The sequence below is a fragment of the Chlorocebus sabaeus genome, chromosome 11 (assembly GCF_047675955.1).
Source record: "Chlorocebus sabaeus isolate Y175 chromosome 11, mChlSab1.0.hap1, whole genome shotgun sequence".
NCBI classification, from domain to species: domain Eukaryota; kingdom Metazoa; phylum Chordata; class Mammalia; order Primates; family Cercopithecidae; genus Chlorocebus; species Chlorocebus sabaeus.
Window position 1 is genome coordinate 109,292,375 of NC_132914.1, and position 248,687 is coordinate 109,541,061.

At 43.3% G+C, this 248,687-nt stretch overlaps 1 protein-coding gene and 2 pseudogenes across 9 annotated transcripts; 1 reads left to right on the forward strand and 2 right to left on the reverse strand.

Moving 5' to 3' along the window:
* Positions 1 to 8,286: 8,286 nt before the first annotated feature.
* On the reverse strand, positions 8,287 to 231,030 carry HECTD4 (HECT domain E3 ubiquitin protein ligase 4). Of its 9 annotated transcripts, none has more exons than XM_008004780.3 (76): positions 230,551 to 231,030; positions 168,605 to 169,122; positions 163,725 to 163,814; positions 162,273 to 162,403; positions 158,826 to 158,934; positions 158,019 to 158,157; positions 155,353 to 155,523; positions 134,197 to 134,389; positions 130,658 to 130,816; positions 126,194 to 126,307; positions 125,000 to 125,140; positions 121,452 to 121,684; positions 120,933 to 121,078; positions 118,712 to 118,782; positions 117,677 to 117,782; positions 116,982 to 117,102; positions 115,890 to 116,018; positions 113,175 to 113,299; positions 110,994 to 111,147; positions 110,373 to 110,473; positions 108,156 to 108,354; positions 105,896 to 106,015; positions 104,264 to 104,368; positions 102,806 to 102,969; positions 101,984 to 102,217; positions 100,150 to 100,342; positions 99,897 to 100,001; positions 99,292 to 99,380; positions 98,717 to 98,892; positions 95,365 to 95,500; positions 95,111 to 95,252; positions 94,841 to 95,007; positions 91,377 to 91,523; positions 90,540 to 90,724; positions 88,740 to 88,893; positions 87,293 to 87,573; positions 86,863 to 87,052; positions 85,229 to 85,310; positions 83,745 to 83,947; positions 82,913 to 83,048; positions 81,935 to 82,117; positions 80,910 to 81,074; positions 80,357 to 80,526; positions 78,889 to 79,004; positions 71,541 to 71,644; positions 69,182 to 69,343; positions 68,921 to 69,069; positions 68,443 to 68,522; positions 64,930 to 65,093; positions 61,198 to 61,435; positions 59,697 to 59,833; positions 59,077 to 59,203; positions 55,815 to 55,952; positions 53,969 to 54,105; positions 50,990 to 51,150; positions 44,893 to 45,074; positions 43,314 to 43,519; positions 42,906 to 43,036; positions 42,404 to 42,609; positions 40,626 to 40,805; positions 34,351 to 35,657; positions 33,252 to 33,459; positions 29,263 to 29,486; positions 29,020 to 29,171; positions 26,229 to 26,335; positions 25,367 to 25,490; positions 20,774 to 20,964; positions 19,226 to 19,372; positions 18,438 to 18,557; positions 17,597 to 17,752; positions 15,902 to 16,005; positions 15,402 to 15,623; positions 12,222 to 12,388; positions 11,658 to 11,853; positions 11,158 to 11,380; positions 8,287 to 10,638 (listed from the first exon to the last, which is right to left on the reverse strand). In XM_008004780.3, exons 1-76 carry the CDS (start codon positions 230,725 to 230,727, stop codon positions 10,502 to 10,504), a joined length of 13,257 nt encoding a protein of 4,418 aa, XP_008002971.1. In that variant the 5' UTR covers positions 230,728 to 231,030; the 3' UTR covers positions 8,287 to 10,501. The 9 variants fall into 9 exon arrangements, with proteins under 9 accessions (XP_008002971.1, XP_008002972.1, XP_037852429.1 ...); XM_008004781.3 differs by having other exon boundaries at positions 115,896 to 116,018; positions 230,551 to 230,914; XM_037996501.2 differs by having other exon boundaries at positions 95,111 to 95,273; positions 115,896 to 116,018; positions 230,551 to 230,914.
* LOC103239147 (large ribosomal subunit protein eL8 pseudogene) lies at positions 150,749 to 153,699 on the reverse strand (annotated as a pseudogene).
* On the forward strand, positions 171,976 to 173,222 carry LOC103239146 (dnaJ homolog subfamily C member 2 pseudogene; annotated as a pseudogene).
* Positions 231,031 to 248,687: the final 17,657 nt, after the last annotated feature.

Genomic DNA, 248,687 nt, shown 5'->3' on the forward strand with positions numbered 1-248,687 from the left:
AAAGTGCTGGGATTACAGGCATGAGCAACCGTGCCTGGCCTAAAGTTAGCGTTTTTTTTTTAAAAATTATACTTTAAGTTCTGGGATACATGTGCAGAATGTACAGGTTTGTTACAGAGGTATACATGTGCCATGGTGGTTTGCTGCACCCATCAACCTGTCATCTACATTAGGTATTTCTCCTAATGGTATCCCTCCACTAGCTGCCCAACCCAGACAAGCCTGGTGTGAGATGTTCCCCTCCTGGGTCCATGCGTTCTCATTGTTCAACTCCCACTTATGAGTGAGAACATGCAGTGTTTGGTTTTCTGTTCCTGTGGTAGTTTGCTGAGAATGGTTTCCAGCTTCATCCATGTCCCTGTAAAGGACATGAACTGATTCTTTTTTATGGCTACATAGTATTCCATGGTGGTGTTAGATATGAGTTCTAAATTTCTTTTCAAAGAATCAGTATGTCAGTATGTTCAATTTTTTGCCTTCTTTTAAACTTAACTTCCTCATAAAGCAACCTTTTTCGATTCCCTGCTCCACCCTGACTCATTCTGATTACCTGCTCTGTCATAACCGTTTTTCCCACCAAACCACTCATTGCATCACTGTCTTTAAATTAGCCAATAGGAATTAGTTTAGCCTGTGTGATCTAACCCTAGCCAATAGGGGAACGACACAGCAGCAGGGGCCACATGCATCAGGGATAAGAACCCCTTCCCCTCCCTTGTCCAAGTGTGCGCACACCATTGCTCCATCTGTAAGGGTGCACCCTTCTATAGAAGTAACTTGCCTTGCTGAGAATTAAAAAGAAAATTTTATATTTGAGTGCTATTTCTTTTGTGGCACCAAAACTTTCTTTATAACAGTGTATATGCGCCAAATTTTCTTTATCCAGTCTTTTTTTTTTTTTCAGATGGAGTCTCACTCTGTCGCCCAGGCTGGAGTGCAGTGGTGCAATCTGGGCTCACTGCAAGCTCCGCCTCCTGGGTTCATGCCATTCTCCTGCCTCAGCCTCCTGAGTAGCTGGGACTATAGGCACCCGCCACCATGCCTGGCTAATTTTTTTGTATTTTCAGTAGAGACGGGGTTTTACCATGTTATCCAGGATGGTTTCGATCTCCTGAATCCAGTCTATCATTGATGGGCATTTGGGTTGGTTCCAAGTCTTTGCTATTGTGAACAGTGCTGCGATAAACATACGTGTTCATGTGTTTTTACAGTAGAATGATTTATATACCCAGTAATGGGATTGCTGGGTCAAATGATATTTCTGGTTCTAGATCCTTGAGGAATCACCACACTGTCTTCCACAATGATTGAACTAATTTACACTCCCACCAACAGTGTAAAAGCATTCCTATTTCTCCACATCCTTTCCAGCATCTGTTGTTTCCTGATGTTTTAATGATCGCCATTCTAACTGGGGTGAGATGGTATCTCATTGTGGTTTTGATTTGCATTTTTCTAATGACTAGTGATGATGAGCTGTTTTTCAGGTTTGTTGGCTGCATAAATGTCTTCTTTTGAGAAGTGTCTGTTCATATCCTTCGCCCACTTTTTGATGGGGTTTGTTTTTTTCTTGTAAATTTGTTTAAGTTCCCTGTAGATTCTGGATATTAGCCCTTTGTCAGATGGATACATTGCAAAAATTTTCTCCCATTCTGTAGGTTGCCTGTTCACTCTGATGATAGTTTCTTTTGATGTGCAGAAGCTCTTTAGTTTAATTAGATCCCAATTGTCAATTTTGGGTTTGTTGCAATTGCTTTTGGTGTTTTAGTCATGAAGTCTTTGCTCATGCCTATGTCCTGAGTGGTACTGCCTAGGTTTTCTTCTGGGGTTTTTATGGTTTTAGGTCTTACATTTAAGTCTTTAATCCATCTTGAGTTAATTTTCGTATAAGGTGTAAGGAAGGGATCCAGTTTCAGCTTTACATACAGCTAGCCAGTTTTCCCAGCACAATTTATTAAATAGGGAATCCTTTCCCCATTGCTTTTGTCAGGTTTGTCAAAGATCAGATGGTTGTAGATGTGTGGTGCTATTTCTGAGGCCTCTGTTCTGTTCCATTGGTCTATATATCTGTTTTGGTAGCAGTATCGTGCTGTTTTGGTTACTGTAGCCTTGTATAGTTTGAAGTCAGGTAGCATGATGCCTCCAGCTTTTTCCTTTTGCTTAGGATTGTCTTGGCTATGCGGGCTCTTTTTTGGTTCCACATGAAATTTAAAGTAGTTTTTTCTAATTCTCAATGGTACCTTGATGGGGATAGCATTGAATCTACACATTACTTTGGACAATATGGCCATTTTCACAATATTGATTCTTCCTATCCATAAGTATGGAATGCTTTTCCATTTGTTTGTGTCCTTATTTCCTTGAGCAGTGGTTTGTAGTTCTCCTTGAAAAGGTCCTTCACTTCCCTTCTAAGCTGTATTCCTAGTTATTTTATTCTCTTTGTAGCAATTGTGAATGGGATTTGGCTCTCTGTTTGTCTGTTATTGGTGTATAGGAATGCTTGTGATTTTTGCACATTGATTTTGTATGCTGAGATTTTGCTGAAGTTGCTTATCAGCTTAAGGAGATTTTGGGCTGAGACAATGGGATTTTCTTTTCTTTTTTTTTTTTTTTTTTGAGACGGAGTCTTACTCTGTTGCCCAGGCTGGAGTGCAATGGCACAATCACTGCAACCTCTGCCTCCTGGGTTCAAGTGATTCTCCTGCCTTAGCCTTCTGCGTAGCTGCGATTACAGGCGTGTGTCACCATGCCCAGCTAATTTTTGTATTTTTAGTAGAGACCAGGTTTCACCATATTGGCCAGGCTGGTCTCAAACTGCTGACCTTGTGATCTGCCTGCCTTGGCCTCCCACAGTGTTGGGATTATAGGCATGAGCTACTGCAACTGGTTGACAATGGGGTTTTCTAAATATACAATTATGTCATCTGCAAACAGAGACAGTATGATTTCCTTTCTTCCTACTTGAATACCCTTTATTTATCTTGCCTGACTGCCTGGCCAGAACTTCCAATGCTATGTTGAATAGGAGTGATGAGAGAGGACATCCTTGTCTTGTGCTGGTTTTCAAAGGGAATGCTTCCAGTTTTTGCCCATTCGGTATGATATTGGCTATGGGTCTGTCATAAGTAACTCTTATTATTTTGAGATGAGTTCCATCAATACCTAGTTTATTGAGAGTTTTTAGCATGAAGAGGTGAATTTTATTGAAGGCCTTTTCTGCATCTATTGAGATAATCATGTGTTTTTTGTCATTGGTCTATTTATATGATGGATTACATTTATTGATCTGAGTATGTTGAACCAGCCTTGCATCCCTGGGATGAAGCCGACTGGTGGATAAGCTTTTTGATGTGCTGCTGGATTCGGTTTGCCAGTATTTTATTGAGGATTTTCGCATCGATGTTCATCAGGGATATTTTCTTTTTTGTTGCGTCTCTGTCAGGTTTTGGTATTAGGATGATGCTGGCCTCATAAAATGAGTTAGGGAGGAGTCCCTCTTTTCTTTTATTTGGAATAGTTTCAGAAGGAATGGTACCAGTTCCTCTTTGTACCTGTGTTAGAATTTGACTGTGAATCCATCTGGTCCTGGGATGTTTTTGGGTGGTAGGCTATTAATCACTGCCTCAATTTCAGAACTTGTTATTGGTCTATTCAAGGATTTGACTTCTTCCTGGTTGTCTTGGGAGGGTGTGTGTGTCCAGGAATTTATGAATTTCTTCTAGATTTTCTAGTTTATTTGCATAGAGGTGTTTATAGTATTCTCTGATGGTAGTTTGTATTTCTGTGGGATCAGTGGTGACATCCCCTTTATTGTTTTTTATTGTATTTATTTGATTCTTCTCTCTTCTTTATTAGTCTGGCTAGTGGTCTATTTTGTTAGTCTTGAAAAAATGAGGTCCTGGATTTATTTATTTTTTGAAGGGTGTTTCATGTCTCTTATCTTCTTCAGTTCTGCTCTGATCTTAGTTATTTCTTGTCTTTTGTTAGCTTTTGAATTTGTTTGCTCTTGCTTCTCTAGTTCTTTTCATTGTGATGTTAGGGTGTCAATTTTAGATCTTTCCTGCTTTCTCCTGTGGGCATTTAGTGCTATAAATTTCCCTCAAAACACTGCTTTAGCTGTGTCCCAGGGATTCTGGTACGTTGTGTCTTTGTTCTCATTGGTTTCAAAGAACTTATGTATTTCTGCCTTAATTTCATTATTTACCTAGTAGTCATTCAGGAGCAGATTGTTCAGTTTCCATTGCAGTTGTATGGTTTTTGAGTGAGTTTCTTAATCCTGAGTTCTAATTTGATTACACTGTGGTCTGAGAGACTATTTGTTATAATACATTCTTTTGCATTTGCGGAGGAGTATTTTACTTCCAATTATGTGGTCAACTTTAGAATAAATGCAGTGTGGTGCTGAGAAGAATGTATATTCTGTTGATTTGGGGTGGAGAGTTCTGTTTTGTTTTTTTTTGTTTTTTTTGTTTTTTTTTGTTTTGAGACGGAGTCTTGCTCTGTTGCCCAGGCTGGAGTGCGGTGGCGCAATCTCCACTCACTGCAAGCTCCGCCTCCCGGGTTCACGCCATTCTCCTGCCTCAGCCTCCCGTGTGGCTGGGACTACAGACGCCCGCCACCGCGCCCGGCTAATTTTTGTATTTTTAGTAGAGACGGGGTTTCACCGTGTTAGTCAGGATGGTCTCGATCTCCTGACCTCCTGATCCGCCCATCTCGGCCTCCCAAAGTGCTGGGATTACAGGCGTGAGCCACCGCGCCTGGCCGGGGTGGAGAGTTCTGTAGATGTCTATTAGGTCCACATGGTCCAGAGCTGAGTTCAAGTCCTGAATATCCTTGTTAATTTTCTGTCTCATTGATCTAACATGGACAGTGGGGTGTTAAAGTCTCCCACTATTATTGTGTGGGAGTCTAAGCCTCTTTCTAGGCCTCTAAGAACTTACTTTATGAGTCTGGGTGCTCCTGTTGGGTGCATATATATTTAGGATAGTGAGCTCTTCTTATTGCATTGATCCTTTTACTATTATGTAACACCCTTCTTTGTCTTTTTTAAAAATCTTTGTTGGTTTAAAGTCTGTTTTATCAGAGACTAGGATTGCAACCCCAGATTTTTGTTGCATTCCATTTGCTTGGTAAACATTCCTCTATCCCTTAATTTTGAGCCTATGTGTGTCTTTGCACATGAGGTGTCTTTGCACGTGAGATGGGTCTCCTGAATACACAGCACATCAATGGGTCTTGACTCTATCCAATTTGCCAGTCTATGTCTTTTAATTTGGGCATTTAGCCCATTTACTTTTAAGGCTAATATTGTTATGTGTGAATTTGATCCTTTATTATGATGCTAGCTGGTTATTTTGCCCGTTAGTTGATGCAGTTTCTTCATAGTGTCGATGGTCTTTACAATTTGGTATGTTTTTGTAGTGGCTGCTCCCGGTTTTTCCTTTCTGTATTTAGTGCTTCCTTTAGGAGATCTTGTAAGGCAGGCCTGGTGGTGATAGCATCTCTCAGCATTTGCTTATGTGTAAAGGATTTTATTTCTCCTTCGCTTATGAAGCTTAGTTTGGCTGGATATGGAATTCTGGGTTGAAAATTCTTTTCTTTAAAGGAATGTTGAATATTGGCCCCCACTGTCTTCTGGCTTGTAAGGTTTCTGCAGAGAGATCCGCTGTTAGTCTGATGGGCTTCCCTTTGTGGGTAACCCGACCTTTCTCTCTGGCTGCTCTTAACATTTTTTCCTTCATTTCAACCCTGGTGAATGGGATGATTATGTGTCTTGGTGTTCCTCTTCTTGAGGAATCTTTGTGGTGGTCTCTGTATTTCCTGAATTTGAATGTTGGCCTGTCTTGCTAGGTTGGGGAAGTTCTCCTGGATAATATCCTGAAGAGTGTTTTCCAACTTGGTTCCATTCTCCCTGTCACTTTCAGGTACACCAATCAAATGTGGTTTGGTCTTTTCACATAGTCCCATATTTCTTGGAGGCTTTGTTCATTCCTTTTCATTCTTTTTTCTCTAATCTTGTCTTCTCACTTTATTTCATTAAGTTGATCTTCAATCTCTGATATCCTTTCTTCCACTTGATCGATTTGGCTATTGATACTTGTGTATGCGTCACGAAGTTCCTGTGCTGTTTTTCAGCTCCATCAGGTTATTTATGTTCTTCTCTAAACTGGTTATTCTAGTTAGCAATTCCTCTAACCTTCTTTCAAGTTCTTAGCATCTTTGCATTGGGTTAGAACATGCTCCTTTAGCTCGGAGGAGTTTGTTATTACCCACCTTCTGAAGCCTACTTCTGTCAATTCGTCAAACTCATTCTCCATCCACTTTTCTTCTCTTGCTGGGGAGGAACTGTGATCCTTTGGAGGAGAAGAGGTGTTTTAGTTTTTGGAATTTTCAGCCTTTTGGCGCTGGTTTTTCCTCATCTTCGTTGATTTATCTACCTTTGGTCCTTGATGTTGGTGACCTTTGGATGGGGTTTCTGTGTGGATGTCGTTTTTGTTGATGATGCTATTCCTTTCTGTATGTTAAGTTTTTCTTCTAACAGGCCCCTCTGCTGCAGGTCTGCTGGGGTTTGCTGGAGGTCCGCTCCAGACCAGTATTACCAGCAGAGGCTGCAGAACAGCAAAGATTGCTGCCTGTTCCTTCCTCTGGAAGTTTCGTCCCAGAGGGGCACCTGCTCGATGCCAGCCGGAGCTCTCCTGTATAAGGTGTCTGTCGGCCCCTGCTGGGAGGTGTCTCCCAGTCAGGAGGCACGGGGGTCAGGGACCCACTTGAGGAGGCAGTCTGTCCATTAGCAGAGCTCAAGTGCTGTGCTGGAAGATCGGCTGCTCTCTTCAGAGCTGGCAGGCAGGAATGTTTAAGTCTGCTGAAGCTGCACCCACAGCCACCCCTTTCCCCAGGTGCTCTGTCCTAGGGAGAAGGGAATTTTATCTATCAGCCCCTGACTGGGGCTGCTGCCTTTCTTTCAGTGCTGCCTTGCCCAGAGTGGAGGAATCTAGAGAGGCAGTTTGGCTACAGAGGCTTTGCTGAGCTGTGGTGTGCTCTACCCAGTTCGAACTTCCTGGCAGTTTTGTTTACACTGTGAGGGGAAAACCCGCCTACTCAAGCCTCAGTAATGGCAGACACTGCTCCCCACAAGAAGCTCGAGCATCCCAGGTTGACGTCAGACTGCTGTGCTGGCAGTCAGAATTTCAAGCCAGTGGATCTTAGCTTGTTGGGCTCCATGGGGGTGGGATCTGCTGAACTAGACCACTTGGCTCCCTGGCTTCAGCCCCCTTTCCTGGGGAGTGAACTGTTCTGTCTCACTGGCATTCCAGGTGCCACTGGGGTATGAAAAAAAAGAACTCCTGCAGCTAGCTAGGTGTCTGCCCATACGGCCGCCCAGTTTTGTGCTCGAAACCCAGGGCCCTGGTGGTGTAGGCACGGGAGGGAATCTCTTGGTCTGCAGGTTGTGAAGACTATGGGAAAAGCGTAGTATCTGGGCTGGAGTGCACCATTCCTCCCGGCACAGTCCCTCATGACTTCCCTTGGCTAGGGGAGGGAGTTTGCTAATGCCTTGTGCTTCCTGGGTGAGGCAACGCCCCAACCTGCTTCAGCTCGCCTTCCGTAGGCTGCACCCACTGTCTAACCAGTCCCATTGAGATGAGCCAGATACCTCAGTTAGAAATGCAGAAATCACCTGCCTTCTGTGTTGGTCTCGCTGGGAGCTGCAGACCAGAGCTGTTCCTACTTGGTCATCTTGCCACCCTTCCAAAGTTAGTGTTTATGAAGTACAAGAAAGGTGGAGTTGAAAGCATGAGAATAAAGTGACTCTGGGTGAAGACTACCATGGAACAGTAGGAGGGGACAAGCAGGTCACAGAGAACTGAGATTATCCAGAGTATAGCCAACCTGGGCTCCCTGGCCGGTGAGGCAGCTGTGCAAGGGAGCGGAGTGTTGATCATGGACAGCAGGACTCAGCAAGTCCTCACATCTTTCCTGTATGTCCCTTCTGCACAAGGTAGGTCTACATCCACCACCTGCTCCTGAAGGAGGAGCTGTGTCTCAGGGGCCCAGACTCTGCCACGGTAACAATCCGCTTGAGAAAAATGCCCACACCAGGCCCAAGTGCAAAGACTAGCTGCCAGGACAAAAAGTGGGCAGGGGATGTAGGGTTAGGTTTAGCTCTGATCTTGGATTCCCCTGCCTTCGTAATTTCTACATGCAATGCACAGACTCAAGAGTCAGGTTTGGGGAAGGGTAGTTTAAAAGCCTCATGGGGTAAGAATCACGTCAAATGCCAAGAGACCATAATAATTAGAAACACTTTAATTCCTAGCCACTTGGCAGCACTTAAATATCAGAGCCATCCAAGCATGCCAGTCTTTGAACTTGCTCAGCAAGAGTAGATGATCACACAACTCTTAAGGTAAATCAAAATTAGATGAAGGTTATTTATTGGTGTGACTTTTTTCCTTTAGTGAGCTTCCTTTACACAGCATGGTGTAAATAGCATCAGATTGAATGAAAAGTTTGTTAAATGCAACCATAAATAATTATAATAAATATACATCAAGTAACTTTACAGCACACATTTTTTAGGGCCAAGGTTTGGAACTGTCTGGACCTCAATGTGCTCTCGGAGAAGCAGCCATGTTAGCAGCAGATACCTTACAGCTGTCATCTACTCAAGTGATGGCCAACAGAAGCTTCTGAACTCCTCCTGGGGAGGTAGCTGACAAGTCCATTCAAGGGATGAGGACTAAAGAGAACCAAGAATTTAAAGATACAGGGAGGAAAAACCACTTCTAATAAATCCAAAGGCTCTTTCGTTTTGCAGAAATGAAAATAAAAGGATCCTTGTTGTCAGGAATACATCCTGGATGTGACACCCCCCCCCCCCCCCCCCCCCGCAAGGGAGCTGTGGCTGCTGGGGAGGCAGTGGGCTGACCATCTTCTTTCAAAACAGGGGAACTGCTTGCGGGCACTCACCTCCAGAGGTGACTCGCATCAAATACAACTGATGCAGCTGTCATGATTAACCCTAGGTCGATTTCATCCTGAGGTCAGGGGATCCTTTCTATAATGGTCCTTGATGCATTTCCTAAGAGTTACAGGGAGGAGATGGATGCTAACGGCTCTATCTCTAGAACTCACAATCTTTCCAGCAGGCCAGGGCGCATCTTCTTTCTTGGACCAGCATCCACACTCCAAAACCTTCTAGATAGCACTCACTCAAAACTTCCAATATTCACAATATTATACAATAAATACAGCGATGTGATTGTGAGACCTGGCAAGGCCCAAAGTGACAGTGTCCAACAAGATGGCCTGTGCTGCTCATGAACAGAGTACCATTGGACAAAGACCTATTTGGGGCAAAGATGCACTGGGGCAGTGGGTGAGCCTGGAGGCAGCCCGGCCCTGGCACACACACTTACGTGGGGTGATGAGGAGTGCTAGGCAGGGCTGGCCAGAGGGGCAGAAGGACTCCCCTGGAGTCTCCATCTGGACTTGCGTGTCTGGGTCACTAAAGCAGACCCCGAATTGAGCAGAGCTCCTCAGTCCACTCTTTTGAAAACGGGGGTGTGGCCCTTTCCCTTGTCCTATGTCACTGCAGGGAGGAAGGGCCATTTCTGAGCATTTTGTGCTCCTTTTTTGTGGGGTAGGCTTGAATCATGTGCTTTCCTCTTCAACCAGAGTCTCAGAGGAGGCCCCCACCTGAGCACTGTCTCCCACCTCTGGGTGTCTTCTCACCCCCTGCAGCTGGGATGCACCCAGCTAGGCTCTGTGAATTAAGGTCGGGATGAACCCTTGAGTCTCCTGCTCCTGAGGAGGCCTCAGATGAAAACTGTCAGACTAGGGCCCAGAAGAGACAGATGGCAGATAGGGAGGTTTGGGACGCACAGGGAAACCACTGTGGGCTTTTCCTCAGAAAAACCAAGACTGGGAGCAAGTTCTAAAGCAGGAAGATGAACATATAAAGCTCCCTGTGTGTCTCCCATGTTTGGGCAACTGGCCCAGCCACCTTTAGGTGGAGGGAGGCCTGCTGGGGCTGCCTCTGGAGCAACTCCAGCTGGAGGCCAGAGGGGAGGGCTGGCCACAGGCTTGTCTGTGGAGGCGCTCTGCTAAAGCACGGATGCTCTGTGTGGCTGAGGTCATTGTACCCCTGGCTTCCTGCTCGGTGGTTCTGTGATGGGGAACCAGCTGGGGCCTTATGGCATTAGAATCTGGTGGCCACGAGGGACAATGTCCAAGAAGATCAAATTAGACACAAACTGTCTGGGAACTAAACTATCCTACAAATAGACCACAAACAGGCAGCAAAAGAACCAACCCATCACGAAACGTACAAAGACAAAAGGTTAAGTCTTCCAGGAGGCCCTGGAACGTGGACGAAAGTTTGGAAAAGCAAAATGTTGCCAACTCCTCACGCAGGGCCCTGGAGGGACGGGCTGCAGTAGTGGCTTCCCAAGCCGGCAGAGCAGGTGCCTCAGTGACATCCTAATTCTGGGGCTTCCTCCTGTCAGCCACTGAGGGGGTCTTCGCGGTAGTGAATGGCACAACGAAGTTTCTCCAGCATGATTTCCAGAGAGGAGTACTGGGGAAGCTTGATCATGAACATGCAGGTCTCCACGCGGATGTAGCGAGAGTCTGGGGAACCTACAAGAAACCGAGCCAGCGTCAGAGGGTTGGGCCCCTGTCTGTGAGGCTCCCATGGAAGCTGGGCTGGCCTCCGCTTCCAGGTTTGCCTCCTAGGGTAGCCCTAAGCCAATCCTGGCGCCCAGCAGGATGGCGATGAGGGCCTGGGAACCTGGGAGAAGTTCTTGGAGGAAAAAGGGGAGAGAGCTGCTGGACAGCATATGTGCCAAACTGCTGATGGGTTTGTCTGCCCAGCAAAATGTTTTGTTTTGTTTTGTTTTTACCCATTTTTCTGCATTTAAAAGTTAGAAGATTTGAAGCATTCTGGATTTTCAGCTTCTTTTGAGATACGAGAAGGTATCTAACAGCAGACCCGCATGGCTGGTTCCTGCCCGGCCCTAATCCTCAGTGATGTCTGGGTTTTGGCGTGTGGGGCTCCTGTTCATTGTTCTCCCTTCACATGGGGCCTGGCAGCCCCAGTTCCAAACAGAGAAGGGCTAGTGTGTCCCTACTTGGGAAATGGCCAGGGGAGGGCGGTACCTGCTGTGCCATCTGGGGGGGCGATCTTCATGGGGTACGGGGGCACATGGGCGGTGTCGGGGCCCCCGTCTTTGCAGGGGCAGGTGAACGGGATGCGCTCCTGGTTGCAGGCAAACTTGATGAACTTGCACAGCTCCTCCTGGGTGAACATCTCCAGGGCCCCCCAGAAGAACTCGATGTGCTGGTCCGTCTCCATCAGCCCCACCTGGTACATGGTGTGGGCCTGGGGAGGAGAGGCCCAGGTGTCAGGAGCCCTGGAACCCCACCTACCCAGTGCCTCCCCAGCCCTGGGGTCTGCGGGCCAGGCCCAATCCCAGGGCAGGGTGCAGCGTGTGGGCTGTGAGCACAGGGAGATGACAACGATGACAATGATACAGGTCTGTGGCAAGGACAGAGCTGAGACAGGCCACTGCCGATGCCTGCTGCTGGACTTAAGGGTGACAGGGAGGCAGGCCTGGGGCTCACCACCTCCCCGCCCAGCCTGGCCCTGGGCCGTCTACCTTGAGGAACTCGAGGTTGATGTAGGGGAGGCCGCAGGTGCGCAGCTCCATCTCCAGCGGGCTCAGCGTAGTCAGCAGCTGCAGGGGGATGATGGAGCCCAGGCCAGCCCGCACGGCCGTCACACACTCCACATTCTGCAGCTCCCGCAGCCGCAGGCTCCGGATGGCTGCCGCATAGATGTCCTTGTTCTCCCACCTGCCCAGGTGAGGGGCACAGGTGAGGGAGAACACCACCAAAGAGGCTGGGTCTGGGAGCCACACCCACTCAGCCGGAGGTCCTGGATCCTCTCTTGGGAGAGGCCTGCGGCCCAGCCGCCCTGGTCATCCCAGTCCTTTCCTGCCTCTGGTGCCGCCACCTCAGAGCTGCTATTTTCTTAGTAAACCCCTTCTGCTGAGGACCCTCTTTCTTGGCACCCACCATCCTGCCTCATCTCCCTCCCCTGGTGAAATCCACCTGTCACCTGACCCAGGTCCTCATGCCATTGCCCAGGAACAGATGCTGCTGTCATACCCTGGCCAGCCCCTGCCAGCCCCCACCAGCCCCCACCACGTGCACACACTCACGCCACAAGGATGTGCCGGCCCCGGCTGCACAGCTCCACCTCCTCGCCCGTCATGGTCAGGTAGGTGAACCTGCAGCAGGGCTTGTTGGGGCTGTCAGGGCTCTCGGTGGCCAGGTGCTGGGAGGCAATCTCAGCGCACAGGGCCTCCAGCTCAGTCTCGTCATTGATCTGGAGGGTGGAGGCAGAGTGAGGCTCATTACAAGGCCATGGGAAGTGGAACCCTGATCCCCAGGTGGCTGGGCAAATCCCAGGTGCAGCTGGTGGGATCTACCCTTGGCCGTGTGGATGGGCATGTGACATGGGCTTGGCCAATCAGAACCTGCCATCAGTTCAGGGCCGGGCACGTGACCGAGGCCAGGCTGAAGAGACCCACATTCCAGGCCTTTTCCCATGACTGTTTGGAGGCAGCGATCCTGTCTCACTGGCACGGGCGGACTCTATGATGGGAAACCCTTTACTGCTGGAGGCCACCTCTGCCCGTGTGCTGGGAGAGCCTGCCTGAGACTAATTTTGCTTTCTTTGCTTTTTCTTTTCTTTTCTTTCTTTTTTTTTTTGAGACAGAGTTTTGCTCTTGTTGCCCAGGCTGGAGTGCAGTGGTGTGACCTGGGCTCACTGCAACCTCTGCCTCCTGAGTTCAAGCAATTCTCCTGCCTCAGCCTCCTAAGGAGCTGGGATTACAGGCGCCCGCCACCACGCCTGGTTAATTTTTGTATTTTTAGTAGAGACGGGGTTTCACTATGTTGGTCAGGCTGGTCTCGAACTCCTGACCTCAGGTGATCTACCTGCCTCAGCCTTCCAAAGTGCTGGGATTACAGGCGTGAGCCACTGCACCCAGACCGCTTTTTCTTTCTTTTTTTTTTTTTTTTTGAGATGGATTCTCGCTCTGTCAGCTGGAGTGCAGTAGTGCGATCTTGGCTCACTGCAACCTCCGCCTCCCGGGTTCAAGTAATTCTCTGCCTCAGCCTCCCGAGTAGCTGGGATTACAGGCACCTGCCACCATGCCTGGCTAGTTTTTGTATTTTTAGTAGAGACGGGGTTTCACCATCTTGGCCAGGCTGGTCTTGAACTCCTGATCCACCCGCCTTAGCCTCCCAAAATGCTGGGATTACAGGTGTGAGCCACTGCACCTGGCCTCTTTTTCTTTTTTAAAGCAATCTGGATAAGAGGCCTGAGACCAATACCAGATGACACTGTTTGAATACCTGGATTTGGCCCTGCCTGAAGTCAAACCCATCATGGTTTTTGTTTTAAGAGCAACTAATTTTTTTTTTTGAGATGGAGTCTTGCTCTGTTGCCCAGGCTGCAGTGCAGTGGCACAATCTTGGCTCACTGTAAGCTCCGCCTCTCGGGTTCACGCCATTCTCCTGCCTCAACTTCCCAAGCAGCCAGAGACTATAGGCACCTGTCACCATGCCTGGCTAATGTTTTGTATTTTTAGTAGAGACGGGGTTTCACCATGTTAGCCAGATGGTCTTGATCTCCTGATCTTGTGATCTGCCCACCTAATCCTCCCAAAGTGCTGGGATTACAGGCATGAGCCACCACGCCCAGTCTAAGAGCAACTAATTTTAAACAATTTTTTCTAAAGCTGGTTGTGGCTGGGATTTCTGTCCCTTGCCACCAGACAGCCCTGACTTAGTCCTGTCTGTGGAGGTGTACAGGCTACTGCCTCCCCACATTTGGCGACCAGAATCAGGGTCCAGGGAAACTGATTCGCACTGTGTCTGCTGGGCTACCTGGGAGACGACAGGGTGAGACCCAAAGGAGACTGACTGCAGCTCGGGGACAGTGACAGGTGGATGGACATTCAGGTCTAAGTCTGGAGTCTCCTTAGTAGCAACCTCCCTACCCCTTCACTGCAGACGCTCCACTGATACAAGTCGAGAGCATTTCTTTCCAGTACACATCCCACAACACCATGTGGTTCTGCACCCCACACCCTCTGGGGCCCTGGCCATCCCTGCAGCCAGAGGCCTCAGCCGGCCTGTAGGACCCCGCCTCGCGTCCCCTGCAGCCCCAGCCTGCGCTGCACCCAGAGCCTCAGGAGGATTCCTTGGGAGAGTGCAGGAGACACATAAACCCTCAGTCCACTGTGGGTGTTCTCCTTCCACCCTTTAGACAATGCCTTGTCATGCCTGTTTCTACCGAGAAGCCACGGGCATCCAGGACTCTGGCTCTGCTATTGTCTTGCAATGGCAGCCCTGAGTGACCCAGGGGGACAATGGCAGAGACCTGGCCAGGCAGTGCCTCAGTCGGCCATGGAGTATTCTGCCGGCGTACGCAGAAGCAGCTGGCACCTCCTTCACCTGAGGCCCAGGAGAGAGCAGCTTCTGCCAGGCCTCAGGCACGATGTTCACTCTCGTGGCCTTGAGGGGCGCCAGGTGGGACGTTGCCCTCCACACTCGGCCAGGATGGTTCTCTCAGCTGCAGGGCGTGTGGTGCTGGAGAGTCCAGAAGTCAAGGCAGGCAGCCCTGGGCTCCCGGTGGCTCTGCTCCCTGCCAGCTGTGAGGGCCTGGGCAAGTCACCTCCATTTGGTGAGCCTCACTTTCCTCCTGACCTTGTGATGATGGAATAAAGCCCTCCACCCTCCACCATGAAAGAGACAAGCCTGGACACTCCCCGAGGACAGGGTGAGTGCCCAGAGCCTGTCTGGCCCATGACAGGGCCTCAGTGACGGCCACTGAGTGAACAGAGGGACTGTGGACCCCCTCCACCTCCAGAGGGGTGCTGAGCAACAGCACCATGCTCTCAAAACCTACGTGTGCCCTGGACAGGCAGGAAGGGCTCCATCCTGACGCCTCTCCCTTGGTTGACCTCAGGTGGTCCCAGGGTTGACTCCTGTGCTCTGAGGCCCTGAAACAACTCTTAACCTGCACCCCTACAGCCGTTCCCCCAGTGCCTGTTCACTCAGCTCCAGGAGCCCTTACCCATGGCCAGGTGACGAGCACCAATGTGGGAGGACCAGCAGGGCTGGTCATGTTACCTCCAATCTCTGCTGCCAGCAGAGGCCTCTGTCCCTATGAAACAAGCCTTCCTGGCAGATGGCTCACACCCCTAAGGTCCTCTGGGGGATCCCAACCCAGCCTCAGCAGGCAGCGGGGTCTGCATGGAGTCCTAAGCAAGGCGGCGGGGAGGCCCCGGGCGCTGCACGCCCCCGGAAGAACTGTGCCTTGTACTCACGCTCTCAAACTTCTTGACGTAATTGTAGGTGAGGATGTCCGCTTCCTGCAGGTCTTGCTCAGGGTCCAAGGGCTCGCCCACCAGCGTCTTCCAGAAGGAGGGCAGGAGGTCCAGGGGCAGTGGGACATCTGCCCGAATAGCAATGCCCAGCAGCTGCCCCAGGAAGTGCAGCAGCTGCTCCTCCCCGTAGGTGATGGGGCTCGGGGTCAGGATGTACTTGCCCTGGAAGCGGAGGTGGGCATGAGGTGACCTGGGCATGGGCCTCTGTGCCCGCCAAGGAACATGTGTTTCAGGCCACCGCACCCTGTGGCAGGCAGGAGAGAAGTCACTGCAAGCTCCCAGAGCTTGCCCAGGCAGTGTGGCAAGGGCCTGTCCCCACAGATTGGGAGGGTTTCTGAAAAAGTTTAGTTTCGATGAGACACACGCTGCCCCGCCACCACCAGCCACTGCACTGGGACCTGAGCTTGGGGACATGGAGCCTCCTCTTGGTCTCCGCCTACCTTGTTCTTATTGACAGCTGAGCTGGGGCACAGCAGCAGCAGCGACAGCGAGGAACTCTGCAGCTCCTTACACACCTGCCACAGGAAGTGGCGGAAAGAGCCGCCTGCAGGACAGATGAGAAACATGGGCACCTGGGGGCGTCCTGGCGGGAGGTGGCACCGTTCCCTCCCTCTCACCTGCTGGCTGAAGCGGCTACTCTTTCCCTGGCCTGCCTGCCGCTGTGGCGGGGTGGAAAGAAGCCACCTCAGGCCTAGGAGGCCTCAGGTCCAATCCTGCTCTCCACTCACTAGTGGGACCACCCAGTGATACCACAGAAGGCAAGATGTCCCTGAGGCTCTGTCACCTGTCTGTCAAATGGGAGAGTGACCGTACCTTCCCCGAAGGCCATTCGAGGATTCAGTGAGGTCATCGCAGGTCCCCACACAGGCAACCTCTCACAGCTGCAAGCCTGCCTGAGTTGTGGACTTGTTTGGTCCACGTCTGTGCCCCTGGGCCAGGCTGAGGGCAGGACCACCTGTTTCACTCAGCACTGCCTCCCCCACTGGCCGGGCTCGCGTCTGTCCAATAGAATGTGTAAGTGAATGGACAAATGTGTGAATGTGCAAAGGGCAACGGTCACTGCTCATCCTCTCCTGCCGCCATTCAAGATGGGTCTTTGGTTTCCTTGCAAATCTCCTCCTCTGGCCTTCCCTGTGTTCCCTATTGGTACCCTGAGGTCAGGGAGCTCTGAGCACAGCTGTGCCCACACCCTGCTTGGTCAGAGCCACGTGGAAACCCAGTGTGGGGGCCCAGTGCAGGGGCAGATGTTGGGCCTGGCCCTCACCTCTGCTTCAAGGAGAAGCAGGAGTGTCCCGACTGCCGATACTTGGAAGGCCAGGGGCCTGGACCCTGGAACCCCAGTTGGCTGCCTGACCTTGGGAAGTGACTTGGCTTTGTGGAGTCCCGGTTTCCCTATGTGTAGGACTGGCCAGGGCTGGCACTCTGGGCAGGTTCACTGCTGTGGGGAGGATAAGGTGTCGTGCGTGAGTCTGGGCTGTCAGTGAACCAGAGCTGTTCTGAGAGAGGCCTAGGAGGCCTGCCCATAGGATGCCAGGGTCCTCTGTCTGGGAGGCAGCTGCATTCCCGTGGGGGCAGATCAGAGGAAAGGGGAGAAGGAGCTGGGTAGGGGCTCCCTCCTGCCCGGACAGCCTTTCCCTGCAGGGTGCCCAGCTGTGGAGAAACTAGGTTTCTTCTGCATCTGCAGTGGAGACATTTCCTGAATGTCTGGGGCTAAACATGAGAGGGTCACAAGGGAGCACTTGCTCAGCTGCCAGTCCTCATCCTTGCAGAGTGCGATGGTGCCATCTTAACCAAGGGCTCCCCAACACCCTGCCTCTCATGGGGCACACACAAGCTTTCAGGCCTACCAACTCCTCAGCCAGGGCCCTTCCCGGGGAGGGGGCCAACCGGCACCGAGAAGGGCCCTGAGAACAAGTGCCATCCCCAAGCCCAGGAGGGACTGGCTGAGGCTTCCACACGGGGACGGTCTGGAGGACATGGGTGTGAGGCCACTCTGGGTGCAGACCAGGCTTCTGTAGCACAGGTGCTGAGGATGCAGCTTTTACTCTTAGGAATGGAGGTCTTGGGCAGCTGGGGCTAAGGCTGGACACTAAACACAGCTCCTTCAGAGGGGAGCCTGGTGGGCCACAACTTACTGGTGCCGTGGACCTCCTCCCCAGTGAAGCGGATGTTGAAGGCATATGTGGGGTCACCACCACTGGCCAGCTTGACACAGAGCTGAGACGACGGCACTGAGGCCAGCTGCCTGGCAGCCTGACAGAAGTAGGAGTTTTCAGAAGCTCTGATTTCCCCTGGAAAGTGAGATGAGCTGATCAAAGCACCCCCCGTGGCAGCCCTCTGCCCTCCCGTTGAGGACAGACCCCGGGCCTAGCAAGCCTGTGCCTGTCCCTGGACCCCTGCTCCCTCACTTGGCCCCTGTGCCTTCTCTGCCCTTAGAACATCTTAGAGCCTTCTGTGCCTTAGCACTTGTGGCTCCCACCTCTGGAACCCGCCCTCCTGGGCCACTAGTGCTTGGACCCTTCTCATCTTCTAGAAGCTTCCCTCTGCCTCTCAGGGAGGTCCTTGCCCCCCAATTCCTCTCTCGTTTCCTCTGCGCGTATCCCTTCTGTCTGTCTATACGCTGTGGCAGAGACTCTGGGGAGCCTCCCCAATGCCCTTCTCTCCCTTTCCTTTGATGCTGGAATCCCCATTTTTGGCAGTCGCACGGCTGATCAGAGCAAAGCCTGCCCCATCTGACGCATGCAGCTGGGCGGCCCCCGGAAGCCAAGTTCCTTCTGCTATGCCCCTTCCCCGAGCTCCTGAAGGGACCTTCCAGCAGGAAGCCACACACCAGGATGCTCCAGCAGAACGACAGGAGGAACTGCCGCACCAGCCCTGGATGCCCTTCTTCTAGAAGCTTCTTTTATGTTCCAGAAATCCACTAGTGTGTTTAGGCACTGCCATTTTGCATTTTTTGCCCTCTGCAGCCAACCTCACCTCCCACAATTTCCAGTGGGTCCAAGGTGATCTCAGGTGCCGCGTGGTCCGCTGTCCTCTGCACAGTGGCATTCAGCACTCGATTCATCACGGTCACTTTTGTGTCATAGAAGATCAGCCCTAAGGAGAGGAATGTGGGAGAGGCTTGGGTGGGGCTTTGTCCCTTCCTTCCCAGTCCCCCCAAGACTCTCTTTAGGTCCCTGGGTGTGGCACTCTCAGGCCCGCTGGTGGCAGCAGAGCCGGGTCCTGACTGTGGAGGGTGGTGTGTCGCATCTACCCAGCTGCTAAGTGCATGTACCCTTTGTCATTCCCAGGAGACACCCAATTTCCAGAAACAATGCAAAGAAACTAGAGTTGCAAAATGGAATGTAGAAAATGATACCTATTTTTAATTTAAAAAAAGACAAAAAGCTCTGTGTGTGCACACATGTCTGTTTGTATGTGAAAAGAAAAGTCTGGAAGGATAGATACTCATCTGTTAACAATGTCACTCTGGGATGCAGGGATGTGGAGGCCAGATAGTAAACAGAACTTCATATATTTCTAATTAATTTGAAAATCTTAAAAATAATTTTACTTTTCAGAGCATATGTTATTTTTATAATTAAAGTAACTTCCCTTGGGTGGACCTGTTGCTCCAGAGGAGCCCAGCCTGCTAGATGAAAGGTTTCGGGGGGAAGGCATCTTCCTGTGGGGCTGCCCAAGGACCCTGCCTGTGGATTCTGGCTCTGGCGTCTTGCAGGTGACCTCTCTCTTCCTGCAGGGCCAGGGCGGGTGCAGGCACTGACCTTTGGCCTCCTTCAACAGGGCAGCGATGCTATGGGTGTACATAGGTGTCTGGCGCAGCTCCACCAAGGGCAAGAAGAAGGTCTCCAGCGTGGTGTTGAGGGACTGCAGCAAGGCGAAGCGCAGGCGCAGGCTCTCGATGGGCACGTCTGCAGGGCGCAGGAGCAGTCAGGCTGAGATCTTGGCCAGATCGGCTGAGATGCCTGACTCACAGGCAACACAGGGGGTCCCTATCACTGGGAACAGGATTGGTGGATTTTTTACCTAGGACCCTGGAGACGCTGTCAGTGAGCGAGCGGCCCTTGATGTGCCTGTGCCTATGCCAAGCAGACACAAAGGGCGAGGCCCTGGCTGGCCAGATGGAGGTGCTGGCTCTTAAGGAGTCCAAGGTCCCCTCATCTACCTTCAGGGCCATGCCAGGGCTGTCCACTGTATTATTTTTTGACTTACTATTTTGAAATAATAATACAGGAGGTTGCAAAAATGGCACAGAGTCCCGTGTACATTTCACCCAGCGTCCCCCAATGGTGATGTCATATCAAAACCAGTAAACTGTGCTACTGGCACACTGCCCTTCAGTTCTTCACCCTTCACATTGCCACAGACGGAAGTCAGGGACAACCTCTTGCCCACCTTTACCTCCTTGGCACCCAGGAGAGAGCAAGGGCTCTGCACCTGTTGCTGATGAGGCAAGCGGCTGAGCACAGCCCCTGGTACGAGTGTAATGAGCTGCTCACCAACACCTTGTAAAGGGGGGACGTCTGGGAACTAACAATTTATATTTTGTGTGCAATCCTAGTTTTTTTATGGAGACGGGAGTTTTGCTCTTGTTGCCCAGGCTGGAGTGCAATGGCGTGATCTTGGCTCACTGCAACCTCCGCCTCCTGGGCTCAAGCCATTCTCCTGCCTCAGCCTCCCAAGTAGCTGGGATTATAGGCATGTGCCACCATGCCCGGCTAGAGATGGGGTTTCTCCTTGTTGGTCACGCTGGTCTGGAACTCCCGACCTCAGGTAATCTGCCCGCCTTGGCCTCTCAAAGTGCCGCGATTACAGGCATGAGCCACTGCGCCCGGCCCAGAGAACAGCTTTCTCTCTTTTGAAAGACAGGGACACCTGAATGGACTTCCTGCAATCCTAGCTTTTAATAAAAACATGGTGTTCTCCATTATGAAGGCTAATGCCTCTACTGCAAGCTATCAGACTATAAATGCTTCTCACTCCCCATGGCAGCCCTGGCCCCAGTGGGGCCTCCAGGCAGTGGCCTGGGCATCCCCTGCAGCCATGCATTTCTGTATCTGCTCCCTGGCTTTGCTTTCATGGGCATTTAAAAAGGCCCCAGACTAATTAGGCCACAGTCCTGGCCCCCTGCCTTGCTCTCCCTGTTTCGTCAGCCCCCTCCTTCCTCGCGCACCTGGTGCGTAGCAGGTGTTCATGTTCTGAAGTGTTTGTTTGATGGGCGTCTAAATGAATCTAGCCCTTGTAAACGCCCCTTGTCAGGGGGCATGCCCGCATCAGGCATCAGGGGAGGGGACAGGCCTAGGGCCACATACTCAGGAGACAGGCCACTCTGGGGTCCACAGCATCCGCAGGGTCCAGGTACACCTCGTGGGGATGGAGCCGTGCGGGTGTGATGGCAAGGTGGCGGCACAGCTGGTTGATGTACTGCACGAGTGCCACGTCCATCTCCAGGGTCCACTTTCTTGAGGCCTTCTGTGCGTGTCGGACATCGATGCAGGCGCACCTGGGGGTGGGAACAGGGGGAGAAGGGCAAAGTGAGGCGGGGTGCACTGGGATGACTGTTGAATTTCTCTTACAGAGTCTTGTCCTCAGCTCCTGGAGCACATTGAGAAGACAGCCTCGCCTTCCAGGTTGTTTCTTGGTGCCTGTACCGCTCCTCATGGGGAAAGCTCTTTCAAAAGAAGCCAGCCAAGCACACTGGCGGGAGTGGGAATGCTACAGCCTTCTGGGAGGCGGCACCAAGCACCCACCCATGTCTCACTCCCGAGAGTTGGCAGCAGCACGTGAGGGTGAAGGAGGAGCTCATAGTAGCATCAGCTTGCAGTGTGTCACAAAACTTTCTTCTCCTTAGAGACAAAGTCTTGCTCTGTTGCCTGGGCTGGAGCACAGTGTGGTGATCATAGCTCACTGAAGCCTTGAACTCCTGGACTCAAGCAATTCTCCCACTACTCAGCCTCTCCAGTAGCTGGGACCACAAGTGCAAGCCACTACACCTGACTAATTTTAAAATTTTTATTTTTTTATTTTTATTTATTTTTTTTGAGACGGAGTCTTGCTGTGTCACCCAGGCTAGAGTGCCGTGGCCCGATCTCAGCTCACTGCAAGCTCCGCCTCCCGGGTTCATGCCATTCTCCTGCCTCAGTCTCCCAACTAGCTGGGACTACAGGCACACACTGACACGCCTGGCTAATTTTTGGTATTTTTAGTAGAGACGGGGTTTCACTGTGTCAGCCAGGATGGTCTCGATCTCCTGACCATGTGATCCGCCCACTTTGGCCTCCCAAAGTGCTGGGATTACAGGCATGAGCCAATGTGCGTGGTTGATTTTTACATTTTTTTGTAGCGATGGGGTCTCATTGGGTTGCTCAGGCTGTTTCTGAAATCCTGGGCTCAAGCCATCCTCCTGCCTCAGCTCCCAAAGTGCTAGGGTTACAGGAGTGAGCCACTGCGCCTGGCCAGTCATAAGAATTCAGTGACAGGATGCCTGTGAAGCAGTGCCCAGCACGTTCCAAATGCACAAGAATTGTCAGCTGCTGGTGTCACTGATGTCATTACTCTTTTCCCAGCAAGCCCATTCCAGAATTCACCTGTGGAGCTCTTAGAACAGAGGGGCCCCAGTGTGCTTCTGAGGGCACGGCTGCAGGGCTGTGTTACTGCAGCAACGTCAGACACAACTGTCCACCGATAGGGGATTAGCTGAATCACACTGCACCTAACAACGCAACGCTAGGAAGTCAGGAAAATGATCAAGTGGAATAATATGGGATGATGTGGACAAATTTTTAAACAGCAGATTGCAGGCCAGTCGAGGTGGCTCATGCCTGTAATCCCAGCACTTTGGGACGCTGAGGCAGGCAGATGGCTTGAGGCCAGGAAATTTGAGACCAGCCTGAGCAACAGTAAAACTCCATCTCTACAAAAAACCCCCCACAAAAATTAGCTGGTCATAGTGGCATGTGCCTGCAGTCCCAGCTACTGGAGAAGCTGAGGTGGGAGGATCACCTGAACCCAGGAGGTTGAGGGTGCAGTGAGCTGTGACTGTGCCACTGCACTTCAGCCTGGGTTACAGAGTCAGACCCTATCTCAAAGGAAAAAAAGCAGATTGCAGAGCAGTATATCTTGTCTGATCCCACTTCAGGGGACTGAAAAAAGGTACTTCCAGAAAAATGTTGGGTGAAATATTCACTGAAGCATCACAGAGCCATGCTGTGGGCACCAAATTCCGGACATGACCTTCTGGGTGGGTAGACACTGTGTGAGGTTTTCAGAAAAGGTGCATGTCCTTATTCCACAAATATTGGGCTACTAACCCAAGAAAGGCAGGCAGGCAGGCAGATACCTGGCACAGCCTCTAATTCCAGAGCCTGTAGCACCTTGAGTGGGCCACCTGTCATATTGGGAACATTACCCTGGGGACCAGGGGAAGGGGGCGGTATCAGGTGTCTCCTTCCTACAGGCCACCTCTGTCCAATCCAAAGAGTGCTCAAAGACAGACCTAAGCCTCTTTCAGAAGGGGGTCCTCCATGGCTCTCTAGGCTGAATGATCCAAGCAGAAGCCTTTGGCTTCCCTTAGAAAAGTCTACGGTGAGGCAGGAAGGATGTGTCAGGGCATCATCACCACCCCAGAGGGCCCCTATGAATGTGGCTTTTTATTGGGTATTTTTTTGTTTTTTTGAGACAGGGTGTCACTCTGTCACCCAGGCTGGAGTGCAGTGGCAGGATCTCAGCTCACTGAAGCCTTGGCCTCCCGGGCTCAAGTGATCTTCCCTCCTCAGCACCCCAAGTAGCTGGGATTACAGGTGCACATCACCACGCCCGGCTAATTTTTGTATTTTTAGTAGAGAGGGGGTTTCACCATATTGGCCAGGCGGGTCTCAAACTCCTGACCTCATGATCCGCCTGCCTTGGCCTCCCAAAGTGCTGGGATTACAGGTGTAAGCCACCGCGCCCAGCCCAGTTTCTGATTTCTAAAACAAGTTCAGAAAACTTGTCCCTGCCACTATAATGCAAGATCCATTCAAGGACTGACTCTGAGCCTTCAATGATGGTACAAAAGGCTGGTAGCAAGCAGTAAAGCATTTCTTAATTCTGAAAATGGATTTTTAAAAAAAGCATGTTTTGGTAGCCATTTTCTTTTTCTTTTTTTTTTTTTGAGATGGAGTTTTGCTCTTGTTGCCCAGGCTGGAGTGCAATAGCGCAATCTCAGCTCACTGCAACCTCCGCCTCCCAGGTTCAAGTGATTCTCCTACCTCAGCCGCTCAAGTAGCTGGGATTACAGGCACTCACCATCACACCCAGCTAATTTTTGTATTTTTAGTAGAGACCGGGTTTCACCATGTTGGTCAGGTTGGTCTTGAACTCCTGACCTCAGGTGATCCGCCCACCTTGGTCTCCCAAAGTGCTGGGATTACAAGTGTGAGCTACCTTGTCTGGCCTTTTTTTTTTAGACAGAGTGTGGCTCTTGTTGCCCAGGCTGGAGTGCAGTGGTGCAGTCTTGGCTCACTATAACCCTTTGCTGCCTGGGTTCAAGCGATTCTCCTGCCTCAGCCTCCTGAGTAGCTGGGATTACAAGCGCCTGCCATCACACCCGGCTAATTTTTGTATTTTTAGTAGAGACGGGGTTTCATCACGTTGGCCAGGTTGGTCTTGAACTCCTGACCTCAGGTGATCCACCCGCCTCGGCCTCCCAAAGTGTTGGGATTACAGGCGTGAGCCACCGCGCTCGGCCTTGGTAGCCATTTTCTTTTTCTTTTTTTGAGATGGAATCTCACTCTGTCGCCCAGGCTAGAGTATAGTGGCGCGATCTCGGCTCACTGCAACCTCCGCCTCCTGGGTTCAAGCGATCGTCCTGCCTCAGCCTCCTAAGTAGCTGGGATTATAGGCATGTACCCCCTGCCCGGCTAATTTTCATATTTTTAGTAGAGACGGGGTTTCACCATATTGGCCAGGCTGGTCTCAAGCTGCTGACCTCGTGCTTCCCAGAGTGCTGGGATTACAGGTGTGAGGCACCGTGCCCGGCCTGGTAGCCATTTTCATTGATTGATGCCGGGTGCACTTGCTGTGGATAAGGCTGAGTAGGGGTGTGTGTGTGTGTATGTGCACACGCGTGTGAGCCAGAGGGAGTGCAGGGCAGGGTGATTTCTGGAGTGCCTGGGATTCACTTATAGCTAGAAAGGGGAAACTATATTTAGTCCTGGAGCCCTGGAGAGCTGTGGCCTAGCTGTGCCCCTGCCTGGGAAGGAGTGAGGGCAATGGGGACTCGAGGCAAAGTGTGACTCTGAGGACAAGGTTCTTTGGGGTAAGAAATTGTCTGTTATGGGACTGAACTGTGTCCTCCCAGTCCCCAAACAGATAAATATGTTGAAGCCCTAATTCCCAGTGTGACTGTATTTGGAGACAGAGCCTTTAAAGAGGTGCCTGAGGTCATCAGAGTGGGCTCCTAATCCAACAGGACTGGGGTCCTTGTAAGAAGAGGAGATTAGGACACAGATAGGTACTGAGGGAAGGCTTCATGTGGGGACCTTGAGAAGGTGGCAGTCTGGGAGCCAAGAAGAGCACCCCAGGAGAAACCAGCACTGCTGACACCTTGATCTGGGCCTTCGAGACTCCAGAACTGAGAGAGAACAAGTTTCTGTTGTTTAAGCCACCCAGGGTGTGGTGTCCTGTCACAGCAGCCCAAGCTGAGCAGCACAGCCTCCAAGTCAGGAGTGTGGAGAAAAAGAACAGGTTTGTTTACAAATGGGTTAGAAAATCCATTTAGCACTTAGGGAAAAACTCAGAAATTATGAAATAACTCAGAAAGCAGTATCAACAGGGGAGATGGACCAGCTCCTCAGAAATTATGCTCTTGGCTGAAAACAATTTCTATGCAAGGTGCCAACTGAGTTGAGGGGTAACCCTCTTACCTCTCAAAATGAAGATCATAACCACAGGACAAGATCGCCCTCCAGACACTGCGGATGTCTTGCTTGGCTCGGTCAACAACAAATTTGTGAAATCCTTCCAGCGTCAGGTATTTTTCCTCAGGGACTGGTGGAAAGGGTCCAGTGTGAGGAATCTGGTGAGACCTGAGCACGTCGCACGCCTCCAATGTGCTCTGCTCTCACCACAGCCGCTCCCTTAAGGCACAACCCACCTAATTCCCCTCTCCCTCCCGTAACTCTGGGAATTGTCATTTGCCATCACAACCCACTGCGCACAGGACACTCATAAGCCCTCATGTGCCCAGGCCCCCAAGGGCTCTGTCTCCCTCAACAGGCTGCAGTTTCCCACGTCCCCTCTTTCTATGAATCTCTAAAACATCCCCGACTGACAAAGCAATTTTCCAGACAACAAGAATAGCTTTCTCCAATGCTGCCTGGGCCTTTCTGGAGGCTTGCGTTCTACTGCCCCAGCACGGGCTGCTAGCTTAGGCCAGTGCCTTCTAGAAGAAAGTGTCCATGCAGATTTCCCAATTTTCACTTTTTGGTCACAATCATCTATTCTTCATCCTGGGCGTGTGGTGTTTCTGGAACTGCTATTTTACCTCCTCAAGTTCACGGTCATCAAAGATGGCATCGAGGGGCGATCCCTGGCCAGGAATATTTCCCAGAATCTCTGGAAATGCTGCCCTGCCTGATACCCCAGGGAACCCAGAGCCCAGAGCAGAGGCCATCTCAGTAGGAGAGTGGCCAGTTGGGAAAAGCAGAGGCCTGCTCCGGGGAGGCTGCCCAGTCTCCAGGATGGAAGCAGGTCCCAGCCCACTCCAGGCCCCATCTGCTCATTCACCTTCTTGTTTTTTGGTAGGGGACTTTTCTGGGTCCTTTTCATCTGGTTTGCTCTTTTCTGGTGACTTTGGCTTCACAGTTGGCTTCTTCTCACTTAAGGCAGTCCTGCTGTAGACCAAAGCACTGGAATTAGACTAATGCACGTTCACACCTCCTCCCGATAGGAAATATACAGCCTCGTACAGTCATTCATTCCTGCCCCCTCCTCCAACTTAGGGCTTAGGGCTCAGACAGGGCTAGGTTCAAGATCGCCTTTGCTCTAAGTGAGGAAAGTTTACTGAGCAAATTACAAGGACAAATCTGTGCCTTAAAATGTGAAAAATCTTGTAGAGACTCTTTTCAGACCCTCTTTCTACATATTTTAGAGCTACATTGTTCTATAAGGTAGCTGCTAGCCAGATATAGCTACCTAAAGTTAATTAAAATGAAATATGATCACAAATTCAGTTCCTGTTCACCCTTGCCACAATGCAAATGCCCCATAGTCAGTTGTGGCTTAGGGGCTGCTGTACCCAACAGCACAGATATAGACATAGCACTGATTTCTACCAGCACAGAAAGCACTATGGGACAGTGCTGATTGAAAAACACCATTTCTACATAATGAATTAACTTTTAAAAACCTTTATTTTTCTGGTTAAACAATTCCTCTAGCGATTCTTGCTAGGTAATATTTTGCTATCAAGGTTTCATCTCTGTGTACTCGAGAGTCATAGATCTGTATCTAAAGAATATTCTATTACATTTATATGCATATCCACACATGGAATGCCATGTAGCTATTTTTTAAAAAAGGAATGGGGAATTCTTTTTGTACTGGCCTGAAATGATTTCCAAAATTAGTATTAAATAAAAATGGCAGCCGGGTGAGGTGGCTCATGCCTGTAATCCCAGCACTTTGGGAGGCCGAGGCGGGCGGATCACGAGGTCAAGAGATCGAGACCATCCTGGCTAACACGGTGAAACCCCGTCTCTACCAAAAATACAAAAAATTAGCCGGGCGTGGTGGCAGGCGCCTGTAGTCCCAGTTACTCGGGAGGCTGAGGCAGGAGAATGGTGTGAACCCAGGAGGCGGAGCTTGCAGTGAGCTGAGATCACGCCACTGCACTCCAGCCTGGGCGGCAGAGCGACACTCCGTCTCAAAAAATAAAAAATAAAAAAAATAAAAATGGCAAGGTGTGGACATTGTGTATGGTACCCAACACTGGGCATATGTATAGAATTGCTTCTATATTTATAGAAAGGGTTCTTCTGAAAGGCTACAGAAGTAACCTTGCAGGCTCAGGGAGGGGAACTTCAAGGCTTAAGAATGGTCGGAAGAAAGAGTGGCTTTTCACTGCACATGCTTTTGAATTTTATACTATTTTAGTCATTCAAAACTTAAGAAAATAATATAGAGGCATAAATCAAAGGTCATGTACTTAAAAGTAGTTGCTATGCATGGGGCAATTTAATTTTTTCCAATAGGCACTATGCATTTTCTTTTTCTTTTTTTTTTGAGGCAGGGTCTCGCTCTGTCACCCAGGCTGGACAGGAGTGCGGTGGTGTGATTATGGCTCACTGAAGCCTTGACTTCTGGGGCTCAAGCCATCCTCCTGCCTCAGCTTCTTGAGTAGCTGGGACCACAGGTGCATGCCACCACAGTCAGCTAATTTTTATATTGTTTTGTAGAGATGGGGTTTTGCCATGTTGGTCTTGAACTCCTGGGCTTAAGGCGTTATACATTTTCTAATCTTCCTATAATAACTATGCATTATTTGTGTGGCTAAAAGAAGTAGGATTTAAAAAAATGTACGGGGGGAGGGATAGCATTAGGGGATATACCTAATGTAAATGATGAGTTAATGGGTGCAGCACACCAACACGGCACATGTATACATATGTAACAAACCTGCATGTTGTGCACAGGTACCCTAGAACTTAAAGTATAATAAAAAACAACAACAATAACAAAAAAAAGTACAACATTTTAGATGTTGTCTTCATGTAGATGGGTCGACTTTCCAGCCTGCATGGTCAGGATTTGACCACACCTGTGGATAAAATGAAACTCCAATGTTCACCTGATGGAGCTGAGGACTGAGAAAGAAGCTCAGCAGAAAGGACCCAGACACCCACCGGGCGCAGTGGCTCCTGCCTGTAACCTCAGAACTTTGGGAGGCTAGTGCAGGCTGATCGCTTGAGCCCAGGAGTTCGAGACCAGCCTGGCCAACATGGTGAAACCCTATCTCTACAGAAAAATTTAAAAAATTAGTCAGGTAGGCCGGGCGCAGTGGCTCAAGCCTGTAATCCCAGCACTTTGGGAGGCCGAGACGGGCGGATCACAAGGTCAGGAGATCGAGACCATCCTGGCTAACACGGTGAAACCCCGTCTCTACTAAAAATTACAAAAACCTAGCCGGGCGAGGTGGCGGGCGCCTGTAGTTCCAGCTACTCGGGAGGCTGAGGCAAGAGAATGGCGTGAACCCGGGAGGCGGAGCTTGCAGTGAGCTGAGATCCGGCCACTGCACTCCAGTCTGGGTGACAAAGCGAGACTCTGTCTCAAAAAAAAAAAAAAATTAGTCAGGTGAGGTGTCATGTGCCTGTAGTCCCAGATACTCAGGAGGCTGAGGTGGGAGGATCGCTTGAGCCTGGCTGCAGTGAGCTGTGATCGGGCCGCTGCACTCCAGCCTGGGCGACAAAGCCTGACACCAGGCTCCTCCAGAGGAGCTGCAGCCCTCCAGGCTCCTGCACGGAGGGTGCCCCCACATCTGCCCACAGGCCAGGCTGCCCAGGCTCCTTGGGGCACACACCTGACGCTGTTGAGCACGGCCTTGTCCTTGGTGGGTGGCTTGGTGATGGGCCGCTTAGTGCTCACCACCTTCACGGGGTGCTGCTCCTTCCCGGCCTTGCTGTACTTGCTCTTGTCAAACTTGGGCTTTGGCACGCCATACTTCCTCAGGATCTGTGGAGCACAGAGGTGGCAGGGAGGCTCTGAGTTTCGTCCTGTGGGGCACGCGAGGCCCGGCCTGGGTATGGTGGGGACAGGCAGCTACCTGGGTGAGCTGATCCTCCAGCACCTTTTTTGGAGGCCGGACATTGGTGAAGAAGAGGTGGAGGAGGTTGCCTGGGGTCTGGGAGTTGATCTGCTCTTTGCTAAGATAAATGTCAGAGACTCTGATGGGCTTCGCTGGTGTCAGGCTCAGCGTCTGCTCTGAATGGGCACAGCTCTTAAATATCTCCGTCAGAACCTCTCTGGCCCCGGGCACCAACTTCTCCCCTGTTGGATGGAGAGGGGGCAAAATAATTCTGCCGTGAACATACATCAGGACAAGCCCTGCGAGCATTCTGTTTGCAAACACTGTTTGAAAGGGGCAGTAGATGGACATCAGAGGAAGGGCGAGCTGCCCACCAAAGCCTGGTTCCCTCTCTGGGCACAGCCCAGCACATGCCCAGCCTTCCTTGCCATAAGGTGAGGCCCTGCAACCGTGGTCACTGTGGGATGTGAGCCACATGGGGGCCAGGCTGCTGTCCTCTGCACTTGGCCCCTACCTGGCTGCTCGGGGATGACAGGCCCCTCCCCGAGGGTGGGCACACTTCAGTGCTCACCCTGACTCTTACATCTGCAGGGAATTAACTTCCACTGAACTTGAGTCATTGTCCTCCTGGGGCTATTTATCATAGCAGTTTAGTCTAGAATAATCCCAGATGATAGTCAGTCAGCAAGTATTTTTAGTTGGAAGTACAACTTGTTAAACAGGTGATTGCATTCTTAGGAAATATTCTTCAAAATTGGTGCAATGAGCAGGTGAAAAAGAAAGTTTTCTGAGATACAAGAAAACTGTCTATGAGCACTGAAAAAATATTTTTTTATTCCCAAACAAGCACTCCAGAAGGTGCTCTCGCCTTTCCAAAGGGCCAGTCATGAACCCATCTGCATGTTCTCAGGAATCATTCCCTTCTCCTGGCAACCAAAGCCCCTCACTCCCTCTGGCCTGTTCCGTCTCCTGGGGAGTCTGGCCTAGGCCAGGCCCAGCTGTGGCAACTCCAGCACATCTGGGCTGAGGGTGGGAGGGGCAGGTGCGGGGAAGAGAGAGGCTGAGCCCTAAGCTGACTCAGCAGAGTCACAAGTTGAAAACCCATGAGGCCAGGTGCGGTAGCTCACACCTGTAATCCCAGCACTTTGGAAGGCTGAGGCAGGTGGGTCACTTGAGGTCAGAGTTCGAGACCAGCCTGGGCAACATGGTGAAGCAAAATACAAAAATTAGCCAGGCGTGGTGGCGTGTGCCTGTTGTCTCAGCTACTTGGGAGGCTGAGACACAAGAATCACTTGAAACCAGGAGGTGGAGGTTGCAGTGAGCCAAGATGGTGCCACTGCATTCCAGCCTGGGTGACAGAGTGAGACTCTGTTTCAGAAAACAAAACAAAACAAAACAACAACCCTCACATGAGGAGTGTACCTGGCACCATGAGGCATATCCATGCAGTACCAAAAGACCAGGTACCATATGTGGAAAGTTTGACTGTAAAAGAACCAGGAACTAGAACTAAAATTCAGTATCTAAGTATGAGAAGACTGGGAAAGACAATCATGGCAGAAAGACCTCAGGCTTCCTGTCAAGCAGACCTGACATCGACCTTGGGGGCAGCTAAGAGCTGAGGGGGCAAAACACATGCCAATAAGGGACAGGACTGGGACCAGGATGAGCCCACCGAGGCCTTTGCTCAATGCCAGGCAAGATTTAAGGAAATGCCAAAAACCTCAGTCATCAAGATAAACAATACTTTACTGTAGTATTTTAATCAGTCAAAATTATTTAGTAGCACTTGTGAGCTAAAAAAAAAATATATATATATATATATTGGGCAAGGTGGCTCACGCTTGTAATCCCAGCACTTTGGGAGGCCGAGGCAGGCCTCCGCAGGATTACCTGAGGTCAGGAGTTCAAGTCCAGCCTGGTCAACATGGTGAAAATCCCTCTCTACTAAAAATACAAAAATTTGCCAGCATGGTGGTGCCTATAGTCCCAGCTACTCAGGAGGCTGAAGTAGGAGAACTGCTTGAACCCCAGAGGCGGAGGATGCAGTGGGCCGAGATCACACCACTGCACTCCAGCCTGGGCGACAGAGTGAGACTCCATCTCAAAAAAAAAAAAAAAAAAATTAATGTGAAAAAACCTCCATAATAAGCAAAATATTTACAGTGCTGTGCTGACCGATATCAGAGCCCGAGAAAAAGATCAGTAATGCTGATCCTATCTTTATTTAAAATTTTAACACTTTGCTGATCATGGATACTTTACATTAATTTTGACTTAAAAAAAACTGTACTAGAATATTTATCTTACTGACTGACTTTTCTGGAGCCCCATTAAATTGTGTCCCCAAGATCTCACTTACCTCACCCTGATCCTACCTCTGAGGGAACATTTCCAGATTTCATGATTGGGGTAAGCAAGTTTTTTTTTTTTTTTAAAGATGGGGTCACCCAGGTTGGACTGCAGTGGTGTGATATCAGCTCACTGCAGCCTCCGACTCCTGGGCTCAAGTGATCTTCCCAGCTTAGCCTCCTGAGTAGCTGGGACTACAGGCATGTGCCACTATGCCCAGCTTATTTTATTTTTTGTAGAGACGAGGTCTCACTATGCTGCCCAGGCTGGTCTCAAACTCCTGGGCTCAAGCAATCCATCTGCCTTGGCTTTCCAAAGTGCTGGGATTACAGGCATGAGCCACTTTGCCGGGCCTGGGGTCATAATTTTAAAAAACAAAACCTCTACTCAATATTACATTTTTTGGCTGGGTGCAGTGGTTCACACCTGTAATCCCAGCACTTTGGGAGGCTGAGGCGGGCGGATCACCTGAGGTCAGGAGTTTGAGACTGGCCTGGCCAACATGGTGAAACCCTGCCTCTACTAAAAATACAAAAATTAACTGGGTATGGTGGTGTGCCTGTAATCCCAGCTACCGGGGAGGCTGAGGCAGGGAGAATTGCTTGAACCCGGGAGGTGGAAATTTCAGTGAGCTGAGACTGCACCACTGCACTCCAGCCTGGGTGACAGAGCAAGACTCTGTCTTAAAAAAAAGAAAAAATTACAATTTTGTACTTCAAAAACACAAAACAACACAGCAACTCTATGACGAAATTTCAAACATTAAAGAATTGGATTAAGGCCGGTGTGATGGCTCATGCCTATAGTCCTAGCACTTTGGGAGGCCGAGGCTGGAGGACTGCTTGAGTCTAGGAGTTTGAGACCAGCCTGGGCAACATAGGAAGACTCTCTGTACAAATAATAAGTAAAATAATTTTTTTTAAAGAAAAGAATTTTAAAAAGAAAAAAGGAATAAAAAAAGAAAAAAAGAGGAATTAAAAAAAAAAAAAAGAAATTAGTGGGAAGGAGACAGAGTTTGCTCCACAAAAGAGCCACCAGAATGGCAAAAGGACTGGCAAACGGGACTTCAGAGAAAAAAGGGCTGGAACTGTTTCTTTCCCAGGGGTCAGTTTACAAAGGGGAGGCATGAGCTGTCCTCAAGCATATGACCAAGTACTTACCAGCAATGTTCTAGCTGCATAGGACAGAACAAAATAAATACACTTGCACTTGAACCAGGGGAAGCCTGGCTAGACAAAAAGGAAAAATGACTTGAATACAAGCCCACATTCAAGCCTGTTGCAGGCGGTACAAAGCCACCCCTGGTAGCCTCTCCAGCTGGAACACGCAGGCCTGTGGCAGGGGCTGCCCCCATGGCCTTCAGCGCCCTGACAGCTGGGAGAGGAGGGGAACATTTCTTCTTTTCACATTATACAAAGATGCACACAATCAGCCCCTACTGGCAAACAATGGAGCCTCTTGTCCCATCTCCCCAACACTCTCTGAATTGTTTTCAAACTCTGCAACCCAGGAATAGCTGCCAAGTTCCTCTTTAATGCAAGATGTTAAAAATAGGGGACACTGGGGAGGAAAGGAGATTTTAATGCAACTTTTTTCTGTGAGCCTAAAATTGCTCCACAAAAAGTCTACAGATTAAAAACAAATCCAGAACTCACCTTTAATTGACTTATCATTGAAATAATCTTCTAACCCTGGGCTCCCTTGAGTATCAAAGAGACTCTGATTTACTACAGACACGGTTAGAATCTCTTCAGTTGACATTTCCATCAATTCATCTTCACCATCCAAACTTGACAAACCAATCAAATCATTATTGTTAAATAAACTTGCTCGAATTTTCTCAATTTTGGCTCGGGATCTTATCTGTGTGAACAGAGAACAGGGTCAGGATTTGAGTAGCGTGACCAGGCATTCAGTGTGAGTGAACTTCTCCCTTCCACCTTTTCCTAGAAACCCTCTATTCGTCTGGAGAGATGTGAGAGCTGCCCGACTCCGGTGAGCTGGACCTCCTGGGAAACTTTCTCCCACAGGCCAACAACAGCAACTTTTAGCAAACGACTCAACCTGAAATCTCGTCACTAAACCTCGGCTAGGTCTGTGGCTTGCCTCTGTTTCCCAGGGAGTAAAAATCCATGCCTAATTGAGGAAGTCCCCACGAAGGAGGATGATGGATTCAAAGAAGTGATTCTAGGAAAGAAACTAGCTGCTTGATCCTTGAACCCTCCTTGCAGAGCCTGCTGGGAGAGTATAACGCATGTCAGTTCCCTACCTGTACTGTTACGCAAAGGCACAGAAAGGCTTTGATGCAGGATTTCTAAACAGCGAGGCTTAAGAAATACATGGGATCCTGCAGTGGAACTATGACTCGCTAGCATGCAGGTCATCTGAAACTCAGAATCGCCTGGGACAGAATGGCAAGCGTCTATCCTCACACTGCTCAGTGACCATCCCTCCTGCCAATGGCAACACCAAAAAGAACAAAAAGAACCCAAGGCTGCTCAAGAAGATGCGACAGGGCTGAGTCAGAATGCACCCTGAGCCCTCTGGCTCCCCTTTACTTCGTCATATGGGACTTGGTGTCACTCAGAGATGTCATCCCCAGCAGACTCATTGTGCTCATTTCAAGGGCTACCCCAGGGAGCCCCTGACTGCTCCACCATTACCTACTAGGAAATAAATTTGGAAGGTTTAAAGAGGCTTGGGGGATTGAAATGGGTCATGATTTTGTGGTTGCAGAGGCTTGAGAGCTGTTACCTCCACGACTGCGAAGCCTTTGATGGGGCGTGCCACCAGGGGCTGGTGGTCCAGGGAAGTTACTGTGTACATGGAGCCCATGTCTGACACCAAGGCCGTCTCTGCATTGTCCAGGGGCTCCCCCAGGCTGCCCAGGCTGCCCAGGCTGCCGGTGCTGCACAGGGAAATGTCCAGGCTCTCCTGGCTGGACACCACGTGGGGCTCCAACAGGCCCGGAGGGATGGGCAGCTCAAGGCCGGCAGGCAGCGGATCTACAGAGAGGTCGCTGACAGTTTGGGAGATGCCCTGGGAGCTGCAGATGGATGCCTGGCTGGTGGAGGCAGAGGCGCTGATGCTCATGGCGGGCGTCAGGCTGCTGGACGTGCTGACTTCCATGCTGTCTGAGCCAGGGAAGGCCAGTGTCTTCTCGGGCTCAGCTTTCCCGTCCCCGCCCTCGGCCTTGTCTTTCGGCTTCTTGGGGTCTTCTTCCTGCAGCGGGATGTAGATCTCGTCTTTGAAGACCCCGCCGTGGGCGTTGCAGGCCTTGCGGATGGCGCCTCTGACTACGCCCTCATCCAGGTGGGTGGGGATCCCAGAGATCACAAGCAAACGGCTGTGGGCGGTGGGGCCCACCAGGGCCTGGCAGGCATCAGCGATGGCGTCACTCGTCACGCCCAGCCCCTGTGGGTCCTTCCTGGTGAGGTGGCGGAGGATGATGAGCAGGGTGAGTGCGCGGTGGAACCACAGCATGTCCTCGGGCTTGCTGCCTCCGATGCTGAGCACAGTAGGGTCCGAGTCCACGGTGCGGGAAGACTGGCGCTTGCCCGACGAGGCGGCCTTTTCCCGCTTCATCTTGACTTTTTTCCTCTTGGAGAGGAGGCTGGGACTCTGCGGGGTCTGTCCTGGCGAGGACGAGGAGGAGGAGGACGAGTCACTGAGATTTGGGGCGGTCGCTGAGGTCACCCCGCTGGCTGTGACACTCATGTTAGTAGGCAGGGTCACTTCGGCCACCGCCAGGCACCCTTCCATGAGTGCATGAAAATACGTAGAGAACCTGCCCTGGTCGCCGGCCGCCGGGCCCCCGGATCCCCCACAGGTGCTGCCTGAGACCCAGTTCTGCGTCTCCTCATCGTACAGCTTGTGGAGCTCCGACTGCAAGGCCATCAGCATGGCCAGGCAGGGGTTCAGCTGGAGGGCGATTGAGGAGGACAGGCCAGCGGGGTGCCGCCTCTGCTCCAGGGTGTGCACAGTGCGCAGGAGCTCTGCCAGGAGATGGAAAACAAGCTCCTTCACGCAGGCTGCCATGTCCGTGGTCCACAGGAAGTTTCCTGAGGCAAATGAAAATAGTAACAGTAATTACTATGCAGCACTGGCTATGTTCCAGGCCCAGTTCTGAGCCTAGAATCAACCCTCATAACAACCCTGTGAACAGAGACTGTGCAATTCAGTCCCTTCTTACAGATGGAGAAACAGGTTGGGAGGTGGAGGCCTGGCTGGAGGTCACACAGTTACTAGACAAGAGAGCTGGGATTCAGAGCTGAGGGGTCGGCCCCAGAGGTGAAGGCTTTGACCCTTGTGCCCAATGGCAGGGTGCCAGCAAAACACCATCATTTTCTGTCTCAAAAGGTTATGCAGCATGTTGGTGGTAAGTCCCTAGAATAATGTTTCCCAAAGTACTGGATGCTTACTATGGGGCACACAAGTCAATTTTACCAAATGGCACTGAAACACACACTGAAACATTGTTCCTTTTAAACTCCTCTTTTAGTCCTGATTTTTGTCAACAAGAAAGCCTTACTTTGAGGGTGGTTTTTTGTTTGTTTGTTTGTTTGTTTTTTGAGACAGGGTCTTGCTCTGTCACCCAGGCTGGAGTGCAGTGGCACAATCATAGCTCACTGCTGCCTCAGCCTCCTGAGTAGCTGAGATTACAGGTGTGTGAGACCATGTCCAGCTAATTTTTGTATTATTATTTTTCTTTCGCAGAGACAGTTTTCATGGTTTTGCCATGTTGCCCAGGCTGGTCTAGAACTCCTGGGCTCAAGCGATCCTCCCACCTCAGCCTCCCAAAGCGCTGGGTTTACAGGTGTGTGCCACTGTGCCTGGCCATGAGGCTGGCACATTCTTTTTTTTTTTAATCTTTTAAAAAATTTCAATCATATTTTAAAAATACTTTATTTTTTTATTTTTTATTTTTTGAGAGTGAGTCTCAGTCTGTCACCCAGACTGGAGTGCAGTGGCATGATCTCAGCTCACTGCAACCTCTGACTCCTGGGTTCAAGCAATTCTCTGCCTCAGCCTCCCGCATAGCTGGGATTACAGGCTCCTACCATCATGTCCAGCTAATTTTTGTATTTTTAGTAGAGACAGGGTTTCATCATCTTGGTCAGGCTGGTCTTGAACTCCTGACCTACCTCGTGATCCACCCGCCTCAGCCTCCCAAAGTGCTGGGATTATAGGCATGAGCTACCGTGCCTGGCCTTCCTTAATAATTTTTTAAGCTACTTTGTTTTTGTTTGTTTGTTTTGTTTTGTTTGCTGAGACAGAGTCTGCCTCTATCACCCGGGCTGGAGTGCAGTGGCGTGATCTCAGCTCATTACCACCTCCGCCTCCCAGGTTCAAGTAATTCTCATGCTTCAGCATCCAGAGTAACTTGAATTACAGGCATGTGCCAGGACACCCAGATAATTTTTATATTTTTAGAAGAGATGGGGTTTCATCATGTTAGCCAGGCTGGTCTTGAACTTCTGGCCTCAAGTGGTCCGTGTGCCTCAGCCTCCCAAAGTGCTGGGATTACAGGTGTGAGTCACTGTACCTGGCCAAGGCTGGCATATTCTTTTTTGTTTTTTTTGAGACGGAGTTGTGCTCTTCTTGCCCAGGCTGGAGTGCAATGGCGCAATCTTGGCTCACCACCACCTCTGCCTCCTGGGTTCAAGCAATTCTCCTGCCTCAGCCTCCCGAGTTGCTGGGATTATAGGCATGCACCACCACACCCGGCTAATTTTGTATTTTTAGCAGAGACAGGGTTTCTCCATGTTGGTCAGGCTGGTCTCTAACTGCTGACCTCAGGTGATTCACCCGCCTCGGCCTCCCAAAGTGCTAGGATTATAGGTGTAAGCTACTGTGCCTGGCCGGCTGGCATATCCTTAAGAGAAAGTGGGCCAGAGTCCCAGAGCCTTTGACAGGGAACAGTATTCAGCTAGATTTTTGTGACGGCAACTCTTTTCTTTGAATGTATATATGTATGTATGAATGGATGGACAGATGGACTGATTGACTGATTGAGACAGGGTCTCATTGTGTTGCCCTGGCTGGTCTTGAACTCCTGGGCTCAAGTCATCCTTTTGCCTCAGCCTCCCAAAGTGCTGGGATTTCAGGTGTGAGACACCAGGCCCAGCCTGTATTTATTTTTATGGGCACCTTTTAGTTATGCCAATGGATACTAATTTTGTATTTAGAGAAGTGATGTAAAGGTTTTCTTTTTTTTTTTTTTTTGGAGACAGAGTCCCGCCCTGTCACCCAGGCTGGAGTGCAGTGGCGTGATCTCGGCTCACTGCAAGCTCCGCCTCCTGGTTTCATGCCATTCTTCTGCCTCAGCCTCCCAAGTAGCTGGGACCACAGGCGCCCGCCACCATGCCTGGCTAATTTTTTGTATTTTCAGTAGAGAGGGGTTTTACCGTGTTAGCCAGGATGGTCTCGATCTCCTGACCTCGTGATCCACCTCGGCCTCCCAAAGTGCTGGGATTACAGGCATGAGCCACTTAAAACTAAATTTAAGTTTTAAAAAAGGAGGAGTTGATTGCAATAAAAACTGTTAAATAAATAAATGCTGGCTGGGTGCAGTGGCTCATGCCTGTAATCCCAGTATTATGGGAGGCCAAGGCAGGTGGGTCACCTGAGGTCAGGAGACTGAGACCAGCTTGGCTAACACAGTGAAATCCCGTTTTTACTAAAAATACAAAAAAATTAGCTGGGCATGGTGGCGGGCGCCTGTACTCCCAACTACTCAGGAGGCTGGGGCAGTAGAATCACTTGAACCCAGGAGGCAGAGGTTGAAGTGAGCTGAGATCATGCCACTGCACTCCAGCCTGGGTGCAGTGGATCATGCCAATGCACTCCAGCGAGACTCCATTTCAAAAAAATAAAATAAGTAAATAAATGCTGATAGGCACAATTTGTGGACATGGCAACAATCACACAATGGTGGCATGATAATGACTGAAGTTTGGGAAACACTGTCTAGAACCACAAGATGGACCACACGTTTGTGCCAAGGTCTCCTTCGTACCAGACGCATATCTTACATTCACACATACCCTGGATCTGAGTGGAAAGAAAGAAAGCTCATGTACGTAAGACACGATTAGGGATCATGAATATCTAAAGCCTGCATCCCACTGAGCCAGCTGAGCCCTCACCCTGCAAAAGAGCGAACTGCAGTTTGCTACATCCAGATGGCTCTTGTACAGGATAAAAGATAACTGGCCGGGGGAACCCCAAGGGCCTGCTGAAGCTGACTTATTAAGTCCAGCACCTACCAACGAGGGGACCAAGCTTCCTGCTCTCTCAGGACTGACATTGCTTGCGAATTCTGGTTGGAAACAAGTTTGTGACTATCCTGGAACATGGGCTCTCATAGAACCTTCACAGAAGACAGGTGTCCATGCTCCCCTCTCCACTGGGGCACAGGGCTAGGCCCTCAGATGCTAGAACTATTCACGTCACCTCCGTTGTCCTTGCTTTACCGTTTAGCATTCATGTAAGATGACCTTGGAGATAGTTCTTCACCAAAATTATACATGGCGGCCTATGAGCTGAAACTCATTCTCAGACAGTGTTCCTGCTTATGTTCCCCCTATCCACTCCCTGGGTGTTTTTCATTTTTTTTTGCAGAGAAAGGGTCTGGCTATGTTGCTCCATATCCTGAACTCAAGCGATCCTCTTGCCTCAGCCTCTCAAAGTGCTGGATTACAAGTGTGAGCCACTGCACTCGGCCCTCCGAGGGTGTATGAAGGAATTTGACTTGGTTGCCAACATTTAAAAATTGAGAAATTCACATCGACATTTGGATTCCTGGATTTTCTTGAAATAAGAAATTACGGTTCTGGCAGGAGCAGGGCCATGTTCTCCTGTAGCAGTGGGTGACAGGACACGTGTCCTCTGTGCCTCCAGCTTACCAAAGTCCCCCTGCCAACTTTCCTCTTTATTTCCCTCATTTAGCTGATCTGTTTGAACCCTGAAGGCACTGAAGGCATCCGAGTGTGCAACGTTTTCTGTTTTTTTGAGACGGAGTTTCACTCTTGTTGCCCAGGCTGGAGTGCAATGGCGCAATCTCGGCTCACTGCAACCTCTGCCTCTTGGGTTTCAAGCAATTCTCCTGCCTCAGCCTCCTGAGTAGTTGGGATTACAGGCATGCACCACCATGCCCAGCTAATTTTTTGTATTTAGTAGAGACAGGGTTTCATCATGTTGGTCAGGCTGGTCTCATACTCCTGACCTCAGGTGATCCACCCACCTCGGCCTCCCAAAGTGCTGGGATTACAGGAGTGAGCCACCGCGCCCGGCCGAGTGTGCAATGTTTTCTTCCCTGCAACATCATGAAAAAATTAAAAAATATAGAAAGCCTGAAGAAATTATACAGTAAATACCTGTGTACTTACCAGTTAGATTCCACCATAAACATGTTGTGTATTTCCTCTACTACATGTCTATCTACCCCTCTCTTCATCCACACACCCATCTTAGTTTTTGATTATTTCAAAGCAAGTTGTAGACATCTGTATGCTTCCTCCCTACACACCTAAAGAGGTATATCATTATTTAAAGTTTAATATTTATTTAGAACTTGTTTAGGTAAATTTGCATATGGTAAAATGCACAACTTTAACATTTATCATTCCATGAGTTTTGCAACCTTCTTGACCCTTTGAGGACCTATGCAGTTATAACCTTTGATTTTGCAACATTGTTCATTTCCACACCACCCTTCACCCCTAAAGTTATAATAATGGCGTATACTTCTGTTTTAAAGTGGATAAAGTTAATCTTATTTTCGTCGTTCGTTAGTTGCCACCCCTCAAAATAATGAAAATACCCGACAAATCATGGATTTGGGAGTCTAGGTTGTACCTTAAGATCTATTCCCCAAGCCCACTTCAAACGACAGCAATCTGAAGGAGGTTGCAGCTGCCTGGGTTACCTGTGGCCACTCCCTGCACCACCTGGCAAGCTCCTTCCTTAGACACCATGGCGGCTCCACCCACACCCTAGATTCCGATCCCCAGGGAAGGCAGCCTCACCTAGCAGCTCCACCACCTGCAGGAGGACGGATGTCGGAATGGTGTCAGGCTCATCTTCGGACTTCCCTTCACTGTCCTCTGATTTCCAGGACAGCAGCTGCTCTGCGAAGGCCATAGCCAGTGGGAACTCCAAGGGCAAGGAATGTAACACCAGAACCGCTCCAGGAGGTGGAGACACCCCTGCAAGAAGCACCCAGGAGGAAAGCAGGTGATTGGCAGCACCTGACCCAAATAAGCCTCACAAAAGATCCTGCCGGGTGTGCACGCAGAAACAGGGCTGGAGAGCCCACCCACTCATCTGCTCCAGGATGAGGACACATAACTCCCGACACTCCGGACAGCGGGCTGCAGGGACACGAGGAGATGGAGGCTATCCCTCCAGGGAGTCCTCTTACTGGGGTGGATTCAGCAAATGCGACAAAGGGCAGAGATGAGAACAGAGGACACGCACTTGTCATTCAGTTAGATACCAACCAGAATGGGGACAGTAAGTAACACTTTAAAAGATGCCTCACTGGGATATTCCCAGCTTGGTAAAGAAATAATCAGTCCTTTGGTATGGCTGCAATCCCACTAAGACCATTATGCTTATACAGTGGACCAGCAAGGGGTCTCCAAGACTTAAGACTACTGGCACCTTGGGTTTTGATTATCTTATCACCTTTTGTCACTGCCGTGGCCTACGTGTGACCAAAGCTGTCTACGGTGAAAGGAAGAAGGTCCAAGGTTTGATCCCCCTCCCATCCTGCACTGCACCCCAAGCCCCTCTATAAACACCAGTCAGACAGAAGCCAGGGCATCAGAGGGCTTTGGACAAGTCAGAAGCAAACCACATTAGCTTGTGTACTCTGGGGTGAATGTTTACATGGTGATAATTGTGGAATGACAGAGATCCTCTGTTTTAAATGTAAAGTTTAAAATATAGCTAGTATAGGCAAAATACTATGAAAAACAGACTCTAATAAAAAAGACCATAAAGTTGTTTAGCAATGACCAAATCACTTAAGAAATGTCCTTTCATTTCATTCCCTAAGATGCAGTGTCTCAAGGACTGGGGCTGTGGAGAAGCCCAGGCCTGTTATTTTGGCTAAAAGTTCATATATGTTTTCTGTCTCTGGCAAACACGTGTCAGTCTTTTCCTGTCAAGCATGCCAAGAAGGAGCAGTGCAGGCCTGTGACAAGGATTTCCTTTCTTTTCTGTGCATACTCAGATACAGAGCCAGCGGGCCCTGGTGCATACAGAGGACAGGCAGTGACAGCTTCAGGGCATGTGGAGGCAGAGCCCTCATCTAACTCTAAAACCATGGAGGCTTCAAAAAATGCCCCGGAGATGAGAGCAATCAAGCTTCCAGTTAGATGAAGAGCAGACGCTCACAGTGGCCAGTGCCCCCGTGAGCCATGTTGAGAATTTGGTTAATGAGAACTCAAGGAATGGCAACTGGGATTATCATAGCCTGAGTCAGCTGTAAGGTTGTGATTGCTCTGGTTATATCATTCTAAACAGACACATCTCAGCACACACTTGTGAAACGAAACGAAATCTCCAATGTAGTCTGGACAGCATCTGCCAGGCCTTCCCTCGGTAGGAAAGATAAGTCTTTTAATTTACTGCCTCTAAAAGAAACAGCAGTTTCTTCTAGAAGAAGTCCCAAGAAGTCCTATTCTTTATCAATAGGAATTGGAAAATGCAAGGTACACAATTCATTATAGCTTCACAAAGAAGGCAAGCGGAGAATGACTCCAGCTGTTCTCATCACGACAAGCTGCTGGAGACTCACCCAGTTTGATGTGGACCCTGTCTGTGGAGAGGACCACAGAGGGGTACTGGTCAGCGGTGGGGGGAGGTGCAAGCCCAGTGTTGGCCGGGGATGCGTCCCGTGGGTAACAGGCGGCCTCGATGAGGTTCAGCTGGCCGTTTCGCTTCACTTTGTGGCCGAGGCCGTATACAAGCACCCGTGCCCATGGCGCCTTGTACAGAGAGGAGCTGAGAAAGAGGGATGGGTGGGTGTTAATACAGGGTCTAGCCACGCACATGGGGACAGGCAGCACTGCCTTCTCACCAGGGGACATTAGATGAGAACTGGGCCCAAGTCATTTCCACCATACTTTAGAAGGTCATTCTTTATAGACTAATTCCCCAAACACAGAAATATGAAGAGAACTTAAGTCATTTGCATTAAAGAATCAAAGTGATTTGAATTTTTTTCCTTGGCCAGTTTCACTAGAATTTATTTAGCTTTCCTCTCCCCATCACCATCTTCTTGAGAACAGGCAACTTACTCTTTGCGGAATCCAGATTGACTTTCTTTACAAGACACAACAACAAAAGCTGCCCCAGGGAAATTCACGTCCATGTTGACTTTGGATTCGGAAATTGGGAACTCTTCGGAGGGGAACTGCTCTGGTGCTGTCTGCAAAGAGACATTGAATAAGGAAAGCCACGGGCTAAACACAGGGACAGCATTTCATCTTCTCATCTCACATGGCCCAGGAAATCAGCCAAACGACTAAATAGCCCTCTGGAAGGAAGCAACCTACAGATGAGATAAAGCAGAAGAGCTTCTAGGAAAAGGAAATTGAGAGGAATGGGGACTTGGAGGGGAAAGGAGAGTCATTTTCAGCAAGCCAGTGAGACTCCCAGTAAAAAACGGTAACCACACTGCAGGAACATGAGCTTTAGACTTCTACCTGCAGGAAAGAGCAGATCTGTTTCGTCAGCTCTAAAAGGCTCTCCTCGCCCTGGTGCAGGGTCCGGGTGATGGCCACGTTGAGCCACTCTCTCACTGTCTGGGAGTTGCCCTGGTAAAAGAGGTCCGTGGCGGAGCAGTTCTGGGAATGGATGCAATGCTGTAAAGACTGCGCCAGGAGGATCGAGCTGGAGCTGATGGTGCCGTCTGGGGACGGAAAGGAAACAGAAGTTGACAAGAATCAAAGCAGCCAGTAGCTGCGAGAGTCTAAGTAACAGACAATGAATAATCCATCCAGAAACCCCAGATGAGAGGGTTATCCTGGATATGATGTCCTGGATAACAGATGCCGGCAATCAGATCCTCTGCTTCAGGATGGTGGAGGGGGACCCAGGAGATCAATGGGCATCATACTTTTGCTTTCTTTTCAGCTGTGAAACTGTTTCCTAAAATAAAATCTAAAGAGAGGCCCAGGTCTATGAAATATATCAAATGGGGCTGCTTGGATCCAGGGGTTCCCAGAGCCTGACCTGTCTGACTACCCTGGCCTGCCCTTGCAGGGTACCTCAGGGAAGAGCCTACTGTAGAGAAGCTTGTTAGATCATCATGGCAAAGCTTCTGCCACCACACTTTATGCTTTCCAGGTATGTTTCAGGGCATCTAAGTTCTTGGGGTGGGCTGTGGACCCCAGGTGCTCATATGGGCCAGTAGAGATGTAGGGCATACATGCCCTGGCTGGGTGGGACCCCACAGTTGTGAGTTGGAGGGCAGCTACCCAGGATGCTGACTGAGCTTAGAATGCTATCTGCAAGTGAGCTTTGAGGGGTGCCCCCTGCCTGCCTCACCTCTTTTTTTTTTTTGAGAGAGAGAGTCTTGCTCTGTTGCCACGCTGGAGTGCAGTGGCACAATCTCGGCTCACTGCAACCTCCGCTTCCTGGGTTCAAGTGATTCTCCTGCCTCAGCTTCCCGAGTAGCTCGGATTACAGGCACCCACCACTACGCCCAGCTAAGACCTCTTGTTCCCATCTTAGTTGCTGGGAGATCAAGGGGGCAGGTCAGAGGCTGAGATGCCAGGGGAAGACAGAAAGGGCCCCTCAGTCCTGGACAGGGCTGAGGGCAGACTCATCACCTGGCATTCACTGGGTAGCAGACACAGCCCTCATGCCAAGGGCTGACCTTTGGAACAGCCTCACCAGAACTTATGATGAACCAAATAGGTCTGCTTTGGAGGACGCTGATGACAGGAACATTCCCTTTCTTTCTAATGTCAAATACACTGTCTGTGGCAACAATACAGTGACTTGGCTTCATAAATAATACTTAATTTTCTTTGATCCACAATTATTCTGGGAAACTTGATGAATGCTTAACAGAGTAATGACTCAAGAGAGTAATCCATTACATTTTTCAAAGAGTGAGAAAGCCCTGCCAGGAGAATCCCAGTTCCTGGGTGCAATTTCTCACATGAGCCTATGCGCACAATGAGGCACTTCTCGCCCTCACGCGGGGAATGACTACACTATGCACAGCACCTGCCTGGTGCTGAGTTCCAGAGTGACAGCAGCAAAGCCAAGTTTTACCTGGGAGGGGAGGCGCGAGGAGCTGATTGGACAGCAGCTGCAGGTGCTCCAGGGTAATGTCCCGGATGGCAGGGATGTGGAAGAGGCGGGTGAACAAGTGAGGCAACTTGGGGGCGAAGATATTGAGCAGGGCCATGCGGCAGTACAGCCTGGCCAGCGCAGCCTCGCAGCGCAGCAGCTCCCTGCAAGGGAAAAGGTAGGTGAGATGCTCAAAGCCCTGATGCTCCGGCCCCCATACTGGGACCAGGCCGCAGGTTCTGAAGGGAGAGGATCCCATCTCAGGCTTCTCTTCCAGCCTGATGTTCCAAACCCTAAGGGAGTCACTTGAGTTTTAAACAAAAGTCACATTGAGTTATATTGTTACGTTTGATTTTTCCCAGCTCAAAAAAGCACTGTAGGGAAAAAAATAAAAATACACGTCCACACAAAAATTTGTACATGTATGTTTTTCGCTTTTGTTTTTTTTTTTTAAATTTGAGACGGAGTCTCACTCTGTCGCCCAGGCTGGAGTGCAGTGGCATGATCTTGGCTCACTGTAAGCTCTGTCTCCCAGGTTCATGCCATTCTCCTGCCTCAGCCTCCCGAGTAGCTGGGACAACAGGCTCCCGCCACCACGCTCGGCTAATTTTTTGCACCTTTAGTAGAGATGGGGTTCTACTGTGTTAGCCAGGACGGTCTCGATCTCCTGATCTTGTGATCTGCTCGCCTCGGCCTGCTAAAGCACTGGAACCACAGGTGTGAGCCGCCGCGCCCGACCCACATGTATGTTCATAGTAGCATTATTCATACTAGCCAAATAGTGATAAGAACTCAATTGTCCATTAACTCAATGGTAAGTCTATACAATGGAGTATTATTCAGCCATCAAACAGATGAAAGACTGACACATGCCACAACAGGAATAAACCTTGAAACATCATGTTCAGTGAAAGACACCAGATACAAAGGGCCACATATTGGACTCCATTTCTGTAAATTGTCCAGAGGAAAATGCAGATAAATAGAAAATAGATTGGTGGTTGCCAGGAGATGGTAAGAAAGGAGGATGGGAAGTAACTGCTATGGGTATGGGGTTTCTTTTGGGGTGATAAAAATGTTCTAAAATTGATTGTGGTAATGGTTGGACAACTTTGTGACTATAATAAAAACTACTGACTTGTGTACTTTAAATGGGTGAATTGTATGGTATGTGAATTATATCTCAATAAAGCTATTACAAAAATACCATTGTGGGCATTTTTTTATGTGATAAATCTGTGAAGTGATCGGCATTCAACTTGAATAACAGCTCATTAGTGCCTAAGCACATCTTACGGGGCCAGGTGCAATGACTTACACTTGTAATTCTAGCACTTTGGGAGGCCAAGGCAGGAGGATCACTTGAGTTCAGGAGTTTGAGACCAGCCTGGGTAACATGGTGACAATCCCTCTCTACAAAAAAAATAGAAATCGCCCTGTAGTCTCGGCTACTTGGGAGGCTGAGGTGGGAGGACTGCTCAGCCCAGTAGTTGGAGGCTGCAGTGGGCTATGACTGTGCCACTGCACTCCAGCCTGGGTGACAGAGCAAGACTGTTTCTAAAAAACAAAAACCTAGGCCCCAAACTCACTCTGAACCCACGGGGGTCATTTGATATTCCTACTGACTCTAATTAAATTTAATGTTGGTATATCATAATTCAAATTTAGGTGTAATGGCAATTAAAGAAACAACCCCACATGGAACACTTCATGAGTGTATGTGTGAAGTGAAGATAAACAAAAAGAAGACATCTAAGAAACTATATCGTAGGTGGTTTCTTCCTTATCAACACCAGTCTATGTGGTTCTCATGCCAGGATGAAAAATAAACACACTTCTCCTGTCTCCTCCCTCCTTGGAAGCCCATGTGTTCACTGCATTAACAAAACACATTAGGACAATGGCAGCAAAACTGGTAAGGACTGAATGGGCAAGCTGAGAACTCCACGGTTCTCCCCATGGCTTTCACCTCAGACTTTATAGGCCAAAGTTACCAGGGACAGAACTGCTTGTTTTGTTTTCTTGGGCTTTTTTGAGATGGGTCCTGTTGCCCAGACTGGAGTGCAGTGGCGTGATCATAGCTCACTGCAGCCTTGACCTCCCAGACTGAAGCGATCCTCCAGCTTTAGCCTCTTGAGTAGCTGGGACTACAGACATGTACCACTGCTCCTAGCTATTTTTTTCTTATTTTTGTAGAGACACGGTCTCTCTCTCTCTCTCCTTTTTTGAGATGGGAGTCACTCAGGCTGGAGTGCAGTGGTATGACCTCGGCTCACTGCAACCTCCGCCTCCCAGGTTCAAGCAATTCTCCTACCTCGGCCTCCCAAGTAGCTGGGATTACAGGCATGTGCCACCATGCCTGGCTGATATTTGAATTTTTAGTAGAGACGGTGCCTTACCATGTTGGCTAGGCTGCTCTCGAACTCTTGACCTCAAGTGATCTGCCCACCTCGGCCTCCCAAAGTGCTGGGATTACAGGTGTGAGCCACTGTGCCCAGCCGAGACAGGGTCTCTCTATGTTGCTCAGACTGGTCTTGAACTCCTGGGCTCAAATGATCTTCCTTCCTCGGCCTTCCAAAGTGCTAAGATTACAGGTGTGAGCCACCGCACCTGGCTATGAGCTTACTTCGTGTCTGACCTGCAGCCCCGGTTTGGACACTGTGCACTGCTAATGCCTCTGAAGCCACTGCTGCTCTGGCCTCTGTTTTCCAAAATCCTCTTTATTTATTTATTTTAAAAAATGTTTGAGACAAGGTCTTGCTCTGTTGCCCACGTTGGAGGACACTGGTAATCACGGCTCACTGCAGCCTTGAACTCCCAGGCTCAAGCAATGCTCTCACCTCAGCCTCCCACTTAAATAGCTGGGACTATAGGTGTGTGCCACCAGGCCCAGCTCACCAAAGTCTTCTTTAAAACCACTGTGAGCGCTTTAGCACAGAAAACAATCTTGATGAAAATCTGTGCTAGGACCAGAAATCCAACCACTGAATGATCACACAGATCTGCATGGCATGTTTCCTATGTCTTCCAATACCAAGACCACCGCAGTAACACTGAGTAAACGTCCTACACTTGTAAGTTGACTGTAACTCTACAAGGACTTTCTTGCCTTCTCTCTCAGTTGCTAGTCAGCAGTCAACAGGTTTCATCTATCAAAGATGTTTGCTAAAAAATATGACCAAAAGACTTATTAAATAAAGCTTTAAAAACTTTTAATTACCATGTTGACATTCAAGCATGTATGTCTTCTTAATAATACCATGTTGATATTCAAGCGTGTATGTTTGGGGACCTTTTTCAGCATCTGTTTTGGGTCTACAGTGTGTGTCAGGGCCTAGCTTAGGCACTGGGGACTCTAGCAACCTCTGCCTCCTGGGATCAAGTGATTCTCATGCCTCAGCCTCCTGAGTAGCTGGGACCATCAGCACATGACACCAGACCCGGCTAATTTTTGTATTTTTAGTAGAGTTGGGGTTTCACCTGTTGGCTAGGCTGGTCTTGAACTCCTGGCCTCAAGTGATCCACCCACCTTGGCCTTCCAAAGTGCTGGGATTACAGGTGTGAGCCGCCGCACCCAGCCCACAAGAACAAACTTTAACAAACAAGCAAAATAACAGCAGTAAAAATGTCAGGTCCTGGGAAAGCATTAAAATACTGTAGTTTCCTGACAAAGAGCGCCTGGACAGTCACCTCAGACAGTGAGGGCAGAGCTTTTTGAAGAGGTGAGAATTCACTGAGATCTAAATTACAGAATGAGACAGTCAGGGGGAACTTGGGCCATCCCTAAGGAAGAAGCACACTAGCTGTGTGAGCACCACAGATGAGGGGCTGCCAAGCTCAGAGGCTCCTGTGGGGTTTTGTGAGGCAGGTTAGGGTTTGAATGTACTCGATGGGAAGGTGTGCATTAGAGGAGGGAGAGCTGATTTCTGTGTCTAAAAGATCGCTCCAGCTGTTGTGGAGAGGAGAGCTGAGGCCTGGGCTGTTGTGGTGGAGGTGGGAATGGAGACATGTGCAGATGGGGACATATTTTGGAACAGTCAATGGCACTTGCCGACAGCTCTCTTGAGGAAAAAGGATGGCTCGTGGCGCCCCTTCCAGATATGGGGAGGCCAGTGGTAGAGAAGATTTTGGGGAAAAATTCAGATTCCACCTCACACACTAAATTTTAGGGGCTTATGAGATTATTTGTGAGTTAAGGGTCAACAAAACCGTATCCTTGTCTACCCCAGAACTGCCTTTGGTTAAGCTGTTTTAAAGTCAGTTCTTCTGAAAACTTGACAAAGAATGTCAGCAATATCACAAGGCACTGCTTATGATACTACTGACCCCTCACAGGCAAGCTGTGTCTAAATGGGGAGGACTGTGAAGAACATTCTTGGTGGGAAGCCACAGCTTTGAGGCTTCTGGAGCATGGTGATGCCTGTAACTGGGCATGCCTCTTGCTGAAATCCCTGGAAGTCATGCCTGTGGAGTGTTCACAAGATATATCAGCTTGGATTAGGACATGGGGCTGTTCAGTCACTGGCTGCAGAAGCCCTGCCGTGGGACATTTCTCCTTCACACTGGAGTTGACACTTGGGTAGGTATGTTGGTGGGGTCAGTAGGTAGGGTCAGGGAATAGCCCCTGAACTTCTATGTGGATGACTGTGAGGACCCCTGTTGAAGAAACATTCGTGATGTTGCCTGTGGTATGCCTACTTCCTGTACTGTATCTTGCTAAGTAAAGCTAAGAAGGTCATGTGTGACCTATTTTGGTCTTGTGAATTTGATTGACTCATTGAACTTAAGATCACCCAAACGCTGCAATGCAATCTCAAGCGGAGATGGTCTATCTCAAGAGGTCTTGCCGTCTAGATAGATAAACATATCTGAAGTTCCAGTGAGTGATGAGAGCTGGTGATACACTCAACTTGGTTCAAAATTGTCAACATCATGAGAAATTGTGATGGCTAATGGATGAACAGCATGAAAAATAGTTTCTGGAAATTTTCATTAGAGAACTCCATTTATTATTATATTTTCCTCTGAATTATTGCAAGAAATTTTAAGATGGAAAGGAATAATTCTCAGGGGAATTGGTAATGGTGACTATGAGGGAGCTTTGCCAGATCTTTATGTTTCAGCCCACTGAGGGCAGGCACATGCCTCGAACACCTTCTCTTCTGGAAGCCTGCACGGTGCTAGGAACATAGAAAGCACTCAAGCAATACCTGATCAGCTTCACAGGGAAAGGAGCTTACACTGTATCTGGACATCTTCTTACCTTTTCTTGACTTGCTTTACTCTCTGTAACTTTCTCCACGACACTCTTCCAATCTGTGGAACGTGATGGCTATTCATCCATTAGCCATCACAAATTCTCACGATGTTGACAATTTTGAACCAAGTTGAGTGTATCTCCAGTTCTCATCTCTCACTGGAACTCCATATACGCTTATCTGTCTAGATGGCAAGACCTCTTGCTGTCTCTGTTTAAGACTGCATTGCAGCATTTGGGTGGTCTTAAGTTCAATGAGTCAGTCAATCTCTAGCTACCCAGTAGTCCCCCCAAATCACAGCAGCGTGCATGTTGCATAAGCCAGATGATTCTAGATCCCCCAACTTTTTTTTTTTTTTTTTTGAGACAGAGTCTCCCTTTGTCACCCAGGTTGGAGTGCAGTGGCACAATCTCAGTTCACTGCAACCTCCATCTCCCGGGTTCAATAGATTCTCCTGCCTTAGCCTCCAGAGTAGCTGGTATTACAGGTGCCCATCACCAAGATCGGCTAATTTTTGTATTTTTAGTAGAGATGCTATTTCACCAGGTTGGCTGGACTGGTATCAAACTTGTGACCTCAAGTGATCTGCTCACCTGGGCCTCCCAAAGTGCTGGGACTACGGGCCTGAGCTACTGTGCCTGGCCCCTAGATCCCCCGACTTTTCTTCACACCTCCTGCAATTTTGCTGTTATCTTTATTAGCTGCCTTCTCTAAGTGTTAGCTTTGAAGGAAAAACTTTCTTGCCGAGCATAAATGGTACATGTGGTAGAGTGAGGTTGGTGGAGTTCTGTGACCCAGTAGAAAGAAGGGCCCAACTGTACCTGTGAATTTGAAGGTTGGTATTGTCCAGTGTGACCAGCCCATTGGTGGCAGTCCTTCGGTAGCCTGCTGGGGGCCTTTCCAACATATCAATGGGATACCAGTATCGCACCAGCACACCTTCACTGCGGAGGTATGTTTCTACCTGCACCAATTCATTCACCTACAATAGGAAAAGAAAATGTCTGTTTGTGCTGTTTGCTTTTGTTTTCCATGTGTACGTGTGTGTGTGTGTATGTGTGTGTATTTTTAGTCCAGGCTTTTAGGTATTATAATCTGTAACTAATTGCAATTTCATAGACAAAACAAATGAAAGAGAATTCACAATACATTGTTGAAACACATAAGTAGTCTTATTATTATATAAACTTGCTATATGCTTTTCTAAAAAAATAACAAAATAACAAACATCAGAAATCAGAGATCTTATTTTTTTTTTTGAGATGGAGTCTCACTGTGTCATCCAGGCTGGAGTGCAGTGGCGTCATCTTGGTACACTGCAGTCTCTGCCTCCCAGGTTCAAGAGATTTTCCTGTCTCAGCCTCCCGAGTAGCTGGGACTACAGGCACCCACCACTGTGACCAGCTAATTTTTGTATTTTTAGTGGAGACAGGGTTTCACCATGTTGGCCAGGCTGGTCTTAAACGCCTTACCTCAAGTGATCCACGTGCCTTGGCCTCCCAAAGTGCTGGGATTACAGGCGTGAGCCACCATGCCCAGCCAGGAATCACAGAGATTTTAAATGAATTCTTAAATATAAATGTGAATTAACAACATACTAGAAAGGCCAAAAGCCAGTTATTAAAAAAAAAAAAAAAAAAAAAAAAAAACTTCAATCAAAATAAAAACAGTACAAGATAATATATACATAAACACACACACAACCAGACTAATATATATATCTATATATTTATACATATATATAACAAGACTACAGCAATAAATGCTAGTTTCATGCCATTGATTTAGTCTAAGTTCAAAGACATCTGCTTAGTACTGAGTGTTTTAGTTTTTCCATACCGGATGGAAAATTTTAATTGATACAATAAAGATTTTCAATGTAATCATAAGTTAGCAATTTAAAGAGAATAGTGCTATATTTCCAGCACACACTGTTGCTAGGTAAAATTTATGTTCATTGTTTTTATGTTAATAATATCTTAAAAGGAGGGAATCTGTCTGATATCTCTATTTTATTGCTAGGAACATAAAAAGTAAGCTCATACATATGCATTTTGGATGCAAATACCAATGCAATTTTCATTTAGGGATTATTAAAATGGAGAGAAATTACCATAGAAACAACAGAATGATTACTATAAGGACATTTCTATTTTTCTAACTTTTATTTTCACACATTTAGATTGCTCAAAAATATCGTCAGTAATGTATTTTCTTATAATCAGAGTCAGAAGTTTGCATCAGAAGGCAGTGGGAGATTAACAGTATTATTGATGGAATTTTCCATTTGAAAGTTCACCTCAGTGACCACTAGTCAATAGCCCCTCTAAACAAATTTAATGAGTTAAATTACATTCTGACAAAATAGTCAGATGATGTAATTTTTTTTTTTTTTTTTGAGACAGAGTCTTGCTCTGTCGCCCAGGTTGGAGTGCCATGGCAAGATCTCGGCTCACTGCAACCTCTGCCCCTGGGGTTCAAGCGATTCTCCTGCCTCGGCCTCCCAAGTAGCTAGGATTACAGGTTCGCGCCACTATGCCCAGCTAATTTTTGTATTTTCAGAAGAGATGGAGTTTCGTCATGTTGGCTAGGCTGGTCTCAAGCTCCTGACCTCAATTGATCCACGGCCTCCCAAAGTGCTAGGATTACAGGCATGAGCCACCGCACCTGGCCTAAAGATGTACATTTTTTCAAGGTAAATTTCAAAGCATTAATGGAATCTAATATCATCTGTATCTCTCTAGACAGATACCAAAGTTTATATCTATACAGTGATTGATAATATTAATATTTTATCAGACTCTCAGGCTTGATCTGTATGTTATTTCACCAGTTTTTCCTGCATAGGAAGCTTCTCAAATACAAGGATGTGCATGCAACCTCAGAATCACAGTCATGGCTTTCAAACAGAGTCTCTTTTCAAAAGAAAGCTTTGGCCTTGTCCTCTCTCACTCTCTTACTTCTCTGCCCCCACCCCTAAAAGTCCTAGCTGTGTCCTAGGAGAGAGCTTTGCAAAATGGAGGAGGAAACTACTGATCCAGTTTAATACACTCATTTTACAGATATAGAAATTGAGGCTGAGAGAATCAGTGAGATGACGTAATCAAAATGACACAACTTTTTTTTCTCTTTGGAGAGAGGGACTTACTCTGTTGCCCAGGCTGGAGAGCACTGACGCCATCACAGCTCACTGCAGCCTTGACCTCCCAGACTCAAACAATCCTCCCACCTTAGCCTCCCACATACCTGGGACTAGAGATATGCCCACCATGACTGGCTAATTTTTTGCAGCGACAGGGTCTCACCATGTTGCCCAGGCTGGTCTCGAACTCCTGGGCTCAAGTAATCCTCCTTTCTCAGCCTCCCAAAGTGCTGGGATTATAGGCATGAGCCCCACGCCCAGCCTATTTCTTTGATTTGTGTCTCTATGACCATCATGACAATGACAGATCAACCATTCATCAAGGACAATGGGGACTTTTCCCTGGGAACTTAGGTAGATACAATGCAGGAACAGTCTGAACGTGTCGGACAGAAAATAATGGTAGAGGTGGTGTGGTCTGAAGGTACTGACAGCTTTGAGACTGGACAGCCTACTATCTTCTGTCAGCCCTGATCTGAGTCCCTGAGGAAAGCTCAGGCAAGTCAATTGGCATTAGAGCATTTTTGCTTTGTGTCTTCGTCCTTGATTTGAAGAGAAACTTATCTGTATAATCACTTTTTAAGGTACTTGAGAATCTGGGCATGACAGCCTCAGTATACATAAAATAGCTTATTAATCAGAATGGCTGTTCACTCACTGAATCAACATCTAAGACGACTCCATGAAGCCCAAAGGTTTTCAGCATCCCTCGGATGGCAAATTTTGGCAGAGCAGTTCCAACAGCACTGCTGGCTACATTATTGCTGTCTGGAGAGCGGGTTACTACTGTGAGACCTGAGGAGTGTAGAGGGAGAAGTTTTTCAGGAAAAAGTACTACCACATCTGGGTTCTTACATTTAGCATCTAAAATAGCTCTCCAAATAAAAATAAAATAATAAAATAAAATGAAATAAAATAGCTCTACAGGCTTTAACAGAACCCTCAGTTTTGTTATAACCAAGCAAGAACACAACTCAGTCGGGAAGGTAATATAATAGAACGTTGTAAAAGCTGTTACAATTCAAGAATAAAAAGACAAATAAGCCAGTTTAAAGTGGGCAAATAATTTTTTGTTTGTTTTTTGAGACAGAGCCTTGCTCTGTGGCCCAGGTTGGAGTGCAGTGGTGTGATCATGGCTCACTGCAACCTCTGCCTCCCAGGTTCAAGTGATTCTCCTGCCTCAGCCTCCGGAGTAGCTGGGATTACAGGCGTGCACCACCAGGTCCGGCTATTTTCTATATTTTTAGTAGAGATGGAGTTTCACCGTGTTGGCCAGGCTGGTCTTGAACTCCTGGCCTCAGGTGATCCGCCTGCCTTGGCCTCTCAAAGTGCTGGGATTACAGGTGTGAGCCACCGCCCCTGGCCAGTGGGCAAAGAATTTGAATAAACATTCCTCCAAAGAGAAATGGAAAGATACAAATGAAAAGATGTTCAACATCATTAGTCATTAGAGAAACGCAAGTCAAAGCCACAATGAGGTACTACCTCATACCCACTAAAATAGCCAAAATAAAAAAGACAATTAATAACAAGTGTTGGCAAGGATGTGGGGAAACTGGAGTCCTTGTACATTGCTGATGGGAATGTAAAATGGTGTAATCACTTTGGAAACTAGTTTGGTTGTTCTTCAAAAAGTTAAACATAAAGTTACCATGTGATACAGCAATTCTACTCCCACATATATACCTGAGAGAAATGAAAACACATATCTACACAAAAATGTACACACAAATGTTCATAGCAGTATCAGTAGTAGCAGTAGATTAGTGGTTCCCAGAGGCCAGAGGGGAGGGAGGAATGAGAAGTGATGAGGGCACACGATTTCTTTTTGTGGGGATGAAAATGTTCTGGAATTAGAGGCAATGTTTTGATGGTTGCATAGCTTTGTGAATACACTAAAACCACTAAATGGTATACTTTAAAAGGGTATTTTATGATGTGTGAATTACATCGCAAAAAAAGAGAGAGGAAAAGTAAATATATATTCCTCCTGCCTTGCCTACGATGTTCTGGTATTTTTATGAAGGTCTTCTGGTAACTCTAAAAATAGTGGTTTTCGATTCTCTTTTTTTGTGCTTTTCTATATTTCCCTCAATTCTTTAAGATATGCAATAGATTTTTAACTAAAGAGAATACATTTTATTAAAATTCTAAAAAGCCCAGTTTAGCCATGTGCATGTGGGAATACAGGACTAAGAATACAGGACTAAGTCCAGAATACAGGACTAAGCCTGAGAGGCCCATCTGTAATCCTCAGCCTGGGCCCTACCTCTCTTCTTGTACAGCTGCCTGCCCCACTCAGCTAATGCTACTGAATTCTGGGAAGCGGGAAGGGCTCCACCAGGGTTGCTCTAAGGCTTCACATGGGGCGTGTGGAAGAGGTCAGCTCAAAGAGTAAGGAGAGTCACCCTAGGAGAGCTACCAGCTGCTTGTGCACATTAAGGAAAATTCAACCTCTCATTTCAAAGGAAATTTCATAGGTGGAGTAAGGAGGAAAGCAAAACCTTTTCGAACTTTATCAATTGTGAACTTGTTTGCTTCGTCTTTAATGTCTTCAATGGTGGGAAGATAAAGATCTCTTGGGATGCCACCATTCTCTTCATAGAGAAATTCAACCGTCTGTCGGGCAATATCCACCATACCTAAAAAATATAACAGCACTGGGTAACTCCCCAAAGAGTTCACACAGATCAACCACGACACTAAGTTACATGCAGAATCTTTCAAACACTGTTTATGGGAGTATGTAATCCTTTGGCAAAGGAAATTATGCAGTATCTACCATGTTTGGAATACTAAATGCACTACTTTTAGGAATGTCTCAAATCTCTTCCACAGAAATATAAGCACTAAGGCCAGGCACAGTGGCTCACACCTGTAATCCCAGCACGTGGGGAGGCTGAGGCAGGTAGATCACTTGAGGCCAGGAGTTCAAGACCAGCCTGGCCAACATGGTGAAACTCCATCTCTACTAAAAATACAAAAAGTAGCCAGGCATGGTGGTGGGCGCCTGTAATCCCAGCTATTCGGGAAGTTGAGGCAGGAGAATCGCTTGAATCCGGGAGACAGAGGTTGCAGTGAGCCAAGCTGGCGCCACTGCACTCCAGCCTGAGTGACAAGGAAAGACTCCATCTCAGAAAAAAGAAAAAAAAAAAAGACCAGGCGTGGTGGTTCATGCCTGTAATCCCAACACTTTGGGAGGCCAAGGTGGGTAGATCATCTGAGGTCAGGAGTTCGAGACCAGCAAAACCCCGTCTCTACTAAAAATACAAATTAGCTGGGTGTGGTGGCAGGTGCCTGTAATCCCAGCTACTTGGGAGGCTAAGGCAGGAGAATTGCTTGAACCCGGGAGGTGGAGGTTGCAGTAAGACTCTGTCTCGAAAGAAAAAAAAAAAGAAAGAAAGAAAGAAAGAAAGAAATACAAGCACTAGTGTGCAAAGGTATAAGAATACTCACTGTAGCACTGTTGGTAGATAGCAAAAAAGTGGAAAAAACCGAAGTGTTCATCAGTATAAAATGGCTAAAAATGGTCCATTATTTTGCAGTTATTTCATTTTCGTTAACTCAAAATAACAAATTACAGGACAAACAGAGAGGAAGAAGAAAGTGAGGGTAACATTTCTTTTTCTTTTTCTTTTCTTTCTTTCTTTTTTTTTTCTTTGAGACAGAGTCTTGCTGTGTTGCCCAGGCTGGAGTGCAGTGGTGCAATCTCAGCCCACTGCAACTTCCATCTCCCAGGCTCAAGCGATTCTCATGCTTCAGCCTCTCAAGTAGTTGGGATTACAGGCGCGCACCACTACACTTGGCTAATATTTTTGTATTTTTAGTAGAAATGGGTATTTTTAGTAGAGACGGGGGTTTACCATGTTGCCTAGGCTGGTCTCAAAACTCCTGACCTCAAGTGATTCGCCTGCCTTGGCCTCCCAAAGTGCTGAGATTACAGGTGTGAGCCACTGTGCTGGGCCATGTTTATTTCTTTATATATTTTTGTACTGTTTGATTTTTACTGCAATAAACACATGTTGCTTGTTTACGAGAGAAAGAGGGCTATATGAGCTTCTTCTATCCGCTTACTGAGATTGCTCTTTCTTCCCAGAGAAAGAACATATGATTATGTTTGATAGCAACGGCTACTATTGATTAATAAACTAAGGAAATAAATGTCCCAAGACCTAGGAGGAAAAGCATTACGGGAGGAAAGCAAAATGGGCACAATTCCTCCACATCCTGTTGTTGCCTTAGGCCCCATAGCACCCAGGACATTGTGGGTGAACGGGCAGGTGTTGGTCTGGGGCAGTGGCTCACACCTGTAATCCCAGCACTTTGGAGGCTCAGGTGGGAAGACTGTTTGAAGTCAGGAGTTCAAGACCAGCCTGAGGGACATAGCAACACCCTGTCTCTACAAAAAATAAAAAAATTAGCCAGGCATGGTAGTGAGTGTCTGTAGTCCCAGATACTGGGGAAGCTGAAGCAGGAGGATCTCTTGAGCCCAAGAGTTTGAGCCCAGGCTGGAGTACAGTGGCACAATCTCCACTCACTGCAAGCTCCGCCTCCTGGGTTCATGCCATTCTCCTGCCTTGGGCTCCCAAGTAGCTGGGACTACCGGCGCCCACCAACACTCCTGGCTAATTTTTTTGTATTTTTAGAAGAGACGGGGTTTCACCACATTAGCCAGGATGGTCTCAATCTCCTGACCTCGTGATCCGCCCGCCTCAGCATCCCAAAGTATTGGGATTACAGGCGTGAGCCACTGCGCCCGGCCTAGAACCTGTTTTTTTTAATACAAGGCCTAACTCCATCCCACCTATCTACCATTCTTTTATTCACTGGTCTTACTGTAAGGAAAAAGTATGGCAATTTTCTGAGCAGAGTTTAAAAGGGGGCTGTGATTAGAGACAGATGCTTTTGGAAATAAGTGTTAGAATAAACAAGAAATTGTGGCCTAATATTAGAAGATTAGGGAACAATAATCTTTGCAATGTTTTCAAAAGGAACAGTGGGTATGAGAAAAAAATACCGTTTGTTTGTTTGTTTATTTATTTATTTATTTTTTGAGACAGAGTCTTGTTCTATGTTGCCCAGGCTGGAGTGCAGTAGCATAGTCTTGGCTCACTGCCGCTTCCGCCTCCTGGGTTCAAGCGATTCTCCTGCCTTAGCAACTGGAGTAGCTTGGACTATAGGCATGTGCCACCACACCCAGCTAATTTTCTATTTTCAGTAGAGACGGGGTTTCACCACGTTGGCCAGGCTGGTCTCAAACTCCTGACCTCAGGTGATCCACCCACCTCAGCCTCCCAAAGTGCTGGAATTACAGGCGTGAGCCACCAGGGCCGGCCAAAAATACTGTTTAATAAGCAGAATCAGGGAATAGTGAGAGACTGCCATATCAACCTTGCAGAGCACAAATTCCATTTTAAAGATGGGGAAAGCCCAGAGATGTTAAGTAATTTTCTTAAGTCCACACAGCTGGTAAATAGTGTGACTTCAGATGTGACTGTTAACCACCAGACCACAGAGTTTCCTATTATAACCACTCCAGCTTCATTGCAGCAGCCCATCAACCCAAAATATTCAGGTAAATTGACAAGCAAATCAAAGTCCAGCAATGAAAACAAAAGATCAGAGTTCACTAAAGGTAAGATCAAAGACATTGTTAAGTCTGGTGCAACATTAGATGAGTCTCTCCTGATTTACGTTCTGATTTTCATGCAACTCCTCACTTCAAGTCATGAAGTAACCTCCTTAGCAGAACAAAAAGTACCAGACCTAGTTGTAAGGCTCCCTTTATCTGGTCCAGGCCCGATTTCCGCTCTGCTTCATTGCGGAAGCGTCTTCGGATGGTAGGAAAAACCTTGGTCTCCCATGCTTTCACCAGCAGGGCGTAGTGGTCCTCCTGGAAGGAGAAGGAACCTCATGAATGCAGAAGGAACACCTGGTGCAGGTATCATTGTTTCCCTAACTTACAGCCCTCACCCTGAGGTCTTCACCCCACTTAAATGCCAGTAATAGAAAGATCAGGCATGGACCCCTGTACTAGACATACCCCCAGATGCCAGGGCAGGGAACGGCAAGACTAGGGCAAGCTCTTCCTTTCCCTCTAAAGAAGCCATAGAAGCATTGTCACAGGATTCTGAACTATTGCAAAGCACTTCACTTCTCCAGTTTCTGGATCTTAACTGGGCAAAATGGCCCAACGGATATCGCTATTGATAGAGGTTTAGAAAAATGAACACTCATTCATTCACTGTTCAAGCACAATGATGTCACTGAGAGTAACAACACCAGCTTTGCACTCGCACATCAAAATCACTCCGTGAGGCTTGTCCTAGTCACCAGGGAGCTAAGCAAATGCTGCTGAGTCCTGATCTAAGCCGTGGGTCTCTTACCTGCGGGATGTCATCATCGTCATCATCATCGCTCTCATCATCTGCAATGGGAGGTGGGTGAGGGTCTGGGCCAGAGGTGATGAAATTCTCATAGCTGAGCTCGACTTTATAATGACAGGATGTGTCACTATCATATTCTGTAACAGCACAAGGACAGTGAATTCTAAACAAGAGCAGGCTAGAAAAATCCTTAACTTCTTACCCTTAGACAAACCAGATTATCTTAATTTGCATGATAGGAAGACTCCTAGTATGCTGAGGAATTTTAAATCACAGAGTCTAGGAATAACTAATTATCTATAATTACCCTGAATCCTAAAATAGTTTTTATGAGTATAATTCATTCAATTCAGAGAAAATTTAGAAAGTCCTTCACTATGGATAGAACTAAACAGACCTTTTTTTTTTTTTTGAGACAGAAGCTCACTCTGTTGCCTAGGCTGGCATGCAGTGGTGCGAAGACAGCTCACTGGAGCTAAACCTCCTGGGCTCCAGTGATCCTCCCACCTCAACATCCTGAGTGGCTGGGACTACAAGTGTGTGCCACCACACCAGGCTAGTTTTAAAATTTTTTGTAGAGACAGGGTCTCACTGTGTTGCCTAGGTTGGTCTCAATCTCCTGGACTCAAGCTATCCTCCTTCCTTGACCTCCCAGTGTTGGGATTATAGATGTGAGCCATGGTGCCTGGCCCTAAACAGAATCTTAAAATAGTTTGCAAACCAGTATCCCAAGGGCCAAATATGGCTTGCAGACATCCTTACTTTGGTGAGCTGTTTAATTTTATGACAAAATTGTTACAAGTAATTATAAAAGGTTTTTGTTTTTTTTTTTTTGAGATGGAGTTTCACTCTTGTTGCCCAGGCTGGAGTGCAATGGTGCGATCTCGGCTCACTGCAACCTCCACCTCCCGGTTCAAGCAATTCTTCTGCCTCAGCCTCCTGAGTAGTTGGGATTACAGGCATGCGCCACCATACCCAGCTAATTTTGTATTTTTAGTAGAGATGGGGTTTCTCCATGTTGGTCAGGCTGGTCTCGAACTCCCAACCTTAGGTGACCTGCCCACCACGGCCTCCCAAAGTGTGGGCATTACAGGTGTGAGCCACCTCGCCCGGCCATCATAAGAGTTTTTAGTGCACACCTATATACCCATTGCCTAGCATTTTATTATTCTGTGATTACCTCAATTTTAGGACAAGTTTTAAAAATGAGTAACACGTGACATGAGGAGACTTCATACAAAGTGCTGGGGCTCTACTGGTCTTGCACTGGCTGCCCTGAGGCATAGCAGGCTTCCTGGAAACGGGGATGAACTTTGTGGTCTGCTGTGCTTCCTCCTGCTCCCCACCTTCTTTCACCAGATTTGACCCCATTACCAATGGGCACTTGAGTTTGCAATTCCTGATTGTAATGAGGATGCTCAAGTGCAATGGGTTTATGGAATTCATAACATTCACGGTCTCAGGAAGCCATGGAGGCAGTAACTCCCAGGAGGTGACTTACGTTGCTGAGCGGTGGCCACAGCAGCAATCCGGCATGGCGGCCCATGAGTGCCTGGGTCTGATGCAATACTGGTGCCAGCATCATTGTCACTGTCAGATGCCATGGCGAAGGGCAGGGCCTCGAAGTTAGCGCTGATCTCTTCTGCTAGGTCGGTGCACAGGTCGGCAGCATTGCGGTGGGCCTGCCCTTCTGCGTAGGCAAATGGCCGGGAGCCAAAGTTAGCTCGGGTTTTGGTGTTCTGGAAAGGAGACCAAATGAAGGATTTGGAAAGACTTAGGTTTATTTTTATTTTTGCAAGAGCCCAAGGTGCAGCTCACTAAACGTCACCTTGGAAGAATAGCCTGAGGTGTGTGCTGGCATGAGAAACCAGGCGGGGGCTGAAGGGACTGAACACACCTGCCCTCAGAGCCCTGTACAGCCAGCCCTGCCTCTCCATCCCTCATCTCACACTTTCATGCACTTTGCTGCTCAAACGCATTGACCTCTCTTGTTTCCAACACTGCTCCTCTCTACCTGATACTGCTCCTTCTCTACCTGACACCAGCACCCATGCTGTTCCTTCCACCTGGAATATTCTTTTGTCCAACTTTGCCTAGTTAAGACCAGCTAATAATATTCCAGACCTGGCTCAAGCAGCACTTCTTCAGATTAAGAGATACAAGTCAGATGTGCCTGCCACTTGCTTCCAGGAAGTCTGTGGTTCTCATTCACAGCATTTATTAGTCTGTGATTACATACATACACATGTATATTTATGTGATTATTTGGTACTGTCTTATTCCTCCAACTGATCATAACCCAATGAAGACAGAGATCATATCTGTTTTGCTCCCTGCCATATACCCAGAGCTTAGCATAGTGCTTGACATAGAGTAAGTGTTCAATAAATATTTGTTGAATGCATGAATGGAACAGGCTGAGAAATGCTGCTTTAAATTATTGGCATCATTAATTCACTCAATAAATAAAGAGATAAAAGATGGTATCAGAGGCATGGTACAGGGCCAGATCCTATACGACCTTATAGATTATTTTTTTAAAAGATGGAGTCTTGCACATGAAAAAATGCTCATCATCACTGGCCATCAGAGAAATGCAAATCAAAACCACAATGAGATACCATCTCACACCAGTTAGAATGGCGATCATTAAAAAGTCAGGAAACAACAGGTGCTGGAGAGGATGTGGAGAAATAGGAACACTTTTACACTGTTGGTGGGATTGTAAACTAGTTCAACCATTATGGAAAACAGTATGGCGATTCCTCAAGGATCTAGAACTAGATGTACCATATGACCCAGCCATCCCATTACTGGGTATATACCCAAAGGATTATAAATTATGCTGCTATAAGGACACATGCACACGTATGTTTATTGCAGCACTATTCACAATAGCAAAGACTTGGAATCAACCCAAATGTCCATCAGTGACAGATTGGATTAAGAAAATGTGGCACATATACACCATGGAATACTATGCAGCCATAAAAAAGGATGAGTTTGTGTCCTTTGTAGGGACATGGATGCAGCTGGAAACCATCATTCTTAGCAAACTATCACAAGAACAGAAAACCAAACACCGCATGTTCTCACTCGTAGGTGGGAACTGAACAATGAGATCACTTGGACTCGGGAAGGGGAACATCACACACCGGGGCCTATCATGGGGAGGTGGGAGTGGGGAGGGATTGCATTGGGAGTTATACCTGATGTAAATGACGAGTTGATGGGTGCAGCACACCAACATGGCACAAGTATACATATGTAGCAAACCTGCACGTTGTGCACATGTACCCTACAACTTGAAGTTTAACAATAATAAATAAATTAAAAAAAAAAAAAAAAAAAAGATGGAGTCTTGGCCGGATGCAGTGGCTCTTTTTTTTTTTTTTTTTTTTTGAGACGGAGTCTCGCTCTGTCGCCCAGGCTAGAGTGCAGTGGCCAGATCTCAGCTCACTGCAAGCTCTGACTCCTGGGTTTACGCCATTCTCCTGCTTCAGCCTCCCGAGTAGCTGGGACTACAGGTGCCCGCCAACTCGCCTGGCTAGTTTTTTGTATTTTTTAGTAGAGACGGGGTTTCACCGTGTTAGCCAGGATGGTCTCGATCTCCTGACCTCGTGATCCGCCCGTCTCGGCCTCCCAAAGTGCTGGGATTACAGGCTTGAGCCACCGCGCCCGGCCAGTGGCTCTTGCCTGTAATCCCAGCACTTTGGGAGGCCGAGGTGGGCAGGTCATGAGGTCAGGAGTTCGAGACCAGCCTAGCCAACATGGTGAAACCCCATCTCTACTAAAAATACAAAAATTAGCCTGGTGTGGTGGTGCACATCTGTAATCCCAGCTACTCCAGAGGCTAACGCAGGAGAATTGCTTGAACCTGGGAGGTGGAGGTTGCAGTGAGCCGAGATCGAGCCATTGCACTCCAGCCTGGGCAACAAGAGCAAGACTCCATCTCAAAACAAACAAACAAAAAAGATGGAGTCTCACTATGTTGTCTAGGCTAGAGTGCAACTGACTGTTCATAGGTGCAATCATAATGCACTGCAGCCTGGAACTCCCGGGCTCAAGTGATACTCGCACCTCAGCCTCCAGAGCCACGGGGACTATTCTGGCACCAATACACCTTGCATCTTGTAAGTCATTGTGAAGACTTGGGCTTTTAAAATGCATGACATGAGAAGCCACTGACTGGATAGTGGCATTCCAACTAACATTTTAAAAAGATCATTGTGATTGCTGGGTTGAAAAGATATGTATTACCTTAGAGATGTCCTGAAGGGGGAAAAAAAAAAGATAAGACATGAACAGGCAAGAATGCAGGCTGGGAGAGGAGTTAGAACACTGTGATGAGCTACCCAAGGGAAGATGGTGGCAGGGCTGGGTTGCTGATGGAGGAATGGGAGAAGTGGTCAGATTCTAGATACATTTTGAAGGTTAGAACCAAGATCTGCTGACAGGTTGGATGTGAAGCAGGAGAAAAAAGAGGAGTCAAGGAGAATATCAAGGTTTTTTGCCTTAGCAACTAAAAGCATGGAGCTGACATTTCCTGAGATGAAGAAGACTGGGGAAGTGGCGGTTTTGGGTTTGGGGAAGAGTTAGGCTCAGTCTCGGTCATGTTAACCTTGACATGCCAATAAGGCATCTCTTTAGAGATGCTGCCCAGGCTGCTGGGTATGTGAGCATGGAGTTTAGGGAAAGGTCTGGAATAGAGATATGGATTTGGGAGCTACCAGTATGTAGTAAGTAATAATGATCCAGAACACTGGATATTAATAGATGCTCCTTAAGAAACAAGAGTTCCATCATTAAATATGTATGGGGATGCTGGTTAACTAAGTTGAACTTACAAATCTTTACTGAAGGATCTCTCCAAGTTTCTGACATACTGAGCAACCAAAGAGAATCATTTTCAAAATTTACTTGATCATGGAATCATTTTACTGACATTTGAAAGAACTCTAGTGTTCCTTGCATTGTTGTCTGGGAAAGGTTGCTAAAAAGATGTCAAGGCAATGAAGCACTAAGTTCCTGATATAGCATCATTCAATCTAAGACTGTGGGGTCAACACAAAGGAAGGCATGCATTCGCTCAGGCTGGCTCTGCCCTTCCTCTGCCACTGTGTATTAACATTATGTACAACGAGGGCCTGTTTGCTCCCTTTCATTTTTCCATGTCTAACAGGAACAGGTGATGAAGGAGAATTTGTTTTCCTTTCCCAATAAGGTAACCTGCCTTTTTCTGAATGTGAACCACTGGCCACATGCCACCAGAGACGTCTTCGAGATACGGTGAGAGGCGCTGCCCACAGTACGTGAAGTACACCCGGCCCTTGGCTGGTTGTCCCGGAGGAGGTGGAGTCCCCTCGGTTCTCTCCCAGCCAATTCCTGCCACGTCACCTATAGCAGAGAATGGGAAGGAAAACACATTTTCTCCCTCTTATTAAGTAAAATTTAAATTTGCAACCAGAGTGTCACCCTACACATCACTGACTATTTATGCCCTCATTTACTTCTGAAATGGACATGAAGTTATTGTATTTATTTATTTACCAAGATGGAGTCTCACTCTGTTGCCCAGGCTGGAGTATAGTGGTGCCATCTTGGCTCACTGCAACCTCTGCCTCCCAGGTTCAAGCAATTCTCCTGCCTCAGCCTCCAGAGTAGCTGGGATTACAGGCGCCCACCAGCATGCCCGGTTAATTTTTGTATTTTTAGTAGAGATGGAGTTTTGCTGTGTTGGCCAGACTGGTCTCGAATTCCTGACCTCAGGCATTCCACCTGCCTCGGCCTCCCAAAGTGCTGGAATTACAGGCGTGAGCTACCGCACCCAGCCTAAGTTTTTGTACTTAGATATAAAGCAACATAACAGAAACAACCCATTTAAAGAAGCTGTCAGAATTTTTTAGAAGGAAAATGCCTAGTGTCTGTGTTAAATCAGTTATTGCAATTACATATTAAATTTAGCCTTTATTTTCCTGGCAGGCAAGACAAAAATGAAAAACACTAGGTACTATTTTTGAAATAGAAAAAATGGAAGTTTTTCTCTTTTGACACAAGGAGAATTACTTATGACAAACAAGTAAAAAGGTAATAGTAATATTATCTCCAGTGGAATATTCAGAAATGGCCTTAAAATATGTAATTTAAGGCCAGATGTGGTGGCTCATGCCTGTAATCCCAGCATTTTGGCAGGCCAAGGTGGGAAGATTGTTTGAGCACAGGAGTTCAAGACCAGCCTAGGCAAAACAGTGAGATCTCGTCTCTACAAAAATACAAAAATTAGTCAGGCATGGTGGTGTGTGCCTATGGTCCCAGTTACTCAGGAGGCTGAGGTGGGAGGATCACTTGAACCCAGGGGGTTGAGGCTGCAGTGAGCTATGATTGCACCACTGCACTCTAGCCTGGGTGACAGAGTGAGGCCCAGTCTCAAAAAAAAAAAAAAAAAAAAAAAAAAAAAAAAAGAAAGAAAAAAGAAAAGAAAAAAAATACATATATAATTTTAAACTCCACTCACAATGTAAGCTAAAGATAGACCATTAAATTCCATTATGTTCCCTACTTATAGGCATTTAAGGCATTTTGCAAAAAGTGAAGGTAACTAACATAATCCAGGCTGCTATCTGACAAGATGACTGGACACCGAGGTAGGACTCACAGAATCAAGAGGAGCCTGTCAATCGTATCAGCCTCTCTTACATCAGCTGTCTCAAGCAAGCTGCTAGCATGTGTGGCCTTATAATTTATCTTTTCTAAACTCTGCAATAAGTGGATGAAGTTCTAAGGTGCTGTTTTGATCACAGAGTCTCCTACGGCTTAGGTACCACAGGAATGCGAGCTTCCCAATAGTTGGGGACTTGTCATTGTTCACCACGGCATCCCCAGGGGCCAGAAGAGGCCCTAGCAGGTAAGAGATGCTCAGCAAGTATCTGCTGATGAATGGAAGCCCATGTATTGGTAGAGGGGTTGAGATTCTGTTAGACAGATTGGGTTGTAATTCCTATTCCTTTGCAGACACATTTCTCTAGGAAGAGGGTAGTCTGTATGCCTGTGGTCCAGTCCTAAATGTTCTCAAAAAGCAAAACTGATAAAACAACAAATACAGCAACAAGAAAATAAAAACACTGAAAACACTCCCCCAAACTACCACCGCCCCCTCCGCCCCACACACCCTTTTATGTTTAAAGCACTTAGGTAAGTACTCTGCTGAGATGTCTGAGTTCTGCTTTGTGAAGTAAGGGAAAAACTACTTTCCCCTGAAATGATTTCCAAGTCATAACATGGCTTGGCTTGAGTAAAAACACTACACTGCCGGGGGCCGGGCATGGTGGCTGACACCTGAGAGCCCAGCACTTTGGGAGGCTGAGGCAGGCAGATGACTTGAGGTCAGAAGTTTTGAGACAGCCTGGCCAACACGGTGAAACTCCGTCTCTACTAAAAATACAAAAATTAGCTGGGCGTGGTGGCAGACACCTGTAATCCCACCTATTCGGGAGGTTATGGCAGGAGAATTGCTTGAGCCTGGGAGGTGGAGGCTGCAGTGAGCTGCGATTGCACCACTGCACTCCAGCCTGAGCAAGACTCCATTTCAAAAGAACAAACAAACAAACAAACAACAAAAAAAAAACACAAAAAAACCACACTGTGCTCCCAGGAAAAGCGTAATTTAACAAGCAGCTCCCTTAAGGACAAGTGATGGCAAAAGTACCCTCCAGGCAGCTACAAGTGGTTACCTATTGGAGTGACTTCATATTCCCCATCTCATCATCCCAGACTGCTTACTAAGTATCTCAATTTAAGTTTTATTATAGATGAAGCCTAAGATGTATTGTCTAAAAATAAGTAACATATTTGGCTGCTTCAAATGTCAGCAGGACAATTCTGGTTTTTTGCTACAGCTGGAGTATGTAGGGCCAATCCTAATTCAACTACTATATAGATCTAGTTATTTACACAGAGGCTAAAAAGAAGGAGGAAAGGGTTCTTTATTGAGTTGACTGTCTATGTGACTGAAACATAGAGGCAGAATATTTGTCAAAGCTTGACCAGATGTTTATAGGCTATATCCACCAATAAGGTATTTCTCTCTCTCTCTTTTTCTTTTGAGATAGGGTCTCACTCTGTCACCCAGGCTGGAGTGTAGTAATATGATCACAGCTCACCATAGCCTCAACCTTCTGGGTTCAAGTGATTTTCCTGCCTCAGCCTCTCGAGTAACTGGGACCACAGACATGTGCCACCACTAATTTTTGTATTTTTTGTAGTGATGGGGTTTTGCCATGTTGCCCAGGATGGTCTTGAACTCCTGGGCTCAAGTGATCCTCTTGCCTCAGCCTCCCCAAATGCTGGAATTATAGGCGTGAGCTACTGTGCCTGGCCTGATAAGGCACTTCTCCAGTGCCTCACAGCTAGAGGTGGAGTTCTCTTTTTTTGAAGCTATTTATCTGCTCATTAGTGAATAAGTGAAGAAAGACTAAACTTCAGATAGAAGCAAAATCTCTGAATTATCTAATGATGAAGGCACAAAAGTACATGTAACTCTGGAGTTACCAAATGGAGGCTCTAATGGTGAGGGCTCATAAAGTAAGGGGTTTGGTATAAACTAGAGGGCAGCAAGGATGTGTTTGGTTTTCACTACATGACAAATTGCCCATTTCCAATTGCTAAATTTATTTAACTTTAACCTGTTCAGACCCAAATCTGAGACCAACAGAATCACACAGGGTGGAAAAGCTCCCACTGCACTCACCGGGGGAGAGAGTCACGTCTAAGCGAACGCTCTTCCACTGTAACAAACTGGAGCCATTGTAGTGCACGGCTCGGCCGTTGCTATGAAAAATACAAAGAAGGGAGGTCAAAGACAAGAAAGATAAGCCTCACTGGCCAACACACAAGCAGGGAAGTGGTGAAGTGGGGGGGGGAATCAGCATTGTGAGATTATTATAATATCACTTCAGTATTAAAATACCCACACCAGTATTTCCCAAACTGTATTCCTAGAATAAAGGGTTATAGAATTTGGAAAACAAACAAGTTTTTAAAAAATTACAGGACAACTAGGAAGGAATCTTACTAATGTGCACTGGAAATCTCCAGAATGGAAAAATAATGCTCTCCTTTCTCCAAACTCACTTGAAGACAGAACTCTATTTTGACTTCCTGAACACCTTACACACCTTGTGGGAAGCTACTGTTCTCTGTCACGCTGAGCTACTTCTTTTACTTACTTATGGAAAAGACAAGTGCCCACTGGATTAGTCCAAGCCCCATCTCGCTTCTCTGCTTCTGTAGTGAAGCCAAAGGAAACTATAGGCCCGGTGTCATCATCAGTATCTCCATAGGAAACGATTTCAATTTCCCAGTAAAAAGACGGGGCCTGAAGAGATGCCAGAAGAGAGCAGCAATCAGAGGGCTAAACACGGGCCTGAGACCTGCTTTTTCTTTCAAATTTGAAAATGCAAAAGACAATGTGTCATGTGATGTCTCACCTGAACTGGCAGTGGTGATGTGGCATAGATAAAAGTGCCCCGGGGCAGGCCTCCCCCAGCACTGGGGTCAGCCAGGAAGGTGACTGAGGTAAGGTGAGATGAGAACATGCAGGCTCGAACAGGCGGAAACACTCGTGAGGGGCTCCAAGTAATCTCTTTGGGCTGCATTCAGGGGAAAAACCCATATTCAGTAGAACTGCAAACACCAATCCCTTTATTTTCTCAAAGAAGAAAAAAATTTTATCTGATGTAATTAAAATATAGGCATACACACACACACACACACACACACACACACACATTTATTTACTTAGAGACAGAGTCTCACTCCCATCACCCAGGCTGGAGTGCAGTGGTGCAATCACAGCTAGATGCAGCCTCAAGCTCCTGGGCTCAAGTGATCCTCTTGCTTCAGCCTCCCCAGTAGCTGGGACTACAGGTGTGCATCACCACACTCAGCTAATTTTTGTATTTCTTTGTAAAGATGGGGTCTTGCTATATTGCCCAGACTGATCTCAAACTCCTGGGCTCAAGCTATCTATCTGTCTTGGCCTTCCAAAGTGCTAGGATTATAGGGGTGAGCCACCATGCCCCGCCAGGCACATGTATTTTTTAAAAAGCGTATCTTTTTTCCAAATAAAATTTTTACTACCCTTTTAAGACACTATTTATCTTCCATTATCATCAATTCCAAGGTCTGGTCCCCATCCTCTTATAGTCCCCATGTAGTTACAGAACAAATTTTAGTTCAATTTATAAATGCATGACTTAATATTCAGCTCAAAGCTAAGCAGGGGTACCATAGTGATACTTCCTTTTTCTTTTTTTAAAGGTTAGTTGTCTTGCTTTCTCAGTTTTATTTTTAATCATTCTAACCATAAAAATCTCAAGCGTCTCTATCAGATAAAAGCATCTTTTTTTATTTTTTATTTTTTTATTTTATTTTTATTTTTTGAGACAGAGTCTCATTCTGTCGCCCAGGCTGCAGAATCCCAGTTACTCAGGAGGCTGAGGTAGGAGAATCAGTTGAACCCAGGAGGTCGGGTTGCAGTGAGCTGAGATCAGGCCACTGCGCTCCAGCCTCAGTGACAGAGCGAGACTCCATTTAAAAAAAACAAAAAACCAAAAAAACGAATTCATGTAACACACAGTTCACCCATTTGAAGTGTATAAGTCAATGTTTTGTTTTGATTTTTAATATTTATGGGTACATGGTAGGTGTATACATTTATGGGGTAAGTCAATGGTTTTTAGTATATTCACAGAATTGTGCAACTATTATCGTGACCTAATTTTAGAACATTTTTGTCCCTACTGAAGGAAATTCCATACACTTTAGTAGTCAATCCCTGTTCCTCTCTTCCCTTAACTCTCCTTTGCCCCCAGCCCCTGGCAATCACTAATCTATTTTCTATATCTATGGATTTACCTGTACTAGACATTTCATAGAGATGGACTTACATAAGATGTGGTCTTTTGTGTCTGGCTTCTTTCACTTAGTATAATTTCAAGTTCATTCATGTTGTAGCATATATCAAAACCTCATTCCTTTTTATAAACAAATGATATTCCATTACATGGCTATAGCATATTTTGTTTATTTATTCATCAATTGATGGATATTTGCAGTTTCCACTTTTTGGCTATTGTGAATAATGCTGCTAAGAACATTAACAGATGTATCTATTTTTTAACATTTTGCCCCTCTTTTTTTTTTTTTTTTTGAAGACAGAGTCTTGCTGTGTCCCCCAGGCTGGAGTGCAGTGGCACAATCTCGGCTTACTGCAACCTCTACCTCCTGGGTTCAAGCGATTGTCCTGCCTCAGCCTCCCAAGTAGCTGGGATCACCAATGTGCACCACCACGCCCAGCTAATTTTAGTATTTTTAGTAGAGATGGGGTTTCAGCATGTTGGCCAGGCTGGTCTCAAACTTCCAGTCTCGTGTGATCTGCCCACCTCGGCCTCTCAAAATGTTGGGAGTACAGGCATGAGCCACCATGCCCAGCCCACTTTTGTTTTTTTAATTACTCACTCATATTCTCTATTATGAAAGGGACTGTATCTCTAAACTTAAAAAAAAAGCTTTCGTTTTATTATTGACAACACAAAGAAGCTATTTATAAATTACTAAGTTTTGTTCCCCTGCTATAATTTTCCAATATTCAGAATGTCAGCTTAATTTGCTTTGACAGTCAAAGATGAGAGCATGGCACCGCAAAGGAGGACATGTCACCGCAAAAGAATGCACCTCCAAACAGCTTTGCAAACACTTATTCTAAATGTCCTTAACTTGCTGCTGGCCTTACTCAATGATGTGTGTGGTGGCTGCAGGAGGTGCAAAGCACCACAGAAGGCTCACCTGTCTCCGGTCAGCCTGCAAAGGAGGCGGTGGGGGCCGAGCACAGTCCCGGTATAGCATCCTCAGCCGTTCACACTGTACCTCCACAACTGCAAGTCGCTCTCCTGTAGAAGGCACATGTTGAATCTGTGAAAACAGTTCCTGCTACTCCCAAGAGTATGCTGACTCTTTTGGAGCAGCATCAAAACAATAAAATGCACTTACAGAGCTCAATGAAATTCTATTTTTTTTTTTTTTTTTTTGAGACAGAGTCTCATTCTGTTGCCCAGGCTGGAGTGCAGTGGTGCAATCCTGGCTCCCTGCAACCTCCCCTCCTGGGTTCAAGAGATTCTCCTGCCTCGGCCTCCCGAGTAGCTGGGATTACAGGCACGTGCCACCATACCTGGTTAATTTTTGTATTTTTAGTAGAGACAGGGTTTTACCATGTTGGCCAGGCTGGTCTCAAACTCCTGACCTCAGGTGATCCGCCTGCCTTGGCCTCCCAAAGTGCTGGGATTACAGGCACGAGCCGCCATGCCTGGCCTGAAATTCTTACAAAAGAACAAATACCCCGAGACATCTTTGTCTTCCATACGTAGCCCAGCAGCACAACTATGAGGGCAAGTGTTTAGCCTCTGGTGCAGTCCAACTCCTGGATTCAGAACCTGGCCTCAGTACTCAGTATTTATCATCTCACTTGCAATACTGGGTAACAACAGCACCTGTATATCACAGGGCTGTTGTGAAGACGTGATGAAATAAGTAAAGCCCGTGGCTAAGTCCCTGGCACAGGCATTCAATAAATGTGTTATTATTCTCATCATCTAATAAATGAAGACTATTATCCTTATCATCTAAATTAATCTTTAAAAATCTAATATCTATGGAGCACCTGCTATGAGCAAGGCACACTGCAGGGTGTTGTAGAATACAAAGATAAATGAGCCAAAGCTCCTACTATGGAGGGAAAATAAGGTGCACACACACGCACACCACACACAGGCACACACACACAGTAAAGAGCACAGTGCAAGGCTGCAGTATGTGATTATGTAATACAAGGTACAAGCAGAGGCACAGGTGAATGAGCAGTGACTTCATTCAAGCATCCAGAAAGGCTTAATGAAAATATCATGAAGTTAGGTCTTAGAAAGCCGGGTGTGGTGGCTCACGTCTGTAATCCCAGCACTTTGGGAGGCTCAGGCAGACAGATCACTTGAGGCCAAAAGTTTAAAACCAGCCTGGCCAACATAGCAAACCATCATGTCTACAAAAAATATAAAAATTAGCCAGGCGTGGTGGCACATGCTTGTAATCCCAGCTACTCGGGAGGGTGAGGCATGAGAATCGCTTGAAGCCAGGAGGCAGAGGTTGCAGTGAGCTGAGATCACGCCACTGCATTCCAGCCTGGGTGACAGACCAAGACTCTGTCTCTAAATTAAAAAATAAATAAATAAATAAATAAATAAGAGATAAGAAACACCTGCCTTGGCCCTGCATGATGGTGCATGCCTATAATTCCAGCACTTCTAGAGGCTGAGGCAGGACTGCTTGAGCCCAGGAGTTTGAGACCAGCCTGGGAGACATAGTGAGAACCCGTCTCTACAAATTTTTGTTTTTTTGAGACAAGGTCTCTCACTCTGTTGCCCAGGCTGGAGTGCAGTGGCATGATCTCGGCTCACTGAAACCTCTGCTTCCCAGGCTCAAGTGGTCCTCCCACCTCAGCCTCCCAAGCAGGTAGGACCACAGGTGTGAGCCACCACACCTGGCTAATTTTTTGTATTTTTTGTAGAGACAAGGCCTTGCTATGTTGCCCAGGCTATAAAAATTACAATTTAAAAAAAAAAAAAAAAAAAAAAAAAAAACCTGTTTTAAAGGCTTGGTAGTGAAAACGGGCAGGAAAGGGATAAATTTCAGGAGCACTTTATTTTATTTTATTTTATTGAGACAGGGTCTCACTCTCTCTCTCAGGCTGGAGGGCAGTGGTGCAATCACAGCTCACTGCAGTGCTGACTTCCTGGACTCAGGTGATCTTCCTACCTCAGTCTCCCGAGTAGCTGGGACTACAAGTATCCACCACTATGCCTGGCTTTTTTGTAGATACAGAGTTTCTCCCATTTTGCCCAGGCTGGTCTCAAACTTTTGGGCTCAAGCATTCCACCTGCCTTGGCCTCCCAAAGTGCTGGGATTACAGGTGCGAGCCACTGTGCCCAGCCTCAGGAGTATTTTAAAGGAAGAACTGGATATGGCAAGTGATTGGATGTGAAGGGACAAAGAAGAGGCATTATACTTGACTCAGTAACTGGGCATCAAAACTAACCTGGCACGGTGTCTCATGCCTGTAATCCTAGCACTTTGGGAGGCTAAGGAGGGAAGATCACTTGAGCCCAGAGGCAACATAGGAGACCCCATCTCGTTTTTCTTTTTCTTTTCTTTTCTTTTCTTTTCTTTTTTTTTTGAGATGGAGTCTCGCTCTATCGACCAGGCTGGAGTGCAATGGCATGATCTCAGCTCACTACAACCTCCGCCTCCCGGGTTCAAGCTATTCTTCTGCCTCAGCCTCCTGAGTAGCTGGGATTACAGGCACTCACCCCCATGCCCGGCTAATTTTTTGTTTTTTTCTTTTTTTTTGAGACATAGTCTCACTCTGTCACCCAGGCTGAAGTGCAGTGGTATGATCTCGGCTCACTGCAACCTCTGCCTCCCGGGTTCAAGTGATTCTTCTGCCTCAGCCTCCTGAGTAGCTGGGACTATAGGCGTGCACCACCACACCTGGCTAATTTCTGTATTTTCAGTAGAGATGGGGTTTCACCATCTTGGCCAGGCGGTCTCGAACTCCTGACCTTGTGATCCACCACCTTGGCCTCCCAAAGTGCTGGGATTACAAGTTTGAGCTCCCGCGCCCGGCCTAATTTTTGTATTTTTAGTAGAGATGGGGTTTCACCACGTTGTACAGCCTGGTCTGGAACCCATGACCTCAGGTAATCCACCCACCTTGGCCTCCCAAAGTGCTGAAATTACAGGTGTGAGCCACAGCACCTGGCCCTCATTTTCCTAATAATTAAAAAAATTACGCTAGGTGCAGTGGCTCGCACCTGTAATCCCAGCACTTTGGCAGGCTGATCACTTGAGGTCTGGACAGATCACTTGAGGTCTGGGCAGATCGCTTGAGGTCAGGAGTTTGGGAACAGTCTGTCCAACATGGTAAAACCCCATCTCTACTAAAAATACAAAAATTATCCAGGTGTGGTGGCGGGCACCTGTAATCCCAGCTACTCAGTAGGCTGAGGCAGGAGAATCACCTGAACCTGGGAGGCAGAGGTTGTAGCGAGCTAAGATCATGCCACTATACTCCAACCTGGGCGACAGAGCGAGACTGCCTTTAAAAAACAAACAAAAAAATCAGCCGGGCATGGTGGTGTGTACCTGTGGTCCCAGCTACTCTGAGGCTGAAGCAAGAGGATTGCCTGAGCCCAGGTTGTGGCTGCAGTGAGCCTTGATTGCAACACTGCACTCCAGCCCGGGCGACAAAGCAAAACCCTGTCTCAAAAAACAAAAACAAAAACAAAAACAAAATTAGTCTGAATATTAAGTAAAGCAGGGAAATCGGGAAGGAGAGCTGATTCCAGAGTAAGGAATGACTTTGGTTATCAATTTGGTGCATTCGTGAGGCTGGGGAGGGGGATATTTTTAAAGAAGTAGCTGCTAAGCCTGGATCTCAGCAGAGGGATTGCTCAGTGTAGAATCCAGGAAAGCTCAGGAGAAGGGTAGGTAAAGTAAGGAGGGTCAGGGCAAAACTTGGAGCCCTGTTTCTTCCAGTGAGGTCTGATGGTCCCTGTAGCTTGCCGTCTGGGACCACCCTCTACTTAAAATTCTGACTTTGTAATCATGCTTCCTGGGAGTTCCGAGGAACTTCCAAAGTTGGAGAACATCTGGCTCAGGGAATAAGTACATTAGGAAGCTGGGAGAAGAGGAAACAGCTGAAACTGGGAGATTCTAGCTTCTGCAAGGGGGTAAAATAATGTTGAGAACTTTTTTGGTTTCTATGTGCCTTTTCTTCAGGCTCAAAAATATGCTTCCTCTGTTATTTCAACCAAGGGATCTAGTTAATGTCTCAGGAATGTTTTTTTCTTTCTCTCTCTCTCTCTCTCTCTCTCTCTCTCTCTCTTCTTTCTTTCTTTCTTTTAGACAGAGTCTTCCTCTGTCGCCCAGGCTGGAGTGCAGTGGCACGATCTCGGCTCATGGCAATCTCCAACTCCCGGGTTCAAGCGATTCTCGTGCCTCAGCCTCCCGAGTAGCTGGGATTACAGGAACACCCCACCACGCCTGGCTAATTTGTGTATTCTTAGTAGAGACAGGGCTTCACCATGTTGGCCAGGCTATTCTCGAACTGCCCGCCTCGGCCTCCTAAAGTGCTGGGATTACAGGCGTGAGCCACCATACTCGTCCTTCAGGAATATTTTTTCAAGGAAAAAAGTTTTGTAGTGCTATCTCCTTAGACCAAATGGAATCTGGTACTGTCTTCTTTAGATAGAGACGCTATAAAATTTAGCTATCAGTGAGTAAATATTAGAATGGCCAAGTTTGCCACTTAATTCATCCCAGAAGAGGAAAAATAATGGAAGTTGATTAAAATATTTTAAAATTTAAAAATTTGAAAAATTTGAGTATCAATACATTATCGCTGATAAATTTCATGACATTTTCATATATAAAATAAAAATTTTAATACCTTAAAAAATGAAATCAAATAACTCTCTCTCCTCTACCTACCCCTCACCTTGAATCTTGTTTATTAAACAGTTTTTCTCCTGAGCATAGTCTATGCTTCCCTTGTAGGCCTAAGAATCTACCACTGTTCTGCAAAGTAACCCAGAATGCAGGTTTTTCCCTCTGGTTTTTATCACTGATACTGGAGTCAGTAAACTTTGCTATTTACTTTAAATGTCAGAACCATTTCTGGTAACCTAATAAGTGAGTTATTAAGGATCCTTTTTTTTTTTTCTTTTTCTTTTTGAGATGGAGTCTTGCTCTGTCACCCAGGCCGGAGTGCAGAGGCGCAATCTCGGCTCACTGCAAGCTCCGCCTCCCAGGTTCACGCCATTCTCCTGCCTCAGTCTCCTGAGTAGCTGGGACTACAGGCGCCCACCACCACACCCGGCTAATTTTTTGTATTTTTAGTGGAGATGGGGTTTCACCGTGTTAGCCAGGATGGTCTTGATCTCCTGACCTCGTGATCCACCTGCCTCGGCCTCCCAAAGTGCTGGGATTACAGGCGTGAACCACTGCGCCTGGCCCAAGGATTCTTCAACTTTACATAGGATACTATTTAGAATACAAATCAATGTGCATAAGCTCATAGTCTTTTTTGTAGTAATTAACAAGCACTTCCCACACATTTCTTTGCAACTCTTTGTTACCGCAAAGTAGTTTTCCGCTAGGAAAAATAGGTTAGGTGGACTATGATCAAAACCACGTGAGACCACCGCTCTAAATTATTACAAATCCTACCCTGTGCATTCAGTATCAATGTAAATTTCACAATTAAGACCTCTTTATTCTATAAAATACATAAAAGAGGATACCCAGAAACAGTACCAAAGAAAATCAAATGATTAATTCAGCATGTTATATGCTGCTATAATCAGTCAAAATATGTCTTTGAATGCAATCTAAGCCAACAATATAAAAAAAGTCAGAGGCAGTGAACTAAGGACCTACTAAGAGTACAAAACGAAGTCACAAGTAATTTCACCCTTGAAGCCTAGCACACCCCTTGCTTCTGTTCTTGTTCTCTATTCTTAGGATCTCTCTGAGGTTTATTAATGGTTCCTGGATCTCCCAGCTGGAGCTTCTGCTGAATCCAAGGCACTACCCTTATCAAAAGAAAGAGATGTGAGAAGTAAAACAGATATAGACAAATTTAAAAATAAAAAGAAAACAACAGAAATGACCACAATGTGAAAGAGTAACAAAAATTACAAACAGAAAAGATATTAGAGAGTTACTGACAAAATAAATGGCATGATAAAAAGTAATACAGATTTTTTAAATGACCAAAAAAAAAAAAAAAAAAAAAGAGGATGAACCTACAAACACTAACGGAGTTTAAAGCTGTCCATTTCTAACATGAAGTTTGTGAAAATGTTAGCATTAGAGCATTGAAGGAATGCTAATTGAATTGTGAACAATTTCACTTCCAGTTATATCCTTGGGGACAAAGGGTAAATTTTCATTTAACCAGGCCAACTACCAATTTACAGGAAACAGAAGGGTAAATGAACACAGTAAATGACACCACAGGGATACAGTCATCAAAATTCAGACTAGGAAACCTTCCACAAACAAATTGTAAGGCAGAAAAAAACAAAACAAAACAAAAAAAGCAAAGACTAAGAGGAATCTATATTTTAAGATAGATTAAAAAGACACAGCAACAAAGTAACAATTTGTAAGCTTTATTTGGATCCCCATTCAAATAAATAAATGTAAAAACAAGAATGATCGTTATGGGAAAATGAGGAAGTTAAACACTGACTAGATATGTATATACACATATTTTTAGAGACAGGGTCTCACGATGTTGCCCAGGCTGCACTCAAACTCCTGGGCTCAAGCAATCCTCCTGCCTCAGCTTCCCAAGTAGCTGGGATTACAGGCACATGCTGCCATGCCCAGCTTAGATACTTAATAATATTTTTAAATTACTGTTAATAATGTAGACAGGTGATAATGGTGTTATAGTTATTTAAGATTCTTTATTTTTCAGAGACATATGCTAAAATATTTATGAATAAAATAATATCTAGGATTAAAAATAATTCCAGGGGTTGCAGCACAGATAAAACAGGATCAGTTATGAGTTGACAACTGTTGAAACTGGATAATGGAATCCTGAAGGTTCATTATACTAGTCTCTCAATTTTGCTATTTGTTTGGACTTTTCCATACACACACAGACACACACACACATGCCAGGATGGATGTTAGTGCAAACTCTTGACTGGGAATTCAAGTGTAGCCAATGACAACAGTCAAAATGTACACGCCAGGCCTAAGGACAGCTCCTAAATATTATAGTTCTAACAGGTAAATAAAGGCAACAAATCAATAGGAATGAAGAAAAGAAAACACTCTGACATGGTCTTAAAGCTAAATTGAAAAATGCTGATTTCCTAACTGGTATAGATTAAAGCATTTTATTTACATTTCTAGGTCTGTGATGCATGTGAGTTGTGACAGGTGTTGTCCTTACAGCTCAGCTGTTTTGACGTGTGTGTATGAAAACACTTAACATGCCATTATCAAATTGCAAAAGTGCTGAGAAAATTCAATAAAACAGGGTGGTAAAGAAAGTTCAGGTACTTACCAGCACTGCATTCCTGGGCTACTAGGTTAAGAACTTCAACAGCTGCTGGACATTGTTGTATGAATTCTTCACAAAATAAGCTGTCTTCTAAAAGCTGGGCCATGACCAGGCATGCTCTTAATGTTAAAAGATTTACAATATTTCAAAGTCATCAGTGTTCATTGTCTAAAAAAGTCAACTGTGAAAAACATTTCAATCAATTTTGTCCCCCAGTTTACAAGGTTCAAATTCCCCACTCTTCTTGCTTTTTTTCTGAGCTGGACTGTCTTGCAAATATATAAATAACTTCTCTTTTGCCACACAGTAACTGCTGACACTGCATGAAGAATTGGAAAAGAGAAAAATGGCTGCCATCACCACTAAATGGAGACACAAAGTGCTGGGTGAGAAATCAGCACTGTCTCTTAAAAGTTTTTCCTAACTGTGCCCTAGGGAAGCAAGAGGGATTCAAAAACTGGGAAAATCTGTATGGTGATCGCTCTCACCTGATGCAAAATACATACTAGAAGTTTCTAAGAAGTTCCATTGTTGGCCACGCACAGTGGCTCACGCCTGTAATCCCAGCAATTTGGGAGGCCAACGCAGGTGGATCACCAGAGGTCAGGAGTTTGAGACCAGCCTGGCCAACATGGCGAAACCCCATCCCTACTAAAAATATAAAAATTAGCCAGGGGTGGTGGCACCCGCCTGTAATTTCAGCTACTCAGGAGGCTGCGGCAGGAGAATCGCTTGAACTAGGGAGGCAGAGGTTGCAGTGAGCCGAGATCATGCCACTGCACTCCAACCTGGGTGACACAGTGAGACTCTGTGTCGAAAAAAAAAAAAAAAGAAGTTCCACTGTCAAAAAGAGACACTTGTTATTGCTATTTAATGCTAAATAAATGTATTTGCAGGAAAAGACCAACACCAACCCCTGTGTGCATATCCTAGGTTTCCCATCTTCAGTTTGGAAAGTGATAGGCCAGATATGTATCAATGTGGCCTGAATCATTTTATTTATTTAATTATTTATTTGAGATGGAGTTTTGCTCTTGTTGCCCAGTCTGGAGTACAGTGGCACACTCTCAGCTCACTGCAACCTCCACCTCCCGGGTTCAAGCGATTCTCCTGCCTCAAGGTAGTAGAGTTATTCCTGTGTTGGAACAAAGTTCTTTTAACAAAGCAAATCAGTGGGGCCTTATATATGTGTTTCATACATCACATTTCATTTGTATGTTTATTTTCTTAGGTGAACAGCTAAACTTTATTTTGAAGTGTAGACACTGGGGAATGCAACAGAAATTGCAGAAATTAAGGAATGCAACGAACCGTGGAAAAAACTGTAAAAGAATGGTTACTGTTGCTCAGTTTAGTGTGAGCTTCAAGCTGTGGACTCATTAAGCTGGGAGTGGTGGGGCCCACCAAGGATCCCTTCTTCTGTCAGCTTGTACCACGTCAGCACATCAAGCAACATGGGGAGGGTACTCACCTTGTCCTTATTTCAGCAAGGAGCCGAACGACTGCCATCACAGGAGCTGACCCATCTCCTGTTGCAGGAAGTGAGGTGTGAATAGAGAGACTTCCCTCCTGAGGAAGCAACATGGACTGGACTGCCTGTACTACCTTCTCAGTAATGGACAGTTTATGAAGAGGCAATGCCTGATAGCGGTGGGGGGCATGGCAAAAAGTTAAATTCAAGTAGTTAGTTTATAAGAAATGAGGGTGTTATTATTATCTGGAGTTCTTAAATTTTCAGTTAAAAAAATAAAATCACCATACAGAAAACTGCAAAACACATCAAAACAATTAAAAATACACTGTAGAATAGCCCTAACGAACAAAGAAATGAATTTGGTCATCTAGATGAAAATTTTCACATAAGCATTACTATTAAATAACTATAACCAATATATAAACATACATCGCAAGTACAATTTAAGACAATCAAGCATTTGTGCTTCTGCACTGAGCATGTGCATAGACTCATTACAGTACAGTTACCATTGGCAGATATTTTACGAAGCATTTAAAAATCACCTTACCTCTGATCTTGGAACACAAAGTCTAGACAATGGAATAGTCAATGTGTCTGACGCTTGCGAAGTCTTTCTACAGTCTATGGGTGGGAATCTGACTGTAGCTATACCTTCCTGTTCATTGATAGAAGCCACTACTCCAATGCTTCCTGAGATTCCTTTACCTAAAACCTGGAGACAGAGATAGATTAGCACTACCAGCCAGCTCTGATGTGTGGGCAGCTGTGTTATGACACAAGAGGAAAGAGTAAATTTATAGTTGCCATTGTTGGCGTTACAGTAGTTTATACTACCAGCGTAGCAGATACCAATCCCTAGACATGACTTATTATAGGCCCTAAAACCTAACTGCAAGGTGATCACAATGTGCTGTCCTCTCAAACAGAAACTCGTTACTGCTAGGCCAGGTGCGGTGGCTCATGCCTGTAATCCCAGCACTTTGGGAGGTTGAGGCAGGCGGATCACTTGAAGTCAGGAGTTCGAGACCAGCCTGGCCAGCATGGTGAAACCCCATCTCTTAAAAATACAAAAACTAGCCAGGCAAGGTGGTGGGTGCCTGTAATCCCAGCTACTTGGGAGGCTGAGGCAGGAGAATCATCTGAACCTGGGAGGCAGAGGTTGCAGCGAGCTGAGATTGCACCACTGCACTCCAGCCTGGGGAATAGAACAAGACTCTGTCTCAAAGCAAACAAAAAACTTGTTACCGCTGTTTAATGGTAAATAAATTTTGGCAAGAAGACACTCTTTTCCTTCCATTCTAATTCCATCATCAATTCTAAGACTGATACTGATCACACTACAGGACACAAGTATTGCAGTTAACCTAAGATCGTATTGCATTAATATCTGAATGATGTGTGGCACAGTGTGGATTTGAATTCAAGAGTTTCTCAAATTCCTTATTTAACTTGAAGAAACAGGTTTTTTTGTCCAGCTGGTTGGATAATACTTGTCTTACAGATGATCAGCTAACCAATGGATGCTTATATATATGGGAGAAGCAATGATTTGGGGAAAACGGTGGTTGGTACCTGAACCTCGGATCCTATCTTGATTGTCTCTTTGAAGCCTCCAAGTGCACACAGTGCAGCAACAGCCTGGCGGGCAATTCTCTGAAGTTTGGCAAGTTTCCTGCCACTGCTGCTGCCATTTTCCAGAATGCTTTCTGCGTATTTCCCCAATTGTGGAATGTACATCAGTGCTCGAGACAGAACCTAAATATAAAAGCAGCCCGTGCACTAGGAGTTAAAGCTTTGGTTGTTTTGACGCCAAGGGTGACAAAGTGTCTACAACAGGGCCTGGGTCCCATGTATTAAAGGAACTCTGGACATGTGAGGGACCAAAAAGCTATCAGGTATGGCCAATGACATTTGCCCATATTTGTCTATGTAACTGGACAAAACTGGAAATACACAACTGGGAGAATAAAACATCACATCACTAAAACCTCTAAAATGAAACAATCATTTATCTGAAGGAAAACCATTCCAGCATACTGTCCACTTGTCAACACTCAATTACCTTCAGGACATGTCATAAGGGGTTCACTTGAAGAGTAGCTGTGGAAAGCAGGAATTGATTACAGATCTGTAGTTTCAGGCAACTGGGATACTGTTTGTAATGATGAATCACTTACTAATAGGGCACTCAGGCAGTGTAAATCACACAGAGGCCTCCTTGGACTTAGCGAGTACGTTTAAATCCAATAAACCAATGCTGCATGATCTCCTAATGTCAGTACCAATCTAACATAAGCAAGAAGAAGAGAAACAAGGCCTGTCACTCTTTCCCGGGGAATACTGTCCTATCTTCTGCAAAATGAGAACCGGCAGTGACAGGAGATATAGGTTAACAGAGTTGAAACTACTACAGCAAGGCAAATTCCAGGGGAAAGTCAGTTAACAGGTATATCTGACGAATATGGACTAAAATGTCCCTTGCTGGGTATGATTCTAACTCTAATTAGCTTACTTCTTACTTTCTCAGTTGAGTAGCAACACTGTGCTAACCTTCTCTGCTGTTGTGGTCCATATTTGAGCAGCATTTGATTCGGGTGCCATGAGCAAGCTATGTAGCAAGGCGATCACTTCTGCAGCCATGCTGTTTGCCACGTGCCCACTGATGAAGGGACGCACGGGATCAGTCCTGCAAGTGTCAACAGGAAAAAGTGTCAGTGCCCAGTGATGATTAAGACAGCAGGGAAGTGGCTTTCAGGGTTACCATCAGAGAGAAACCTTTTCTATTTACATAAGAAAAAGTGGATTCCATTGACTGAAAAAATAAGAAGCTGCATTATCATTAGGAAGAAATCACTGTGTCATATTCCTTGTGGTATCTGAAGAACTGCCTCAAACAATGGACCTCAAACTTTATTTATAAGCCATGAGGATCAGGGAAAGACACTGCATTGCAACTATTCCTGGCTTTCAAGCACAAAACACCTCGAACCAACTTCACAGAGGTAACACTTAACTGCTGCTTCTGCTCCTAGAAAGAAGCGTGTGTGTGTGTTCAGTTGGTGCAGTGAAGATATACCATTTGCAAGAAATAAAGGTAGCAAGACCAGAGTTTTTTAATACTACTCAAAATAATCCTCTGGCTATAAATGTCCCCTCAGCCAGGAGCATCCCTCTATTCTTTCATGACAACCTCAGATCTACCTGGATAGTCATTACTCTCTGAAGTACTCCAGGCTGTACCTTGAGTGCAACTACTACAGTAGATGGAGGCCTCATTTCCAAGAGGTTAAGAGGATGGTAGAAAATTAAAATACGAAAAACAAACCCATTACAAAGTAAACCTGAGATAAGTGTGGATAGCTTCTACCTGTGGAAGGTTTACCTCGCAAGCTCCGAGTTCCTCTCTCGGCAAATGGAAGTTTGGGCGGTTTTCTTTTTGTCACCTGTGGATAGTCCACTCACAGTCTCTGGGTTGATAGACTCTACAGGTGGCCCAATGCTGACGATGAGGCCCGACTGTGCCCACTTGGTGGCTTTCCGCAGGGCGGCTGCAGCCTCTTCTGTAATCACTTCACAACAGCCACCCTAGGGGTGAGGTTGAAGACGCTGAGAAGATTCATTTCATTCTTCCCAGCACTATATTTTTCAAGTCTATTTCCCCTCAATTACCAAAGCCATCCACGCTCATTTTTTTAAAAATTCAAACATAAAATATTATATGTAGAGAGTAAAATTTCCATAGACATCCCAGACCTCATTCAGGCTGAGATAATGGTTAGTCATCTAGATCACTTCCGTGCAAATTCTGGCATACGTATCAGAGGGCCCCGACATGCAGGCTGCTTTTCATTTTGCTTTTATCAGTTATCAGTATATCACAGAGACTCTTCCATATCAATACATGGAGATCTACCTCATTGTTTTTCATAGTTGCACAGCATTTCATTATATGACTGTAATAATTTCTTAACCAATCCCCTGTTTATGAGTACGTGGATCCTATTTTTTGTTTTTGTTTTGTTTGAGACTGAGTTTTGCTCTGTCGCCCAGGCTGGAGTGCAATGGTGTGATCTTGGCTCACTGCAACCTCCGCCTCCCGGGTTCAAGCGATTCTCCTGCCTCAGCCTCCGAAGTAGCTGGAATTACAGGTGCCTGCCACCACGCCTGGCTAATTTTTGTATTTTTTAGTAGAGACAGGGTTTTGCCATGTTGGCCAGCCTGGTCTTGAACTCCTGACCTCAGGTGATCCACCTGCCTTGGTGTCTCAAAGTGCTGGGATTACAGGTGTGAGCCAAAGCTCCTGGCCTATTTTGTTGTTTCAAACCAAACTGTGAAGAACACCCTGTGTTTCTCCCTGGACACTTGAGACTTTATTTACCCTCGCCTTGACAATAAAGGCTATTATTAATTTTTTTGACTTTACTTGTCTGACAGATGGAAAATGATGTATTACTATTGTTTTTATTCCTTTCCTTTGATTATGTGTGAGCCTGGGCATATTTTTATATTTTCAATAAGGTATTTGTAATTCTTATTATCTGTTATTTTCTTAGCAACCTTTCACCTATTTTCAACTATCTCACCTATCTCAAACTATTTTTAGGCTATTAAACTATTTTCAACTTTAAACTATTAAACTTTCTTAAAAGAAATAAGAAAAAATTTCTAGGTCAAAACTAAAAGTTCTGATTTTGACAAACTGATTTTGACTAAAATGGCCTCAATTAAGGCACTGAATTCAATTTCTCACCTTGCCTCTTCGTTGGAACTTGAACTAATTTTCTTTTCTTAATTTGTTCTGAAAATCTAAAGCATGACAAATACTCTACAATTTCAGGTTTAATCAGTTTAACCTCATGAGGTTACCTTGGTCATGTCTCGATCCATCTTCACAACTTTCTCCATGTTGGCGCCAGTACCAAGTCGGAAAGGTCGTCCTTCTGAACTACTAAAAAAAGGCAGGCAGAGAGCAGAGCACACCTTACAGGCACTGCCAAAAGTGGGCTGCACGTCATGGGGCCACTCAGTCATGGTGAGGCCCTATTATACACTAACATGAGCTTTTTTTTCCTCTTTTTTGAGACAGGGTATTGCTCTGTCACCCAGGCTGGAGTGCAATGGCGTGATCACAGCTCACTGCAGCCTCGACCTCCCTAGGTTCAGGTGATTCTCCCACCTTAGTCTCCCAAATGGCTGGGACCACAGGTTCACGCCACTATGTTTGGCTAATTTTTGTATATTTTGAAGAGACGGGATCTCGCTATGTTGCCCAGGCTGGTCTCGAGCTCCTGGGCTCAAGCCATCCTCCTGCCTTGGACTCCTAAAGCACTAGGATTATAGGCATGAGCCACCATGCCTGGCCCTCTAACACTAGCTTTTAAAATCCACAGTAAAACTCAATTTTTCAAAAAGGAAATCATTTATTACTGCTTAATTATAGTACTTTAGGGCCCAAAACAACAGCGTTTTTAGAGTTGTAAGTAAATCTAGAAATCCAGATGAAAATAATGCACAAAATGAAAAATTGACATGAACCCAGAACAAAGGCAGGGCCTGAGGACATCATCTAAACCCCAAGGAGAGGGAACTTTAATGACACCATAAATGTGATCTCTTGGCAAATGACTGGATCTTCCTTTCTAACAGTTCAGCTTCCCCTGCCTCCTGAACTTGGCTCTCCAAAAAAAATTTTTCACCAAATTTGTACTATGATGCATTGCAACATCCAGGAAAATTTCCTGGAGATTTCCTCATGTAAGCCCTGACCTGCCATAATCCTGCTTAGTTTATACCATGGTCCCATTAATATTTTCAGTTGCCATAATGGCAGACAGCAGATTCAATTATGAGGATGACAACATCGTCAGAGCATTTAAGTAAAGAGAGGCCTCTTCCATCTGAGACATAAATACCTGCTCTGAATTCCTTTGTGCTATGTGGCAAGCCTTCCTGTTGCCCTGGATCCCACTAACAAAGCCCTGCAGGTTTGTAGTATTTGGGCAATGATTGTATTTTTACTTCCTGCTTGAGTAATCATACCATTTCATACTTCAACCAATTAAAGTTTTAAAAAAGTGTCTCTTGTTTCTCCAAATCACAGTCAATGAGTTGGAGTTTACCTAAATTTACCAACAGCTGAAGGATGCCAATAACTAAAAATCAAACTGCATTATTCCTCCTCAAAGCCCAAGTCACACTGGAGACTTCCCATAGACAATAATACATTGTCCACATGGCTTTAGTTCTCAGCTGCGTTTAGAGAGACAGTACCAAGTTGTGGTTCAGAGCTTGGGTTTTGTGGTCAGAGAGGACTACATCTGCATTTCAGTTCTGCCTCAGTTTCTTTCTGTGTCACCACAGGAATCACAGTGACAGTGTCTACCTGAAAGGGGTGTAAAGAGGGCTGAGGCAGTCGATACATGTACAGGGCTTACTTAGCACAGTGCCTGTGACATGGGTGGTGCTTGAGGACGTGTAGCTATCACAATCATTACGGTCACCTTAGCAACGGCTGAAGGACTTCATGGGATGACTGGTCTTCCCGCTTGTGGATAAATATCGAGAGCTTGCCATCCACAGCCTCACTCTCTTCTCCAGGATCTTTATCTCCTTTCAAGGAATTCTTGGGACTGGTTTTTGTCAATGTGGTGTCAGGTTCAGAAGCGGTTGGAGAAAGAACTGTCTGACATCCTTTAAGTAAAAAACAAAGCTCGTTCAGGAAAACTGCAGTGGTGTTTTGGCGGCTCTGCTAAAATGAAAAATAATGGTTTGGGATTTGGAATCTCTCTTCCCCCTTCTCTATTCCTCTGTCCCCACTCCCTTCTCTGTCACTCAGTCTTTCATCACAGGAAGCACAGATGCAAGTGGGGACCTGACTGGGCCCAGGAAGGCTGCACTGCCATGCTACTCTCCTGTTGAGTAGCTTCTCACCTGGAACCACGTAATCTGCCAGCTTTGCTAAGAGCAAGGAGGCGATCTTGGAAGCTGGGTCGCTGGGATCCTCCTGCTCACTGTTTAAGGAGGGGACAGAGTAGCTCCAGGGTGGGAGCTCCACGTTTCCACAGTCTTCTACGCTCATCAGAGGCAGCGCCGCCCGGCACAGCTGGAGAATAATAAGGACCAGCTTTGGAGACGGGCGTTGGTCAAGCAGCAGGGAGAGGAGTTTGGACACACAAGCTGGCTGGCTCAGGATGGCTTTACCTATGTGGCTCCTGGGAAAAAAGGAAGAAAAAGTAAACAGTGCTAGAAATGTTGATCTATAGACATTCAGAAGCAAGAGTTCTCTGAATGAAACAAACTAATGAAATTTGATTTCGTGAGGAAGACATGAATTTGGCACTATGCTTCTGTGAAGAATTAAGAATTTTGGAAAATTTGATGAAACCAAACAACACTAATACTTAAAAAGAAAGGTTTTTGAATATTTTCTGATCTCTGATGCTTACTTGAAATCCTAAATTCAGAGTGATTCATGGAGCACTGAGACTTACAAACTCAAACTAAGAGCTTTTCAGTTTCTCATTTATTCTTTCATTTTTTTTAATAGGAAAAAAGACACACAAATTTATTTAACATATATACACAAGAGCCTTCAGAGTGAAGACTGAATTTTCCATGAGTTACAGAAGCTTATCTACCATCTCGAGGTTACAGATAGAATGGGGGCTTGGATCCTGGTAAACCAGGTTATGGGAGAGGGGAGAAGCATTCTATAATAAATGATTGCTAGGGAGAATGACTGGATCTGGAAACAGAGATTAACTTGTAAATAGTTCTCTTTGGAATTTATGTTATTTATTCTTTCTTAATGAGTGCCTCAAGACCAAAGCTATCACACAGTGTTGTACAGCCTTCAGTGTTCTAGGATCTGCCACAGCTAAAACTGCTACATTCTAAGAAAGCTAAATATCATGCAGTCAGTCATATGTGGATATTTTATGGGCCTCATGGCTCACACAGGGGGTATACAACCAGCACAGAATATCTTCTTTTAAAGACACAGCATGAGAAAGTGAATTAATTATAGGCCCTGACTTATTACTCTTTAATCTTGCTATAATGAGGGTAAGATTTTTGGTTAATGAATACAACTGCATCTACGGGAAAGGTTAGCAGCTGCTGTCAGTAAGGTATTAAAGCAAATGATAATATATTATTTTATGATTTAGCTATTCACCTAAATAATCCTTAAACTTTAGAACTAAATACTATGTTTCAACCACTTCATCCTCCATTTTTTTTTTTTTTTGAGGCAAGGGTGTGTCAAAATGGCCTAGTAATTTAGCTATTTTGAAAAGACAACCACCACCAAAAGAAACCCCAATCGTTCAAGAGGAAAGCCAGCTTCTCCCAGAGCTCCAGGCTGGACCTTGCATACCTTGAGAGATCATTGAGAAGACTAAGGACATCCTGGAGCGCATCATTCCCAGCAGCCTGGTTGCCACAGCACTCTGTGGCTCGGGCAAGATGGTTGGTGAGAAGGCTGGACACCTGCCGGGCCAGACCTGAGTGCACAGCCTCTGTGGAGCCACCTTCACAGTTAAAGAAAAAAAGAACTTGGTGAAAACCTAAGGGTGCCATGGTGAGCCTGCAGGGGTGGCGAGCCCTGTCCATTTATCTTGCTTAATGTTTCATGAACCATCTAATAGTGTCTCCTCATTAGATAATATCTATACATAAAAAGGATAATAGTTATTTTTAAAATAACCCCATGTTGGGAGTAGACATTACTATTCATGAAAACTGAATATGATTAATCCATATATAATCAAAGAACATACTTTGATTGATAGTGAAGAATCACTATTTCACTGGTGATGAAAACATCTTGATTTTTTAACTCATACTTTGCCAAACACAATAAAAGACCTTTCTGGATTCTTCCATGTTCACCGTAGTTCCAGAACCTCCCAAGCATGTAGAAGTTATGAAAAAGTATTTGTTGTTTCCTGAACTTTCCATGCTCTTTTAGATCCCTGAGTCTACACACACTATTTGTTCTGCTCGAAAGTCTTCTCCATCCTTCAAGAGTAACTCCCGTGTCACCTTCTCTGAGAAGCTTTGCTGGATCCCTAGCAGAGCTGGTCTCTGGGACCTCTACACTCCCACTGCACTTCCTATCCCCACCTCAGTTGTGGCACTGATTACACTATAAGTATTTGCTTATTAGTCTAGTTCCCTGCCAGACCATATTTTTAAAGAGAGGAATAATGCCTTATTTATATTCTGCCTGGCATATAATAGACTCTCAAGACATTAAAATGCATCGTGAACAAATAAACAGATAAATAAACAAGTTATATACACAGGCCTGGAATCTTATGGGGAAATTTATCCTTCAAATTTACTTTTTTTTTTTTTTGAAACAGGGTCTCGCTCTGTTGCCCAGGGAGTGTAGTGGCACGATCACAGCTCACTGCAGCCTCGACCTCCTTGGCTCAAGCAATCTTCCCACTTCAGCCTTCTGAGTGGCTGGGACTATAGGCATGTGTCACTGCACCTAGCCCAGGTTTACTTTTTATTTGGATTGGTCATTAAAAATAAAATTTGGAAACATCACCTTGAAAATGCAACTGAAAAGCCACTTCAAAAAGTATTTGTTTTTTTGAACGCCAAGGCGTAAGGACTGCTCGAGGCCAGGAGTTTGAGACCAACCTGGGCAACATAGCAAGATCCTGACTCTAAAAACAAACAACAACAACAACAAAACATTAGCTGGGCATGGTAGTGTGCACCTGTAGTCCTACTTGGGAGGCTGCGGTTGGGGGATCGCTTATCACTCGAGTCAGGGAGGTCGAGGTTACAGTGAGCTATGATTGCACCACTGTACCCTAGCCTGGGTGACAGACCTTGTGTCTAATAAATTTTTTTAATTAAAAAATATATTTGGAAACTGTTAGCAGTGTTGACAGGGAGAGAATAAAAAATACCTTCTCAATTTCCTGGGATAACTGTACTCCTTCAGGGTATGGGGATATTTAGTCTCATCGTAATGCTGTAAAGTTTTCATAGAACCACACTGAGGAAAAGTGTCTCATGAAATCATCCACTGATTTAACCCATCTGATCATGTCATTTAACGGAGCCTTTCTCTCTCTCATTTAGCATAAAAAACCTAATAAACTAACACACCAATAGAATAAATCAGTGAGCTCTAGAAAGGAGTCCGGCATCTCACCTTCCTCTTTTTCCCACTCAACACAGCGGTTGGCAAGCACCTGGAAGGCGGCCCAGGCCATGGTGGCCACCTTCTGCTTCTTGGTCTGTTTCTCACTGGAGCTGGACTCAGTCTGACTGCTCAAGCTACACAGTCGATCCATGAGCTGCACAAGGCCACTGCGTACCAGGCACTTCTCTTCACTCCTGACAAAGGGTCATGGATTACACTAGATAAACGTAACTGACCAACACTCAGGAAACTCTTACGTGAGGTTCAAAGGGGCATAAAACATGCTGGTGTAGTTCCTTCCCTACAACTTAGGATACTGCCATGTGCAATCAAATACAAAATGATTTTCTTATAATGATGATTCCCTTCATTAACAAGGAACTTCAAATTCTGATTTATTTATCTACAATATCAAAGCAAAAATCGATGGAATCGACTCAATGTTGCAGTGATGTAAAAAAATCATATATTTTGTCCTAAGGGGATTCAATGAATGCTTGACATCTTCAAATTAGTAACTAAGTGACCCAAAAGAGGAAATAAATGTTCATATGCAAAATATTCCTGCCAAATATGTAAGTAATTTCCTAGGGACCTTTTATTTTTCTTTGAACCTCTGTATCTTCACAATGTAATATAATCCTAATGGCTGCATTTAGTCATGTAGGAACTCAATAATAAGAAATTTACACAGGAACCTTAAGTGTCTTTCAGGAGAAAAGTTTTCTATAGCTAGTTCCGGATAATGAAAGCAAAAAATCCAATTTTTAAAATTAAAAATACTTTCACTTAATTGACTATACATCAGTGTAACTTACATACAACAAAAGGCCTTTCCGTACTTACCTGGTATAAGGTATGGTACATAAGAGTCCAATGCTATTTGCACAAGCGATAGGGTAACGAGCACACAGAGACACAACGGAGGTCATGGTCTCGCCAAAGGCTTCCTGGACCTGCTCGACCATCCCACCACATGTGAGTTCTTCAATTCTGTGAAAGAGAAACCAAAGCTCAGGCTTCCTGAACCACGTCAAGAACAGTGGCTGTGACCATGTGAGCAGGAGAGGCCTCTTGAGAAACTCTAGAGTTTCTGGATGAATCCAGAACTGAAGGGATCTTGGAGAACATCCAGCTCAGTGTTTCCCAAACTATGTAAGACTGCTGGACAGAAGTTTTAGGTGTGCCTCCAAAACAGTGGTTCACACTCCAGAAAAGTCTGGGAAATCCTGGGTTAGGGAAATTAAAACAGACTACTGTAGACTTTTCAGAGCCTTCAGTAAGGGTAAAGTGAATGGCATCTCTACAAGCAGAGGACATTCAACATTTTCCAAACATATTTGATCATGAAACCAGTTATTTCAGACATGTCTACAATAATCTAAGTAGCATTGAATACTGTAAGTCCTTTTTCTTTTTTATTTTTTTACAGACAGGGTCTTGCTCTGTTACCCGGGCTGGAGTGCAGCGGTACAATCACAGCTCACTGCAGCCTTGATCTCTTGGGCCCAGGTGATCCTCCCACCTCTGCCTCCCAAGTAGCTAGGACCACAGATGCACACCACCACATCCAGCTAATTTTTTTTTACTTTTAGTAGAGATGATGTTTCACTGTGTTGCCCAGGCTGGTTTCAAACTCCTGAGCTCAAGTAATCCTCCCACCTCGGTCTCCCAAAGTGCTGGGATTACAGGCCTGAGCCACTGTGCCTAGCCAAGGCAGTTTTATTAATGAGACAACTAAAGCTCAAATGGATTAGCTAAGTGTCTGTTTTTGAGTTCCCACTTCAGTTATTAGCAGATGATGAAAGCCTAGTTGATATAAAATAAAACTTTCACAATGAAAAAAACATAATATAAGTCTGATTCTATACCAATTAATATTAGTTTAGAACTGAGACTATCAGGATTTGTCTACAAAGACATGCAACATCATATTGTTTACAATAGCAAAAACAAACAAGCAAAACTAACCTAATGTTCAAAAATAGGGAATTTGTTAAAGTTTCAAGCATATAATATAAAGTTTCACTGCATATAATGCAGTGCTACAGAACCACTAAGAACACTACGGGAGACATCTATGGTTAGAACACAGACACTAAAGCGTTAACAGATGTTACCTTAAGAGGGTGTACTCGTAGGTGATTTTCATTTTATTTTTTGGCATTTTCTACATTTTTTTTTTCAAGTTTCTGACAAATGACAATAATCGAGGGAAAAAGGAATAGTGTTGCCAGTTTTATGGAGAAATTAAATTCTGGAAATAGGCTATGGTAATCATGAGGGCTTTTCACTGTTTCTTTCTGGGCACCCTGTGGTTGGCTGGACAGTGGCAAGTCTGGTCAATGAGCGAGAGTTCTGACAAGGAGCCTGGCAGCTCTCGAGGTGGTGGTTTCCTCCTCTGTGATTACCACGAGCCAGCATGAACCCATCACGAACAGAAGCAAGACCTAAAATTCTGTCTTCTTTTTATTTTTTTGTGATAAGGTTTTGCTCTGTTGCCCAGGCTGAAGTGCAGGGTGATACGATCATAGCTTACTGCAATCTCAACCTCCTGGCCTCAAGCGATCTTCCTGCCTCAGCTTCCCCAGTAGCTGGGACCACAGGCATGCCCCACCACTCCGGCTAATTTTTTCTTTTTTGTAGAGACAGGGTCTCACTATATTGCCCAGGCTGGTCTTGAACTCCTGGCCTCAAGTGATCCTCCTGCCTTGGCCTCCTTAAGTGCTGGGATTATAGGTGTGAGCCACTGTGCCCAAAAAATTTTTACCTTTTAAGCCACTGAAATTATAGACTTGTTTCCAAAGAATAGTCTGACCTCTCCTGTAGTCCCAGCTACTTGGAAGGCTGAGGTGGGAGGATCTCAAGATTTCTCAAGATACTCACTTCAGCCTTAATTAACCCATTTTCCTCCAGTCACTGGACCCTCTCTGCCTATTGGCCAGAATTCCTCACCTCCAGCAGCTCAAGTCCAGGGGTGTGAAATGCATTTTCTATTTCTACTTGAAGATCTTTGAAGCCCAATAGGAAACTCATATAGAACAACTCACAAATGAGTTATAAAACCATCTTCAGAGTTAGTATCTACGATTACATTTTTAGAAATTGGTTCAGTAATAACAGTCATGGAAATATACAAAAATATAGGTAAAACGAGGTTAATGCAAAAACAAAACAAAAACAAAAGAAATAAAGACAAATGAACCTATGTGTCCATCAGTAGAGGATGAGTTAAATTTTTTAGAAAAGGTCATCTATATAATGTATATCTATGAGCTCTTAAAAATCTTAAAGCAGCCAGGTATGGTGGCCATGCCTTTAATCCCAGCAGTCTGGGAGGCTGAGACAGGAGGATCCCTTGAGCCCAGAAATTTGAGACCAGCCTCAGCAACATGGCAAGACCCCATCTCTACAAAAAATAAATACACTAGCTGGGCATGATGGTACGCGCCCATAGTCCCAGCTACTTGGGAGGCTGAGGTGGGAGGATTGCTTGAGCCTGGGGAGGTCAAGGCTGCAGTGAGCCATGATCACGTCATTGCATGCCAGCCTGGGTGACAGAATGAGAACCTGTTAAAAAAAAAAAAAAAAGGCTGGGCACAGTGGCTCATGCCTGTAATCACAGTACTTTGAGAGGCCGAGGCAGGCAGATTACCTGAGTTTGGGAGTTTGAGACCAGTCTGGCCAATATGGTGAAACTCCATCTCTACTAAAAATATAAAAATTAGTCAGGTGTGGTGGCATGTGCCTGTAATCCTAGCTACTTGGGAGGTTGAGGCACAAGAATCACTTGAACCCGGGAGGCGGAGGCTGCCATGAGCTGAGATTGTGCCACTGCACTTCAGCCTTGGTGACAGAGTGAGATGCTGTGTCAAATAAAAAAAGATAAAGCAGACCAGACCTATATGTACTGATATGAAAACAGATACCTGAGATATCTAAGACATACTGAGCAAAACAACCGTGGTTATAGAAAGGCACGGATAATATAATCTGAATTAAGTTGAAAAAATTTATACACAAACACATTTATGTGTACAAAAAGAATTATACAGCTGCTTATGCATGTATGGTTGCTATAATGAGCTCTTAATGGACAGAGTGGAATTTAGGAGAAAATGGTGAATACCAAGAGTTTTACATTCTATTAATATGTTGAGTTTTTTGCAAGATCATGTACCACTTTTATATAAATATTTTAGAGGAAAACATTAGCAAATACTATGCCCATGTTTGGGCCCCAGGAATAATCTTTGGAATGGCTCTGACCATTCTAGAAAGGACAGTATAAACTAACAGAAACAACTAACCTGGGTCCTCCCTGAAGGACCATTGTCACTGGACCCACAAGATGTGTCACTCCCCCAACTCGCACGGCAGCTGTCAGCAATTCCCGCATGTGCACCAGTGCCTGCTTGCGAGTGTTTCCCCGCCGCCACCTTGTCTGTGCAGCCAAAAGAAAACTGCTGCTGGACACCTGAAATGCACAAGAAGGAAGGACACCTGACTCCTGCTAACTGCCCCAAGACCCCTCATGCTGTTAGGTGCTATTCATCTGGAGCCTGCAAAACATGACGTACAGCTTGGTCAGGGTTGGTGCCGATGAAAGCAAACAGCTGCCCTAGCAGGACACTGTAGGTGGGCTTGTCCCTGCTGTCCTCAATGGCCAGCGACTGCAGGAGTGTAAAGGAGCTGCTGCGGTGGCTGGTCACGTGGCGACGCCTACAGGGAACATAGAACAGACTGGCAAGACGAGAAACACACTTAGGGAGCTTGTTTTGATGAATGCATTCAGCTGCATGTGGGAACCCAACCCTGGCCATTAGCCATTTACCTCTGATTTGCTCTAGTAAATTCCAAATCTTCATTACCAATCATTTCCAGGTCAGAAGGAGCTGACATGCTGCGAAGAAAAACAGGCTGCCTGACAGCATGAGATATCACTTTTGTTTCAGAAGCTGATTTACAAGCTGGAAAAAAAGGAATTAAAAGGCTGACATTTCTGCTATCTGTACAACAGCCAAATGCAACACAGAACTACCCAACAGTTTAAGTGTATCTTTGCTTTCTATCACAGTTCAGCAACCAATCTAGCTAGCACAGCATACTGATGGTTTTTACATCAATTTTTTAACCTAAGTATTAGGTTAAAAATTATTTTAACTTAAAAAAATTAAAATCTTTTTATTAAATTGGTTTCCCAAAGAAAAGCTGAAAAATTCATTTAATTTCATAGCTATCAATGTTCACTTTAACCTAAGCATTCTAAAAAGCAAGGGAGGACATAGCAAGTAATTGCCAGAAAGCACAAATTTCTTTTTTAATATTTTTTAATTTCTTATTTTTTTGAGATGGGTCTCGCTGTCACCCAGGATGCAGTGCAGTGGTGTGATCTCGGCTTTCTGCAACCTTCATCTCCCAGGTTCAAGTGATTCTCCTGCCTCAGCCTCCCAAGTAGCAGCGATTACAGGCGTGCACCACCACGTCCAGGTAACTTTTGTATTTTTTTAGTAGAGATGGGGTTTCACCATGTTGGCCAGGCTAGTCTCGAACTCCTGACTTCAAGTGATCCACCCACCTTGGCCTCCCAAAGTGCCAGGATTACAGGTGTGAGCTACCACACCTGGCCCAAATTTCTTAATTCAAATACATCCACATCCATTTTTTTCAGAGATGGCCTTTATCCCCGCTTTAACCCCAGATTTATTTAGCTGATTTATTGTCATTTGATGATACCTCTGCTTTGATCATAGTTGGTAGGAATAAATATCACACTTGAGTTGGAATCTGAATGGGTCTTTCTATAAGACATACTCCTTAACCCTGTCCAGGGAAATAGTTGTTTTATAAAACAATCCTTAAATGGAAAGAAGATAAAACTATACGTCAAGACCAGCTAAGAAAAAAGATGTTGGCCGGGCGCGGTGGCTCAAGCCTGTAATCCCAGCACTTTGGGAGGCTGAGATGGGTGGATCACGAGGTCAGGAGATCAAGACCATCCTGGCTAACACGGTGAAACCCCATCTCTACTAAAAATACAAAAAAATTAGCCGGGCGTGGTGGCAGGCGCCTGTAGTCCCAGCTACCTGGGAGGCTGAGGCAGGAGAATGGCGTGAACCCAGGAGGCGGAGCTTGCAGTGAGCCGAGATAGTGCCACTGCACTCCAGCCTGGGCAACAGAGCAAGACTCTGCCTCAAAAAAAAAAAAAAAAAAAGAAAAAAAGAAAAAAGATGTTGAGAAAGTGCAGGAAAAAAACCATTTTGTTTTATTTTTCTAAAATTTTCACTTATTTATTTATTTAGAGACAGGGTCTTGCTTTGTTGCCCAGGCTGAAGTGCAGTGCTACAATCATGACTTACTGCAGCCTTGAACTCCTGGACTCAAGCAATCCTCCCAACTCAGCCTCCCAAGTAGCTGGGATTACAGGTGCACACCACCATGCGTGGCTAATTTTCATGTTTTTTTGTAGAGACCAGGTCCTGCTATGTGGCAAAGCCTGGTCTTGAACTCCCGGTCTAAGCGATCCTCCTGCCTTGGCCTCCCAAAGTTCTGAGATTACAGGCATGAGCCACTGTGCCCAGCTGAGAAAACCATTTTGTATCTGTCTTAAGAGTAGTTAGACAGCTTAAATATTTAAAAAGTATATAATTTTTGAAGATACTGTTATCTCTGAGGTCAACAGCCTCTGGGACAGTACTAACAGCCTTACCAAGTGGTCAGGTCTATATACAAGACCTTTACCAAGGGCTTATATGTATAGCAGACCATCCTGGCATGTGATTGTACCACACACTCAGCACATGTCTCTCTCCCAAACCTGTGTCTTCCCCTGAAGTTCTCAGGGAGAACCCGTATTACAGAGTGAGACCTTGGGAGTCCTCCTAGACTTCAAATCCCAAGTGAGAAGAGCCTTAGATGACCAGCTGGGATGAAAACAAGTTTGCCTGCTCCCTACTGCTCACTGGGCAATGGGGCTATGTAACATGGACGCTTTCATTTAAGAACATGTTTATTTAATTTTATCTCTTAGGTTAAGAATGAATGCTTGTGGGCTGTGCCATGTTACAGATCCTGTCTTAAGTAAGAAGAATCAATGATTTTCCTGAGAGATGCATTTTTAGGCTAACAATTAAAATGTGACCTAGGCTGGGCAAGGTGGCTCACATCTGTAATCCCAGCACTTTGGGAGGCTGAGGTGGGCGGATCACCTGAGATCAGGAGTTCAAGACCAGCCTGGCCAACATAGCGAAACCCTGTCTCTACTAAAAATACAAAAATTAGCCGGGCATAGTGGTAAGTGCCTGTAATCCCACCTACCTGGGAAGCTGAGGCAGGAGAATTTCTTGAACCCGGGAGGCAGAGATTGCAGTGAGCAGAGATTATGCCACTGCACTCCAGCCTAGGCAACAGAGCGAGACTCCATCTCAAAAAATAAATAAATAAATAAATAAATAAATAAATAAATAAAATGTGACCTAGAAAAAGTTAACTCCCAGGAAGTCATAGCACAAGGTTCCACATAATTACTAAAGATGAAATGCAAACTCAGCTTCAAGTAAAGAGGGAAAAATGATGTTACAAGATTCATGATATTCACTAATTGTATATGATACTATGAAATCTAATTATATATGTTAGTATGAAAACAAAAACAGGGCCGGGGGCAGTGACTCACACCTGTAATCCTAGCATGTTGGGAGCCCAAGGCGGGCGGACCACCTGAGGTCAGCAGTTCAAGACCAACCTAGCCAACATAGTGAAACCCCGTCTCTACTAAAAATACAAAAATTAGCCAGGCATGGCAGCATGCACCTGTAGTCCCAGCTACTTGGGAGGCTGAAGCAGAATTGCTTGAACCTGGGAGGCGGAGGTTTCGATGAGCCGAGATTCGCCACTGCACTCCAGCCTGGGCGACAGAGTGAGACTCAGTCTCAAAAAGTAAAATAATATAAAAGAAACAAGAAGTTGACCACAGGAATTTAATGACATACAAGTATTTCTTTGTTTTTCTTTTGTCACTCAAGTGCTTTGTAGAGAAAGTATAAGGCAAAACTAAATACGTTAAAATTTCCTTTTGTTTTCCTTTCTTGGAGTACTAAAGAGTGAATTTTTCAAAATATAGCTGACGTGTCTTATATGAACAGAGTAGGACCAGAAGCCAGTTAGGGGCTATCTTTGATCAGTACCTGGTGTTTCAGCAGGGGTCCCAGAGATGCTTCTCGTGAGGCCCGACTGGGCCGCGATGGTGACATGCAGCAAAAGCTCGGCTCGGTTCATTAAACTCTTCACTAACGTCTTTGTTTTAGCCAGTGGGTGTGAGGGTTTCTGAATAAGAGAATTCACTTCTTGTAGGAACTTCTCCCTAAGTGCACATAAAGATGCACATAAAGAAAGATTGATGTGCATTGAGTTGTTCTCTAGCTTACCAAAAACAACCATTAAAAAAAATGTTTACAAAGAGTAAGAGAAGACACAGGGGAAACTAAGCAAAAGTAACCTAATCAACTTACTGCCCTCTTTACTCATCCAAGGAACAGTGCTAGAAAATCTGGCCACTTCTGGTTTCTTTTTCTGTTTCAAATGCCTATGCTAACTTTTGAAGGTTAAAACCAAAACTTCCAATTTACCAAATGAGTTCCAACTCTAAAATATTTAGTAAGTTCACAATATAAAAAAATATATCTATTAAGAGACTAGACCTTTACAATGTGTTTTGAGCATCAAGGTGATAATAGCCTTAATAGTTATTAATACCACTAACCTCAGTGATAGGACCATGTTTTCAAGATCATTCCCATCAAAGGAGACTTCCTTCATTGAACACAAAAGTTCTAGTTCTTTCATTTTGTTCTAAAGAAAAAAAAGATGTATGCAGGATCTGCAAGAACCAAGTTTTACTATACATATATTAAAATGAACAGAAAATTTCAGAGAAAAACCACCACCTTTGGTCCATATTTCTATGCTTGAAACTCATTTGTAAGTTATTATTTGATATTTTAATGATTAAGAATGGCATTGACTACTTTCTGGGAATTCTTTCAGGGCTTATAATTTTGCCTATTTTTTGTTTTTTAAGGCTTGAAAGCAAAATTTGACCATGATGACAACTTCCTTATATATCTTTATAAAACTATTAATCATTTAGAAAAACAACCTCATGAGTAATTATTTGTATACTGCATGCTGATCTAATCAATTTTCATTTAACCTCTTTTAAAGAATGGGTACAGTTTTGGAGTGTGCAACATTTTAGGAAATGACATTATTGTACCTCTACACACACACACACACACACACACACGAGTATATACCTTTGCTCTCTAAATGGCAATGCCCCAGTGACAAATCATACATTTTGCTCACCTCATTAAAATGGTAATCATAAAAGAAAGGCATGTTGTTCTCCAGTTTCCCCTGCATGGCATCATCAACTTCACTTTGCCATTTTTGTTCCAGTTCTGCAACACTCTAATAAATACATTAAAATAGATGCAAAATAAAAACAAGTACAATTCAAAATTTTAGTCACAATAGTAATTTTAAAAATTAGATCACATTCTAAATTTCTTTAAATTTCCATGAAAGAAATTATTTCCAACAGTTATCAGACATTTACCTGCAGCTGTCTCTCCATGGCATTGAGCTTCTTAAAAGTCTCTCCCATAATTTTACACAATAAATCATATTCTTCAGCATGTTCTTCTTGATATTGGAAATTTATTAGAGATTGCAGTGCATCAACCAAGTTCAAGTGTTTAATAACACAAGATACCACCATTTCCTCCATCACGTCTGGCTGAATTACTTCTCTGTGACCACAATAGAAATTAGTCAGATGTATGCCATGCTCTCAGCTTCTCAATACTGTATTTTATTTTTATTTTTTATTTTTTTAGAGACAGGGTCTCTCCCCCTGTCACCTAGGCTGCAGTTCAGCAGAGCAATCATGGCTCATTGCAGCCTCAAACTCCTGGGTTCAAGGGATCCTCTTGCCTCAGCCTCCTGAGTAGCTGAGACTACAGGTGCATGCTGCCATGCTCAGCTAATTTGAGAAAAAAATTTTAGGGTGGGGGCTTCTTACTATGTCGCTCAGGCTGGTCTTGAACTCCTGGGCTCAAGTGATCCTCTTGACTTGGCCTCCCAAAGTATTGGGATTACAGGCATGAGCCACCATGCCCCAGCCCAAGAGAGTATTTTATAGGTTGGAGAACTGAGGCTTTGATCTAAAGATATTAAATATTCACCACACCTCCTTTGTTACCATAGAGTAAGAGGTATGCATAGTATGGCACTGTCGGGAGTCTTATGTTGGCAAATAATTTAGTATATTAACTGATAAAACTGACATTGGCTGATAAAGCTGAAAATCAAGAGTAAAGAGACTTCAGCCTGTAATCCTAGCACTTTGGGAGGCCGAGGCAGGTGAATCACTTGAGGTCAGGAGTTCGAGACCAGCCTGGTCAACATGGAGAAACCTCGTCTCTACTAAAAACACAAAAATTAGCTGGCTATAGTGGCATGTCCCTGTAATCCCAGTTACTCGGGAGGCTGAGGCAGGAGAATCTCCTGAACCTGGGAGACGGAGGTTGTAGTAAGCCGAGATCACATCACTGCACTCCAGCCTGGGTGACAGAACGAGACTCCCTCTCAAAAAAAAAAAAAAAAAAAAAAAAAAGACTTCATTTTCTATGATTGCTATCTTTTGAGTTAGAGACATATTAGAGCTGGAAGAGGGCTAAGGCTAAGAAAGGATCTTCAGCAGCATCTATCCACTAATTAATTTTATGCAGTATTATGGCCTGCAGTGTTCAGTGCATATGGATGTTGGGCTGAAAACAATAGTGTTTTCTGTATTTTTTTCATTTCAAATTTCATATATTCTCTAAAGTTTTCTCTCTGAAATCCTGCCTCAGGAGGCAGAGCAGAGGCCTGCAAAACAGACTTGACTTTAAGCAAGAATACCACAGACATTTGTAACTGTAAGTCTGTACATTCTAGATTATAGAACTCCTCACCATTTCTCTAGGCATCAAAAATAAACACATATCTCTAGACTCTGGAAAGTAAAGTAGAGGCTGACTGCTAGTAGAAGGTCAAAATACTAGAGATAAACCTAGCACTTGTCACACTTTAGCATGTATCAGTCACGTGGGAAACTTGTTAAGCTGGGCCCCATCCTCACACCTCCTGATTCAATAGGTGTAAAATGGGGTCCAAGAACTAACAAGCTCCCAAGTGATGCCAATGCTGCTGACTAGGGGACCAAATTTTGAGAGCCCCTAATCTGGAATACTGCCTGGTGGGCCCTCCAGACTCGGTTAATTTTAACACTCATAGAGTAAACATAAAATTAAAGTTTCATTTACTAGACCACAGAAGAAATACACCCATTTCAATTGTTTAAACTTTTTTTCCTACTGGGAAAAGTAAAACACTACACAGCAACATACTTTATACTTGGTCTAAATTGAGGTCTAGCACGCCCAGAAATTTCCCTGAGCTTTATCATGATTCCTGGAGGCAGCCTGATCCGAGGCAGATCAAAGTAGTTTCCAACAGGAGGCACGAGGACATCAGAGGGGTAGGTGAATTCTCTGTCTTCCTCTATGGTCAGAGGCAGTGGAGAGGGGCTCGGAGTAAGGGCAGGGGAGATCACGCCATTGGCCTCCACCTGCCACTGGCACCTGAGCAGACAGAAAAGAGGCTCTTCACTTCCTCTCTCATCAAGATTATTGGAAAGCTATTGGATGTTTGCAGACACATCAAACATATGAAGAATCACATTCTGTGTTAATTACTCATCAAACCTTCTCCAGAAGCTAAAGAAAAATGAGCATTGTATGAAAGCCCATCTTTGGGGATCTAGCTCCCCCCCAATATTTAATCATTAAAACTTTTAAATGTACAGAAAAGCTGAAAGAATGACATGGTTAATGTCCACAGACACATTTGTCTAGATTGTACAATAAACATTTGCTGTGTTTGCTTTATCACACATCCACTCATCCTCTTGGGGATCATTCAATTTAATTAGACAATAATTGTGTCAGAGAAAAGCTTATGCAGTTCAAAGATGTAATCTTAAATTTAGTAAAGTAAGGGCCAGAAAGCACTATGGTGTAATTTTCATCTTATTTCTTAGACACAATGACACCCATGAGATTGCCAGGCAGTAGGCACAATCACCCTGGAAATGTACCAAAAGGATTTTTCCACATAAAGTCCTTTTTCCTTTGCAGGCAACACTAGCTCAAATTCAACCTTTTTGTTACCTTTGTAAAAGTTTGGACCGCAATAGCTCCTGACAGGCTTCTTCTTCTTTGGTAATTTCTGGTCCATTGTACAGGATTCTTAACATGGAACAAGCTAACACAGACAGACCTAAAGCCAGGTCTACCAGAAAGGGCAAGCCTCCTGAGACATCCTCCGAAGACTCCTACAATGCAGACAGGGGTAAACCACAATGGTCAGTGTACACTGGCAGAGAGGTTGCTACCTGTGCTGCCCCACACTGCACTGTTCCCAACCACAGGGTTCTACAGAGCAGCATCGAGTATCACTGCTAGGGGACACAGGTACAGCACCCAAATCATGACGAGATGGTGGTACCACAATGACCAGAGTGAAGTCTCAACATAATTCTGAAGAGAAAATAGTTGATCAGACCCCATATACAATAGTACAAATCAAATAAATAGTATAAATGAAATAAAGAAGCCTGACTCTTTGATAGCTTCCTCTTTGTTGTGCCTACCTAAGTATAAACCACTATTTTGTTTTTTCACTTCCATCCTGTGCTCAAACTGTGATATTGTCAATGACTGCAGTGAATTCATTCAAGAAATATTTACTGGGTGTCCTTTGTGTGCCAGCCATTGTTCTAGGTGCCTGAGATACATCGGAGAATGAAATGAAGATCCCTGCTCTCATGGAGCTTACATTCTAGCAGTTAATGCCACTCTGGAGAGTCTTAGTGTGGTTAAGCTTAAGAAACATCAAAATCTAAAATACGTTTTTGGAATCAGGCAACTGGAGGGGTCAGTAGGATGTTTAAGTACTCTGGTTTTTTTTTTTTTTTTTTTTTTTTTTTAACTTTTGAGACGAAGTCTCACTCTGTCACCCAGGCTGGAGTACAGTGGTACGATCTCAGCTCACTGCAATCTCTGCCTCCTGGTTCAAGCGATTCTCTTACCTCAGCCTCTCAAGTAGCTAGGACTACAGGTGCCCATCAACACACCCGGCTAATTTTTGTATTTTTAGTAGAGACGGGGTTTCACCAAGTTGGCCAGGCTGATCTCGAACTCCTGACCTCAGTTGATCCGCCCGCCTCAGCCTCCCAAAGTACTGGGATTACAAGTGTGAGCCACCATGCTCAGCTGGATGCTTAACTACTCTTAAAACCCAGGATCCAAGTGCTTATTTCTATTAAGTTCTATTGAGTCCTCTTTGCCCTATGGAAAGATGCTGGGGTCAGGTCACCTCCCCAAGCTTTGAAGAGGCAGCCCCAATCAATAGATGTATTTCTGTGCTGCTGAGCTGATATTAGGTCATGGCTAGTTTTATTCTGTAAAAGTACTACTAGCTGCTAGTAGTTGACTAGTGCCAACTAGAAGAGAAAGATGAAAGAGTGACTCATATTCTGCCCTGTTTCCAAGGTAGATATGATGTATGTAATCAAGGCACATAGCAGATAGTACATTTTGTCCACGGCAGTGGTTAGATTCAAGTACCTGAGCGCGAACTGTGCAAGCAAAGCCCCACATGGCTTTATCAGGAGTGTTGTGTTCACGGCCACTTCTCATTTCAAAGGAGAAGGTGACTGTATCTCCTTCCACCTTAAAATTTAAGAGGGGGGTGGGAAATGCACTTTAAAAACAAGATACACAATTTTCAAAAGAGCAATGAATTTCAGAGGTTTACTTTCAAAAAGGACCACAGCAATATTTCACTCCTTTTCTCACTTGCTTTTTGATTCAAATTCCATTCCCTTTCATTTAGACACCCAGTCCTTTAAGTGTCTCTCTTGACGAGGTAGCCTTTGGGATGAGGCATCTGTGAAATGGGCCACAGTTGCCCATTAGCAAGATCACAGTAAAGGTTAATCAAATCTTGAGAATAATTTTTTTTTTTTTTTTTTTTGAGACAAGGTCTTACTCTGTCACCCAGGCTGGAGTGCAGTGGCACAATCATGGCTCACTGCAGCCTCAACCTCCTGGGCTCAAGCAATCCTCCCACTTCAGCCTCCTGAGTAGCTGGAACTATAAGTGTGCGGCACCATGCCCAGCTAATTTTTGTATTTTTTTTTTTTTGTAGAGACGAGGTCTCACTATGTTGCCCAGGTTGGTCTCAAATTCTTGGGCTCAAGCAGTCTGTCCACCTTGGCCTCCCAAAGTGCTGGGATTACAGGCATGAGTCACCTTGCTCGGCCTTGAGCATAATTTCTCTCTCTTTTTTTTTTTTGAGATGGAGTTTCGCTCTGTCGCCCAGACTGGAGTGCAATGGCGCAATCTTGACTCACTGCAACCTCCGCCTCTTGGGTTTAAGTGATTCTCCTGCCTCAGCCTCCTGAGTAGCTGGCATAACAGGCGCGTACCACCATGCCTGACTAATTTTTGTATTTTTAGTAGAGATGGTGTTTCACCATGTTGGCCAGGCTGGTCTCAAACTCCCGACCTCAGGTGATCCTCTGGATCACCTGAGTGATATAGTGCTGGGACTATAGGTGTGAGCAACTGCACCTGGCCATAATTTCTAACAAATGGCTTGCCATCTATGGCTGAATTAAAGAGGGTCCATAACGTATATGAAATAAAGGCCCTGGGAATAGACTTTGGGGACATTTTTGGGTTTTAACAGACATTTCAGTTTATATTCATATCCCAGGCAGATACACAGTAAGTAGTTTGAGGGCCGAATTACAAAGCATGGCACTCATTTCATCAGTTTGAGAATGGATAATTGTTTTTGCTTCAAAGGCCCAAATTCATCTGAACACATTAACTCAATACTTTTACACTGCAATGGCCTTGTGGTTCTAGGGTACTTGTCAACAGGGAGTATAGAGGAGAACTAAGCTGGAAAAGATCTAGCAACCCTTTTAATCAACAAGGAAGAAAATGCTGTGACAAATTCTATCCATGGAGCAACTTGTGAAAGGGAGTGAACAGGGGTCTGATGTCCTACAAGTGAAAGGAGGATCATTCTGAATAGAAGGAGTGAGCTGACAGGCCTAGTAAGGTGGCCCCACCTCAACAAAAGCCCCCAGGGCAAATGTTTTTCTGGGATTACAGTTAGTACTTGGACCTGTGAGGACTGCAAGTTCATTTTCTTTTCTAGGAAGCGATTATGACTGGATACCATACCTTCACCAAGTCTTTCGGCCAACCAGTTCCTAAGACACTACGGCTGCCATATCCCAGTGTGTTGCCTCCATATTCAGCAACCTTCCTACTGTTTGTGTTAGGCCCCGCATATATCACCAACTTCAAAACAGAAAATATACTGTTAGACTGTAAAAGAAAAACAAAAACAACATCTACAAATAAAAAGGCTGCAAAAAAAATTGTTCAAAATACAATTATAACCAGGCATTGGTGTCATTATAACTAATATTTCCTGATTTTTTTAGGTATAACTGATACTAGTTTGGATGCAATCAGTCATTGGTATTTACAGGGAAGCCACAGAGTAATAACAATTCTTAATAAAAAGAAGTATATTTTTTATATTAGCACACTTTAATTGGCTTGGGGACCTCACATTAAATAGTTATACTCAGCTATTGTACATCAATATTTTTGAAATAGTTATTTTAATGCTAATTAATAACATATAACTCATTAATAACAGTTTGGCCCCTTAAGTCCTCCCCAAAATTAGTAAAGTGAGCAAATACAGATGGAAATATGATTATATCTAACAGAACAACAAAATAAAAGCACCAAAGAAAAAAATCAATGAATAAATAAGAATTTTAAAAAATGCAACAAATTGAAAATAAGCCATATATTCTTAGGATGTTGCTTAATGGTATAAAAAGAAAATGATACAAATTTGGGCCAGAAAAGGGGCGGCTGCTTCTTGGGTCAGTTTTCATGTATCAATACTTCTCTAATTCATGTATAACCAGCTGGCTGACTTTCTAATCGGCAGAAGAAACATTTATAGCTCATTTGGCATTCCACAGGAAAAATAAAGCTCTGGCTTCTGTAAATACCAAACCCTGTCTTCTAATGTGTACTGTGACTGCTTCTCACTGCATCTAACTTCAGATTTAGAAGCTCCATCTTCCGCCCTGAATGCTTATCATTTTGTGATGTCTTACCCTTTGGGGCCTTTTGCTGACACCAGCCAGGGACCACTGGAAAAGTAAATGTACTTTCATCCATGTAGTAAGCCTCTTTGTGCTTCATCATTTAACACTAATGTCTACTGCAGGCATAAGTTAGCGCATATCAGAAATGCAAAATACGGTTTTTAAAGAAGAAACAAAATGACACCAACTAAAACAGCAGACTCTCCCATTTCTATATTAAGTCACTTCACCTGAACCTGGGAAATGGGGGTAGCCAATGCCAGGAGCTATGAATTACAGTGGACTGATGGTAGGAGATATGTTTCTGAAAGGCCTACTAAAGATCATCTCATATATTTTCTTGGTTCCAGCTAAGGTGAGTTTTGAGGACAAGGTTTTGGTGACACCTGGGAATCTTCACTATCCTAAAAGATAATGGGGAAGAGGATTCTATAACTTGCCCAGAAATGTGTTTCACCATCTCATAGTATATACAGTTAAGAAGTCCTTTATTTTTAACCTAAAAACCTCTCCGGATAGAATGTTTTTAAAAGCCAGCCTCAGAAGTCAGAATCCCCTGCTAGGATTTAAGCCCATTTGCCCTCACACAGTTCACAGGAGAGACACAATAGATCACTAACAAGCTACATAAAAATAGTATGCACAAAGCTATTAGATAATCCTCCAGCTGTTCTTTCATATGTTACATATTTCATTAGCCTTTCCCCCTAAGACCACATGACAGGTTACAATTCAATAATTCTAAGTGGAAGAAAATGTTTCAACCCCTAAGATGCTTCCTTTTGTTCATAACTGTTAAGCCACGAGGTTGGAAACTACTCTTCCTCAAAAAAAAAAAAAAAAAGTTTAAATAAATATAAACCAGATCTTAGCACCTCTGAAACCCTTCTAAAAAGCCACCTTTTCCCAAAAGATACATGAGAAGCCCCAAGAATTGGGCAGTGAGACCTTTCTAGATGAATGGACATCACACATCTGGGAGAACTTCAAGCACAGAGGGAGGGCAGGGGTAAGCAGAATGAAAAGGAACATTTCCTTCCACTCACATCTAAGCACCTGAAAGCTTACAAAGTACACTTTCAACATATCATTAAAACACTGTTCTTAGACTGCAGAGGTGGTGTTTCTTTAACTTCCTTAAATCACTACCCTTCAAAGAGAAGAACTTTATCTTAGAAAAGTTCTCCTTAGAGATAGCTGCAGACAGAAATCAGTCAAGAATGGTGACCAGCAGCAAAGAAAAATAAGAAGCATCTAAGAATCAGCTTACTTGAGGTGGAACCAATAATAACCCAGTTCTTACTTACTTTGTCATAGTCATATTGTGAAGAGCATCTGCTATCAAATCTAAGGTACAGGCAGCGAGCTCCTGGGATATGGACCGTTTCTTTAAATTTATAGTTGTCTCTGACGGGGTGGACTGTTTCCACAGTCTTTCCAGCAGCCCATGGGGCAGGAATCTTTAAACCAGTGAGAAATCCTGGCTCTTCCTTCTCTTCTAACATTCTAAACAGAAATAGAGAAAGTGATTTAGCTTAGCAGTCAAGGAAAGGAAAAACAATATAAACATTAAATTGCTCTTTAATTTTCCACAGCATGCAGTATGATAACACTGAGGCTTTTACATGCTTGATATCAGTGGCAATCAGAAACATTTAAAAAATTCCCACATTTAAGGGTTTTTTCTTTCTTTGTTGTTAGATATAATATTTGCTTTTTTTTTCTTTTTTGCCTTTTTCTAGGATAAGAAGCAGAGATATATTTTCATTTTTCTTTCTTTTTCTCAAGGGAAAAGCCCAATTGATATCTAAGAGAAGACCTGATCAACTCTCATTTAAATGTACTCAGAAAAAAAAAAAAAAGGGTACTGTAAAGGATCTTTAAGATTGGCCACTTTGCAAATCCCACAGGGTTAGCATCCTGTAAAAATTTCCTTTTGTTGATATCTACATGCCAATTGCTGAAAACTCCAGGAGTCTACACAGCTACTTTTCAACATAATTTTTACTAAGGAAAGGTGCCTTCAAAGGTTCTCTTACCTACTGTAATTGAACTCTCAAGGACAGCATGGAGCCTGAGGTTGCGGAATACAAACTCCTAAGACTTAAACTTAGTTGCCACAGAATTCTCTTATTCTTTCAACTCTGAAGCTTGAGCTGCAGAGCCTTACTGTCCAATACAGTAGCTACTAGTCACATGTGGCCATTTCAATTAAATTGAATTTAAATGAAATAAAATTTACAATTCAGCTCCTCAGTCACATTAGCTACACTGCAGATGCTCAATAACAACCTGTGGCTATGGAACTAGACAGCACAGATAGAAGTTTGCATCACTGCGAAAAGCTCAATTCCATAGCCCGCTGCTCTAGAGAAACCCAGGAAATCTTTAAAGACAGCTTTAATGTAACATAATTGACATAATAAATTGCACATATTTAAAGCATACAACTTGATAAGTTTGGACATTTGTTATACCATTAAGTTTCCTTCTTCCTCTTTGTAACCACTCCATTTCTCCCCCAGGTGATCATTTATTTGCTGTCACTAGAGATTAGTTTGCATTTTCTAGAGTTTTATATAAATGAAATAATAGAGTACGTGACCTAAGGGGACATGGCTTCTTTCATTCAGGGTTAAGTATTTTGAGATTACATACACACTGTTGTATATAACAACATTCCTTTTTATTGCTGATTAGAGTCCATTGTATGACTACATCACAATTTGTTTATCCATTCACTTATTGATGGGTATTTATGTTGTTTCCAGATGGACATTTATGCTGTTTCCAGTTTTGGGCTCTTCTAACCAAAACTGTTACGAACCTTAATGTAAAAGCTTTGTAAGAACCTATGCTTTCTTTTCTTGTGTGAATACCTAAAAGTGAAATAGTTCAGTCATACAATAGGTGTATGTTTAAGTTTTTAAGAAAGAGCCAGCAGGGTGCGGTGGCTCACGCCTGTAATCCCAGCACTTTGGGAGGCCGAGGTGGGTGGATCATGAGGTCAGGAGTTCAAAACCAGCCTGGCCAACATGGTAAGATCTCGTCTCTACTAAAAATACAAAAATTAGCTGGGTGTGGTGGCATACGCATGTAATCCTAGCTACTCATGTGGCTGAGGCAGGAGAATTGCTTCAACCCAGGAGGCAGAGGTTGCCGTGAGCTGAGATGAGCCACTGCACTCCAGCCTGGGTGACTGAGCAAGACTCCGTCTCAGAAAAAAAAAAAAAAAGAAACAGCCAAACTGCCTGTCAAAGTCATAATATTTTACATCCCCACTATTAGCATATGAGAATTTAAGATCAATTTTGAACTAATCTCTTGCTCCATGGGGAAATTTATTCTAACCAGTTGCTGTAAATCTACAAAGCAATGTTACAGTTATCTAAAATTTTCATTTCGAAGTCTTTTTCTTTTCACATAGATAAGCCTTGCTAAAAATCATTTTCATAAAAGGAGTGCTAGGCTTTCATCAGAAGAAAACAAGAAAAAGGTTCCTGAAAGGAAGCAGCATTCATTACCTCTCATCAGGGAACAGCCTGCACTTCTGGTCTGGTGCACCACACGGGGAACAGCCCACCTCAGCAAAAACCGGACACTGGGTTTTAAGCAGCAAAGCCGTCTGAAACACAAAAACCAACATTATGTCTTCCAGTGCTACTGTCAGTTATCTAAATGGTATGAGAGCCAAACTTAGAGATCTCTCTTAAATCATCTTTTTACAATCCTAGTCGGCTCTCCTTCACTAAGAAATGCTGTGCTACTTAGACCACTTAATATGATTTTACTTAATGCTGGAATGGAATGCATCATTTATATTAGCTACTACTAGCTGGCAAGGACTCAGGAGACAAACTATAATGGTAGGTTTTTAGTAGCATTGTATATTAGCATTTTTATAGCTGATCAGCCATGAACACTTGCTAAAAGATTGCAGTTAGTAATTTAGTCAAACAAATAAAATGCTTTCCCTTGTTATTTGTTTATTTTTATGACACAATATTTTTCTTCATTCCATCATTATTTCCCTTGGTTTCTGAAAGGCAGGATTATGTTTATTCTGCCTTCAGTGAAAGCAAACAGCCACCTTGTGAAGCAGGTTGGCCAAAAAGCAGTTCACTTTGGCACACCAAGGATCATACCTGGCTTGTATAGAGTACCAGCTGCACTAGCTGAGGCATCAGGGCATCGGCCATAATCAGAGTCTGTAAATTTGGATGCATCAGGGAGGTCAGTAACACTGGAAGAAGGTGACCAAGCATAGTAGCCTTAGTAACTTGTTCCAAGCCTTTTAACCTACAAAAAGTTCAAGAAAAACACACAGCCTAAGCAATGCCCAAACATGTGAAGAAGCACTAATGTCATCTTTATCTGACAATTTCTCCTAAACTGCACCTCCTTAAACCACTTAAGCACTTTCAGTGATAGCAATTCAGTCCACAAATTTTCCACCTTCTGCCACTGAGGGAGAGGGGAAGAACAGAAAGAAAGCTATTAATAGATTTCACCTTCAGTCTCTGATTTTTGCCAAAAAATTTATAAGCTGCCTTTTTTTTTTTTTTTTTTTTTTTTTTTGACAGGGTCTCACTCTGTCACCTAGGCTGGAGTGCAGTGGTACAATCACAGCTCACTGCAGCCTTGATCTCCTGGGTACAAGTGATCCTCCCACCTCGGCCTCCCAAACTGTTGGGATTACAGGTGTATGAACCACTTAGGTTCTAGGTTGTAGGTTGCTACATGGTGCATTTCATAGCACCTTTGAAGTACTTTACAAATGGATTCTAAAATGCCAATGGTTACTACCTGTAAAGTTCCCTTGCCTCTGGGGCTGCTGGTCACTATGCTACACAGTGACTCTAAAAAGGAGGAAGTGAATGGCTACAACATTGATTCACCTGCCCAGAGCTGTGACATCCATTACTGGTCTAGAGAAATTGAGGCTTGTCTGGGGCATGCAGAAGCAGGCAGATTTCTTCCCCCAATTTTTTTTATTACGGTAAAATAAACATAGCATAACATTTACCATCTTAACCATTTTAAGGGTATATTTCAGTGTTATTAAATAATGTTGTGCAACCATCACCATCATCCATCTCCACAACTCTTTTTGTGTTATAAAACCCAAACTCTATACCCATTAAGCAATAACTCCTCATTTTTCCCTTGCCCCCAGCCCCCGGTAAACACCATTCTACTTTCTGTCTCTATGATTTTGACTCATTTAAGTAGGCAAATTTTTAATTTATCTTTAAAATCACATTTTTAATATCCCTGTCCTCTGCTAGAAGAATTAAGGAATGCAGAAAGAAAGGATTATGTAAATTCCTTAAGGCTACTTAGGATATTGGTAGTGGAACCAGAAACCCAGGCTCTCCCATTAGACTGAACTACGTATTACTAAGCCTCAATGCAACACCTATCTGGGTTATATTGTTCTTAATCCCAACCTCCTATCTGTTCTCTGGGAGTGGGTAAGAACCAAGTCCATAGGAACAGACAGGGTTATGGAAGCAAAAATTACACTGTAGGATTATTTTAGATCTACAGCTCCAACATGCAAATCGTCAAAAAACACAGTATGCAATGCACCTCTAAAATCAAACCAGAGCAGAATTTTGTCTTTTTTTTTTTTTTTGAGATGGAGTCTCGCTCTGTCGCCCAGGCTGGAGTGCAGTGGCGCAATCTCGGCTCACTGCAAGCTCCACCTCTGGGGTTCAGGCCATTCTCCTGCCTTAGCCTCCCCACTAGCTGGAACTACAGGTGCCTGCCACCATGCCCAGCTAATTTTTTTTTCTTGTATTTTTAGTAGAGACGGGGTTACAGCAGAAATTTTAATGTGAAGGGCTGAGAAAGGGCTTTATTACTGTGAAAGAGAGGTCAGACATGTATTTGGAGAAGTAAAATTACAGTAAAATCTTGAGGTACCACATCAGTGTCATCCTTTGTGTAGCAGTTGACAAGTCACTTATTCCTCCCAAAAGTCTTTATCATGAGGAAACTAAGTGTGCGTGGTGCTGACCTCGATAATTAAAGGAAAGGCCATTTTGGGAGTGATGGCAGTAGAAGTCTCAAGTGGCAGAGATTAGGCCGTGCCCTCCACAATTTCGCTACCCTTAGATCATGGCTGTTGGCCCAATCTCACCTGAAAGCACACAAAAAAGTGTGACTGCACTTGGATTTCAAACACTTGCCCTTTTAGCCTATTCTCACAAAAATCTCTCTATATAAAATTGATCCTTCTATATTCTAAAAATGTTTAATTTCAATAAACAAATTTTTCTTCCCACAGGGCAGCTGGTCACAGCCCACCATCCATTCCTTACCTCTGCTCACGGTCTGCTATGTCACTATTTATGAGGGCAGTTGTGACCTGCTGTAGCATTTCCAACACTTCATCACATCCAGTCAGGATTTGGGTGGCAAGAGCCAAAATACTGACTTTTAGCTCCTAGGCAGAAAATATCATCATATTATTTTTAAGCTTTGTGACGAACATACGTTCACAATGACAACATGAAATGATGTATTTAATGATGCATTTCCAAATGAAATAATGAGGTGGCCAGAATAAGCCCAAAGCAGTAAATTCTACTAGAATGACAAGTAGCAAATTGGGAGGCCAAGGTCTGGAGAGCTGACAGAAATATGCAGTATTTCAGAGGGATCACACTGAGTCCCTAGGAGAAAAGGCTCCCATCCCAGCCAGCACAAGAAATATCTCCCATCCCATCCAGCACAAGAGAGCTCCTGGTGGCCAGCCCAGAAACTGTCCAGGTGGAAGACTGCCTTGGGTGGTATGAGGATAGCTAAAGAGAAAAACAGAACAGTAAAATGCGCATGTAGAGGCGGTGAATAAAATGAGACAAAAACACAACATTCTGAAACAGTACAAGTGACCTTTTACTCAATGTCCTAAAGCCATCACAGTTAAAAACAGGCAGTTAAAAAAATTCAATTAAGGTAGCAAGCAGTTACAGGCTATTAAACATTAAAATAACTATTACAGAGTTCGTGGGAGTACAAATACTAAATAATGTGTTAAGAAGGACTAGCTAACATTATAGAAATGTTTAGTTTACAATGATTTTCAGTTAAAAAAATACAAACTCTTTAGGGGACATATTTCCCCAGAAACCTAGACAACTGAGCCTATTCAGCCTTTCCTAAGAGTCTTTACCTTTCTCTCTATGGTTTAATTAAGAATTTACTAAGGCTACGCCAGGCACGGTGGCTCATGCCTATAATCCTAGCACTTTGGGAGGCCGAGGCAAGTGGATCGCTTGAGGTTAGGAGTTCAAGACCAGTCTGGTCAACACGTTAAACCCCGTCTCTACTAAAAATACAAAAATTAGCTAGGCATGGTGGCACACATCTGTAGTCCCAGCTACTCGGGAGACTGAGGCAGGAGAATCACTTGAACCCAGGAGATGGAGGTTGCAGTGAGCCAGATTGCACCACAGCACTCTAGCCTGGGCAACAAAGCGAGACTCCATCTCAAAAAAACAAAAAAACAAAAAAGAATCTACTAAGGCTAAAATTTAGCCTTCAAATAGAAAAAACTTTCTCATTGTTGGAATTTTCCGGGGTCTTTATTATTATTGTTATTATTTTTTGAGACAGAGTCTCACTCTGCCACCCAGGCTGGAGTGCAGTGGCGTGATCAGGGCTCCCTGCAACCTCTACCTCCTGGGTTCAAGCAATTCTCATGCCTCAGCCTCCCCAGTAGCTGGAATTACAGGGCAGTACCATCACGCCTGGCTAATTTTTGTATTTTTCAGTAGAGACGGGGTTTCGCCATGTTGGCCAGGCTGATCTCGAACTCTTGGCCTCAAGTGATCCACCTGCCTCAGCCTCCCAAAGTGCTAAGATTACAGGTGTCAGCCACCACACCTACCTGTTATAAGTATTATTGAGATTTTTTTTTTTATCATTAAGAGAGTAGGAACTCTGAACTAATGATAAGCCAAATCATGTTTTAAGTCACACTAATGACATGCACGATCATCTACTGACTCCATACCACATGGCAGCAAAGTGCCAGGTATTTACAGGGCTTGTTGTTAATACAGCAACTTTACAAAGAAGATGTTATTGTCCCTTTTTACTGATGAGAAAACTAAGGCAAGAGAAGTTAAATAAATATTATCAACAACTTAAATTAAAAGTGCATGTATGTCTGCCTATTTGAAAATGGATTATACAATGAAATAAACTCAAGTACAATAAGTACAAACTATCAGATGTATGATTTACATAGTATATATGCATGAAGGAGTAAAAAAGGGGCAAACTGCATTGGTTTTTATCTTTAACTATGGCTTCCTTGGTTGATTTTTCAGTGTGTTTAACATTTTAAGAAAGAATAAAGTTCTTGTTGATTTCTCTGATTCTCCCACAAAGATGAAATTCTGAAGAACAATGCAAACAACAGCCTTGAGCATCTGTCAAAATTATAACAACCATGGCTATAAAAAAATCTTTGGACTGCTATAAATTGTCAAGTGGGAACAAGTTAGTGAGTTTACACAGAAGCTAATTTAAAAATAATTATAGAAAATGAAATTGACTATAGGTTTAGAAATTAGATTATTTCATACAAAGATTGTGAAAATTATCACCTTTTAAAAGTTATTTTAATCAAGAGAATATATTAACCATCAAAAATTTTGAAATTATTTAATGCTCCAAGATTGATTTATACATACATACATATACATATGTCTATGTAACTATAACTTTCAGGTACACATGAGATCACTTGTAAGTGCCATATTTTATAGTTCTTAAAAGAAGATGGAAGTAAACAAAGGCACAAAAAGGTTGACAGGAGCACATGGATGACACATTATGAGTGTCACAAGTAGGTGACTACTGAGCAATGACATAAAAAATCTATGGAATGAGTGGCCTAATGTTACCTCTCACAAGAATATAAGCCACAAGGTGAATTCTGACATCATAATACACAGAAATTTAGCCAATTAAGCTGCTTTTCACACTGGGTAGAACGCATCGTTAAAATAAAGCTTGGTGTTTACCTGTACCTTCAATGTCTCTCCCTGCAAGGAGCTGTCACTGTCATCATTCTCATCAGGTTTAATCAAAATAGTGTTACTGAGAAGGTGATTCTGAACTGCCATCAGATAGCGCAGGCAGGAGGATGCAGCCTTTAATACAAATAAGGGCATTTAAATGATCTAAACCCTACTGAAAGAGCGATCATGTAATCCTCACGTTTTTAAAAGATTTTGACAAAGAAAACAAAAAGAGAAAGTACACAAAACAGACCAAGTTAGTTTTTCAGGTGACTTATTTCCACATGGCTTTCCATGCATACTCTGACACATTTACTATAACTTTCTGCCTTTTGGTACACAACCCTCACTAATTACAATACTTACTTGAATTTTTGCCTCTTAATAATTATCCTTCCCCCTCCCTCTCACACACATCTCCATTACAGAAGAATACCCAAACCCTTAAAAGAATCTTTTGATTCCTACTGGTCTCTATAAAACGTCCATGGTTTAGAAAACAATGTAAAATTAAAAATTAATAAGGGAAAAACACTCTCACTAGATAAAACAAAAACCCCCAAATCTGATCAATTTATTGCATCAAGCAATTTAAGCAGGGGGAATAGTCTTTGGAAAGTTTTTCAAGTGCATTTGTCTAGGTCTACATTTCTAGGGTAAGGAGTCATCCACTGACTTTCATAAATTATTATTATTATTATTTGAGACGAAGTCTTGCTCTGTCACCCAGGCTGGAGTGTGGTGGCGCGATCTCAGCTCACTGTAATCTCCACCTCCTGGGTTCACGTGATTGTCCTGCCTCAGCCTCTTAAGTAGCTGGGATTACTAATGTGCGCCATCACACCCTGCTAATTTTTGTATTATTAGTAGAGATGGGGTTTCACCATGTTGGTCAGACTGGTCTTGAACTCCTGACCTCAGGTGATCCACCCACCTTGGCCTCCCAAAGTGCTGGGATTACAGGCGTGAGCCACTGCGCCTGGCCTTTCATAAATTATTTTAAGTCTGTATGTATATACACACCTGTCAATACAATAAAATGAAAACAGGGATGCTTGATATAATTTTGCTTTCATTAAACACATTTTTACTTACAGGCACAGTTGAAAGGAGCTTTTGAAAATCATCTTTAGAGACAGTTTGGCACTTGGTGATTAAGATACAGGATTCTCGTACAACAATCTTCAGAATGTAGTGTAAAAGTTCATCATTTAGTCTTTAAAGTGCAGGAAAAATGTTTATTGATGGTTTATTCATAAAAGGATAAATTTTATATAATTAGTATAAGATGACAAATAGAAGATACATAATTGATTCTGTAAACAAATCACCTTAGTAATAATGCTAATAACTAGGTACACTATTTAAATCAAACTTATAGAAATCAAATGGCACCCAACTACAAAGTCAAAGTATTTTATAAATAACATAGAAAAACAACACCTTCGTCTGCTTCACCAGCTCTAACACACATACTCAGCCTTTCTCATAAACCAGCAATTTGGACAGTACTCTGAACCAAGATCTCCTAAATAAGTTCCATCTGTTATTTTTGCTAAAGACCCTTTCCCCAAGCCCAACTTACTTTACTGATAAAACTGAGATGTGCAATGATCAGTTCTGAGGGGAACTACAGAATCTATTATCTTTCATCTGGTCCATGCTTTAGGTTTAACATGCTAACGATCATATTAATTATAACAGGAGACTAAAGTTGATCAAACACATTGAAATGTAAACTAACGACTGAGAACACAAAGGCTAGGAGTGAATAATATAACTTGTGTCACCTGTAATGATCATCTTCATCGCTGCCAAATCGGTTGTTTTGGAGCTGTTCGGCCAGGTTGGTTAGGATCACATCCCGTAGCTGGGAGAGTCCACTGTTTCTCTCTCCTAACACAGAACAAAGCTCCATCAACTACCCTGGTAATGACTCCTCGAAAACTGATGCTATTTTTAAAAAGTTTTTAAACAAATAGATTGTCGGCAAGCTAGGGGCACCAGACATACGGACTTATACAAATAAAAGCAGCAAAAATGACATCACAATGAATCCGACTTTTTAACCAGCATCCTGATTAAAGTGTAATTACCTTCTTGATATATTATGAAGTGTGATTTTTCATTCCTTAATGTTGCTTTTAAATGCCAACTGTCTTTAACACAGTACCTTTTGTTGTGTTGTTTAGTGTAACTTAAAATGTTAGGCTCCAATGTGTGAAGACAAGTGGCTTAGAAATCACCAATAAGTGATCATTTTATTTGTTAAACATCTACAGTCACATACATTATGCTAAGCAGTGGAGACAGTTTATAAAGCTTGAAGATATATAAAACACGGTTTTTGCTTTCAATCTGGTTGAAATGTAAGCATATATGCAGATACATTCTTTCTTTCTTTCTTTCTTTTTGAGACAGGGTCTGGCTCTGTTGCCCAGGCTAGAGTGTAGTTGTGTCATCATAGCTCACTGCAGCCTCAACCTCCTGGGCGGAAGCAATCCTCCTGCCTCAGACTCCTGAGTAGCTGGGACAACAAGGTATAGGCCACCATGGTCAGCTAATTGTTTTTATTTTTTGTAGTGTCAGGGTCTTGCTATGCTGGCCAGGCTGGTCTTGAGCTCCTGGGTCAAGTGATCCTCTCGCCTCAGCCTACCAAAGTGCTGGGATTACAGGTGTGATCCACTGTGCCTGGCCTGCAGATACATTTTTAAAATATGCTGACTAACATATATGAAGAAGTATCAATTATCTTAATATGCAGTTGTTTCCTTGGGGACAAAAAAAGGACGGCTGTTCAAAGATAATTAAAGGATAATTCTTACCTTCTGTTAAGACCAGTTTAAGTAAGTTATTGATTTCAGTTTCACCTGGGTACAAGATATTTAAACCAGAGCTGAAATGACAAAAAAGTCAAAAACATTTAAGCAAAAATTCTAGAAAATCAAAACTCTAAATATTTAAATTCTTATTTTTATTAAAGATGTCAATTTGATTATATAAAACTGTGAAAAAACTTTTATCACTAAAAAGGCATTAAAAAAATTTGAGACAGGGTCTCAATATGTTGCCCAGGTTAAACTCCTGAGCTCAAGCGATCCACCTGCCTTGTCCTCCCAAAGTGCTGGGATTGCAGGTGTGAGCTACTGCACCTGGCCTAAAAAGGTATTTGACTCTAAATTCACTGTCACGATACAGTCCAATCACTTCCCTGATAAATGTCATCCCTCTCCTCCTCTTCCTGTGAATTACCAAAATAAGTTACTTGGGGTTAGATGCAGAACTGGTTAAAAAGAATTGGTAAGCTATGAAAAGTCAATGTAGTCAAGCCTACACATATCAATTGTGCCTCCCCCAAAAAACAATTAAGAAAGTAAATTGCTAATTCTCAGCTTTTTCAAAGAGAAGGGAAGAACAACATTACAAATGGCATCAGAATTTTTTTTCTTTTCATTAGTTTATTTGTGTGTGTGCGTGCGTGTGTGTATTTTAGATAGGATCTCACTGCTGCCCAGGCTGGAATGCATGGAGTGCAGTGGTGTGATCTCGGCACATTGCAGCCTTGATCTCCCAGGCTCAAGTGATCCTCCCACCTCAGTCTCCCAAATGCCTGGGACTACAGGTGCTTGCCAGGGCATTGGGCTAATTTTGTTTTTATTTTTATTTTTTTGTAGAGACAAGGTCTTACTATGTTGCCCAGACTGGTCTCAAACCTGGCTTCAGCGATCCTCCTGCCATGGCCCCTCAAAGTGCTGGGATTATAGCTATGAGCTACCGCATTCAGCCTCTTTTCTTTTTTAATTGAGGTTTAACATTTAATCAAGTGCACATATTTACAGTGTACAATCTGATAAGTCTGACATATGTATACACCAAAGAAACCATCACCATAATCAAGATAGTGAATATACCCATCCCCTCCAAAAGTTTCCTCAGAGCACCAGATTTCAATCACTGCCTTAATGCTCCACAGAAAGAGATTTGAAGCATAATGCGCTGTGGAAGGAAAACAACTTCCTGTCATCTATGCTCACCCCTGTCATACAGATCTTTCAGATCAACCATTCAGCTCTCTCTTGGAAACTAAATTATAGTTATAGTCACTTTAAGGCTGTATTCCTGTATAAAAGCTCGCTGAGGCCAGGCATGGTGACTCACACCTGTAATCCCAGCACTTTGGGAGGCCAAGGTGGGTGGATCATCTGAGGTCAGGAGTTTGAGACCAGCCTGGCCAACATGGTGAAACCCCATCTCTACTAAAAATACAAAAATTAGCCAGGCGTGGTGGCAGGTGCCTGTAATCCCAGCTACTTGAGAGGCTGACGCAGGAGAATCACTTGAACCTGGGAGGCGGAGGTTGCGGTCAGCTGAAATCGCACCACTGCACTCGAGCCTGGGTAACAAGAGTAAAACTCTGTCTCAAAAAAGCAAAAAGAAAAAAAGTTCACTGAACTAAAAAAAAAAAAAAAAAAAAAAAAGACTGACAAGAAATAGAAAATGGCCTATAAATTCTGCTCTCTTGTCTCAAAAGCTTTAAACAGGTTGATAAAGACTTGCATTTTTGAGCACTTACTTTGCATCAGGCCTTACCTTAGGAAAACCTCACAAACCCATAAAATAGGTGCTATTTTTATGCTCATCTTACAGCTAAGGAAATGCGAACCTTAAACCAAGGTCACACTCGTGAGTGGCAAAGTCTAGAACCCAGATCTGCCTGTTGCCAAAGCCTGCTTCTTAACCACCCTGCCACACTCTGCAAAATGAGAACATCAGCCTGCAAATAATCAAAATATCCACTTAAAGGGTTTTTTGTTTTTTTTTTTTAGATCCAAACAGTGAGATAAGGAAATGCAAGTACACAGTTGGCTTTGGTCCTCTACAGGTGGGGCTACAAACCCCTCTCCAGTGAAATTATCCCCAATCTATGAGGTCCTGACTGTGGGATGGGGTAAGAGGCATTTATACTACCAGCTTTCAGGGAGGATTACAATGCCTTGCAAAAGAACCATTTTGCAGAGAGCACTACGAAAATCATTAGCTGTTTACCTGATGGCAAGGCAGACTTCCTTCTGAATTTCAGGGCAAATTTGATCTTTTGGTGCCATCAACAACTGCCAAAGAAGCAATCCCGACCGTCGAATGATGTCTCGATTCCTTTCAGTTTGTGGGCTGAAGAAAAATTTAAATACCACCTACAGAAACATAAGGAGTCTATCTAAAAATGCTAATTCTACGGGGATAAAATTATCCCTACAAAGAAAGTACATGGTAGATACCCTATGAACAAATAAACCAGGTGGATTTTTTTTAACCACAATCTCTTCTATTTGTGTAATGGTATAATTATAGTAAATATTTTGCATATATTAATTGTAATAAGCTATGTATAGCAATACTCCATTAATCACAGCGCAATGAATACAATAATTCTAACTACAGGATTAGAAGGTGGTAGGATACAGAACAGGCATTAAATTTTTCTTCTGGTAAAAAAGAACTGGCTGAAGCCAAGGTTTGCGTTTCCTTTTCTCTATCATCTTATTTATCTCCAAACAATGTATTTACCTGAAAGACAACGAGAATGCAGCGTATAATACAGGTATCTCCATTAACCATGGCCTTCTCCATAATGTCACAAATACTGCTAAGATGGTGTGCTTCAATTGGATGCTGCTTGCCCAAGACACTTGTGATTGGAAGATTGGGGTTGGTGGCAAGAAGATTAAGTTGGTGTATGCACATCGCACCAACGTGGTGCAATAATTGGTTTATAACCTCATTCGTGGTTATAGCCTCTTCTAGAAGATGAAAAGGAAACTGAGTGAGGAAAGACATCTCTATGGGTGGTTCCCAAAGAACAGACCTCTGACATACAAAAGGTGTGTGCACACTAGAAAAGGGTATTTTGGCTATAATCTCTTTCACTGCTGCCAGAGAACCCTTCTCGCTGCCACAGGCGCTGGGGTGAAAACACTTCGGGAGTTCATTTGTTTGGAACGGAAGTAGCTACCACTTACTGAGCCCTTTTTATATGCTGAAGAATGGGCTGAATGCTTTACATGGTTCTCAACTTAGACTATTTTAGCCCTGTTTTGTAGAGCAATAAACCAAGAGTCACAGAAGTTAAGGAACTTGCCCTACGTCACATAGCTAAGAAGTGGTAGAACTGGGATTTGGATTCAGGCCACCTCAGTCCACAGCCCCTGAGGTAACCCCTGCTGGTAACCACTCTAGTAAAACCTCTCCATATCCTATGGCTGCTCCATATTAGAACCCCAGTCTATAAATAGTTCCTCATGTTTTGACATGTTAAGCTGAAAATACCCATTAGATAACCAAGTGGAAGTGAATTCATAGTCTGGCGTTCAGGCAAGAGGCTTGTGAGTCAGTAATACAAAGTGGACTTTCTTTTCTACTTTTTGCTTTTTCAAAAAAATAGCTTTATCAAGATATAATTTATATTCCATAAAACTCGCCCACTCTAAATGCACAACACACCAAGTTTTAGTAAATTTACACAAATACCAAATTCGAGAGTGAAAGCTGAGAAAAAAAACTGACCCTAGAGATAATAATTACTGTGCTGATAAACATTCGTCTATCCACATGAACTGGCTTTGGTCCTCTGAAGGACCTAGTCTACAAGTTCTCTGATACACTTTTTCTAGGAGGTGGAGCTTAATTACCCTTCCCTTCAGTGTGGTTGAGACTAACAGAGTATTGAAAGGGAGAAGTGGTAATTTTATAGTGGAGAAACCTGGCAGATATCATTTAAACCAAGTGATCAGTTTTTATTATCACTAGTAATAAGTCATGTCAATACCATGTATCTTGGAATAGAGGTAATGTGAAGGGGGTATCGCTTCTGTGGTATTCTTCCCCCAGTCCATAACTTCAGTTTAACCATAAGAAAGCATCAGATGAACCCACAGGGAAGGACATTCTATTCTACAAACGTCTGACTAGTACTCCCCAGGTGTCCTGTTCTGCTCTTCAGACAGAACAGCTCTACCAATCTATGGTCCAGGTTTGCTGCTTTCTTCTCCCAGCAGCTCAAATCTGCTGTTGAGCCACTCTACTGAATTTTTCTTTTCAAACCCGGAATTTCCATTTTGTTGTTGTTGTTGTTTTTAAATAATCTCTTTACTGAAATTCTCAATTTGCTTGATCATAGTCATCATATTTACCTTTGATTTTTTTAAACTTGGATTCCTTTAGTTCTTTAAATGTATTTATAACGGCTGCTTTAAGTCTTCATTTGACTTTAAAGTCATTAGTCCAACATCTGTGTTTCTCCTGCATTGCGTTGTTACTGATTTTTCTGCTCAGTTTATTTTCTCAAACACTTCTTTCCTTCCTTCCTTCCTTCCTTCCTTCCTTCCTTCCTTCCTTCCTTCCTTCCTTCCTTCCTTCCTTCCTTCCTTCCTTCCTTCCTTCCTTCCTTCCTTCCTTCCTTCCTTCCTTCCTTCCTTCCTTCCTTCCTTCCTTCCTTCCTTCCTTCCTTCCTTCCTTCCTTCCTTTCTTTCTTTCATCTTATCTTATTTTATTTTTTTGAGATGGAGTTTCACTCTTGTTGCCCCGGCTGGTGTGCAATGGCGTGATCTCGGCACACTGCAACCTCAGCCTCCCAGTTCAAGTGATTCTCCTGCCCCAGCCTCCCAAGTAGCTGAGACTACAGGCGCCTGCCATCAGGCTCAGCTAATTTTTATGTGTTTTTAGTAGAGATGGGGTTTCACCATGTTGGCCAGGCTGGTCTCGAATTCCTGACCTCAGGTGATCTGCCCACCTCAGCCTCCCAAAGTGCTGGGATTACAGGCGTGAGCCACCACACCCAGCTCCATTTATTTTTAATTATTCTTGTTTTTCTTTTTCCGCCTGGCTTCCTAGGGGTCACTCCTATCTGTATTCCTTAGTGGTTGTCAACCAATGATTGTACTCCAACACCTTTAGCCAGTAACACTTTCACCCTGGATGGATCTGTGTGTTTTGGGGGAAGTGCAGCAAAGTTCACAGGGTTTTAAACTCTGTTCTGGTTTTTGCTTCCTGTTGGGCCCTCTCACATCTTTGCATGTGTATGCAGACTCATGTTTCGCCAGAATTGTGCGAGTAGCTTAGGCTGTCTTAGGCCTTTTCTGTGTAGGCGTGTGGTCCCCCACAGCTTTCTCACTATCCAGCTCTCACTAGTAAACTTCTAGCTAGTCGACTGGGCCACTGCTTGCCCTAACTGGAATCAAGATCTAAGGCCTGCTCAGCCACAGGTGTCTGTTTGTTTGCCACCAAGATGACTACTGTTACTGACAATGCTACTGGACATGAGGTTTTTCCACGCTCTGCTCCCTATCAAGTCAGCCCCCTCTGGCAGCAAAGCTGCTGCTTTTCACAGTCTTCCCCACCCCGAGAGAATTATTATGCTGACCAAGCTTGAGGTGGTCAGCACAGTAATTCTCCCACAGCAGACTGAGGTGGAGGATCGGAGCAGTTCTGGTACCCAAAGTTCAGGGCTTTTTAAAATGAATAACAACTCTCAATTTGGTGTATGCCTTGGCAATTTCCAGAGCCTGGAAATAGTTGTTTTTGATAATTACCTGTTTTAGTGTTGCTTTATGGGTAGGGGACTTGCTGAGTGATTAATTCCTCCATATTAGCATAGTTGACTTTAAAGCCACAAGATTTTAAGTTAATATTAACTTAATATTAAGAATGTTCATATTAATATTAAAAAATACAAAGGTCCTTCACTGGTAATTCCATCTAAGTTTGTATATAAATAAGTCATTATCAATGCAAAACATTACAACAGTATACAATCCCATGCCAAATACAAATAATTTTTGCAACAAAGTTCCAACAATTTCAGGAAGGACATAACAATTTTCCTTTAAAAACGTCTATTGACCACCTCAAAAGCTCTATTTATTTACATACTTATTCACTTAATCATAACTCATCTTTCATGGTTACAGAGAACAAAGGACTTTAGGTTTCAAAAGTTCAAAGAGGGAAAACTGGGGACACATTCTGGGGTTGGGCTATGTATTCACCTACAAATGCTGTGGTATTCTCTCATATTTCAGAAGGAAATCTTTTCCTGCAAGACCCTGAATGCACCTCACCTTTGGGCTCAGTGATAATGTGACTGACTCCAAGTCTCTGGCAGACATAATGGAAGGCTTGATTCCCAGGGTTACACCACTGATCGATATAGTCATTTGAGCATGTCCATAGCATGTTATTCACTGTGTCATAACATGCTCCTGCAAAAAGAGCATACTGTATTCAGTCATCATGCCACCAGCTACCTGTATACATATTTCTCACAAGCACTGCTACAAAGTGGAAGGGCAAGGATGCTCTCTAATGTTGACAACCCACATCCCTAGTCCCATAGATTTACTTGGCAAGGTACTAGGTGGGGACTCGGCAAGAAGCCAGCATTTAATTTTTAATTTTGCTTAACTCCTGTGTGAGAAGGAGTAAGTCTCACAAAATAGAGAGCTCTTAGTAACTGATTTATCTGTGACCTACTTCCAAAAAGGATTTAAGTCTTACATTAAAAACCCAGGTATAATAAACCAATTAATATTAATACACAGTAAAAAGCCCTAATAACTGAGCCTAAAACCTAGAAATAAGCTTCCTACCACCCAGGGCAAAGAATATTACTTATCCAGAATATTACTTAATGTTCATTTTCTAGCAATAACAGGTATACCAATTCCTCACAGGAAATAAACTTTTCATGGCATAAACCTTGAGAATTTCTTATAGGCATTATCGCACAACCTAATAAACAGTATCTTCAATTGCAGTTTACTCAGAGGAATTTTACATATGGCAATTTCTTATACTCATTCCCAAAATTAAAATTTAATATTAAAAAAATCCTTTCTGGCTGGGCACAATGGCTCATGCCTGTAATCCCAGCACTTTGGGAGGCCGAGGCAGGAGGATTGCTTGAGCCCAGGAGTTTGAGATCAGCCTGGGTGACATAGTGAGACCTTGGCTCTACAAAAAATAAACAAAATTAGCTGGGCATGGTGGTGTACTCCTATAGTCCCTGTTACTCAGGAGGCTGAGACGGGAGGACTGCTTGAGCCCAGGAGGTGGAGGCTGCAGTGAGCCAAGATTGCACCACTTCACTCCAGTCTAGGTGACAGAAGAGACCCTGTCTCAAAAAAACAAAACAAAACAAAAAACGTCTTTCTTTTCAAGGAAACAAGAATGCCACAGGGAACTGGCAAGATAGCTCAAGAGAAATTTGCTAAAACTTTAAATTTTCCAAAGAAATGTGCACGTTTATTTCTTACCCAATCCTGGTACGAGAGCACCACGCCCCAGTGAGCTTCCAGCAGCATCTATGAGATCTGCACGACTTGTAAACTGACCATCCGAAATATTATACACCAAGCTGGAGGCTAGGACTTTGGAAACAAACATTAAGCTGTTTAATGAGCCTGAAGATTATTTTCAAAGTTTAAATTTTAGGCTTTTAACAAAATTTTTATAAAAATCACACCCCTTACTTCTTGTTGCGTATTGGTGGTAATTGGTGGTAAAGGGATGGAGAATACATGCATAAGACCACAGAAAGAAAACTGTCACCCCCAGAAATCTCCCTAAATTTAACATTGAACCATAGTTTTCAAAGTGTTTTTAAAACGGCACCTTTTGCATGATGGTTCTTTCTGATACACATTATCAAAAGGGTAATTGCAAGAGGGGTTACCATCACTAAATCACAAGATGAAAATGTTTACAAGAAACACTTTGCAGTTAGTCAGTGTTCAATAAAGCTTAGTGTACACTCAAACACAGCTCAGCTGCAATCTTTCCTAATACACCTTGACTTTTTCCCTTAACACAGGACGGTGCAGTGGTAAAGAGCATGGACTTTGGGCTTCGGAGTTTCAATTCCAGCTCTAACACTTTTGGGTGGCCCTGGGAAAGACATTGAACATCTCAGTTTCCTCATTTCTAGAGTGGAAATAATAAAAGTACCTACCTTATACAGTTATTGTAAAGAGTAAATGAGTTAAAATATGTCAAGGATCCACACCAGCATATATATACATTAATTGCTATCACTGATTTTATTTTCTTCCCCATTTTCAAACAAAACTTTAGCACTGTGTCTCAAGTTTGCTTCTTTTTCATATTCTCATCACCCTAGTAGCCCAGATCTGCATCATGCCTAACTTGAGTTATAACATAAATGATACTCTTTTTTCTATTTTCTACTGTTCCATTAAACAAAATGGGACAGTAGAAAATAGATCTCCAAAGCTCTTTTCATGGCACTTAACATACATATGCTTTCTCCTCACTTGGCCACTTATATGAATAATACCCGTTCTTTATGGCTTAAACTCAAAACCTCATGAAGTCTCTCCTTTCTACCCCACTCCACAATGAGCCTTTCTTTCTCAGATTCTGCAGCTCACAAATCTGCTCCACGTGGATCCTTCCAGCAGGGATGCAGCACTGTCTATCATTTTCTCATTGTCTCACACATCTATGTCATCTCTCCTAACTAGCCTATGAGTTGTTAAAGGTAAGCACCAATTCTTCCACTTTCTGAGCAGCCCCCACAGTAGCCAAAGAGGAACACCCCTGTGTAGCTGGGACTACAAGCATGCGCCACCATGCCCAGTTAATTTTTGTATTTTAGAAGAGATGGGGTTTCACCATGTTGGCTACGATGGTTTTGATCTCTTGACCTCATGACATAGAAGGAATTTAAGCATGTACTGGTTTGTTGCGCTAAAGTAGAATCACTGTGTAAGCTATATCCTCATGAAAGAATGGTACCATCAAGACCCACTTTAATTCAGTGGGGTCAATTTCAGTTGAGCAAAAAAGCCATGCCAAGGAGACTAAACACAATTTAATAAGACCAATGGTCATAATATGCAGTAATAGTAGGAAAAAAGAGGGGAAAAAAAAGACTGATGGTCAATAACATAAAAACCCAATTTTTACTTTTGCTTTATTTATTTATTTATTTATTTGGAGACAGAATCTTGCTCTGTCGCCAGGCTGCAGTGCAGTGGCGCGATCTAGGCTCACTGCAACCTCCACCTCCTGGGTTAAGCAGTTCTCCTGCCTCAGCCTCCTGTGTAGCTGGGACTACAGGCACGTGCCATCACGCCCAGCTAATTTTTGTATTTTAGTAGAGACGGGGTTTCACCATGTTGGCCACAATGGTCTCGATCTCTTGACCTCATGATTTGCCCGCCACGGCCTCCCAAAGTGCTGGGATTACAGGCGTGAGCCACTGCGCCCAGCCAAAAAACCCAATCTTTAAATGGACAAAAGACTTTGGAGGAATAAATATTCCTCCAAAGAAGATATACAAATGGCCAATAAGCACATGAAAAGATGCTAAGCATCATTAGTCATTAAGGAAACGCACAAATCACAATGAGGTACCACTTCATATCCACAAAGATGGCTATAATCAGAAAAACAGAAAATAACAAATGTTGACGAGGATATAGAGAAAATAGAACCATTACACTTAGGAGATGAGAACGTAAAATGGTATGGCCACTTTGGGAAACAGTTTAGCAGTCCCTCCAAGGGTAAACATATACTTACCATATGACCCCGCAATTCCACTCCTATGTATGCGCCCATAGTATGAAAAATGTCCACACAAAACTTATATACTAATGTTCGTAACAGCATTATTCAAAATAGCCAAAAAGTAGAAACAACTTAAATGTCTACCAACTTATGAATGGATAAACAAAATGGGATATTATCTACACAATGAAATATAATTCAACCATAAAAAGTAATGAAGTACTGATTCATGCTGTAATATGGATGAACCTCGAAAACATTATGTTAAGTTTAAAAAACAGTCACAGACTCGCTCCATCCTGCCAACGTGTGAAGATGCCTGCTTCTCCTTTGCCTTCTGCTATGATTGTAAGTTTCCTAAGGCCTCCCCAGCAATATGTTAACTGATGGATAGAACAACTTGGAACCAATGAAAAAGAGCTGGATCTGGTGTCAAGAGACTTGGACCACATCACTTCACCTGTCTGAGCCTCAGTAACCACGTAGTGATTCCATGGCTAAAGACTGAGAAAGATCTAGGATCATTGGTGTCCAGTAACAAATGCACATTTGCAAGCACTAAGGAGAAAACCTCATTCCATGTACTTTCTTCCTGGAGACCAAGCCCACTACAGCAAGGAGTATCCACAAGCGAGGGTGGAAGTGTGCATGAGCAGAGAACACTCTCCATCTCTTCTCACATCATACAGCTCTCCAGTTGACACAATCCTCAACTATATTTACATCGAGGGAAAAATGATTCTATATTTATGTAGAACTCTCTATAATGTGTCAAGTGTCCTCACACTATCCTACGTGGTAGGTATAATCATCTGCACATTTTTTTAAATGGGAAAGTTGAGGCTTTGAATGATTAATTTTCCCAAGATAATAGTTACTAAAAGGAAGAATCAAGATTTTTACATGTCTGTTTACTTTTATAGCTCCTCCTGATTTTATTCATAGCTCAGCCACCATAATATGCACAGAATGAGACAAAATAATAAGTGGTATTTTGCTACTATCAAGTAAAATCAAAAATTAAAAATCAAGCAAATAAACAAACAAAAAAGCAGTCATAAAAGACCGTATGTTGTATAATTCCATTTACATGAAAAGTAGAGTACAGGTAACTCCACAGAGACAGAAAGTAGATTGGTAGATGCCAGGGGTCAGGGAGTAGGAGAGCAACTGTTGATAAGTATGAGGTTTCTTTTTGGGGTGATGGGTAGATTAGTGGTAACGACTGCACAACTCTGTGAACTTATTAAAAACCACTGAATTGTATATTTTAAACGGGTAAAATTTATGGTGTGTGAGTTATATCTCAATAAAGCCACCGTCCCCAGCCTGAGGAACATTTTTTTAATTCTATACTTTATCCCATTTAATTATGTGTCCACTCTGAAGCCAAAATTACACTGCTTTAATTACTGTAGTGTGCCTCCTTATACAAATATATGTATATTTTAAAATATTAATACATTTTTCCACATCTGCTTTTCTATGTCTTATGCTTAGTATTTTGTATATGTGTCCTAAAATGGAGGTGTTTTACATACGTATTTTAATAGCTTTGAAATTCTATCCGCAGGGCGTGGTGGCTCATGTCTGTAATCCCAGCACTTTGGGAGGTCAAGGTGGGTGGATCACCTGAGGCCAGGAATTCGAGACCAGCCTGGCCAACATGGTGAAATGCCATCTCTACTAAAAATAAAAAAATTAGCTGGGCATGGTGGCGTGTGCCTGTAATCTCAGTTACTAGGGAGGCTGAGGCAGGAGAATCACTTCAACCTGGGAGGCAGAAGTTGCAGTGGGCTGAGATCATGCCACTGCACTTCAGCCTGGGCGACAGAGCAAGATTCCATCTAAAAAAAAAGAAATTCTATCACAGTGAGTAGATCTCTTGCTATATCATCAGTAAATAATGTGACAAAATATTATTTTGTTTCCTAAAACTTTGTTGAACTGATTATTTCTATTAATTTTACAGGACAATAGTTTTCAAAAACTATACTAATATGTCATCCACAAAAAATTATATTGTTAAATCTTCCTAGCCTATATTGATATTGGTATTTTTTGTTATCAGAGAGCTATTGCAAACAACTATTTAACAAAGTAAGTTTTAAATAATTAATAGGAGAGCCTTAAATTTCAGAGTTTGAGATAAATTGAGGAAAGTGCCACAGGTAAAATTCACTTACTTTTTAAAGATGACAAACCACTTGTTCCACCAAAAAGAGATCGGGTGGCAGAGCTGCCTGATCCTCCTGGAGGAGGCACCAGCATCACCAAGTAGGTGCCACAGGTATATATGGGTGTCTTCCGCAGCATTTTTAGAGGCAGTCCACAGCTAGTATTTGCTGGACAAAGGAATAAAAATGCTAAGTCAAAATATTTGACACAAAAATTAATTTGATTACCAACACAGATTAGGATATAAAGAGGGAGACCCAAACTCAAACTAAGATTTGGAAAACAGATTTCCAGATTAGGAAAACAGAGTAAGAAGTAATAGCTAAGGAAAAACATAAGTATCTTCTGGCTCCACAGCCTGACCCTGAGCCTCCTATTTATATGGTCTGAACATTTCTTGAATGTGTTCCCAATCCTCAATATACCATCATGCCTCCACAAATTATTCTAAAAAAAAAAAAAAAAATCCTCACGTGGACTAAATCTCAAAATAAGAGAAGAATCCTACTATTTATTTGCGTTTCCCCTAGAAAACTGATATAGGTTGAGTACATTTATCTGAAATGCTTAAGACCAGAAGTGTTTTGGATTTCAGATTTTTTCAGAATTTAAAATATTTGCATTATACTTAAGAGTTGAGCATTCCTAACTGAAAAATCCAAAATTCAAAATATTCCAATGAACATTTCCTTTGTTTTTTATTTATTTTTACTCATTACATCTGAGATTAGTGAGAGTATTTCCTTTGAGCATCATGTAGGCACTCAAAAAGTTTCAGATTTGGGAGCATTTTAGATCTTTAGATTTGGGATGAACAACCTATATTCTAATCAAGATTTTGGGTTCTTTTTCCATTTTATATAGAACAAATTCTTGAAAGGTTTGTGATATTAAACTGATAACAAACAGCTTTCAACATGAAATTGGCCAAAAATTTCAACCTAATGAAAGCTTTCACAATATCTGTCACAAAACAGTTTTATAGCTGTGTAATTTATTATAACCCTTTACATACATTTTTCTTGTTTAAAAGGGTCAATGACATAAACTGTCATTAGGAAAATAATTATTGTTTCTAATCAAGAGGTGTAAAATGTACTTTAATCCCCCTTACTGGCATATCTAAAACATGGAGTGAATTTATGGATTTTCTATATACAAGCCTAGCAAGGATTGATTATGTCAACAGAAAATCAATCAGAGTGCTTTACTTAGAAAGCTGTCAGGCTGTAAAATATAACTTATTATCTATAGCCTAGATAGATGAAAATCATTTTTAGATGGTTTAGATTAGAAGAGTGAGTAAAGTGAAACCTAATCTATCTGATATTTGTTTTGAATGTTTGTGCTTCTAAAAAGTTTTATTTTTTTTAAGCTGCAAGCCCCCACCAAGTATATTCTTCATTAAGGACATAATTCAAGAAGATAAATTTCCACAGGTAAGAAACTTCAAGACAGCAATAATTGGAAAATTAGCAACTTGGTGAGTATAACATTTTCACCAAGATGTTTTTAATAGACATACCCTTATTAACATGGTAATAGGTATTAGTTTATAATGGAATAAAAGCTTTTCTATTTTTTATTTTTTGAGACTGAGTCTCACCATTGTCGGCCTGAGCTGCAGTACAATGGCGCCATCTCGGCTCACTGCAACCTCTGCTTCCTGGGTTCCAGCAATTCTGCCTCAGTCTCCCAAGCAGCTGAGATTACAGGCGCCCGCCATCAAGACCGGCTAATTTTTGTATTTTTAGTAGAGATGGGGTTTCACCATGTTGGCCAGGCTGGTCTTGAACTCCTGACCTCAGGTGATCCACCTACCTCAGCCTCCCAAAATGCTGGGATTACAGGCGTAAGCCACTGCACCTGGCCAAAAACGTATAGACACCTTGTATGTTCACTTACTTTTGAAAAGTTTCTTGGTTTATAATTGGTGAATTTTTAATGTAGCAACATCATGTTAAAGAATCCACAGATTGCTTGAGCCCAGGAGTTTGAGAGCAGCCTGGGCAACATAGCAAGACCTCATCTCTTAAAAAAAAAAAAAAAAAAGTACAATGAGACTACACGTTTAGAATACAGATACCAGTTTCTACCAATTCCAGTATACGTGCTACTAAAGCGTGCACATTTCTACCAAATTCTAAATATATCCTTGCCTTCTGAGGTCTTGTTTTGATATTATACATATTTTCAATAAGCATTCCTTTAGTATTTCCATTGTTTAGGGTAAGATTTCATTTTCTCCCAAGGGACAAACCCAGATCAGGCCTTCAGCTTGTCATGAAAACGTTTATTTAGGTAACAACAAAAACAGAAACATAAAAGACTATCCTCTGGAAAGTATCTTCTACAGCTGGAATTATCCACTTACCCAAATCATAAAAACTATTAACAATTTTGCCACTTATCTTTGATACAATAGAAGGCTGTGAAAATAAAATACTGTCCTTAAATTCTAATATGGACTAATAAGTATTTAATTTGGTAGTCTCATAACAAATTAACCATAAATATTTTCTCTTCCTAGCATTTCTAACTATAAAAATAAAGCATAAAATTACACTTAATTCATCAAATGCCTATTAATTCAGATGCAGTTTTCTACATATGGTATCTTTTTCTAGCTTTATCTTTTACTACAGTTCATAGTTTGTTATTAATCCAAATATTTGGTATGTAATCTATAAACTCCACGGAATAATGGTTCTTCATGTTTTGGGGGGTCATAGACGACTCTGAAAATCTGATGAAAATTATGACAGATACCTATAAAATGATATCTAAAACTTTGAGGGAGTATGTTTAATAACATGTTATTAAACACATTCCCTTAAAGGTGTATCCTGGTTAAGAATTCCTACTTTAAAAGTGCAGAATAGTGTATATAGTATACTACCTTTTATTAAGAAAAGGCAGAAATTATGAACATATAAATTCATCTTTAATTATGCTTGCATAAACACTGGAAGGATAAATGAAAACTAATAAATATAGTTACCTGTGGTGGGGTAGGGTGGGGGCAGAATATAAAATTTACCAACATGGTGAGAATAAGACTTCTCCGCATATACCTTTTTACATTATTTTGACTTTCAAATTCTGTACATGTATTATCTATTTTAAAACATTAAGTTACAAAAACTAAATGATAAATTCTAAAAAACAAAATATCTACTGTAGAAGGCTTTTCTGTTATTTGCTTGGTCAAGACTGTATTTAGGGAAGATGATGCTAAGTATCAGGTTTTCACATTCACAAAGCATATGTGAAATATGAAATCAACTAATTTATATGAATGGTGACGATGATAAGATGTTTATAGTTTAACATGGGGTTGTTTTGCATTCCTACAGGTTCATATGAATTTATGTCCATAGCCTACAACATATATTGGCTTGGAATAAAAAGCTGGGCAATGACTGGAAGACCAAATAAGGTCAACTATGCAAAGGAAAGGGCTTTGCACAGCATGGAGGAAGTGCACAAGACGTAGCTGAACAGAGCTATACAAGGAAACAGATCTGGGAAGCACAGAGTAACATACCTGCTTGATCCTCTTTTAGTGTGTTGGAGATGGTGGAACCAGTCAGGGCAGCAAGGGTTGCTGACGGGGAGGCTCTATACCGAGAAAGTCTACTTAGAAGCATCTCATTAATGCTTTTTGCAGATTCGCCCTCTTTTCTCATTAGAATTGTGCGTTCCTGAAGAGGGTTGGCTACAAATACACCATTTTCAACCTAATATAGAAAAAAAGGAGGTCCTAAAATGGTATCTGTTTCCATTTAGTCAGCAAATTTCTACTTGAGGATATTATTGTGAGTAAATCAAAAATATTTCAAAAACTGCACCTGAGTAGATGTACACCTTACAACTTAAATGCGCTATAGAAACTACTACAAACAAAAGAGACTATGATAAGTTTGAGAGCTTTCACTTTTCATAATAGCTATAATGTTTAATAAGTCTATGAAAAGTTGTTGATTAAAATTCCTTATACTGGATTCCACAGGCAGCACTTACTAATTACATGCCTCGGACAGGTTGAAGTCAAATGAGAGGAAAACAAATCAATCAGTCTTTGATTTACTGTTAAGGACAACTACGAGGATAATGTCTCAAAATATCTTCAGTGGCTAAAATCCAAACTCTTTATTAACAGCAGTTAACATTAGCACCAGCTGCTCAGGCCCTGGCAGAGCAAGCCTGGACAAAGGCAGATTTTGCTAAAAATACACATCAACTTCAACTGGATCTTTGCTGGTGCTTTATGGTTCTTTCATTCACCACTTGGTTATTCCCCAGAAAAATCTTTGGAGTGGTGACTCCAAAATTCCTTCACCAATTCTGAGCTTAACTTTTAGCAGACCACTTGGTTTTCTTCTTTCTTCTTCTTTTTTTTTTTTTTTTTTTTTTTTTATTCCACCTGGCTTTCTGTATTGCTAAAAAGATCCAGACCACTTACCATAAGCTTCTCCTACTCACGTCTCTTTCAACTTAAGAATCTTGGGACCCAGCCTCATGTATTATTTCCTTCGTCTTAATTCAGAGGAAAAAGGATTTCACCTCATATTAATAAAGATGAACCCTTCCACTTCTGCCTCATGTCCTGTGCTCCCCTCTGCCTCTTCATCATTAGTGCCTCCCTCTCCATTGACTTCCTTCTCTTTGTTTTCAAATATTCACAGGTCTTAAACAAAACGTTGGTGGCCCATCAAAATATCATCCCTTTTGTCAAATCTGTCATGGCCCCTTTCTAGATCCAAGAACCAGGCCCCCACCAGCAAAGACAGGCAGGACTGGCTTGCAGTTGTGGGGTGTGGAGATAAAAGGGAATGGGAGTGCAAAATGGCAAATCTTCAGAAGCAAAGGGAAAGCAAAAGAGGAGAGAACAGGGAAAGGTTGGTAACACAGAAGGGGCAAGAGAAAGCGAGTAAACTCAGGAGCACAGCCAGGAAAGATTCCCAAAGGTGGGTGTACTTAGTGGGGAAGTCTTTTAAGATATGTTCACAAATGACAAAGAAAAAGATTTGTTACAGAGTCCAAAAATGTTGTTTCTATTTCCCCATTCCCTGCTTTTTAACCCTTTGCAGTTGGTGGTCTCTGAATTCAGCACCCTCTAATGAGTCAGCAATCTCAATGGTTCACCAGTGACCTAACCCCAAAACCAGTGACCTTTTCCTTGACTTTCTTGCAGGTCGTGCCATCACTGCCATCCTTCTTGGGATTCTGATTCCTTAGTGTTGGTGGCAGAACACAATCCTGGTTTGTTTCTTTCTTTCTTTTTTTTTTTTGAGACAGAGTCTTGTTCTGTCACTCAGGCTAGAGTGTAGTGGCGTGATCACAGCTCACTGAACCCTCAATCTCCCCAGGCTCAGATGGTTCTCGCACCCCAGCCTCTCAAGTAGCTGGGACCACAGGCATGCGCCACCACATCTGGCTAATTTTTGTATTAATGTTTTTTGTAGAGACAGGGTTTTGCCATGTTGCCCAGGCTGGTCTTGAACTCCTGGGCTCAAGCAATCTGCCTGCCTCAGCTTCTCAAAGTGCTGGAATTACAGGCGTGAGCTACCATGCCCAGCCTGGTTTGTTTCTTTTTAACATGAACACTTACCTCTGTGTAAAGTGCTCACTGTGCTGGTGAGTGAAGCCAGCACAGTCCCTGCTTTCCTTCCTGTCTCTCTCTTTGCTGGTCAACATCTTCATTTGCTTAAATGGGACCTTTCCCAAGATTAGACCTAGCCCTGGTGTCTAAGACCTTCATCTGGAATGCTCTATCCCTAGACCTTCCAGAGGCTGGCTCTTTCCTATCATTCAGGTCTCAGTTAAACATTACCTACTCAAAGAGGCCTGCCCTGGTTGCCAATCTAAAAAAGATTCTTCCCCAGCATCCCCAAGCCACAGCACATCATGCTGTTTTATTATCTACACAGCATTTACTACTCTCTGAAATTATTTTACTCATGAAGTCATTTATTGTTTGCCCTTCTACTTTAACATACCCCAATGAATGCCAACTTCCTGAGAACAGGGAACCACCTGCCTTGTTCACCTTAACATCCCCAGCACTTAGGAGGCATTCAATGAATACTCAATTGCTTGCTGAATAAACAGATGAGGGCCCTCCCCCAAATCCAACTCCGCCTCTCTATGGTGACTCCCACATTTCTATTTACAGACCCAACCTTGCTACTAAGATCTAGTTCTACTTTTCTAACTGCCCCTCACCCTCCCCACCGACATTTCTACTTGAACAGCCTCCTGTCACCTAAAATTCAACACATCCACCTCTTACTTCATTGTCTTACCCCAACTCTCCTACTAGATTAACTTTTAGCAAGCATAGCTCTATTTATGTCGCGCAATTCTAAATATACTCCTTCAAAAGCATCCAAGATAAAAATCAATCCCTTTAAGCTTGGCATTCAAAAGCATTACCCAATCTGGCCCTATGAGAAAATCAATAGATACCTTAAAAACAAACAAAACGCTATATTATTGTATTTGAGTACTTTGAAAATACTGCAAAGAAAAACTGATAAAGCACCTGTGTGATACAAGTAGGGCTGAAGTTTGCTACAAAATGGTAAATCTGCTGGAAATCCCTACTTCAGCAAAGACACTCTTCAGGGTAAGAAGCTGCTGATTTAGGAAGGAGAGGAAGAGCTGGGAGGAGTGAGAAGCAGCCCAGGTTCCTTCCTGGCAACCACTCTGGTCCAAGTCAATATCATCTCAAGAGAGATGATTAGACCAGTCTCCCAACCTGTCTTCCCACTTCCACGGGCACCCCAATGGTTTACTCTCTGCATAGCCAGTGATCATTTAAAAATGTAAATAAAGCCAGGCACAGTGTCTCACACTTGTAATCGAGCACTTTGGGAGGCCAAGAAGGGAAGATCACTTAAGCCCAGGAGTTCGAGACCAGCCTGGGCAACATAGTTTGAGACCAGCCCGTCTCAAACACACACACACACACACAAAAATTATCCAAAGGCAGTGGCACACGCCTGTAGTCCCTGCTGCAAGGGAGGCTGAGGCAGGAGGATCGCCTGAGCCCAGGAAGTCGAGGCTGCAGTGAACCATGATTGCACCACTGCACTCCAGCCTGGGCAACAGAGGGAGATCCTATCCCACCCCACCCCGCCAAAAAAAAAAAAAGTAAAACCACGTCTTCCCTCATTTAAAACCCTGCAGTGGTTTTCCAACACACTTATGATAAAATTCAAATTACTGACAGGGCTTCACAAGGGCCAATGACTGCTGACCTCCTCAGCAACATCTGCCTCAACTCAACCCTTTCTCACCACATTTTTAGCCACACTCGCCTTCTGTCACACCTCCAAAATACCATGCTTCCTCCTAATGCTGGGCCTTGGTACTTGCTATTCCCTCTTCTTGTGCTACCCATCTGTTGCAGTTTGCCTGGAACTGCAGGTTTCAGCACCAAAAGTTCCATGTCCTGAGCAATCCCTCAGTCTCAAGCAAACTGGGATAGTTGGTCACCCTGTCAGGATGGATGGCTTCTTATCATTCAGGTCTCAGCTCAAATGTCTTTCCTTACAAAGGCCTTATGTGCCCTGCAAGCTAAAGGAGCTCCCCATCTCTACCCCGGGCACTCCCTCTCACATTATCCTCTTTAATTTTCTCCCCAGCATTTATTACTAGCTGAAATTATTTCATTCTTGTTGTTTACTTCTGTACTGTCCCACTTCCCATACTCTAATATAAGCTCCATGAAAACAAAAGCTTATTTACTGGGCTACCCAGATACGGCAATAAAGTATAGGCCCTCAATTAATACAGAATGAAGGAAGGGTAGCTTAGTAATCTGGATCATAACTGGAAGAAAATAACAAACCCTTAGGGAGAAGAGGGGAAAGACACCTAGTGTGTCCATTACTACACTGACAATATCTTTAGGAAGTTACATGAGGAGAGAAAAATAGCAGTAAAATTGTCACTAAATCTAACCACTTTAAAAACCGCAGTTTATACAGAGTACATGGGAGCAAAAGACCACTCAGAACAAAACAGATGTGAGGATATTTTTTCAAAAGAGGCTTGAAAAGGTAAAAAAAGAGTTATAGGCCGGGTGCAGTGGCTCACACTTGTAATCCCAGTAGGTAGAGAGGCAGAAGCAGGAGAACAGCTTGAGCCCAGGAGTTAAGAGACCACAGTGAGACCCCATTCTCTAAAAAAAGAAAAAAAGAGTTATAGAAGATTCTCAAGCAGGAATGCATCCAGAGTGGAAGTAGCCAAATCAGGCAGAAAGATTCCATGCCTCAGCTATTTTGTAGTCTTAAAGGCCAGAATTCTGTGTCTAGAGTTTCAGAAGGTCTCTTACTCCATGTGGGTAGACTGTCACATTGGTGGCCCCCAATGAATGATGCATCCTTGTATTCATGCCCTTGTATAGTCCCCATCCCACACTGAGTCTGGACTTGGTCATATGCCTTTTTTTTTTCCCCACATTAGAAAGCAAGTTGCTGGCCAGGCATGATGGCTCATGCCTATAATCCCAGCACTTTGGGAGGCCGAAGCAGGTGGATCACTTGAGGCCAGGAGTTTGAGACCAGCCTGGCCAATATGGTGAAACCCCATCTCTACTAAAAATACAAAATTAGCCAGGTGTGGTGGTTTGCACCTGCAATTCTAGTTACCAAGGCAGGAGAACCACTTGAACCCAGGAGGCAAAGGCTGCAGCGAGCCGAGATCACACCACTGCACTCCAGCCTGGGTGACAGAGCAAGACTCTGCCTCAAAAAAAAAAAAAAAAAAAAAGATGCAGCAGGGGGCGATGGCTCATGCCTGTAATCCCAGCACTTTGGGAAGTTGAGGCAGGTGGATTGCTTGAGCCTAAAAGTTCAAGATCAGACTGGGCAACATGGCAAAACTCAGTCTACACAAAAAATACAAAAATTAGCTGGGCATGGTGGCATGAGCCTGTAGTCCCAGCTACTCAGGGGGCTGAGGTGGGAGGAATGTTTGAGCCCAAAGCAGGGAATCTGTAGTGAGTGAGACAAGATAGTAGCACCAGTACACTCCAGCCTGGGCCACAGAGAGACACAACATATCAAAAAAAGAAAGCATGATACAAGCAGAGGCTTGATACCCACTTGTCCTCTTGAAAAGCTCCTTCCTGAAAACCAGCCTCCATGATGTCAAGAGCTTCAGCATAGATTACTGAATATTGGGTGCCAAGTGGAGAGAGGCCCTAGAGGATGAGAGGCCATCTTCAATGGTACAGCCCAAGCTAAGCTCCCAGTTGAATGAGGCTGCAGATGTGACTTCAGCTTCACCACGCAGAGCAGAAGAACCAACCAGCTGAGCCCCATCAACCTATAAATCACTGTTGCTTGAAGTTACTTAGCTTGGGGATTGTTCATTGAGTAAAAGTAGATAACTGAAATACCATAAAAGTCAGAGAAATTCTGTGATCCAAATGTTAGAGGTCATTTTATATTAATAATAGTTTGTTAGTTAAGCAGGATAATCTCGACATTCCATTTTGTTACATCATATTCCTAAATATATGTCTTCTCTTCTCTTCTTTTTCTTTTCTTCTTAATCCTGTCTTAAGAAGAAATAGGCCACACCCGGCCTATTCTTTCTTTTTAAGGGGATAATCAGTTAATGTTTTAAGTTCTAGCATATAAAGAAATCAGGCCGGGCACAGTGGCTCACGCCCTTAATCCCAGCACTTTGAGAGGCCGAGGCTGGTGGATTGCTTGAGCTCAGGAGTTTGAGACCAACCTGAGCAACATGGTGAAACCCCATCTCTACAAAAAACACCAGAATTAGCCCAGCAAGGTGGCGTGTGCCTGTGGTCCCGGCTACTTGGGAGGCTAGGTGAGAGGAACACTTGAGCCCAGGAGGCTGAGGCTACAGTAAGCCATCATCACACCACTGCACTCCAGCCTGAGTGACAGAGTGAGAGCTAGTCTCAAAAAAAAAAAAAAAAAAAAAACAATCAATCAATCAATCATAGGCTCTAGAAAATAATTTTTTTAATTAGCTGGTCATGGTGGCAGGTGCCGGTGGTCCCAGCTGTGAGGGAGGCGGAAGTGAGAAGATCGCTTGAGCCTGCAAGGTTCTAGGCTGCAGTGAACTGTGATCACACCACTCCACTCCAGCCTGGGCAAAAGAGCAACACTCTGTCTCAAATAATAATAATAATAATAAAATATAATAAAGAAATCAGGCCGGACGCAGTGGCTCACACTTGTAATCTAACATTTTGGGAGGCTGAGGAGGACAGATCCCACGAAGTCGGGAGTTTGAGACCAGCCTGACCAACATGGTGAAACCCTGTCTCTACTAAAAATACAAAAATTAACTGGGCATGGTGGCGCATGCCTGTAGTCCCAGCTACTCAGGAGGCTGAGGCAGGGGAATCATTTGAACCCGGTAGGTGGAGGCTGTGGTGAGCCAAGATCTCACCATTGCACTCTAGCCTGAGCAACAAGAGTGAAATTCTATCTCAAAAAAAAAACAGAAACAAATCACAGATAGTTTTGGATGCTGCATGATACCACTGGGATCAATAAAAGGATGTGTCACTAATTTTTAAAAGAATATATCCTGAATCTGTTCACTTTTTACCACCTCCATCATTACTTCACCTTCAGTCCAACACATTATTATCTTTCACCTGGTCTGGGGCAATAGCTTCCTACTAACCCCATTCTTGCCCCCTTCTCGCAAGGTGCATTCTTTTAAAAAATGTTTCATTATAGAATTTTTCTTAATACTAAAATATACACAAAAAGAACTAGTAATACCCACTTAGATATTATCTAATAAGTAATATCCACTCTAGATACAACAGTTATCAAGATTTTGACATATTTGCTTCATCTCTCCCAGGCATTGTCATTTCACCCCCACATATTTCAGTGTATATCACTATAAAATATATTTTCTTTAATATAAAATATAAAATATATTTTCTTTAATAACTACAATGTAATCACACTTATTATTAGCAATAATTCTTGACATCATCTAATATTGAGTCCATAATTCAATTTCCCCAATTTTCTCAAAAATACTTTTTACAGGCCAGGTGCAGTGGCTCCAGTATGTAATCCTAGCACTTTGGGAGGCTGAGGTGGGATGGTCACTTGAGCTCAGGAGTTCAAGGACAACCTAGGCAACATAGTGAGACCCCATCTTTAAAAAAAAGAAAAAAGAGCCGGGCATGGTGGCTCACGCCTGCAGCACTTTGGGAGGGTGAGGTGGGCAGATCACGAGGTCAGGAAATCAAGACCATCCTGTCTAACACAGTGAAACCCCGTCTCTACTAAAAATACAAAAAATTAGCCAGGCGTGGTGGTGGGTGCCTGTAGTCCCAGCTACTTGGGAGGCTGAGGCAGGAGAATGGCGTGAACCCAAGAGGCTGAGCTTGCAGTGAGCCGAGATTGCGCCACTGCACTCCAGCCTGGGCGACAGAGCGTCACTCCATCTCAAAAAAAAAAAAAAGAAAAAAGGAAAAAAAATACTTTTTACAGTTGGCAGTTGGTCTGTTTGATTCAGGAACCAAACAAGATACAACCCAGACATTATATACATTTGGTTTGTCTCTTTAAATCTCTTCTGGCTTTATTCTTTACCCCAAACCTACAATGAACCTTTAAAACAAGATCCCATCATCTTCCTGCTCAACACTTTCCAGGAATCTCCCATATCACTTAGAATAAAATCCCAATACTTTGCAAGGCCCTATAAGATATGGCCCTGACTACCTCTCCAACTTCATCTGCCTTTACTCACTCTCGTCACTCCACTTGAGACACACAGACTTCTTGTTCTTCCTCAACATGCCAACCTCATGCCTATCTCAGGGGCCTCTGCACATGCCATTTCCTGTCTGTAATGTTCTTCTGCCAGATCTTTACATGGCTCATTCCTCTATTTTATTCAGGTGTCAATGCAAATACTACCTCCTTAGAGAGGCTCCCCTTATCATTACCTAGAATAGTCCCATATCAAACACACACTAAATCATTTTTTTATTGCTTTACTTCATCTTCCTTTTTAATAGTTACCACTGCTTGAAACTGTGCTTCTGTCTCTTCCACTAGAATGTAAGCTCCATGAGGACAGATATCTCACTGTCTTTTCCATACTGTATCACCAGCTCCTGGGATACTACCTGGCATGTAGAAGGCCCTTTGTAATGTAGGAGATGAATGAATATGTGAAGACATAGCTACTTAAACTTGAGGCTACTGCATGAAGTGCCCAGAACTCACATCAGTAAGGCTGGATGAGAAGCTTCTATTTGTATACAGTGGATTAGGATCACTAGCATGCCACAGAATAAAAATGCCAGGAAAAAAATCTTTTGGCCGGGCGCGGGGGCTCACACCTATAATCCCAGCACTTTGGGAGACTGAGGCGGGCAGATCACAAGGTCAGGAGTTTGAGACCAGCCTGGCCAACATAGTGAAACCCCGTCTCTACTAAAAATACAAAAAATTAGCCAGGGATGGTGGCGGGCACCTGTAATCCCAGCTACTAGGGAGGCTGAGGCAGGAGAATTGTTTGAACCTAGGAGGCAGAGGTTGCAGTGAGCCGAGATCACACCATTGCACTCCAGCCCGGGCAACAATGCGAAACTCCGTGTAAAAAATAAAAAAATAAAAAAAATCTTTCATGAGGGATGTTATTGAGGGAATTCAAATATCCAATGAGGGCCAGGCGCAGTGGCTCACGCCTATAATCCCAGCACTTTGGGAGGCTGGGGCGGGTGGATCACTTGAGGTCAGGAGTTTGAGACCAGCCTGACCAACATGGTGAAACCCTGTCTCTATTAAAAATACAAAAATTAGCTGGGCTTGGTGGTGGCACCTGTAATACCAGCTACTCAGGAGGCTGAGGCAAGAGAATCACTTGAACCAGGGAGACGGAGGTTGTGGTGAGCCGAGATTGCACCATTGCACTACAGCCTGGGCAACAGAGCAAGACTCCATCTCAAAAAAAAAAAAAAATTAGCTGGGCGTGGTGGTGGTGGCTTGCGCCTGTAATCTCAGCTACTCGGGAGGCTGAGGCAGGAGGATTTATTGAACCCGGGAGACAGAGGTTGCAGTGAGCTGAGATCGTGCCACTGTACTCCAGCCTGGGTGACAGAACAAGATTCTATCTCAAAATCAATCAATCCATCCATCTTGCTTTAAAGTAGAATTTTACTTCAATAATAGAGCAAGGTACAGAAGAATGTGTATAATAAATCACCATTTGTGTAAAAAACAGAAAAGGAAAAACAAAATATACACATGCATTTGTTTGTATGTGCTCAGTCTGTGGAAGGATATAGAAGAAAATGCCAACCTCACTTGCCTCTGAGGAGGGAAACTGGGCTAGGAAGCAGAGTAGGTGACAGACTTTTGTACCTTCTGAGTTATATAACTGTGAATATCATGTTAAAAATATTTTTAATTAAAACAACATAGCTATTACCAATCTTGAAGAGAAAGTTATCAGTACTTAGTTTTCTTTCTTTTTTTTGTGGTGCTGGGGAGACAGGGTCTCACTCTGTCACCCAGGCTGGAGTGCAGTGGCGCAATCATAGCTCACTACAGTCTTGACCTTCTGGGCTCAAGCAATCCCCCTGCCTCAGCCCCCTAAGTAGCTGGGACTATAGTGCACCACCACATCTGGCTAATTTTTTTTTTATTTTTTGGAGAGATGAGGTCTCACTTTGTTGCTCAGACTGGTCTTCTTTTTTCTTTTCTTATAGGCCATGTTAATCCTTTCTGTATCTTTCCAATTTGGATGTCTGTGCTGCTGAAGTGAGCACTTATCAGTACTCCTAAGTATCGGAGTGAAATCATAATTCCCAGCAAATTTAATTCCTTCCAGTAATTATTATTAGCCACATCTATGTGACAAGACCCTATATTATTTAGAAACCAAGATTAATCATAACTCAGTAGAGAATTTCAGGGCTAGAACTCTATGAAACATTTCATCTAAAGCATTATTTCATAAAGTTTTTTGCCTGGTTTGGCCCACCAAATCACAGGAGGTCTATGGCTAAGCCCTATCATTTGTGAATTTAGAAACAGATGACTTTTTAAAATCTATTCAATAACTTAAATTTTTAAAGATGAGATTAAAATATTTCAATGTTCCCACAGTCCATTCCATCATCCCCTTCCAATTTCTCTCCTGTTTTCACATCAAATCCCTGGAGAGAAAGATCTATTGTTCTCCATCTTATCCTCCCTACCTTACCCTCAACCAATTCCATCTGGTTGCCACTCCTATTATTCCCTAAAACAGCTCTTGTTAGCACTGCAACGGCCTTCATATTATAATTCAAAAGGCCTCTTTCAGTCTGACCTTGACTTCTCCAGCAGAATTCAATGCTGTTAAACAAGTTCTCCTTTTTATAAAAAATTCCTTTTTTAAAAGTTAATTTTTCTAAATAGCCCATTGTTAAACTTTAAAAACATATGAAAAGATCAATGGTGGAAAGTAAGTCTTGCCCCAACCAGTTCCCTTCCCCAGGGAAACCAATGTCTCCAGTCTCTTGTGATGTTTCATCCATTCATTCATTTAGCAAATATTTAATAAGCATCTACTGTGTGCTGGGTACTATTCTAGCACCGGAGGGCACGGTGGCTCATATCTACAGCCACAGCACTTTGGGAAGCCAAGGCAGGCTGGACTACTTGAGTCCAGGAGTTCAAGGCTAGCTGGGGCAACATAGCGAAATCCCGTCTCAAAAAAAAAGGAGAGAGAGAAACAAAAATCCCTTCGGTGCTGGAGCTGACATTCTAAGCAGGGGAGACAGTCAATAAAAAAGCAAATAAATGAGTAGTAAGAAGAAAACTAAAGCAGGGCAAAGAGGATAGGGAGGATTTTATTTTATACAAAATATTTCATATAGAATGGTCTTTTGTTTTACATGAAATATTTCGTACAGAAAAGTCTTTCTGGTAAGGTGATTTTTCTTTTTTTTTTTTTTTTTTGAGAGATAAGGTCTTGCTTTGTTACCCAGGCTGGAATGCAGTGGTGTAATCCTAGCTCACTACAGCCTTGGACTCCTGGACTGAAGTGACTGAAGTGATCCTTCTACCTCAGCAACTGGCTAATGGTAATTTTTTTTTTTTTTTAAATAGAGACAGGGCCTCACTTTGTTGCCCAGGCTGGTCTTGAACTCCTGGCTTCAAGTGATCTTCCTGTTTTAGCCTCCCAAAATGCTGAGATTATAGGCATGAGCCACTGTACCCGGCCCTCTTTTTCTTTTTTTTTGAGACAGGGTCTGTCTCACTCCACTGCCCAGGCTGCGTGCAGTGGTGTGATTGTACTTCTCTGCAGCCTTAAACTCCTGGGCTCAAGCAATCCTCCCACCTTAGCTCTCCAAATAGCTGGGACTGCGGATGTGCACCATTAAACTAAAATATATATATATATATATAAATATTTGTAGTGATATGGTCTCACTCTGTTGCCTAGGCTGGTCTCAAATCCTTGGCCTCAAGCTATCCTCCCACTTTGGCCTCCCAAAGTGCTGGGATTACAGGTGTGAGCCACTGTGCCTGGCCTGATAAGGTGATATTTGAGCAGAGATATTTAAAAAGTGAGAGAAACAGCCATGTGGTTATCTATAGTCCAATATTCCAGCACAAGGGGACAGAGGAGGAACATACTTGGTGTGTGTGAGTAACATGGAGGAAGCATGGCTAAGTGGCATGAACAAGAAGGTATGGTAGGTGCAGAGGGTGTAGGTACAGCAGGTGGTAGGTGCAGAGGGTGTATGTGCAGTAGATGTAGGTGCAGTGGATGTAGGTGCATTGGACGTAGGTGCAGAGGGTGTAGAACAGTGGATGTAGGTGCAGTGGGTGTAGGTGCAGCAAGTGGTAAGTGCAGAGGGTGTAGGTACAGTGGATGTAGGTGCAGAGGGTATAGGTGCAGTGGATGTAGGTGCAGAGGGTGTAGGTGCAGAGGGTGTGGGTACAGTGGATGTAGGTGCAGATGGTATAGGTGCAGACGGTATAGGTGCAGACGGTGTAGGTGCAATGGATGTAGGTGCAGAAAGTGTAGGTGCAGATGGTGTAGGTGCAGTGGATATAGGTGCAGAAGGTGTAGGTGCAGTGGATGTAGGTGCAGATGGTGTAAGTGCAGAGGATATGGGTGCAGTGGATGTAGGTGCAGATGGTGTAGATGCAGATGGTGTAGGTGCAGAGGGTGTAGGTGCAGCAAGTGGTAACTGCAGAGGGTGTAGGTGCAGTGGATATAGGTGCAGATGGTGTAGGTGCAGAGGGTATGGGTGCAGTGCATGTAGGTGCAGATGGTGTAGACGCAGACGGTGCAGGTGCAGAGGGTGTAGGTGCAGCAAGTGGTAACTGCAGAGGGTGTAGGTGCAGAGAGTATAGGTGCAGTGGATGTAGGTGCAGATGGTGTAGGTGCAGAGGGTATGGGTGCAGTGGATGTAGGTGCAGATGGCGTAGATGCAGACGGTATAGGTGCAGAGGGTGTAGGTGCAGCAAGTGGTAACAGCAGAGGGTGTAGGTGCAGTGGATGTAGGTGCAGAGGATATAGATGCAGTGGATGTAGGTGCAGATGGTGTAGGTGCAGAGGGTGTAGATGCAGTGGATGTAGGTGCAGAGGGTGTAGGTGCAGTGGATGTAGGTGCAGAAGGTGTAGGTGCAGTGGATGTAGGTGCAGATGGTGTAGGTGCAGAGGGTGTAGGTGCAGTGGATGTAGGTACAGATGGTGTAGGTACAGAGGGTGTAGGTGCAGTGGATGTAGGTGCAGAAGGTGTAGGTACAGTGGATGTAGGTGCAGATGGTGTAGGTGCAGAGGGTGTAGGTGCAGTGGATATAGGTGCAGATGGTGTAGGTGTATGGATGTAGGTGCAAAGGGTGTAGGTGCTATAGATGTAGGTGCAGAAGGTGTAAGTGCAGGAAGTGTAGGTGCAGTGATGTAGATGTAGAGGGTGTAGGTGCAGTGGATGTAGGTGCAGAGGGTATAAGTGCAGCAAGTGGGAAGTGCAGAAGGTGTAGGTGCAGTGGATGTAGGTGCAGAGGGTGTAGGTGCAACAGGTGGTAGGTGCAGTGGATGGCAGTACAGAGGGTGTAGGTGCAGTGGGGGCCCAATCATTCAGCACCTCTACAGAAGTAATGGGATGAGATACATTTTGAAGACAGAGTAGACAGTATTTGCTGACCAGATATGGAATTTGGCAGGGGTAGGGGGAGAAGGCAGAGTCTAGAGTGACACCAAAGGTCTCTGGTGAGCACTGGAAAGACACATGCCATTATCTGAAATGGGAAAGATTTTGGAAGGAGGAAATCTGAGCTAACCTCAGGAGTTTAGCTGGGGGCATATTTAGCTTGAGGTGACCATCACATCTCCAACTGGGAAAGTCTAATATTCTGTGCACATGCAAGCAAACAGCCACATCAATATGCACCTAGAGTTTTGGTAGCAGGTTTTGGCTGAGAAGAAAATTTGAGCATCATCAACATATACGGGTGTTTGAGGCCACAAAACAAGAGGAGATCAACTAAGAAGTTAAGACAGTTGACAGAAGCAGACAGAGCGAGAGAAGAGGTCCCACAGATAAGACTCAGAAGGAACAATCAGCAAGTAGAAGTATCATGGGGTGTCCACAGCCGAGCGAAAACAGTTTCAAGAATGGAGAAGTGATGAACCATGTCAAATAATAGTGGACCACTGAATTCAGCAATGTGGGAGCCACTGGTAAACTTCAGAGAACTGTTTGGTGGCATGATGAGGATGCATCAAGAGCGATGGGTTCAAGAGAAAATGGAAGGAGAGGAGGCAATGACAATGAAAATAAATGATTTCAAGAGTTTCACTATAATGGGGAGCCAAAAAAATAGAGTGCCTGGAGGTAGGCAGGAATCAGGAGAGTTGGCTTTGTTTTCTCAAGATGGGATATACTCTAACGTATCTGTATGCTACGGTGGACAATCCACTGAGAGAGGAAAAGTTGTTAACACAGAAGAAAGACAATTGCAGAAACATTCTGTCCCCCAGCCACTTTTATTACACAGCAGGTAGTGAATACACACAGTGTTCTGAGCCTAGCTTTCTGTACTAAACAATATCTCATGGAAATTAATCTACTTCATTCTAGGTAGATCTGCCTCATACTTTTAATTTTTAAAAAATTATATGAATTTTTTTTTTTTTTTTCTTAAGAGATGAGGTCTCACTATGTTGCATGTTGCCCAGGCTGGTCTCAAAATCCCAGACTCAAGCGATCCTCCCACCTCAAGCCTCCCAATATGCTTGGATTGGCCAGGTGTGGTGAGTTATGCCTGTAATCCCAGCACTTTGGGAGGTCGAGCCGGGTGGATCACCTGGGATCAGGAGTTCAAGACCAGCCTGGACAACATGGTGAAACTCTGTCTCTACTAAAAATACAAAAATAGCCAGTGTGGTGGCAGGCGCCTGTAATCCCAGCTACTTGGGAGGCTGAGGTAGGAGAATCACTTGAACCTGGGAGGTGGTGGTTGCAATGAGCCAAGACAGTGCCACTGTACTCCAGCCTGGGTGACACAGCGAGACTCCATCTCAAAAAAAAAAAAAAAAAAAAGTGCTGGGGTTACAGGCATGACAACCATGCCCGGCTGCTGTATACTTTTAATGGCTACACAGTGTTCCATTCTGTGAAAGCACCATAGGCAGCAAGCCAGACATCTATGTTTAGCTTCCCAAGTTAACATTTTAGGAAAGTTGCTAAATTAGTGGCTGGGTGACACTTAAAAAGTTCTTTAATGATGAAAAACTTCAAACTTATGCAAAAAAAAGAATAGTACAATGAACCTCCATGTACCCATGACTCAGATTCAACTATTGCCACAGCTGTTTAACCTATCCTCCTATTTTTTTTTTTTTTTTTTGCTCAACTATTTTAAGGCGTATCCCAGACATCACGCAATTTCATTTCTGAATATTCTGAATTCTTCACTAAGCATCTCTAAAAATATAGACATTTTCTTATATATTTCACCATCATACTTAAAAATTAGACTAAGTTCAGATGCAGGGACCTCACATCTGTAATCCCAGCACTTTGGGAGACTGAGGCAGGAAGATCCAATAAGCCCAGAGTTCAACACCAGCCTGGACAACATGGAGAAACCTCCCACCACCATCTCTACAAAAAATGCCAAAATTAGCCAGGCACAGTGGCATGTGCCTGTAGTCCCAGCTACTTGGGAGGCTGAGGTAGGAGGTTCACTTGAGCCCAGGTGTCTGAGGCCGCAGTGAGCCGAGATCTAGCCACTGCACTCCAGGCTGGGTGACAGAGAGACTCTGTCTCAAAAAACAAACAAACAAACAAACAAACAAACAAACAAAGTAAACTAAGACTAAGCCCCTTGGTTTCATCTAATATTCCTAATACTTTCATATTCAAATTATCTCCAAAAAGATTTTTTTAATTAGTTTGTTTTATTCAGACTCTGAAAATTATTCAGAAATTGTTCTTTTAATCTAGAGCAGGTTCCCTCCTCCCCAACTTTTTATTTCACACCACAGGCAGGGATTGTTTTTTAATTGTTCTACAAGGCAAGTATCAGCTTTTGATTATATAACTATATGTCTAAATATATCTGTATGTTGTCTTCATAGTTGATTGACACGTTGGTTGAATATGTACTTCTAGGTTGAAAAATAATTTCTGGCAGGAGGCAGGGGACGCTGAACATTAAAAAGGAAGATCCAACGCCAGGCACAGTGGCTCACGCCTGTAATTCCAGCACTTTGGGAGGCCAAGGGGGTGGATCACTTGAGGTCAGGAGTTTGAGACCAGGCTGGCCAACATGGTGAAACCCCATCTCTGCTAAAAATACAAAAATTAGCTGGGCATGATGGCCTGTAGTCCCAGCTACTAGGGAGGCCGAAGCTGGAGAATTACTACAACCTGGGAGGTGGAGGTTGCAATGAGCCGAGATCATGCCATTGCACTCCAGCCTGAGTGACAGAGGAATATTCCATCTCAAAAAAAAAAAAAAAAAGAAAGAAAAAGAAAAGAAACAAACAAACAAACAAACACAAACAATTTCCCTCAGAATTTTGAAAGTACTGCTCCATTTTTGCATCCAGGAATGCTACTGGACAGCCTGGTGCTTTTTGAATTGCTCAGCATTTGTGTATATATATATATTTTTAATTTCTGGAGGCTTTAGAATCCTCTTTTATGCTTGGTAATCTGCAATTTCATGATGGTGTGGGCATTTTGCATTCACTGTGTCAGATATCTTTTAATCCAGATGCCAATATCCTTCGGTCTGAAATCTTTCCTGTATTGTTTCTTTTTTTTTCTTTCTGAGACAGGTTCTCACTCTGTCACTCAGGCTGGAATGCAGTGGTGCAATCACAGCTCACTGCAGTCTTGACCTCCAGGGCTCAAGCAATCCTCCCGCCTCAGCCTCCCGAGTAGCTAAGACTACAGTAGTGTGCCATCATGCCTGAATAATCTAAAAAAAAATGTGTAGAGGTGGCATCCCACTATGTTGCTCAGGCTGGTCTTGAACTTCTTGGCCCTACTAGCATTATAGGCATGAACTACTGTACCGAGCCTGTATTACTCCTTTTTTTTGAGATGGAGTCTCGCCCTGTTGCCCAGGCTGGGGTGCAATGACAGGATCTCAGCTCCGCCTTGGAGGAGACTCCCAGGTTCAAACTATTCTCCTGCCTCAGTCTCCTAGTAGCTGGGCTTTACAGGTGTCCACTACCATGCCCAGCTAATTTTTGTATTTTTAGTAAGGTCAGGGTTTCACCATGTTGGCCAGGCTGGTCTCGAACTCCCGACCTCATGATCTGCCCACCTCAGCCTCCCAAAGTGTTGGGATTACAGGTGTGAGCCACTGCACCCAGACCCCCGCCTGTATTATTTCTTGATCATGTCATCCTCTTTATTTTCTGTTCTTTTTGGAACTCCTATTAGCAAGACTTTAGATGGATGGCTCCACACATCTTTTATCTTTTCTCTCATATTTACTGTTCTTTATCTACTTGTCCTTTCTGAAATATTTCTTAACTCTTTTACTAATTGTCAAATTTGGATAATCATAGTTTTAATTCTCATTCCCTGATAATTCCTTTTTGAGGCATCCTGTCCTGTTTTATAATATGAATGCAATATCTTCACATATCTCACAGAGCAGTTAGTGCTTATGTGAAGTTTTACTCTATTTCTTCAGCTAGCTGTTTTTTTTTTTTCTTAAGGAAAATTTGTATTATTTTAATTTTATATATAGAAAACTCAACAGTATGCATTTAACCCAGTTTAGTGGCAAGTTCTTTAGCCTTTGCCTTTTCGAGCTTGGCGATGCAAGCCACAGACTTGGGACCCAAGATACTGCCTCCCCAGTGACAGCGGATCTCATTGTATCTGACGTTGTCATTGGTCCTGATAGCTTCCACCAGCTTAGCCAAAGCTCCTTTGTCTTCCAAGTTCACCTGTGTGAAGGCGACAGTGGTGTAGGTCTTCCTGTGGACTAGACGGCCCAGTCTTCCCTTCCCCTTGATAATGCAGTAAGGGACCCCATTTTACAACACAGGGCAGGCAAGAAGACAACCAGCTCGAAGGAATCCATGTTGTGTGCAATCACCACCAGCTGAGTTTTCTTGTTCTCTACCAAGGTGGCAGGTGGTCTCTTAGTGGGGATGTCCCCTTTGCCAACAGCTCTCTTCTCAGCCTGGGCCAACAGCCTCTGCTTCTTCTCTTGCTTTGTCTCTGGTCTGTACTTGTGGGCCAGCTTAAGCAGCTGAGTAGCTGTTTGGCGGTTCAGGGTCTGGGTGAACTGGTTAATCGCAGGAGGCACTTTCAGCTGCTTATAGAGGATGGCTCTCTGCTGCTACAACCTGACATAGAAGGCCATTTCACAAAGTAGGTGAGGTCTCTTTTGGGCTGAATGTCCTGTCCAATGCCAAAATTCTTAGGCCTTTTCTCAAAATTCACCACTTTCTTGGCCTCCCGCTTCTTCACAACAGCAGGGGCCAGAGCCACCTTCCCCCACTTGGCCTTCTTTCCTTTCAGCATCTTGGGCGGCGGGAGGCCAGTTAGCTGTTTTTTAACTTTTTCTCATTTTTAACCTTCATATTAGAAGCTTTCCTCACTTTTCTAGTAATCCTTGGTAGTCTGCTCTTTTTGTTTAATTTTAAAACTTTTTATTAGGGAAAATTTTCAATATACACAAAAGAAGAAAGAATAGAATAATGAACTTCCTATGTGCTGAACCCCTGGCTTCAATCATTAGCACTATTTTTTTTTAACCCATTTGCCTCCCCTCCACACACATACCTCTCCAAAGTTTGGAATTTTGTTTGTTTGGGTTTTTATTTTGTCTGCTCTTTTTTTTTTTAACAGTTCAGCACTAATCAGGAATTCTGTGGACAGGGTTGAGGCTTGCTTGCTGGAAGACATCAGTTGTGGGTGATTCACCAGAGAGGCAAGTCTTTTCCCTTAGATGACCCCAACATCAGTATGAGAGGTCTTTTTTCAAACAGGGTCATTCAGTTTCTTCAGAAAATAACTAAGTCTTGGGCCTGGACAGCTAGCATCTGAATGCAAATGTGTGAACAGGAAGGGGGCCTGCAGGCCCTTATGTAAACTCTTTCTACCACCTTGTCTCACAATGGCTCTGCACCACATCTGATCTCCCAGTTGCTAAGATGCTCTAAGGTTGGTGGGGTGAGTCATCTCTCTTCCTCTGGTATTCCCCTAAATGTATACTTGGCTTTCTCCACAAAGAAGTATGAGAAAGGACACTACACTCTCCATCTTATCTTCTAAAGTAGGGGGATAAGAGATACTGCCTAGAGTTCATGAACAAGAAATAAAGGTTTAACTGTAAATTACAAAGATAACTAAAAGAAAAACTAAAACAAAGGAAATCAATATGCTAGGTGGAATCAGAAAAGAAAGAGGGAGGCCAGGTGTGGTGGCTCAGGCCTGTTATCCTAGCACTTTGGGAGGCTGAGGCATGCTGATCACTTGAGCTCAGGAGTTCGAAGCCAGCCCAAGCAACATGGTGAAACCCTGTCTCTACAAAAAAACACAAAAATTAGCTGGGTGTGGTCATGCACAGCTAAGTCCCAGCTACTTGGGAGGCTGAGGTGGGAGGATGAGGTGTACCAGAGCACCAACATCTCAGACAAACACTGCCACTTTAAGTTCCAGCTCCCTTTTTAAAACTCCTGGGCTCAAGAGATCCTTCCATCTCAGCCTCCCAAGCACTGGAATTACAGGCATGAGCCACTGTGCTCAGCCAAGACCTAAATGAAAATTCCTTAAACAGCTGGTAAGTCTGTTTAAAAACCAATTTAAAAAAAAAAAAAAGCTTTTCTGACAATTACGAACACATGTTCAATCTCTAGCAGACCAATTCAAAGATTCTCTCTGGCAGGGACATTTTATAAGATAATGGTTAGAGGACACTGTGAGATTCACTAGGAAAAGAACATGCACAGTTAAAGGTTACAAGACTCCTGACTGATAGTCTGCTGTTGGGTTGGATGACTGGTTTCCCAGAACATGTTTTAATCCTGTTATAATTTATTAGAAAATTGCTTTGGTGGTTTTTTTTTTTTTTAAAAGGAATGCTAATTTCTTCCCAAAAGGAAACTGTAAATTATCTCATGAAAAAAAGTTTTGTCACAGACTGGGCTTGGGGCAATTTGTTCTTTTATAAGTCTCTACAAATACTACCTAGACCAGCTCTGTCCAATAGAACATTCTTCATGATGGAAATGGTCTATATGTTTGCTGTTCAACGAAGAAGCCACTAGCCATATGGCTACTGAGCACTTGAACTGTGGCTAACAGAGCTAAGCCACTCCAGTTCTAATTTTATTAAATTTCAAGTGAAATTTAAATAGCAACGTATGGCTAGCGGCCACTGTGCAGGATGTTGTGGATCTAAAGTGCCGTGGCTACCAGCTGCTCCTTACCCCAAGCCCTCCTCCTCTCTCTGCATTGCAGCCACTCTAGCCCACTTTTTCTCCCTAAAACATGCTGGCTCCTGCCACAGACACTTTGCACGTGTGGTCTCCTCTTCCTGAAATGTTCTTCCCTCACCTACTCCCCAGCCTCTTCATCTGGTACACGACTACTTTTCCTTCACTAACTAGGATTATCTTGTGCATTTATTTGCTCACTTGTTTATGGTTAATCTTTATGTCTCTCCACCACCATCACCCCAACCCACCCAACTCCGGGGCCTGAATACACATCACATTTGGGCAAGAACCCTGCCCACCCTGTCCATCTCTGTACTCCCACCAACTAGATAGAACACACTTGGCTCTCAGTGAGCATTTGGCTAATATCTAAAAGGTAAATGACGTGTCACAATGTTGTGATCTCTCTGAGAGACTCTCAATTTCTATCTGTGACCCATTCTTGCTACTGTAACATTGTCCCACATTTCCAACAGCCCGTGAGCATTTCTACTTAAATACCCTGCTGTCTACACATTAAATAATGTTATCTCCAGTCACCAGATTAACCTTCAGAAAGTTTGGCTCTACTTACATCATATGACTCCAAACAAAGAAACCTTCAAAGGCATCTAAGAGAAAAATCAATTTTAAGGAAACACTGAACACACTATACATGCTGCAAGGTTCTTGGGCCCTTTGCACACCAATATAAAAAGAAAGCAAACAGAAATGTTTCTGCAAAGACCCAAGCGAGAAAGTTCAAACTTACCACAAGTTCAAAAATGTCCATGAAGACAGAATGTCCCTTTGGTGTTTTCTCATTCAGGCTGGCAGGAGACCAGATCCAATAGAAGTAAGTGCCATCTGAAGACAGGTGCACAGTGCTCATGGTGCTGCCAATGGGGAGGTGATTGGCTGGCATTAGCACCACCTGGCACACCTGGGCATGAAAGGGAGGAAATCTCCATTAGAGCCACATATAAATTCTGATTAATCCTATCAGCTCATCATGAATGCCATTATGTCCAAGATGAGAATTCACTAAGCTTTCTGGTCAAAATAGAATGGATATTTATCTCTAAGAATAATATACACAAATTACATAGCAAAAATATGAAAGTTCATACAATGGGCAATAGAATAAATATGAACAGCCATGCAGATGAAAAGGTTCTTGGGATTAATTCAAATTATTTTTTAATAGGAAAAAGTATTTACTAAACACTTTGAATCTGTTATGCATACGTGTTGTATCTAACACTTATTAAAAACAAAGTTTTAGAGAAGCAGCACTTTCTGAAATTTCTTTAGTAAATGAATTTAAGATAATTTTATTTAAAGGACAAGAACTGTGTCTTGTTCACCTCTGTATCTCCAGTACCTAATGGAAAGCCTAACTCAAAGTTATTTAATGAATATGGAAAGAAGGAAAAAAAGACAGCAAAAGAAAGCCAAGAGGAAAAGTTGAGAAGAGGGAGAAGGAGAAACAAAGTAAAAAATATAAAGGCCCATGACAGATCCTAAGTTAGCACAGAAGGGCTTACTGAAATGCACCAAGTCCATCAGGAAGAAAAAAGAAACACCAATTCTGTATATTAAACATGAACGCACGTGTTTCTAATATTAAACATCCTTCTGTTTCAGCATAATGAATAAGCTTTGCATCATTTCACGTTAAATGTGTAGCTACATACTAATTTTTACTGCCAAAGATAAGCACTTAAAATGATGGAACATTAGGACCACAAAAACCTGCTGGCTAGGTTTAAAAAAAAAAAAAATCCAAAAATAGAAGAGCTGAGAAACTCAAAATAAAAATAATTAGAGAAGGTCAGATGCCTTCAGAGAACAGAAGAACAGTGTTCAATTCCCCATTACTTTGGGAGGGGGCACTAGTTTTCCCAAGGCTATCTCTGACCCCTCAAGTGATTTCACATGAACTTCTTTCCAGACCTGTTTTGTCTAGCTCAAAAGTAAAAACTCATTTAGTTGATGGAACCATACTTTGAACCTACAGTGCCAGGAAGACTAGAAAGTTGACAGCTACTAATTGGCCTGTGTTATCTCCAAAGTGCTCCATTCCAATGCACATATCTAGTTTGTGACCTACAGCCCTGCTTTCTTGGACAGTGTCAAAGTTTCTGCAACAACACTGAGGAACCCGGAATTACTTCAGATGTAAACCATGTTCTGAGATTTAACATCTGTTTAACTTCCAGTCTCATAACTTCTATTTCAAATGAGTATGAGACATTCTCATCTGACTGTACTTGTGACAAGAAATTAGGTTAATTGGGCATCTATTTGTTAATTTGTTCATTTTATTCATCCAACAATTATTGAGCACCTACTATTGTGCTCTGGAGATGACAGTGGTGAACAAGACTCATTCCCTGTTCTCTAGGACACGCAGTTGAGTGACAAGAAGAAATGTAACATTACACTTAATTTCTAGATATGACTACTCTCTGAGCACTCCACAAATGCCACCTCTAATCATTTAATTCAACTTTGTTTGAAAGGCAGAAAGTTGCAGTGTAAAGAGTTCAAACTGCTGGGCAGAGAACCAAAGGTTCAAGTTCTGGTGCTGCTACTATTGGCTGTATGGCCTTAGGCAAGTTACTTAACCTCTCTGAGCTGTATTCTTTCACTCAACAACAAACATTTACTGAATGTTTACTAGGTGCCTAGACTCAGTTGCCTCATCTGTAAGATAAACCTACATAGTAATGCCTCACAGGTAGGAAGAGGAAGAGTAGGTAAATTGCCTAGGCCAGGGCCTAGCACATAGGAGATACTGAGGAATGGTAGTTACCATCATTGTTGTTATTATCAGTCAAATGTCAGGTAGTGTGTTATGTTCTAGGGATATACAGATGAGTAGGACAGGGTCCATACCTAAAGGTGTGCATGGTCAGTGAAGTTTAACAGAAAAGCAGGTAACTGCAGTGTAAGATAGTAAGTGCCATGGCAGAGTGCTTACGAGAGCACTAAAGCCAAGCTCTCAATCCCTAGCACACAATGATTTTACTCTACACTCATTTCAAAGCTCCCTTTCCCACAGAGAGGCTGTTTAGAACAAATTGAATAAGGAAATGATGCCTTCCCAAAATAGATCTCATTCAAAAAAAGAAAAAAGAAAAAAAAAAAGCTAGTATTTATACCATCTTTGACTGTTTAGAATTTTTTCTTAATTATAAAAAAAAAGTTTGTTGTAGGCTGTAGAAACTTAGAGAACACATTCACTCAGTTCATATGGGAAAAGTCTAAGACATTAAATAAAAAGCAGAATGCCCAAACTATAACAATTAAAAGGATGCCACTCTGGGAGGAAAATATATCAACTGTATTATTATTACTTCTGATGATGTCAGGAACGAACTTTATTGCCTCTAAAATATATATATATTTAAAATGCCTTGGTTTTCTGTTTACCTGAAGGGTGTTCTGGTCAATGACCTGGAAAAGGGAGTGAGGTTTATTATCGAAAGAGACAGGCCGGTGGAGAAGACTGCCACTGCCAAAAGCCACCCATCCTGGTTCCAACTCCTCATTCCGGCAGTACACAAAACCTCTGTGGAAGGAAACGGAGCACAGGCTGAATCACCCGGCTATGTTGGAACCTCACACAAGCTACAACAGACACAAACAACATTTTTGACCTAATTTTAAAAAATGATTAAGTATGTAGAACATCTGAAGGAAAGTGAATGTATTACATCAATTTGAGGACTGCAAAACTATAGTAAATATTGACTTTCCACAATAACTTAGAGGGGAGAAAAAGTTGGGGGAAAAGATCTAAATGTATACAAGGCTCTCAAACTGCAGTTTCTTTTGGCAACAGTTTATAGATCTTATATCCCAACTGAAAATCACTTGCCAATCCAATGTCAAACCCAAGTTCAAAGAGACTTAAGTAGAAAAATGTCCACTTATCAACATGGAGAAGTCACTGATATTGTTACAAAAATACTGATCACAGAGGACTTTCTGGCTGGAAACAATGATCTTAGGGCTACCAAACTCTTCTGGGCCATAACAAGGCTAAAATGCATTAACAGAACAAGGTGGGGAAAGGCGGCAATAAGAGAAGATTGGAATTATTTGAATTAGTTCAGACTTGTTATTTAGTTACTAGTCTATGGGGAGTCGGAATTTACCCCCAGTGTCTTCTTCAGAGATTTATGTAAGGAGGAAAATGTTCCAGCCCAATCATTTAGGAAGTTCCATGCAACTGACCTGAGAGTACCATGTAATCCAGACCCCAATTTGCTTACTCCTCTTCCAACTGAGTTAGTAGTATACAGGTAAAGACCGTCTGCCGTGAGACAGCGTCCCAAGTCAGCATCTGAAATCGTTTTTTCACAGGTAAATTATATATATGTTTTTTCAATTGAAATTATAAACATGCTTTTTCTAATGAAAAAGCCATTAGGAGGTTAAGTGAAAGATTACCTCTCACTTCTAAAATAAGAGCTTCAGTGTGACTTTCAGGGAAGATGGCTTGAACCCCCAAATCAAACATCCAAAATGCATGTGGACCAGGGACCAAAATAAGGTCAGATAGTTACCAGCAGGGGAATGTGGTTTAGCCCACCAAATGTTTTCTTTCTTTTTTTTTTTGAAAAGCTTGTACTGAGTCAAGTCATTCCTAATTCTAATTTGAAATGACTAATCCTAATTCTAATTTGAAATGACTAAGAATACGGTACAACACTTTTATTAGTAATGGCATAGTAAGAGAGGCATGAGCTCTTATGAGCTCAGTAAGTGACTCTGAATCTCTTTGAATATCAGTTTCTTCATCTGTAAGATGTGGATAATAAGAAGTACCTCAAGGGTTACAGTGATGGCCAGATGAGATAATAGAGGTAAATACATCTATACTGCTCATCTATACTGCTGCTATACTGCAAAGCCAGTATTCCATAAATGGCAAATGAAATTGTGTTAATATACTAATGATATACACTAAATTAAAATCTGCTTCTGTAGATTTTCCATTCAGAGATCCTAATTTTATTCTCTGGAGGGACACAGCACAAAAGTTTAATATCTTTTCTATTTTAAAACAGCAATATGTTTCCCCTTAGCTCTATCTTCCTCAATCTAAAACAGTATCTCTCTATATGATAGTAATTGGTTTAGTAACTCATATTCCAAAGAATTTGCCTTAAAATAGAGCTTATGGATAAAACTTTCAGTGTTTATTTTCATAATCATTCTGCTCACTATGTTTAAGTAGGGTCTTTCCACCTGAAGCATGCCATTTTAGCTGGAGGAAATGCAATGTCACACCATCAAATTAGTACTAAAAATGCTATTAGCTTAAAAATTCAGTCTACTAATCTGAGACAACTGGGACCTGTACCTATTGGTTCCTCAATAAAAAAATTCGTTACAGTGGGTAACCATTTTTAAAACACTAATTTCATACCTTAAACATTGTAATTTAAAGCTCATAGACTACATTTATTCCTCAATCTTTAGATTAAGGCCCAAGGCCTTCTGGGTACGGCTCTGTCGAGGGGCAGAAGTGAAAAGGACAAACAAAACAAGATTGGCCAGGAGTAGATACTTGTTGAAGCTGAGTAATGAGTACACAGGGCTTATTATAGTGTTCTCTCAACTTCAGTCGAATGTAGAATGTTCCAATATTACAAGTTACATTGCAGCTGGGCACGGTGGTTCATGTCTGTAATCCCAACACTTTGGGAGGCCGAGACTGGCAGATCACCTGAAGTCAGGAGTTCAAGACCAGCCTGGCCAACATGGCGAAACCCCATCTCTACTAAAAACACACAAATTAGGCAGGCAGGGTGGTGGGCACTTGTAATCCCAGCTACCATGGAGGCTGAGGCAGGAGAATCGCTTGAACCTGGGAGGCAGGGGTTGCAGTGAGCCAAGATCGCGCCATTGCACTCTAGCCTGGGCGACGAGAGCAAACCTCCATCTCAAAAAAAAAAAAATTACGTAAATTAGTCTAAAAACTATTATAAGAAAAACAGGCCAGGTGCCGTGGCTCACACCTGTAATCCTGGCACTTCGGGAAGCAGAGGTGATGGGAGGATGGCTTGAGCCTAGGAGTTAAAGACCAGCTTGGGCAACAAAGCGAGATCCTAGTCTCTACATAAATAAACAAACAAACAAACAAACAAATAAATAAATAATCCAGGCCTGTTGGTGTGTGCCTGTGGTCCCAGCTACCTAGAAGGCTAAGGTGGAAGGATGGCTTGAGCCTGGAAAGCCGAGGCTGCAGTTGTGATTGCACCACTGCACTCCAACTTGGGCAATAGAGCAAGACCGCATCTCGGAAAAAAAAAGAAAAAAGAGAAACAAGAAAAGAAAAAAAAGAGAGAGAGAAAAAAGAAAACCATTCTCTCCCTAGATGCAAAACCAAAGGTTCAGGAAAATGAAAGAAAACAGACCAGCTTAATACCATCCTCCTCAGTGAGAAACTACACCCAGGAAGATACCAAATGGAGTTTTTTGAAAGGAGAAAATCAAGAAAGAAGTTTTCTGTGTTAAGAAGTTGGAGCCTATAATGTCTGAGAACTTCTTGGGTACTGCAGGCATCTCCCTCTCCTGTTGACTCTGGTTGAGTCAGTGAAGGAAATAAATCATACCTAAAAGCCTTGCCTCTTCTTCTCCACACACTCGCATGCCTGTTTAGAAGAAATAGTAGACCATGGAAAGGCACAAGCCCTGGGCTGAGGGATGCGAGGGGGCCTGCCACTTAGATTCTCCTCTGTGCTGGTGGGGTTGCCCAGGAAGGCTGCCCCATGGAGGGTGGGAAATGAAAGGGAGGGAGGAACAGACGCTCAATCCCACACCTGATGAACGCCAGTTTCTTAGAGACTCACTTCGTGGAGTCTTTCTAAAACATTCAACTTCTTAATGGCAACTATTTCCTATTCTTTTTTTTCATTCCTATTTCATCAGTTATGTAAGATTTAATGATATTATCACAACAGTAAGTACCAGTTACAATTAACAAACTGGTTTGGGAGCAAGCCTGCAACTCCGCTGGTGGAAGAAGAGCTGACCAGCCCTGTGGGTTCAGTGGACCACGGCAGGGTAGCAGCCTAGACATTTTATTGAGTGAATGGAGAGGTCTAACCCATCTGGCAAGCCAGTTAAGACAGCTTCTGCCATTTGTTGAGATAATGTAAGAAACTGACATGTAATATTGTAAAGCTCTGTAAAAACATTTTAACCTAGCCTACTTGTTTAAAGGAGATGTTAACAATGCATGCTCCCTTGAACCTCTTCATTTTTTGCTTTTAGAACAGGAGAGCTCATTAACACACAGAAAAATTACTAAAGGAAATATTATCAAGCAGTAAGACCTGATATTCTATTAGCAGACAAGAAAATTCAACTTAAGGCTATCATACCCAAACTCAAATATCCAGTAGCCAATTTAAGTAATTCATGGCTCCTTGGCAAGAGTGTATGGATGATACCTTTTCCTTGTGATAATAAAACCTATCCATTTTCTTACATCACCAGTATCAGCTTTTATACTTTTACTGATAAAGCAGACAATGAACATACTGAATAGAAATCTTGAGCTCTTAATTAAAAGGAACACACAAAGTTATATCCCAATCATTTGCTACAGTGATCTAAAACCACTTTATTTACATCTTACTATTAATCACAGGACAAAAACTTTTACATTACCTTTATTTTCAGAACTGGAGCCAGTGTTGCTATCTGGCGCAGGCAACATGTCTTCATAACCCCATGATACTATGTGTTTGCCCCCAAGCAAACAGGAGGGAGATCCAGGCCCCCCTTCCAAAAGCAACAGCCTATATGGGACAGAAAGAAAATCACAAAGACACTGAGACAATCCATTTCAGCAAGAAGTATACCTGTTACCCCAAAGAGTAGAAACCAAAATCTTAAAACTAAGATGTATAATATTTTATAGAAATATTATTCAAAAAAGATATTCACAGTATTTTTATTTTTTATTTTTCTTTTTTTTAGACAGAGTCTCGCTCTGTCACCCAGGCTGGAGTGCAGTGGTGCGATCTCAGCTCACTGCAACCTCTGCCTCCTGGGTTCAAGCGATTCTCCTGCCTCAACCTCCCGTGCAGATGGGACCACAGGCACCCACCACCATGTCCGGCTAATTTTTGTTTTTTTGTTTTTTTCTTTTTTGAGACGGAGTCTTGCTTTGTCACCCAGGCTGGAGTGCAGTGGTGTGATTTTGACTCACTGCAAGCTCCGCGTCCCAGGTTCATGCCATTCTCCTGCCTCAGCCTCCCGAGTAGCTGGGACTATAGGCACCCGCCACCACGCCTGGCTAGTTTTTTTGTATTTTTAGTAGAGATGGGGTTTTGCCATGTTGGCAGGCTGGTCTTGAACTCTTGACCTTAAGTGATCCTCCCGCCTCGACCTCCCAAAGTGCTGAGATTACAGGCATGAGCCATCATACCCAGCTACAATATTTTTAAATTAAAAAATTACGGAGCTGTGTTTATAAAAATGTTACAATAAAATTATACCTGTGTGTAAAGTGTACTATTTTATGTGTATTTTTGTGTGTGAGAGAGGTAGAGTGGGTTATGAATTAGGAAGCATATGTACCAAAATGTTAGGAGTAGTTATCTTTGGGTAACGAGATTATGAATGATTTTCACTTTCTTCTTTATACCTTAATATATTATCATCTCAAAATTTACATCAGAATTCATTATAAGCTATTGGATTTTTATTTTTTTAAACAGAGTCTCGCCCTGTCACCCAGGCTGGAGTGCAGTGGTGTGATCTCAGCTCACTGTAACCTCTGCCTCATAGCCTCAAGCAATTCTCCTGCTTCAGCCTCCCTAATAGCTGGGACCACAAGCACGTACCACCACACTCATGAGTTATTGTGTCCCACCAGCTATGGCATTTTTAAAGACATTGAACTAAAAAATAATGAAAAGTAACATGCTCTAAAAACTTTCCAAAAAGGAAAGATAAAAAATAAAATTCTTACTTAAGAAGGTAAACATGAGTCTATACTTATTTAAAAATCAATCACTAATTGATAAGAGTTTAGCAATCTACTTAATAAAGGAAGCATTTGGCACAAATCTGCCTAGTTTGGAAGGAGGATAAGGATACAAAACGACAGCTTACCTATACAGCACGTCAGCTACAGGCAGGGACCCTAGATCCGTCTGTTTCTGTAATAGATGGACTGTATGGACGAAAGTTTTCAATGATCCCCTAAAAATAAAAGGAAAGAACAGTAAATCATCAAAATTTAAAGTCAAATAATTTAGGTCATTAATGCTAATTTAATTAACCACATGGAAAAGTTCCAAAATGTGTCTCTCTGCTTCTGCTGGTCAGATGATGTGCTGTACAAAATATACTTGATTATTAACTATCACTATTGGTTCATACACAAAGATACAATGAAAACAACACTATGCCAATTATGAAGGAGTTCTCCTTGCATTTGGAAAAGTAAACAATTTTCCCCTAACATAAAAGTTCAAAACCATAAGGCTCGAGCACAGAGAACTTGTGGCTATTATGCTTGGTTACTCTATCACCAAATCACCCTCTGGAGGATCATAGAGTCTAACAGTATTTCCAGACTTGATTTTCAAATCTTTGCTACGTTCATTCATTTTGAAAAACAGCTCACTAAACTCCATCACATTAAATATGACCAGAAAGAATATATTCAAATAAATATCACATTAAATATGACCAGAAGGAATATATTCAAATAAATAATGCTTTGTGCTGAGAGATGCTCCTTCTGCATCCCTCTGACTGCACACAGTTGTAATACTTGCAACAGGGCTCACCATTACCAGAATTCCTTGTGGTTTCCAAGACTCAAGGCTCTAGGAAGTCTGTCATATGGTCAGCAAGATCTAAAAGAAGGTGCTTTTAAGATGCACAAGACTTACCTGGCCACAATCCAAGTACAAATCACCACAAGAACACTTCCTGAACTAAATGATCGCCTGTATCAGATGGGCTGACTTCAACTTGCTGCCTTAGTCTCTTAGCCAAGGTTTTAATTGCTGGGTATCACATGCCTAAACACCAATAGAAATGGAATACCTAATGCAGAACCAAGTAGGCCTAGAGTCCTCCTCCTCTTAATTGCCCCTCTCGCTATCTCTAGTTTCAGAGAATAAAAATCAAAGAATAGCATTAATAGAAGGCAAGGAGGCAGCAGATAGAGTAGAAAAACAAGTTGGAATCGGGACACATGGGTTCTAAAACCTGGCTCTGCCACTCACCAGTTGCACAATCTCAGTCCTGTCACCTAACTCCTATGGATTTTTGCTTCTTCATCTGCCCAACAGGGACACTTCCCTGGGGAACAGTGAGGTTTAAAATAAAAAAGCAAAACCTTTAACATTTGGAAAGTTTAGAACTATTAACCAACTCCAAGGAATTACTACCTGCTAGATGCAATCAGATTTGTTTTTTTAAAAGAGACAGGGTCTGGCTGGGTGCAGTGACTCACACCTGCAATCCCAGAACTTTGAGAGGCTGAGGCAGGAGGACTGCTTGAACCCAGGAGTTCAAGGTTGCAGTGACCTATGATCACACCACTGCACTCCAGCTCAGGCAACAGAATGAGACCATGTCTTTAAAAAAAAAAAAAAAAAAAAAAAGAGACAGGGTCTCATTACGTTGCCTAGACTGGTCTTGAACTCCTGGCCTCAAGAGATCCTCTTGCTTCAGCCTCCCAAAGTGCTGAAATTACAGACGTGAGCCACCATACCCAGCCTTCAATCAGATTTTAAGAGTAAAATGTAAAGTCCTTCCATGGATCACAAGCCCCTATGTGATCTGGGTCCTGCCAACCTCATCTCCTGCCCCTCTCCTTCTACCATCACGTTCCAGAAACCCTGCCCACTGTGCTGTCCCCTCAGCTACCCCAAGCACAAGAAGAATGTCAGTTTTGTCACTCGCCACTCCATTTACGTGGAACTCTCTGCTGCTGGCTGTTTCTCATCATCCAGTGCCAAGTGTCACCTCTTCAGTAAGGGCTTCCCTGGCATCTCCAGCTAATGCTGCTCCCTACCTCCACAGTCATTCTCTATCAAAATATCTCTCTGTCTTTTCATATAGTGAATATTCCTCTCTACAATGATCTTTTACCTATATTTGTTGCTCACTGTCTGCCTCCCTCACTCTTATGTAAACTCTGCAATATTAGGCACAGTCTAACTGCTCTCCACAGTATCCCTACCACCAAGAGAATGCCTTCCATGCAGTAAGTAAGCAATAAGGTTTTGCAGAATGACTCACCCTGAGTCCATTCAACCATAAGCTCTGTGAGGTAAGAAACCTAGAATCACTACATCCCTAAGACTGGACAAGATTCCCACACATCAGAAATGTTCAATAAATGATAGTTGGTTGAATGAATAAACATCTTCATAATAATTTTGGGGAATGGTTACTCTGTCTTTGAGAGCATCAACCAAAAAATTCAATAATATGCCACGAATAACTTTAGTAAGATGATCTAACACTGAAAAGCACATGACTTCTGAAGTCCAGAACAATATATTCGCAATAAAATGTAGGAACCATGTAAAAAAAAAACACACACACACACAAGAAGAATAAATAAATAAAAACGTCCATTTCAACATTTCTGCTGAATGAAATTTAGAATCTCAAGTACAGGAAGTAATTTCAATAACTATCTTTGGTATAGACTGAATTTGGGTACATAATAAAAATGTGAGTTTTATGAACCAACGATTAATAACTTAAACTGTTTGAAACTAAAGAGTTGATAATTATTCCTAACATCCTAAATCTGTCTAAAGATAGTACTGTCTAAAAGCAAATTTTCTCAAATGGAATTTTCACATTGATAACAGATCTCAGACTTGAAATTGTCTCTGCATATGCAGAAAATAAATCAATCCAATATAAAGTCTTTACAAGGAAACTTATTTCAGTACCACACAATGACTTAAATTAAGCACATGTCAGGATTCACAAACCACAGTTTCAGGGGATCTAAAACTAGGCTATGACAGCTTGCTCAGAGCAAAGAAACTTACAATAAATACTGGTGCCATTTTGCCTTAAAAAAACCCCTTGAGATTCAATCATTTGAAGGTCTACTTTGAAACTATAAAGAGAAAAACAGGGGAGGAAGACTTATAACTAAGAACTTCATAATTATTCAAGAAAAATTCTCCCACAAATGTTTGGCTAAAAGAAAGAAGATCCCAACCAAGGAAAAAATTCTATGGAAGACAGACAGAATAGTGACACTAATCTGTCAGGCTGTGGTCCTAACTGTTCTCTAGGCAATTAGTCTAGAGGAAAACAAAGGTAGTGAAACTTCTTTCTCACAAACAGATGCCAGTGATCATATGGGTCACTGGGTAGAAGAATGTATAAAATTCCTAGAAAAGCAACTCCAGGCCTGGTGGGGCGCTTCATGCCTGTAATCCCGCCGAGGCCAGCAGACTGCTTGAGCTCAGGAGTTTGAGAGCAGCCTGGGCAACAAAGGGAAATCCTGTCTCTACCAAAGATACACAAAATTAGCCAGCCATAGTGGCAGGTGCCTGTAGTCCCAGCTACTCGGGAGGGTGAGGTGGGAGGATCACTTGAGCCAGGGAGGCAGAAGTTACAGTGAGTTCAGATCATATCACTGTACTTCAGCCTAGTCTTTGAGAGCAACATAGGCCAGGCACAGTGGCTCATGCCTGTATCCCAGTACTTTCGGAGGCTGAGGTGGGCGGATCACCTCAGGTCAGGAATTTGAGACCAGTCTGGCCAACATGATGAAATCCCATCTCTACTAAAAATACAAAAAATTTAGTTGGGCACCTGTAATCCCAACTACTCGGGAGGCTGAGGCAGGAGAATCACTTGAATCTGGGAGGTGGAAGTTGCAGTAAGCCAAGATCATGCCACTGCACTCCAGCCTGGGTGACAGAGTGAGACTGTCTCAAAAAAAAGAGAAGAGAAGAGAAGAGAACAGAACAGAACAGAACAGAACAGAACAGAACAGAACAGAACAGAACAGAAAAGAAGAGAACAGAAAAGAAAAGAAAAGAAAAGAAAAAGAAAAAGAAAAGAGAAAAGCAAAAAGAAAAGCAACTCTAAGCATATTTCCTATTGACAGTGGGCTGATGACTTGCACATGAAGAACAGCATACTACTTTTTTTTTTTTTTTTTAAAGACAGAGTCTTGGTCTGTCGCCCAGGTTAGGGTGCAGTGGTGCCAACTTGGCTCAGTGCAACCTCCACTTCCTGGGTTTAAACGATTCTCCTGCCTCAGCCTCCAGGTAGCTGGGATTACAGGCGCCCACCACAGCGCCCGGCTAATTTTTGTATTTTTAGTAGAGACAGGGTTTCACCATGTTGGCCAGGGCAGTCTAGAACTCCTGACCTCAAGTGATCTGCTCACCTCAGCCTCCCAAAGTGCTAGGATTACAAGCGTGAGCCACCACGTCCGGCCATATGTACTACTATTAAATCTGGATATATACTGAGAAATCTTCCAATTAAAGTGATCAAAACAAGTATTAGGTCCAAAAATATAATTGTGACCAATTTTGTGATGGAGTCCAGGTGAATAATAGCTCACTAACTTGCTGATGTACTTCTTATAGACAAGCATGAAAAATTAATACCTCTATAAATTTTTGACCATCCTCCTAGGAGAAGCAGACATAACATCCTCTGCTAACTACTTGATGTAAAACACTAACCGTCTAAGGGACGATTAGATATGTCAAGGGTTGATTCTCCATTTTCTGCTGTTTAAGCTGTTATCATGGTATACCAGAAATGGAAAACGTGAACTTGGGTTCCAGCTCAGGCACCTGGTGCCAAGTTTGGCAAAAGCATCTCATGCACTGTCAAGGAGGTGAAATTCAATACTGAAAACAAAGAAGGACTTCTAAATGTTAAGACTTCTGTCAAATATACTTGGCCTCTTTTTCATTCACCCAAACCAGGTGGCAGTAGTCACAGGGTCACCAAATGATACATTCGATTTTCCTTACCTGGCACAAGCCAAAGCCACCAGGGCAGCAGCAGCATTTTCTTTTTGCTTATGTGGGATGTGTCGGCCTGTGTCAGAAGTCTCCTCTAGCCAAGAGCACAGCAAAGTTTCAATTCCATTGAGACAGTCAGCAGGCTCCTTGGTCAAGCTCAAAGGCTGGCAGTCACGAAGGCAGTTCAATAGCACCTCAGCAGTTATGTTACAGAGAGAGGGGTCTGTTCTACTCTGGGACTGAATAAGGGGGAAGACCAGGAGGAGCCCCATCCTTGATGTGAAGGGCGCTTGCTCAGGTTGCTGCAACAAGCCCTGGCGTTTGAGCAGGGCCAAAGTTTCCTCATCACCTGAACTTTCCCTTTCATGCTGTTCTTCTAAGGCCAGCTGGCGCTGGGCATTCCACAGTCCTCGCAAGGCATTCAGGCGGTATTCCAGCAGCCGGGCATAGGCATTGCTCTGATTCCCACAAACAGAGCGCAAACGTTCTGCTAATTCCGATGGGTTCTTGGTCTCAAAGGTTAAAATCTAAGGAAAAAGACAATGGAGAAGTGGGTAAATATTACTTTCACCAAAGTCATCTAAGGAAGAATATATGCTTAAGGATATCCCAAAATAGTCCACACCAAAAATTATTTTAATTACAATCAAATGGAAAACATGTACTGTAAAGCCATTTATTTGCTGATGGAGTTGTTCCCCCTTTGGCTTTTCTGTTAATGCTTCTGTGAAAACTGGGATTAGACCTAATTGAAAGAGCCCAAATCATAAAAGAATATAGTTAAGTGTGAAAATCAGAAATTAACTCCATAATTTATTTTAGAAAATTGAAGCATAAAGCCAGGTGTGGTGGCTCACGCCTGTAATCCCAACACTTTGGGAGGCTGAGGTGGGTAGATAGCTTGAGCCCAGCAGTTGGAAAGCAGCCTGGGCAACATGGTGCCTGTCTCTACCAAAAACACAAAAAACAGCCAGACTTGGTGGTATGCACCTGTCGTTGAGGCTACTTGGGAGACTGAGGTGGGAGGATTGCTAAAACCCAGGAAGTAGAGGCTGCAGTGAGTCATGATGGTGCCACTGCACTACAGCCTGGGTGACAGAGTGAGACCCTGTCTCAAAAAATAATACTACAAAATAAAGAAAGAAAATTGAAGCGTAAACCTTTAGTAAATGATCTTGAATTATAAACGTTAAGTTTCTAGGCCGGGCACAGTGGCTCAAGCTTGTAATCCCAGCACTTTGGGAGGCTGAGACAGGCAGATCACAAGGTCAGGAGTTCGAGGCTGGTCTGGCCCACATGGTGAAACCCCATCTCTACTAAAAATACAAAAAAAATTAACCAGGCGTGGTGGTACATGCCTGTAGTCCCAGCTCCTCAGGAGCCTGAGGCAGAAGAATCACTTGAACCCGGGAGGTGGAGGTTGCAGTATGCCAAGATTGTGCCACTGTACTCCAGCCTGGTGACAGAGTGAGACTCTGTCTCAAAAAAAAAAAAAAAAAAAAAAGTTAAAGTTTCTAACTCCTATTACCAGGTAGAGTACTCGTAAAAATGGAACCAAGTTTTATCTCTGTTCTTCAAAACCTTATATATATATATATATATATATATATATATATATATATATATATATATATATTTAATAAGTGATGGATTATTCATGGTTCTTTGGTTTTGAAGCATACCCCATTCTTTTTTTTTGAGATGCAGTCTTGCTCTGTCGTCCAGGCAGGAGTGCAGTGGCCGATCTCAGCTCACTGCAACCTCTACCTCCCAGGTTCAAGCAATTCTGCCTCAGCCTCCCTAGTAGCTGGGATTACAAGGGTGTGCCATGACGCCCAGCTAATTTTTGTATTTTTAGTAGAGAGGAGGTTTCACCATGTTAGCCAGGCTGGTCTCGAACTCCTGACCTCAGGTGATCCGCCCACCTTGGTCTCCCAAAGTGCTGGGATTACAGGCCTGAGCCACCATGCCTGGCCTCATACCCCATTCTTAATAGTGTTAACCCATTATTTTAATTTGTGACATGGTATAGTTTTATCCAATTCATATTAGATTGCTTTCTTGCCAAAACATACAACTATCAGGAGGCCTCCATTTTCAGCAGCTGGGGATAATAAAACCATTATATCTTCTGTCAACTAAGAAAGGAACCAGCTCTCAAGATCAAACTAAATCTCAAGAATCAAACTAAGTTTACAATGCAAAGAGTTTATGCACATAAATTTGACTAAATCAAAATGAACAGACTACTGTAATCAACAAAGGAGGGCACTCTAGGAGCAAGCACACTGAAACGGATTATCAGACAAAAGAGGTGCCTGGTTCACCGTAGACCAGAAAGTCAGGGTGGGAAGAGGCCTGGAACAAAAGCAAAGAAAATTCTGCTGGGTCTTTGGCACTGACATTAAGAAAGGTCATAGTGCAATTTACTTCCCTTACAAACTGGAAAAATACTTTCTTCTATCTCAAATTTTGCCTTTTGAAACTTATTATTAATATTTTAGCCCAATAAAATAACAAGAATTTCCAAAGCAATGCAAACACTGTAACTGCCTTGCTTAGCTACATATGCAAATCACTGAATTGAAATGAAAAAAAGGTCACAATTTAAAAACAACACAAAAGCAAAACGAAAGGAGCAAGAAGCTAAAGAAAAACAAAGATAAGCTGAATTAGAAGCTGCTCAATTAGCAAAGGAGAAAGAACTGATAATTAGACAACAAGTATTATTGGCAAAGAAAGAAAAAGACATCCAAAAACGAAGAAAAAAAAAAAATTACAAAGGAATGGCAAGCTAGGTGGGTGACATACACCTATACTCCCAGCTACTTGGGAGGCTGAGGCAGAAGGACTGCTTGAGCCAAGGAATTTGAGGCTGTAGTGGCTATGATCATGCCTGTGAACAGCCACTGCACTCCAGCCTGAGCAACATAGTAAGACCTCATCTGCTAAAAAAAGAAAAAAAAAAGAAAGAAAAAGGAAAGGAAAAAGAAAGAAAGGCAAAAACTTCGAAACTCATCTAAGATCTGGAATCACTTTTCCAACAATCAGGCAGGGTAGGTTAAAATGATAGAAGAAGGCCAGGTGATGGCTCATGCCTGTAATCCTAGAACTTTGGGAGGCCAAGGTGGAAGGACTGCCTGAGGCCAGGAGTTCAAGGCTGCAGTGAGTTATGATGGCACCAGTGCACTCCAACCTGGGTGACCGGGGCGGGGGGGAGGGGCGGGGGGAGACCCTGTCTCAAAAAAGAAAAAAAAAAGAAATGATGGAAGAAGTAGAAAAACTTTGTAATCAGCTTGAACTAAAAAGCTTATAGTACTTGAATGAAATACATCATCTACAAAAGAAGTAGGAATAGTTGCTCTGGAAAAACAGAAGAAATGAATGAACAAATTACAAAAGAGAAACAGGAAGCTGGGGCTCATATGTGATAAGCATCTAAGAATGCAGCGAAATACTGGCAGAGGTGGAAGTGACAACAACAACTGGTAAGAAGATGATCTGCAGCTACAAGTTAAGGCTATGAATCTCTTCCCTGCTGGAATGAATTCAAGATGGGAGTTGGGAAGTTATTGCTAATTACATCAACATACATTCTTCTACTGATGTCAAGACAACCACCAAAGGTGTTACTGGCAAAGCAAAGAGCCTCCAAAAATTGGACCCTCATCAAAAAGATGACAAACAAAAAAGGTTTTTGATAAACTTTAAAAAGAACATTGCCTCAAGCAGACAATGAAACACCTTCAGAATGATTTTAAGGTTCATGCACCCACTTCACCCCTTGGACAATGAACAGAAGCTTTTTGAACAAGTGTTGAAAACATACCCAGTCAACACACCTGAAAGATGAGAGAAAATAGCACAAGCAGTACCTGGCAGGACAAAGAAAGGCTGCATGAAAAGATGCAACGAACTTGTCAAGATGGTAAAAGCAAAGAAAGCTGCTCAAGAGCAAGTGTTGGCCGGGCACGGTGGCTCACGCCTGTTATCCCAGCACTTAGGGAGGACGAGGTGGGAGGATCACTTGAGGCCAGGAGTTCAAGACCAGCCTAGTAGCGAGACCTTGTCTCTAAAAATAAATAAAATAAAATAAATAAAAAGAGCAAGTGTTGAATGCAGGCAGAGTTAAGAAATGACTTAATCTTTATTGGGTGTGTACTTTTATAATAAAACTGAAAATACTGTGAAAACAAACAAAGCAACAAATTCCAATTAAAAAATTAACTATAAGTATCTCAGTTAACTAATATGAAAAATGTTCATAGTTTTAAAAAAATTCAGTGCCAGCTTATCAGATCTCATGTAATATCAGGATGCCGTAAAATTTCAACCAACAACTTAGCAAAGAAAGAAACTATTGATAACCATAACTACTTCAATTAATCTAATGGCATTTTGTTGAGAGAAAGAAGCCAACTTCCAAGGGTTATGTTCTGTATGATTTCATTTCTATGACATTCTGGAAAAAAGAAAACTATGGTAAAGGAGAATAGATCAATGGTTACCAGGGTTTAGGGGTAAGAGTAGGGTCTGACTACACAGGAATAGTATGAGGGAGTTTTTTTGGGGAGGTTGAAGGAATTGTTCCCAGTTGTGGTAGTGGTTACATGAATTAACAACGTGTTAAAATTCATAGAACTACACACCTCCCAAAAAAGGCCAGTTTGACTGTATGATAATTTTAAAGATTAAATAAAAGGAAAAAAAATTCCAACCAGACTATAGTTGTATTCAACTAGATATCATTGGGTAAAGATATATTGAAAATAATATTATTAAAAATAAAAATTAGAGATTTTTTTTTTTTTTTTTGAGACAGAGTCTTGCTCTGTCACCCAGGCTGGAGTGCAGTGGCACGATCTCGGCTCACTACAAGCTCCGCCTACTGGGTTCACGCCATTCTCCTGCCTCAGCCTCCGAAGTAGCTGGGACTACAGGCGCCCGCCACCTCGCCCGGCTAATTTTTTTGTATTTTTAGTAGAGACGGGGTTTCACCATGTTAGCCAGGATGGTCTTGATCTCCTGACCTTGTGATCCGCCCTTCTCGGCCTCCCAAAGTGCTGGGATTACAGGCTTGAGCCACCGCGCCCGGCCAAATTAGAGATTTTTTTTTTTACTGAGGTGCTCTTTCTTTCTTTCTTTTTTTTTTTTTTTGATGGGGTCTCACTCACCCAGGCTGGAGTGCAGTGGTGCAATCTTAGCTCACTGGAGCCTCAACCTTCCCAGGCTCAGGTGGTCAATTGTCCCACCTCGCCTCCTGAGTAGCTGGGACTAGAGGCACGTGCCACTATGCAGCTAATTTTTGTATTTTTTGTAGAGATGGAGGTCTCCTTACGTTGCCCAGGCTAGTCTCGAGCTCCAGAGCTCAAGCAATCTGCCTGCCTCAGCCTCCCAAAGTGCTAAGAGTATAGACGTGAGCCACTGCTTAGCCACTTACTTAGTTTTCAATACAACCACATCAAACAAATGATTAAATGTCCTTCACCATCAAGTAATATAAAACTGTATTTCCCTACCATTTTATTTAGATTCACCAAACACATTATTACCTTTCTGATTATTTTTCAGATGGCAGTAGATAAAATAACTCAAGTTCCTTTAAAAATGACCACATTTCAAGGGCAACCACCTGCCTTGAAGTTGTTATCAAACTCAAGAAAGTCATATTGTCTATTTTCATTTTTTTAGTGCTATTCCCCCCCAAAATCAGTAACCAGCCTCCACTATTACAATCAATAAAGATTACTGAAATATTTTTCAATGATGTGGAAAATTGCAAAATTTTAAATTTGATCATCTGCCCAGTCATAAACATCTAAACAAATAATAAAGTTGTTGGCACTTTAAAAAAGCCTTTCAGTATTGTTATTTCTTCTACCCAAAACAACTCTTTTATATAAAATACCTACCTATGTACTCAACATACATTTTTATTTGTGGTACACCGATCATCTACTTATGAAGCAATTACTAAAAAAATTCAATACAGTCTTTTATTAAACTCAAATGATGAACAACTCAGGGCTTTTATTATTAAACATTAGTACTTCTGAAATATGACATTTCATGGTACATAAAATGATGTGTATGACAGAAGCTCTACCTCCAAATATTAACTTAATATAGCTTAGAAAAATGACATAATACACTCTGCATTTTTCTGACCATTCTATTTTTACAAGTACTCCAGTTATATTTAGCATTCGATTTGAAAGACAAGTACACTGAAAGAATTTGAGTTATAATATAATTAACCAAATATTATAGAACTTACACACTTAAATGACTGTTGTGTTTATTGATCTGGTAGTATCTAAAACACACTATGCTTTCAGGAATCCATTAGGCTACTCAGCATTATCCATTTCAGTGGCCCCTTATGACAACTCAAAACTGTTTGCTATGCTGCTGCTTTTTTAGAATTCCAAAGTTTGAAGGTCATGGCCTAAAATCATTTTATAAAGACATCATACCTTTGGGTTTTTGTAAGTCAGTTATGGCACATCTATTCTGGTACTTATGAATATTAAATGATTTGTGTCAGATCCTCAGATAAAACCACTGCTCTTGACCAAAATGTCATCAAATTTAATATTTTTTTCTTTAAAAAAGTAGAAAGCTATGTAAGGAAAAGGGAATATCCCTGTCGTTCTTAATCAGAAGGGTTACTAACTGTACTTTGGTGATAATGCTAACGTTACCCTAATTAAGGGAGTGACTGCCAAAGTAACTCACAGCCTTAATGTATTTTTTTTAATCACACATAACATATGTGTTTTGTTGCAGTTTTTTTTTTTTTTTTCTTTTGAGACAGGCTGACTCCAGCAGCCTTGCTCTGTCACCCAGGCTGCTGGAGTGCAGTAGAACTATCATGGCTCACTGCAGGCTGAGCCTCTTGAGTAGCTGGAACCACAGGCCTGCACCACCACACTCGGCTAATTTTTTTGTATAGACAGGGTCTCGCTATGTTGCTCAGGCTAGTCTCAAACTCCTGGGCTCAAGCAATCCTCCTGCCTCAGCCTCCCAAAGTGATGGGATTGCAGGCATGAGCCACTGCACCAGGCCAACATAAGTGTTTTTAAACTAAGACAACAGTCATTCTGGAAAATCTAAGTGAATGTGGGTAAAATATTCTTTGTTGGCCAAATCTGGCTTTGAACGAGACTACAATATTTGATAGAACAGAGTGGTCAGGCCAGGTGTGATGGCTCATGCCTGTAATCCCAACACTTTGGGAGGTTCAGGTGGGAGGATCACTTGAGGCCAGGAGTTTGAGACCAGCCTAAGCAACATGGCAAGACAGTCTCTACAAAATAAAAAATAATTAGCTGGGTGTGGTGGCATGCACCTATAGTCCCAGCTACCTAAAAGGCTGAGGCAGGAGGATTGCTTGAGCCTAGGAGTTCAAAGCTGCAGTGAGCTATGATTGCAACACTGCATTCCAACCTGAGTGAGAGTAGACCCTGTCTCTTAAAAAAAAAACAAAACAGAGGATCGATCAGATCATTTTAGCCAATTTACTATTTCTATTTTTTTCTGAGAAAATACTGGACAACACATACCAGCCAGCCTGGATGTGAAATGTGAAATGCCAACCTGCATTTCAAGTAAGTGTAGGAGTGAGGACAGGCATATAGATGCTTTTGAAGTGGTACAGAATATTATATATATGTATAAGGACATTAACTAGACTAATCATTAGCACAAACTACTATAATCCCGTAAGGATAAACATCGATTTCCATCTACTTTGTTGTATAGAATAGCAGAGAGATAATTCTGGAAAAGGGTCAAGTAAGAAGCTAAAATTATCTTTTCTTATATATTTGAGCATACTTCTGAAAGAAATAGAAATTATATTTCTAGGAATTTGTCTTAAAGCAATACTCTAGAAGTAAGAAATACACAGAGATATTCATTGCAGTATTGTTTATTATAATGGGAAAGGCAGAAGCAATCTCAATGTACAAAAGGGAAGTGTTGGGCCGGGCACAACGGCTCACGCCTGTAATCCCAGCACTTTGGGAGGCTGAGGCGGGTGGATCCCTTGAGGTCAGGAGTTCAAGACCAGCCTGGCCAACATGGTGAAACCCCATCTCTACTAAGAATACAAAAATTAGCTGGGTGTGGTGGTGCATGCCTGAAATCCCAGCTACTTGGAAGGCTGAGGCAGGAGAACTGCTTGAACCCGGGAGGCAGAGGTTGCAGTGAGCCAAGATTGCGCCACTGCACTCCAGCCTGGGCGACAGAGCAAGACTCCATCTCGGGAGGGGGGTGGGGAGGAAGTATTTAATTAAATTATAACATCCCAAAATGGAATAGTAATTATTTTTATTTATATTAAATAAAAATATTTATTTTTTATTTATACTAAATTATTTATATTAAATAAAAAATCATTAAATTAAATCAGTATATTAAATAAAAATCATTAAAAACAAAATAAAAAGCAGTATCAAAATTGCATTTGCCCTCTAGGAGTCTGTAAAACACACTTGTTCACTTTTGAAATTAGTGTTTGTGATAATAGAAACATGAATGTTATTTTTTCTCTGTTTAAAAAACAACAGACTAATGACAAGTTACATTGTTTATATAGAAGAAATGCTTAGAACTTCTGAGTTTCAAAAGACAAAAAAAAGAAAAGCAGTCATAAGTAGCACTGATAATTTTTCACACACAAACGCTATCTTTAAATAACTGGTAGTCAAACAAATGGTGACACAAGTACTACAGGAAATGCTTTCCTTATATCAGTTCACTAGTCCCATCTGTTGTACTTTGGCAGCAGTTAATTTCAAATAATGTAGAGCTGATTATGTTCCTGGTTAGGATGGAAGACAGGATGGTAAATGGGAAAGACCCTGCAGATACTGGGAACTGTCAATGAACGATAAAACCTTTCAATTTCCAAAACGAAATGATGTTTAAAACTCAGAGTCACTCAGGCTCTAAGCAGATGAATTATATTACTATACTCCCCAATATGGGACATTAACCAATTCAATTCATTATATGAACCTGTCAGCATAAAAGGAATTTATACTTGGATTATTTCAAAGGAGATCCACTGGCTAGACTCGCAACCTCAATGTAAAACTTTTTTTTTTTTTTTTTTGAAACAGGGTCTTGCCCTGTCATCCAGGTCGGAGTGCAGTGGTGCAATCTCGGCTTACTGCAACCTCCACTGCCTGGGCTCAAGTGATCCTCCCACCTCAGCCTCCTGGGTAGCTGGGACTACAGGCACGTACCGCTATGCCTAGCTAATTTTTAAATTTTTTTAGAGGTGGGGTTTCACCATGTTGTCTAGGCTGATCTCAAACTCCTGGGGCTCAAGTGATCCTCCTGCCTCAGCCTTCCAAAGTGCTGGGATTACAGGCGTGAGTCACCATACCCTGCCAATACAAAACTTAAAAGTAAACACAGAATACTGAAACCCTCTCAAATGTCAGAATAGATGCTTAAACCTTTCTACAGTTTTTTCTACCATTTTTCACATTATGAAGACAGCAATCATAGCCAAATTGAATTGCATGTTGCAATCAACAAAGACTTGAAAGCTCTCATGTGAGCCAAGTAAGTAAATCATGACGGGAGGGTGGAATTCCTCTTACTAAAGCCCAAATCCAGGGTGGATCACTTATCAATTAAATTAGACCCTGAAGTTGCATGACCTTATCCAACTTGGAAATATGTGTTTATTCAAACCCACTTTCAACATCTCCTATTTGTAAAAAGGGTCTTAAACCTAACTGATAACGATGATATTAAATTCCACACTTTAATTCATGAGTTTTAGCCTCTAACTGGATGCCAAAACTGAAATGGACTCTGACTTCTTGCTAGATTTTTTTAGTTTTGGCTAAGCCCTGCAAAACTATCTCCAGCATATGGTGACTTTCCCAGATCTTCATATAACTCCTGATGACAGCAGGATTGTCAGAATTGTGAGGACTCCAATACATAAGAAATTACTGTTCAAATTATTTTACCATGAAAGTTCCATCTTGTTGTGGCCCCTGCCCAGTTTTGATCTTTTGTGCTGTCCCTTTGACCAGGGTTCTATTTTTCCATTTCCCTGCTCTTGTTGCCTGAATGCCTACACGACTCAGTATAAATCCTACCTTTCAAAATTCAGCTCTACTCCATCAAGAACTACTTTGAGAAACTCTGACTTCCTCTCTTTCTCTTCCCCTTTCCAAAACAGTTTCTCTGAATTTTCACAGTACTGTATACATACTTCTTATCAAAAGGTCAGCTACAAACTATAAGGAAAAGTGTTTTAGCTGTTTTAATAAGAATGTATTGATTTGTTTGGGTTTGTTTTGTTTGTTTTTTTGTTTTTTTGAGACAGAGTCTCGCTCTGTTGCCCAGGCTGGAGTGCAGTGGTGCAATCTCGGCTCATTGCAATCTCTGCCTCCTGGGTTCAAGCAATTCTTGTGCCTTAGTCTCCCAGTAGCTGGGACTGCAGACATCCACCACCACATCGGATTAATTTCTGTATTTTTGGTAGAAACAGGGTTTCACCTTGATGGCCAGGCTGGTCTTGAATTCCTGGCCTGAAGAGATCCGTCCACCGTGGCGTCCCAAAGTGCTGGAATTATAGGCATGAGCCACCACACTTGGCCTATTGATTTGTTTTTAATAGATGGTATTGGCCGGGCGTGGTGGCTCAAGCCTGTAATCCCAGCACTTTGGGAGGCCGAGATGGGTGGATCACGAGGTCAGGAGATCGAGACCATCCTGGCTAACACGGTGAAACCCCGTCTCTACTAAAAAATACAAAAACCTAGCCGGGCGAGGTGGCGGGCGCCTGTAGTCCCAGCTACTCGGGAGGCTGAGGCAGGAGAATGGCGTAAATCCGGGAGGCGGAGCTTGCAGTGAGCTGAGATCCGGCCACTGCACCCCAGCCTGGGCGACAGAGCAAGACTCCGTCTCAAAAAAAAAAAAAGATGGTATCTACAAAGGAAGTATAGTGAGTGATGTACAGAGTGGCTCTTGAAAGTTGAGCTGAGGCATCAAATCTATATCTAAAATTTTCTCCATGTTACAAAATCAGTTTTTTGTCAACATAAAATCTTGACAAAATAAATACAGATCATATACCTATGCTTAGTAATTAACAGAATAGAATTTGGAGGTTGGGTACAGTGGCTCATGCCTATAATCCCAATACTTGGAAAGGCCTAGGTGGTAGCATCAATTGCTTGAGCCCCAGAGTTTGAGACAAATCTGGGCAACACAGTGAGACCCATCTCTACTTTTTTTAATAAAAATATTTTTAAAAAATCAAAAATTTGGAGGACTGGCCAGGCGCGGTGGCTCATGCCTGTAATCCCAGCACTTTGGGAGGCTGAAGCGGGCAGATCACCTGAGGTCAGGAGATCGAGACCGGCCTGATGAACATAGTGAAACCCCATCTCTATTAAAAATACAAAAATTAGCCGGGCATGGTGGTGGGTGCTTGTAATTCCAGCTACTTGGGACGCTGAGGCAGGAGAATCCCTTGAACCTGGGAGGCAGAGGTTGCAGTGAGCTGAGATCGCACCACTGTACTCCAGCCTGGGCGACAGAGCCATACTTTGTCTCAAAAAAAAAAAAAAAAAAGGAAGATGTAGGACTAAACTCTTCAAAATGGTTTGAATACTATTGTTGTACATTTTATTGTTAGGAGTATTTAGAGAAAGAAGATATTTCCACAAAATTCCTGCAGACTAACTTTATCTGTTAGTTGCTTGAATTACATGCTTAATGTAAAGACTAATATAGTGCAACATATTCACCAAATGTTTGGCATAAATATGTTAAGAAAATCACTGTTGACAATTTTTAATACAAAACTATAATAAATTTAAAAAGGAAATTATACAGCTCTGATACGTGTAACACTTACCACACTCCACTATGATGTTATTTATTTACAGTTTGTCTCCCCTTTCAACTGTGAGCCCCAAAAGGGGGAGACCATGTCATACTTATATTTGTGTCCCCAGAGCTGAGCACGGTGTCTTGCACATAAATGTTTGATAAATTAATGAATGAGAAGATAAATAAATTCCAAGAATAATCCTCTTAGGACTTACACCTGGTTTCCACTGTACATCTGAGTAATCCTCTCCCACTTGGACTCATTTTACTTTTGCCTTCTGGAATGATGGAAAATAATCCTCTCTCTTCCACATAAGAACCTTTTAATTAAATGAAGAAAATACATGTGGTGAGGGGGAGGGGATATCAGAATATGATTTAGGGCAGCTGTTCTCAACCCTGGCTGAATATTAGAATTGCTTTGACAGCTTTTAAACAAGAGTAGTGAGTTGGTCCCACCCCAGTCTGGTTACCTCCGAATATCTGAGGATGGGGCCTAGGCACTGGTTTTTTTGTTTTGGTTTGGTTTGTTTTTTTTGAGATGGAGTCTCACTCTGTCACCCAGGCTGAAGTGCAGTGGCGTGATCTCGACTCATGCAACTGCCGCCTCCCGGATTCAAGTGATTCTCATACCTCAATCTCCCTAGTGCCAGGACTACAGGCACGTGCCACCACACCCAGCTATTTTTTGTATTTTTAGTAAAGACAAGGTTTCACCATGTTGGCCAGGATGGTCTCAAACTCCTGACCTCAGGTGATCCTCCTGCCTCAGCCTCCCAAAGTGCTGGGATTACAGGCGTGAGCCACCACACCCAGTCCAGCATCAGTTTTTAAATCCCACAGGTGAATCCAATGTGCAGCCAAGATTTCAAACCACTGAGTTGGGGGAACTAGGTTCTATGCCAGCCTCTGCAAAGAACTCTCCCTCCCCTTAGGCATTTTACTTCAGCTCTCTCAGTCTGTATTTCTGCATCTATAAAATGAGGGTAGCACCTCCCTTCATCTTACACAGTTGTTAAAATCTAAGGATATCATGTACAGGCAATGCTCTGAAAAAGTTGAAACTGCTAAATAATTGTTATGACATTAAAGATACTATTTCCATGTTTTAGACCAGATCACCAACAAGAAAGGGAATTTTTCCTGATGGTCACAGAACAAAGACCTGACTAGATAAAAGCTGGGAGAGTCAGGGGTGGCATAAACGAGGTTTGAGTTAAACACAAGCTTAATCTGAGCCAACACTGTTTTCAAAAGCTACTGCAATCTTAAAATGCATCAGTAGAATTGCAGTGTCAGCGACAAGGGAGGTAATAATCCCATTTATATTCTGCAATGGTCAAACTATAACTGGAATATCCTGTTCAGATCCGAGTACTTCATTTTAAGAAGTCATTAAGAGACTAGAGTGTGTACAGAAGAAGATGATTCGACTAATCTGGAAATCATGTCACATGAGAAATGGTTAAGGAACCTGGGGTGCGTGGCCTACAAAAGAGACAGGTGGGAAGGGGGAACTGTCTTCCTAAGACTGAAGGGCTGTCATGTGGAAGAGGAAGACCTATTCTCTATCATACCAGAAGCAGAAATAGGAAGTTACTGGTATGCACAAAGCATAATAAAGAACTTTGATAATATGTCACTCAAACAGTGTGCATCAAAATCCCTGGATGTGCTTACTTTATGTAAAGATTCCTGGGGCAGGGCGCAGTGGCTCATGCCTATAATCCCAGCATTTTCAGGGGCTGAGGCAGGAAGATCACCTAAGGTCGGAAGTTTGAGACAAGCCTGGCCAACATGGTGAAACCACATCTCTACTAAAAATACAAAAATTAGCCAGTCCGGGTGGCATGAGCCTGTAATCCCAGCTACTGGGGAGGCTGAGGCAGGATAATCCATCGCTTGAACCCAGGAGGTGGAGGTTGCAGTGAGCCAAGATCGCATCACTGCACTCCAGCCTGGGCAACAGAGTAAGACCCTGTCGCAAAAAAAAAAAAAAAAAGATTCCTAGAATCCATTTCTAAAGATTTTTCCAGAGGTCTAGGATATTACCCTAGAATCTGCATTTAAGCAAGCTCCTTGGGTGACTTTAAGGACTCCTTTTATATAAAAAAAAAAATTTATTAAAGGTTTGTTGTAACATAATTCACATACCATAAAATTCATCCACCTAAAATATAATTCAATGGCCTTTAGTATAATATATTCACATTTCAGAACATTTTCATCACACACCCCCACCCTACCGCAAAAAAAAAAAAAAAAAAAAACCCTTAATCCATTAGCAGTCACTGTCCATTTTCCCCAAATCTCCCAGTCCCTATTTTATTTTCTATCTTTATAGATTCGCCTATTCTTTACATTTCATATAAATGGAATCATATTATGTGGGGTCTTTTGTAATTGGTCTCTTTCTCTTAGTATACTGTTTTCAAGGGTCATCCATATTTTAACATGTGTCAATATTTCATTCCTTTTATTGCTGAATAAAATTCTATCATATAGCTAGATCACATTTTATTTATCCACTCATCAGTTGATGGACATTTTAATTGTTTTCATTTTTTGGCTATTATGAATAATGTTGCTATGAACATTCATTCACAGGTTATATAGACATGTTTCCATTCCCCTTGTGTAAATACCTACAAATGGAAGAGCTGAGTCATGTATTAACTCTGTTTACCAGCTAGAGGAAATGATAGACTATTTTCCTAGATGGCTGCACCATTTTACATTCCCACCAGCAACGTATGAGGATTTTAATTTCTCCACATCATTGGTGCCACTTGTTACTATGTGTTTCTGATTATAGTCATCCTAGCGGGTGTGAAGTAGCATCTTCATGTAGTTTAAACTCTAATGGGTAATGATGCTGAGCATCACATCTTTTAATGGGTTTATTGGCTATTTGTATATCTTCTTTAGAAAAAAATTATCCCTTCTGAGAAACAATGATATTGCCAAATTAGTATGGACAATAGAGGCCAGACATGGTAGTTCATGCCTGTAATTCCAGCACTTTGGGAGGCCAAGGAGGGAGGACTGCTTGGGCCCATGAATTCAAGACCGGGGCAACAGAGCAAAATCCCTGTGTCTATTAAACAAACAAACAAACAAAAAGCACAATAATGCAAGGGACAGAAACACATCAAATGTTTAAATCCACAAGTTCGTACTGTTACAAAAAGGAAAATTATCATGGAGGATGTTGGCAAACCAATTCATTATTTTGAAAATTGCTTAATATAAGCAGAAATTTATCCGGATTTCTCATATGTATTCTACACCTAGGTAAGCAAATGGCTAATGAGAGAAAACTTCACTTTAAATAAGTGGGGCCAGGTGCAGTGGCTCATGTCCATAATCCCAGCACTTTGGGACGCCAAGGCGGGTGGATCACCTGAGGTCAGGAGTTCAATACCAGTCTGGCCAACATGGTGAAACCCCATCTCTACTAAAAAACACAAAAATTAGCTGGGTGTGGTTGTGCGTTTCTGTAGTCCCAGGCACTAGGGAGGCTGAGGCAGGAGAATCGCTTGAACTGGGGAGGCGGAGGTTGCAGTGGGCCGAGATCACACCACTGCACTCCAGCCTGGGCGACAGAGCTAGACTCCATCTTAAATAAATAACTAAACTGGGAGAAAATCTTCACAATCTATACATCTGACAAAGGACTAATATCCAGAATCTACAATGAACTCAAACAAATTAGCAAGAAGAAAAAAAACAATCCCATCAAAAAGGGGACTATGGACATGAATAGACAATTCTCAAAAGAAGATACATAAATGGCCAACAAACCTATGAAAAATGCTCAACATCACTAATGATCAGGGAAATGCAAATCAAAACCACAATGTCATACCACCTTACTCCTGCAAAAATGGCCATAAACGGCCGGGCGTGGTGGCTCACGCCTGTAATCCCAGCACTTTGGGAGGCCAAGGTGGGCAGATCATGAGGTCAGGAGTTCAAGACCAGCCTGGCCAACACAGTAACCCCCGTCTCTACTAAAACTACAAAAAAAAAAAAAAAAAAAAAAAAAAAAAATTAGCCAGGCATGGTGGTGGGTGCCTGTAATTCCAGCTACTTGAGAGGCTGAGACAGAATTGCTTGAACCTGGGAGGCAGAGGTTGCAGTGAACAGAGATCCCGCCATTGCAGTCCAGCTTGGGTGACAAGAACAAAACTCCATCTCAAAAAAAAAAAAAAAAACATTGGCTGGGCACGGTGGCTCATGCCTGTAATCCAAGCACTTTGGGAGGGCAAGGCGGGTGGACCACCTGAGATCAGGAGTTCAAGACCAGCCTGGCCAACATAGTGAAACCCCGTCTCTACTAAAAATACAAAAATTAGCCAGGCATGGTGGCACAGGCCTGTAATCCCAGCTACTTGGGAGGCTGAGGCAGGAGAATCGCTTGAACCCAGGAGATGGAGGATGCACTGAGCCAAGATGGCGCCACTGCACTGCAGCCTGGACAATAGGGTAAGACTCCGTCTCAAAAAACAAAACCAAACAAACAAACAAAAAATCAACCAATCTCAGTGTGTGTGCCTTATTTAGACTCTGATTCAAAGAGCCGTTTTAAAAAATTAGCACAATTAGGCTGGGTGCGGTGGCTCATGCCTGTAATCCCAGCACTTTGGGAGGCCGAGGTGGGCGGATCACAAGGTCAGGAGATCCAGACCATACTGGCTAACGTGGTGAAACCCCATCTCTACTAAAGATACAAAAAATTAGCTGGGCGTGGTGGCGGGCGCCTGCAGTCCCAGCTACTCGGGAGGTTGAGGCAGAAGAATGGCGTGAAGCCAGGAGGCGGAGCTTGCGGTGAGCAGAGATCACCACTGCACTCCAGCCTGGGCGACAGAGCAAGACTTCGTCTCAAAAAAAAAAAAAAAAAAAAAAAAAAAAATTAGCACAATTAGAAAATAATTGGCAATTTGAACACTGCCAATATATTTAATTATATTAAATAATTATTAATTTTAAAAGATACGATTCGCGGTGGCTCACGCCTGTAATCCCAGCACTTTGGGAGGCCGAGACGGGCAGATCACGAAGTCAGGAGATCGAGACCATCCTGGCTAACACGGTGAAACCTCATCTCTACTAAAAAAATACAAAAAACTAGCCAGGCGCGGTGGCGGGCGCCTGTAGTCCCAGCTACTCGGGAGGCTGAGGCAGGAGAATGGCGTGAACCCGGGAGGCGGAGCTTGCAGTGAGCCGAGATCGCGCCACTGCACTCCAGCCTGGGCGACAGAGCGAGACTCCGTCTCAAAACTAAAAATAAAAAAAAAAAAAGATACGATTGTGGTTATGTTTTAAAAGAAGTACTCATCATTCGATATATACTTAAATATTTATAGATAACATGTAATGGATTTACTTCAAAGTAATATGGGAATAACGTGGGAAAGAGAGAAGTAGGTAGAAGTACAATTGAAATAAGATTAGCAATGAGCTGATAATTGTCGAACTTGCTGATGGGTACATAAGGGTTTATTATGTGACCTCACCTACTCTTAGGTATTTTTACAATTTTCCAAATTTGTTATAATAAGTTTTTTAACAAAAGCTTGTCAAAGACAAAATAGGGTATATTGAATGATTATGATCACTGGCTGTGATCAAGAAGAAATTGGTAGCCTTTTATGATAGTTCTTGTAATGTAAATGACACACAAGAATTTTTTCTTCCAATGCTAGGAAGCTATTAAAATCAGCAGCCTTTTAAAACAGGCCTAGCTAAATCACTTCAAATTCACCACTTAGTTTTGCAGATAGAAACTTTGAGACTCAGGGCCGGGCGCGGGGGCTCAAGCCTGTAATCCCAGCACTTTGGGAGGCCGAGACGGGCGGATCACGAGGTCAGGAGATCGAGACCATCCTGGCTAACTCGGTGAAACCCCGACTCTACCAAAAAATACAAAAAACTAGCCGGGCGAGGTGGCGGGCGCCTGTAGTCCCAGCTACTCGGGAGGCTGAGGCAGGAGAATGGCGTAAACCCGGGAGGCGGAGCTTGCAGTGAGCTGAGATCCGGCCACTGCACTCCAGCCTGGGCGACAAAGCAAGACTCCGTCTCAAAAAAAAAAAAAAAAAAAAAAAAAAAAAAAAAAAAAACTTTGAGACTCAAAACTGTTTATAAACAACTAATATTAATTCAGTTTTCTGAGATGTAAATATATTTGTTTAAATGACTTACCTCTAAGGCACACAAATTAATCAAATGAGAAAATGCATTTAAAACTTTTAAGTGTCAAATGCAATTCACCTCTAAGGTCCAAATATTGTTAGTATGAGCAATATTTTTATTATCGAACGATATACTTCATGAGACAAGGGGGAAATACATTTTCTGTGATTAACAACTAACATCTGTTCCCTCAAAATAAATGCACAAATATACTATCTAATTGAGCAGAAAGGTTAGAGTTATCAGAAAGAGAGAAAGAAAAAAAAACACCCTTACCAATCTATGTTTAGCCAAAAAAGATTTTGTATGATGGCATAGAGTAAAACTACAAATAAAGAAAACAGAAACAAAGGAGTATGCCAATTCACGTAACAAGTACCAACGAATCACTGGAGTATTTTCTAGAGAGAAGAAAGAATATGTCCAGAATACATTAACTGGCTGATGGATGAGGCAAGTGAAATAACAGTTACAATGCATTATCTACATTATACGCATAAACTTAACCAAATCCCTCAACTTCATTACTATAGTATTCAACACTACAGTATTAACAGTTTTACTTTCTTATTAATGTACTCCATTATTTCTTGTTTTTGCATTCCAAACTAAATTTTTTAAAATTTGCACTAGTTTTACAGAATTGCTTAGTAAAAATCTCCTGCTGGAAAAATGTTGACAAGAATGTGGAGTAATTCTTTGACACTCCTGGTAGAAATAGAAATTGGTGCAAAAACCTTGGAAATCAATGTGGCATTATCCGATTGCGCTGAAAATGCATTATATTAGTTTCCTGTGCCTACTTTAACAAATCACCATGAATTTTGTGGCTTAAAACAACAGATATTTATTCTCAGGCTAGAAGTCTGAAATCGGTATCACTGGGCTGAAATCGAAGTGTGGGCAGGGCTGCACTCCCTCCAGGGGCTCTAGGAAAGAATCCGTTTCTTGCTTCTTCCAGCTTCTGGTGGTTGCCAGCATTCCCTGGCTTGAGGCCGCATAACTTTAATCTCTTCTTTGTGTAATTTCTTTCTGCCTTTCTCTTGTGCAGACACTTATGATTGCATTTAAATACTGATGATTCCACATCAAGACCCTTTCTCCATATGTGTTAGGCCATTCTTGCATTGCTATAAAGAAATACCTGAGGCCGGGCGCAGTGGCTCACGCCTGTAATTCTAACACTTTGGGAGGCTGACGTGCGCAGATCACTTGAGGCCAGGAATTCGAGACCAGCCTGGCGAGCATGGTGAAACCCCATCTCTACTAAAAATATAAAAATTAGCTAGACGTGGTGGTGCGTGCCTGTAGACCCAGCTACTCAGGAGGCTGAGGCAGAGAATCGCTTGAACCCTGGAGGCGCATGTTGGAGTGGGCCGAGATCACACCACTATACTGTAGCCTGGGTGACAGACTGAGACTGTATCTCAAAAAAAAAAAAGAAAAGAAAAGAAAAGAAAGGGAAAAAAGACATACCTGAGACTCAGTAATTTATACAGAAAAGAGGTTTAATTGGCTCACAGTTCTGCAGGCTATACAGAAAGCATGGTGCCAGCATCTGCTTGGCTTCTGGGGAGGCCTTAGGGAGCTTTTACTTGTGGGGGAAGGTGAGGTGGGAGCAGACATCTCTCAGATGGCAGAGTGGGAGCAAGAGAAAGTTAGGAGGAGGTGCCACATACTTTTAAAAAACCAAATCTTCTAAGAACTCACTCACCAGTGAGGACAGCACCAAGAATACGCCCCTATAACCCAAACACCTCCCATCAGGCCCAACCCCCAACACTGGGGATTACAACTCAACATGAGATTTGGTGGGGACATATATTCAAACTACATCATCATATAGGATAACATTTACAGGTTGCAGGGACTAACCTACAATCCATCAATCCACTCCTAGGTAATTCCCTATAGAAAGTCTTGTACATGAACACCAGATGACAAGAACAAGAATATTCATAGCAACACTGTTTATAATATCAAAAAGTGGAAACAACCCAAATATCCACCAACAGGAGAATGGGTACACTATGCCATAGTTATATAATCCCAAATTATGCAGCAGTGAAAATAAATGAAGCATAGTGACACATATCAACACAGAAGAATCATATAACACATGCAGGGTCCAGGAAAATCCAAGTCACAAAAAAATATACATGACATACTACATTTATATAATAAAGTCTTAAAATACACAAAACTAAAATAAGCCCTATTATTGTTTAGGGCTATACGCATCATATGATAAAATAATAAAAGCAAAAGAAAAACAAAATTCAGAAGGGCAGTTTCCTATGTGGAAGAGAGGGAGAGTTGGTCTTGTACAGCTGAGCAGGAGCTTTAAAGGTACTAGTAAGGGTCTATATCTTAACTGGATGGTAGGATCACAGGAAAACAAGGGGTGTGTGTGTGTGTTTGTGTGTGTGTGTATTTAAAAGGGCTACCCAAAAGATAGAGATACACAAACATGCACATTCACATCCACTCAGACCTTTTAAATACAGACAGTCCCTGACTTACGATGTGCTTACATCTAGATAAATCTATCATAAATGGAAAAATATAAACTGAAAACACACTTTCAGTTGGGCATGGTGGCTCATGCCTATAATCCCAGCACTCTGGGGGCTGAGGCGGGTGGATCACCTAAGGTCAGGAGTTTGAGACCAGCCTGGCCAACATGGTAAAATCCCATCTCTGCAAAATATACAAAAATTAGCCGGGCATGGTGGCACACACCTGTAATCCCAGCTACTCAGGAAGCTGAGGCAGGAGAATTGCTTGAACCTGGCAGGCAATGGTTGCAGTGAACCAAGATTGCACCACTGCACTCCAGCCTGGGTGACAGAGTAAGACTTAAAAAAAAAAAAGAAAAGAGACGTTCAACTTACAGTATTTTCAATTTATGATGGGTTTTTCAGGATGTAATTCATCATAAGTCAAAGAACATCTGTATATGATATAATTAATAATAAAAAATTGTAATTCCTATTGGTTATTATTCTAGTACTGGAAAGCAGACTAAGATCACCATCTCCACTGCTGATGAGCATGAAATGGTTTCTCTAGAGATGTGGCTCTATCACTGTATAATGAAAGTATTCCCAATGCAAGGTGTGATAAGCCCAAGTGCTTCACATTTTTAGGAAGTGTGAGCTGATGCACAAGCTACACTTGGGGTGATGCTGCAATCAGCCCTGCCCTTCTGAATTTTGTTTTTCTTTTGCTTTTATTATTTTATCAGAGCTATTACTTGTCTAAGGGAGACTAAAGCCTAGACCAGGGGCTCTCCCATTAAGGTGGGAGGGAGAAACTGTCTTCCAGGTGGCATCTGGCAAGGTCTAGAGATATTATTGGTTGTCGCAAGTATAGAGGAGCTACTGGCATCTAGTGGGTAGCATCCAGGGATGCTGCTAACATCCTAAAATGCACAGGACAGCCCCACAGCAAAGAATGATTTGGCTCAAAATGTCAATAGTACTGAGGATGAGAACGCCTGGTCTACCGTGACCCCTTGATAGAATGTGTGCAGTAAGGCTAACTATTGCCATCTGACATTAAGTACAACAATACAATCTGTCATAAAAGATATAGAAAGCCCCTGTTTGCAAAATTTATCAATCCTCAGAGTTGTACACAGGAATCATTATATTCATATGCTGAACTTGACAAATTTTACATATGATTATTAGGTACTAAAAGGATTCTGATAGACTGCATGCTCATCAAGGGTGGGGATTTACATTCATTCATCTTTATACCTTCTGCATTAAAATCTCAATGTGTCTTGAATTGTTCCTCCTGAAATAAGGCACAGAACACAACACCTGGCACATGGTAAGCACTCAATAACATTTACTAATATTATTTTTTAAAATATTTTTCAAATTAACTTTAGACTCTTGTCAGTATAGCTTACAGCTTTGTCTATTTTGTTCACCAATGTATCCCAAGCACCAGAGAACCTGGCACATAATAGGTGCTAGACAAATATTTATTGAATGAGCAACTGATTAAAAATGCTACCTGTCAGTGCACATACATTAAAAATGCTACCTGCTAGTGCACATACATGCTCCCCCAAAACAAGACAGCAAACTACAGAAGGAGCAACAGACACAATAAGGCACCACTTCCAAATGCACTCCCAGGTCAGCATTTCTATTTGAGACTTCTGACCCTTCACCTTTTTTTAAGATCAGAGGCATTAACCTGTGCCTCTAAACCTGTGGTTTGTAACTGTTTGGCTGAATGTGAATATGCACCCAGTGACTACTCAATAAAAATTCCCAATAACTATGGCTGCCCTAAGTCCCTCTAAGAAACATGAGAAATGTTACCTATTTTACGCCACTGAATCTTGCCCTTCCTGTCAATTCCTGCTCACAGCTGTGCCTAACTAATTAAAACTCCCTGGAAACCTCGTCTATCGCTTTACCGGTTATTTCTTCTGCTACATGAAAAGACTCCACTTTAGAATTCAAATCCATCTGTCTCCCTCAGTCTGCAAAGAACAAATGTTCAGAAAAACTAACCAACTAGCTAAAATTAAATGTACCTTTCCCAGCTAAGACTTAATATGTGTTGGGGGCAGGGAGCAAGGAATTAAGGATAAACCACTAAAAAAGAAGATAAAACAAAGCTTAACCATATTAGATAGTACATAGATAGTCATTCAACTCCCATCTTAGCAGACCGGGGACAAATCCAGAAAGTCTTGGTTGAAATGGATTTATATCCAAAGGCAAAATTTTTTGGTGAAGCTAATATATGTCAAACATTGCTCACCCAAAATAATATGACTCTAGACCCCAAAGGTTTGCTCATCCATTTTCCTCTCATTTGGACCTCAGAGAGCCTAAATTGGCTCATAACCTATAGCTTCACTTTTTGATATATGAAATTTTTTATTGTTGAAGGCTAACTATTGTCATCTGACATTAAGTAAAACAATACAATCTCTCACAAAAGGATTTATTGTTGAACTACTACTGGTCCTATCTCATGATCAGAAAAACACTAAAGGCTGGGCATGGTGGCTCATACCTGTAATCCTAACACCTTGGGAGGCCAAAGCAAGAGGATTGCTTGAGCCTGGGAGTTCAAAACCAGCCTGATCAACACAGCAAGACTCTGTTCTCAGTAAAAAAAATTAAAAATTAGCCAGTTGTGGTAGTGCCTGCCTGTAGTCCTACCTGCTCAGCAGGCTGAGGTGGGAGGATCACTCGAGCCTAGTAGTTTGAGGCTGCAGTGAGGAATGACTGTACCACTGCACTCCAGCCTGGGTGACAGAGTAAGATCCTGTCTATTTAAACACAAACAAACAACAACAACAACAACAAAACAATAAGAAATATAATCTAGTTTTTATGACCTTTCTTTGGAACCTATAACTTCAAACTTCTAAGAGTTGTATCAATTATTAAAGTAAAATATATAAAATTACCTGATCTTAATGCTGCTTTTACTATCGCATCTGAGTTATAGTTTTGCCTAGAAGTAATTACAGGATGAATACACGAAAATATTCTACAACACTGAGAAAAACTCTAATGCAAAATGGATTTAAGCAAGAAGTTGCCTCTGTACAATTTGATTAAATTTTTGCTGCCAAAACCACGTATGCCAAATTATACCATGTTATATCTATCTTCTGTGATATCACAAGACATCTAAAGTTCAACTTCTCTTTCCAAAATGGTTTTTTACCAAAGGAATCCTTTCCCTAGTAAGCACTGTAACAGTTAAAATGAAGCATAAATCACAATCAAAAAATTTTACATCTTAGAAAGTTCCTTCAAAAACATTGTAATTTATTACACTGATGCACTTGTAATTTACAACACTGTAACACTTAGAGGTTACTAATAAAATGAAACAAGGTTCCTTCTTTCATGTTCAAAATCATATAACTGTACAATTTTAGAATTTCACAAAAACTCCTAAAGCTACAGCAAAATCACCTCCAAAGACATGTCAAATCTTTTTTTTTTATTACACTGGAAATCTGCTGTACCAAATATAACGGAAAATAAATGTACAAGACTTAGGCTTAAAAATATTTTTGTTACGTATTACAAAAGGTTTAACCTGCATCCTTGATGTCCCAGAGCACACAGGTAGCATTCTTTCAAAACTATACTTCAAATTATTTGACATTCTATTTCTTTGAACTCTATTTCTAAATAAATTAATTAAACAGCAGGTTCCAAATGCAATTTAACAAGCTTTATGTAAGACATGGCTTCTGATGTACAAAGCAGTAATATGCAAGGATTAAAAAACATTTGAAGGTACAAAAATATTGAACATTGTTTGTATTAGAGAAAAAACTGAGGCTGTGCATGGTGGCTCAGGTCTGTAATCTCAGCACTTTGGGAGGCCAGGGAGGGAGGATCACTTGAGGTGAGGAGTTTGAGACTAGACTGGGCAACACAGCAAGACCCCACCTCTACAAAAAAATTAAAATTAGCTGGGCGTGATGGTACATGCCTGTAGTCTTAGCTACATGAAAGGCTGAGGTGGGAGGATTTCCTGAGGCCAGGAATTCATAGCTCAGCTCCAGTGAGCTATGATCACGCCACTATACTGCAGCCTGGGCAACAGAGAGAGAGATCCTATCTCTTGGGAAAAAGAAAAAAAAAAGTGAAATCGACCTAAAATATTTGCCAACAGGAGACGGGCTAAATCACCTGTGAGGAAGTTAAAAAATAATGAGGCTGAGTAATATACATATGAATAAAGCTGAGGCCAGATACTGAGTGAAAAAAACAAGTTACAAAAATATGCATATAACAACATTGATGTTTTTAAAAAGATAATACTGTATGAATAGCTCCAATGGGTAGCATCTTCAGGTTTTGTGACTAAACAAGCTGAGAGTTGAGATGAACTTGCCTGGAGGAAGCCAACTTCCTGGAGGAAGCCAACTAAGGCAGGGAGGATAATGGAATGGGTTTTGAATAGGGCTTAATGTGAATCCTAACTCCCTCTCTACAAGGCTCCCTAAAGCAAGTCTGTAGATCATTTAAAAATTTTTAGTAATCAATTTTGATTTCCATTCATTTAAAACTGTAAGGGGCAACTTTTAGAATTTTAACTCCAACTATTTCCAGCCCTTAATGGCTTCAAGGAGAAAAATCAAGAACTACAGAAATATCGTAGAATGTCCTGTTTTAGCAAAACACTAAAGCTGAAAACAAAAACTGCAGGGGTGTTATAACTGGTCCTCCGGTTTCTGTAACAATTCAGATGAGTGTCAAGAATAAAGAACATGGCCTGGTAAACTGCGACACTATAAGAAACTAAGCAACCCATCCAACACTTCTGTTTAAAATACAAACTCCAAAACTAGCTTAACTCAGAGCTCACAAAAAGCTCAACAGGGCAGAGGCACATAAATATGAATACAGAAGAGGGTAGACTTGGGGGAAGATGGCAGTAGGCCTCTGGACTGTCTTGAGTTTTTCCTATCACATATAAAATGTTTGGATTAAGAAAAAAATCAGGGCCAGGTACGGTAGCTTATGCCTGTAATCCCAGCACTTTGGGAGCCCGAGGCAGGTGGATCACCTGAGGTCAGGAGTTCAAGACCAGCCTGACCAACATGGTGAAACCCTGTCTCTATCAAAAATATAAAATAAGCCAGGCGTGGTGGTGCATGCCTGTAATCCCAGCTATCTGGGAGGCTGAGGCAGGAGAGCTGCTTGAACCCAGAAGGTAGAGGTTGCAGTGAGCTGAGATCATGCCATTGCACTCCAGCCTGGGCAACAAGAGTGAAACTCCATCCTCCAAAAAAAAGAAAGAAAGAAAAGAAAAGGAAAAATCAGGCTGGGTACAGTGGCGCACGCCTGTCCCAGCACTTTGGGAAGCCAAGGCAAGAGGATCACATGAGCCCAGGATTTCAAGACCAGCCTGCCTAGTATAGTAAGACTCCACCTTTTAAAAATTGTCAAAAAATAGTAGGGTGTGATGGCATGCACCTGTGGTCCCAGCTACTGAGGAGGCTGAGGCAGGAGGATCACTTGCGCCCAGGAGGTTGAGGCTGCAGTAAGCCATGCTGGCTCTGCTGCGCACTCCAACCTAGGTGACAGAGCAAGACCCTGTCCACCACCAAAAAAAGAAGAAAAAAGTGTGATGGAAGAACAAGGTCAGAAGAAGAAAAAAGAAGAAAAAAATCAGGACAATGAAATGATATGAAAACAATAAACAAGACTCTAACTCCTGTCTATAAAAACAAACAAAACAACCAACCAAACAAGCAAATCTTAATAGTATAAGAAACACAAAAGTAAATACCAGAATAAGCAATTAGAGGAAAATTAGTTTACAAAAGAAAATTATAATATATTGTATAATATATTGTAAATAATGTAATTTACAAGAGAAAATTATATTATAGCATTTGTTACAGAGACTGGAAGCAAATTCATGAAATAATGAGGTTCGAGTAATTTATATTTTCTTCCTTTTCCTTTTTCAGATTTTGTCAGGTGAGTATGCATGGCTTTTGTAGGTGCTATTTTAGAAAGAACAGAAAGCAAACATTGATCTTTCCTGAATGTTCTGGAGCTATGGCTCAAGAACTCACAGGAAGTCTGGTAGTTAGGAGCAACATTTATCAAATGTTTATGATGTGTTAGAATAAGAAGCTTCCATTCACTACAGTCCTTAACCTGGAAAACCACAGCATCAGGTAGCTAAGGAGTGCAACTGTCCCCATTTCACAGGTGAGAAAACTGTGGGTTTAGAAGGTTAACCCACTGGCCAAGGTTACCTCACTTGTAACTGGTGAACTAGAATTAAAAGGAAGTCGCTAAACTCAGAGCCCACTTTGTGAACCACACTACCTGTGTTTCTCACACATACCTGATAAGAATCACCTTGAGCACTGGTGAAAAAATCATATTCCCCCTAAGCCTTCCACCAGAGATCCTAGGAATCTGCATGCTTAACAGACATCCCAGAAATTCTTTTCTCTCTCTCCTTTTGTTTCCTTTTCTTTCCCTCCCCTCAGATCACTCTGGTACATATCAGCAATTCTTATCAAGTGCAGCTTGAGAAACTCTGCCCACCCTCTACTGCCACTCAAACTTTTTATTTAGGATGAAGCCTATTACTACACTGGCTCTCATTGCAGGATGAGTTATTTAAATGCCAGATACTGGACTCCGAAACAAGCACAAACAAAACCTAGACAATCTATGGGTTTTTTTTTGTTTGTTTGTTTGTTTGTTTGTTTGTTTGTTTTTGAGACGGAGTGTTGCTCTGTCGCCCAGGCTGGAGTGCAGTGGCCGGATCTCAGTTCACTGCAAGCTCCGCCTCCCGGGTTCACGCCATTCTCCTGCCTCAGCCTCCCGAGTAGCTGGGATTACAGGCGCCCGCCAACTCACCCGGCTAGTTTTTTGTATTTTTAGTAGAGACGGGGTTTCGCCGTATTAGCCAGGATGGTCTCGATCTCCTGACCTCGTGATCCACCCGTCTCGGCCTCCCAAAGTGCTGGGATTACAGGCTTGAGCCACCGCGCCCGGCGACAATCTATGGTTGAAGCTACTCTTGGCTTTCCAAGAGAGAGAGAAATAGTCACCTTATAACATAAAGCAGGAAAGATTTTTGTGTTGAGGCTGCCATAGTTCTTGAATTTCTCCAGCCCCGACAGTTGCTCTGAGAGTCATATTTTCCCCAGCCAGAACTCAGTGGTGGGGAAAGGAGCAGGGCAGTATGTTGAGTGACCACCCTATTTGATTGCTCTCTTTTTTAAAAATATGACAAAAGGAGACAGAATTTCACATTCCTAAATAAGAGCTTTCCTAGCTCTTAATTGAAACAGGTTATCAGTTATTTGGATTAGCATTTCATATGTCCATATATACTGGAAATGGTGGTGCCCAAGGCAAATTGGAGAAGTCAGGTCCCTCCTAAAGGCATTCAAAGTATTTTTTAAAACCTCTGCACATCAAACAAAATCTATCTGTGGGTTGAATCTGGCCTTCTAACTACAGTTTGCAATTCCTCTGGCTTCAATTTTTCATATGTTTCTTTTTTCATAAATGTATACATTTATCATATAAAATATATGTTTATATATCTCAGGAAGGAGGAGCAAATGTTGAATAAAAAATATCTGATGATAAGTTGGTGTCTGTCAAGCAGGCTCTTTGAAAAAGGAGACTCAGCCAGGCATGGTGGCTCACGTCTGTAATCCCAGGACTTTCGGAGGCCGAGGTGAGTGGATCACTTGAGGCCAGGAGTTCAAGACCAGCCCGGCCAACATGGCAAAAATCCATCTCTACTAAAAATACAAAAATTAACTGGGTGTGGGAGTAGTAGCATGCTTGTAATCCCAGCTACTTGGGAAGCTGAGGCATAAGAATCGCTTGCAACCCGGGAGGTAGAGGTTGCAGTGAGCCAAGATTGCACCACTGCACTCCAGCCTGGGAGACAGAGACCCTGTCTCAAAAACACAAAAAAAGAAAGAAAAGAAAATGGAGACTCCAGAATTGGGAAGAACTTAGCAATTGAAATACAAATCCAGGGAAACTTAAGGAATTTACTTGTACTTCAATTACCTAATTTAACCATCAATATGCAAATATCACATATCAGAACCCTAATGGAGCTATGATTCACAACCTTTCTTTTATTCCAGCATAGCTGAGAGAGACATCACACTGTGGTTTCCTAAAGCCAAGATGCTCAGGGCAGAAGGAGAGGGGGGCCCCACGGCAGGTGGTAAGAACTGCTGATTTAGAACATAAGGACAGTATGTTGGCCCAAGCTGTGTCTGCTCTCATGCCAATTGCTTGCCAGATGAACTGTACACACATTCCATTTATATGGATGACGTGTAACAGGACAATATACAGAATTCCGTGCTTGAGCTTTTTCAGGCTGTCACTTCATGGGCTCTGCCTCTATCTTTGCCCCAGGCTTGAGCAGAAATAGTTCACTTCTGAATCTGGACAGGCCATAGAGATCTACCATAAAATAGTAGAAGACCATGAACTTTTATAATTTGAACATTTTAAAGACCAAGCGTTCTAATTGCAGGTGGAAAAACTTAAAAATCTTTTTAAATTTAATTAAATCGCTGCAGCACAGAGAAAAGTTATGGTTGATATTAAGAAATAAGCTAGATTAACACAAGAGTAGTTCTACAAGGGAATGCATTAGGAGGAGCATATACTTTATCTGGGTAACCCTAGTATCTTTCTATTTTTATAAGCGACCTCTCTCAAGAGGTAAGAAACCAATCAATTTCATAGTTGAGAGAAATAAGCCTCACCAAACAGACTCTACTATGCCCTTGAAATAGGTTTTAGAATGCTCCTGAACGTTGTATCAAACGGAACTATGGATGGAAAAGTTAAAACTTATATTCACTAAAACATTATGTGGAGCATAATCCTATTTTTATAAAAAATGTGGGCCAGGAGCTCATGCCTGTAATCCCAGCACTTTGGAAGTCTGGGCAGATGAATCGCTTGAGGCCAAGAATTTGAGACCAGCCTAGCAACATAGCTAGACCCTGTCTCTATAAAAAAAATTAAAAGATGAGCCAGACACAGTGGTGTGTACATATAGTCCCACCTCCCTGGAATTGCTTGAGCCCAGGTATTCAAGGTTGCAGTGAGCTATGATCACACCACCACAGTCTAGCTAGCTTGAGCAACAAAGTGAAACCCCCTATCTTTTGGGGGGAAAAAAAAAGTGCATACTAGCAAGAAATGAAAAAAATATATAAATAAATAAATAAAAGTGCATGCTAGGCTTTATATACAAACCTATGTATGTATATATACTAAGCATTTATATATTTAGAGACAGGAAGAGGAGGAGCAGGTTCAAAATCTTAACAGTGGAGGAATTATGGTTGATTTTCATCTTTTTTTGTTATTTTTATTTTCCAAGTTGTTTACAATAAACACAGATTGCCTTTGAATGAGGAGGGATATGATATCCTGGAAAAATAATTAAAATATAACATTAGGTGAATAAAACAAGCTACAAAACAAAAATAAAATATTTTTACTACTTTTAGAAATATTATGCATGAAGAGGCCAGGTGCAGTGGCTCACGCCTGTAATCCCAACACTTTGGGAGGTTAAGGCAGGCGGATCATGAGGTCAGGACTTCGAGATCAGCCTCGCCAACATGGTGAAACCCCATCTCTACTAAAAATACAAAAACTTGGTTGGGTATGATAACACGCGCCTGTAGTCCCAGCTACTCAGGAGGCTGAAGCAGAAGAATTGCTTGAACCCAGGAGGCAGAGGTTGAATGAACAGAGATCGCGCCACTGCACTCTAGCCTGGGTGACAGAGCAAGACTCTGTCTCAAAAAAAGAAAAAAAAAAAAGAAAGAAAAAAAAAGAAAGAAAGAAAAAGAAAAGAAATATTATGCATAAATAAACCTAGAAGAAAATACGGCCAAATCAACATTTAAAATTTTTGTTGCATGTTATTTCCTTATCAAGTTACTTTCCAGTGAAGAGTCTAATTGGCAAAGATAAGGCATGCTCCTGGGGAAGAAGTCAGATGAAAACATTTAGTTTTGCTTCCCTCTTGTTATATGAATCTCAATCTCATGCTGAGAACAGATGGCCAAAAAAAAAAAAAAAAAAAAAAAATTGGCGCAGAACACAGCTACGGCAGTACAAATATGGTGGTCAGCAGGAAATACATTATTCTTAATTTCAACCTTTTCCTGGAAACAGTGCCTGGTGTGTTACGGAGTAAAATGGGTGAACAGGTGTAGGAGGATTTTATTTTGGGCAAGGGCTGAAGGCAAAGGAGAAAAATTAGTTTGATTTAAGGAGCCTACTTAATTCTAGAAAAGAAATAAAACAGACTGGGAATACTTTGAATAATTTTATACTTCTGTAAATGTTTATATTTTTTAGAAAGGCTATCAATAATATGATACTTTTTTTTTCCTTTTTCTTTTTCTTTTTTTTGAGACAGGGCCTCACTCTGTTGCCCATGCTGGAGTGCAGCGGCATGAACACAGCTCCCTGCAGTCCCAAACTCCTGGACTCAAGTGATCTTCCTGTCTCAGCCTCCCATTGAGCTGGACCCACAGGCGTGCACCACCATGCCCACCTAATTAATTTATTTTATTGTAGAGATGGGGTCTTGCCACGTTGCCTAGGCTGATCTCCTAGGCTGAAGTCATCTCCTGCCTTGGTTTCCCAAAGTGCTGGGATTACAGGCATGAGCCACCACACCCAGCCACCATACGATACTTTTTATTTATATACCAAATGTCTTCTTAGAACTCTAAACTCAAAATAATGCTAAAAGGAGGTAATAATCATTTCTGGGGAAACGGCATGTGTTATCAGAAATAATAATATTTTGCATAACTTCTCTTGCTTTGGCTTCACTGATTTTTAGAGCAGCATCGTCAGGTTCTCATAAGCTTTTAAGTATTCTAATAGAGACCCAAGAATCTGCTTCTGAGAGGTTTAAAGGACCCATGTTGTTTTTCTTTATTAAAGATATGTACTAGTGCTACACATGAAACCAATGAAGTCAAACAGGCCCTCCCCAGTCTGTCAGTATATTTTTATCTAACAAGTTTCAGTGTTCTTGGATGAATTCATTTTTCTAATCTTCAAAGAATCAAATATCTTTATAGTGTACCTCAAGTGAGTAAGACTTTATTTCATTATAAGAAAAAATAATACAATTTTAAAAGCTTAAGGTTGCCAGCAAGACACACCCTCAAGGTTCATTCTCCACATATGGCTTGCTCTGATTTATGGTGCCAGTACTTTTGGCCATGCAACACACTACCCTTTGTTCTCCTGGTTACTGGTCTCAGTGACAGGGCTAGGTCAACTGTTTTGGCTAATGGCTAGCTCAGTAGATTAGAACCAAATACAAGTGTGGCTCAATTTAAATTAAGGGCCTATTAGTCTCCCTAAGAAAGAGCTTAATTCCATGTCAGAAATCTACTGGAGTGTGAATGGCAGCATACATCATCACCTTCATTCAAAATGTGAGGTCAGCTTGGTCACCGGCCACCTCATTTCATATTCTACAGAGGAGGACATCAGTTTGGTTTGGGTAAGGGTTTATTTCCCATATCTTGCAGATCTGAAGATCTGTACCTAGTTTTCTGTGTAGGTATATCAAATAGCCCCTGCACTCCCCTCCTGACTTGCTCTATTAATGTTTTCAAATAATTCAAATCTCTTGCTTCCAAGTAGAAGCTTACTGTAAGATGAGCAGTCCCTGTGCATGAAGGAGACAAGGAGACCAGCCTCATGATAGCGTCAGAAGTGGTCGTTTGGCACTATCATCTCTAACCAAATGTGCAGGGCAGGGCAGGTTTGCTTCTGCCAGGACACAGATAAGGGAGTATGGCTGGCCTGCCTTCTCCTATCTCAAAATATGGCTCATAACAGCATGGACATCTTCTCTAGGTAACCAATTTAAATAATCTTTTAATAGTAGAAAACCAGGCCGGTGGTTTAAGAAACAAGTCTGTTTAAGCAAGTATTCCAACAAAGACAAATCTATAAATTTCCAGGTCTGTCTATAAACTATTCATAGTGGTTAGATAAATATCATGCTTTAATAAATATAAATTTCTAGGCAAGGGATAAAAGCGAAATTTAGTGTGTTCAGTTGTCTTCTTGCATTAAAGCTATAGATAAATCATGGAAGATCACAAATGACTATTTTTACTTTTTTTAATGCTACACTGACTGACATAAAGATTTTACTACCAAGGATGGCATAAGTACCTACTTAGTAACATAGCCAAATAGATAAAATTACTGTTGGCATGTTTAAAAGGCAAAAATTCTAACCCAAAGTATCTCAGTCATCTCAGTCACTAATCTTTCTGTTACTCAGTTTCTTAGTCTTAAAACAGACAGAATGAATATGGCCTATGTCCCTTCACTTTCCTATTTTGGTGTTTTCATTCAATTTAACAGATATTCAGCAAAACTACCACACTATAGGTAGTGAGAAGGCTGAGGAGCTCTCATATAAATGCATGTGCAGTTATAGGGAAACTAATAACTTTTCCTATTAAGAAGGTTTTGCTTTTTTTTTTTTTTTTTTTTTGAAACAGGGTCTGCTCTTGCACATAAGAACCTTTCAATTAGATGAAGAAAATACATGTGGTGGTGGGGAGGGGCCATCAGAAGAATATGAGTCAGGGCAGCTGTTCTCAACCCTGGCTGAATATTAGAATTGCTTTTAGAGCTCTTTTTTTTTTTTTTCTGAGACGGAGTTTTGCTCTGTCACCAGGCTGGAGTGCAGTGGCGCGATCTTGGCTCACTCAAACTCCACTTCCCAGGTTCACATCATTCTCCTGCCTCAGCCTTCCTAGTGGCTGGGACTACAGGCACCCGCCACCACGCCTGGCTAATTTTTTGTATTTTTAATAGAGACGGGGTTTCACCGTGTTAGCCAGGATGGTCTCGATCTCCTGACCTTGTGATCCGCCCCCGTCGGCCTCCCAAAGTGCTGGGATTACAGGCATGAGCCACCACACCCGGCCTGCTTTAAGAGCTTTTAAACGAGACTAATGAGTTGGTTTCATCCCAGTCTGGTTACCTTAGAGTATCTGTGGATGGAGCCTAGGCATCTTTTTTTTTTTTTTTTTTGAGACAGAGTCTTGCTCTTGTTGCCCAGGCTGGAGTGCTGTGGCACGATCTCAGCTCATTGCTACCTCCGCCTCCCAGACTCAAGCGATTCTCCTGCCTCAGCCTCCAGGGTAACTGGGATTACAGGTGCCTGCCACCATGTCCGGCTAATTTTTATATTTTTAGTAGAGACAGGGTTTCACCATGTTGGCCAGGCTGATCTTGAACTCCTGACCTCAGGTGATCCGCCCACCTATGCCTCCCAAAGATATCATTTTTTCCATTTTATTTTTTGGAGACAAGGTCATGCTGTGTTGCCCAAGATGAAGTACGGTGGTGCCATCACAGCTCACTGCAGCCTCAACCTCCTGGACTCAAGCAATCCTCCCACCTCAGCCTCCCAAGTAGCTGAGACCACAAGAACATGCCACAATGACCAGCTAATTTTTTAATTTTTTTGTAGAGACAGAGTCTTGCTATGTTGCCAGGGCTGGTCTTGGACTCCAGGGCTCAATCTCTGCTCTTGCCTTGGCTCCCAAAGTGCTGGGGTTGCAGGCACGAGACGCCACAACCTGCCCAACGTAAGTGTTTTAAACTAAGACAACAATCATTCTGACTTATGATGAGACCTTGTCTGTAATGAAGAAAACTTTGGAATTCCTATAAGTTGCCAAAAGGCTAGAAGCATCATTGATTTCCTGTTAGCAAACATCCGTGACAAAGACTAAGTCCTTGCTTTAGCCCAGACCAAAACAGAACATCAACTCTATGGAAACCAGCAGAAGAATTTAATAAGAACCAAGGAGCTGACTGACAGCCACCTGACTGGCAGCCACCATTACCAGGTTAAAACTATGTCTGACAATGTTTCTTGACAGCTCTGCAGTTCCAAGAATGAGCACATGGCTTCATTACAATCAAGGGGCAACTTAAAGAACAGGTCAGGGATTCTTTCTAAGTATCTTTCTAGGCTAATGGATATTTTATTTTATTTTATTTTTATTTTTATTTATTTATTTTTTTTGAGACGGAGTCTCGCTCTGTCGCCCGGGCTGGAGTGCAGTGGCCGGATCTCAGCTCACTGCAAGCTCCGCCTCCTGGGTTTACGCCATTCTCCTGCCTCAGCCTCCCGAGTAGCTGGGATTACAGGCGCCCGCCAACTCACCCGGCTAGTTTTTGTATTTTTTAGTAGAGACAGGGTTTCACCGTGTTAGCCAGGATGGTCTCGATCTCCTGACCTCGTGATCCACCCGTCTCGGCCTCCCAAAGTGCTGGGATTACAGGCTTGAGCCACCGCGCCCGGCCGGATATTTTATCAAACCTGTACTATTTCCCTAAATTCTAAACATGCTACTGAGAGAAAAGGCTCTAAAATTATTAACCCATGTACAGACTATTTTGTTTTTGTCATTTCTCTTGTAGAAGAACATATATTACTTTTAAAATGTCAGCTTCATGTTGTCTTTTATGTTTTCTAAAATGTGGCTCTTTCCTGAGTTTCAACAATGACTGGTTGAATAGAGATGAGTTATTTTAAGAAACTACAGGCTGGGCGTGGTGGCTCATGCCTGAAATCTCAGGCTGTGGGAGAACAAGGAGGCTGGATCACAAGGTCAGGAGTTCGAGACCAGCCTGGCCAATATGGTAAAACCCTGTCTCTATTAAAAATACAAAATTAGCTGGGTGTGGTGGTGCGCGCCTGTAGTCCCAGCTGCTCAGGAGGCTGAGGCAGGAGAACCACTCAAACTAGGGAGGCGGAGGTTGCAGTGAGCCAAGATCGTGCCACTGCACTCCAGCCTGGGTAACAGAGTAAGATTCTGCCTCAAAAAAAGAAACTACAACCAGATCCTTTCAGGCGTGAGCCACTGCGCCCGGCCTTTTTTTCTTTTCTTTCTTTCTTTTTTTTTTTGAGACAGAGTCTTGCTGGGTCGCCCAGGTTGGAGTGCAGTGGCAGGATCTCGCCTCACTGCAACCTCCGCCTCCCAGGTTCAAGCCATTCTCCTGCCTCAGCCTCCCGAGTAGCTGGGATTACAGGCGCGTGCCACCATGCCCAGCTAATTTTTGTATTTTTTGGTAGAGACAGGGTTTCACCATGTTGGTCAGGCTGGTCTCAGAACTCCTAACTTCAGGTGATCCGCCCACCTCAGCCTCCCAGAGTGCTAGGATTACAGGGATGAGCCACTGCATCAGCAGCCAAATGGGATTTAAAAATATATATATATATATGGGCCAGGCACGGTGGCCGACGCCTCCGACACCTGTAATCCCAGCACTCTGGGAGGTCGAGGCGGGCGGATCACCAGAGGTCAGGAGTTTGAGACCAGCCTGACCAACACGGTGAAACCCTGTCTCTACTAAAAAATACGAAAATTAGCCGGGCATGGTGCCAGGCACCTGTAATCCCAGCTACTCGGGAGGCTAAGGCAGGAGAATAGCTTGAACCTGGAAGGCGGAGATTGCAGCAGGCTGATATCGCGCCACTGCACTCCAGCCTGGGCGACCAAGCAAGAGACTGTCTCAAAAACAAAAATAAAGGCCAGGCACAGTGGCTCACACCTGTAATCCCAGCACTTTGGGAGGCCGAAGCGGGCAGATCACCTGAGGTCGGGAGTTCGAGACCAGCCTGATCAATATGGAGAAACCCCGTCTCTACTAAAAATACAAAAATTAGCCGGGAGTGATGGCACATGCATGCCTGTGATCCCGGCTGCTTGGGAGACTGAGGCAGGAGAATTGCCTGAGCCGGCACTCCAGCCTGGGCAACAAGAGCAAAACTCCGTCTCAAAAAATAAAAATAAAAATAAAATAAGATGTGCCATTCTATTTAATTATATAAAGATTTATTCAATCACATTGTGTGGATGATATCACAGATGTGAACAGTATTAGGAAGCAAAAAGCAATCCCTTCACATTTCTTAATATTCAAATAATTTTTTTTAATTTGCCAAAATGAAATCTAGTAAGTCAAAGGGATCTTATTTCTAAGGACTCTTGGATTATAAACAGAATTTCTAAAGGGGTGATATCTGGGGAGAGTCACTTGGCTTAGTCACTGACCTTCCTTTATTCTTGAGAGTGGTAATTTCATGACCCCAAATAGTATAAAAAATATGTCCCTCAAACGTACAAGCACCATATTAAGCTAACAGTCTTTGAAGGTCTATATTTACTGTGTCATAGATAAGCTCAACTATAATTCGATTTGATTAAAAAATCAGTACAGTGCTACTCTAATCCAAAAAATGTCAAATGATTGCTAAAAATAAAGGGGATATTGTAAATGGCACTAAATTGCATCAAAATGGGAATGAACACTAAATAATTACAACTATATACATTCCAAAAACTGAATGACAAAAGAAAGCTGAAAAACCCCAGTACTTCTAATTAGATCTTTTCCTTCTCACTGTCTTTCTGGTGTGTGTTTTTGGTTTTTTTGTTTAGAAAGACAGGGTTGGACTGTCACCCAGGGTGGAGTGCAGTGGTGTGATCTCGTCTCACTGCAACCTCCATCTCCCAGGCTCAAACAATACACCCACCTCAGCCTCCCAAGTAGCTGGGACTATAGGCATGCGCCACCACGACCAGCTAATTTTTGTATTTTTGGTACAGAGAGGGTTTTGCAATGTTGCCTAGGCTGGTCTCAAACTCCTGGGTTCAAGTGATCCTCCCGCCTCAGCCTCCTGAAATACTGGGAGGCATGAGCCACCATGTCAGGCCATTTACCTTTTCTTAACCAAGAAGGTAACATACAAAAACTGCCATGACAATCATATTCAAACACTTATGGATAGGGCTAGCTACCAAAAAGTTTAAGGTTCTTCTGACCTTTTAGGCTTCCTGATTAAAAAGAATTTTAAAAAGTTCCTTCACCCTTGCTGAGCTGGGGGTTTAGGCACTAGAAGTCTCTAAATGTTTACTCTCTGTTTTTGTGCTTATCTTGTCATTACAGTAACAGACAGTTCATGGTATATGGACCATACTTTGAGAGGCATTGCTCTGTACGTAACCTACTTAATTTTCCAGAGTAATTTTAAAAGCCTCCAAGTTCACAGTAATGACCACAATAGACCAAAGGAACTCAGTGTTTTCTGAAAAAAAGCAGGACTAAATGATTTCAAGATCCTTTTCAGCCCCACAAGTTCTATGATCCTAAAGCTAAAGATGTGGTTTGACTGGTAAGTAAAACACTTATTGCCTAATGATAGGCATTTTTGTCACACCAACAGAGTAGCTAAAACAGGAAAAGTCATAATTTAAAAAAAAAAAAAAGAGGGGGAAAATAAGCTCAGAGAAGAGAAAGAATTTAACTGCGAAGTAGACACTGACAGTGAGGAGATGTAGCTCAAGTAAGACAGATAAAACGCCCATAGGCTGAGCAACATGGTGAAACCCCATCTGCCCAGCTACTGGGTGAGGGGCTAAGGTGGGAAGATAGCTTGAGCCTGGGAGGCTGAGGCTACAGTGGACTGTGATGATAAGGAGGGAGGGAGGAAGGATGGAGGAAAAAAACAAACTACTACAGCAGTTACTTTCAAACACTCAGGGTAGGAGATGCGCTCTCACCAATTAGTGTCTGAAAATTGGTCTTTTTAATAATTAAGTCTAAGTCATGAAAGAAAGGTTAAAATATCTTTAACAACTTTGTTTACCAAAGCAAAGAAGTATGTAATAAATAAAAGACTTATATCAAAAAGATTATATAGCATTTAAAAAAGACTCCTAGATTCACTATTTCAGAATCTTTATTATACAGTATAAGTTTTATGTTACTTACAAAATGCTAATGTATGGTATGAATGGTATTAATACAATTCTAGGCTTCCAGTAGGAGCTCAATAAACTGCTACTATCATGTGTTTTATTCTTTACCTGCAGAAGCCTCCATGTTCTCATAACTAAAAGACAATTCTGGCCAGGCCCAGTGGCTCACACCTGTCATCCCAGCACTTTGGGAGGCTGAGGCAGGCCGATCACTTGAGATGAGGAGTTTGAGACCAGCCTGGCCAACATGGCGAAACCCTGTCTCTACTAAAATTACAAAAATTAGCTGGGCATGGTGGCAGGCACCTGTAATCTCAGCTATTCCGGAGGTTGAGGCACAAGAAGTTGCTTGAACCCGGGAGGCGTAGGTTGCAATGAGCCAACATCACGCCACTGTACTTCAGCCTGGTGATAGAGCAAGACTCTATCTAAAAAAAACCAAAAAATAATTCCTATTGTATCTATCCCACGAGTCTATTTTTAGAGGAATAAAATAATGTAGTCAGTTAAACAAAATATAATTCATCCATAAAATAAAATACTATAACCTATTAAAAAGAATTAAGAGCTGGGCACAGTGGCACACACCTGTAATCCCAGCTATTCAGGAGGCGAAGGCAGGGGGATCACTTCAGCCCAGGAGTTCAAGACCAGCTTGAGCAACAGAGCAAAACCTCATTTCAAAAATTAAAAAAAGCAAAAAAAAAAATCACGTAAATTTTATGTTATGAATATGAAAAATATCCTTACACATATTGTTTAGTATAAGATACAAATAGCATATATAGTATGATCTAAATGATACAATATTATTCAGGGGGCAGTAATAAATGTGCCTATCTGTCTATGACTATAGACAGATTATGACCAAAGAAAGGAGGCTTAAACTAACATTTTGAATCATAACTGATGACACCAAAAAGATTCATTCAAAACATGTATCAATAAAACTTAGATGAGATACTGTTTCTCAGTTGTAAATAATGCCAGAAAAACTCATAAGGCTACAAGAGACAGAGATCTGGAGCTACATTTGCTAAAAAGAAATTTTTGTCACTGTCAACATAGTAAGAAAGAAGCCAGCAGTCTGGGGCTGCAGTGTGCCATGACTGTACCTGTGAATAGCCACTGCACTCTAGCCTGAGCAACAGAGTGAGACCCTGTCTCTAAGTAAACAAATAAAATTTATAAAGTAGCAAAATACTATTCTTACCATTCACAAAATTTTCCATCATCAAAGAAATTATATATCAAAAGAGTTTCTACTGGAAGCATCCATCATCCCAAGAATAAAGTTTTCCTTGAGGGGCACTTCTCAAGAACTAAGTACCTTGACCTTATATCTCCAACGAAGTGAAAAAATAAAACAGAAATATAGGGAAAGGAAAGTATTAAAATATATATGACAAAATATATCATTAAGATGCCCTTTTGCAAAAATGTTTTAAATTCAGTCTGGGTAAATAAATTATACCTGGTCCCATATGTCTCTAGCAAAAATAACCAACAACATTATTTCTGTTAAAGATAAGATTGGCCAGTGGCGGTGGTTCACACCTGTAATCCCAGCACTTTGGGAGGCTGAGGCAGGTGGATTACCTGAGGTCAGGAGTTCGAGACCAGCCTGGCCAACATGGTGAAACCCCATCTCTATTAAAAATACAAAAATTAGTTAGGCATAGTGGCACATTCCTGTAATCCCAGCTACTTGGGAGGCTGAGGCAGGAGAATCACTTGAACCCAGGGGGCAGAGGTTGCAGTGAGCTGAGATTGCACCATTGCACTCCAGTCTGGTGAACAAGAAACTCTGTCTCAAAAAAAAAAAAAAAAAAAAAGATAAGATCAAAACAGTATTATTATTTATCTACTGGAATAAAGACAAGGATCTAATTTTTTCCAACTTTAAAGAACCTGAAGGATAATGTCTGTTCATCCACGATAATACATGATTTTAGAATGCAACACACCAACAAAGACTTGCGAGACCCAATACTTGAATTATAACAGGTGTTTTAACAACAAAGGTCTTCTCCCATCAGTATTTTCTTCATTATTATATGACATATGTCAGTTGCTATTCTGGGTGTGTTACCCCATTTATCTCATTTAGTCTTCTTATTTACCCCCCCCCCTTTTTTTTTTTGAGACAGAGTCTCACTCTGTCTCCCAGGCTTGAGTGCAGTGGTGCAATCACAGCTCACCCCAGCCTCAACCTCTAGGCTCAAGCGATCCTCCCACCTCAGCCTCCCAAGTAGCTGGGACTACAGGTGCATGACACCACACCTGGCTAATTTTCTAGTTTTATTTTTGTAGAGATAGGGTCTCACTACATTCATTGCCCAGGCTTGTTTTGAATTCCTGGGGTCAAGCAATCCTCCCACCTCAGCCTCCCAAATGCTAAGATTACAGGTGTGAGTCACCACACCTGGCCCTTATTTACCCTTGAGCGGGGGCATTTGATAACCAAGAAATTGAAATTCTGATAGGTGGTAGAGCTGAGCTAACAGCTGGTGAGATGTGTCAATGCCAAAGCCTACAGTCTTAACCACTAGTCTCACTCTGTGTTCCTAAGGATCCCCTGAAGGACCCTGCATTTTGAAGTCCCAGGTTATTTGTCACTGACTCCATATACCATCCTCCTTTAAAACCCACAGGGCACAATATTCTGTACTGCCCTGCATGTTAACGTGTATTCCAAAAACAACAAAAAACTCTACAATATAGTACTTTACATACATTTAAAAACCAGTCATGTGCAAGATATATACTTATTTTTTGTGTAAGTACCTGCTTAACTTCAGAAGCAGGAAGAAGGACATTGAAGCACCAAATAGAACTACTTGGAGAAAGATGAAATAAACCGGTAGGATCAGAATTTGGGAGCACTCTTCTAGTTAACACTATAGTTTCCCAATTACAATGTATGTAGGAATTATCAAACAGACTTGCAACCAGAAGGCCTTTGAATTCACTACAAGTCCTCTGTCTCTATTGCTGTGATACTTAAGTATCTATCTGTATTCACTGGGACTGTGCTTATGTACACAACTGTATGTATCTGTTTGAAAAGATTTCCGTTTCAGTTGTTTCAAAGCTATCCTCATTGATCTGCTAACAGAGCTGAAGCTGCCCTGGGTAATATCCTTGCTTTTTGTTTTCTTTTGCTTTTCTAACATGTTAGGTTTCTAAGTACTTCATACTTTAATAATCTCGAAAATACCACCTTTATCACCTGGTGGACTGTTGCCTTATGGAAGTTAATATTCTCCAGAGTGAAGAGTAAGGGCCTGAGGAAGCCAACCTGCAGGCCTTCTCTATGGGAACACAAGGAAGCTATGGAGACTGCAGTGGAGTGATGGGAGGGAGGGGAGCACATCAGGAGCCCAGGTCCGAGAGGAATCTGCCCATGTATCACTCGTACATGTGCTCACTACCTCTGGGGAGCATCTAAGCAGCTACTAATATTGGCTGCTGCTGGGAAGTTGGTGGTGGGGGAGGCAGGTGGGGAGCGTTATGTTAGCAAGGCGACATTCCCCTGTATTCTCTCTTGACTTTTAGAATTTGAAGTAATTCTAAATTTTCTTTTTTTTTTTTTTGAGACAGGGTCTCGTTCTGTCAAACAGGCTGAAGTGCACTGGCAAAATCAGCTCACTGCAGCCTCAAACTTCTGGGCTCAATCAGTCCTCCTGCCTGAGCCTCTAGAGTAGCAGGGACTACAGGCACACATCACCATGCCTGGCTAATTTCTGTACATTCAGTAGAGATGGGGTTTCACCATGTTTGCCAGGTTGGTCTCAAATTCCCGACCTCATGTGATCCGACCGCCTTGGCCTCCCCAAGTGCTGGGATCCAGGCGTGAGCCACTGCACCCAGCCTCCCTTATGTTTTTACATCTTCTAAATTTTCAAAATTTCCTCTAACATTTTAATCTTTTTTAAAGTATTTTGTAATGTTTTAAATTATCAATAGCTTTATTATGCTAATCAGTAATTAGATTATACTAAATCTTAAAACTTCTGTAACAGTTCCATTCTTTCTTTAATTTTTAAAAATTTATATAATAAAATAAATATTTATATGTATATAAAATTTACATATGTGTATATACACACACACCCTCTCTCTCTCATATATAGAGATAGGGTCTTTTTGTTTTTGTTTTTTTTTTTGAGACAGAGTCTCGCTCTGTCACCCAGGCTGGAGTGCAGTGGCCGGATCTCAGCTCACTGCAAGCTCTGCCTCCCGCGTTTATGCCATTCTCCTGCCTCAGCCTCCTGAGTAGCTGGGACTACAGGCGCCCATCACCACGCCCGGCTAGTTTTTTGTATTTTTTTAGTAGAGACGGGGTTTCACCGTGTTAGCCAGGATGGTCTCGATCTCCTGACCTCGTGATCCGCCCGTCTCGGCCTCCCAAAGTGCTGGGATTACAGGCTTGAGCCACTGCGCCTGGCCGAGATGGGGTCTTACTGTGTTGCCCAGGCTGGTCTCCTGAGCTCAAGCAATCCTTCCACCTCGGCCTCCCAAATCCTCAGCTGGGATTCCAGGCATGAGCCACCGTATCCGGCCCAGTTTTCAAGGCACTACTACTCAATAAAAGTGGCTTAATGGACATAGAATAGGTTTACTGAAAACCTGAAAATGTGCAAAATAAATAGAATAGTGCTCAAGTTCACTACTTAATCATAGAACAACTAAGTTAAACAAAAAATTCATTCAAAGTCATTAATATTTTTAGAATGATGATCAAAATAACATATTTTCAATTAACTCCATCTAACTAGCTATTTTCAGAAATCTCTGAGGAATTCATTATTCTCTTTGCAAAATTCACTATGCTCTACATAAAAATCAAAGGTCAGGCCAGGTGTGGTGACTCATGCCTGTAATCCCAGCACTTTGGGAGGCTGAGGCGGGTGGATCACGAGGTCAGGAGTTTGAGACCAGCCTGGGCAACATGGTGAAACCCTGTCTATACTAAAAATTAAAAAATTAACCAGGCGTGGTGGCGTACACCTGCAATCCTAGCTACTCGGGAGGCTGAGGTGGGAGATTTGCTTGAACCTGGGAGGTGGAGGTTGCAGTGAGTGGAGGTTGCAGTGAGTGGAGGTTGCAATGAGCCAAGATCGTACCACTGCACTAGCCTGGATGACAGAGCAAGACTCCATCTCAAAAAAAAAAAAAAAAAAACACAAAGGTCCTGACCCCATATTACTTCTCTAGGTTCCAATATTAAAAATATTAATAATATTACAACTGTTGGGAAGTGTTTTCTTCTTATCCAAAATGCAAAATGGGCTAGGCACGGTGGCTCATGCCTGTAATCCCAGCAGTCTGGGAGGCTAAGGCAGGTGAATCACCTGATGTCAGGAGTTCGAGACCAGCCTGGCCAACATATAGTGAAACCCCATCTCTACGAAAAATACAAAAATTAGCTGGACGTAGTGCCACACATCTATAGTCCCAGATACTTGGGAAGCTGAGGCAGGAGAATCGCTTGAACCTGGGAAGCAGAGCTTGCAGTGAACCGAGATTACACCACTGCACTCCAGCCTGGGTGACAGAGCAAGACACTATCTCTCATAAATAAATAAATAAATAAATGGCAAAATGTATGCCAGGAGCAGTAGCTCACACTTGTAATCCCAGCACTTTGGGAGGCCAAGGCAGATAGATAGCTTGAGCCCAGGAGTTTGATACCAGCCTGAACAACATGATGAAACCCCATCTCTACAAAAACACAAGAATTAGCCAGGCATGGTGGCATGGGTTTGTAGCCCCAGCTAGTTGAGGCACTTGAATCAATTGAGCCCGGGAGGTCCAGGCTGCAGTGAGCCGTGACTATGCACCACTGCCCTCCAGCCTTGGACAACAAAGCGAGACCCTGTCTCAATAAAAAAAATAAAAATTTAAAAAATTAAAAAGTAAAAGTGTAACTGCAATTAAAATTCCTAGAGTCTCACCTGAACTACTTCAGTTCATCAAAAATAACTACGTATTCTTATTTGATTCTCCATTAGTGAATTTTTCCTGACCTGTGTCCTCAGCCTATGATCTTATTTGATCACAGAGCCCTAGAAGGCTTGTGGGGCATAAGATCTTGTCACAACTACTCAATTCTGCTTTAAAGCATGAAGGCAGACAATATGTAAACAAATAGGCTGGTTATGTTCCAACAAAACTTTATTTATGAAAACAGATAGTTGGCTGGATATGACCCTGAAAGCCACGGTTTACTGACCTCTATCTAAAGAGCACTGTCTAATAGAAATATGTAAGACACATATATAATTTAATATTTTCCAGAAGCCATGTTAAAAAAGGTAAAAATAAACAGATAAATTTTAGCATTTTTAATTTAAATGGTAGATTTTATTTAACCCATTATATATACAAATCATCATTTCAACATTTAATCAATATGTATTATACTAGCTGGGTGTGGTGGTATATGCCTGTAGTCCTAGCTGCTGGGGAGGCTGAGCCCAGGAGTTCAAGGTTACAGAGAGCTATGATAATGCCACTGCACTCTGGCCTGGGTGACAGAGTGAGACCCTGTCTCTAAAAACATAAAATAAAAAATAAAATATTACTGAGTTCTTTTAAATTTTTTTTGCATGAAGCCTTCATAAATCTGATGTGTATTATACTTTCAGCACATTTCAATTCTGACCAGCCACATTCAAGTACTCAATAGCCACATGTGGATGGTGGCTACCAGTGCAGTTCTGGAGGCTATTTAAGTAAAACTCCTGAACCTTGACAATACTAATGTAAAACAACAATCTGAACAACAAAAGAAACTACAGGCGTATAATTGTACTATATAAGAGGACAGAAGCAAAAATGCATTTCAGATTTTAAAAACAATGTTTCTCTTGGGATAGCAACTGTTACTGCTGCTTCTTTGTTTTTTTTTTGTTTGGTTGGTTGGTTTTTTGTTTTTTTTTTTTTAAGAGAGGGTCTCCTTGTGTTGCACAGGCTGGAGTGCACTGGCGTGATCTCGGCTGATTGACTGCAACCTCTGCCTTCTGGGCTCAAGCGATCCTCCCACCTCAGCCTCCCGCGTACCTGGGACTTGGGTGTATACCACCACGCCCAGCTAATTTTTTGTATTTTTAGTATAGATGTGGTTTCACCATGTTGCTCAGGCTGGTCTCAAACTCCTGGGCTCAGGCGATCCACCCACCTCAGCCTCCCAAAGTGCTGGGATTACAGGCAACAGTTACTGTTTGAGGTTACCTGTTTAAAATGATTAGCAGTATAAGATACCAACACTAACAAAATTTGATTACATTTTATTCACATACTTTCAGCTGACCAACATTCTCCTCAGACAAGAGGGAAAAAAACAAAATACCTGGTGAACAAAAAAAATTGTTCCATTTTGGCAGAGCACCGTGGCTCACATCTGTAATCCCAGCACTTGGGAGGCCAAGGTGGGTAGACAACTTGAGCTCAGGAGTAGAAGACCAGCCTGGGCAACCTAGTGAACTCCCATCTCTACAAAAATAAAAAATTTTTTTAAAATAAAAAATTAGTAAGCCATGGTGGTGTGAGCCTATTGTCCCAGCTACTTGGGAAGCTAAGATGGCGGGATCGCTTGAGCCCAGGAAATTAAGGCAGCAGTGAGCTATGATTACGCCGTTGCACTCAGCCTGAACAACAGAGTGAGATTGCATCTCTTAAAAAAGACATCATTCTATTTTGAAAAAATTGCTTGTTGCTGGGCGCACCTGGCCAACATTCTTAATTATTTCAACATTTAAAAAAAAAAAAAAAAGAGCACCTGTAATCCCAGTACTTTGGGAGGCCAAGGTAGGCAGATCACCTGAGGTCAGTAGTTCAAGACCAGCCTGGCCAACATGGCGAAACCCCATCTCTACCAAAAATACAAAAATTAGCCAGACATGGTGGCAGGCACCTGTGATCCCAGCTACTTGGAGGCTGAGGCAGGAGAATCACTTGAACCCGGGAGGCAGTTGCAGTGAGCGGAGGTTGCGGTGAGCCGTGATCGCGCCATTGCACTTCAGCCTGGGCAACAAGAGTGAAACTCTGTCTCAAAAAAAAAAAAAAAGGAAAAAGAAAAAATTGCTTGTTACTATTTTTTTTTTGTATCATACATGTGGGTACACTGCCAATACTACTTGAGTTTGTTGACTGCCTTCAGAGGGAGAAAATGCTAATTTTTAGCTGGGTGCAGTGGCTCACGCATGTAATCCCAGTACTTTGGGAAGCTGAGGCAAGCAGATTACTTGAGGTCAGGAGTATGAGACCCTCCTGGCCAACATGGCGAAACCCCATCTCTACCAAAAATACAAAAATTAACCAGGTAAGGTGGCACACACCTGTAATCCCAGTTACTCGGGAGGCTGAGGCAGAATCGCTTGAACCGTTTGAACCGGGGAGGTGGAGGTTGCAGTGAGCCGAGATTGTGCCACTGCACTCCAGCCTGGGCGACAAAGAAAGACTTGGTCTCAAAAAAAAAAGAAAGAAAGAAAACAAAATTCTGAATTTCAGCTAAAGGTATGTGAAAATAAACATATATATATTTTTCCCATCCAAGGTCACAGATGCCATGAATTCTATTCATGGTATCCCATGCATCTCTGAATCCTATTTAGGTTCAGAACCCCTGAGGGAAAGGAAATTTTATTTATAAACTCAACCAAAAAAATGCTTCCGGCAGGGTCCAGTGGCTCATGCCTGTAATTCCAGCACTTTGGGAGGCCAAGGCGGGTGGATCACCTGAGGTCAGGAGTTCAGGACCAGCCTGGCCAACATGGTGAAACCCCGCTCTAATAAAAATACAAAAATTTAGCTGGGCGTGGTGGCGGGCACCTGTAATCCCAGCTACTAGGAGCACTGAGGCAGGAGAATTGCCTGAACCTGGGACGCAGAGGTTGCAGTGAGCTGAGATTGCGCCACTGCACTCTGGCCTGGGCAACAACAGTGAAACTCTGTCTCAAAAAAAAAAGGCAAGATTCCTCCAAAGTTACCCAAATATATTTTACCTTTCCATCTATTTTCTCCTTTCCACATTAAATAAACCAGTAGTTGTTTTTCAGCTACTCCGTAACTGAATGATTAGCAAGGAATTAGTATCAAGAAATAAAGAAGGAAATTCTATTACCTAACACTGTTTTAATGCAAATATATTGGCACATATTTCTTTCTTTCTTTCTTTCTTTCTTTTTTTTTTTTTAATTGAGACAAGGTCTCACTGTCATCCAGGCTGGAGTACAGTGGCACGATCAAAGCTCACTTCAGCCTTAACCTCCCAGGGCTCCGGCAATCCTCCCACCTCAGCCTCCCAAGTGGCTGGGCCCACAGGCTTGTGCCACCATGCTCGGCTAATTTTTTTTTTTTTTTTTTTGAGACGGAGTCTCGCTCTGTCGCCCAGGCTGGAGTGCAATGGCGCAATCTCGGCTCACTGCAAGCTCCGCCTCCCGGGTTCACGCCATTCTCCTGCCTCAGCCTCCCGAGTAGCTGGGACTACAGGCGCCCGCCACTGCGCCCGGCTAATTTTTTCTATTTTTAGTAGAGACGGGGTTTCACCATGGTCTCGATCTCCTGACCTTGTGATCCGCCCGCCTCGGCCTCCCAAAGTGCTGGGATTACAGGCGTGAGCCACCGCGCCCGGCTCGGCTAATTTTTAAATTATTTATAGAGACAGGGTCTTCCTATGTTACCCAGGCTGGTTTCAAACTCCTGAGCTCAAATGATCCTCCCACCTCAGCCTCCCAAAGTGGTGGGATTACAGGTGTGAGCCAATGCACCTGGCCAACATTCTTAAGTATTCGAGCATAAAAAAAAAAAAAAAAAAAAGCACCGGGGTGCTCACTCCTATAATCCCAGAACCCGGGGAGGCGGAGGCGAGCGGATCACAAGGTCAGAAGACCAGACTGACCAACATGGTGAAACCCTGTCTCTACTAAAAATACAAAACTTAGCCGGGTATGGTGGCATGCATCTGTAATCCCAGTTACCTGGGAGGCTGAGGCAGGAAAATCACTTGAACCTGGGACGCAGAGGTTGCAGTGAGCCAAGATCTTGCCATTGCACTCCAGCCTGGGCAACAGAGGGAGACTCCATCTCAAAAAAAAAAAAAAGGCAAACATGTCCAGATTTTCTACTCTGCCCCATAAATAGCTACATTTATTGTATTAGACTTTACACATTTGAAATTGTAACACAAACTACAGAGCACAAAGCAAATATAGTAAACGCTGAAAAGATCCATTACAAATACAAACTGAATGTTAACATTTTGTTAGTATAAAACCACTACTTGAATGCCAAATCTATAGTTATTAGCATTACTAAACCTACAATTTGCATTAAATATTTTGCAAATTACGCATCTTATTGTTAATCTAAAATTGCTACACACTGTGCTCTGACCTAGTAATTCAGTCAACTGCAGGTTTTAGTAAAAGTGCTAGGGATCCAAATGTGTCCACTCCAAAGTGTCCCATCATGGAACATTAATTATTCACCAAATGTGCTTAATAGCACTTTCTAAACTACAAGCTCCATGCAAATATTCAACATTATTGGGAGAGGATTCATACAGCACTATTAAAATCCCTTGAAATTATAAAGTATTAACAGTAATAAGTCACAGAAACACTTTAAAAATCACTACAAATGTATAATTTACCAAACTCTATCAAACAGATAACACTTTAAATACTAAAAATTATTTCACTTCCTATAAATTGATATTATCTTTAAATAGCAGATTATCTTTAAAATAGCATATTTGAAGAAACAGAAGACAGTTATAGTATATCCATAAATTACTATGCAGACATTAAAAATCATATCTTTAAATCTTATTCAAAATGTTCCCAGTAAGTGAATACAGGATCCAAAACTGCAAATAGCATATAACCCCAATTTTATCTATATAAAAATATGAGCTGAAGAAGCAAATAATAAAAAAAAATTTCATCCGGGTGGAATGGTGTAATCTCAGGGTATTTATTGTCTCTCTTACACTTTTAGATGTTTTCTCTATTTTCAATAACATCCCTGTATTATTTATTTATAATCAAAAAGGTTTTACATAGCATAAAAATACAATCCACTTAATATAGGTATTTTTCATATAGGTAAAAAAAAATGTGGAATCATTCATGATATTAGCATGTAAGAGAGAAAATTTTCAGGGGATCTAAGTCCAAATAGTCTGCCTCACAACTGCTGTGTATTCTGAGCACACTTCGGGAGCCAACGTTTCTCTTCCCGGTGTGTGTAGCTCCCTTGCCCTGCTGGTCTCTGGCACTCTCCATAAACCATCACGGAGTAAGGAGTCGCTTTTTCTCTCCTGCCTATATATGGACATGGTCTGTATTAACTGGATTACAGACCAAAATGAGCCTATGCCAGGATAAGAAGGCTATCAAGCCACAAGAAAGGTGCTCTGAAGTGAAGTCAAAAGAGCTGGATGGCACTGACAGAAAACTCTGGCTTCTTTTGGCTGACCAGGGTTCAGTGTGCATTTCTAGGTACCCAGTTACATCCATTGGATGCATCTTTTGGAGCGAAAGTTATTGGCTTATTAAGCAAACCTATGATTTTTTTTTTTTTTTTTTTTTTTTTTTTTTTGAGACAGAGTCTTGCTCTGTCACCCAGGCTGAAGTGCAGTGGCACGATCTTGGCTCACTGTAACCTCCGCCTCCCAGGTGCAAGCAATTCTCCCACCTCAGCCTCCCAAGTAGCTAGGATTACAGGCGCCCACCACCATGCCCAGTTAATTTTTAAAATATTTTTTGTAGAGATGGGGTTTTGCCATGTTGGCGAGGCTGGTCTTGATCTCCCAACCTCAAGTGATCTGCCTGCCTTGGCCTTCCAAAATGCCGGGATTACAGGTGTGAGCCACCTCACCTAGCCAAATTAAGCAAATTTAAGAGTTCTAAAATGGCCTCTGCGAGGGTGTGCAGAAAAGAGGTCCTATCAAACACTAATACCGGGACTATAAATTGGTAGTCACACAGGAGGGCAATTTGGTAGTATCTATTAAAATTAACTTGTCACCAATGACCCAGCAATTCCACTTACCCTAGAGAAATAATCTCAGGTGTGCATAAGCAGGCATGCAAGAATCTGTACTGAAGGACTGTTTTTAAGAGTGAAAAACGGAAAACAACCAAAATACCCATGATGCTCAGCTGAATAATGGTGCCCACCATAATGTCCACTTACTAATCCTTGGAACCTATATATGTGACCTTAGATGGTGAAAGGGACTTTGCAGATGTGATTAAGTTAAAGATCTTGAGATGGAGAGATTATCCTGTATTATCTGGTGGGCCCTAAATGTACTCACCAGGGTGCTTATAAAAGGGATGCGGGAAGAGTGGGTCAGAGGAGAAGGCAATGTGATGACAGATGACAGACTGCAGTAACGTACTCTGAAGATGGAGGAAACAGCAACAAGCCAAGGAATACAAGTGGCCACAAGAAGCTGTGGAAAAGGCATGGGAACAGATTCTCCCCTAGAGCCTGCAGAAGGAACCAGACCTACCAACGCTTGACTTTTAGCCCAGTGAGACTCATTTCAAACTTTTGACTTCCAAAAATGTAAAAGAATAAATCCATGCTGCCTTAAGCCACGAAATTTGTGATAATCTGTTAGCATGGCAACAGGAAACTAAGATACTCATCAATAGGGAATGTCTAAATAAAACTGTGGCATTTCTAGAGTCTTGTGCAACACTTAAAAATAATGTGGTAGATATATATATGGAGACATAGAATGATCAAAACATATCCTTGAGTCTAAAAAAAAAAGCAAGTTACAGAAAGATATGTCTAGTATGACATCTTTATGTAAAAAAGAAAAAAATAGAATGTGTTATATACACACCAAAATTTTAAAATGGTCTTGAAGGATACACATGAAAAAAATTGTCACTAAGTTAGCCAGGGCAGGAAGGACACAAAGATCCAAATTAGAGATGGTGCTTAAAAGGGTCTTCGGGTTTACGTGTTATTTCCATTTTGTCAGTAATGTATTCATGTACTACTCATAGTTGTTTTTTTTTTTAATTAATAGATACATAAGCTGTGCTTAAAATGCAGGATCAAAATAATCGTTACACAATTTCTGCAATCTTCTCTCCTTTTCAAATAACTATGCATTTGTCCCATAGCTGATCACCTGCTGTTATTTACATTTGTCTACAACTATTGACTAAACATCTTGTAAAGCAGACTACACTCCTTGTGTTCACCCCACAACCACTTTGTAAAACAAGAGGGAAAGGTGGGGAGGGGAAAGCAAGGGGCACTTTCAGCAATTGACAGTCCTTTCATAATTATCACCACAGTTACCTTCAGACCTAGGAAAGAAGAGATGCATGACCACCCACCCAGCATCTCGAGCCAACAGGTGGTATTTTATGACAGTCAAGATGGAAGCCAAGAGGACAGATAATAATCAAAGCTGATTTATTTAGCAAGACCTTAGGGTCTTGCTATTGGAGAAAAACTGAAACAGAGACTATCTATCATTTCATCTGCCTAGCCATATTGCAAACAAATTGGGAAGGAAGAAAATTCCAGCCAGGCACAGTGGCTCACACCTGTAATCCCAGCACTCTGGGAGGCCGAGGTGGTTGGACCACCTGAGGTCAGGAGTTCAAGAGCAGCCTGACCAACATAGTGAAACCCCATCTCTTCTAAAAATACAAAGTTATCTCGGCATGGTGGCACATGCCTGTAATCTCAGCTACTCGGGAGGCCAAGGCAGAAGAATCGCTTGAACCCAAGAGGCGGAGGTTTTAGTGAGGTGAGATCATGCCATTGCACTACAGCCTGGGCAACGAGAGAGAAATTCCATATCAAAAAGAAGAAAAAAAAAGGAAAGAAAATTCCAGCCGGGTGCAGTGGCTCACACCTGTAATCCCAACACTTTGGGAGGCTGAGGCAAGCAAGTCACCTGAGGTCAGGAGTTTGAGACCAGACTGACCAACATGGAGAAACCCTGTGTCTACTAAAACTACAAAATGAGCCAGGTGTGGTGGCATATGCCTGTAATCCCAGCTACTCGGGAGGCTGAGGCAGGAGAATCGCTTAAACCCGGGAGGTGGAGGTTGTGGTGAGCCGAGATTGCGCCATTGCACTCCAGCCTGGGCAATGAGAGCGAAGGTCCGTCTCAAAAAAAAAAAAAATTCCACAGGGATCACCAAACAAACAAACAAAAAACTATGCCACTACTATAGAAAAAATTATGTTGACGGGATAGTTTTGCTTTCAAATATAATAGGGCGCTGGTTGAATATGAATAAAATAACTTCCCAGCAACATAGCACCTTATAGAGTCAACACATTTTAAACATAATCACTTTTTTTTTTTTTTTAATATTTTGGTGCCAGCATATCACTCTGTCATGCAGGCTGGAGTACAGTGGCACAATCATAGCTTACCACCTCTTCCAGCTCCTGGACTCAAGTGATCCGCCCACCTCAGCCTCCCAAGTAGCCAATTATGCCCAGCTAATTTTAAAATGTTTTGCAGAGATGGGATCTTGCTATGTTGCCCAGGCTGGTCTTGAACTCCTGGCCTCAATTAATTCTCCTGCCTTGGCCTCTCAAGTGCTGGAATTACAGGCATAAGCCACCACACTCAGCCCACATCCATCTTATTATTATTATTTTTTTCTTTTTGAGACAGGGTCTGGCTCTGTCACCCAGGCTGGAGTGCAGTGACACAATCTTGGCTCACTACAACCTTTGCCTCCTGGGCGCAAGTGATTTTTCAGCCTCAGCCTCCTGAGTAGCTGGGACTACAAGTGCATGCCACCATGCCCGGCTAATTTTATTGTATTTTTTTGTAGGGACAGAGTTTTGCCATGTTGTCCAGGCTGGTCTTGAACTCCAACCCACTCCTTGCCCTTACCATAGTAATGAGATTACAGGCATGATACCATAACTGGCCACCTCCATCTTTTTAATTCTGACATGAATTAGCCCTATCATTATCCCACTCTTATAGATGATGATAGTGTAACAATAGTTCAAGAATAGGGACTCAGGGCTGGAATCAGACAGATCTATTTCAGCCTTAGCTTTGCCACTAACTATCTGACCTTTGTCAAGTTACTTAACTTTTGTTTGTGCCAGTTTCCTCATTTATAAAATAAAGATAATTCTAGGCTGGGCACGGTGGCTCACACCTGAAATCCCCATACTTGGGAGGCCGAGGAGGGTGGATCACTTGAGGTCAAGAGTTAGCCTGGCCAACATGTTGAAACCCTGTCTCTACTAAAAATACAAAAAATAGCCAGGCGTGGTAGCACGGGCCTGTAATCCCAGTTACTCAGGAGGCTGAGACAGGAGAATCACTTGAACCTAGGAGGCGGAGGTTGCAGTGAGCCGAGATCACGGCATTGCACTCCAGCCTGGGCGACAGAGTAAGACTCCATTTCAAAACAAACAAATAAAACAAAACAAAAAACAAACAAAAACAATAAAAATAAAGATAATCCAGTACCAACCTCATGTTTTTTGTGAGGATTAAATAAAATAATGGATGTGAAGTACTTAGCACAGAACATGCCACTCAGTATGCTGGCGCTGTTGTCGTGGTAGTGGTAGAGATAGTGACAATGATGACTAAGAAGATGCACCAGAAGAAGTAACTAAGGGCTGGGCACGGTGGCTCACACATATAATCCCAGCACTTTGGGAGGTTGAGGCGGGTGGATCACCAAAGGTCAGGAGTTCCAGACCAGCCTGGCCAACATGGTAAAACCCCATGTCTGCTAAAAATATAAAATTAGCCGGGCATGGTGATGCAAGTCTGTAATCCCAGCTACTTGGGAGGCTGAGGCAGAAGAACCAACCACTTCAACCTGGGAGGCAAAGTTTGCAGTGAGCTGTGATCACGCTATTTCACTCCAGCCTGGGCGACAGAACGAGACTCTGTCTCAAAAAAAAAAAAAAAAAAAAAACAAAAAGTAACTAGGGATTTCTGAAGTTAATGGAATTAGGCCAGGCGCAGTGGCTCACACCTGTAATCCCAGCACTTTGGGAGACTGAGACAGGAGGATTGCTTGAGGCCAGGAGTTCACGACCAGGCTGACAACACAGCATGACTCCATCTCTATAAAACATTTAAAAATTAGTAGCACACCTGTAGTCCCAGCTACTCAGGAGGCTAAGGTGGGAAGATCACTTAAAGCACAGGAGTGTGAGGCTGCAGTGAACTATGATCACCATTGCTCTCCGGCCAGCAACAGAGAACCTGTCTCTAGAAAAATATGTTTAAAAAAAGGTATGGAATTTGCCCAAGGTCACACAGCAAGCAAGGAGCAGAGCTAGAATTTCGATCCCAGTTTGACTCTTTAAACCTGACTTTAACTTCAAGGCAATACTGTCTCCCACAGCCCTCAAATACTTCATTCTCATTTTACAGCTTGAGCCAGACAAGCCTGAAAGCCTGTTGGGCCTTTTGCCCAAGCTCACAGAATACTGCACCAAGATTCAGTGACTCCTATTACAGTGCTCATTAATTGCATGGTAATCGACACTACTGGTGAACAAGGTTAGTTTATTCCCTTATTCATTAATTCTTCCAAATCTAGAATTCTATAAAAGTACATAAACACTTTCCAAAGGATTTTGCCCAAAGGATATATAGGCTAGCAGTGTCCTCCTAGGAGAATAGATCAACATAAATCTAAATATCATCTCAAATATTTCACTTGAGTGTACGATAAGTATTTAAAGCCTTGACGATTTCAGCTGATCAACTTCAAACCCAAATGCCCCTTTTCTTTTTTGGCAAAACAAAATAATAAACAAAAACCCTTTTGCATTTATTAGGTTTCATTTGTTAATGAACATATAGTTGCCATACAGTAAACGGCACATATTTAAAGTGTGTGATTTAATGAGTTTTGACATACATATACAAATGTGAAACCATCACCACAATCAAAATAGGGAAATAGCCATCGCCCCAAAAGTTTCTTCATGCTCCTTTATACTCCGTCCCTCTCATCATTTCCTGCCCGCCTCTATCCCCACGCAACCACTACAGATCAGTCTGCATTTCCAAAATTTCATAGAAATGGAGTCTTACAGTATGTACTCCTGTTTGTCTGGTTTCTTCCACTCAGCATAAATCCACGTTGTGAGTACCAACGGTTCATTCGTTTTTGTTGCTGAGTAATACTCCATTGTATGGATGTACCACATCTGTTTATCCATTCACCTGCTGACGGACATTTGGATTGTTTCCAGCTTTGGGCAGTCACAAATGAAGCTGACTTAAACATTCATGTTCAAGTTTTTGTGTGGTGCGGGGCAGGGTGGAGAGGGAGTACTTACAAGCAAACACCATGAAATATGAGAAGCACTAACCAAAATGCTTAAATTTAAAATAAACCTCAACTGTGGAGTAAGAAATATCTTAGCCACCTTGGGTAAGTTAATCAGCTTCTCTGTCAACACTCTTATATACGATGCCTGCTTGTTCCCAACTGCAGTTTGTAAAGAAAAATGGGATAGGAAGCAGAACGCTTTTGGAATTTCCACAAGTAAGCTATTCCTTTTCTTACCCCTCTTAAATTCCGTTTATTTTAAAAAGGATAATATTCTATGAAATTCAATGTAAAATGCAATAACATCTGAGATGTTATTTTTGAGTTATTGCTTTTTTATTTCTCTTAAATGTATATTTATTTCAATATTTTTAAAAAATTTCCTGAGCCGGTCATGCTGGCTCACGTCTGCAATTCCAAAACTTTCAGAGGTAGAGGCGGTTGGATCACTTGAGGTCAGGAGTTCGAGACCAGCCTGGCTGATATGGTGAAACCCCATCTCTACTTAAAAAAAAAAAAAAAAAAAAAAAAATTAGCTGGGTGAGGGTCACCTGTAATCCCAGGTACTCGGCAGGCTGAGGCAGGAGAATCCCTTGAACCTGAGAGGCAGAGGTTGCAGTGAACTGAGATCGAGCCATTGCACCCTAGACCGGGCAACAGAGCAAGACTCTTGTCTAAAATAAATAATAATTCCTATATGCCTTTTGCTTTCCACCAGTAACATAAAATTAAAATAAATACAAACAGCTATTTTTTTCTTTTTTTTTTTCTCTTTGCCTATTTCCACATGTTCCAACAAATGGCTATTTTAAAGGACAAGAAAAAGCCTCACTCTGCATTCTTTCTTTTTTTTTTTTTTTTTTGAGACAGAGTCTCACTCTGTCGCCCACGCTGCAGTGCAGTGGCAGGATCTCGGCTCACTGCAAGCTCCGCCTCCTGGGTTCACGCCATTCTCCTGCCTCAGCCTCCCGAGTAGCTGGGACTACAGGCGCCCGCCACCGCGCCCAGCTATTTTTTTTTTTTTTTTTAAATGTTTAGTAGAGACGGGGTTTCACTGTGTTAGCTAGGATGGTCTCAATCTCCTGACCTCGTGATCTGCCCGCCTCGGCCTCCCAAAGTGTTGGGATTACAGGCGTATCAGGCCCGGCTACACTCTGCATTATTAATTCACTCATAGTAAGATCCAAAGCCCTCACCTACAAGGATCTACTTGATCTGTATCCCCTGCTCCCTATCTCTCCTCTCCCCTTTAGCTTACTGGGCTCAGAGCTCCAAATATGCTGAGGACGCTTCCCTCCCAAGGACTTGCCTCTTGCTGTCGTCTCTGTATGGGATGTTCTTTCCCGCGTAGCCATATGGTATACTCCCTCCTTCCCTTCAGGTCTCTGCTCAAAAGCCATCCTGGGCTTTCCTTTCATGTCCACCCTATATAAAACAGGACAGGCTGGGTGTGGTGGCTGACTCGCCTGTAATCTCAACTCTTTGGGAGGCAGAGGTGGGCGGATCACCTGAGGTCCAGAGTTCAAGACCAGCCTGACCAACATGGTGAAACCCCATCTCTACTAAAAATACAAAAATTGGCCGGGCTCGGTGGCTCAAGCCTGTAATCCCAGCACTTTGGGAGGCCGAGACGGGCGGATCACGAGGTCAAGAGATCGAGACCATCCTGGATAATACGGTGAAACCCCGTCTCTACTAAAAAATACAAAAAAAACCTAGCCAGGCAAGGTGGCGGGCGCCTGTAGTCCCAGCTACTTGGGAGGCTGAGGCTGGAGAATGGCGTAAGCCCGGGAGGCGGAGCTTGCAGTGAGCTGAGATCCGGCCACTGCACTCCAGCCTGGGCTACAGAGCGAGACTCCGTCTCAAAAAAAAAAAAAAAAAAAAATACAAAAATTAGCAAAGCATGGTGGTACGTGCCTGTAATCCCAGCTCCTCAGGGGGCTGAGGCTGGAGAGTCACCTGAATCCGGGAGGTGGAGGTTGCAGTGAGCAAAGATGGCACCACTGCACTCCAGCCTGGGAAACAGAGTAAGAATCTCTGTCTCAAAAATAAGTAATTAAAAATAAAATAAAATAAAACAGGAAAGTTGGCTGGGTGCAGTGACTCATACTAAGCACTCTGGGAGGCTCAGGTTGTAGGATCACTTGAAGCCAGGAGGAATTCAAGATCAGCCTGGACAATACAGCAAGGCCCCATCTCTAACAAAAAAAATTAAAACAAAAAAACAGAGCCCTCTTTCCAATGCTCTCCATCTTTTTATTGAGCTATAGTTTTCTCTTTAGCACTTATAATTTGCCTCTATGTCATGTTACATATTTGTCATTGTCTGTATCATCCCAATAAATTATAAGCTTTTTGAGGACAAGGATTTTATTTTATCCACTGCTATATCCCCAACATCCAGGACGGTTGGCCCAGCCCACTCTAAATTCCACCGATACTTGTTGAATGAATTAGTTGATTAAACATTATTTATTGCTTTAAAAAAAAAAAAAGAGGCCAGGTGCAGTGGCTCACGCCTATAATCCCAGCACTTTGGGAGGCTAAGGAAGGCAGATCACTTGAGGTCAGGAGTTCGAGACCAGCCTGGCCAACATGGTGAAACTAAGTCTCTACTAAAAATACAAAATTAGCTGGGCATGGTGGCACATGCCTGTAATCCCAGCTAATTGGAAGGCTGAGGCAGAAGAATCGCTTGAACCTGGGAGGTGGAGGTTGCAGTGAGCCAAGATCGCATCACTGCACTCCAGCCTGGGCAACAAGAATGAAACTCGGTCTCAAAAAGGAGGGAGGGAGAGAGGGAGGGAATTTACTGGGAAGAAAAATTTTAATTCAAATACTCTGGATCTGCTTAAATTAAAATATTAAGTTAATGTTGATCTGCTTCTTAGGAGGGATTCTTTCGTTAGATTGACTTTGAGCAGTCCTGACAGGGTGAACAGAACACTAGAATCCAAACGCAGAAAAGCGAGGGTCTAGTCATTGCCCTGCCACAACTAGCTATGCTATAGTGACTAAGCCATAACCTCATCTCCTGATCTCTGAGATCTCCTGATCTTAGAGAACTTCGTTCTAAAATGAGGGAATTATCTCTAAAGTCTCTTCTTGCTCTAAAATTCTAAGACTATTGCACTCTTCTGCAGTGAGTCCCGTCCCTCATAATCCAAAAGTGTTAACTAAAGGATTCTATATATATTAATAAACTCTGTGGAAAATGGCCATTATTCACCCAGATGTCCACTGGAAGGAGAGGCTTGGAAGACTATATTTCATGGATGTGGTGGTATTTCAAAAGATAGCTTTTAAAAAATTAATAAACCATGAATCTTCCTCAAATATGAAAAAGAAACAGTTACTAAAGAAAATAGAGATTCTTCCTTCTGTAGCCAGTTATGAAATTTAAAATAATTGCAAATACAAATACTATACATGCATGGAAGCAATAAAGTATTATGATGAGGAGCAAATATGCGGTGAACAGAACTAGGTTAATGTGCAAGCTCTTTATGTGCTCTTGAGCAAGTTGAATACCTACTCTGCACTTCCATCATCTGTACAATGAGTGCAATATTTCCAACTGTTAGGCTCTTTTGAGAATTTAATAAAATAATGCCTGACATGTAGGATACATTTAATCAACATTATTAAGTAATTAAATATGTACCAGGTGTGGTGGCTCATGCCTGTAATCCCAGCACTTTGGGAGGCCAAGGCAGGCGGATCACCTGAGGTCAGGAGTTCGAGACCTGCCTGGACAAAGTGACAAAACCTTGTCTCTACTAAAAAATACAAAAATTAGCCCAGCATGGTGGTGCATGCCTGTAATCCCAGCTACTTGGGAGGCTGAGGCAGGAAAATTGCTTCAAGCTGGGAGGCAGAGGTTGCAGTGAGTTGAGATTTAGATCGAGCCACTGCACTCTAGCCTGGGCAACAGAGAGAGACTCTGTCTCAAAAAAACACAAACAAACAAACAAAAAGATTATATATATATATGAATACACCCAAACACAAATCTAATAGCCACAAAAATATTCTTAGCTATTTCTCCTGAGACCATGGAGCCTGTATAACATGGAAAGAATGAAAAAAGTTATGCACTGCTACCAGTGTATCACCCATACACATACTAGTTTCTGAGAAATCAGACCATAAATTCAAAAAGCTATTAAAAAAAACAAAATCTAGCAGGCCAGAGAGGTTCTTTCCTTTTAAAACCATTCTTCTGTAGAAATAGCTGACAAATTCATGCAATACATTTACAAACATTTTAGGAAAACCAACTTAACAGCACAGATACTTTAATCCTACTCTTTCTAATCCTAAAAATAAATAAATTACATAAATGACATATATATAAATTTTGGTTCTGTGAACTTGGATTAGTCTTTAAGAAACAAAGAGCATAGGCACGGCACAGTGGCTCACGCCTGTAATCTCAGCACTTTGGGAAGCCAAGGCGGGCAGATCACTTGAGGTCAGGAGTTCGAGACCAGCCTGGCCAACATGGTGAAACCCTGTCTCTACTAAAAATACAAAAATTAGCCGGGCGTGGTGGCGCGCGCCTGTAATCCCATCTACTCGGGAGGCACAGGCAGGAGAATCACTTGAATCCAGGAGGCGGAGGTTGCAGTGAGCTGAGATTCGGCCACTGCACTCCAGCCTGGGCGACAGAGCAAGACTCGGACTGGGGGTAAAAAAAAAAAAGAAAAGAAAGAAACAAAGAGCATCCACTTCCCACCTTTCACATACAACACAGCCAATTAAATCAAAAGATTCCACTATCATAGCATAATACCCCTTGAGTTTTCAGGCAGATAAGACACTCAGACACACCTTGCTTTTTATAGAACAGGCCCAAATGAGACACAATAAAACGATGATTCCATGTTAGGAATTCCCTACCAACCATATCCTCCTCTTTTTGGTGACTAGATTGTAAAATAAGTCAATTAAGAGTTCACAACGGAAGTGCTGAAGCAACCGCAAATCCAGACACAAAAATACAGAGGAACGTATTCGCATCTCAAGCACGTCCAAATGTCTCGGCCAATGCGATCCGATCACTGCCGTTTCCAGAAACACACAGTAATGGCTTTTAATTCATTTCTATAAATGTTCGTTGTGCGTAAAGCCAAACTGCACGCAAAACCGCAAAACACAAAAGATTCCTCGCATTCCGTTTACAGCCAGAAGATAGGCCATCCTCTCTGCGCCTATCCCAGAAAGCTCTCCATACGGCAGTAAGAATTTGATGACACCCCATGCTACCTACACATCAAAATGTCATCCCACGAAGTGGAGGGGGAGCAGTGTCAGCATCCGCTGGCCTCCATGAAACGCCACTGCCAGTATTCCCACCTTTAGGCAAATACGAACCCAAGTGAAGTCGATGGAAAGTTCCCACCAACCAAGCACATTTGGTTCCCTTCTGCCCCCAAGGCCAAGCAGCTCAACTGAGGAGATCTGCTGTTGCACCTGCCACGGCTCTGAACCCGGGATGCTCGGCGACCCCCGGACACACAAAAAGGCCCTGCGGCCTAACGCGCCAGTGACCCTTCGCCGAGAGCGCACGGAAGGCCGCTGGAGCATCCCTCTCGCTGTCCACACCGCCCGCTTCCCTGACAAAGGCCCCGTGTCAATCCATCCCAGACACAACACAGAGAAGTTGCTGGATTGCCCACCGCGGACCCGCAGCTGCCACTACCCTCTCCCGGAAAAAAGAAAAAAACCACAGAACTAGGGAAGAAAAGGGTGGGAGGGTGCAAAGCCTTAAAATCAAAATGTTCCCAAAGCTAAGCAACCTGGGTGTGCCCTGGAAGTGGGTCCAGGGGGCCTGTGGGGGAGGGGAGGGAGGCCCGGGTGGTGGCGGCGGCTCCTCCAAGGCATGAAGGCCCAGCCGGGTGCTAGTCTAATAAAATGCCGGGTGTCGGAATGCTCAAAAGAAAACCACAAATGAAATCCCCGGCGGGTGCCAGGCCCCGAGGAGGGACGGAGGGAGAGCGGGGCGGGCGGTCTGTAGACCTGCGGCCGCGGCCCTCACCTGCCCGCCCCGCGCCCACACACACCTGCCCCGGCAGCCCCTGGGAGGCGAGGCCCGCGGCTGGGGCGAGAAAGGGGCCCGACCCGGGGGCGCCGGGAGAGTGGGCCAGTCCGATGGCGGGGGCGGGGGCCGCCTCGCTCACCTCCAGGTCGGTGTCGGCGGCCTCCGGGGCCCCGAGGATCTCGCTGGGCAACTCGGCCAGGTCGGTGACCCGGATCAGCCCGTCGTGCAGGAAGATGGTCTCCTCCTTCACCGAGAGCCACTGCGCCGAGTCAGCGGCCGCCGCCGCCGCCGCCGCCGCGGCCGCCGACGAGCCCATGGCCCCGGCTGAAGGCTTGGAGCTGAGGAGCAGACGCCCGGCCGGCGGAGACGGAGCAGCAGCAGCCGCGATCACCAGTCCATGGCAGCGGCCGCCGCGCCTGCCAGCGGCAACCCGCTTGCCGCCTCGCCCGTGCAGCTCCGCCCTAGGCGGTCCGAGTCGCCATCCCCCCCGACCCCGGCCCGGGAGACCCCGGCCCCGCAGCCGCCGCCGCCGCCGCCGCCGCCGCCGCCCTCAGGAGCAGGATCCGCCTCTGCCGCTCGGCAGCCAACTGTCAGTGAGACGCCATGTTGGGGGCGGGGGCTCCCGGCATGCCCCGCGGAGCGGACAATACAGGCCCCGCCCGCCGCCCCGCCCACCGCTCCGCGGATCCGGCCACCCGGGTGGCCCGGACCTCCGCCTCGCCCTTTGCTGCCGCTTGCCCTCAGCCTGACCTCTGCCGGCCCCTTCTCCTCCTGGCCATTCAGGGTAGCGCTGGCTCTGCAGCGCGCCAGGGAAGAGGACGCCGCCTCCCCGGTCCTGTCCCTACTCAGGTGTGCACCCCTTGCTCGGACCCGCGCCCCCACGCTGGGCAGAGCATAGAGATCACTCCTTGTTTTCACGTTTAAATGAGATGCAAGCGAAAAGCTGGTGCAGAATAGGCGCTGCACACTTGTTCATAAGCACTTGGTAGAATAGCATAGTAGGTGATTAATATTTACTGAAAAGTCTAGTATCCAGTAAGCACTCAAAACAAAAAATAAAGCGTCTGTCAACAACGCTTGGTGCCCAATGCCCGACACTTAATATGTGCTCCGTGAGTGGCAGTTCTAATTATTGCTATGTTCATTCCATCAGTGTTCCACACTAATTGGCATACACCTTAAAAATATGCTCACTAGGCCGGGTGCCGTGGCTCACACCTGTAATCCCAGCACTTTGGGAGGTCGAGGCAGGAGGATTGCTTGAGCCCAGGAGTTTGAGGCCAGCCTGGGCAACACAGGGAGACCCCATCTCTACAAAAAATAAAAATTAGTAGGCCGGGCGCAGGGGCTCACGCCTGTAATCCCAGCACTTTGGGAGGCCGAGGCGGGCGGATCACGAGGTCAGGCGATCAAGACCATCCTGGCTAACACGGTGAAACCCCGTCTCTACTAAAAATACAAAAAAATTAGCCGGGCCTGGTGGTGGGCACCTGTAGTCCCAGCTCCTCGGGAGGCTGAGGGAGGAGAACGGCGTGAACCCGGGAGGTGGAGCTAGCAGTGAGCCCAGATCGCGCCACTGCACTCCAGCCTGGGTGACAAAGCAAGATTCCTTCTAAAAAAAAACAAAAAACAAAAAAACACCAGATGTTTAAGGTGGGTTGCCGCCGGAGTGTGGGGCTGGTCTGGAACTACTGAGATGAGATTGTTCTCTATTGCTTGTATATTTTTATCACTTAAAAAATAATAAAACAGGCAGGGCGCAGTGGCTCACGCCTGTAATCCCAGCACTTTGGGAGGCCAAGGTGGGCAGATCACCTGAGGTCAGGAGTTCGAGGCCAGCCTGGCCAACATGATGAAACCCTGTCTCTACTAAAAAAAATACACAAATTAGCCAGGAATGGTTGCACATGCCTGTAGTCCCAGCTACTCAGGAGGCTGAGGCAGGAGAATTGCTGGAACCAAGGAGGTGGAGGTTGCAGTGAGCCGAGATCGTGCCACTGCATTCCAGCCTGGGCAACAGAGTAAGACTCCATCTCGAAAATAATAATAATAAAAATAACAGGAGAATATTAAGGTGCATACCCTTTGATCCAGCAATTCAACTTTGAGGAAGTTGTCTGCAGGAAATAATCAGACTCGTAGTCAAGGATGGATATACAGGGTTGTGTAGCTCAATATTGTTTACAAAAGGAAAAACTATTTTCAATCTAGATATCCAACAATATGGGGCTGGTTAACTAAAATATGGTATATCCATAAGATGGAATATTATGGCAGGGCACAATGGCTCACACCTGTAATCCCAGCACTTTGGGAGGCCAAGGCTGGCAGATCTCTTGAGCCCAGAAGCTCGAGACCCCCTTGGGCAACATGACAAAACCCCATCACTACAAAAAATACAAAAATTAGCCAGGCATGTTGGTGCATACCCATAGTCCCAGCTACTCAGGAGGCTGAGGCAGGAAGATCGCTTGGGCCCAGAAGGCAGAAGTGATGTCCAACTTCTGTGAGCCACCGTGCCTGGCCCTTCATTCCCTTTTCCAAACCTACTGACAACTGTCTGTCACAATTTATAAAAAGGCTGGGTGTGGTGGCTCACGCCTGTAATCCCAGCACTTTGGGAGGCTGAGGCGGGCAGATCACCTGAAGTCAGGAGTTCAAGACCAGCCTGGCCAACACAGTAAAATCCTTTCTCTACTAAAAAATATATAAAAATTAGCCAGGCATGGTGGCGTGCACCTGTAGTCCCAGCTACTCAGGAGGCTGAGGCAGGAGAATCACTTGAACCCAGGAGGTGGAGGTTGCAGTGAGCCGAGATCGCACTACTGCACTCCAGCCTGGGTGACAGAGCAAGACTCTGTCTCAAAAAAAATATTAAAAAATAGAGACAGGGTCTCTCTCTGTCACCCAGGCTGGAGTGCAGTGACACAAGCATGGCTCATTGCAGCTTCAACCTCCTGGGCTCAAGCAATCCTCCCACCTCAGCCTTCTAAGTAGCTAGGACTATACACATCACCATGCCAAGCTAATTTTGTTTGTTTGTTTGTTTGTTTATTTAGAGACAGAGTTTCGCTCTTATTGCCCAGGCTGGAGTGCAATGGTGCGATCTCGGCTCACCACAACCTCTGCCTCCTGGGTTCAAGCAATTCTCCTGCCTCAGCCTCCCAAGTAGCTGGGATTACAGACATGCACCACCAAAGGCCCAGCCAATTTCGTATTTTTAATAGAGACGGAGTTTCACCATGTTGGTCAGGCTGGTCTCGAAGTCCTGACCTCAGGTGATCCACCGGCCTTGGCCTCCCAAAGTGCTGGGATTACAGGCGTGAGCCACCGCGCCCGGCCTATTTTATTTTATTTATTTATTTTGAGATGGAGTTTCACTCTGTCACCCAGGCTGGAGTGCAATGGATAGGTCTTGGCTCACTGCAACCTCTGCCTCCCGGGTTCAAGTAATTCTCCTGGTTTGGACTCCCGAGTAGCTGGGATTATAGGCATCCACCACCCCACCCCGCAAATTTTTGTATGTTTAGTAGAGATGGGGTTTCACCAAGTTGGCCAGGCTGGTATTTTTTCATTTTTAAAAGATTTTTGTAGAGATGGGCTTTCCCTATGTTGCCCAGGCTGATCTCCAACTTCTAGCTTCAAGTGATCTTCACATCTTGGCCTCCCTAAAGCTCTGGGATTACAGGCGTGAGCCACTATGACCAGCCCATCACAATTTTTAAATGCTTAGATTCAGGACTCAAACCATCTTAAATAGTTCAGATAAAATTTCTTCTATACTTAGTCTTATTTCTTCTACTCTTAATGATATTTTAAGATCAGGAGTCAAGGTGCCCAGGAACTCTTGTCCTTCACCCTAAGTGATGAAAACAGCATAGATCTAGGGCTTAAAGTCTTTAGACTGCATAATGAATAGTTATTTAATATTTTAGCAACAGTAATTAATTAGTCATAGGACTGCATGGCTGCCACTGCACCACAGTGAGGCAGCTGATGAATTAATATTTATAGAACCCCCTCTGGAAAGAAGATCATTTAGTAGGGATTTCTAGAACGGATCAGCAAGACAAAGAAAATGCCTGGTCAAAAGAACTTTAGGTTGGAAGCTACGAGGCACAGATCCGTATCTAGTCTAGACAACACACACGTACACACACAAGACATTCATTTATAGGAAGGAAAATCGCCCCTTCTACTCTTCTATTCAAGAATGGGGGATCAGGATGGGAAAAGGCACAAGAGAAAGCATTGGCTGGGCAACCCTAAGTTAGAAGCAGAGAAGAAATATGAGGAAAATAGCTATGACTAAGTTGGACCTCAGTTACCCCGGGGAGGCATCTCCCCAAGAGGGAGCAGCAGGCTTGTTGATGGAGATCATCTCCCTCCTGCCCCAGCTGCTGACGTGATACTCGCTAGCCCTGGCTCAAGCTGGGGCCCTTCTGGGATTTTGCAATATCTCTCTCTTCTGCTGGCTTTTCTATACCAGCTGACTGTCTAAAATGGCTTCGTAATCCTTCCTGGGTCCAAAAATATGTGAGTGTGGTGTGAAGATAAGTGGTCCTTGATAAACTTTATTAGAGTTTAAAGGTGGTTTTACATGAGGCAACCATGTTAATTTTTAAGTCCTTTCAAAACACCAAGGAAAAAATACACACACACACACACACACACACACACACACACACACAGAACCTATGGGGGAGATTGATTATTTCCATCTTACTAATTACAGTCTAAAAGAGGAAATACACACACCTACTCAAAATCTTTTTTCCAAGTGTTCTGGTAGGCCCTGTTCATTCATATTTTTATTTCAAAGAAGATTATTTCGGCTCATGGGTGGATCTATGCAGTAACAGGGAAAAGAAATCAGATGAAAGAGATATTTGAAAACAAGGAGGGGGAAATTCTCTTTGGAGCACCACTGAATTGCTAAAACTAAAGGACGGGCCTCCACATTGATGAAAAGCCAGAAGATGAAGCAGCATTAAATGCCTCTCTCATTTGAAAAGATCAGCAGCAGGGAGCTCTGAAAGATGCTATGTCCTCCATCGCCACCTTGTGTGCATCACAGGCCTTGCTGCACTGGGATTTCTAGTTCTGACTTGGAGATTTGCTAACATTCGTCTCCTGCAAAAAAATTAGATTAAGAAAAAGTTGTTCCTGGCCAGTCGTGGTAGTTCATGCCTGTAATCCCAGCACTTTGGGAAGCCGAGGTGGGTGGATCATCTGAAGTCAGGAGTTTGAGACCAGCCTGGCCAACATGGCAGAACCCCACCTCTACTAAAAATACAAAATTAGCCGGGTGTGGTGGTATACATCTGTAATCCCAGTTACCTAGTTCCCAGGAGGCTGAGGCATGAGAATCACTTGAACCCGGGAGATGGATGTTGCAGTAAGCCGAGATTACGCCACTGCAGTCCAGCCTGGGTGACCTAGCAAGTCAGTCTCAAAAATAAATAAATAAATAAAGGGATTAGCACAAAGGAAAAGTGGACAAAAGATATTATTGTAGTTTTCATTCAAGGAAAAGTGAACACTGTATATTTTTGTTCCTTCAGTATTCGTTAAATGCCTACTCTGTGCCAGGCAGAGTTAGGTTCGAGGATCGAGTTCCCAAGGAGACTGGCAGCTTCCCTCTTTCATGAAAGACAGGGAGGCTACTTGGAAGGAATCATTCCAAAGGGAATGAGAAGTCCAGGCACCTAGTCTGGGGCTGAGGTTCCCGGAGGATGTGAAGTTTAAAGCTGGTAACTGCTACTTGTGACTTAATGAATGTGAGGATGGTAGGGGAAACTTCAATAGTACTATTCACCAAAAAAAGCACTTACATGCAACGCAGTGTGGTGTTTGAATCATGGACTGCTTGGATTTGGTCCCAGATCTTTTGCATGTTACCATGAAGAAGTAATTCTACCTACATGTTTCCCAGTTTTCTGGGATGATAGTGATAGTAACTACCTTTGTAAGTAATCAAGGTTGGTTCCTTCTGAGGATTTGTTTGTTTGTTTGTTTGTTTGTTTGAGACAGGGTCTCGGTCTGTTGCCCAGGCTGGAGTTCAGTGGCATGATCTCAACTCACTGCAACTTCTGCCTCCCAGGCTCAAGTGATCCTCCCGCCTCAGTCTTCTGAGTAGCTGGGACCACCGGCATGCACCACCACGCCCGGCTAATTTTTGTATTTTTTGTAGAGACAGGATTTCACCATGTTGCTCAGGCTAGTCTAGAACTCCTGAGCTCAAGCAGTCTGCCCGCCTCTGCCTCCCAAAGTGATAGGATTACAGGTGTGAGCCACCACACCTGGCCTTTCTGAGAGTTTTGAAAGAAGAATCTATTCCAGACCTCACTCCTTCGCTTGTAGATGACCACAGTCTCCCTATGTCTCTGTATATTATCTTCCCTTGGTGTGTGTCTGTGTCCAAATTTTCTTGTCTCTCTTTTCTTTTTTTTTTTTTGAGACAAGGTCTCACTTTGTTGCTGGAGTGCAGTGGCATGATCACGGCTCACTGCAGTCTCAGCCTGCTAGGCTCAAGTGAACCTCCCTCTTCAGCCTCCCTAGTAGCCGGGACTACAGGCGTGTGCCACCACACCTGGCTAATTATTTTTTATTTGTAAAGATGGGGTCTTGCTGTGTTGCCCAGGCTTGCCTACAACTGCTGGGCTCAAGCAGTCCTCCTGCCTTGACCTCCCAAAGTGCTGGGATTACAAGCAGGAGTCACCACACCTGGCCCAAATTTTCTCTTTTTACAAGGACATTAGTCATATTGGTTTGGGGCCCCCACTTAAGGACTTCATTTTAACTTGAGTCTCTCTCTCTGAAGACCCTGTCTCCAAATAACATTATACCCTGAGGTACTGAGGGTTAGGACTTCATCATGTAAATTTTCAAAGGGACACAGTTCAGCCCATAAAAGAGATGGAGCTATGATTCCCTGAGATAGGAAGTATTAGGGAAGAAACAGTCGTGGGGAAGGAGGGCAGAGAACCAAGAATTGGAAAGACAAACAGTTAAAGTCATGAGACTATTAATTTATAATGATTTACATTTTAAAATAAAATAGGCCGGCCATGGTGGCTGATGCCTCTAATCCCAGCACTTTGGGAGGTCGAGGCAGGCGGATTACTTGAGGTCAGGAGTTGAAGACCAGCCTGGCCAACATGGTGAAACCTTGTTTCTACTAAAAATATAAAAATTAGTTGGGCGTGATGGTGCACGTTTGTAATCCCAGCTACTTGGGGGGCTGAGGCAGGAGAATTGCTTGAACCCGGAAGGCAGAGGTTGTAGTGAGCCAAGATCATGTCACTGGAGCCCAGCCTGGGTGACAGAGCAAGACTCCGTCTCAGAAAAAAAAAAAAAAGCCAGGCGTGGTGGCTCACACCTGTAATCCCAACACATTGGAAAGCTGTGGGTGGCTCATCTGAGGTCAGGAGTTCGAGACCAGCCTGACCAACATGGTGAAACCCCATCTCTACTAAAAATACAAAAATTAGCCAGGTGTAGTGGCAGGCGCCTATAATCCCAGCCACTTAGGAGGCTGAGGTAGGAGAATTGCTTGAACCCAGGAGGCGGACACTGCAGTGAGCTAAGACTATGCCACTGCATACTGCACTCCAGCCTGGGCAACAGAGTGAGACCCTCCGTCTTTAAAAAAAAAAAAAAAAGTATTTATCCATCGAAAAGCATAATTATGTAGCTTTGACAGCAACACAAACATTTTATGAAATACAGGTGAGCACCCCTAATCCAAGAACCCAAAATTCAAAATGCTCCAAAATCCAAAACTTCAAAAAATTACTATTTTCTAGAGATGGAATCTCAATCCATTGCCCAGGCTGGAGTGCAGTGGCGTGATCGTAGCTCACTGTAACTGAGCTCCTGGACTCAAGGGATGCTCCCGCCTCAGCCTCCGAGTAGCTGGACTACAGATGTACACCATCATGCCCAGCCAGATTTCTATTGTCTCAAGCCACCCAGTTTGTGGTTCCTGTTACCACAGTCTAGGAAACAAATACAATGGTGTTCCCAAACTTCACCCCAGAGCAGGTGAGGTATATTTCCCTGCCCCATTGAGGTTGGGCTTGGACATATGTTATGCTTTGGCCAATGGAATTGTAGCAGATGTTAATGAGAGCAAAGGTTAAATGTGTTTGCCCAGTTTGTCTCTGGGAGCTGCTGGTCCCCGAATGAAACATGTGGGCAGGCAGATCTCAGCCTTGAAGCAGAGCCACCCTACAGACCTGGAAGGGGCGAAATACATGCGTGTTACTATCAGCCTCTGAGATTTTTGTGGTTAATCACTTAGTCCCGGTGCCTGCCATGGTGCTTGAAACACTAGCTGCTTAGTTAAGAATTTTAGTGCTGAATGAGTTCAAACATTAAACTGTTATGTTGTTTAACAGTTTGCGGCATTTGGATCTCTCAAGTTGCTGACTTGGCCCTCTTCAGTGTAATTTGCTTTCTTTCATTTAAATAAAAACAAAAATGGCAGAGCATGGTGGCTCGCACCTGTAATCCCAGCACTGTGGGAGGCCGAGGTGGGCAGATCACTTAGGCCAGGAGTTAGAGACCAGCCTGGCCAACATGACAAAACCCCGCCTATACTAAAAGAAAAAATACAAAAATTAGCCAGGCATGGTGGCGGACCCCTGTAATCCCGGCTACTCGGGAGGCTGAGGCACTAGAATCACTCCAACCCGGGAGGTGGAGGTTGCAGTGAGCAGAGATCGTGCCACTGCACTCCAGCCTGGTCGACAGAATGAGTCTCGGTCTCAAAAAAATAAATAAATCAAACAAAAAACAAACAAAAAATAATTTGCATTGTATACTCCCACTTGTCACCTGCTTCACGTCATGTCAGGCCAGTGCCCATCTTTATATATCTATATAAACATAGATATATAAAGACATATATATATGTGTCTGTTTTCATATACTTGTTGACATTTGTGTATATCTATATATATGGGGTAGACATGCAATTATGTTATGTGAGAAGTGGTCAAGTCAGGGCTTTTAGGGTATCTGTCATCCAAATAATATACATTGTACCCATTAAGTAATTTCTCATCATCTACCCCCTAACAGCCCCTCATCCTTCTGCGTCTCCAGTATCTATCATTCTACTCTTTAAGTCCATGTGTACACTTTTTTTAGCACTCACTCAGGAATGAGAACACGCAATGTCTATTTTTCTTTTCTTTCTTTTTTTTTTTTTTTTTTTGAGACAAAGTCTCACTCTGTGACCCAGACTGGAGTGCAGTGGCACGATCTTGGCTCACTGAAACATCCATCTCCGGGGTTCAAGCGAATCTCATGCCTCAGCCTCCCAAGTAGCTGGGATTACAAGTGCATGCCACCACACCCGGCTAATTTTTATATTTTTAGTAGAGACGGGGTTTCACCATGTTGGCCAGGCTGGTCTTGAACTCCTGACCTCAGGTGATCTGCCCACCTTGGCCTCCCAAAGTGCTGGGATTACAGGCGTGAGCTACTGTGCCCGGCCCACAAATATTTTCTTTCATTGTGTGTGTTGTCTGTTCATTATCTTGATTACTTCTTTTGCTGTACAGAAGCTTTTTGGTTTAAGCTTTTTGGTTTGTCTAGTTTTGTGTTTGTTGTCTGTGCTTCTGAGATCTTAGGCATACCGTGCCCGTCTTCATCTCAGCAAGCCACCCTGACTGCTTTTGCAGTTTCTTTAACAATTGTACCATTTTCCTACCTCTAGGCCTTTGCACTTGCTGTTCCCCCTGCCAGAATGCCCTTCCCCACCTGCTTCACTTGGCAAACTCCTACACATTCTCCAGTTATCAGCTTCCTTGTAGAGGACATCTGATTCCCCCAAACACCGTAGGTCCTCCTGTTTCTCAGTCATTTTTGCACACTATTTCTTTTCATAGTAGTACTTATCTTAACCGTATAAATCAAATTCATATGGTTTGGATGTATATTCCTTTTATGTCTCATGTTGAAATATGATTCCTGGGGCTAGGAGCAGTGGCTCACACCTGTAATCACAGCACTTTGGGAGGCTAAGGTGGGCAAATCACTTAAGGTCAGGAATTCGAGACCAGCCTTGGCAAAATGGTGAAACCCTGTATCTACTAAAAGTACAAAAATTAGCTGGGCTTGGTGGCAGGTGCCTGTAATCCCAGCTACTCGGAAGGCTGAGGCACAAGAATCACTTGAACCTGGGAGACAGAGGTTGCAGTGAGCTGAGATTGCGCCACTACACTCCAGCTTGGGCAACAGAGTGACACTCCGTCTCAAAAAAACCATCAAAAACCGCTGGGTGTGGTGGCTTATGCCTGTAATCACAGGACTTTGGGAGACTGAAGTGGGTGGATCACCTGAGGTCAGGAGTTCGAGAACAGCCTGACCTATCGATATGGTGAAACCTCGTCTCTACTAAAAATACAAAAATTAGCCAGGCGTGGTGGCATGCGCCTGTAGTTCCAGCTACTCAAGAGGCTGAGACAGGAGAATTGCTTGAACCCAGAAGATGGAGGTTGTAGTGAGCCAAGATTGCACCACGGCAATTCAGCCTGGGTAACAGAGCAAGACTCCGTCTCAAACAAAACGAAAACAGCAGCAAAAAGAGATATGAAAAATATTACTCCCAGTGTTGGAGGTGGGGCCTGATGGGAGATGATTGGCTCATGGGGAAGATGCCTTGTGAATGCTTTAGCACCCTTGGTGATAACTGAGTTCTCACTCAGTTTATACTGTTTATAACCAGTTTATACAGTTTATAACCAGTTTATATCTCGTTGTTTAAAAATCTAGGACCTCTCCCCACCTCTTTCTCACTTGCCATTCGATACACTGCTCCCCTTCACCTTCCACCATGATTGTAACCTTCCTGAAGCTCTCACCAGAAGCAAATGTTAATACCACACTTCCTGTACAGCCTGCAGAACTGTGAGCCAAAATAAACACTCTCTCTTTATAAATTACTCAGCCTTGGCCAGGCGCGGTGGCTCACACCTATAGCCCCAGAACTTTTGGGAAGCCAAAGCTGGCAAATCGCTTGAGCCAACGAGTTCAAGACCGGCCCAGGCAACATGGTGAAACCTATTTCTACAAAAAGAAAAAAAGTAGAAATTAGCTGGACTTTGTGGTGCATGCTTATAGTCCCAGCTACTCAGGAGGCTGAAGCAGGAGGATTACTTGAACCCAGAAAGCTGAGGCTGCAGTGAGCTGTGATGGACCCACTGCACTCCAGCCTGGGTGACAGAGTGAGACCCTATCTCAAAAACAAAATCAAACAAACAAAATTACCCAGCCTCAGGTACTTCTTTCCCACTCATAAATTCCTCCAACTGTGGTAGTATAAAGTGACTTGAAAGTATATACTTTAGGCTGGGCATGGTGGCATGCACTTCATGACTATAATCCCAGCACTTTGGGAGGCCAAGGCAGGTGGATCACTTGAGGTCAGGAGTTAGAGACCAGCCTGGCCAACATGGTGAAACTCCATCTCTACTAAAAGTATAAAAACATTAGTGGGGTGGCTGAGCATGGTGGCTCATGCCTGTAATCCTAGCACTTTGGGAGGATGAGGTGGGTGGGTCACTGGATATCAGGAGTTTGAGACCAGCCTGGCCAACAGGGCGAAACCCCATCTCTACTAAAAATAAAAAACTTAGCCAGGCATGGTGGTGGGAGCCTATAATCCCAGCTACTTGGGAGGCTGAGGCAGAAGAATCACTTGAACCCGGGAGGCAGAGGTTACAGTGAGCCGAGATTGTGTCACTTCACTCCAGCCTGGATGAAAGAGCGAAACTCTGTCTAAAAAAAAAAAAAAAAAAAAAATTAGCTGGGCATGGTTGGTGTGCACCTGTAATCCCAGATACTCAGGAGGCTGAGGCAGGAGAATCGCTTGAACCTGGGAGGTGGTGGTTGTGGTGAGCCGAGATTGCACCACTGCACTCAGGAGGTTGAGGCACAAGAATCACTTGAACCTGGGAGGCAGAGGTTGCAGTGAGCCGAGATTGCGCTACTGCAGTCCAGCCTGGGTGACAGAGTGAGACTCTGTCTCAGAAAAAAAAAAAAAAGTATATCCTTTAATGTTGAAAGCAGAATGGCAGTTGCTTTAAAAATTAAACATAGAGGCTGGGTGCGGTGGCTCACGCCTGTAATCCCAGCACTTTGGGAGGCCAAGGCGGGCAGATCACCTGAGGTCAGGAGTTTGAGACCAGCCTGACCAATATGGAGAAACACTATCTCTACTAAAAATACAAAATTAGCTGGGCATGGTGGTGCATGCCTGTAATCCTAGCTACTTGGGAGGCTGGGGCAGGAGAATCGCTTGAATCCGGGAGGTGGTGGTTACGGTGAGCCGAGATTGCACAATTGCACTCCAGCCTGGGCAACAAGAGTGAGACTCTGTCAAAAAAAAAAAAAAAAAAAAAAAAAAAAAAAAAAGAAACAAAGAAAGAAAGAAAAGATCAACTTAATGAAATAAAGCTGAAGACAAGATTAGAGAAAAAAGAATGAAAAGGAACAAAGCCTCCAAGAAATATGGGACTATGTGAAAAGACCAAACCTATAATTGATTGGTGTACCCGAAAGTGATGGAGAGGATGGAACCAAGTTGGAAAACACACTTCAGGATATTATCCAGGACCACTTCCCCAAACTAGCAAGACAGGTCAACATTCAAATTCAGGAAATACAGAGAACACCACAAAGATACTCCTTGAGAAGAGTAACCCAAAGACATGTAATCATCAGATTCACCAAGGTTGAAAAGAAGGAAAAAATGTTAAGCGCAGCCAGAGAGAAACGTCAGGTTCCCTACAAAGGGAAGCCCATCAGACTAACAGCGATCTCTCTACAGAAACTCTATAAGCCAGAAGAGAGTGGGGACCAATATTCAACATTCTTAATGAAAAGAATTTTCAACTCAGAATTTCATATCCAGCTAAACTACGCTTCAGAAGCGAAGGAGAAATAAAATCCTTTACAGACAAGCAAATGCTGAAGGATTTTATCACCACCAGGCCTGCCTTACAAGAGCTCCTGAAGGAAGTACTAAATATGGAAAGGAAAAACTGGTACCAGTCACTGCAAAAACATACCAAAATATAAAGACCAATGACACTATGAAGAAACTGTATCAACTAACATGCAAAATAACCAGCTAGCTTAATGACAACAGGATCAAATTCATGCATAACAATATTAACCTTAAATCTAAATGGGCTAAATGCTACAATTAAAAGACTGGGCCAGGCACGGTGACTCACGCCTGTAATCCCAATACTTTGGGAGGCCAAGGCAGGCAGATCATGAGGTCAGGAGATCGAGACCATCCTGGCTAACACGGTGAAACCCCGTCTCTACCAAAAATACAAAAAAATTAGCCGGGCGTGGTGGCGGGCGCCTGTAGTCCCAGCTACTTGGAAGGCTGAGGCAAAAAGAATGGTGTGAACCTGGGAGGCGGAGCTTGCAGTGAGCCGAGATTGCGCCTCTGCACTCCGGCCTGGGTGACAGAGTGAGACTCCATCTCAAAAAAAAAAAAAAAAAAAAAAAAAAAGACACAGACTGGGCTGGGTGCGGTGGCTTACACCTGTAATCTCAGCACTTTGGGAGGCCAAAGTGGGTGGTTCACAAGGTCAGGAGTTCGAGACAACCCTGGCCAACATGGTGAAACCCCATCTCTACAAAGAAAATAGCCGGGTGTGGTGGCTCGTGCCTGTAATCCCAGCTACTCAGGAGGCTGAGGCAGGAGAATTGCTTGAACCCAGGAGGCGGAGGTTGCAGTGAGCTGAGATTGTGCCATTGCATTCCAGCCTGGGTGACAAGAGTGAAACTCCATATCAAAAATAAAATAAAATAAAATAAAAAGTATAAAGGGGATATCACCACCACTGACCCTACAGAAATACAAGCTACCATCAGAGAATACTATATATACTTCAATGCAAATAAACTAGAAAATCTAGAAGAAATGGATACATTCCTGGACACATACACCCTCCTAAGACTAAACCAGAATAAGTTGAATCCCTGAATAGACCAATAACAAGTTCTGAAATTGAGGCAGTAATTAATAGCTTACCTACCAAAAAAAGCCCCGGACTAGACAGATTCACAGCCAAATTCTACCAGAGGTACAAAGAGGAGCTGGTACCATTCCTTCTGGAACTATTCCAAACAATAGAAAAAGAGGGACTCCTCCCTAACTCATTTTATAAGGTTAGCTTCATCCTAATACCAAAACCTGGCAGAGACACAACAAAAAAAGAAAATTTCAGGCCAATATCCCTGATGAACATCAGTGTGAAAATCCTCAATAAAATACTGGCAAACCAAATCCAGCAGCACATCAAAATGCTTATCGACCACGATCAAGTTGGCTTCATCCCTGGGATGCAAGGCTGGTTCAACATACACAAATCAATAAACGCAATCCATCACATAAACAGAACCAATGACAAAAGCCAGAAAATTATCTCAATAGATGCAGAAAGGCCTTCAATAAAATTCTACACCCTTTGATGCTAAAAACACTCAATAAACTAGGTGTTGACAGAGCATATCTCAAAATAATAAGAGCTATTTATGACAAACCCATAGCCAATATCATACTGAATAAGCAAAAGCTGGGAGCATTCTCTTTGAAAACCAGCACAAGACAAGGATGCCCTCTCTCACCACTCCTATTCAACATGGTATTGGAAGTTCTGGCCAGGGCAATCAGGCAAGATAAAGAAATAAAGCATATTCAAATAGGAAGAGAGGAAGTCAAATTGTCTCTGTTTGCAGATGACAAGACTGTATATTTAGAAAACCCCATCGTCTCAGCCCCAAAACTCCTTCAGCTGATAAGCAACTTCAGCAAAGTCTCAAAACACAAAATCAATGTGCAAAAATCACAAGCATTCCTATACACCAATAATAGAGAGTTAAATCATGAGTGAACTCCTATTCACAATTGCTACAAAGAGAATAAAATACCTAGGAATACAACTTACAAGGGATGTGAAGGACCTCTTTAAGGAGAACTATAAACCACTGCTCAACAAAATAAGAGAGGACACAAACAAATGGAAAAACATTCCATGCTCATGGATAGGAAGAATCAATATCGTGAAAATGGCCATACTGCCCAAGGTAGTTTATAGATTCAATGCTATCCCCATCAAGCTACTATTGACTCTCTTCACAGAATTAGAAAAAAAACTACTTGAAATTTCATATAGAACCAAAAAAGAGCCCGTATAGCCAAGATAATCCTAAGCAAAAAGAACAAAGCTGAAGGCATCATGCTACCTGACTTCAAACTATACTACAAGGCTATAGTAACCAAAACAGCATGGTACTGATACCAAAACAGATACATAGACCAATGGAACAGAATAGAGGCCTCAGTAATAACCCCACACATCTACAACCATCTGGTCTTTGACAAACCTGACAAAAGCAATGGGGAAAGGGTTCCCTATTTAATAAATGGTGTTAGGAAAACTGGCTGACCAGAAGCAGAAAACTGAAACTGGACCCCTTCCTTACGCCTTATACAAAAATTAACTCAAGATGGATTAAAGACTTAAATGTAAGACCTAAAACCATAAAAACCCCAGAAGAAAACCTCGGCAATGCCACTCAGGACAGAGGCATGGGCAAAGACTTCATGACTAAAACACCAAAAGCAAGTGCAACAAAAGCCAAAATTGACAAATGGGATCTAATTAAACTAAAGAGCTTCTGCACAGCAAAAGAAACTATCATCAGAGTGAACAGGCAACCTACAGAATGGGAGAAAATTTTTGCAATCTAACCATCTGACAAAGGTTTAATGTCCAGAATCTACAAGGAACTTAAACAAATTTACAATAAAAAAATAAACAACTCCATCAAAAAGTGAATGAAGGGTATGAAGGGATATGAACAGACACTTCTCAAAAGAAGACATTTATGCAGCCGACAAACTTATGAAAAAAAGCTCATCATCACTCGTCATTAGAGAAATGCAAATCAAAACCACAATGAGATATCATCCCATGCCAGTTAGAATGGTGATCATTAAAAAATCAGGAAATAACAGATGCTGAAGAGGATGTGGAGAAATAGGAATGCTTTTACACTGTTGGTGGGAGTGTAAATTAGTTCAGCCATTGTGGAAGACAGTGTGGCGATTCCTCAAGGATCTAGAACCGGAAATACCATTTGACCCAGCAATCCCATTACTGGGTATATACCCAAAGGATTATAAATCATTCTACTATAAAGACACATGTGGGCCGGGCGCGGTGGCTCAAGCCTGTAATCCTAGCACTTTGGGAGGCCGAGACGGGCGGATCACGAGGTTAGGAGATTGAGACCATCCTGGCTAACACGGTGAAACCCCGTCTCTACTAAAAAATACAAAAAACTAGCCGGGCGAGGTGGCGGACGCCTGTAGTCCCAGCTACTCGGGAGGCTGAGGCAGGGGAATGGCGTGAACCCGGGAGGCGGAGCTTGCAGTGAGCTGAGATCTGGCCACTGCACTCCAGCCTGGGCAACAGAGCGAGACTCCGTCTCAAAAAAAAAAAAAAAAAAGACACATGCACACGTATGTTTATTGCAGCACTATTCACAATAGCAAGGACTTGGCACCAACCCAGATGCCCTTCAATGATAGACTGGATAAAGAAAATTTGGCACATATACACCATGGAATACTATACAGCCATAAAAAAGAATGAGTTCATGTCCTTTGCAGGGACATGGATGAAGCTGGAAACCATCATTCTCAGCAAACTAACATAGGAACAGAAAAACAAACACCACATGTTCTCACTCATAAGTGGGAGTTGAACAATGAGAACACATGGGCACAGGGAAGGGAACATCACACACTGGGGCCTGTCAGGGAGCTGAGGGCAAGGGGAGGGATAGCATTAGGACAAATACCTAATGCATGTGGGGCTTAAAACCTAGACGACGGGTTGATGGGTGCAGCAAACCACCATGGCACATGTGTACCTATGTAACAAACCTGCACATTCTGCACATGTATCCCAGAACTTAAAGTATAATAAAAAATAAAAACATATAAAAAATAAAAATAAAGGCCGGGCGCGGTGGCTCAAGCCTGTAATCCCAGCACTTTGGGAGGCCGAGACGGGCGGATCATGAGGTCAGGAGATCGAGACCATCCTGGCTAACACGGTGAAACCCCGTCTCTACTAAAAATACAAAAAACTAGCCGGGCGAGGTGGCGGGCGCCTGTAGTCCCAGCTACTCCGGAGGCTGAGGCAGGAGAATGGCGTAAACCCGGGAGGCGGAGCTTGCAGTGAGCTGAGATCCGACCACTGCAGTCCAGCCCGGGCTACAGAGCAAGACTCCGTCTCAAAAAAAAAAAAAATAAAAAATAAAAAATAAAAATAAAAATAAAAATAAAAAAAGAATACCAAATAGGGTGAGAGATATTGTTGCCATCTTTTGAATAATATGATCTACCTCAAGCCCTAAGAATACACAGTGTAGGCTGGGTGTGGTGGCACATGCCTGTAATCCCAGCACTTTGGAAGGCCAAGGCAGGCAGGTCACTTGAGGCCAAGAGTTTGAGACCAGCCTTGACAACACGGAGAAACCCTATCTCTACTAAACATACAAAAATTAGCCAGGCTTATCACGAGGTCAGGAGTTCAAGACCAGCCTGGCCAACATAGTAAAATCCCATCTGTACTAAAAGTACAAAAATCAGCTGGGCATGGTGGTGCACGCCTGTAGTCCCAGCTACTCGGGAGGCTGAGGCAGGAGAATTGCTTGAACCTGGGAGGCAGAGGTTGTGGTGAGCTGAGATTGCACCACTCCACTTCAGCCTGGGCAACAGAGCGAGACTGCGTCTCAAAAAAATATATATATATATATTAGCCAGACTTGGTGGCTGGCGCCTGTGATCCCAGCTACTCGGGAGGCTAAGGCAAAAGAATCATTTGAACCTGGGAGGGGGAGGTTGCTGTGAGCTGAGATGGTACCACTTCACTCCAGCCTGGGTAACAGAGTGAGACTCTGTCTCCAAAAGATAAAAATAAATTAAGAATACCTGAAGTTTAATCTACAGGATTTTAAAAGTCAGAAGCAAGTTGACTTCTAAAAACCGGGGCAGGTGCAGTGGTTCATGCCTGTAATTCCAGCACTTTGGGAAGCCGAGATGGGAGGAATGCTTGAGTCCAGGAGTTTGAGACCAGCCTGGGCAACGTGGTGAGATCCTGCCTTTACAAAAATAAACAAACAAAAACCCAGAAAGACAAAGAAACAACAACAACAAAAACAAGCTGG

Excerpts from the sequence above, each read along its gene's own strand:
- HECTD4 (XM_037996497.2), bottom strand. The coding sequence starts at position 230,727 with ATGGGCTCGTCGGCGGCCGCGGCGGCGGCGGCGGCGGCGGCCGCTGAC. Across the intron at positions 85,311-86,862 it reads GTCCTTCAGCCGTTGCTAAG|TAGTTCAGAAGGACGACCTT; the intron begins GTGACCGTAATG and ends GCCTTTTTTTAG. Across the intron at positions 15,624-15,901 it reads CAGCTGTCAATAAGAACAAG|GGCAAGTACATCCTGACCCC; the intron begins GTAGGCGGAGAC and ends CTCCGCTTCCAG.